This window comes from Puma concolor, chromosome E2 (genome assembly GCF_028749965.1).
Source record: "Puma concolor isolate L17-30 chromosome E2, mPumCon1.1.hap2, whole genome shotgun sequence".
NCBI classification, from domain to species: domain Eukaryota; kingdom Metazoa; phylum Chordata; class Mammalia; order Carnivora; family Felidae; genus Puma; species Puma concolor.
In genome coordinates this window covers 48,424,676-48,700,626 of record NC_141681.1, presented here as the reverse complement: position 1 = coordinate 48,700,626, position 275,951 = coordinate 48,424,676, and the positions used below count along the sequence as shown (strand labels likewise).

At 52.5% G+C, this 275,951-nt stretch overlaps 12 protein-coding genes and 4 long non-coding RNA genes across 41 annotated transcripts in view; 10 read left to right on the top strand and 6 right to left on the bottom strand.

The window, feature by feature from the left end:
- Nucleotides 1-61,829, bottom strand: part of SPTBN4 (spectrin beta, non-erythrocytic 4) — a 78,765-nt gene extending 16,936 nt beyond the window's left edge. For 2 of the 4 annotated variants that reach the window (XR_015244873.1, XM_086689804.1), the window contains exons 1-22: nucleotides 61,706-61,829; nucleotides 58,636-58,822; nucleotides 44,680-44,831; nucleotides 43,200-43,373; nucleotides 39,906-39,997; nucleotides 38,750-38,830; nucleotides 37,493-37,608; nucleotides 35,199-35,311; nucleotides 34,915-35,102; nucleotides 34,723-34,840; nucleotides 34,292-34,450; nucleotides 33,363-33,665; nucleotides 32,219-32,369; nucleotides 27,258-28,221; nucleotides 25,941-26,078; nucleotides 22,387-23,137; nucleotides 20,740-20,942; nucleotides 16,637-16,727; nucleotides 13,050-13,196; nucleotides 11,561-11,824; nucleotides 1,225-1,449; nucleotides 146-235 (exon numbers count right to left, since the gene is read on the bottom strand). Coding sequence is in view for 3 of the 4 variants with exons in the window: in XM_086689804.1 (XP_086545930.1) it covers nucleotides 146-235; nucleotides 1,225-1,449; nucleotides 11,561-11,824; nucleotides 13,050-13,196; nucleotides 16,637-16,727; nucleotides 20,740-20,942; nucleotides 22,387-23,137; nucleotides 25,941-26,078; nucleotides 27,258-28,221; nucleotides 32,219-32,369; nucleotides 33,363-33,665; nucleotides 34,292-34,450; nucleotides 34,723-34,840; nucleotides 34,915-35,102; nucleotides 35,199-35,311; nucleotides 37,493-37,608; nucleotides 38,750-38,830; nucleotides 39,906-39,997; nucleotides 43,200-43,373; nucleotides 44,680-44,831; nucleotides 58,636-58,807 (4,692 nt within the window). In the remaining variant the exon portion in view is untranslated. Of the gene's footprint in view, nucleotides 1-145; nucleotides 236-1,224; nucleotides 1,450-11,560; nucleotides 11,825-13,049; nucleotides 13,197-16,636; nucleotides 16,728-20,739; nucleotides 20,943-22,386; nucleotides 23,138-25,940; nucleotides 26,079-27,257; nucleotides 28,222-32,218; nucleotides 32,370-33,362; nucleotides 33,666-34,291; nucleotides 34,451-34,722; nucleotides 34,841-34,914; nucleotides 35,103-35,198; nucleotides 35,312-37,492; nucleotides 37,609-38,749; nucleotides 38,831-39,905; nucleotides 39,998-43,199; nucleotides 43,374-44,679; nucleotides 44,832-58,635; nucleotides 58,828-60,878; nucleotides 60,933-61,705 lie in introns of those variants that run through there. The other 2 variants (XM_086689805.1, XM_086689806.1) reach the window with 2 other exon arrangements.
- Nucleotides 61,830-63,220: 1,391 nt separating this feature from the next.
- On the top strand, nucleotides 63,221-78,522 carry BLVRB (biliverdin reductase B). Its single transcript, XM_086689813.1, has 5 exons — nucleotides 63,221-63,407; nucleotides 72,911-73,075; nucleotides 73,212-73,301; nucleotides 74,665-74,793; nucleotides 78,268-78,522. The coding sequence occupies exons 1-5, from the start codon at nucleotides 63,329-63,331 to the stop codon at nucleotides 78,423-78,425; spliced, it is 621 nt and encodes a 206-aa protein (XP_086545939.1). The 5' UTR covers nucleotides 63,221-63,328; the 3' UTR covers nucleotides 78,426-78,522.
- On the top strand, nucleotides 64,652-72,440 carry LOC147573606 (uncharacterized). The gene is made up of 2 exons (XR_015244875.1): nucleotides 64,652-71,321; nucleotides 71,552-72,440. It is a non-coding gene; the product is annotated as an uncharacterized LOC147573606 (long non-coding RNA).
- Nucleotides 78,523-80,799: 2,277 nt separating the features above from the next.
- Nucleotides 80,800-84,227, top strand: SERTAD3 (SERTA domain containing 3). 6 transcript variants are annotated; one of them, XR_015244874.1, is made up of 3 exons: nucleotides 80,800-80,955; nucleotides 82,952-83,772; nucleotides 83,878-84,227. XR_015244874.1 is itself a non-coding variant. In XM_086689816.1 (3 exons), exon 3 carries the CDS (start codon nucleotides 82,958-82,960, stop codon nucleotides 83,552-83,554), a length of 597 nt encoding a protein of 198 aa, XP_086545942.1. In that variant the 5' UTR covers nucleotides 80,851-80,955; nucleotides 82,338-82,359; nucleotides 82,952-82,957; the 3' UTR covers nucleotides 83,555-84,227. The 6 variants fall into 6 exon arrangements, 5 of the variants coding, with proteins under 5 accessions (XP_025770409.1, XP_086545942.1, XP_086545941.1 ...); XM_086689816.1 differs by adding an exon at nucleotides 82,338-82,359 and having other exon boundaries at nucleotides 80,851-80,955; nucleotides 82,952-84,227; XM_025914624.2 differs by having other exon boundaries at nucleotides 82,952-84,227.
- A 7,936-nt stretch (nucleotides 84,228-92,163) lies between these two features.
- SERTAD1 (SERTA domain containing 1) lies at nucleotides 92,164-95,475 on the top strand. Its single transcript, XM_025914601.2, has 2 exons — nucleotides 92,164-92,322; nucleotides 94,400-95,475. Exon 2 carries the CDS (start codon nucleotides 94,400-94,402, stop codon nucleotides 95,126-95,128), a length of 729 nt encoding a protein of 242 aa, XP_025770386.1. The 5' UTR covers nucleotides 92,164-92,322; the 3' UTR covers nucleotides 95,129-95,475.
- Nucleotides 95,476-101,848: 6,373 nt separating this feature from the next.
- LOC147573605 (uncharacterized) lies at nucleotides 101,849-118,295 on the bottom strand. Its single transcript, XR_015244871.1, has 4 exons — nucleotides 118,151-118,295; nucleotides 106,455-106,743; nucleotides 102,564-102,701; nucleotides 101,849-101,973 (listed from the first exon to the last, which is right to left on the bottom strand). It is a non-coding gene; the product is annotated as an uncharacterized LOC147573605 (long non-coding RNA).
- Nucleotides 102,220-116,287, top strand: PRX (periaxin). Of its 4 annotated transcripts, none has more exons than XM_086689781.1 (7): nucleotides 102,220-102,267; nucleotides 105,502-105,545; nucleotides 105,629-105,727; nucleotides 105,851-105,976; nucleotides 107,996-108,152; nucleotides 111,550-111,746; nucleotides 112,384-116,287. In XM_086689781.1, exons 4-7 carry the CDS (start codon nucleotides 105,950-105,952, stop codon nucleotides 116,080-116,082), a joined length of 4,080 nt encoding a protein of 1,359 aa, XP_086545907.1. In that variant the 5' UTR covers nucleotides 102,220-102,267; nucleotides 105,502-105,545; nucleotides 105,629-105,727; nucleotides 105,851-105,949; the 3' UTR covers nucleotides 116,083-116,287. The 4 variants fall into 4 exon arrangements, with proteins under 4 accessions (XP_086545907.1, XP_086545906.1, XP_086545905.1 ...); XM_086689780.1 differs by having other exon boundaries at nucleotides 102,252-102,267; nucleotides 105,633-105,727; XM_086689779.1 differs by lacking the exon at nucleotides 102,220-102,267 and adding an exon at nucleotides 104,780-105,100.
- A 157-nt stretch (nucleotides 118,296-118,452) lies between the features above and the next one.
- On the top strand, nucleotides 118,453-124,967 carry HIPK4 (homeodomain interacting protein kinase 4). Its single transcript, XM_086689784.1, has 4 exons — nucleotides 118,453-119,089; nucleotides 121,781-122,137; nucleotides 122,894-123,742; nucleotides 124,486-124,967. Exons 1-4 carry the CDS (start codon nucleotides 118,625-118,627, stop codon nucleotides 124,663-124,665), a joined length of 1,851 nt encoding a protein of 616 aa, XP_086545910.1. The 5' UTR covers nucleotides 118,453-118,624; the 3' UTR covers nucleotides 124,666-124,967.
- A 746-nt stretch (nucleotides 124,968-125,713) lies between these two features.
- PLD3 (phospholipase D family member 3) lies at nucleotides 125,714-144,660 on the bottom strand. 5 transcript variants are annotated; one of them, XM_025914605.2, is made up of 12 exons: nucleotides 144,510-144,660; nucleotides 133,753-133,845; nucleotides 133,578-133,652; nucleotides 133,347-133,489; nucleotides 132,681-132,864; nucleotides 131,198-131,318; nucleotides 130,993-131,120; nucleotides 129,680-129,880; nucleotides 127,562-127,701; nucleotides 126,910-127,075; nucleotides 126,297-126,396; nucleotides 125,714-126,212 (listed from the first exon to the last, which is right to left on the bottom strand). In XM_025914605.2, exons 2-12 carry the CDS (start codon nucleotides 133,777-133,779, stop codon nucleotides 126,025-126,027), a joined length of 1,473 nt encoding a protein of 490 aa, XP_025770390.1. In that variant the 5' UTR covers nucleotides 133,780-133,845; nucleotides 144,510-144,660; the 3' UTR covers nucleotides 125,714-126,024. The 5 variants fall into 5 exon arrangements, with proteins under 5 accessions (XP_025770390.1, XP_086545913.1, XP_086545914.1 ...); XM_086689787.1 differs by having other exon boundaries at nucleotides 133,753-133,951; nucleotides 144,510-144,609; XM_086689788.1 differs by lacking the exon at nucleotides 144,510-144,660 and adding an exon at nucleotides 143,255-143,273.
- A 191-nt stretch (nucleotides 144,661-144,851) lies between these two features.
- Nucleotides 144,852-181,914, top strand: CE2H19orf47 (chromosome E2 C19orf47 homolog). 7 transcript variants are annotated; one of them, XM_086689799.1, is made up of 11 exons: nucleotides 144,852-144,941; nucleotides 146,290-146,396; nucleotides 148,968-149,019; nucleotides 153,051-153,138; nucleotides 153,295-153,409; nucleotides 155,270-155,351; nucleotides 159,809-159,946; nucleotides 162,853-163,005; nucleotides 164,627-164,697; nucleotides 166,347-166,695; nucleotides 181,704-181,914. In XM_086689799.1, the coding sequence occupies exons 3-11, from the start codon at nucleotides 149,001-149,003 to the stop codon at nucleotides 181,766-181,768; spliced, it is 1,080 nt and encodes a 359-aa protein (XP_086545925.1). In that variant the 5' UTR covers nucleotides 144,852-144,941; nucleotides 146,290-146,396; nucleotides 148,968-149,000; the 3' UTR covers nucleotides 181,769-181,914. The 7 variants fall into 7 exon arrangements, with proteins under 7 accessions (XP_086545925.1, XP_086545924.1, XP_086545923.1 ...); XM_086689798.1 differs by lacking the exon at nucleotides 181,704-181,914 and adding an exon at nucleotides 167,350-167,615 and having other exon boundaries at nucleotides 162,856-163,005; XM_086689797.1 differs by lacking the exon at nucleotides 181,704-181,914 and adding an exon at nucleotides 167,350-167,615.
- Nucleotides 155,233-158,465, bottom strand: LOC147573604 (uncharacterized). Its single transcript, XR_015244870.1, has 2 exons — nucleotides 158,200-158,465; nucleotides 155,233-155,574 (listed from the first exon to the last, which is right to left on the bottom strand). It is a non-coding gene; the product is annotated as an uncharacterized LOC147573604 (long non-coding RNA).
- LOC147573603 (uncharacterized) lies at nucleotides 179,931-182,898 on the bottom strand. The gene is made up of 3 exons (XR_015244872.1): nucleotides 182,749-182,898; nucleotides 182,075-182,180; nucleotides 179,931-181,740 (listed from the first exon to the last, which is right to left on the bottom strand). It is a non-coding gene; the product is annotated as an uncharacterized LOC147573603 (long non-coding RNA).
- AKT2 (AKT serine/threonine kinase 2) lies at nucleotides 182,259-233,203 on the top strand. Of its 5 annotated transcripts, none has more exons than XM_086689789.1 (14): nucleotides 182,259-182,417; nucleotides 202,739-202,868; nucleotides 211,294-211,422; nucleotides 213,052-213,163; nucleotides 223,503-223,656; nucleotides 224,070-224,201; nucleotides 225,667-225,732; nucleotides 226,740-226,808; nucleotides 227,627-227,749; nucleotides 229,207-229,335; nucleotides 229,562-229,776; nucleotides 230,253-230,340; nucleotides 230,443-230,545; nucleotides 231,547-233,203. In XM_086689789.1, the coding sequence occupies exons 2-14, from the start codon at nucleotides 202,823-202,825 to the stop codon at nucleotides 231,624-231,626; spliced, it is 1,446 nt and encodes a 481-aa protein (XP_086545915.1). In that variant the 5' UTR covers nucleotides 182,259-182,417; nucleotides 202,739-202,822; the 3' UTR covers nucleotides 231,627-233,203. The 5 variants fall into 5 exon arrangements, with proteins under 5 accessions (XP_086545915.1, XP_086545918.1, XP_086545919.1 ...); XM_086689792.1 differs by having other exon boundaries at nucleotides 213,052-213,167; nucleotides 223,507-223,656; XM_086689790.1 differs by lacking the exon at nucleotides 182,259-182,417 and adding an exon at nucleotides 199,421-199,564.
- Nucleotides 233,204-238,128: 4,925 nt separating this feature from the next.
- CCNP (cyclin P) lies at nucleotides 238,129-242,074 on the top strand. Its single transcript, XM_086688644.1, has 7 exons — nucleotides 238,129-238,185; nucleotides 238,326-238,526; nucleotides 239,746-239,835; nucleotides 239,913-240,068; nucleotides 240,603-240,761; nucleotides 240,838-240,989; nucleotides 241,837-242,074. The coding sequence occupies exons 1-7, from the start codon at nucleotides 238,129-238,131 to the stop codon at nucleotides 242,000-242,002; spliced, it is 981 nt and encodes a 326-aa protein (XP_086544770.1). The 3' UTR covers nucleotides 242,003-242,074.
- Nucleotides 242,075-244,382: 2,308 nt separating this feature from the next.
- TTC9B (tetratricopeptide repeat domain 9B) lies at nucleotides 244,383-246,688 on the top strand. Its single transcript, XM_086689802.1, has 3 exons — nucleotides 244,383-244,838; nucleotides 245,387-245,569; nucleotides 246,477-246,688. Exons 1-3 carry the CDS (start codon nucleotides 244,424-244,426, stop codon nucleotides 246,590-246,592), a joined length of 714 nt encoding a protein of 237 aa, XP_086545928.1. The 5' UTR covers nucleotides 244,383-244,423; the 3' UTR covers nucleotides 246,593-246,688.
- A 182-nt stretch (nucleotides 246,689-246,870) lies between these two features.
- Nucleotides 246,871-263,852, bottom strand: MAP3K10 (mitogen-activated protein kinase kinase kinase 10). The gene is made up of 10 exons (XM_086689783.1): nucleotides 262,580-263,852; nucleotides 258,638-258,818; nucleotides 255,475-255,623; nucleotides 254,847-255,022; nucleotides 253,542-253,788; nucleotides 251,691-251,807; nucleotides 249,682-249,853; nucleotides 249,465-249,577; nucleotides 248,454-249,107; nucleotides 246,871-247,472 (listed from the first exon to the last, which is right to left on the bottom strand). The coding sequence occupies exons 1-10, from the start codon at nucleotides 263,259-263,261 to the stop codon at nucleotides 247,150-247,152; spliced, it is 2,814 nt and encodes a 937-aa protein (XP_086545909.1). The 5' UTR covers nucleotides 263,262-263,852; the 3' UTR covers nucleotides 246,871-247,149.
- Between the last annotated feature and the right edge of the window lie 12,099 nt (nucleotides 263,853-275,951).

Genomic DNA, 275,951 nt, shown 5'->3' with positions numbered 1-275,951 from the left:
GGATGCATCTATACCTGCTGTCCATCACAGTCTTCCCCATCACAAGAGCCAGCGAATTTCCTTTTTGGGGCCTTAACCACTTGGACCTGTTTTCTCTCATATCCAGATGTGTCCTAACCCACACCCTCACCCTGGCTCTGCTCACCTGGTTCTTTTTGATGTACTGTTGGACAGCCTGCAAACCACTGCCTCGCTCGGTCTGCATGGCCAGTGGCAGTCGCTCCTGGACCCATGCCTGGGGAGGATACAGGGAGCAGGTCAAGGGGAGAATGCACCCAAGGACCCCTGCATCCCAATTCAACTGGAAGCCACCGGCACAGTATCTAAGGCCCTTCCTCACCGAAGAGTCTTGGTCACATCTTTGGCCCCTTCTCTTGACATGCTCTGCTTTGCTCTCTGCATGCACTCAAGCCAGGTTCGTGCTTACCTCTGTCCTCTGCACAGGCACGTCTTGCTTCCTGGAATTCCCTTCCTGCTCCCTCAGTGGGCTCACTGGGACTCTTCCTTCCTGTCTCCACTCAGACATCCCCTCCTCTAGGAAACCCTCCCTGACTCTGGACCTTGGCCAGCTGCCTCCTAACTTCCTCATAACAGCCCTAATCATCCTGGATTGTCACTGTCTGGAGAGAGCTCTGTCTCCCCGCCGCCCCCCCCCCCCCACCTTGGACTCTTGAGCCCTCTATGGGCAGGAATGGGGTCCGTCTTGGTCACCCCCGTGACTGCATTATCATCCAAGCCCAGAGCTGGGCCCATAATGATCAAGTGAATGAGCAAATGCGTGAGTAAATGAACGAATGAGCAAATGAGGAAGTGAGTGACTAAGTGCGAAAATGAATGAATGAGGGGCGAGCGAATAAATGGATAGTAATAAATCAGCGAGGGAAGGAATAAAGGATGAGTCAGTGAACAACTAAATGGCTTCATGAATAAATCAAGGAATGAGAGTAAGTGAGGGTGGAAAAGGTGAATGAATGCGTGGATAAGTGAACGAGTGAATGAGTAAGGGAAGGATTGAGTGACTGGGTCTAGCGCGGTGTCAGTCGGTAGGTCTCCCAGTCAGCTCCGCCCTTGAACTCGCCAAGGTCCCACGGCCTCGCCCCCACTCCCAACCTCCACTCCCCCGCTGGCTCGCCGGCTCGCCTGTGGCCTCCTAACCCGCCCCATCCGCGCAACCCTCACCTCCCGGTTACCCCGGTCCCGCCCCGTGCCCGTGCCGGTCCTCACCAGCTCGTCGTCGAGGTCGTGCGCCACCTGGTGCAGCTCCTTGGAGGCGAGCAGCAGGCGGCGGCGCTCCTGCAAGGGCTCGAGCAGGCGCACCAGGCGCTCGCCCACCGCGTTCTGCCGCTCGCCCACCAGCTCCTTGCTGGCCGGCTCCAGGGGCAGCGCCGCGGTCTGCGCCTGCAACTCTCCCACCTCGCGGTACCACTCCTCCACCTGCGACTCCATCGACTGTGGGGACAGGGGCAGAGACAACGGGCTCCACCCTCCCTCCCCATCCTGCTGCGGCTCTCCAGGACCTTCATGGTGACGGCCAAACCCGTCACCACGAGGCACCATTTCACTGGGCCCTTGCCCTCCAGAAGCGCTACCCTCCTCACTGATGCTGCCACACATTAAACAAGTTCCTGCCTCAGGGCCTTTGCCTTTGCTATTCCCCCTACCAGGCATGCTCTGCCTTGTCAATCAGATTTCAGTTCAAACATTATTTTCTCAAAGAGGCTTACCTGCCCCCCTGGACTAAAGCGGCCCACTAATTCGTTAATTGTCAGAACAACCCTTCAAATTTCCACCCTACTTTACAGAGGTGGAAACTGAGGCCCAGAGAAGTTAGGTAACTTGTCCAAAAGAGCCAACCTTTCCAAACATCATAAATACAACATTATAGTGATTTAAATGGCTGGTATGCCATAGGGGTAGACAGAAAGTGCAAAAGCAGACCCAAATACACTGGAGAATTCATACATTTTATAGATGCCATTTCAAATCTCCAAAGAAAAGATGGATTATTCAATGAGTGGTCATGGGCCAACTGGCTAACCAGTTTAGCTGGATCCCTTCCTTGCTCTTTGTGCTGAAAACAATTCCAGATGGATTAAAGACTTAAATGGAATAAGTAAATCCATAAGGCAGAGAAGAAAACCTGGGCAAATGCTTTTATAATCTTAGGATGGAGAAAATCTTTCCAAGCAAAAAAAAAAAAAAAAAAAAAAAAAAAAAAAAAAAAATCATAAAGGGAAAGATTTATAAATTTGGCCACATAAAATACTTTTGCATCAACCAAAATTTCTAAATGTAGTTGGAAGGCAAGTGACCACCTGAAAAAAATATTTAACACATATTAGAACAAGGAGCTAGTTTCTTTGACAGTCAGAGAATTCCCCTTCTCCCTGCTTCCTTTGTCTCCACTTACCACCATCAGATAATTCTGTCTTTATTTGAGGGTTTTTTTTTTTTTTATCGGTCTCCGGCTTCTAGAATGGGAGCTTCATGAGGGCAGGGTTTGTGTCAATTGGCCTGTGTATTCCTGAGCACCTAGAACAGTGTCTGCCATGTAGAGGGTCTTCAGTTGGGATTTGTTCAATGCCAAAGACAAAGGCTGGCCCAATGTGAACAGGCACTTCTCCCAGTGAAAAGGCAAACACAGAAGACAGACTAAGCACCCGAAAAGATGCCCAGTCTCACTAATCAGCAGGAAAATACAATTTAAAACAAAGTATCTTTCCCTATTCACCAGATTGGCAAACATGTAAGGGGAGAATAATATCTAGTATTGGCGAAGATGCAGAGGGACGGTCAGGCACACTCAGCCACTGTCGGTCGGTGGTGGTGCAAATTAGTAGAGCCTTTTTGGAAGGCAATTTGGCAAGTCCTATCAAAATGTAAAAAAAAAAAAAAAAAAAAAAAAAAAATGTGCATACGTTTTGACCCAGCATTTGCACTTGCCCTTCTAGGAATGTAACTAAAGAAATACTGGCACATGTGCACAAAGATGTTTGTCCCAGGATGTTCATTGTAGCTGTTGGTCCAAGGATCACATCGTAGCAGAGTTTATAATGGGAAAAAATCAGAAACAAACACGATGCCCATCAAGAATGATGAAATGGTTAAACAAATCCACATCAGTATGGAATAATGGTCAAGATTTACTGTTAACAGAAAAAAGCAACTTAGAACACACATTTGAATATATTACATTTGTCGCGGGTTGCACATGCATAACGATTCCTTGGAATAAACAAGAAATTAATCACAGATGGTACCTATTGGGGAGACAAGAACTCCATGAATGGGGCAGGGGTGAAGGAGAGACTTGTTGCATAGGATTTTTTGTACAGCTTTTGATGTCTGAGCCGTAAAATATAATTATTAAAAACTTTAAGCATTAAAAAATTAAAAACAGTAAAAATCCATGCAGGTAGTGAATGAGTGCACAGAAAGAGGTCCAGGAGGATGCACAGCAAATCATAACTGAGGTTTCCTTTGGGTGCAGGAATGAGAGGCATGGTTAAGGGAGACTTTACGTCTTACTGAAGACTTCTAGGTTAGTAAGATCTTTTACCAAAAGAATATGTTAATTTATTACTTGTGTGACTCTAAACAGATGGGGGAAAGCCATAAAAGAAAGCAAAACAATAATGAAATTAAGTGGTAACAGATTAGAGCAAATGACTGCAACTCAATACTCAAGACCCAAGAATCAAGTGAAGACTTTTTGTTCCAAAGTTCGGTAATGCAGAACTGTTGATTTTGCCAGCCCACCATTCACCCTTTCCTCTGCAGCACCTCAAATCCTGCTCTCAGACCTGAGCTTCCTGAGGGACTAAAAGAACCTTGAGCTCCAAGGGTGGCCACATGACCCAACTTAGCCAATCAGAACACTGAAACCAACCATCCTGGCAACAGGGATTGGGTAACAGATGGCATGTGACCTAAGATCAGCCAATGAAAACTCTTCCCACTTTTGCGGGAAAAGCAAGTGAGCTCAGGCAGGTGCTCTCCTTCCCATGGGGTCCCTTAGCTGTTAGAACATATGCCCGGGGTGCTGGGGGCCAAGGTGCCACCAGGAAGGAACAGACTCCCGGACAAGGAGGCCAACACAGAAGAAAGCAGGTCCCAGAAAAAGAGACAGATTGCCCAGGACATAATTTGAGTAACTGATCCAGCCATGCCTACAGCTGCATACCCGCTGGATTTTTCAGCTAGGTGAGCCAAGAACCTCCCCTTTAGCCCAAGTCAATGTGGTTTGAAGTTCTATGAACTGCACCCTTGAGTCCCAGCTGATACAGTTAACAATCTGTAGGAGTCATAAAAATGGATAAAAATCAAACGTTGTAACAAGTCAAAACCATCCAAAAGAAATTTCAAAAGGCATAATTACATGCTGCAGAAATCAAAGTAAAATAGTCACTCCAAAACCCTTTTCACTAAGAAAATCACTGCAGCAATGTGTAGAAAATCAAAATGCATTCGAATTCTGGAAACACATATAATCTGAAATGTTAAGGTTACAAATTCTAGTTCTCCACTAGATCAAAACCCCTCCATAACCTGCCCACCAAGCGGCTGTGTGAACTGAGATGGGATAATTACAGGACTGACACTTTTCTACTTCTGCAAGAATGCCACATATTTTGAACACTCATTTAATGTGAATCCTTCCCTGTAAATGTGAGCAAAGGTTACAGAAGGACAGTTGGTCATTAAACACACAGAAAGATGTGTAGCCTCCTTCAATGTTAAGGGAAATGCAGATTAAAATAACCATAAGGCACGGGCGCCTGGGTGGCTCAGTCAGTTAAACGTCCGACTTCGGCTCGGGTCATGATCTCACGGTTCATGGGTTCGAGCCCCGTGTCAGGCTCTTTGCTGACAGCTCAGAGCCTGGAGCCTGCTTAGGATTCTGGGTCTCCCTCTCTCTCTGCCCCTCCCCTACTCATGCTCTCTCTCGTGTGTGTGCAAAAATAATAACCAGGGGCGCCTGGGTGGCGCAGTCGGTTAAGCGTCCGACTTCAGCCAGGTCACGATCTCGCGGTCCGTGAGTTCGAGCCCCGCGTCGGGCTCTGGGCTGATGGCTCAGAGCCTGGAGCCTGTTTCCGATTCTGTGTCTCCCTCTCTCTCTGCCCCTCCCCCGTTCATGCTCTGTCTCTCTCTGTCTCAAAAATAAATAAACGTTGAAAAAAAAAATAAAAAAAACAACAAAAACAACTGGACCCTATGCCTTTAAAAAAAAAAATAAATAATAACCATAAGCGTCTTTCAGGGGCCTCTGGGAGGCTCAGTTGATTAAGGGTCTGACTCGATTTCGGCTCAGGTCACGATCTCAAGTTCCTGAGATCCTGCATTGGGCTCTGTACTGACTGTGGAGCCTCCCTGGGATTCTCTCTCTCTCTCTCTCTCTCTCTCTGTCCCTCCCCCACTCATGCATGTGCACCTGCTCACTCGCTCTCTCTCTCTCTCTCTCTCTCTCAAAATAAATAACTTTAAAAAAAAGAGTATCTTTTACTTCTCAGATTAGCAGAGATGAGAAAGCTTGATGATGACCACTTGGGAAGAAGAATGCTGTCTCATGGAGGTGTGTCCACTGCCTTTTCAAAATCTCTCTCAAAAAGTTTAACACCTACACCTTTTGGCCCAGAAATTGGACCTTGAGGACTCTTTTCTACAGAAATGTTTGCACGTGGGCTCAATACGTATGGACGGGGATGTCTCTCGCAGTGGTATTCATACTAGCAGAAGATTAGAAACAGCCCAGAGGTCTCTCAGCAGAGGGCTGGTTAAAGATGGATGGTGGAGCCACCCAACACTAGATCCATATATTCTTTGACAAGAGAGGACACCCAGGGTGTTTTGTCAGGTGAAAAGGGCAAGCTTCAGTATGGTCCATCTCTGTGTCAAGGGTCTCGTCCCTGGAGACCGAGACTGCATGGGGGGAGGCGGAGGGGAAGGAAGCCTTTTTACTTTTCACATTATACTTCTTACCATCACAGCAATCATAGGTAACACATCCTGATGCCTGCCCCCTGACAGGAGCTGCTCTAAGCGCTTGGCCAGGATTAATTTATGTAATCTTCACAGCACAGGAGGTCAGGAAGACGGGGATGTTTGCTTCATTCACAGCTGGATCCCAGTGCCTGGCCCTGTGCCTGGCACAGAGTAAGGTCTCTGTAAACGTGTGCTAACTTTGTTTGTTGGACTAGTCACTAAGCTGTTCTGCTTCTCTTAGCTGGGCAGTATGAAAAATTAAGAATGAGGGGCTCCTGGGTGACTCAGTTGGTTAAGCATCCGACTCTTGATTTCAGCTCAGGTCACGATCTCACAGTTTGTGGGTTTAAGCCCCTCATCGGGCTCTGTGCTGACAGTGCAGGGCCTGCTTGGGGATTCTCTCTCCCTCTCTCTCTGCCCTTCCCCGCTTGAGCTCTCTCTCTCAAAAACTAAACATTAAAAAAATTTAATAAAAATAAAAAATAATAAAAATTAAGAATTTTAAAAATTAGGGGTGCCTGGGTGGCTCAGTGGTTAAGCGTCTGACTCTGGCTCAGGCCTGCTTTGGATTCTGTGCCTCCTTCTCTCTCTGCCCCTACCCCTCTCACATTCTGTCTGTCTGTCTCTCTCTCTCTCAAGAATAAATAAACATTAAAAAAAATAATAATTGAGGCTCAGAAAGGTGGGGTCACTTGCCCTGGGTCACACAGTAGTGGAATGGGGCCTCAAACCCTGGATGTGCAGCTCCTGTATCAGACTCTCCCCCTAGGCCATGCTGAGTTCATGAAGAAATGTGACAAAGAATGCTTGGGGGGGAGGGGTGTTTCCTTGGCCAGAGAAAGAGCCTTACTTGGCGCGGGGTGTGTGTGTGTGTGTGTGTGTGTGTGTGTGTGTGTGTGTGTGTGTGTGTGTGTGCAGGGGTGGGGTGGGTGGTAAGGAGTCCCCAGAGACTCAGCCTAGCAGCTGCAAATCCTCCAGTGCATTTTCCCCTAACCCTAACCGTCCCCCTCAGATGGCAGGAGACCAACCACCCCCCTCCCCAGGCAGGAGCCCGTGGCTGAGCCAGACCAGCTGGTCAGGCCCTTGAGGACCTGGCAAGTGGGGGCTTGGGACTCCACCATCTGGTCCCTGGGCCTGGAAGCACAGTTGGGCAGGAGGCTCTGAGAGAGGACTCTGGGTCACGTGGCCTACGCCTCAGGTGGGCTCCCAGGAAGCCGGCGGCAGCAGCTGGGGAGGGGGGATGGGGGAGGACACAGGAGGACACAGGGATCAGGAGAGATCAAGGGAGAGATGGAGAACTGAAAGAAAAAGAGAACAGAATGAGAGAGTAAGGGAAATAAAGAGAGACACGACGATGGGAGACAGAAACTCCCAGAGTTTCCACACAGAGGAACTGGGGGAGCAGGGCCGAGAGACAGGCCCAGAGAGAGGCCGAGAGGGCAGACCACTCACACATCCACACCCCCTCTGCCTGAGCCAGCCCGCTCCAGCCCTGCCTGGCCCCGGGGCCTGAGGGGTGCGGCAGCCAGGAAATGTGCCGGCTGGATGGCGGCCGCCCGCCCTCCTGCGTGTGCCCAGTGTCTGAGCTCTCAGGCGGCCCCAGGGGACAGCGGGGCCTTGGGCAGCCCCTCCCCTCCCCAGCGGCAGCTCCAGAGGCCCAGCTGGGCTCCATCTGGGGGCCGCGGCCTACTGAGTCACTCCCCGCCGCCTCGGGCTCCCTCTGCTGGGGAAAGTCCCGTTCTGGGGCCTGCCCCGACTCCCATCTCTGTGTGATCCTGGCCAGACCCTTGTCTCTGCCGGGCCTCAGCCTCTCCCTGGAACAAATGCTTGAACAAATGTTTCCTTCCTTGGGGAGGGAAGAGTAGGAGGCCCCAAATCCTCCCTCCAAAACCTAAATGGCCAAAAGAAAGACAGGGATGTTCAAGCTCACCAGTCACGGGAGAAAATACAAATGCAAACACCCAACCATCAGACTGGGAAAAACCTAAAAAGTGACAACACCAGGTGTGGGCGAGTATGGGCGGAAACAGGAACTCCCGTTCGCTGTTGGGGAGAGAGCATTAATTGGCAGCACGCCTCAGGCAAGCTATTTGGCAAGATCACGTATCCTGAAGATAGCTCTAACCTTTGGCACTATGTTAACGTTTCATATGTCACCCCCCAAAATACACTTTTTTTAAAGTAGGCTTCACACACACAGCACAGAGTCCAACACGGGGCTTGACCCCATGACCCTGAGATCAAGACCTGAGCTGAGATCGAGTCGGATGCCCAACCTACTGTGCCACCCAGGCGTCCCCCAAAACACATTTTTTAAAAAATTTTTTTTTTCAATGTTTATTTATTTTTGGGACAGAGAGAGACAGAGCATGAACGGGGGAGGGGCAGAGAGAGAGGGAGACACAGAATCGGAAACAGGCTCCAGGCTCTGAGCCATCAGCCCAGAGCCTGACGCGGGGCTCGAACTCACGGACCGCGAGATCGTGACCTGGCTGAAGTCGGACGCTTAACCGACTGCGCCACCCAGGCGTCCCCCAAAACACATTTTTAAGAGAAGTTTATTTATTTTGAGAAAGAGAGAGAGTGAGCACATGCATGTGAGCAGGGGAGGGGCAGAGAGAGAGAGAGGGAGAGAGAGAGAATCCCAAGCAGGCTCCCCACTTTCAGCGCAGAGCCCGATTAGGGCTTGAACTCATGAACCATGAGATCATGACCTGAGCTGAAATCAAGAATCGGACGCTTAACTGACTGAGCCACCCAGGCACCCCCCCCACCCAAAACACACTTTTATAAAGCAAAATGAGGGGCGCCTGGGTGGCTCAGTTGGTTAAGCGTCTGACTTCGGCTCAGGTCATGATCTTGAAGTTTGTGAGTTCTAGCCCCCCACTGAGCTCGCTGCTATGGGTGCAGAGCCTGCTTTAGATCTGTCTCCCTCTCTCTCAAAAATAAATAAACATTTCAAATAAATAAAATAAAATGCAAAATGAGTGGGAGGGATACCCCAAATGGAAAACAAAGGAAATAACTGTTTTGCATAAATAGCAACAACACCGAAGGCCAGGAAATAACTACCAACTAACTTTGAGCACACTATAGTGATGATACGCTCCATCTGGTTGAAGACAATTAAAACAAAAACTTAAAAACCTGTAAACAAATACTGAAACAACTCCATAAATTACATCTTTGAATCTTCGCTACGTCCACGTGAGGTATTATCATTGTGCCCATTTTACTGACGAAGAGACTGAGACACAAAAAGTGAAGTAATTTCCAGGTCAATCGGTTTGCAAATGAGAGAGCCAGGGCTTGACCCCAGGCAGCTAGGCTCCCACAACCATGACCTCGCCCATGGTGCCCCACTGCCTCCCGCGGTCCCGCTGCCAACGAGTGACTTAGCATGATGGTGTTTCCCATCACGCAGAGCAGGACCTGAGGTGTGGAGCTGGAGGCAAAGCCACTTGCCTAACATCGTATGGCTGGTAAGACGCAGTGTTATCATTCAAACCCAGACCCGCCTGATTCCTAGGTCTGTGCCTTTACCCACCGCAATGTGCTGCCAGGGAGGAATTAGCAATAGCAGTAAGACCATTAACAACGCTAGTAATAGTTTCCCCTGCACTAGCTGTCTTCTTTCGCCCCTCCTGACCCCCAGTCTAAGCTTCTCCACCCTGCTCTGTGCCCCAGGGGCCTGACCCGTGCAGACGGCCTCAATCGGCCCCCCTGCCTTCCGGCTTCCAGATGGGCTGGGCTCAGGACTAGCTACAAAATTTGTGGGGCCCAGAGCAAAATGAAAACGCAGGGCCCCTTGTTCAAATATTATGAAGAATTTCAAGACAGCGACAGCAGAGCACTGAATTTCCTCAAGTTATCCTCGGTGGGGCATGCTTTCTGCTTCTGTCTGGGACCCTGACAGTCACAGATCCTCGTTTCTTAAGAGCTCATGACACCCCCCAACACCTTTTCAAGGGGTGTGCAAGGTTACAACTATTTTATAAGAGTGCTAAGGTGTTTTTTGCCTTTATCACACCCATTCCCTTCCAAGAATATAGTGTGGTTCTGCAGGGACCATATGACCCATGCCATTGTAACCAAATGCTGGCAGAAGCAAAGGTGAGAATCTTCTATCAAGCCAGACGGGAAAGAGTTGCAGCACTGAAAACAGTGCCAATCTTCCAGTGTTTTTTTCGTTTTTGTTTTTTTGTCTTGGAAAATATATTCTTCACAAAAGAACCCTTTGGGCTTGACATGTGATTGATTTCTTATTGCTGTTTGTATGTGAATCAAAAATGGAAGTATTTCTCAGGTTTAATTTTTAGTACAGTAAATATCAATAGGCATAATGCACCTGAACAAAAGCTCTTGGGGGATCTCCATGATTTCTAAGAGTGTAAAGGTGTCCTGGAGACCGAGCCATTTGAGAGCCGCTGCTGTGTATACAGCAATGACATCACTGGTATCAGATTCAGATCTATTTGTCTCTCTGCTCCTTTGCCTGTCTCCCCACTAGAACGAGAGCCCCAGGAAGGCCATGGTTTTTGGTCAGTTTTGCCCACTGCTGTATTCTGGCACCTAGAAGAGCACCTGGCATACGGTTGGTGCTCAATAAAGATTCGCTGCATGGATGAATGAATAGATGGTAATTAGTATCATGCTTTTATTATTAGTCAGCTTGGTTTTTTGTTTTTATTTTTTTGTTTTTTGGGTTTTTGTTTTTTTGCCAGACCCTATGCCAAGCCCTTTAGGAGCATAACTATGCAGAAGATATATTAAAGGAGCAGTGAAAAATCAAGGGTGTCCTGGATTTGAATCCAGGCTCTTCACTTGCTACCCTGGGCCAGTAAGTTCACCTCCTGGAGGCTCAGTTTCCCATGGGTCATGGTCAGGCATAGTTCCTGGCACATAAAGGCAGGAGCTGTCACATCTTGAGAGGGTGCAAAGTGACGCCCACATTCGCACCACCAGCCATTCATGTCAAATGGTCAGATACTGACCGCTGGCCAGCTGCCAGCTAGAAGCGGAGATAAGGCAGACACTGTGTCTGTTCCCTGAGCCCTCTCTGTGTCCTAGGGAGTCACTGGCTAGCTGTGTGTCCCTGGGCCAGGTGCTTGCCTTCTGTGCCTCACTTTCCCCATTGGTAAAATGGGGGATCGTAACAGGTTGCTGGAAAGAGGGAGAGCTTGGCACAGAGACTGATAGAGGAGGCTCTCCATGAATGTCATTCTTTCTCTGTGCAGAGCCATTCCCCTACCTCTGGGCCTTGGTTTCTCTATCCAGGAAACAGGCATCAGGGTCCTGTGAAACCGTCAGTGCGCTGACTATCTAACTACTGCTTCTTGGTTCTGAATTCTTCTTCTCCCCTTTGTACCCCAGGCCCTCCAGGTGGTGGCTACCTCCAACAGTTACTATTGACTGGGTTTCCTCAGTATTCTCCTTCTGTTCTTCCAACCCTCCTAACACATTTGAAATAAATCTCTGTATTGAATCCCTCTGTGTAAAACACCTTGAGTGGAGTCTGACCCTGATTCCCATCACCCCATGGCACAGGGAGTCCCTGTCTGGGTCAGCCAGGCCATACCTGTAGCTTCTTGAGCTGGCTGTTGACGGTGGCTAGGTCCCCACCAGGATCCACGTCTTGCAGCTGGCTTTCCATGTGAAGGAGCTTCTTGTCCAGCTCCACGAAGCTCTGCACCAACTGGTCGGCCTTGCTGGCCTCAAAGAGCTGTCTTGCCTTGGCCTGGGTGGTGCTCTCCAGCTCGGCCCAGCACTGCCGGATCTCACCCAGCTTCTTCCGCACTGAGGCCGCCAGCTCTGGCTTCTCCTGCATCAGTTGTTGGCCCTCCTGTCCCAGATAGGCAGGCGACAAGAAGTGAGAGGGAGGGAGAGGATGGTGAGGAGGGACAGAGAAATATGGGGGCAATGGGACACAGGGAGAGATGTGGAGAGAGAGAGACAGGGGCAAAGAGTTGGGGACACACAAAGAGACAGAGACATGAGGGGTGGATACAGAGACAGGCCCAGAGATGGAAGGAACCAAGATGTGGGAAGAAAGATGAGGCAAGAGACAGACAGAGAGACACAAACAAAGACATGGGAGGAAGACAGGGAGAGACAGACAGACATAGAGTGGTGGACACAGAGACATGCACATAAAGTCAGAAACACGGGAAGAGGGCCATAAGAAAGACAGATACGTGAGAGAGATAGAGACAGAAGAGAAATAGAGGAAGAGCAAAAGAAGCAGAGAGAATGGACTTCCATTAAACTCAAAGAGTAGCTTTGCCCCGTGCCACCAGTTGTGAGGCATCAATGGCCATTTAAGTATTCAAGGCTGACTTGGGTGTCCCCTTTGAGTCACAGGAGAGGGGGTATTGAGGGCTGTAGGTCTAGGGGACCAGCAAGAGTAGGGATCAGTTTGAGGGTTGAGGCTGGGTTCCTCCAAGACCGAAGTCAAGCTCCTTGGTGGCCTAGAGCTACATATGTTATATCACATATGAAAAATAACAATACCGTAGCAATTAAGCTCCTAGGTGCCTGGCCTTGTATTAAGGACTTTACATGCACAAGAGTCCAGGGAAGTAGCAATATTTATTATTTCCTTAATTTTCAAGCAGAGCAAACAGGCTCAAAGAGGTTAGCACAATTCCCCAAGGTGCATAGCTGGTAAGAGGCGTAGACACAATTAGAGCCCAGGGTTGTAGGAATCCAAAGTTCACGTTTGGGCTTCCCAGGACTGCTGTAGACTTTGTACCTGAACATCCATCTTAGGAGCTCCGAATGGAGTGAGAGAAAACCTGGTGGGGGAGTTAAAATACTTAACAACCAGGAAAGTAAGGGCACCACGCAGAAGAGATGCTAGCCATTTTACAGATGGGAAAACTGAAGCTCAAAGAGGTTACATGAATTCCGCAAGGCCACATTGCTAGGAGCAGATGTGGAAATGATCTGAAGTGGTTCAGAGATGTGTGGGTGGGCAGGGCAGCAGTGGAGGGCGCAGGAACCGAGATGTGGGTTCCCTGGAGGCCTCCAGCACCTGGCACGTGCAGAGGCACTTTCTACGTCCTCACCCTCTCGATCTTCTCCAGCCACTCCTTATTCTGAGCCAACTCGGCCATGAACGCCTGGTGCCGGAGCCATCTCTTATGCAGCTTGTGGCCGTCTTCCCGTGTGCCATCGCGCGCCATTAGCATCTTCTCATGGATCCAGCCATCCAGCTGTGCAGGACAGGGGGAGGGGCTCAGCCGATTCCCCCAACCTGGCACAGCACCCTACCCCCTCCAGAAGGTTCCAGATTCAAAGCCCAGGCTGCTAGATTTAGGGGGAGGGAGGGAGGAAGGGATGGAAGAACCTTTGCAGGTGAGGTCTTTGTTGAAGGGTGGGCACAGCTCAAGCTCTTTCTTAAGGGGTGAGGATAGATGGGCACCCACAGAATTCCCAACGTCTTAGCTGCCCTGTCCTCAGGGCAGCCCTTCTCAACTCCTCATAAGCCCCCAAAGGCATGGCTCCTGGGCCAGTCAGCCTTCTCGCATCCAGGACCAATCAACCCTCCAAAACTAGACCTCCACCTAATTTAGCTAACTTCCCGTTTAGCCCATCTTCCCCTACCATCTTCCCAATAGTAACACTTTGACCCTTCGATTCAGTCTTAGCCACCTCCAATAAGGACCAGTTCGAAGATTCCCAACCCATTCCCAAGGGTATCAAATGAAGCCTGTATCTAGCCCTAACCTCCCAATATGGCCAGATGAACCCTTAAACATCTTCCCAGCTAGATCCAAGTCTACTTCTCCCCAAACGAGCCCTCCAATCTGGGGTAAACCCATCCCCCACAACCCAGCTCCAGCTTCCCTAATAAGCCCACAGGACTTTCCACATTCAGCCCTGGGATGACTAGTTGCAGCCCCTAGCCAAAGCCAAACTCTCAAAAGTAAGCAACAGGGCTGCCTTCTCTGGCTCCACGAATGAGCCTACCCCAAAATATAGTCCCAGACTCCTCAACAGGATCGGATAGAAGCTTCCTAAGCCAACCCCCTTCCCAAACTAAAGCCAGTTCTACTCCCCACCCCCCACCAAGACCAGTCATCTAAAATGCAAGCACAGAATAGAACCCCCTCAGCAGGTGGACCAATCACAAGGCTGCTTTCTGAGCGACACCCCCCCCCCCCCAAAATAAGACTTATCCCCCAAGCCGGAATCTCCCTACCCACTCATGGCCAAACCTGGCACCTGGAACATTTTGCTCCTCCCCCTTTTTCTCCCCCCTCCCCCAGTCACAAGATCCTCCTCTTCCCTCCTGGAAAAAAAAAAAAAAAAACAGACTCTAGCTGGTCTGAGAGGCAAATGCACAATCGCAGTCATAGCCAAGGACAAATCCTGAGCCGGCCAAACCCCACCCTGTGTCCCCTGAGCATGTGCTCCCTAGGGGTCCTGGTCAGCTTCAGACTCCGTCATACACACACACTAGAGCCAAGTCAAATGCTGAACCCCCCAACTCAATTCACAGGTTTCCAACACACAGTGAAGAGTTTGCCAATGGCAGGCACAGCTCCCAGGGAAGGCAAAGCCCCTAAAGGAGATGGTACTTCGTCATCAAGGTAAAGTCCCCCGAAAGTGACTGACCCCCATCACCGAGGGCAAAGCTAGAGTCCCAAACAACCAAGGAAATGGCCCTCAAAATCAGAGCCCCCAAACCCAGAACAAATCCAAGACCCTCATCGTCCAAAGCCGACCCTCGCAAAAGTGATTTGCTCCCATCAATCATCTAAGGCTAATACAGATCGCGCAAGAACCAAGGAAGAAACCTCTCAAAAGGCTGAGAACCCCCAGCCCCAGGGCAAACGTCAAATCCCCCATTACCCAGAGGAGAGCTCCCTAGAGAGGATGAGACCTCCTTAAGCCCCAGAGCAAATCCAGACTACCTCCGGAGTAGCCTTAGAAGTCCCCCCTCTTTCGCTTCCCTCCCTGGGGACCCGGCCCCTCAGTCCCGCCCGCACCAGCACCGCGGACAGCTCCCAGCATCCCTGCCCCTCCCCAGGGCTGGGGTCCCTGCGCGGGTCCGACCCGCCCCCGCGCCGCCCGCGCCCCTCCCTCCCGAGGCCTCGGCGGGCGAGCACGCGCCCAAGCCCCCTCCCCCGAACGCCTCGGCGGGGACGCGCGTCAGCCCCCTCCCCTGGGCGCCCCGGGGACCTGAAGTGGCGGCGGCGTTGGCGGAGGAGCGTTCCTGCGGCGGGCGGGCTCTCGCCCCTCCACTGCGACGGCGGTGGCAGCGGTGGTGACGGCTGAGACTCTAGCGGATGCGCGCCCCCGCTCCCGCCCCCGCGCCGCGGCAGCGCGCCCGCCCGCGCGCGCCCCCTGCCTGCCTCCGTGCCCGCCTCCTTGCCGGGCCTCAGTTGTGGGGTGGAGGAGGATTCACCACCTCTCTAAAGCTTGGGGGGTGAGGGGAGGGTTCTGCGCCATCTCAGATTATTGCTAGCTACTTGGTCCAGAACAATCTCACAAGAGGGAGGAGGAGTTCCTGGACCTAATCGAATGGCTGGAGGGGGGACCTGGGGCCTGGGCTACCTCCGCCATGTGAAGTATGGGGTGGGGGTGGGGTGGGCTCTTGAACCATATCGAATGAGAAAGCACTCAGATTCCTGGCTATCTCAGAAATACAGATAGAGGATATGGGAGGAGTCCTGGAACATCTCTTATAAGATGTTCTGCCAGGACTTATAAGATAGACTGCCAGAATAATCCCCATTGGGAAGGAGGAGGACAGGGGGTTCCTAGACCCATCTCTAGTGGGCTTGTGTCCCAGACCCATCTCTAATGAGCTTGAGTTATGTGGGGGTGGGAGGTATGGAGGCCCTTGTCCATTTCATATGTGGGGACAACAATCTCCCATGGGGTTCACCACGGAGGGTGTCAAACCATCTTTAATAGGAGGAATTGGGAAATAGTTCCTGAACCATCCTTGTTTGGGAGGAACTTGGGTACTGGATCATTAAGGAGCAGGGGGCAATGATCCTGGGTAGATGGCTGAGACCAGGATCATCTCTGGGGTTAGGAAAATGTTTACCCGGCCATCTCTAATGTGGTCTAGAACAGTTTCTATGGAACGCAGGGGAAGGAAGGGGAGATAGCATGTCTCCTGAACCGTCTCTAATGGGGAAGGAGACCTGGACCATCTCTGATTTGGGGAGATCCTTACAGATGTGTAGATCATCTCTAAAGGAAAAGAGCTTGATTGCTGGACACTCTTAAAGGGGTTAAGGCTTGGTTTTTGACTGAAGTTGCGCTCTGGGCCTCTGGTCTACCCAAGCCTGCTCCTGACCCTGCGTCTTCCACCACTCTCCCCAGCAAGGCGCTTCTCACAAATCTCCCGAGAGAAAGGTGAGATCACCGCGCGTCCCCGCGGGACCCGTAGGCGCGAACGCGCGCCGTTGCCAGGGGCGCCCAGGGCCCCTCCCTCCTTCTCCACGGGAAAGGAGGCGGGAGCCGCGGAGCTTGCGCACTGAGGCTGGAATCCGTGCGCCTCCTGGCGGCTCCAAGTGAACGTCGCTCCGCGACCCACTTAGACGGGGCGTCCCCGCCCCCATAGCGCCTCAAGCCCAGGAGCACTTCCCCTCCCTAGGAAAGAAGTCACTGTGCCCAGCACAGCTGGAGTTCCTACCTCATGGCAGTCTCGGAGGAAGTGCTGCAGCCCAAGTTGGTCGTGTAGCTTCTGCATCCATTGCTGCGCCCGTAGTTGGTTTTCTTGGCTCCTGGGGATGGGGAGAGAGGGGCTGGGGCATGCCTAAATTGGGGGGGGGGGCGGGGGGGGCACTGGCTGTAGGGCTGTGAGGGCATCAGGCTTGGCAGGGCTAGGAACCCGGAGCATATGTAAGAGCGAGGAAGAGGAGAGAGTAAGGCGGGGATGGGGGAGAGGCAAAGAAACGTCAATGAGGGCAGAACCAGGGACAAACTGGAGAGGGGCAGAGGGAGAGTGAGAGAGCAAGAGAGAGAGAGAGAGAGAGACGGAGACAGACAGACATCTGGAAAGACATACAGACACTTATAAAGAAAGAGGGACAGAGAGACAGACACAAGCCCAGAGAGAGAGAGAGAGAGAGATAAGAAACCTGCAGACAGAGTAAGAGATATGGAGAGATAGCAACTTAGAGATCAAGAGACACCTAGAGAGCAAGAGATTAGGAGGGGAACACAGATTCAGGGAGAGAGAGAGAGAGGTGCAGAGGCCTACAGAGAGAGATAAACACAGACACAAGACTAGAAACAGACCTTAAGAGGAAGTGATTGACAGAGACCCACAGATAAAGACAAAGAAACCCAGGAAGAGAAAAAAATAAGGAAAGACAAGTAAAGAAATGCAGCAGGGAAGTGCCAGAGAGGCAGAGAGACCAACAGCAGTAGACAAGGAGAGGGAGAGAAGGAGGCAAAGGGAGTGAAAGTGATAGAGAGAGTCGGGGCAGGGACAACCGGGAAAGGCAGAGAAGTGGCAAGACGATAGCAGTAAAAGACACAGCTGGCCAGAAAGGAGGGTGCAACAGAGTTGGAGACAGGGAAGAGAGTGGGGCATGGGAAGAGAGGGTGGGCAGGTACACTGGCAAGCAGGGCCAGACTTTTGGCCTGAGTGAACTGGCAGGGCTGGACCCAAGCCCCACCACCCCGGAGCCAGCCAGGACCGCAGCCCCAGGCAGCCTGGCCTCCTGCCCACAGTACAAAGTGCCCAAGAGTCCCGGTGGAGGGGGACTGGGGACATCCCATTTTCCTTTGCCTTAAACAAGCCGCTCCTACCTCAGGGCCTTGGCATTGGCTGTTCCCTCTGCCCAGAACGCTCTTCCCCTCAACATCTACTTAAATACCACCTTCTTAGCAAGGCCCTTCTTGATCACCCTCCAACACTTCCTGGCTTTCTTCTTTAACGTTCTCTCTCCAACTTAGCACTATCTAATACACTGTATATGTTACATATACATATGACATCTCCCCCACTAGAATGTCATTCCGTGAGAGCAGGAATTTTTGTCTGTTTTGGTCACAGATGTATCCTCGATGCCTAGAAAAAGAGCCTGGCACACCTTAGGTGCTTGATATATATTTCTTGAATGAATGAATGAATGAATGAATGCATGCATGCATGAATGAATGAAGGCAGAGAGAAAGAGAGATGACAAAAACAAAGGTAAAGTGTATGAAAAAGAGAGGGAGGCAGAAGAGAATAGAGTCAGAGAGATGCAGATGCAAGTAGAGAAAAACAGGGAGAGACACAGAAGGAAACAGAGACACAGAGATATACAGATAGATGGAGGCAAAGAGGCAAAGCTTGTGAGAGAAAACTACAGGGAACCCGGCGTAGAGCTGGACAGAGGAACCAGACAAGGCAGAGACAAACAAGCCAAGTACTGATTCCCTCCTGCCCGGGGCTCAGCTCAAGAGCCAGAAAATGGGAAATGCCTCTGAAATTGAACTGAAATAATCCCTCCAGGCCTTCACCAGCCAACTTGCCTAGCATCAGTTCTAGGAACAAGGAAAATCCCTCCTTTCTGGGAGGGAGGGAGAGAAAACAGCAGCGTTCACATCCTTCATATCCCGGCTGGGTCACATCCTGGCTGTGACCTTAGGCAAGTCCATTCCCCTAACCAAGCCTCTCAAGTGCAACATGCAGATCATGAGAACACTTCACACACAGGACTGGGCCAGGTTCCAGGTGATGCGAGGCACATGGAGGGACTAAACGACTCACCCTGAATCTCACAGGTTGAGGGGTAAAGCAGGGGCTAGCATCTGACCCTGTCTGACGTCAGGGCCCCCAGCTCACAGCTCTGCACTGGTTCTGTCCCCCGTATGGGTGTGGAAAGCCCTCCCCCCAAACCCTAGCAAATGGATGTTTTAGAATAACTTCCACAGGGTGGGAAATCTGTCCCTAGGCAACTGTCAGTGACCTAGGGGTGAGGGAGGCAGGGATTAGAACTGTCTCAGTTCCTGCTGTGTTTCCCAGCCTCACCCAGCACAAGCCTAGGGCAGACATCACCCTGGGGCTCCCACAACCCCCTGCATTTCTCCCATCCCAGTCTCGACCATTCTGGGCCATCCTTGTAAGAAAGCATGTGAGCTCTGTGAGGGCAGGAGTCATGTGCTATCCTGGTCACGGCTGCACGCCCAGCATTGCCCCACGCAGGGCCTGAAACAGAGTATGGACTCGGTACCTGAGTCCGCTGAATACATGATAGAATGAATGGAGCAATTAATGACAGAAAAGGAAGGAAGGAAGAGGGAATCAGAGAATGAGCAGTCCACCAGGATCCTCCTCTTCGTTCTGCAGAGCCTGGCATACAGCAGGTACTCAAGAAGTGTGGGGTAAAGGAAGGGTGGGTCCAGGCCTGGTGCTGGGAGCACCAGATCATGAGTTTATACCTTCAGGACCAGAACCCCCATGAAAGTTTCCTTGACAAAATTCCAGCCTTGGGGCACCTTGGTGGTTCAGTCGGTTAAGCCTCTGACTTTGGCTCAGGTCAGCATCTCTCGGTTGGTGAGTTCAAGCCCCACGTTGGGCTCTGTGCTGACAGCTCAGAGCCTGGAGCCTGCAGTCTGCTTCTGATTCTGTGTCTCCCTCTCTCTCTGCCCCTCCCCCACTCACGCTCTGTTTCTGTCTTTCTCTCTCTCTCAAAAATAAAAATTTTTTAATTAAAAAAAAAAAAGAAAAAGAAAATTCCAGCATTGTCCCAGATGAATTTAGAGGAAAAGGACACTTGAGCCCCAGACAGAGGAAGGGCTGGGGTCTCTGGGCTGTGGATGGTGGTGGAGGGACCAGACATGCTTTCCATCAGAGGATGGAAAGACAGAAGGAGCAGCACGGGGCCCTTGTGGCTCACCACAAGGGGCAGAAACAGTGATGATGACAAAGTCAGCCTAGAGGAGCCCCTATAAAGGACTCTACTTGAGGGCTGCAATTTGGGGGGCGGGTACCGTTTTGTTCCGGGACTAGAATAGTGCCTGGCACACAGTAGATATCAGTAAATGTCTTTGCTTAATTAGTACAAGGACAGACAAGAGACCGGGCGGTGGTGACAGACAGATGGTGATAGAAGAGACTGATAATGTGCAACAGCAGCAGGAAAGACACACACACACACACACACACACACACACACACACACACACACACCATGTGTGCTTCCTAGGAAACTGGGCAGTTGGGCCCAGAGGGAGGTGCTCACTCACAATATCCGACAACCAGCATGGCAGGGGACACTGTCCCATCTAGAGAGCTAGAACAGAACCCGGCTCTAGCCTTTAGCTGCTAGATCGGGGCACCAGAAGGGCAGCGCAGATGCAGGGCATCCAGGAAAAGAAGTCAACACGTTAACAACCAGTTCAGCTACCTCAGACTGAGGGCAGGCTTGGCAGAGCAACTTCATTATATATCCTTGTGTACCTTTTGGGTTTCTGAGCATGAGTTACCTTTCCGCAAAGTATCAATTTAAAGCAAATTTAAAACGGTATGGAATTAAATAAAAATCCAAGAGGGGAAGAGAAGCAGAAATCATGATGTAAAGCAGAGGAGCCCGGACCTCTTGATCCCTCCCCTGTGCCGAGACCACACCCGCTATGCCCAAACCACACCCCCTGTGCCGAGACCACACTCCCGGTACTGAGACAACACCCGCCCCGCCTGGACCACGCCCACTATGCTCAAACTACACCGCCGTGCCGAGACCACACCCCCTATGCCCAGACCACACCCCCTGTGCCTCTGGGGTCCGAGGGACCTACTTCTCCAGCAGCCGGGTCACAGCCTCCTGGGCCTGCTCTCCGTAGGCGTTGCCCTGCCTCAACAGGCCCTCGGCAGCCTGCACCGCCACCTGCATCTTTTGCTGGTTCAGCTCCATCGTGGTGAGAAAATCCCGGTGCCTTTTCAGTGCCTCCTCCACTGACTCCACCGTGCCCGGGAGCTCCAGACCCGACAGTGCCACCTCCTGGGAATGAGGAGGAGGGGTGGTGCTCAGGTCCGCCCTGCTCCATTCCGTCCTGGACCTGGGAGAGGCTTGCCACCTCGCTCCTCCCCCTTGCTCACTGTGCTCTAGCATCCAACAGGCCAGGCATGAGCCCACCTCAGGGCCTTTGCCCATGCTAGTCCCTCTGCCTGGCTGGTCCCTCCTTTCAGATATGCCCATAGTGGGCTCCTTAACTTTCTTTAGGTCTCTGGCCATCTGCCAAAAACACCACCCTGCACCCCAGTTCTATCCCTTTACCCTGCTTTATTATCTTTCACAGCATTACCTGACATGATATCATATATATCGTGTGTGTGTATATATATATGTATATGTATATATGTATATGTATACATATATATATACATAAATATATATTTGCATTTACTTGTTTATCATCTTCTCCCTCCCCACACACACTAGAAGGCCAGCTGCACGAGGGTGGGATTTTGTGTTTTGTTTCCTAATGTGTGCTCAGTCCCAGAATAGTACCTGGCACAAAGGAGGCACTCAGTAAATACTTGGTTAACTGATGACGCCTGAACTGGGTGCTGTGTGACTTCAAGGAAGTTCTTTCCCTCTCTGGGATTATTTTTCTAACTGGTAAGACGGGTGGGTTAGAAAGGTTCTCTTAAGGCCACCTCACTTCCCATATTCAGTATCCTCAGAATTCCGGGGGCTCCCTGTCTGTCCCCCCAGTTAACCCTCAAACTGGGTCAGCTTTCACTAGATGACCAGCACTGGTGGTCACCCTTTCTAAAATCTCCAAAGCTTGGTACCTACTCTTGGGCAATCTGAAAACAGGATGTTCTGTCTTGTCCAAATGCTCAAACTTGGTTCCCATCCCAGAATGATCTCCCAATGGATGCGCACATCCCAGATAACCATGGCACTTCATCTCTCAAACCATAAACAGTTACCCTCTCCATAAGGAATGCACATTGCCATTCCCAATAAGAAGATTATCTGCTAATTTGGGCACCCACAACCACATAATCCACAATCAATTGCTGATCCAGATAACCTCTCAGCCTGAATTACCTGTTTCCATAATCTTTATCCTCCCTCATCCACCCCAAGATCTTTGAACCCCATTAACCATCATCGATTAACCTCACCTTCTTATTTCCTTCCAGACAATCCACAAACGCAGGAAGCCAGTGCAATGTATATCCATTGCATTACTGACTTGGGATAGTGCACACACTGTTAGCCACCTTAGATAAAACACTAATCCTCAAATCCTGTTACACACCTGCCCACACGTGTTCACACTGGATGAGCCACAAACCCGCGATCCCAGACACCCTCCCCGCTCCCACTGACCTCGGACAAGCCACGAACGCAGCGGTCCCTGCAAAAACTCCCTCCATACATTTTCCCCCGTCGCCACAATCCCCCACCGCGTGAACCCCGAAGCGGCCACCTGGTTGCGCAGCACAGCCCGAGCCTGGCGTAGGTCGCGCAGAAAGAGCTGGTAGACGTGTGCCTGCACCAGGGCCTCCCTGCGCGCCTCCCACAAGCCGAGCAGCTTGTGCCAGCCGAGTTCCAGGTGCGGCAGCCACTCGTCGAGTGCCAAGCCCGGGCCCAGCTCGGCGCCGTCGGCCGCCAGCAACGCCTCGCTGGCCGCCACGATGCGGGCATAGTCTTCCTCGCGCTGGTCCACCTCCTCCTTGAGCGCCGCGTGGCGAGCCAGCAGCGCATCGGCCTCTTCCAGGCTGCCGGGCAGGGGGCCCTCGACACCGCCCGCCGCCTCCTGGGCGCGCACCAGCCAGTCCAAGAAAGCGTCCAGGTCGTGCAGGAAGCGCTGCAGGCGCCCGGCCGCGGCCACGGCCTCGCCACAGGCCTGAGCCGCGCTGGCCAGCGCGCCCCACTCGGCGCCCAGTTCTTCCGCACCCTGGTGCAGCCGCGCAGCCTGAGCCGGGAAGCGCACGGCCAGCAGGGCCGCCTCCTCCTGGAGGGCCGCCTGGCGGGGCTCCAGAGCTTGGAGAGCCGCCTCCAGGCCGCTGAGACGCCACTGCAGGGCGCCGCCCGCTCGGGGCGCGCTCTCCACGGCCCTCCGCTTCTCGCGCACCTGGGCGCGCACTTCGGCCACTTCCAGCACGTGGTTCTCCACCAGCAGCACTGCGCTCACCTCCTCTTTGCGCTGTTCCACCAGCTCCACGATGCGGTTCCACCTGCGGGGGGGGGGGGTTGGTGGGGGGAAGGAGGGCGGCTTGAGGAGGACAGGGACTCCTCCTGGGCCTGGAGGGCCCAACGACCTGGGATAGAACCCAGCCACTGTGTGACTTTGGAAAGTCACTTTATCTCGCTGGGCCCCAGTTTCTGCTGGTGTAAAATAAAACCCTACAAGGCACACTTGCTTAGAGCAGCGGTTCTCAAAATGTAAGCTGAGCGAGGTCAAAAGTATCTTTGTAATAACGCTAAGACTAAGACGCCGTTTGCCCTCTCCCTATTCTCTCCCTGGTGTCCAGGGTCCTTCCCAGAGGCTGCGTGAGAAAAGGCAGAACACAGAAGCAGATCCGAGAATTCGGCTGCCTTCTCTTCAGCCAGACATCAAAGAGATGTGGGGCGCCTGAGTGGCTCAGTTGGTTAAGCCTCCAACTCTTGATTTTGGCTCAGGTCATGACCTCCCGGTTGGTGAGTTCAAGCCCAGCATGGGGCTCCATGCTGACAGTGCGGAGCCTGCTTGGGATTCCCTCTCTCTCCCTCTCCCTCTGCCCCTCCCCCAGTTTTGTGCTCTCTTTCTCTCAAAATAAATAAACTTAAAAATTTTTTTTTTCATAAAAGACTTGCAAAAACACAAAACAATGCCACTCACTACATTTTTTGTTATGAAAAGCAGTTATTTTTCATAAAATATATGAGTATGCTGGTTACATTAACATAATGGGTTTATTATTATTTTATTTTTTTAAGTTTGTTTATTTAGTTTGAGAGAGAGTGAGTGGAGGAGGGGCAGAGAGAGAGAGGGGGAGAGAGAGAATCCCAAGCAGGCTCCGCACTGTCAGCACAGAGCCCAATGCGGGGCTTGAACTCACAAGTTTCGAGATTATAACCTGATGTGAAATCAAGAGTTGGACGCTTAACTGACTGAGCCACCCAGGCGCCCCTATTATTGTTATTTTAAGACAACTTAATATCTTTACATTTCCCAGTATTAATTCCCAACACAGTAAATATTGATAGATATAACTCACGAAAACAAGCTCTTTGGGGCCCCGAACAGTTTTTAGGAGAGCAAAGGGATTCTGATCCCACAGTGTAAAAAGTGTAAGAATACTATGTTGCATCCAGCAAATAGAAACCGGGTACATTCCACAAGCCAAGTGCTGAGGATCAAATGATGTACAGGCAAATCTGTTCTATATCAAAATAAATTAATGGGAAAAAATACGGATTTCTTTGGGCCCTCAAGCAAGTGATGACACTTCACTGGGCCTGTGTTGACAGCTCAGAGCCTGGAGCCTGCTTCAGATTCTGTGTCTCCCTTCTTCTCTCTGCCCCTCCCCCACTCACACTCTGTCTTTCTCTCTCTCTCTCAAAAATAAATAAACATTAAAAAAAATTAAAATCACCTCCAGCCCCCAGTTGTGTTCTACCAGGTCACTTGAACTCTCTAAATATCTTGTTCATTTATTTGTTTATTTGTTCACTGTCTCTCTGTCCCCTCTAGAATGGACATGCCACAGAGCAGAGATTAGGACTCTGAAATCAGAAGGACCCAAGTTCAAGATCTGCTTTGGCCAGATTCATCATGTGACCTTGGGCAAATCATTTCCTGCTGCTCCTCAGCTTCCTCATCTGGAAAATGGGAATAATAATGTCCATTTCACTGAGCGTCTAATGATATCTTGTGGCTAAAGCACTTGGCATATAACCTTATTAAGCACTGTCAATCTTTGTTGTTGTCATTTGAGATCTTGATGCTTTGAGAGTGTCAAGGCTACCTCTGTAGGTTATCACTGGTTATTGGAATCTTACAGCACAGCAGTTAAGAATACCGTCTTTGAGGGGCTCCTGAGGGGGCTCAGTTGGGTGAGCAAGCGACTCTTGTTTTCCACTCAGGTCATGATCTCATGGTACATTTCTCAGCCCTGCATCGGGCTCCGTGCTAGGACAGTGTGGAGTCTGCTTGGGATTCTTTCTCTCTCTCCCTCTCTCTCTCTGCCCCTACCGTGTGTGCGCTTTCTCTCTCTCTCTCAAAAATAAAGAAAAGAAAAAAAAAAGAGTATAGCTTTGAGTCAGACAAACTCAACGTGAAATCCTGGCTTGACCCTCCCTACTTTGCTGTGTGACTTTGGGCCGGTGTCTTCGCATCTCTGGAGCCCCAGTTTCCTCTTCTCTAACATGGAGCAATTCATGCCCCAAAGGGTTGCTGAAAAGACTAATAAAAGATGCTCAAGAGCCCCAGATCCAGATTCAGACAGCATTAGGTTTGACCTCCTACTTACTGTACCGGGTAATCAATCATATTAAGGATTCCGCCTCCCCGAATCTGTCTTCATCTATGAACCCTACCCACATTGGAAAAACAGCTGGTAGTGTTCAAGGGGGAAAGATATTAATTTGTTACCATTTTTAGTAAAAGGCGAAAGATTTATACGATCTGAAGACAAACCAGAGTATCCATTTTTAAAGAGTTCTGAATTCTGGAAACTTTACTATGGAAACTGGGATATCAAAAGATAAAACAAGGCATATAAAGTGCTTAGAAAAATTCCCGGCAGATAGTAGATCCTCAGTAAATCATATCTGTACAAGCCAATTAATAATCCACTAAAATATATCGTATCCTCATTTTACCACATCCTCACCAGCACTGGGTATTACCATTTTCCTCCAAGATTTTGCTGACTTCCTAGGTGGCCACGATCACCTCAGGGTGTCGAAATTGCACATCCTCGACTCGCAACAGTTGAGTGGATGAGGAAAAGAATGAAGGAAAAGAACTGGCCTGAGGCGCCAGGCCCCGCCTACCTGCTGTTGAGGTGGTCCTGGCAGGAGCGCACCTCATCTGAACTGGGATGGCCTCCTTCCACCAGCTCCTGAACCGTGTGGTTCACATCCAGGACACGGCCCATCAGACTGTTCATCTCCTGGTCCAGGCTCTCAAATCTGTGGAAGGAGGAGGGTCGTGCTCAAGCAGGCCTGGACCCTGGGGACCTGCCCACGTCTTGGCCTTCTCCTGGATTTCCTTCTAATTCTTATCCTCTTAGGACCCTGTGCCAGCTCCTCCCCCTTCTACCGGTCCCTTAAGTGTTACATTTCTCAGGGGCACCTGAGTGGCTCAGTCGGATGGGCGTCTGACTCTCGGTTTCGGCTCACATGGTTTTTGTACCTCTCTGGGTTCCCAGCCACCATTCTCAACCCCTCCAACATACCCTCTACGTGGCAGCCAGGGAGATCTTTTTAAAAATTTTTTTTTTCAACATTTATTTATTTTTGGGACAGAGAGAGACAGAGCATGAGCAGGGGAGGGGCAGAGAGAGAGGGAGACACAGAATCGGATACAGGCTCCAGGCTCCGAGCCATCAGCCCAGAGCCTGACGCCGGGCTCGAACTCACGGACCGCAAGATCGTGACCTGGCTGAAGTCGGACGCTCAACCGACTGCGCCACCCAGGCGCCCCCAGGGAGATCTTTTTAAAGCTGGGCACAGTCCTCCCTTTTTTAAAACAAATGCCCAAAGCTGTGGCTTGGGTAATTGTGGGCACAGTAAGGGCAGGGACCAGGCCTGGGTCTCAGCTATGCCCAGCACAAGACCGAGAACAGAGCAAGAGCTCAATAAGTTCCAGATGAATGAATGAGTAGGTGAACAAAAGGGCTCATCCACTAATTTCACAATTCATTACTAAGTCAGCCAACAGACCGATGTATGCAACGTGTCACAGCGGGTAAATGCTATGAAGAAATGTAAAACAGGGTGATGGAAGAGAAAGTGACAGGGTCCGAGGCATTTCATTAGCTAGGGAGGTGACATTTGTGCAGGGACCGCGGCAGTCCCAGGGGAGGGGCCAGGTTGCGGTGTCTTGAGAAGTTTTAATTTCCCGCCAAGTGAGTGTAAGTCCCGTAATGATAGCAAACGCCCCTGAAATGCTCCCTGTACCAGGTATTTGCTCGGTGTTCTATTAAGTATTTCCTCATTACTCGTCACCTGTGAGGTGGGGACTATTATCACTCCCATGTCACTGGAACCCCTGGTCGCAGCTGAGAGAAAATGGGAACTGTTGATGCACGAAGGCGAGGCTGTGTGCGTGAGAAAGGGGACCTGGAAGTCCCAGGAGGGCGCGCTCACCGGTGCTGCACCACCTCGACGTCGTCGAGCGAATCGGGCACACGCATGGCCAGCAGCCATTGCTCCTTCTCACCGATCCACAGCTCGCACGCGTGCACTTCGCCAAACATGCGGTAGACCGCCAGGGCGTCTCGCAGCCACTGGCGCCGCAGCGCAGCCACCTCGGTCACCTCGGCGAACAACTGCTCCGCCTCCACCACGCGCACCTGCAGGGCCACCACCAGTGGCCCGGCGCCGCTGGCGCCCCCCAGTGTCGCCAACTGACGCCGCAGGCCGCCCACGGGCCCGCGATGCGCCTCCACCTCCCCGGTGAGCGCGCGGTGCTGGCGGGCCAGGCGGCGGCTGGACGCCTCGTCGTGGCCGAAGTCGCCCGCGGCTGCTAGGCGGTACGCGTCGCGAAGCCAGTCGAGGAGCCCGTCGAGGTCGGCGCCGAACTGGTGCAGCGCCCGCGCCTCCTGCAGCCGCCGCTCGCGCCGCGCCGCCGCCTCTTCCAGCCGCTGCCAGCGCCGCCGCGCGCTCGCCGCGCGCTCCGCCAGGCCCGCCAGGTGCACCGTCTCGGCGCCCGCGCCCACGGCGCCGCCGGCCGCAGCCAGCTCCTCGCCGCGCCGCAGGGCCTGCTGCAGCAGCGCCCGCCGCCCGCCCAGCTCGCCCTGCAGGATCTTGTGCTGCGCCAGGAGGCGCGCAGTGCTGGACAGGTCGTGCGCGCCGCCAGCCGCGCCCCCCGCGCCCCCCGCGCCCGCCGCGCCCGCCGCGCCGCCGCCGCCGCCGCCCGCCGCCTCTAGGAGGCGCTCCTTGTCTCGGGCCCAGCTCTCCGCCTCCTCCAGCTCCTGCAGCAGCGCCCACAGGCTCCGCGAGGCCTCCAGCTCCGCGCGCCGCCGCGCCGCCTGCTCCTGCAGCTCCGCCAGACAGCCGTGCACGTGGTTCACGCGGTTGCAGATGACCTGCGGATCGCAGGGCTGGTAGCCTGGGCCAGGAGAAGGGGAGGATCCCGGGTTGGGCACGGGCCAGGGGGCGCCCAAGGAAGGGAAGTACAGGCTACCTGTCCTGTCTGTCCTTTGCTACGTAGGCATCATCAGGTGCCAGGTTGTGCGTCCCCTCCTCCAGGCAGCCTTCCCTGACATGCTGTCTGGAGCAGGAACCTTCTCTGGCTCCCCCAGGCTTCTCTCATCCCAGCCCTGCACCTCTGCCTGTGCCCCACGGTCACCATCCCTGCCTGCCCTGACCCCTCTGGCATGTCACTGCCTGTTCTGTCTCCCCCACTGGGCTGAGAGGCCCATGAAGGCAGGGTCTAGGGCTGTCTCCGTCACACTGTGTCCTCACCATTGCCTAGCACGGGGTGGAGCCCAGAGCAGTAACCTAATGAAAACGGCGACTTATTGACTGAATGATGTATAGAAACTAAGATTCAGGGGCGCCTGGGTGGCGCAGTCGGTTAAGCGTCCGACTTCAACCAGGTCACGATCTCACGGTCCGTGAGTTCGAGCCCCGCGTCGGGCTCTGGGCTGATGGCTCAGAGCCTGGAGCCTGTTTCCGATTCTGTGTCTCCCTCTCTCTCTGGCCCTCGCCCGTTCATGCTCTGTCTCTCTCTGTCCCAAAAATAAATAAACGTTGAAAAAAATTAAAAAAAAAAAAAAGAAAATAAGATTCAGAGAATCCTAGTATCTGTAAACTGTCTTTCCTTCAGAACTGGACCAAATGAAACGTCTCTATTTTTTTTTAATTAAAAAAATTTTTTAATGTTCATTTATTTTTGAGAGAGAGAGAGAGTGAGCAGGGGAGGGGCAGAGAGAGAGAGGGAGTCACAGATCCAAAGCAGACTCCAGGGCCCGAGCTGTCAGCACAGAGCCTGACTTGGGGCGCAAACTCACGAACTGCGAGATCATGACCTGAACAAAGTCGGGCGCTTAACTGACTGAGCCACCCAGGCGCCCCACTATTTTTTTAAATTTTATTTTAAGTAATCTCTACACCCAACGTGGGGCTCAAACTTACACCCCTGAGATCAAGAATCGCATGCCCTATCCACTGAGCCAGCTAGGCACCCAGATGTGTCTCTATCCTTAAGCCATTTTCTGGGTTCCCTCTCTCATCCTCTGTTGCCTTATCTCTTAACTTCAGTGATGACCTGAACTCCCATGTTTCTTCAAATACTTCACCTTCCTCCTAGACTTCTGGTTTGTGACAAGAGAACTGTGAAATTAACTTAATGGCTGGCTGCCAATGTTGCTTTAATGGAATAGAATAGAATGACTAGAAAATATCAGGATGCAACTTGCGGGGTAAGGGGAAGTATTGTTTCATACAATTTGTGTGTGTGTGTGTGTGTGTGTGTGTGTGTGTGTGTGTGTGTGTGTGTGAACTGTGGGTCAGGAGGTAAACACATTTCTTACTGGGTCAAAACACTGCAAGAGACACTGCCCTAGATGGGATACACCATTTCTGGAATTCTGGACATTCGCTGAAATTGACCCAAATACCAAGGCATCCACCTGAATAATCAACAACAATAGGCATTCGTGTATCCAGACCTGACTCTGGCACAACGCCACCATGGGGCAGTATCCTTATGAGCCCCATCTTACAGATGAAGAAACTGAGGCTCAGGGAAGGAAGCCACTTGCCCAGGATCAGCTAAGAAGTGGCAGATCAGGAGGCCACACTCTGGACCACTTATCAGGCATTGCTCCCTCCTGTCACCATGACAACACACATTAGCCTCTTTGCTGTTTTTGTGGTGCTGTTGGCCGCCACCAGGCACCAAGATCTCACAAGGAGAAGACAGAAGGAGCCTCCTGGGACAAACCTTCACAAGAAGGAGAGGGTCTCAATGAGCCTGTCCTGGGGTTTGGATGTGGGTAAGCGGCTGAGCCAGGGTGGGCATGTCCCACTGGAGCTTGGAAGGAGACTTCAACATTTGACCCAGCCCATGAGGGTGAGAACCGCCCCCCTCCCCCTGCCTCAACACACACACCATCTTGCAAGCCAGATAGGCCTTGCCTTTTCTACTGATGCTTCCGGATTCCAAAGGGCTGTGGCTCCAGACACAGGAGTGAGACAGGCCAGCCCTAAACCCTCTGAGCTCTGCAGTTCTGGACCTTAGTTTCCTCATCAGCAAGAAAGCAAAAAAGCAGCCTTGTCAGCACTCACAGCTAGAGACACAGTTTCTCAGGACGCCAACTTCAGACAAGGTCACTCTGCGACCATGGTGGAATGGGATGGAAACAAGACCATTCCATAATCACGTCTGAGCACACACAAAAAAGAGGTCACTGGGCAAGCCACAGAAACTATCATCCAGCCCCTTCACCCAGCTAAGCTGAATGACTGCTACCAACTCCTGTTCCTCCCACTACCTGGATAAAAATGATTAAGATGGGGGGGTGCCTGGGTGGCTCAGTCGGTTAAGTGTCCGACTTCGGCTCAGGTCATGATCTCGCGGTCTGTGAGTTCAAGCCCCGCGTAGGGCTCTGTGCTGACTGCTCAGAGCCTGGAGCCTGTTTCACATTCTGTGTCTCCCTCTCTCTCTGACCCTCCCCCGTTCATGTTCTGTCTCTCTCTGTCTCAAAAATAAATAAACGTTAAAAAAAAATGATTAAGATGGGTGATCACCTAATTACTCCCACCTCCAGACAGTATCCAATCCGCAGCAAAAGACACTGCATAAATCATCCCCAAATCACCTAACACAAGCCCACATCCTATCACAAGCCCCTTCCTAACACCCTCCTACTGAGAAGCTCCATGGTTCTCCAGCATGTGTGCAAAAAGCCAACAGACCCACCTTGGTTTGACAACAGGGGGATTCCTGGCGGTCTGTGGCTGGAAGGTATTGACATCAGTAAAATGAGAACCTTTATTAGAGCCAGTCTTGGTTTTTCCTATCAGCATCCATGCCCCCGATGCTGGTAATGGCTTTCCACCCTCCTCTCCTTCCTCCATTCCTGTCTTTGGAAAGAGCCAACCCTACTCTTGGCCATGGGTTGGGCATGTCACATAGATGTGGCCAGTTAGCTCAGTGTAGAGCCTGGGGTCACAATGCTTGGCTAAGCAGAGGGCATGGAACCCACAGTGGGCTAAAGAAAGCTTTCCTGGAATCTTTTGTCAGAAATATTGGGAGAAAGGGGCTTGTCTCCTGTTGGGTCCGCTAAGTTGCTAGGATGAAAACATGGGGCTGAATGACCCCAGATTTACACCACAAGGGAAGGAACTGCCCGGTAGTGACACAAACATAGAGACTACAGTCAGAGAGATAGAGTCTTAAAAGCATCATCAGATAATCCCTGGATCCAGCCATACCTGAAGCCAACCTTGCCTTTTCCTGGACACTTTAGTTACACTGGCCAAGATACTCCCCTTTTCTCCTTAAGCTGAGTTGAGTTTCTATCATTTGCTGCCAAACAGGCCCTGACTATACATTACCTCACACGGTTTTTCATGGTATTCACTGAGATTTGGCTGTGAGGGGCTTAGCATAAAACAAGTACTCAATAGGGCCACCTGGGTGGCTCAGTTGTTAAACGTCTTTCTTCATCTCAGGTCATGATCTCACAGTTTGTGAGTTTGAGCCCCGCGTCGGGCTATGTGCTGATAGCTCAGAGCCTGGAGCCTGCTTCAGATTCTGTGTCTCCCTCTCTCTCTATCCCTCCCCTGCTAGTGCTCTGTCTCTGTCTCTGTCTCTCTCAAAAATAAAATAAACATTAAAAAAAAAAAAACCACAAGTGCTCAATAAATGTGAACTATTACTGCAGAATCTCAAAGCAGGAAGAAATCATGTGGTCTAACCTCCACCCAAGGCAATAATTTCCCCCATGATATTCCCTGATGGAGGGTGATCCTATTTTGTGCTTGGATGCCTCCAAAGACAAGGAGCTCACTCCTTCCTTCTGTCTCTTAGGGGTCATTCTGCTTCCATTAGCACCAGCCCTGGAAGTTTTCACCCCAATCCCCGACCCCAGACTCACCCTGCAACTGAGAGAAACGCAGGGCAGCAGCGTTGAGCGCCTCCACTCGCTCACTCTGGGCCGCAATGTCCCCCTCCAGCAGTCCATGCTTCTGCAACAGGTCCTCCGCCTCCACCAGGTGCTGCCCACATTCCCGGGACAGCAGCTGAGCCTAGAAGATGGGGCAGCCCTGAGCACCTTTTAGGCATTGGCCTCAGGCAGGCCCCACCCCACATTGTCAGGCCCACTCTTGTGCTCCTCCACCCCATCCCTTGAACTCGGATCTCTATCTCAATCTCCTTGTCTCCGTCAACATCTGGCTCTCTCTGACTCCCTGTGTCTGTCCCCACATTCCTGCGCTCTGTCTCTGTCACAGCGCCACCCTCCCTCTGCTCTCTGCCTCCATCGCTCTCTCTGCCTCTGTCTTTCCTGTTTCCATCTCTCTCTGCTTCCTTCCTTCTTATCTCCATCTCTCTCTGCACCTGTATCTCCAGCCTGTCTCTCTCTTTCCCAAAAGGATTCCTTCTCTTATGTGTCTCTCTGTGGCTGCTTAGATTTCCATTGCCACCCTCGTGCCTGCTTCTCTAGTTTGATCTCTCTCTGATTTCCCCTTCTCTCTCTCAAACTGTCACCATCTTCCTCTGGCTTAATCTCTCTGTCTCTATCTGTCCCTAGCTCCCTCTGGCTCTGTATCTCTGTGGCTTTTTTTTTTTTTTTCTTTCTTCTCTTTTTTTTTTTTACATGTTTTTTAAATTTTATTTTTGAGAGAGAGACAGAGTGCAAGCAGCGGAGGGGCAGAGAGAGAGGGACACAGAATCTGAAGCAGGCTCCAGGCTCAGTGCAGGGCCCGACGCGGGGCTCGAACACATGGAGCGCGAGATCACGACCTGAGCCGCGGCCAGACGCCCAACCGACCAAGCCACTCAGGCGCCCCTCCTCTGTCTCTTCTTTGATCTTCCTTTCTCTGCCTCTCTCGGCGTCTTTCTGTCTCTTTCTCTTTGTCTCTCGTTCTCTTCCTCTTCCTGTCTCTCTCTCTGTCTCTCTCACCTCTTCCTGTCTCTCTCTCCATCCCTCTCCGGCTCCCTGACAACCCGTTCGGTGTCTGTAGCCCTCCCTGCCCTCCCCGCACACCATGCCCACCCTTGACCCCCAGGGCCGGCCCCACCTGCATCTCCTCCATCCAGTCCACCATGTACACCATCTCCTGGAAGATCTTCTGCAGGGCCAGGTTCTGCTCGAGCCGCGTCCGCCGGGCACCTACCAGCCCGGTCAGCAGGGCCCACTGGCGCAGGACGCTGTCACGCTGGGCCGCCACGCGCCGGGCGTCGTAGTAACCTTCTGCCGCCAGGGCCTGGGCCAGCTCTGCCACGCCCTGCACCCGCTCTTCATAGGCTGCAATGTCCGCCTCGATGGCCTCGTGTTTCTTCATGGCTGCCTCCACCGCCGGCAGCTCGTACCCGAAGTTGTCCTGGGGCAGGGCAGGCCACAGATGCTCACCTGTTTCCTTTGCTATCCACCTTGACCCTGCTCCGCCATCCCCAGTAACCCTGGAGACCAGCCCCACCTTCCTGTTGCCCCGGAGACCAGCCCCGCTTTCTTCTGTTACCCTGGAGACCGGCTCCACACGGCTCCATTACATATCTAGCCTTAAACTTGTCACCCAGGAAACAGTCACCATCCTCCCATTGCCCTAGAGACGGGGGACCAGGCCTACCCTACCCTCTTACTTAGGAGACCAATTCTATCCTCCTGAGTTACCCCGGACACCAGCTACAACCTCCTTTGTCATTTAAGAGTCTAATTAAATACTCTCCCTATTTCTGATGAGCCTAATTTTGTCCTCTCTAGTTCCCCAGGGAGACCAACCTCACTCTCCTGTTACCTTGGAGATCAGGCCCGCCCCCCTCCCCCACCGCTCACTTAGGAGACCAGTTCTCCCTTCCCACCCTCATTTGCCACCTAGGAGATTAACCCAACACTTCTCTGTCACTCAGGAGACCGAGTCTCCCTCTCTGGTCCCAGGGCCACCAGCCCAGCATGCCTCCCTGCCCCCACCCCCACCTTTCACCCAGAGCCAAGTCCTGCACCCTGTACCTGGGAGACCAGGCGCTGGTTCTCATTCAGCCAGCTCTCCCTCATGGCCACCTTGTGGTCAAACCTCTGGGCCAAAAGTTCCAGCTTCTCCTGCCGGATCAGCTCAGCTCGCAGGGCGGCCTCCCGTTCGTGCTCTGCCTTCTCCAGCTGGCCCCATGCCTGGGGAGATGGGAGGAGGCCAGTCAGACCCCACCAACGCCCCACAATTCAATGGCCCTGGCTTCTCTGTCTGAGGTGGCCCCTAGCATTTACAGCACCTTTATGTAAACTGGAAAAAGATATTGCTCCTTCGTGACACTTTCCTGCTGGAAAACTGTCAGAATGAATATCCAGTCCAGGACGTCTACAGTGTAAATGGCTCCCTTGAGCAGTGCACAACCTAAACGACGCCACGGAGTAACCCTGCCGCTCCTCCACATGCTCGACCTCACCTTGTCGATATCCCAGATGCCACAGCCCTCCCGAGGCACAAAGAGGCGACGATTACAGGCACGCAGTTTGCTCTGGATGCTGAAGAGCAGCACCTCCAGGTTCCCCTTCTCCTGAAACCTGAAGGGGCTCGGGCTCAGGACCCCCACCTCCAGACCTCCACTTGCCGCCCTCCCTCCTGAGCTGGGCCTCACTTGACTGGCTTCTCCAGTGTGCAATAGGCCGTGAAAGCCTGAAGCTGCTGTTGCACCCCACTCAAAGAGTTGGCAAACTTCTGATTGCTGATGAGGCCCACGGTGCGATGGATCCAGGCCAGGAGCTCGGCCGCCAGCTCCTCATAGCGCTCGATGATCTTCCCCACCTCCAACACCTGGTCCAGGACCTGACCCAGCAAAGGAAGGTGATGTCAGACTCGTCCCAGATGTGCCCCCAGGTGGTTCCCAAGCTCCCACCCACCCCATCCCTTGGATCCCCAAACCTTCCCGATCCGCTTCCCCTCCACGGCCAGAGCCTTCATCTTGGAGAAATAGTGGTAGAAAGAGACCACGTAGGTGATGATGGACTTCTCATCTGGAGCCTCCATGTTCACATCTGGGGGTAAAGGAGAGCAGGGGAGAGCAGGACAGTGAGGGTGGAGGGAGGGAGAGCCCACTCTTTTTTTTTTTTTTTTTTTTTTTTTTTTAATTTTTTTTTTTTTCAACGTTTTTTATTTATTTTTTGGGACAGAGAGAGACAGAGCATGAACGGGGGAGGGGCAGAGAGAGAGGGAGACACAGAATCCGAAACAGGCTCCAGGCTCCGAGCCATCAACCCAGAGCCCGACGCGGGGCTCGAACTCACGGACGGCGAGATCGTGACCTGGCTGAAGTCGGACGCTCAACCGACTGCGCCACCCAGGCGCCCCGGGAGAGCCCACTCTTACTAGCTGTGTGGCCTTGGGCAAGACAAGTAGCCTCTGCGCCTCAATTTTGGTATCTGCCAAACGGGGATCTGCACCTACACCTACAAACCACCAGAGAAATTATCCATAATTACTTCTTGAACACACCATTCTACCTTCCACCTCAGGGCCTTTGCACATGCTGTTTTCGCTAGGTAGAACAATGTTCCCTCTTCTGTATGCCTACCTCCCACTCATCCTTCAGGGCTCCACTCAGCTTATACTTCCTCAGATAAGCCTCCCTGTTCGCCCTGTGTAGAGTCGGTCACCCCTGTTACTCTTCCTCACGGCATCTTATCATTGCCTCCTGGAACTTATCATCTGCAATTAAATATTCATTTATGCAATCATGTCCTTATCTTGAGTTTGAGTTCCATGATGACAAAGGCTATGCCTGTCTTTTTTCCCATTGTTCTGGTCATGCCCAGCACACAGTAGGAGCTCAATAAATATTTACGAGGTGTATTTATTTATTTATTTTATAAGTAAATAAATTTATTTTATGTATGTATTTATTTATGAGGGCAGAGGTCAAGGGTGTGGGCTTTGGAGGAAACGTGTGCTTAAATCCCTGTTCAACCACTTACTCACTGCATGTCCTTAGGAAACAGACCTAACTTCTCTTCGCCTCAGTTTCCCCCATTGCAAGACTGAGGATTAGCACAGTGCCTGCCAAAAAGGAGCACTGTAAGTTTTAGAAAGAATAGTCTGGCACAGAGGAGAAACTCAGTAAATTCCAATTATCGTTTTGATGTGCCCACTGAATGCACAATATTACACTCAGCTCTTACTCCACCAGCTCATGGTTGGTGGAACAAATATCCACTAAACACCTACCATGTGCCAGACACAGAATATAGGTACCAGAAGTCCCATGTAGGGGCGCCTGGGTAGCTCAGTTGGTTAAGTGTCAGACCCTTGGTTTCAGCTCAGGTCACGATCTCACAGTTCGTGGGTTCAAGCCCTGCGTCGGGTTCTGCGCTGACAGCATGGAACCTGCTGTTTCTCTCTCTGCCCCTCCCCCCCGCCAAGAAGTCCCACGTACTGGTTTTCAGTGTGACACTGGGCAAGTGACTTCACATCTCTGAGACTTCATTCCTATCACTTTAAAACAGGACGGATAAGGGGGCATCTGGGTGGCTCAGTCGGTTAAGCATCCGACTTCAGCTCAGGTCATGATCTTGTGGTTTGTGGATTTGAGCCCCTCGTCAGGCTCTGTGTCTCCCTCTCTCTCGGCCCCACCCCCACTCGTGCTCTGTCTCTCTCAAAAATAAATACATATTAAAAAAAAATTAAAACAGGATGGATAAGTTCTATCCATCCAGGTCAGTGTGAGGATAAAAGCGGGAAGTTTTGCTAAAATTCCCAGCCATGTGCGTGGCACAGAGCAGACTCTCAGAGAGAGGGAACAGCTGTTATTCTAGAGATTGGTGGGTCGGTGTTGGCATGGTCTGGGATTAGGAATGAGGTTGAAGTCAGGGGATAATGTTGGGGGTGGGGTTGGCTCTGGAGCTGGGACCGGAGTTAGGGAGGGAGAGGGGGTTGGGCTTGGGGGAGCTGACTGGGCTTGGGGTTGGGAAGGGGATGGGGTCAAGTTGGAGGCAGGAATGGAGATGAGTCTGGGGCTGGAGACAGAGATGTGAAAGGAAGGGACTGGAAGATGGGGGCAAAGGGGATTAGAGGTGAAGAAGGGGAGGGGCTGGGTGGGAGCCAGGACTTAGAAGGACTCGGGTTTGGGACGGTGTTGCAGCAGGATGGAGAGGAGTTTGGGCTGGCATTGGGGTCGGGGGTCCCCCCAGGAGGAAGTCCCGCTGGGGTTGTGGGGGGCTCACCCTCAGGGTCCAGCAGACGTGTCAGCCCCAGGTGCTGCTCTGCTGTGCGGAAGGCTCTCTGCAGGTTGTAGTTGGCATTGGACTTGGTGAGTTTGCTGAAGTCCACAAGATCGGGCCTAGGCAGGGGCACAGAGCGGGCAGGCAGCAGGCAGGCTCCAGAGCCAGGGGGCGAGCGGGCAGAAAGACCTCCCGGCCTGAGCCCCACCCAAAGCCAGGGGCAGGAGGGGCACTGCCTCCCGAGGGGAAAGCTGTGTATGCTGGTGCACGTCTGTGCACTTATCCGTGGCCGTGAGTGCTGCGTGCGAATGAGTGGGACCGACTTGGCAATGCACACATCTACTTGGGTGCTTTGCTAAACAGTATTACGTAGCAGTTAGAAGTGTGAGGTCTACAGCTAGCCCACGCTGCTCAAACCCCAGCTCGGCCATTTCCTGGCTGGCTGTCACTCTGGGTAAGCTATTTTGTCTCTCTGTGCCTCGATTTTTTCATCTGTAAAATGGGGATGATAATAGCATCTGCCTCACAGGCTCACTGACTATTAAATGACTTATTGGAAAGCTCTTAGAACAATGCCGGGTATACAGAAAGTACTTAGTAAATGTTACCGTTGTTAGTATGACATGGGTACAGCTGGTGGGTTTCTCACTGTGTGGGGGGGACGGGTCTCTCTAAGTGTATGGGTGTGTATGTGACAGGCAGGGCTTGTGAACGAACATGTGTCCACAGCAGAAAAGGCTGGGTTCCACTCCGACCACACCAGAGCAAGTCCCTCCCAGGCTCCGGGCCTCAGTTTCCCTCATCTGTCATATGGACAGTCACGATGTGGGTTCAACTTGTCTGGATGCCCACCTTTCAGCCAATTCAGCGCCAGGCCCTGGGGTGTGAAATGTGGGTGCACAGGGAGCCGGAAGGGGGGCTCTGCGGCTTGCCTTGAGGAAGGACCACCATGCACACACCAGAGAAGACCATCCATGGGGGGTGAGCTCTCCACCCTGGAGGCATCGAAGCATCAGGCACAGGCTGTGTATGTGCATGAGTATGCGTGTGTCTACGCAGCTGCACGAGGGACGTGTGTTTCCATGTGTACACAGACTATGGGGCACAGGTTTCTGTGCAGGTGGGTGCCTCGTGTAAGTGTGAAGGGATGGGTCCTTGCGTCTCTGCGTGCCACCTACATGCATATGTGTACAGGTGTGTACCCAAGGGACATGGGGGAGGGGGAAGGGCAGGGCCAGGCTGCCCCAGGCCACGTGGTACCTGTGCCGGTGAATGAGCGCGTTGAAGGCCAAGCCGTCCCGCCAGCTGGTGGTGAAATTCTGGATGTTTACCTCAGGGTAACTGGCAGCGTGGAAGGGAGAGACGGAGGCAGAAATGGAGACAGTCAGGAGGGAAGAGGGAGGGAAGGAGAGAAGAAGGGAGAGAGAGAGAGACATAGATGGATGGTGGGGGGGTAGATAGATGATATGATAGATGGATGGAAAAATAGATAGATAGATAGATAGATAGATAGATAGATAGATAGATAGATAGAAAGAAAAGAAAGAAAGAAAGAAAGAAAGAAAGAAAGAAAGAAAGAAAGAAAGAAAGAAAGAAAGAAAGAAAGAAAGAGGCAAGGAGACAGAAAAAGAGAGACGGAGAGAAAGCAAGATACAGACAGAGATAGAGAAAGAAAGGAGGAAGGGGAGGAGACAAGAAGGGAGAGAGAAGGGGGAGGGAGAGACAGGAACAAGGAAAAGCAGGCATAGAGGTAAAGATAGACACATGGAAAGACAGAGAGTGTTGCAAGACAGCCGGCCAGCCCCGGAAGGCTGAGCATCAGAGAAAGCCCAGTCTCCATCCATACCTGCTCTCCGCTTCCTCCCAGGGGCAGAGGGCACCTGAGTTTCAGGCCATGCCCCTCCCGCAGGGCAGAGAGTTGGGGGACCAGGAGACTTCCCAGCAGAGCCTGAGTGGCCCCCTTCTCAGCCCCACCAAAGGTACCCAGGAGCCTGAACTTCTCATGGGAGCTGCCAGAGCCCCGGTATACACCATCCTAGGCTGCTTTCGGGGTGGGGGTGGCCAGGACTCAGGACTAGGGCTGGGGTGTTCACACAGGTGCCCACAAGGCCTCTCGAGGTACAGGATGAGATACAGGAGACCGAGCAGGCTGGGGACGGTCCACCACTAACCAGCACTGTTTTCTGAGGGGCCCAAGTTCTAAATTTGAACCAGGCCTTCCAGATTCTTACACGGGTTTATTTGTCAAGGTCAGAAGAGTGGACGTATTTTATTTACCAGTTCATTAACTTCAAATGTAACATTCTGACACGGAGGACTTGGGCGGTCCCTTGCACTCTTGTCCCAGAAGGGACCCTCAAGATCAGGCTAGGGCCCCACCCACCCAGTGGGGGCGCAGGGTTGGGGGTGCACTTACCCAGCTGTCTTCATCTGACACCACAGGAGCAGTGCGTCCTTGGCGGAGCGTGTCTCTCTGTTGTCCTCAGTCTCAATTTTGATTACTTGAATCTGTGAGGATATAAAACATGGCTGCTGGGACCCAGAGGGGTTGTGCCTGGGACCTGCCGGTGCACTGGCTACCAGGGACAAAGGGGATGGGAGGGGCGGCTTCGGGCTGGGGTTGGGGGTTCAGGAGCGTGAGGGTGGGATCTGGAGTGGACCGGGACATCCACAACTGGGGGAGGAGGAGGCTGCAGACTAGGGTCTCATTTTCCAGGGAAGTCTCCATACTTTGGCGTCTGGGCCACTTCTCTGATCCAAGCCACCATCATTTCCCCCTGGGCTAGTGCAATCACCTCCAGGCTGGCCTCCCTGCTCCTGACCCCACAGTCTGTTCTCCTCATGGCAGAGAGGGACCCTGTGAGCACCCAGATCAGATCACATGTTTCCCATCCTCTGGACTTTCCGTGGGTCCATCTCATTCACGGTAAAAGTAAATTTCCCCTCGTCATGCCTCTGACCTCCTCTTCAGCAGCCCACTCTGCTCCAGAGACCTGCTATCCTCTTCACTGAATCACCAGCACCTTCCCACCTCAGGGCCTTTGCACAGCTTGTTCCTTCCCTCAGGGGCCCACATGGTTCCACCCCAATTTCAGGTCTTTTCTCACATATCACCTCTGTGAGGCCTTCACCAACCACTTGATTTTAAATCACAGTATGTGTACTCAAATTTCACATCCTCCTTTTCTACCATACCTGTTATTTATTCATCTGGTGTACTGTCTCCCCATTGCGGACTGAACTGTGTCTCCCCCAAAATTCATAAGTTGAAGCTCTAACCCCCAACTGTGACTGTATTTGGAGATCGGGCCTTTAAGGAGGTAATTAAGTTTAAATGAGGTCATAGGGTAGGTCCCCAAAATGATTGGTGTCCTTATAAAAAAAAAAAAAAAAAAAAAAAAAGGAAGAGATCCTAGGGACGTGCGCACACAGGGAAAAAGCCATGTGAGGACACAGAGAGAAGATGGCTACTTGCAAGCTGAGAGAGGCCTCAGGAGGAACTGATCAGGAGGAGCTTGATCTTGAACTTCCAGCTTGTAGAACTTGAGAAAATAAATTTCTGTTGTTTAAGCCACTCCGAGTGTGGTATTTTGTTACAGCAGCCCTAACAGACTAATGCACTCACTAACTTATTAAAGCTCTGGGACCACAGGATGTTTGTTTTGTATTCTGCAGTATCACGCTTAGTAGGTGTTCAATGATGTCCTCAGTGACCCAGAATCTAAAGCAGGTTCAAGAGCCCCGGATGGGTGTTGGAGACTTAGGTCCTGGACTCAACAGCTGAGTTTGGCATTTGGGTTCCGAGGGAGAAAACTAGGTTCCAAAGAGGTGCCAGCCCCTGGTGCAGGGCTCCAGCTGCCAGCAGGGATCCCGCCCCCCCCCCCCCCAACCCAGTCTCATTCCTTGATTTTGTACTGGCAACGCCCATATCTGTCTCCAGCCCCCACCCCTTCCTTGAGCTCTATTCCCATGATCCAGTGGACTCCTAAATGCTCCCCCTGATGTTTTAGATATCAGATTCCTCATCACCATCACATCCCACACTGTCCCTCAAATCTGCTCCTCCTTCAAATCTGTCCCTGGGTGACCCCACTTTATCCCCCCCGGTCCTGAGCCTTGAATGTTGGCCTGGACACCTCCCTCCCTCCCCTTCCCCTGCCCATTCCCATTACAGGGCATCTTTCCTATCTCCCTCCCTCTGCACTTCCCTCTGGCCCCACCCTGGTCCAACTCCAGTCTCTTCCCTGGGCTCCCAGCCCCCAATTTTGGCAATCACCCCCAATGCAGAGGGATCTGTCCAAATCTGATGATGTTGGGGTGCCTGGGTGGCTCAGTCAGTTAAGAGACCAACTCTGGCTCAGGTTGTGATGTCATAGTTTGTGGGTTCGAGCCCCGGGCTCTGTGCTAACAGCTCAGAGCCTGGAGCTGCTTTGGATTCTGTGTCTCCCTCTCTCTCTGCCCCTCCCCTGTTCGTGCTCTCTCTCTCTCTCTCTCAAAACTAAATAAACATTTAAAATAAATAAATAAATAAATAAATAAATAAATCTGATGATGTCTATCCTTTTGATAAAAATCTCTAATTTCTCCCCATCTCAAACAGAATAAATTCAAAACTGCTAATCACAGATCACCTAGGCCCTGTCAACTCCTCTGACCTCATCTCCTCCCTGGCTCCCCCTTGTCTCCTATTCTCTAGACATACTGGTTTTTCTGGACCTCCAACATTTCAGCTCCTTCCCACCTCCCTCAGGGCCTTTGCATCCTGGCTGTGCCTCCTGTTTGGAATGCTTTCTCCCTTCATCTTACGTCATGCAGCCATCAGCTTCTCAGAGAGTCCTTCTCTGACCACCAAGTCTAAAATCTCAACACTGTCAACCTGATATTTTGCATTCTTTTTACTGCCTTATCATAATCTATTCTTGGGTGCCTGGCTGGCTCAATCCATTGAGGTTCTGACTCTTGATTTTGGCTCAGGTCATTATCTCAGGTTTGTGAGCTCCAGCCCCGAATCAGGTTCCTCACTGACATTGCAGAGCCTGCTTGAGATTCTCTCTCTCCCTCTCTCTGCCCCTCCCCACTCGCGCTCTCAAAAATAAACTTAAAAAATATATTAAAAATAACCTATTCTTTTCTGCATAGCTCTTACCTAGAGTTATCCACTTCTCATACATCTCTTGTCTATGTATTTATGGGTTTGTTTATTGTCTGTCTCCCTCACGACAATGTAAGCTCCATAAAGGCAGAAAATGTGTCGATTTTGTTTCTGAACTGAAACAAAATTGACTGGATTTGAATTCCAGCTCTACTATCCAGCTGTGTGACCTTGAGCATATTACTTGCCTCTCTGGGCTTCAGTTGCCTCCCTGGTAAAATATAATAAATAGTATCTACCTTATGGGGTTGTATGTATTTGGGGTTGTATGTATATTGTATGTATATGGGGTCGTGTGTATTAAATGCCAAGTGCTTAGAACAGTGCCTGGAACAGGGTGAAAAATATATAAATGATCACAGTGGTGGTGGTGATAATGATTATTACTTTTATCATAATTTTCATCCCCACCACTTGGAATAGGGTTCCTGGATCATAGTAGGAAAATTTTTGGAATGAATGAATGAATGAATGAATAAGCAGATGACTGGGTGGCGGAAGCCCTCCTAAGGCCACACCTTGGGAGGGTGGGCTGGGCAGGGGTCACTTGGGGATCACCTGGAAGCGCAGGATGATGGTCCAGACTAGCCCCAGGGTCAGCCGGTGGTTCCCGTCCACAATGTCATGCGAGCCCACGTTTTCCAGGTGCACGCGCTGCTCCTTCAGGAACTGCAGCGCCTTGTCCACGTTTTCCAGCGAGTGGATCCTCATGCGACCTCGCGTGGGTCTTGGCTAGAGTGGCAGGGGCGTTGGGAGGTGGAGGACCTGGCCAAGGGCCCTGTGCCCTCGGCCTCCTACCAACGAGGTCGGCCCCCCGTAGCCACGCCCCCTGGATGTCCAAACCCAGGCCACGCCCCTTCAGTCTTCTCAAAGACCAAGGACGTCTTTGCCCCTTCCAGCCAGACCCTTTCAAGAGCCTGTTTCCTTCCTGGATTATTCTAGTTCCTGTCCCCACCCTTTCTTTATACTGAAGTTCCACATCCAACCTGATGGCCACCTTTTATCCAGAAGCCTCAGCAACCTACCGGTAACCACACTCCTGTCCCCTGCCTTTGACCTCTGTTCCAGGCCCCCCAGGTTTGGCCCCTGGCCACGCCCCTCACTGCCTCCCTTTCAGGCTTCGGCCTAGAGCCACGCCCATTCCCCTAGGTCTCCGCGGGTTTGCTGCACTATTACTTCCAATGTTTCTGTTCTATAGCCATGCCCCGCAGGACTTCGGAGCTCCAGGCTCTGGTCCTTTAATGAACCTCTAGCTCCTCAGAATCCCACCCTTTGTGGTGAAGCCTCATCCAAGCCCAGATACACAACTGCAACACGGGGCGCCAGGGTGGCTTAGTGGGTTAAGCATGGGACTCCTGGTTTCCGCTCAGGTCATGATCTCGTTCTTCGTGGGTTCAAGCCCCGCATCGGGCTCTGCTCTGACAGTGCAGAGCCTGCTTGGGATTCTCCCTCTCGCCCTTTCTCTCTCTGCCTCTCCCCTGCTCATGCTCTCTCTCTGTGTCTCAAAAATAAACTTAAAAAAAAAAAAACACACACACAACAGCAACTCATAAAAACAAGCCAGACCCATTCCAGAGTTCTGTCTGGTTACCCAGATTTCCACAACCTAAGCCTCCCCTTCCGATGACAACTGCACCTTCATCCACAGACCCTGCAACAGGGTCCTGCCCCTATTTTACGGCCAAGCCTCTTGCTACCGCACTACCCAGGCCAGTCGCTTCTAATAAAGCCCCTCCCTTCTCCAATTGCCCCACCCCTTCCCACGGAGCTTCTCCCCACCACAAGCCCAGAGTCCGCTGGATCCTGGATCGCCGGCCTTCACCTTCGGCAGAGCCTAGCTTCGGTTCCCAGCCACGCCCCCACGCTGCTCACGCCCAAGCCCCACTTCCGGCCATAGCCCCACCCACCTGAGCAAAGAGGCCGCTCACCCATCGGGCTCTTCCAGGACACACCACACGTCCGGTTAGCCAGGCCCTGTCGTAGCCCAGCCCGGAATCCCGGGGCCGCCCCCTTCCCCCAGGCCCGCAGGCCCCCTCACCAGCTGCTCCCCGGACAGCACTTCCAGGAGCCGCGTGAGCACAAAGCCGTCCCGGAGGTCGGCATACAGGTCCCCGATGTGGCAGCCGACGCGGGCGAGATGCGAGTTCACCCACTTGGTGAAGGTCTTCTTCTGCACGGCCTCGCGCTCATCTGAAGGACAGGCTCTGATGAGCCCCCGCGCCCCCAGCACCTCTCCCCTTGCAGCTTCTCCGCAGCCCCTCACTCCGGGCCAAACCCTGTTTCGGCCTAGCTCTACAACAATCAGGGCTTCGCACAAGCGGCTCCTCCTACCTGGGACGCCCGGCCCACCCTTTGCTGCCCGCCTGGAGACGCGTCCTTTAAAGCTTTCCTGAGACATCGCTTCCACAGGAAGCCTTCCCTGATTCCCACCCCAGCCGGCCCTATTCATTCGCTCCCTACATACTGGGGCATCTACTATGTGCCTCCGCACTCTTCTTGGCTCTGAGTACAGACAGAGGCCTTCCCTCCCAGAGCTCGGTTTAGTGGGGCACAGATAATACACTAGGGAGCTAGAGAAGGTTAAGGAGAGGGCGGGAGGGAATGAGAGCTGTGTTTCAGGAAGACCTCTTGGCTGCTGTGGAGAGGGTGGGTCAGAGAGGGCAAGAATGACAGCCCAGGGCAGGGAGACTGGGGAAGCGACTCTCGAAAGAGCGGACCAGCCGCACCAGGGCAGAAGCTGGGAATGGGAGAAGGGGACACACTAGGGATAGTTACAGATGAAAAAAATAATAATAATAAGACTTGGGTGTGACGGGTTGTGGGGGGTGAAGGGGAAGGAATATGCTAGAATGAATGCCCCTGAGGAAAAGAACTGAGTCACAGACACCCTCAAGCAGTAGCCGAACGGCCAGCTACAACCTGCATTTCCCACACCCCTAGGGAGCAGAGTGCCCACGTGACTGCCATCGGAGGGAGGGTGCGGGGGGAGGGGGGAGGGGTGTAGGGTGGGGGCGAGGTGTCAGAACAATGTGGGCAACTACTGCGGCAGTTACTTACAAAGGCATTGCTAACTCTCTCCTACAACGTTTTTATTTCATTTTATTTTTTTTAGTAACAGCTTAGAATGAGCTATAATTCACCTACTATCAAATTCACCCTTTCAAAGCGTAACTTCGGTGACTTTTAGTATAGTCACAGGGTTGTGCAACCCACACCACCATCTGATATGAGAACATTTTCATCCCTCCAAGGAAAAACCTTGCGCCCTTTAGCAGTCACTCCCCATTCCCCCTTCTCCCAGCCCTGGGACACTATGAATCTCTTTTCTGTCTCTCCGGATTTACCTATGCTGGACATCTCATATAAATAGAATCACACAATATATGACCTTTTGGGTGTCTGGCTTCTTTCACTTAGCATCATGTTTTCAAGGTACATCCATGCCATCACATATATCAGTACTTTATTTCTTTTTTATGGCTAAATAATATTCCATTCTGTGGCTCTCCTACATTTTACTCCTCTACTCATCAACGGATGGACATTGGGGTTGTTTCCACTTTGTGGCTATTATGAATAACGCGACTATGAACATTCAAGTACATACAAGTCCTTGTGTGGACACATGTTTTCAGTTATCTTGAGTATATACGCAGGAGTGAAATGGTTGGGTCCTATGGTAACTCTACATTTAAACTTTTTTTTTTTAAGTTTATTTTTGAGAGAGAGAGAGAGAGAGAGAGAGAGACAGCGAGCAAGCCTGAGCAGGAGAAGGGCAGAGAGAGAGGGAGAGAGAGAATCCTAAGCAGGCTCCAAGCTGTCAGAGCAGAGCCCGACGTGAGCCTCAACCCACAGACCGTGAGATCATGCATGACCTGAGCCGAAATCAAGAGTCAGATGTTCAGCCGACTGAGCCACCCAGGTGTCCTTACATTTAACCTTTTGAGGAACTGCCAGACTGTTTTCTAAAGTGGCTGTGCCATTTTACATTCCCACCGGCAATGTACGAGGGTTCCGGTGTCCCCACATCCTCACCACCACTTGTTATTTTCCATTTGATCACGGCCATTCTAGTGGTATAAAATGGTCTCTCACTGTGCTTTTGATTTGCATTTCCCTGATGACTAATGATGTTGAGCATCTTTTCATGTGTTCATTGCCCACGTGTGTATCTTCTTTGGAGAAACATCTATGCAAATCCCTTCCCCATCTCAGTTGGGTTAGTCTTTTTTATCATCTGTAGTTTCTTTGCAACTTCGTGTAAATCTATAATTATTTCATAATTTAAAGTGTTATCAAAACAGGCGGTGCCCGGGTGGCTCAGTCTGTTGGGCGACCAACTCTTGATTTCAGCCCAGTCAGTTAAGCCTCTGACTCTTGATAGGTCATGGGATCGATCCCCACATTGGGCTCCTCACTGAGCGTGCAGCCTGCTTAATATTCTCTCTCTCTCTCTCTCTCTCTCTCTCTCTCTCCCCCCCCCCCCCCGCCCCTCTCCCCACCTCCCCCACTCTCTGGCTCTCTAAAAAATAAATTAAAAAATAAAATAAAGTGTTACCAAAACAGGAAACTACTGCCTGGCCTTCCTTTCTCTTCTCCCAGCTTCCACAAGCTTGAGCACAAGGTCCACAGGGCACAGGATAGAAGGACCTGGAACCCACGCTGATAGCTTGGAGCAGAGCCTCCCTGCCCACCAGGCTGCCCATCTCAGGATTATCTAGGAGGGAGAAATGAGCTCCTATCTCCTTTAAGTCACTGCATTGCAGGGTCTGTCTCTTGCAACAGCTCAGCCTTCACAGTATGGTTAGCATTTCATTATTAAAGAACTTCATTGTTGCACTTCTAAGTTCCCTAGTCATGCAGTAATCAAGATTTGCATAGCCAGTCTATTTCCCCTTTTAACCATTTGACAGCTCTCAATTTCTTTTACCATAACATTTACCTTTTGTAATACTATTTTTTTAATTAAGTAAACTCTGCCCCCAATGTGGGGCTCAAACTCCCGACCCCAAGATCAAGAGTCGCATGCTCCACCCACTTAGCCAGCCGGGCGCCCCTTTCGTAATATTATTTTTTTTTATTTTTTTTTTCGACGTTTATTTATTTTTGGGACAGAGAGAGACAGAGCATGAACCGGGGAGGGGCAGAGAGAGAGGGAGACACAGAATCGGAAACAGGCTCCAGGCTCTGAGCCATCAGCCCAGAGCCCGACGCGGGGCTCGAACTCACGGACCGCGAGATCGTGACCTGGCTGAAGTCGGACGCTTAACCGACTGCGCCACCCAGGCGCCCCTCGTAATATTATTAAATATCGCATTTGACTCTGGCAGTAGAAAATATGCACTGTAGAGCGCGTGGGTGGCGCAGTCGGTTAAGCGTCCGACCTCGGCTCAGGTCATGATCTCGCGGTTTGTGAGTTCGAGCCCCGCGTCGGGCTCTGCGCTGACAGTGCGGAGCCTGCTTGGGATCCTCTCTCTCCCTCTATGTCAGCCCTTCCCCCACTCATACCTTGTCTCTCTCTCAAAATAAATGAATAAAACATAAATAAATAAATAAATATAAATAAATAAATAGGGGCACCTGGGTGGCTCAGTTAGTTAAGCTTCTGACTTCGGCTCAGGTCATGATCTCACGGTTTGTGGGTTCGAGCCTCACGTTGGGCTCTGTGCTGACGGCTCGGAACCTGGAGCCTGTTTTGGATTCTGTGTCTCCCTCTCTCTCTGCCCTTCCCCTGCTCACACTCTGTCTCTCCCTCTCAAAAAATAAACATTAAAAAAAAATTTTTTTTAAGAAAATATGCAATGCTGGAAAATATCTACTGACTGACCTGTATTTTTTTTTTTTACATTAAACTAGATGTTGAAAGTTTACCCCTAATTTGAAAGTGAGTATGCAGAAACTAATAGTAAATTCACATGAAAGATCTTGTTTGTTTAAATGTGGGTTTTGTGCTGTGTGGATAGGATGGGGACCCGTGTGAGCACCTGACCATCGATCACACACGAAGAAGGGATCACAGAATGGACGCTGACTCGAATATTTGGTTATTTTGCCTTCTAGTGGCCGGTGCCTGAACCAAATGGCAGATTTGGGCAAATGCTGAAGCCAAAGTGGAACTTCTGTGCATCCCCAGCATGGTGCCAGAATGGGGACAATTGCATTCAGTCCTGCCTCCATTGATAACATGCTGTTTGACTTCGAGTGGCCATTTCTCTCCTTTGGGCCTCCATTTCCCCCATTTGCAAAATAAGGGGTTTGGACTAGATCAATGGACTCTGAGGGACTCTGAGTGTTTGGGAACTCGTGCTTGGAAGACAGGGATCCACGAGAATATTGTCTTATTTTGTAATCTCATTTTGCTGGTACCAAAAGAAAATTAATAGAAACACATCCTGGCCCATCCGGATGGTGACCTCATAAAGCACAATACCGTGAGATATTGGGTTTTGTGATTGCAAATCCTGTTAGCATGGGGACGCCTGGGTGGCTCAGTCGGTTAAGCGTCCGACCTCGGCTCAGGTCATGATCTTGCGGTTTGTGAGTTCAAGTCTCCTGTTGGGCTCTGTGCCAACATCTCAGAGCCTGGAACCTGCTTTGAATTCTCTCTCTCTCTCTCTCTCTCTGCCCCTCCCCTGCTTGCATTCTCTGTCTCTCTCAAAAATAAATAAACATTAAAAAAAATAAAAATAAAACAAATCCTGTTAGCCTGATTGGGGGTCCAGAACTGAAATGCCCGCAGAGGTCTGGCAGGCTCTGAAAAGGAGAAACCTAGGCCCTCTTAAAAGGGGCAGTGGCCACACAGCACCTGTGCATGGAGCCTCCTAGCAATGAAAGCCCACTGTTGCCATGTCATTTGATGTTCCACAAGGAGCCCCAAACCTGCATTTTTAAAGATAAAATCTCCTTATTTTCATTTTTAAAAGTTTTTTTAAGTTTATTTATTTATTTTGAGAGAGAACGAATATGAGGAGGGGAGGAGCAGAGAGAGGGGGAGAGAGAGAATAAAAAGCAAGCCCTGTACTGTCAGTGCAGAGCCTGATGTGGGGCTTGAACTCATGAACCGTGAGATCATGCCCTGAGCTGAAATCAAGAGTCAGATGCTTAACCGATTGAGCCACTCAGGTGCCCCCAAATCTCCCTACTTTTTTTTTTTTTTAATTTTTGTTTTTCAACATTTATTTATTTTTGCGACAGAGAGAGACAGAGCATGAACGGGGGAGGGGCAGAGAGAGAGGGAGACACAGAATCGGAAACAGGCTCCAGGCTCTGAGCCATCAGCCCAGAGCCTGACGCGGGGCTCGAACTCCCGGACCGCGAGATCGTGACCTGGCTGAAGTCGGACGCTTAACCGACTGCGCCACCCAGGCGCCCCAAATCTCCCTACTTTTAAATGCTGGCAACTGATTTATGTCTGTATAAAACACACTGGAGGGGCGAGTCTGGGTGGCTCAGTCAGTTAAGCCTCTGACTCTTGATTTTGGCTCAGGTCATGATCTCAAGGTTTGTGAGTTCAAGTTCTGCACTGGGCTCTACTCTGACATCTCGGTGCCTGCTTAGGATTCTCTCTCTCTCTCTCTCTCTCTCTCTCTCTCTCTGCCCCTCCCCCCGCCAAGAAGTAAATAAATATTTAGAAAAAAACTACAATGGGGGTGAAACCAGATATGTCCCAGAGTGCCACTTCTGACCTAAGATGACACTGAATGTTTACTGTGTTGGTGAGTGTATTCGGTTACCTCGTAGTGTCTTCCGTGTACCCTGAGGCCACCTCTACTGTCCTGCCTGTGCTCTGAGCCCAGGGAGACCGTCACTGCTGACTGTCTCAAAAGGGTTCCCCCGGCCCTCAAAGGTCTCAGACTTCCAGCTGGGTTGGGCTAAGAGGAGAAAGGAAGGGCTGAGGAATATATTCCCTCCCTGCCTGACCAGCTTTCAGCAGCGCCTGGTTCCTCTTTCTACAATCCCCGGCGTGTGAGGCCTCTGTCCCCCTCACTGCTCCCTGCCCCCATCCCTGAGTGTCCACTGACTTTGTAAGTGCCTGTAGCCCTGGCCACACCTCTGTAATTAGTCCCTTCATTAAGCTCCCCTCAATTTTACCCCCTTGAGGGAGCCATCTGCTTCCTGCTGAGACTCTAGCTGGCACCCATACCTCTGGGCTGTCAAGACTCCAAGCCAAATGACAACTGTCCTACCTCTGCCATTGTGCTCATATGGAGTTACCATTTAGGTATTCTTCTCCTCTATGCTAATCACTAGCGCAAGCAAAACACATTTCCTCAGAATAAGACTTCAGGGGCACCTCGGTGACTCAGTTGGCTAAGCGTCCGACTTCACCTCAGGGTTCGTCATCTTGCGCCTCTGTCTCCCTCGCTCTGCCCCTTCTTCCTGCCCCCCGCCCCCCGCACTCGCGTGTGCTCTTTCTCTCTCAAAGATAAATGTTTAAAATCAATAAATATATAAAAAAATAAAAAAAGAATAAGACTTCAATTTACTCATCTCTTTAATACATTGAAACTTTCACGGAGCTGAGGAACCACTATTCTCTTGTCCAATATTGGTTAAGGAGAAAGGATATAGAGAGACTTAGTATGTCACCAGTTTGGCTACTGGTCTGGGAAAAGTTAAGGAGCCGGAAAATACCAGTAGTGGTGGAAAGGTGGGGACATCCTAACCTTCCGTGTCTCCTGGTGGGAGTTACAGACTAGGGCAGTCCTCTGGGCAGCAATCTGAGTCTAAATAAATTCGAGCACACCCCCATAACACAGCAGTGCTTATGTCCCATAAACTTTTCCACACTGGTTTATAAGGAGCATATATGAGGATGTTCAATGCAATGCAATTTGGGGGGCAAGGGGCAGAGGCAGGTTGGGGGTTGTATAGGGCTGTCAGATTTATGACAAAGTGAAATTGCAGATCGGTAGGGAAAAGAAAGTCTTTTCCATAAATGGAGCTGAGTCAACCTGCTACCCAAAAGTGGCAAAAAACAAACAAACAAAAAAACCCCTGACCCCCCACTATACACAGTAATAGAAATATCATTTGGCTTCTAAATCTAAATGTGAAAGGAATAAATAAGACTCTTAGAAGAAAATACCAAAAAACATCTCCCTGACCTTGAAGTAGGCGAAGATTCTTTTTTCCTAGAGAGCATTTCCTCTTTTGTTTGTTTGTTTGTTTGTTTTTTAAGTCTATTAATTTATTTTGACAGAGACAGAAGGCACAGGGGAGGGAGAGAGAGAGAATCCCAAGCAGGCTCTGCATGGTCAGTGCAGAGCCCCATGCTGGGCTTGAACTCACCAACCAGGAGATCATGACCTGAACCGAAGTCGGACACCTAACCGACTGAGCCACCTCGTCACCTCCCGGCCAAGATTTCTTCAACAAGACAACAAATGTGAGCCACATAGGAAATATGTACTAATTATCAAATTAGACTACATTTAAATTAAGAAATACCGTTCATCAAGAGGCAACATTAAAAGAGTAAAAAGACAAGCCACACAGTGGGAGAAAATATTCACAACACATACATCTGACAAAGGACTGGGACCCAGAATATGCAAGAACCCCTACAAAACAATCAGAAAAAGGCAGGAAAATTAATATGCAAACGGGCAAGGGACTTGAATGGGCATAGCACAGGAGGCTATGCAAATAGTGAATAAGCAGATGAAAAGGTGCTCTACCTCATTAGTTGTTATTAGTCATCAGGAAAATGTGAATTAAAACCACAATAGAATGCACACCCATCAGAATAGCTAAAATTAAAAAGATTGACCACACTAGGGGCTGGATGTACAGTAACTGAATCCCTCGTACACTGCTGGTGGGAATGTAAAATGTTACAAATCGGCAGTTTCCACTAAAGTTAGATATACACCTACCCTATGACCCAACACTTTCTTTTGCTTGATGTGGGTGTAAGTCACCAAAAATGAGTGCTTACGCTCACCAAAAACAGGTACGAGGAAGCTTAAAGCAGCGATAGTTTGTAATAGTTTGAAATACTAGTAATTACTGGTTTGTAATAGTCTAGCTTGTGCTGGCCCTAAACCAGAAGCAACCCAAATGCTCACCAACAGGTGAATGGGAAAAATTCGCCGTATTCACACTATGGAATACGATACAGCAACGAGAAGGAGCACCCTACAAGTACGTGTAGACAGGGATGAGTCTCACAAGCACAGTGTTGACTGAAGGAAGCCAGACACAAAGGGGTACATCCTTCAGGGCTCTATTTTTACGAAGTTCAAATAGCAGGAAAACAAATGTACGCTGTTAGAAGTTAGGCCAGTGTTTACTCTAGGGAAGTAGTGAGAGAGGTAGCCTTAGGGGGGCAGGCTTCTCTGGGGCCGTTACATTCCGCTTCCTTATCTGGGGACTGGTTACCACACGCTGCTCATTGGTGGAAATGCTGGGGACTCACGATTTATCTGCATTTTTATGTGCATATAATACTTTAATAAACAGTTAAAGTATGATATACATGCCCACTAATTAGCAATGCACATTTTGTAAAATCATTGACCCACAAAGATAAGAATTTGCATTAAAACTATCAGAATGGGTGGGGCGCCTGGGTGGTGCAGTCGGTTAAGCGTCCGACTTCAGCCAGGTCACGATCTCGCGGTCCGTGAGTTCGAGCCCCGCGTCAGGCTCTGGGCTGATGGCTCAGAGCCTGGAGCCTGTTTCCGATTCTGTGTCTCCCTCTCTCTCTGCCCCTCCCCCGTTCATGCTCTGTCTCTCTCTGTCCCAAAAATAAATAAAAACGTGGAAAAAAAATTTTTTTTTAAAACTATCAGAATGGGGAGCGTCTGGGTGGCTCAGTCACTTAAGCATCCAACTTCAGCTCAGGTCATGATCTCATGGTTCGTGAGTTCGAGCCCCGCGTCAGGCTCTGTGCTGACAGCTCAGAGCCTGGAGCTTGCTTTGGATTCTGTGTCTTCCTCTCTCTCTGCCCCTCCCCTGCTCACACTCTGTCTCTCTCTCCCAAACAAAACAAAACAAAACAAAACAAAACAAAACAAAACAAAACAAAACAAAACAAAACAAAAAAACTAGGGTGCCTGGTGGCTCAGTTGGTTAAGTGTCCAATTCTTGATTTTGGCCCAGGTCATGATTTCACTGTTCATGAGTTCAAGTCCCACATCCAGATCCACACTCACAATGCATTGGCTGCTTGGGATCCTCTCTCTCCCTTTCTCTCTGCCCCTTCTGCGTGCTCTCTCTCTCTCAAAATAAATAAATAAACTTAAAAATTTTTTTAAGTATATATCAGAATGGGAGGGGTACCTGGGTGGCTCAGTCAGCTGAGCAACCAACTCTTGATTTCGGTTCAGGTCATGATCCCAGGGTCGTGGGGTCAAGCCTTGCATTGGACTCGCACTGAGCGTGGAGCCTGCTTGGGATTCTCTCTCTCTCTGCCCCCCTCCCCCACTTGTGTTCTCTGTCTCCCTCTCAAAATCAATCAATCAATCAATCAATCAATCAATCAACAAACAAACAAAAAACTACCAGAACAGGGCACCTGGGTGGCTCAGTCCATTAAGTGTCTGACTCTCGATTTCAGCTCAGGTCATGATCTCACAGTTTGTGGGTTCAAGCTCCACATCAAGCTCCATGCTGACAGCTTGGAGCCTGCTTAGGATTCTCGCTCTCCCTCTCTCTCTCTCTCTCTCTCTCTGCCCCTCCCCCACTCACACTCTCTCTTTTTTTCTCTCCCTCTCAAAATAAATAAATAAATGTAGAACAAGAGAGATGAAAACAGTTGTGGGTTTGTTGCATTTAGGAAAATTATAGATGTAATAACTTAAGAAGACATGGGGCACATATGAGAATTGTTTTTTTTTTTTCTTACAGGGGATCCCTACACTTCTCTGGACTAGATGTTTGTCTGTTTGTGGTATCGGCACTGATGTTCTGTGAATCAGTGAAGAGTCCTTGATCCCCATGTTACCACATCCCACCCCTGCTTAAAATCTTACCATAGCTCCCCAGTGCCCTCACAACCTACACGGCGGCCTAGAAGGCCCCTCAGGATCTGACTCCAGCTGCTTCCTTTAGCATTGCATTAGTCACCACTGCATTCTACCCACTCCCAACTTTTGGAAGGGTTGCATATGCTGTTTCCTCTGCCTGGAATATTCTTCTGCTCTCCACCCCAGGGTTCACTCTTATTCATCCTTCCGGGCTCAGCTTAGGCATCTCCTCCTCCAAGAAGCACTCTGCCTCTCTGGACTGAATCAGGCACCTCATCTGAGCTCCAATAGTCCCTGGGCTTCCCCATCCCAGCCCCCTGCCTGTGCCTCACCATCCTGGCCCTGACCACTCGGGGTCATCACTACTCTCCCAGGGGACTGGGAGCTCTTTGGGCTGGCTCAGTTACCATCATGTCCCTCAGATTGTCCAGCATAGGTCAGGCACAGGGGAGGCACTGGATATTTTGTGGATGAAATAATCTAGAATTCTAAGTTGATGTGATCCCAAGTTTTTAAGATTCTAAGAGTCTAAAAGTATGATTTTAAGTTTCCACGAGTATATTTTATACCATTCTAGTTTCTTTTTATTTCTATTTTTATTTTTTTACATGTATTCATTTTTGAGAGACAGAGAAAGACAGAGCACAAGCGGGGGAGAGGCAGAGAGAGAGGAAAACACAGAATCCGAAGCAGGCTCCAGGCTCCGAGCTGTCAGCACAGAGCCTGATGCAGGGCTCGAATTCACAAACTGCGGGATCATGACCTGAGCCGAAGTCGGATACTTAACCCACTAAGCCACCCAGGCGCCCCTCTAGTTTCTTTTTTTTCTTTTAAGTTTATTTATTTATTTTGAGAGAGAGAGAGAAAAAGCATGAGTGGGGGAGGGGCAGAGAGAGAGGAGAGAGAGAGAGAGAGAGAGAGAGAGAGAGAATTCCCAGGCAGACTCCTCACTGTCAGTGCCAGTGCAGAGACTGATTCGGGGCTCAAACTCATGAACTGTGAAATCATGACCTGAGCCAAAGTCAGATGCTCAACCGACTGAGCCACCCAGGAGACCCCATTCTAGTTTCTAAATCAGAGGAAGCTGGCCATCCATTAGTTAATTCTCATTCACACTTTTGTGGCACATATAGATTTTTTTTAATTGGGAAATTGTACAAAAACATCAGAGCTAGGGGCACCTGGGTGTCTCAGTCAGTTGAATGTCCGACTTCGGCTTAGGTCATGATCTTGCAATCCATGAGTTCAAGCCCCGCGTCGGGCTCCGTGCTGACAGCTCAGAACCTTGAGCCTGCTTCAGATTCTGTGTCTCCCTCTCTCTCTGCCCCTGCCCCGCTCACGCTGTGTGTGTCTCTCTCTCAATCAAAAATAAATAATATTCAGGGGCGCTTGGGTGGCTCAGTCGGTTGAGCGTCCGACTTCGGCTCAGGGAATGATCTCACAGTTCATGGGTTCAAGCCTCGCGTCGGGCTCTGCGCTGACAGGTCGGAGCCTGGAACCTGCTTGGGATTCTGTGTCTCCCTCTCTCTCTGCCCCTCCCCCACTCACGCTCTGTCACTCTCTCTCTCTCTCTCTCAAAAATAAATAAACATTAAAAATTTTAAAAATAAATAAATAAATAAACAAACAAACAAATAACATTTTTTAAAAAATCAGAGCTAGCAAATTTGGGCCCACAGTTCCCATGGCTGGAGCTGGTGACCAGGGTATTGTTCCCCAGTTGACCATAGCCCCCAGTCTACTCTCTCATTTATGTCACCTGCTTCTGGGAGGCCCTTAGGTTTGACACCACTCTTCAACATCTTATAATTATAAAGTTTCAACAATCTTAGTATCAAAGATCCCATGATGGATATGTTGAGTTACTAAAATTCTGAGATTCTGAGGGAACAGATTCCGACCTTAGGGTTTTAAGATTTCATGATTACTACAGTCTTAGTGTATGTTTACAACATTCCGCATTTCTGAGATAAGAAGGTCCCAAGGGTCAAAGGTACTAAGGGTCTAATGTTTTAAAGACTTAGGGCTCATGGTTATGAAGTTACATGTCTCTGAAGGTTCTCAGGGTCTTTGCTCATAGCTTTTTTTCTTTGTTTATTTGTTTAGGTTTATTTTGAGAGAGAGAGCTAGAGAGAGCACACACAGTCATGTGCAAATGAGCGGGGGAGGGGCAGAGAGAGAGGGAGAGAGAATCCCAAGCAGGCTCTGTGCTCTGAAGGGCAAGATCATGACCTGAGCTGAAATCGAGAGTCAAATGCTCAACGGACTGAACCACCCAGGCACCACTGTTTGTTTGTTTGTTTGTTTGTTTGTTTGTTTGTTTTGAAGTAGGCGCCATGCCCAGTGTGGGGCCCAATGCAGCTCCCCTGCCTCCCCCGAACTCACAACCCTGAGATAGAGACCTAAGCTGAGGATCAAGAGTGAGACACTCAACCGACTGAGCTACCCAGGAGCCCTTGCTCCTAGTTTTAGTGCTGATGATTAAATAACTTCTGAGGTTCTAAAGCCCTCTCTGAATATGAAGTCCTAAGGCTCAAGGGTCTACAATTCCAAAGGTCTTAGGTTCCAAGATTCTATCACTATATGGTTCAGGTCATGATCTCAAGGTTTGTGAGTTCAAGCCCCACGTCGGCCTCTGTGCTGACAGCTCAGAGCTTGGACCCTACTTTGGATTCTGTGTCTCCCTCTCTCTCTTCCCTTCCCCCACTCATGTTCTGTCTCTCCCTCTCTCTCTTTCTCAAAAATAAATACACATTAAAAATTTACAAAAGGGGCGCCTGGGTGGCGCAGTCGGTTAAGCGTCCGACTTCAGCCAGGTCACGATCTCGCGGTCCGGGAGTTCGAACCCCGCGTCAGGCTCTGGGCTGATGGCTCGGAGCCTGTAGCCTGTTTCCGATTCTGTGTCTCCCTCTCTCTCTGCCCCTCCCCCGTTCATGCTCTGTCTCTCTCTGTCCCAAAAATAAATAAACGTTGAAAAAAAAAATTAAAAAAAAAATTTACAAAAAACAAAAACATCAACGTAGGGTGACCAACCATCCTGGTTGGCCCCAGGGTTTCAGAGGGTTTCAGTGCTAAAAACTGGAAGTGTGGTCATTCTATCTCAAAATTCTCGGGATCCACATTTCTATTCTGAAGTTCTAAAGGTTTAGGATTATAAAGCCCTAAGGATCTATGTGTATTAGAGTTTAGGTTTCTAAGGGTCTAAGATCCAAGGAGGTCAATGATTAAAATTTCTAAGGTCTATGATTATAAAGTTGTGTGTTCTAAGAGTCTCATTTCTAGAGGCCTCAACTTCAAAGAATCTTGGAGTATGACATTCCAAGGTCCAAAAATCCAATATTTCAGCATCTTGAGATTCTAAAGAAGTACACTTATAAAATCCCACATTTCTTTTTTTATTTAAAAAAATTTTTAATGTTTATTTTTATAGAGAGAGGGAGAGCATGAGAAAGGGGGCAGAGAGAGATGGAGACACAGAATCCGAAGCAGATTCCAGGCTCCGAGCTATCAGCACAGAGCCTGACGTGGGGCTTGAACTCACAAACTGTGAGATCTTGACCTGAGCTGAGGTCCGACGCTCAACCAAACTGAGCCACCCAGGCGCCCCAAAAATCCCACATTTCTGAGACTATACATTTTCAAGGTTGTAAGGCAGCACTGCCCCATACAGTATCCACAAGCCACATATGGCTACTTACATTTAAATTAATTAAAACTGAATACAATGAAAAATTCGGTCCCTCACGAAGCACTGGCCATATTTCAAGCGCTTACAGCCAAAAGTACTAGTGGTTAGTGGTTAGTACATTGGACATCACAGATAAAGAACATTTTCCCATCACTGTGGAAAGTTCCATTGGACAGCGTTGGTCTACAGGTTCAAGTGAAAAGGGTCTGTAACTCTCTTCTCATCCTCCAGGCCATCCAGGTTCTCAAGCTCTGAGGTACACAGATAATCTCCACCCCAACAACCTCCTCCCTTTCTTCCTTCCCTCCTCCCACCCCAGCCCTCTTCCAGGTACCTGCCAAGGCCTTGATCCTGGAGCACTCAAAGAGGGAGGCGGCTGCCGTGGCGGCTGCTGGCTGCTCCCGTTCCCAGCCCCGATCCGGACTCTCCCAGCGGGCTGCAGGATTGTTGTTGTTAGGGGCCGGCAGGCCCTCCATGTTGTCCACTTCCCCTGGTACCTGTGCCATCGGGGAAGGTGAGGCCTGGGGAGGAGCAGAGGCAGGTTAGGCTAGACACAGGTCCGGAGCTCAGAGGTCCCTCTTCTAACAGCCGCTGTCTGTGAGTCCTGTCCACTCCCTCGCCCTCAGTTTCCCTGTCTTTAAAGTGCACCTAATAACTACTGACAATAATATTCACTGTGACCACTTCATAGGGGTGTGATAAAGCACCCAGCTCAGCACCTGGAGCAGGGCGGGGGCTGGGCAAATTGTCCCTATATTATTGTTAGAAGGATGACACTTATCAGTAGAACTCTAAAATGCAGTGAAGGGGCTCTTGAGGGGTTCAGTCGGTTAAGTGTTGGACTTCGGCTCAGGTCATGATCTCACAGTTCGTAGGAGCCCCACATCGGGCTCTGTGCTGTCAGCACAGAGCCTGCTTGGGATTCTCTTTCTCTTCCTCTCTCTGCCCCTCCCCTGCTTGCATGCACGCTCTCTCTCTCTCAAAATAAATAAATAAACGTTAAAAAAAAAAAAAAAAAGACATTGGGGCACCTGGGTGGCTCAGTGGGTTAAGTGTCTGACTCTTGATTTTGGCTCAGGTCATGATCTCACAGTTCATGAGTCCGAGCCCCACATCGAACTGTCAGTGCAGAGCCTGCTTGGGATTCTCTCTCTGTCTCTCTCTCTGTCCCTCAAAAATATATAAATAAACTTTATTATTTTTTTTAACTTTTTTTTTAAACATTTATTTATTTTTGAGACAGAGAGAGACAGAGCATGAATGGGGGAGGGTCAGAGAGAGAGGGAGACACAGAATCTGAAACAGGCTCCAGGCTCTGAGCTGTCAGCACAGAGCCCGATGCGGGGCTCGAACTCACGGACCACGAGATCATGACCTGAGCTGAAGTCGGCCGCTTAACCGACTGAGCCACCCAGGTGCCCCTATAAATAAACTTTAAAAAATATAATGTTTATTTATTTTTGTTGAGAGAGAGACAGACAGAGTGTGAGCAGGGGAGGGGCAGAGAGAGAAGGAGACACAGAATCTAAAGCAGGCTCCAGGCTGTGAGCTGTCAGCACAGACCCTGATGTGGGGCTTGAACTCACCAACTAGGAGATCATGACCTGAGCCAAAGTCGGATGCTTAACAGATTGAGCCACCCAGGTGCCCCAAACTTAAAAGGATTAAAAAAAAAAAAAGACATTATAGAGGAGGAAACTAAGGTCCAAGGTTGCAAAGCTAGTGGGTAGCCAGAGTTCAAACACAGGTACTACATTTGCATTAAATGGCCCCAATTCTTCATCCTTATAACCACATCCTTTGCCATAGAACTCTGGAGAGTTCTATGTAGGGAGGGGAAAAGTGGAAGAGCGTCCCCTCACAACCTTGACTTCCGGTTTGGGCACATGACTAGCTTTGACCAACAGAATTAAGTGGAAGGGTTGTTGAATTCTAAGCCTAAAACTCAAAGGACTTTGCATGTTTTTGTTTGTGCTTGATTGCGACTGTGAGAAAAACACTCTCAGGGTAGGCTGGGCCTAAGGCCCCAGTCACTAAAGCCAAGGCCGGCTAAAGCAGCCAATAGTCAGCACTGCTCCCCACCCCACATCCCAACACGTGAATCAGCCCCACTGAGACCAGAAAAACTGTCCAGCTGAGCCCAGCCTAAGTCCCTGACCTCAGACTTAATGGGTAAATAAAGGCGCCATGTTTTCAAACACTGAGTTTGGGGTGGTTTCTTATGCAGCATTATTGTGGCAACAGCTAGCTGACATATTGTCTGATCCAGAGCTATGCTCTAGAACACTTGCCAGATTGCAAATATGAAACTAAAGAGGGTGGGAGGCATTCGGATACCTCTCCTCCTCCCTCTGGGCCCCCAGGCCTGATTCTGAGACTACAAAAGGAAGGAACTGTGAGGAGATCAATGTCCTTCTCAAAGACCCAAACAGCTGACAACACACCAGACTGTAAGAAAGCAGGGTCTGAGTGTTGGTCAGTGTAGCGGAGATTGTCCCTTTGAGTGGACACTCCAAAATCCACTGTTATTCTTCTCTCCTTCTACAGAAAGCTATAAGTAGGCACATGGCTACTTACCACCTGTGTGACCTTGGCCAGTCACTTCCTCTTTCTGGGCCTCAGTCTGTTCATCTGTAAAATGGTAATAATGGTGCCCATATTCTAGGGATGTTTGTAGATGAAATGAGTTAATAGTGCAGGAAATATTGTATCTAGTACATGCAAGCCCTTGATACATGGTCCTTGTTATCATTATTCATCCTCTCTGGTCACATATCTTAGCATATCAAAGTGCCTGTGCTGGAGTCAGAGAGAAAGGAGTTCAAGCCCTGCTTTATTCTTGCTGCATCTTTAACCCATCTTTAACTTGGCCTCCCTACCTCAGTTTCCCTCCCTGTTAAATGGTGATCACAACTGTTTCCTCGGTGGAGAATACTTGGGGATGGGGAGGCACTTAGCACTTGGTGAGCTCTCTGTCAGGCTGGGAAGAGCGCTGGCCATTATGTGATTGAATGGAGAAGGAAGGGAGGCAAAGGAGATGGGGGAGGTGGAAAGAGGTGTCCCAGGGCCCCAGCAAAGGCTCCAGGCTGGGGGTGGGAAAAAAAAAAAAAAAAAAAAAAAATCGATGCTTTAACCCTTCCGAGGCCGCGCCTCTCTCTCCCTGCAGTCTAGTCACTGTTCGAAAGCAGGGGACCTGGGAAGGACAAGGCCCTGGAGGAAGACTCACGCATGGCGCGGAGGCTGGCCTGGGTTGAGGTGTGGGGGCTCATTCTGCCCTGGACCCTTCCCCTCCTCCAGCCCGGGAGACCCTAGGGGCTCAGGCCATGCCCACGGCGCGCGGGGGAGGGATTCTCGGGCAGGTGGGGACATGCTGCAGGGAGGGGCTATCACCCAAAGCCGCTCACCTGGGCCCCGTGGCCGCCGGTGCCGCCGTCCCCGCTGCTCGCGGCGCCCGACCGCCCTCACTGGCGGCGTCCGGTGCCCGGCCCAACCCGGCCCGGCTCCGCTCGGCCCCGCCGGCCCCGCCGCTCGACCGGATCCGCATGCGCCGCCGCCGCCGCCGCGCCTCCCCCGCTCGCGCGGCCGCCGCGCTCGGCGCGCCCCCGGGACCCCCTCCCGCCAGCCGCCTCGGCCGCCTGCGGCGCTGGCCCACGCGCGGTCACACACAGAGCCACGCCACTCGCCGGGCCAGAGGTAGCGTCACACACAGCCACGCACTCTCACGGGGTCACACACTCCCACACTGTCACACACACACACACACACACACACACGCACACACACGGGGTCACATACAGCGTCGCAAACATTTACCCACAGCCACACACTCACACGGTACCACCCCCCCCACCCACGGGGACACACAGAGCCAAACATTCAAACTCACACGCAGTCACACGCTCACATGGGGTCCCACTCTGGCACAGTCCCCGACAGCATCACACATAGTGACACGCTCAAATAGTGCCACCACCCACACCATGTCACACACAAGCACGCATATGCCATGCACTGTCGCACACTCCCATGGGGTCACAAAGAGTATCATCTGCTCACGGGTCACGCACAGCTTCACAATCTCACAGTATCACACACTTTTTTACACACTCAAACTTGTTACACCTGTCACACATCTTGCAGGGTCATACACTCATACATCATACAGTCCCAAGAGGTCACAAACAGCATCACAACAGTTAACACCCACAGCCACACACTCGAATAAGGTCACAGTGACACATCCTTACATGTCACATGTGGTGTCATACACTCCCATAAAACACATCTCACACGTGTCCCACACCACATCCCCCAGCTTCATGGATGCATACAGCATCACAGACCGACACAGTGTTATCCACAGTGGCACCACAAGGTCCCAAAAGAACAGCATCAATGTTTGCCACGTGTCTCACACAGTCTCATACTGCAACATAGTGCTACACAGAGGATGGCGCCTGGTGTCATCCACAATTTTGCTCTCCCTTGGGGCTACTCAGTCACACATAGTCACATGGGCACATATACACACAGTGTCCCACCCTCCCTCATTTTCTCCCCTTGCAGCTTCTGAAAGGTCTTGGGGCACAGCGTGGGTCCCAGGTCAACCTTAGGCCTTAGGAGAGGGGGCGTGAGCTAGGAGAGGTCGGTGGGCGTGGCCCGAGCTCACCCCGCCCCCGACTAGAGCGCAGAGGCGGGGCAGCGGGTCCACCCACGTTCCTCCCAGTGGTCCAGATGCGGCCACGCCTCCCAGTCTAAGTGGCAGGCGGAGGGGGCGGTGCTGGACGCCAGGTGGAGGAGAGCAGACTGCTGCCGCTCCCACCGCGTTCTTCCTGGCTAGAGGCGTGGCCTGTTTGGCCCCGCCCCTCGGCCTGAGCCTGGGGCCCAGAGGCAGGCTGAGGCGTGGCCTTCGGTGCCAGCCCCGCCCTGTCCCTCCCGCCGGAGAAGGACTAGAGGGAGGCCCAGCAGCCAGCCAGTTCCCGCGCGTCGTGCAACTCCGTGGCCTCACACCCCTACGAGTCCGCAGAATGGAGGTCAAGAAGATTGCCATCTTCGGTGCCACGGGCAGGACCGGGCTCACCACCCTGGCGCAGGCGGTGGAAGCAGGCATGAGCTGGGGTGGGCGGGGGATGTCACGGGGTGTATATGCCCCTCATTAGGAAGGGGCAACCTGGGACCCGGGCAAGGCTGGTTGGGCCATCCGTGCTTTGATTTGTGACCTAGGGGCAAAGCAGGTGGCGACGGGGACAGAAATGGGGGACGCCGTGAGATCCAATTTTATGAGTCTGAGGACTAGGAATTGGCCCTGGGAGGCAGAGGAATTCCAGTGACAGGTTTAAATACAATGCTCTTATGAAATGCTGTAGTTGTAGTTGTGGTTGTTAGCACACCCAGCGAGGGCTTACTAAGCCAGGCAACGGCTTGCCTCCCAGCCCCTACCGCTCTTCCCCCTGTTAAATCCTCCCAGCGCTCATGTGCGGGATCACCTCACTTCACAGATGAGAAAACTAAGGCCCAGAGAGTGACTTGCCTGATATCAGACAGGTGGAAAGTGGTGGTGCTGGGATTTGAACCCGGCCTGTGCTCTTAACTGCCAAAAGTGCACTTGCTCGTGGCCTGGGCACCAAGGCTGGAAGTTTAGAAGGCTGGGTGGCCAGTTGCTGTGAGCACGTTATGGAAAGAGGATAATGGAGACGTAGGTGAAGACTTGGGCGCTGGTCCTGGGAAAGTGGGTAAGAGTTGCAAATTCAGTTGCTCCGAGAAAAGGGATAACGTCCTGCGGCCTCCCCTGCCTCCACCATCCAGACTTCACCAACCCCCAGGGGTGCCTGGGACTTCCAGATATAAGGCCCCACCCTCGCTGGCCTCAGTGACGCTGAAGATATTGACTATCTGGGTGCCCCAAAAGGGTGGAGGCTGTCAGGATCCCACTCTCTATTGTCTCCTAGCCCAGCCCTTGGAGGGACTTGGCCTGACAGTTCCTCATCAGGCCCACTGCTCTCTCCCTCTCCAGGAAGACTCGGTGAGGCTCTTGATTTGTGGGGAGGGGAGAAAGAAATTTGCTGATAACTATTTCTCGGGGAGGAAGTAAGAGGGAGAAGTTGAAAGGTGCTGAGTCACCCTGAGGATCCAGATTCCCATGTTACTACCTTACCCTTTATCCTGAATTCTGCTGAATTCCACTTGTCCACCCTGCTGGTCACAACTGGGACTGCACCCCCAGGGAATTGAGAGCTGAGGCCCAGGGGAGGCCCTGCCATCTCACGGTGGCTCTGACAAGTCTCTTCAGAGCCACATTGAGCCTCTGAGCCTCACTGTCTCCAGCAGGAAAAGAGGAGCCTGATTGAGCTGGCTTTTTATTTACCTCACTGATTCTATAGGCTGGTGCCAGCCTGCCCGCCTTCACATCCCAGCTCTGCCACTCACCACCTACATCGACAAACGCCTTGTTGTCTGTGTACCTAGACAGCTGGAAAGTGGGGATACAACTAGTAGCACTTGGGTGCCTGGCTGGCACAGTCAGTAGAGCGTGCAACTCCTGATCTCAGGGTCATGAGTTCAAACCCCACACCGGACATAGAGATTACTTAAAAAAAACTTTTTTAAAAATTTTTTAAATGTTTATTTTTGAAAGAGAGAGAGAGAGCAGGGGAGGGGCAGAGAGAGAGGGAGACACAGAATCTGAAGCAGGCTCCAGGCTCTGAGCTGTCAGCACAGAGCCTGACTCGGGGCTCGAACCCATGAACCCCAGCCAAAGTCGGATTCTTAAACGACTGAGCCATCCAGGCGCCCCCCCCCCCCCAACCAAAAATTTTTCTTAGAAGAAAACTAGTATTGCTTGCTCTGGGGTGCTTGCAATGATTAAATGAGATAATATGTGGAAAATGCTAAGAACCATGACCAATACGTAGTTGGTAATTCAATAAGCCCTCTTTTGGCTGAGTGAACTCATAGCTGTGTGAACTTGGCTCAGTTAACCTAAAATGGTCTCAATTCCCCCATCTTCAAAATGGGCATATAATAATATCTTTTAGGATTGCTGCAATCTGGTGCTTTTCAAACTGTGGGTCATAGTTCTGAAATACATTTAATTGGTTATAAAGGTGTCAGTATATCATAGGTTAAATATTGGTTTTATGAAACTTCTTTCAATTATATATGCATGGAATTGTATATACTGGGTTAGGCATGGAAATCTGTTTTGGACTGAGGGTTGAGATCAAAAATTTTAAAAGGGGCATGATCTCTGCAACTTACTCTCAAATAGTTAGGAAAAAACTTTATGCGTGTGTTGTATGTGTGCGTGTGTGTCTGTGTGTGTGTTTATATATACACATATATAATTACATATGTTATATATTATACACACAGATAATATATAAGATAAAGCCAAAGCAAACATGAGAAATGACGTCTTCCAACTTTCATATACAATAGAATTTCTTTTTTAAAGAATTTATTTCAAAATAAAAAATTAAGAGAAAAATATAAAGTTAGGGATGTGTAAAAAAAAAAAAAGTGTGGAAGTACCTTACCAATGCTCTCGTTTTTTCTAAAGGGTAAAATATGTGAATTCTTTTTTTTTAATGTTTATTTGTTTTTGAGAGAGAGCAAGCATGAGCAGGGGAAGAGCAGAGAGAGGGAGAACAGGGGATCCAAAGCAGGCTCTACACTGACAGCAGAGAACCCCATGTGGGGCTCAAAACCATGAACAGTGAGATCACGACCAGAGCCAAAGTCAGACGCCCAACCGACTGAGCCACCCAGGCGCCCCCCAAATCTGTGAATTCTAAAACAATGCTGTTTGATATGGTAGCCACTAGTTACATGGCTATTGAAATTTACATTTAAATATGGGTTGTTTAAAAAAATTTTTTTTGGAAAAAGGGGCGCCTGGGTGGCTCAGTCAGTTAAGCAGCTGACTCTTGATTTTGGCTCAGGTCATGATCTCACAGTTTGTGAGATTGAGCCTAGGTTGGTCTCTGTGCTGACAGAGCAGAGCCTGCTTGAGATTCTCTGTCTCCCTCTCTCTCTCTGCCCCTCCCCCGCTCATTCATGTTCTCTCTCTCTCAAAATAAATAAACATTTTTTTAAAAAAATTTTTGCAAAAAAAAATACCATTCATCTATGGAAAGAGCTTAGCACAGGACTTGGCATATAAGAGGTTCTCAATAAATGTCATTAATCAGCAATAATATAACACTAATGGGCACCCTTGTACTGAGCACGTGTCAGAGCTCTCACCCTCCATGAGAACATTTTTCTCCCTCAGAATGCTCACAATTTACTAGGGTCCGTTGTAACCATTGGTAGTTAACCGATGCCCACACTGGCACCCTGAAAGTTTCCACTGCTCCCTGCTGTGTGCGAGGACAGCCATTCCCTTCTGAAAGGTGGTCACGCAGGATGGGGACACTGGGAATTCTCATTTTCACTTTAGAGAGGAGATTGGGGTCCAACCAGGGAACGTGTTCCCCGTGGTTCCTCAGCCACTTACTGGTAGAGCTGGAGTTTGAACCCAGGTCCATGGGGCAGTAAAGCCTGTGCTTTTGTGTTTATATTGTGTGTATATCCACCCCTGTGCTTTTGTGTTTATAAAACATCAGGGAGATGGTGACGAATATGACAACGTCCCTGGAACTGCAGGGCCATTATTTACTCTAGGGCAGCATAAGTAAGACAGTGACAGAGGAAACACAAGCAGCTGGGGGCTTGGGGAAAAGATCAAGGGTGCTTCTGGCTGAGGGAACAGCATGTGCAAAGGCCAGGAGGCAGGAAACCATGATGCATTTGAAGAACTTAAAAAAGTACAGTGAGTTAAGAGGGTAGTGGCTTCAGCACAGGCTGGAGAGGGGAGGCCAGACCCCGAGGGACTGGAAGGCTGTCATGAGGAGCATAGACTTTATGTCCAGGCACTGAGGGGATCATGGGAGGGATATGAGCTGGAGGGCACTCCAGTAAAACTGTGGAAAGCTCTGTCTGACTGCCATGTGGAGTATGGATGGGAGGGGGTGACACAGGGGCCGGGAGCCCAAGGAGGACTAAACCAGGACAGGAAATAACCTTGTGAGATGATTAAAAAGTATAGTAACAGCCAGCCCCACATACCGCCCCTTTCTGTGCCAGGCACCCCCCTCAACTTTTCATTTGTTTGTTTCAGTTCTGTGCTTTTTTTTTTTTTTTTTTTTTTTTTAACGTTTTTTATTTATTTTTGGGACAGAGAGAGACAGAGCATGAACGGGGGAGGGGCAGAGAGAGAGGGAGACACAGAATCGGAAATAGGCTCCAGGCTCTGAGCCATCAGCCCAGAGCCCGACGCGGGGCTCGAACTCACGGACCGCGAGATCGTGACCTGGCTGAACTCGGACGCTTAACCGACTGCGCCACCCAGGCGCCCCAGTTCTGTGCTTTTTAAAACACCTTTATTAAGATTTAATTCACATGCCATATAATTCACCCACTCAAAGTACACAACTTAGTGCTTTCGGCCTATTCACAGAACGTGCAAACACCATCGCAATTAATTTGGAACATTTTCATCACCCCAAAAAGAAATCCCTAGGAGTCACCCCCTCCGTTTTCCTTCTTAACCCCTCCCCCAGCTGTCTACAACCGCTCATCTCCTTTCTCTTTGTACCTATTTGCCTGTTCCAGACATTTCGTGTAAATGGAATCGTACATCACATTGTTCTTTGTCACTGGCTTCCACCGGCTTCTTTCACTTAGCAAAAAACATTGTTTCAAGGGGTGTCCGTGTTGGAGCACGTATCAGTCTGTCCTTTTCTTTTTTTATTGCCCAGTACTATTATGTACATTGGATGGGTAGACCGGGTTTCATTTTCATTTTATCCATGCAGTCCATGGAGGACGTCTGGGTTGTTTCCATTTGGGGCTATTATGAATAATGCCTCGATGGAATCATGTGCAAGTTTTTGTATGAACATGTGTCTTCATTTCCCTTGGACATATACCTAGGAGTGGAAAGGCTGAGTCATGTGCTAACTTCATGTTTATCCTTTTGAGGAACTAACTACCAGACTGTTTTCCAAAGCAGCTAGCTGCATCATTCAGCACACCCATCAGTAGCGTATGAGACTTTCAGTTTGTCCACATGTGTACCAGCATTTAATGTCGTTTTTATCATAGCCATTCTAGTGGGTGTGACGTTGTATCTCTTTGTGGTTTTGATTTGCATTTCCCCGATGACTGATGATGCTGAGGATCTTTTCATGTATTTATGGGCCACGTGTGTATCTTCCTTGGAGAAGTCTCTGTTCATATGTTTTGCCCAATTTTTAATTGGGTTTTATCTTTTTATTATCGAGTTGTAGGAGTCCTTTATGTATTCTAAATACAAGCCCTTTATCAGATGTATGATTTGCAAAAGTTTCCTCCCATTCTATTGATTCTCTTTTCACTTTCTTTTTTTTTTTTTTAATGTTTATTTTTGAGAGAGAGAGAGAGAGAGACAGAACCTGAAGCAGGCTCCAGGCTTTTGCTGCTTGTGTTTTTGATATCATGGCTAAGAAACTGTTGCCTAATCCAAAGTCACAAAGATGTATACCTGTTTTTTCCTAAGATTGTTTATTTATTTATTTTTAATTTTTTAATGTTTATTTATTATTGAGAGACAGAGAGAGACAGAGCATGAGCATGGGAGGGGCAGAGAGAGGGGGAGACACAGAATCTGAAGCAGGCTCCAGGCTCTGAGCTGTCAGCACAGAGCCCGACGTGGGGTTCTAACTCACAAATCATGAGACCATGACCTGAGCCGAAGTCGGACGCCCAACCGACTGAGCCACCCACGTGCCCCTCTAAGATTTTTTAAATAGTTTCAGCTCTAACATTTAGGTCTTTGATCATTTTGAGTTAGTTTTCATATACAGTGTGAGGTAGGGATCCGACTTCATTATTTCACATGTGGATGTCCAGTTATCCCAGTACCGTTTGTTGAAAAGACTATTCTTTCCCCACAGAATTGTCTGGGCATCACTGTCAAAAATCAACTGACTGCATTAAACCTTTAGATGTATTATTTAAACCTACATTAACCCTGTGAGGTAGAGACTATTATCAGTGTCGCCTTATAGATGAAGGCCCTAAGGCCAAGAGAGATTATGTGACTGGCCCATTATCACACAGCTAGCTGGTGGTGTGGCTGCAATTCAAACCCAGGGTTACTTTGAGCATTAAATGAGTAAAACATATGTCAAACACATATAGTGAGTATTGCATAAATTTTATTTATTATTTTCTTAAAACAATTTTTTTTAATATTTATTTATTTCTGAGAGAGAGACAGAGCACGAGCGGGGGAGGGACAGAGAGAGAGGGAGACACCGAATCCGAAGCAGGCTCCAGGCTCTGTGATGTCAGCACAGAGCCTGACTCGGGGCTCGAACTCACCAGCCGTGAGATCATGACCTGAGCTGAAGTCGGACGCCTAACGGACTGAGCCACCACCCAGGCGCACTGTTTATCATTATTTTCATCATCATTGCCCCAGAGTGTTCAAATCTCCCATCACTTGTTTTTGAAATACATGACAGCTGTCAAGAGAAATGGAACAATTTTGCTTGTTGTTTTTCCTTTTCTTTTATCATTTTCTGGATAATGAACTAACCCTCTGGTAGCTGTTGGTGATGACTAATGAGGTTTCTTTGTTAGTATCATCCTGAACTCACAGATTTTTAAATATTTGATGTGTTTAAATTTTTTGTCAATTTTTTTTTATTTACCAACTTAACCATTTTTTAAATTTTATTTATTTATTTTTGAGAGAGAGAGACAGCATGAGTGAGCAAGGGGCAGAGAATCCCACGAAGGCTCCCCACTGTCAGCGCGGAGCCCAAGCAGGGCACAAACTCACCTGATGCAGGCCTCGAGCTCACCAACTGTGAGATCATGAACTGAGCCGAAGCTGGATGCTTAACTGACTGAGCCACCCAGGCATCCCTCTTTGTCAGTATTCTTTTGGACAAATCATATTGTCCCTGATTTTTCCAATGAGAACGCCTTCAAGTGGCTTCTGTGTCCTTTCAGGGGCGGCTTGGTGGCTCCGTTGGTTAAGCGTCCGACTTCAGCTCAGTTCGTGATCTTGTGGTTCGTGAGTTCGAGCCCCATGTCAGGCTCTGTGCTCACAGCTCAGAGCTTGGAGCCTACTTTGGATTCTTTGTCTCCCTTTCTCTCTGCCCTTCCCCTGCTTGCACTCTGTCTCTCTCTCTCCCTCAAAATAAATAAACTTAAAAATAAATTTATAAAAGTGACTTCTGTGTCCTTTCAATATAGCCTCATCATTCTTTAAGCATTGCCTTACCAGCACTACAAGACATTCCAGCCTCATCTTGTCCTTTCTCTAAGGAGCTCTGGTTCCTTTATCACAAGAATGATGTTTAGAAGCTGTCTTAGTCAGCTCGGGTTGCTATGACAAAATTCCATAGACTGATGGTGTACAATAGGTATTTATTTCTCATAGTTCCGGTGGCTCCAAAGTCCAAGATAAGGTATTAATAGACTTGGCTTCCGGTGAGGGCCCTCTTCCTGGGTTGCAGACAGCTGCCTTCTTGCTGGATCCTCACATAGTGGCCAGAGAGCTCTGGTCTCTCTTCCTCTTATAAAGACACAAATCCCATCATGGGGTCCCCACCCTCATGAGCTCATCAAAACCTAATTACCTCCCAAAGGCTCCATCTCCAAATACCATCACATTGGAGGCTAGAGCTTTGGCATATGAATTTAGGGGGGTAGGGCACAAACATTTAGTCCATAACAGAGACCACAATTAATAATTTTTTTAAATATCATCATTTCCATACACCCAAACATTAACAACCTTTGCCATTGTTTAGAACAAAGGAAGAAATATGTTGGCTGTGAACTTATTTTATTTATTTAAAAAAATTTTTTTTAATGTTTACTGATTTTTTGAGAGAGAGAAAGAGAGAGACAGAGACAGAGACAGAGTGTGAGCGGGGGAGGTACAGAGAGAGAGGGAGACACAGAATCCGAAGCAGGCTCCAGGTTCTGAGCTGTCAGCACAGAGCCCGACGCGGGGCTCGAACTCACGAACTGCGACATCATGACCTGAGCCGAAGTCGGACACTTAACTGACTGAACCACCCAGACCCCTATTTTATTAAAAAAAAAAAAAAAAAATTAATGCTTATTTTTGAGAGAGAGACAGAGAGACAGAGTGTGAGCAGCGGAGGGGCAGAGAGAGAGGAAGACACAAAATCTGAAGCAGGCTCCAGGCTCGCATTGTCAGCACAGAGCCTGACTCGGGGCTTGAATCCACAAACTGTGAGATCACGACCTGAGCTGAAGTTGGACGCTTAACCGACTGAGCCACTGTTGGTTGTGAACTTTAAAATAGGTGTGTATGTGTGGAGACACAGTTACTCAAAATTCTTTGGGACTGGACATACCAAGACGATGTTCAAAATCTTGAATGACCACTTAGGGCCCTGCCCTTCAGAAGTAAGCCTGGGGACCAATCCCAGCATTGGGCAACCTTTGGGGAACTCATGTTTTCCTCTGTACCTCATTTTCCTCCATGGATGGGGGGCACAGACCGGTGTGATGCCAGGCTTTAACCCTTTAGTTGGTGGACGGTGGAGAAGTCTGGGCAGTTCTGGGGGAGGCCCTTGGAGGCATCAGGGCAGGTTATTTATAAACGGGCATGAAGGTATTGTCCTATTTTAACAACCAGCTAAATGTCAACTGTGAGTATGCCAGCAAAAATATTTAAAGACTGGGGTGCCTGCGTGGCTCAGTGGGTTGAGCGTCTGACTTTAGCTCAGGTCATGATATCACGGTTCTGAACGTGAGTTCAAACCCTGCATCAGGCTCTCTGCTGTCAGCACTGAGCACTGCTTTGGATCCTCTGTCCTCTCTCTCTGCCCCTCCCCAACTTGCTCTCTCTCTCTCTCAAAAATAAATAAACCTTTGGGGTGCCTAGGTGGCTCAGTCAGTTAAGTGCTGATTTTGGCCCAGGTCATGGCCTCATGGTTCATGGGTTCAAGCCCCATGTCGGGCTCTGTGCTGACAGCTCAAAGCCTGGAGCCTCCTTTGGATTCTGTGTCTCCCTCTCTCTCTACCCCTCCCCCACTCACGCTCTGTCTTTCTCTCTCTCTCTCTCTCTCTCTCTCTCTCTCAAAAAATGAATAAACATTAAAAAATTTTTTTTTTTTAAATTTTTTTTTTTTTTTCAACGTTTATTTATTTTTGGGACAGAGAGAGCCAGAGCATGAACGGGGGAGGGGCAGAGAGAGAGGGAGACACAGAATTGGAAACAGGCTCCAGGCTCTGAGCCATCAGCCCAGAGCCCGACGCGGGGCTCGAACTCACGGACCGCGAGATCGTGACCTGGCTGAAGTCGGACGCCTAACCGACTGCGCCACCCAGGCGCCCCAACATTAAAAAATTTTTAATTAAAAATAAATATAAATAAGTAAATCTTTAAAAAATGTGTGAAGACCACTTCCCCATAACAAGGGACCTGGGGGGTGGATTTGGGGGTTCGTGGCACCCTCCGGGACCCAGCCCATGGAGCCTGGGAGTAGCAGCCCACAAGCCTACTGACCTGCTTCTCTGCCCTTCTTTGCCCACAGGTTATGAGGTGACAGTGCTGGTGCGGGATGCCTCCAGGCTGCCCCCAGAGGGGCCCCAGCCAGCCCACGTGGTAGTGGGTGACGTTCTGCATGCGGCCGATGTAGACAAGACCGTGGCTGGGCAGGATGCCGTCATCGTGCTGCTGGGCACCCGCAATGATCTCAGTACTGAGCCCCCTCTCTGCCCACGGCCCACCCCTGCACCTCGGCCCCCAGCGCCACCCCCGCCCCCGGCCCCACCCCTGCCACCCCCACCACCACCGCCACCTGCTAGTGACAGTCACTCTCTGTCCTCTCTAAGGTCCTACTACAGTTATGTCCGAGGGCGCCCGGAACATTGTGGCGGCCATGAAGGCCCATGGTGTGAACAAGGTCGTGGCCTGCACCTCGGGTGGGTGGTGGGATCATAGGGATGGGGCTGAAGGGTGGGGGGGTAGGTACTGGACAGGCAGCCAAGGAGCTTTGGAGCCATCCAAATGCAAGGAGCCAATGCAAGTTGCCATTGGAGCCATCCCAAGTTACTGTGCACTTATTGAGCACCAACTGTGTGCACGAACCTTGCCGGGTGATGCTGGGGACACAGTGGTGACCAATACAGCCCTGGGCCCTGTACTCATGGGTCTCACGGATGGGAGGGAAGTGGTAAACAGACCCACCATCACACACAGTGGGACAGGCCAGAGTAGCCAGAGCCGAGATGAAGGGGCACAGGCAGAGGGTCAGGGCGAGAACAGAAGAGGCCTAGAGGACTACGGAAGCCCAGAGGAGGCACCTGACCCAGCCAGCCTGAGAGAGGGGCAGGGAGAGCCTCCTATAGGAAATGACAGAGCCGTGATCCACACACCAGGTCTCTACCTTCACAGGGCTCCCAATTTATGAGGAGGACATGAAACAAATGGTTGCCTTGCATAATCCAAAAGACAGGGTAAAGGGTGCATAACAGGAGCAGTGAATGCTAACAGCATTCACTGAGCACCTCCTGTGTGCTAAGCACCATATGAGTACCTTAGGGATGAGTGCCACTTGGTCATCACAAAATTCTGAGTATTTATACTCCTAGCGGCACATAGTAGGTACTCAGTTAATAGTAGCTGTTTTTATGCCTCCCTTGTATGGAAGGGAGTGGAGGCACGGGGAGGCCCACCGGCTGCCCCGCAGTCACACAGCTTGGGACTGGCAGACCAGGCTGTGAAACCAGGCTGACGGTCTCCACGGTCTCCGCGCCTTGCCTCTGTGCTTCATCCTCCCCAGGAAGGAAGCGACCCGAGGGAGGGCAGAGGGATCCGCAGTTGCGAAGGCTCTGAGGCAGGAGCGTGGCGCGGGCAGAGTGAGTGAAAGGGAGAGTGTTGGGTGCTCAGGTCAGGGGGCTAATGGTGCCAGGTCTGGTGGGGCCTTGTGGGCTCTGACGGGGACTCTGCTTTTACCGCAAATGAGGCTGAGCCACAGATGAACTCTGACCCTCTGGGGATGCACAGGCCCTGTCTGGCTGCTTGCAGGGGGCAGGTTGTGGGGGCAGGGGTAGGCAGACCAGGGAGGAGGCTGCTGTCATGACCCAGACAGGAGGTAAGTGGACAGGAAGAGGTAGGGAGAGAGGAGGTCAGCCCTTACGTGGCTGTGAGAAAGACGGGAAGCCGGGACAACTGGAAGGCAGTGGGGAGCCCCTGCAGGGTTTTGTCCTGGCATATGACCAGCGGGCTGTGGGCCTGGCCAGGCTGTCCTCAAGCCCTGGCTTACCCTGCTTTGTGTCTCCCCAGCCTTCCTGCTATGGGACCCGACCAAGGTGCCCCCGCGACTGCAGGATGTGACCGATGACCACATCCGGATGCACAAGGTGCTGCGGGAGTCAGGCCTGAAGTACGTGGCCGTGATGCCGCCACACATAGGTGAGTGGGGCTGGGACCTGGGGGCAGGGTTGCCACCAGCCTCTCCCCTCCCATCAGATGGTGAGATCTGCCAGGCCTTCCCTGGCCAGTGTAAAATTGCAAACCCTCCCCCTGCACTTTCTATCCTCTTTCCTGCTTGATTTTATCTCCTTTCTGATACCCTTTTCCATTACCTCTGACCAACCACCCCAAATTTAGAAATGTAAAACAACCCTTATTTAGTATTTTTTTTTTTAAGTTTATTTATTTTTGAGAGAGAGCACAAGCAGGGGAGGGGCAGACAGAGAGGGAGACACAGAATCTGAGGCAGGCTCCAGGCTCTGAGCTGTCAGCACAGAGCCCGACGCGGGGCTTGAACTCACGAGCTGTGAGATCAAAATCTGAGCTGAAGTCGGAAGTTTAACCTACTGAGCCACCCAAGTGCCCCAGCCCTTCTTTAGTATTATTATTAGAAGTGAGTTACTGGGGCTAGCTCATATTTACCTTTTACCACACATATCGTTCCTTTCTTTATCTTCAAAAAAAAATTTTTAATGTTTATTTATTTTAGAGGGGGGAGAGGGGCAGAGAGAGAGAAAGAATCCGAAGGCGGCTCTGCGCTGACAGCAGAGAGCCAGATATGGGGCTTGAACCCACCAACCATGATGACCTGAGCTGAAGTTGAACGCTTAACCAACTAAACCATCCAGGCACCCCCCCCCCTCTCTTTCTTTTTTTAATGTTTATTTATCTTTGAGAGAGAGAGCATGCACGGATGAGCAGGGGAGGGGTACAGAGAAAGGGGAACAGAGAATCTGAAGCATGCTCTGCCCTGACAGCAGAGAGCCCAATGCGAACCATGAGATCATGACCTGAGCTGAAGTCAGACGCTTAACCGACTAAGCCACCCAGGCACCCCTCCTTTCTTTATCTTATTTAGCGTGTGTCTCTGTCTGTAGAATGCCAGCTCTTTGAAGGCACAGATTTTGTCTTGTTTTGATCACAGCTGTGTTCCTAGTGCCCAGAACAGGGCTTGGCATAAGGTAGATGTTCAGTAAATATCTGTCTGGTGAACCACATTTCAGGGTGCCGTTGTGGAAAGAATCAGTAAACCACACCTACACCCTCTTTTCTTCTCCCAGGGCTGGAATCCACCTTGGGAGAGACACAGAGCCAGACACAGGGAGGAATGAATGAATGAATGAATGAATGAATTCATTCATTCATTCATTCATTCAACAAATATCTTTTGCATATGGAGTATGTACCCTTCCAGGCACTGGTGACACAGTCTGCTCTCATGAGGTTTGCATTTCTAGCAGGGGAGACAGGAAACTCGATATTGCTGTTAGGTATGCTGTGGTGACTGTAGAAAGTATAAAGCACAGAGAAGGGAGACATGAGGAGGTGTTTATGGAGCACTGACTCTCTAAAGAGATGGCTTCGTGCAGCGAGGGAGAGGCCGGTGAGCGTCCAGGGCAAAGGAGGATTGGGGTGAGGGATCGGGAACACCAAGGCCCAAAGGCTGGGCACTTGTATCTGCCTCACATTTGCCTGTTTCGCTGCAAGAGCAGCTCTGCTTTGCCCTCTGGCTCCTGGGATCCCTGACAAGAGAAGGTCTGTGCGCCTTCTAGAGGTTCAAATAAGGCTCAGTGCTTAGGTTCCGTTCAGGGCCCTGTGGGGACCAGAATCCTAAGCTTTGAATCGGCGGCGGGGGCTGCATGATGGAGAAACTGGGTGAAAATCCCAGCCCCAGCACTGTGTGGACTTCAGGCCCGGGGCTTCTGTGCCTCAGTTTTCTCCTCTCTGAACAGGGCTCATAATTTTACTTCCTGACCTCTGGGGTTTGAAGTGAAACCCAGAGACATCATGCCTAAACGTTATTTAACACAGAATACCTTTTTTGAGGTAGGTTTTTTTTTTTTTTTTTTTTTTTTTGTAGTATGTGTGTAAAAACTTCGAAACCTCCAGAAAAGTTGAAGACCTTAAGATTTATGAAGACCCCTAAACCCTTCATCTAGATTCAATTAACATTCTGTCGCTTGCTTTACCTTTTGTGCATGCACCTAATGTGTATATGTGAATACATGTGTAGTATATATTTTTTATAGTATTTGTGCATATATATAAAATACATATATATTTAAAAAAATTTTTTTTGGCGAAAATGAACCATTTGAGAATAAGTTGCAAACATCATCACATTTCACTCCTAGAACTTTGATAGGCATCCCCCCAAAAGAGGTATCTTTGGGAATGATCCACAGTACCATTGTTGCATGAAGGGAATGGACATTAACTCTACCATATCATTTAGGGTCCATTCCATATTTAAAATTTTCCAATTGTTAAAAAATATTGGGGAGCCTGGCTGGCTCAGTCAGAAGAGCTCTGACCCTTGACCTTGGGGTCGTGGGTTTGAGCCCCATGTTGGGTGTAGAGGTTACCTGAAAATAAAATTTTTAGGGGTGCCTGAGTGACTCAGTTGGTTAATGATGCTTGGTTGGTTCCCCATGGTCTCATGATTCATGGGATTGAGCCCCATGTCAGGCTCTGGGCTGACGGCAAAGAGCCTGGTTGGGATTCCCCTCTCCCTCTCCCTCTGTCTCTCTCTCTATATATATATGGTTCATGAGTTCGAGCCCCACATCAAGTTGTGTGCTATCAGCGCAGAGCCCGCTTCAGATCCTGTCTCCCTCTGTCTCTGCTCCTCCCCCACTTGCTCTCTCTCTCTCTCAAAAATAAATAGGCATTAAAAAAATTAAAAATATGTCTCATAAAATTGACTCAGCCAGGTCTCTTTCTAAATATCCCATCTTCTGGATTTCTCTGCTTGTTTTCTCCCAGACTCAGATGAAACATTGTTGGCAGGAATGCCACTTGGGTGAGGGTGTGTGTTTCTTACTGCACATGATTCCAGGCTGTCCCTGCACTGGTAGCTGCATTCAACCCCTAAGTGAAGTTGGTCACTGTCATAATGCAGCCAACAGATGCCCTCCTAACAGCCAATTATGCCTCCAAACAGAAGGACCCAGAGCAAATCTAGCTTTTGCTGCTGGGAAGTCACCCTTTGCAACCCTGGGAAGTAACTTCAAAGTAATCTCCCAGATTCAGTTTGCCCATCTGTAAAATAAGAGTTAATAATAGCCCCTAGCCTATTCTCTGCTTTTTCTCCATGTAACACATTGTCTATTTTACTTTCTTATCTGTTGCCTTTTCCTAGGGAATGATTGCATGCAAAGGGCAAGTGTTCTTGTCCGGTTTTTGCCTTGCTAGGTGCCCAGCACCTGACACATAGTAGGCCATCGATAAGGATTTATTGAATGAATGAAGTTAGGGGTACAGATTAGCGTCCTGCTCATGGGAAGGGTTTCATACATGGTTGACTCCTATACCCTCTGGGCTGGGCACACTGTAAGGCCCCTGGAATGATCACGTGTTGTAGGAAGGGGAAGGGGCATCTGCTTCACCCATTCCTGTGTCTTTACCTTGCAGGAGACCAGCCACTGACTGGGGCCTACTCAGTGACCCTGGATGGACGAGGCCCCTCAAGGGTCATCTCCAAACACGACCTGGGCCACTTCATGCTGAGCTGTCTCACTACTGATAAATACGACGGGCACAGTACCTACCCCTCCCACCAGTACGACTAGGGATCTGACCGCATCCAGGAGGACGGCCTTCTGAGAAATGGAGAACAGAGGAAAGGAGCAATAAATCTTGAGCCCAGAGCTTCACGTTATTCTAGAAGACCCGACTCTGACTCTTCCTCTGTCTGGCTTTGTCTGGCTGATTCGGTGTCTCTATCTGCCTCTGTGTAAGATTTTCCTTCATTTCTTCATCTGGCCCTGTGCTGGAGACCAGGTGAGGACTATGAGGACCCAGGGGGTGACCCTCCCTTCACAGATCTCACAGTCCAGTGAGGAAGACACCCTTGCCCGTGACAGTGACCACCCAGAGTGGCCAGGGCTCTGAAGGAGGAAGTCCAGAGGGCTTAGGAAACTACCTAAGCCAGCTCCAGGAGCAAACAAGTTAATAATACTTGGCTCGGAGGGGAGGAGTGGTCAGCCCCAAGAGGCTGTTATATGGAAGCTAAATTGTGCAGAATCATTGTAAAAAGCTTGAGCTTCATTCTAAGGTTCTGTGCTAGGAGGGGAGCAGGAGAGAGGTGGAGAGGGGCACAGTCAAGTTTATGTTTTATAAAGCTGCCCTTGACTGCTGTGTGAATGTGGATCGGAGGCGTGCAAGAGTGGAGGCTAGAGCCCCAGGGCACCAAGACAGAGGCCTTGACAGGGGCAAGAGAGTGGAGGTGAGTGGAGCTGGACAGTCCATGATGGAGGGGAGAGAGGCATCCAGGCTTCATGGGACTGGAACCTAGAGATGGAGTTACAGTGAGGCCACTCTGACATGGGGCCTCTGGAAGAGGGGCAGGATTGGGTGGGGGGTGGAGAATGACCCCTTCCTAATCATGTCTCTCTTTGGAATCTACTGTCCCCTGCCCATGTTACCCAGAGACACCTTTTGCAGGTTTGAGTGAGCCACTCCTCTGTCCCCACTTCACAGTCTCCCCCACCTACCCACCCAACGCCTTCCCCTCCAAAAAAAAAAAAAAAAAAAATTCCATTCCAATCATATATTGCTTCTGCAAGCAGCAGGATGACTGGTTGACAAATTCCAACCCGTGAGAACTGGTCTGAGGAGGCTTAAACCTCCCTTCCCAGGGGTAGCCTGGAAAAAACTCCCTCTCCCTCCTCTTGGTGAAACTTTTAGGGGTAGGGCAATACTGGTTCAGGCTTTCAGGGCACTAGCTCAGGTTTTTTGGTTTTGGTTTTGGTTTTTTTTCTGCCCTCTTTCTCCTTCTGTCACATTGGGCATATTTAAAAAACTTTCACTGGATGCCTGCTTTGCGTCCATGTGCTGGGTGATGCTACGGACCAAGCCCTGGGTGACAGAGATAACCTCAGTACCTGCCCTCAGGGCCAAGAATGGGAGACATGGGCAGAGGGGTCAGGGTCAGGATGGGGGGAAGCCCAGAACACCATAGGAGCCCAGAATGGGTCCTAACCCACTCAAGCATCAAGGGAGGGCTTCTGAGAGAAGGAAATCTTTGAGATGAGACCTGGTGAGAAACAGTCTGGGAACGGAAGGTGTACTTTCAGGATGGGGAAACAAGTTTAAAGATCCAGAGGCCCTTTATTGTCATTTTTGAGTACTTGCTATGTGCCTAAAGCATTGGGGTTAAGGCAGGGAAGAAAACAGACAAAATCTGTGTTTATGGTGGTGGCGGGCACTCGAAGTCATTTTAGAAAAACCGAGAGTCAATCTGTGGTCGGATCACAGGGAGCAAGGAGTGTGTTTCAGGGACCAGACCGTGAAGGGCTTTGTGGCAAAAGGGAGGAGTTTGGATTTTGTCCCCAGGGGAGTAGCGAGCAAGTAACGAGTTCCCAGCAGTGCCATCCTGAGAGGGGAAGGATGGGGCGTCGGGGGTTGCAGGAGAGACCAGCGCAGGACGTGCTGAGAAGTCCTGAAGATTAAGAAAAGGGCCTCGGGGTAAAGTACCGGGGGGCGGGAGCACAGGAACTGGGCTGCGATCGCCCAGGCAACGTAGGCCGCGCCAAACTATTGGCTGGTCTTCAGCTACGTCATCCTCCGCCCCGCAGCGTCCGCCCTCGGAACCCCGGGGGCGCGGCCTCCGCGAGTGGCTCAGCCCCGCCCTCCTGGAAAACAGGGTGGGGAGGGTCGTGCCGACCAGCCTCGCTCCCCGACAGGGTCCTCACCTGGTATAAAGGCATCGCAGAGATCAATGTTGACGACTTTGGAGCGAGAACAGTGGCTGAACTGAAGGAAACAGTTCTGACGTCCCCGCCACCCTCCACCCTAGAGACGTGGCCCCTCCCCCGGGCGAGTCGGAATCCTTTAAAAGGTCCGGGGTGTAAGGAAAGGGAGGGCCGGCTGGGTGTCCCCTGGCGACGGACCGGTGGCTCCACCCAGCCAATCCGCGCCCCGCAGCGGGCAGGGCTCCAGCCAATCGCGGCTCGCGGTTCGGCTCCTGGGCGGAGCCGGGTGGGCCGGAGGCCAAACCAAGAGGCCCTGGGGAGGTGAGCGAGGCTCGTACCCAGCACTGTTGGGTTGTAAAAGCTACGGACGTTCCACGACTTGGTCATTGCGAACCTGGCAGCTGAGGTGAGAGAGTCCACCTGGCTTGAGATTTGCCTTAGTTTAGGGAAGGTGGAGGCGCGCCCCCCGAGAGTCGTGGAGGCGGGGTCTGGGCGTGAGTCGGGGGCGCAGATAAGGGTAACTGATAGGGTTGGTGGGGCTTCGAGACTGAAATCGATTTCCCGGACTGAAGGCGAAGTTGTTGGGGCAAGATCTTCAAGTGGAGGGAGTTTGAAGCTGGGACATGGGGTGTTTGGAGAAGCGAGAGAACCGAGGAAGGAACTTTTGGGGCAGGAAATCTGGAGATTAGGACAATTCGAGTCTCCCGGACGGGTTGAATTCGGGGCTCTAGTGTTCTGGAAAAGGGGTGAGGGGTTGGAGCTGGGATCCTGAGCATTTGGAAAAACGGAGATAACTACGGGCAAGGAATCTTGGTAAGGGAGACGCAGTGGCGGTGAGGAGGTGCTGGTGAGAGTCCCATATTCAGGTCTTGGAGTCAGAGGGAGAGTTTGGAGGTGAAGTCGAAAGGCATTTGAAAGACGGGAGAAAAGGGGAAAGTTGACGGGTGAAGGTATCAGAATTAGTCTCCCAAACGGAATAAATCAGACAGCATTTGTAGTTTTTGAGCGATGTGTTGGAGCCTGGGTTTCTGGACCCGAGAGCAGTTTGGGGAAAGAATCTAGGACCTCTTTGGGGTGCGAAACCCGAGAGAAAGCAGTTTTAGGGCCGGAGTCTGGGGTGGGGGAGGGGCGTTCCGGGCTTGGAGCTCAGACCCGCAGCCCTAGAGGCAGCAGAGGGCGGGGCTCGGCAGGCGCCGGGCAGCTGGACGTCCGGGTTCCCTTCCCCCACCCGCCCCGGGCACTTGTGCGCATGCCTTAAGGGAGGGCGGGGGAGGTTCGTCCCAAAGGCGTGCGGCACCCTCTGGGTATTGTAGTGCAAGCTCAACGTTACCGCACGTGCCAGGCGGCTATTGGCCCACATTTCCCAGAAGCCCCTGGGCCAAATTGTTGCCTGCCTGGACGTTGAATAGAGATCCAGGGAGGAGGCGGAGTCGGGCGTTGAGTCAAGTTTTAGCAAGTTTCTTGTGGGGCGCGCTTTGGGGGAAGTCGAAGGCGCGGGGTAAGAGAATGAGGGAGGCTCCTTCCCTGCTCTTGGGAGAGCTCCCAGTCGGTTAGGAAGAGGGTATGGTCAGAAATATACTCCCTGTAAAAGAAGAGTTTCGACAAATAGGTGTCCTAACAGGGCTTCGGTGGCCCTAATACAACAGGCAACAATAGATAAATATTGAATGAATAAATGGCAATTAAATTCTTCTTCGTTAAGCGTTAACTGTAGATGGGTACCGTGTATATTACACATCGGATCTCCTTGAGAATACGGTGAGAATTTTTACATTCCTCTTTTTACAGATGGGGAAACAGACCCAGAGAGGTAATGTCACATAACTTACAAAGATCAAACAGCTGAGCAGTGTCAAAGGCAGAATTCAAATCCAGGTTTCCCTGCCTCCAGTCCAGGTCTCCGTACTCCACAGCTGTCATACGTGACACTGTTGAAGAAACGAGTATTGTAGAAAGAACAGTGTTAAGACTCAGGAACTTGATCCTCATCTTACAGCTGAGGTAATTGAGTCTCAAGGAGGCAAATTCACCATTCAAGGCCACACAGGCAAGTAGGGGGATGCAAACCCACCTATGTTTCAATCCAGATCTTGTTTTCTTAGTCATTTACATTTAGTCTCCTCCTCAGCCCTGTGGAATTCATATCATGTCCATTTTATAGATGAGGAAACAGGTTTAGATCATAAAAATGAACAACAACCGGGAGGTGCCTGGATGGCTCAGTCGGTTAAGTGTCTGATTCTAAATCTGCACTCAGGTCTTGATCTCAGGGTCCTGAGTTCAAGTCCCGCATTGGGCTCCACACTGGGCATGGAGCCTACTTAAAAACCAAACAACCATACAGGAAATTCGGGATCTGAATTATCCCTGCGGTGTCTGACTTGCCCCTCTTCTCTCTACAGGGCATCATGGTAGGAGGCTTGAAGAGAAAACACTCAGATTTGGAGGAGGAAGAGGAGGATGAGAAGTGGGACTGGGGTCCAGCAGGCCTGCGGAGCTACCAGCAAGCCCTGCTTCAAATCTCCTTAGACAAAGTCCAGCGGAGTCTGGGCCCCCGAGCACCCAGCCTACGCAGGCATGTCCTCATCCACAATACCCTCCAGCAGCTTCAGGCCGCCCTTTGCCTGGCTCCAGCACCTGCCCTACCCCCTGAGCCCCTCTTCCCGGGCGAGGAGGACTTCTCCCTGTCCGCCACCATCGGCTCTATTCTCAGGGAACTGGAGACCTCCATGGACGACACGGAGTCCCCTCAGAATCCAGTAGCTCCCCCGGGCCCCCAGAACGAAGTGCTGCCCCAGCCTGATCCAGTCTTCTTGGAAGCTCTGAGCTCCCGGTATCTGGGGGACTCTGGTCTGGATGACTTCTTTCTGGACATTGACACATCTGCAGTGGAGAAGGAGCCTGCACTGGCCCCACCGGAGCCTCCTCACAACCTCTTCTGTGCCCCAGGGTCCTGGGAGTGTAATGAACTTGATCACATTATGGAAATCATTCTGGGATCCTAAAACTTCCAGGGGCTGTTTCTCATCTCTGCCTCAGTGGGCAGGATCCCTGGATGCAACTGTGTGTGTGTGTGTGTGTGTGTGTGTGTGTGTGTGTGTGTGTGTGTGTGTGTGTGCAGGGGCTCTAAGCAGTGACTGTGGCCTCCTTTCCTCCCATTTCAGGGTTCCACAAACCGTCTTGCATGTGTGTGTGTGTCTGGTTGCCGCAGCCTTCTGTGAAGGTGGGTCTTCCTGAATTAATTTATCTGTTCCAAATGCCTTAACGTGACTCTGTTTCTGGGAGTCTGATTTCCCACTTCCCACATTTCTTCTGCCTTTTCCTCCAGTTCCTACTCCCCTGGTGACCACTGGGGCCTCAGGGAAGATAAAGCTGGGCCTGTATGTTGATGACTGGGATGTGCTGCCTGGTTGCTATGGGAACTCAGACTTTGTCACTTGCACCTGGAGGGAGCAGGAGGGGCGGACCTCCTCCCTCAAGGCTGATCCCCACCTCATTGGCAAGACCCCAGTCCCAGCAGTCTCCTGATGCATAACCAGGCCGGACCACGTGCAATAGGGTGGATACCAAACCGCTCCATGCCACATTATTTAAAAGAAAGGCGGGTTTTGTGGTGGGTTTTGATTTGTTTTGTTTTGTTTTGTTTTTGATTGTTTGTAATGACTTTTTTTTTTTTTTTTTTAATAAAAGTATTTTGGAAAGGGTGATGTTGCCTGAAGTTTCTAAACTTCAGCGGGTCGATGAGAGGGACCTGGTAAGTTCCCTGGACACCTGCACCACCTCCCCACCCCACTCCCCCCCACCCCACCAAAGTTGGGGCAGGCATATTATTAAACATAATATATATAGAGTACTTGTTAAGAGTACTGTTGTATCCACTTTGTTTGGATTAGGTCATTTAATCTTCATGATAATACAGAATTCTGTTAACAGGTTTTACATAGGAGGACCCTCAAGTTCAGAGAGGCCAAATCACTTGCCCTAGGTCACACAGCAAGGAAAGCAAGGACCAGGGAGCTAGGACTCAAACTCAGTTTGCCTCCAGGGATTGGTTTTCAACTATTGTGTTTGTTGCTCCTTGGTAGACTTAAGACTCCCCAGCCACGTGGGTGCACAAAGGAAGGAGAAACTAAGTCCCATGAATTACCAAACTGTCAAAGGATAGGTGACTCTAGCATCTAAAAGTCATTTTTTTCATCGCATGCAATGTGTTGCTGGGACCCAGAGGGGGAAAGAAAATGCCTAAAGATAGTCTGCATTAAGAGTAGATCTTTCTAGGGGTGCCTGGGTGGCTCAGTGGGTTAAGTGTCTGACTCTTGATCTCAGCTCAGGTCATGATCTCACACAGTTGTGAGTTTGAGCTGTGGGTCAGTTGGTCCCTGCACTGACAGAGGGGAGCCTGCTTGGAGTTCTCTCTCCCTCTCTGCCCCTACCCCACTGGTGTTCTCTCTCAAACGGGGGGGGGGGGGAAGCTCTCTCTAGAAAACTTGGCTAGGAAGTAGAGACCAGGTTGAAGTTAAAGCGCTAAGGATTTGGGGCTTTTGGGTGGCTCAGTGGGTTAGGTGTCCACCTTTGGCTCAAGTCATGATCCCGTGGTTCATGGGTTTTGAGCCCTACTTCGGGCTCTGTGCTGACAGCTCAGCCTGGAGCCTGCTTTGGCTTGCGTGTCTCCCCTCCCTGCTTCTCTCTCTCTCAAAAATAAACATTTAAAGTGCTAAGGATTTATTTGGGAGGTACAAGCCCAGGCCTGTGAGAGGAGAAAAGAGAGGGGGGGCAGGAAGATGCAATGCTTAGCACTGGTTAAGCCTCTTGCAAAGACCTTTGAAGACAATGCAGCAGATGAGTTTATACAGCAATAGGGACTCTTCTAGAAGGTTTGCAAAGAGGAACTACACCGGTGGAGTCCACAGGCAGGGAAAGGAGGGGGATTTTGCTTGTGCTTTCTGGCCCAAAGCCAAGGTTCTCAGCTTAAGAGGGGCTTTGCATCTAAGTCTGAAAGCATTGGGGTAACTGACAGGTGCCAATGGAGAGAGAGAGAAGAAATGGTCATGAGAGCCTCAAGGCACATGCGTTTCACATCTCGTGGATGCCCATGTCTTACTCCTACTTAAAACTCTCAGTGACTTCTCACACTCAGAATAAAACCTCAACTTCAAGGCCTGCAATGCAGCAATCTTGGGGCACCTGGGTGGCTCATTTGGTTAAGCAGCCAACTCTTGATTTTGGCTCAGGTCATTGATCTCAGAGTTTGTGAGATCGAGCCCCACATTGGGCTCTGTGCTGACAGCAATGAATCCCTACTTGGGATTCATTCTCTCTCCCTTTCTCTCTCTCAAAATAAATGAATAAACATTAAAAAAAAAAAAAAAAAGACGTCAATCTTGCTCCTAACTTCCCCATTTGAATCTCCCACTCTTCCGCACCACCAGTCACCCTGGTCTCATTTGACTCCATGCTCATAACCACCCCAGGGCCTTTGCACTTATTAATGGCCCAGAGGATATGTCCCCTCTAGTTTCACCAACATAAATGTCCCTTTCTCAGAGAGGTCTTCTCTGCCCTTCCTAGCTCAACGTGTCTCGCTGCACCAAACATTCACCCCACTGTTTGATTTTCTTGGTAGCATCTATCCTATCTCAAGTTATTTATCACCTGTTTATGGTTAGCCTCCTGGTCTATAAAAACTCTGAGAGGGAGGGGTTTTGGTGGTCTTAGCCCAGCTGTGTGCCCTAGTGTACAAAACTATGCTCAGTACAGGTGTGCACTCAAAAACAATTTTTTTTTTTGGCTATTAAAAAAAAATTTTTTTAATCTTTATTTATTTTTGAGAGAGAGAGAGAGACTGAGCATGAGTGGGGAAGGGGCAGAGAGAGACGGGGAACACAGTATCAGAAGCAGGCTTCAGGCTCTGAGCTGTCAGCACAGAGCCTGCCGTGGAGCTCGAACTCACGAACTGAAAAATCATGGCCTGAGCCTAAGTCGGACGCTTTAACTGACTGACCCACCCAGGCGCCCCTTTGTGGGCTATTGTTGAAAAAATGAACCGACCTTGCAACGGTCAACCCTCCCTCTTACCTCTCTGAATTCACCTTCCTCACAGTCTCCCCACTACTATGCTCCAGCTATACCAATCTCTACAGTTCTTCAAACAAGCCAGCATGTCCCAACCTTAAGACTGGATTCATACCTGCCTCCCTGAGCGATTGTGCAAACTGGAAAGGAGGGCCTGATGCATGCCAAGGATTCCAGTAATCGCTCAAATTTATTGTCTACCGTGGGCCTGGTGCTCTTCCAGGCATATGAATAAAACAGACAAAAACTCCTGCCCTCATACAGCATGGCAGTTGGGGAAGGCTGCAATACCCACACAAATAACTAAAACGGAGAGTCTGTCGGGTGGTGACAAATGCTATAGAGAAAAAGAAAGGAGAGCCATGGGGGTGTTAACTATTTCAATGGGATGGCCAGAGAAGGCCTCACCGACAAGGTGACATTTGAGTCAAGACCTGAGGGAGGTGAGAAGTGAGTCATGCCAATCTGAGGGGGAACGGATGTCGGATGTCGATGCAGACAGAGGTAACAGCCGGTGCGAAGGCCCTGAGGTGGGAGCCTGAGTGGAGCGTTTGAGGGACCTGAAGAGGTCAGTGTGGCTGGAACAGTGTGCAAGAAAAGAGCATCCTAGGAGATGAGCTGAAAGAGACGTACGGTCTTGAGGGACTGAATTCTACCGAGTGAGATGGAAGCCATGGGAGGCTGTTGAGCAGAAGAGGGATGAGACCTGACTCACCTTTTAACAGGTCCTCCTTGCCCTAAAGATAATCGAGTGAAAAGGAATCAAGTAGCTTTCTAGTACCACAGTGAGGCCACTATAAGGAGCATCCCCACTTTCCAGATGGACAAACTGAGGCTCAGAGAGGCCCGGTATCCCCCGCACCCCGTTAAAGAGGCTGATGAGAGAAGTAGAAAGGCTGGCCCGCAGAGGGACCGGGTATCTGAAGACAGAGTCCACCTTCCCCAAACTGCGCTCTTCCGGCCCGCGGTGGGGGGGAGGGGGCGCGGCCGCCTCGGGGCGTGGCCGATGGGACAGGCCCCTCCCACCTGCCCACTACCCATCCCCAGCTGGCCGGGCGGTGGAACACTTCGGAGGTAGCGGCTGCGGCTGCGGCGGGAGCCGGCCCGGCGCCTGCTCCCTCCCCAGAGGCCGGGTGGGGCGGGATGGGGCGGCCGGCTGGGGGCGGGGCGCTCCCCGACCCGCTTCCCCCTCCCCCCGCCGCGGGCGGAGCCTCCTCCCCAGGCCTGCCGGGCGGGCGGCCTGCTTCTGGTTTCATTTGCCGAGGCCTGACCTCTCTCCCTCTCCCTTCCCCCAGCCCTTTGAATTCCTGGCTCCTTCTGCACTCTCTGGTCTCAGCTCCAGGGTCACCTCCTCAGGGAGGCTCTCCTGGACCATCCCGCCACAGGCCTCCCTATTATATACCGTCCTGTTTTGTTTTCCTCAAGGCACTGAACATGGGCCGAAATTATCTTCCTCATGTATTCATCTTCTAGGGTCTCAGAATAAAACACAGTGTTCCATAGAGGGCTCTAAACCGCCTGAAAGCTTCTCCGACCTCCCAGGCAACACAGTCCGGCTACACTGGCCTTGCTGCCTGGCAAACTCCCTCCTCGGGGCCTTTGCACTGGCCCTTCCCTCTGGCCAGAACACTCTTGTTCCAGAGCTTTAGTACCTCTCTCGTTTCATTGGGTCTACTCAACGTCACCTCTTCAAGGAACTTCCTACCAGCACCAGCCAGCATCCTATCTACACCACGCACCACGCACCCTTTCACTATTCTCCCCCTGCTCTGTTTTATTCTTTTCCTTTTCACTTCACCTTCTAAGATACTAAGCAATTTCTTTATTGTATTAAGTGTATTGTCCACCTCCTCATGTCAGGGGTTTTTGTCTTTATAGTTTTACTGCCGTATCAGTGCGGTATCATCCACGGTACCTGGCACACGGAAGGTGTTCAATCCATGAATGTTTGTGAATCAATGAATGTTTTTGTTTTCATATTTCTTTTCTTTGTTTACCTCCTCCCCTGAGCCATGAAAAGAGAGACCCTGTGAGGCTTATCCTCACGTATCCTTGCTGGATCCTTATTGACTGTAACAGTGCCCAGAATATAGTAGGTGTTCAATAAATACGGGTTAATCAAGCTCTTGCGATTTCTGTGAGCTCTCCAGCATGCGATCTGGAGCAAGCCACATGGAGACTCGGAGCCTCCTGTTTCCTTAGGCCATAAAGATAGGTTATGGGAGAAATTATGTGAACTTGCCTAGCAGGGGCCTGCTTCTAATTAGCATTTTACCCTCCTTTTATTATGAAAAATGGTAAGCATATAGAAAAGATGGGGGGTGGGATGTATTCTCAGTGCCTGTATAGCCTCCCGTCTAGATTTAATTGTTAATATTTTGTTTCCTTTATCTACATATGTATATATGCATATGTATATTTTTTCTTTTGCTGAACCATTGGAAAGTAAATTGTAGATATCTTAACATTCTACCTCTAATAGCTCAGCAGGAATTTCTTTTTCTTTTCTTTCTTTCTTTTTTCTTTTTTAATAGGACAAGGAGGTTTTGTTTTTTGTTGTTGTTGTTGTTTTTTAAGTTTATTTATTTTGAGAGAGAGAGAGAGCAAGCACTTGCAAGCAGGGAAGGGGCAGAGAAAGGGAGAGAGAGAATCCCAAGCAGGCTCCAGGGGGCCACCAGCATAGAGCCCCATTGGGGGCCGTGAGATCATGACCTGAGCTGAGATCAAGATTCTGATGCTTAATTGACTGAGCCACCCAGGCACCTCGGTATTTCTTAAGATTAAGGACACTCACCTACAAACACAACATTTCACATCTAATAGAATTAAGATTTCCAGGGGCGCCTGGGTGGCTCTGTCGGTTGAGTGTCTGACTCTGATTTTGGCATGATCTCATGGTGCGTGAGTTCGAGCCCCACATCGCGCTCTGTGCTGACAGTTTGGAGCCTGCTTTGGAGTCTCTCTCTCCCACTCTCTGTCCCTACCCCACTTGTTCTCTTTCTCTCTGTCAATAAATGAAAAACCTTAAAAAAAAAAAAAAAAAAGAGCGCCTCAGTGGCTCTGTTGGTTAAGCATCCGACTTCACCTCAGGAGATCTGGTGAGTTCAAGCCCTACATCAAGCTCTGTGCTGACATCTCAGATCCTGGAGCCTGCTTCAAGTTCTGTTTCTCTCTCTCTCTGCCCCTCCCTTACTCACACTCTGTCTCAAAAATAAATAAACATTAAAAAAAATTAAAAAAAAAATAATTCCAGGGGCGCCTGGATGGTTCAATCAGTTAAGGGCCTGACTCTTGATTTTGGCTCTGGTCACGATCTCATGATGGTATGTGAGAACAAGTCCCATGACAATTGGCTCTTCGCTGACAGCAAGGACCCTGATTGGGATTCTCTCTCTTCCCCTCCCCTGCGTTCTGTCTTTAAAAAAATGTAATAAATAAACATAAAATAAAAAGAATTAAGAATTCCACAAGTCATCTAATATGCAGTCTATATTCAGATTTCCCCATGAATATCTTTTGTACCTGTTTCTCCAACACCCCCCCCCCCCAGTCAGGATTTAGTGAAGGTTCATATGCTTATTTGGTTGTAATAAAGAAATTATACAGTAATTTTCATTCTGGAAAATCCTCCACCATCAACCCCACCAAACCCTTTTTCTGTTTTCTTGAAATTGAATTGTTGGTGGAACAGCACAGTTGTGCTGCAGATGTTCCACATTCTGTATTTGTCTGATTGTGTTCATGTTTAATTTGTTCCTTTCTGTCTCCTGTAAGCTGAAGGTTAGGTCTAGAGGCTTTGTGAGATTCAGTTTATGAAATTTAACAGGGAGACTCCACAGGGAGTGTGTGTACTTCCTAACGCATCATACCGGGTGGTGCCCAGTGTCGGGGTGTCCCTCTCTTGTGGGTACAGAGTTTCATTACATGGTTAAGGTGGTGAGAACCACATCTCCACATCATAAAAGGATATTTTCCCTTGCAGTTAGCAAGTAACCTGTGGGGTGATGTGTTGGAGCCTGTCAAGATCCTGTTAATCTTTCACCCTAAGATTTGAGCATCCATTGATAATTGATGCCTGAATCGAATAGTATAGTTAGCATTTTCTAGAGCTTGCTTTGGCCAGAAGCTTTATTTACAACTAACAATTCTTCCCAGAACTCCAGAAGAGTTAGCAAATGAGCTACTTGGAGAAGCTAAGTCCCATTGTCAGTTTATCAGACAAGTGTTAAACTCCTGTCTACCCATAGCCAACCCCACGTGTCCCCCTCTCCTTGAATTAACTACCTGTGCTATACCAACAGCTAATGCTACCAACAAAAGGACATGTCGAGCACCATTCTGAGCATTTCATGCGATTACTCTTTTTTTGACATTAATTAATGAATTAATGTATGTATTGATTTTTAAGTAGGCTCCAAGCCCTACTAAGGGCTCGAACTCATGACCCCGACATCGAGAGTCACATGCTCTACAGACTGAGCCACATAGGCACCCCGTCCCCCCCCAACCCCGGCCTTTTTTAAATATTTTGTTTTTAAATAATCTCTACACCCAATGTGGGGCTTGAACCCACACTCTGAAGATCAAGAGTTGCATGGTCTTCCAACTGAGTCAACCGGGTGCCCTTATATGATTATTCTTTTTAATCCTCAAAATAATCTCATTTTAAAGGTGAGGAAACAGGGGCACCTGGGTGGCTCAGTTGGTTAAGGATCTGACTTTAGCTCAGGTCATGATCTCACAGTTCGTGGTTTTGAGCCCCACTTTGGGCTCTGTGCTGACAGCTCAAAGCCTGGAGCCTGCTTCGGATTCTGTGTCTCCCTCTCTCTCTCTCCGCCCCTCCCCCACTTGAGCTCTGTCTCTCTCTCTCTCTCTCTCAAAAATAAAATAAACATTAAAAAAAAATTTTTTTTAAGGTGAGGAAACTGAGACCCGAGGGAATTCAAACACTCGCCCAAAGTCACAAAGTTACTTAGGGTATGAAGCCCAGGATATGTGACTCCAGTGGCATCCACTCCTGCCCCCTCCCTCCACGCCTATAACCACCATATAACTGCCCAGCATTTGCTGAGTGTGCTATAGTGCTCTTACAGATACAAACTTATTTTAATTTTCCTAACTCCCAAGGGGTAGGCAAGAAGATGCCCATTTAACACACTGTGTGGCTCAGAGAGGTTAAGCATTTTTCCAAGGTCACACACACATCTAATGAGTGGTTAGAATTTGAACCCATGCCTATCTGGCTTACAGTACAGACCCGTTAGAGTTGGGTGTGTAAGAAGCTCAGTTTGGGTTTGGCAAGTGCATGGGCAGGTGTGAGGGGCCTGCACCTTGAGAGGTTAAAAACCCCTCCCCGCTACTGTCCCGCAGGGAAAACGGCCACCCCACCTGGCCGGGTCCCTTCACGCAGTAGCCGGGCATGCGCCCTGGAGCCAACCTACCCTCCTTTCGAACCTTCCCTCTATAGGCTCCGCCCATCACCGTCCAGGCCCAATCCCTGGGTGGAGGGCGGGGCCGCCACGGGAGTGGGCGGTAGTTAAGGAGAGTCAGGAGCCTGGAGTCGTGCGCCGGAGTCAGAACTGCGTCTCACGACCTAGACGCCGGTTGCTGAAGGAAAGCGAGCGAGCGATGCTGCCGTCGCCGCTTCCTGATTGGCTGTGCGTTGATCCCTCTTCGTTCTGATTGGCAGCGGGTGAGCTAGGTATGTAAATGAAGTGAAGGGGCCTGAGGAGAGAAGGGAAACCCTCGGCGGGGTCGTTTGGCCGGTTCGATCCCCGGGTCCTGCTGGTACGCGCCGGGGCTGCCCGGGATCGAGATGCGCGGGCCTCTAAGTGTCGCCCGGCGGGGTTGGGTGAATCACGTCTCAGCCCAGGAAGGGGGCGGAGGCGCCGGCTTCTGGCTCCGGCTGCGTGACTCACCCGCCCCCGCCGCCGCCGCTTCGGAAGGAGCCACCTCCACTGCCTGCCGGAAGCGAGCGCAAGCAGAGAAGGCGGAATTAGTCCTCCGGGGATCCCAGCCCGCACGGTCCTGGGCGGCAAGCTGGAGCGACAGCCAGGACGTGGGGGCAGTGTCGAGGATCCCGGGGTCTGAGGAGACGGAATCCCCGGGGAAAGCCGGCCTGGCGCCGCTAGGGGGCACCGGGACCAGGGGGCGGAGTCGGGTGGGGACAGAATTCCTGCGGTTCTGAACTCCCGGGTCTGCGGGGAAGGAGGCGAGGACCGTTTTTTAGTAGGGTGGGGGGGTTACTTCTAAGGTCCTGTTGGGCAACTCCCCGGGGACTGGACCTTGGAAGCTTCCAGTCTGAAAAAAGCAAGTTGGGGCTGGGGTCCAGAACTCCAGGGGCCCCTACCTCGGGGAAAGTTTGGGTCCTCAAAGTTCTCTCAGTGGCCCCCTGTGCCCGTCAAGATTTCCCGGCAAGCTCTGTCTACTAGGCCTCCCAAATAAATCCTGAATCGATCAACTTCCTTCCACGTCCACTACCAATCACCGTCTACTCCAAGCTACCATCATCACCCCAAGAGTGCACTAGCCTCCAAATGGAGCTTCCGATCACGCTCTTCCCCGTCTCCACTCCTCCCCACTCACCTTACTCCAAGCAGCTGAGGGGGATCTTCTGGAAACCTAATCCACAGCACCACTCTATTCCCTGCTCAAAACCCTTCAGTGACACTCACAGTAAAATCCAAACTTCTTGCCTCTGCTTGCTTTCCAAACCCTGTTCCCTCCCATGTCACTCTGTGCGCTGACCACACTGGTGTTTTTCAGTTCAAGCTCATCCAGCCTCCAGGTCTTTCTTTGCTTTTGTTGTTGTTCTCTCTTCCCTGAATGCTCTCCCCCTGGTTCTTCTATAGCTGACTCCTTCTCCCGCTTGAGGGCTCCACTCAAATGTCTCTTAGAGGAGCCTGCCCTGACCACCCCCTAGAATCTTTTAGTGTCTTCCTAGCACCATCTGTACATTTCCTGTATTTAAAATTTCTTTTTTTTTTTTTGATGTTTATTTTTGAGACAGAGAGAGACAGAGCATGAATGAGGGAGGGTCAGAGACAGAGGGAGACACAGAATCTGAAGCAGGCTCCAGGCTCTGAGCTATCAGCACAGAGCCCGATGCGGGGCTCGAACTCACGGACTGTGAGATCATGACCTGAGCCGAAGCCGGTTGCCCAACCGACCGAGCCACCCAGGCGCCCCTACATTTCCTGTGTTTATGTATGTATTTGTCTGATTTATAGACATTCAATAAATGTTAGGTTAAACTATGTGAAACAGCTGCTTTCATAGGTTAAAAAAAGGTTGAATATTGGGCATTTCACATGGTTCACTGAGGAAGTACATAATAATAGCTATTAAAAGTACTTGTTAACAAGAATAGTTACAATGTAGGGGTGCCTGGGTGGCTCAGTCAGTTAAACATCTGACTCTTGACTTCTGCTCAGGTCATGAGATCGAGCCCCGAGTCAGGCTCTGTGCTGATATCAAAGGGACTGCTTGGGATTCCCTCCCCCCCTCTACCTCTCTCTCCCCCTCTCTCAAAATAAATAAACTTAAAAAAAATAGAGTGTACTAGGCACTGTTGTAAGTGCTTTTTGTATATTATCTCATTTACTCCAGAGAACAACTCTATTATCTTAAAGTTTCCCTAAGGAAGCACAGGCTCAAGAAGTTAAATGACTGGCCCGAGATCACACCAGACACCAGTTACCAGAGCCAGGGTTTGAACTTGCCACGGACTTTCTATAAGTGAATGACTCGCCCCACCCCCCACCCCCCACCCCCTGCAGATGATGCTGAGCAAAGGTCTGAAGCGCAAGCGGGAGGAGGAGGAGGAGGAGGAGCCGGAGAAGGAAGCCTTGGCAGTCGACACCTGGTGGCTGGATCCCAGGCTCCCAGCAGTGGCACAGGCACCCCCGGCTGTGCCCTCCAATTCCCTCTTAGACCTCTCGGTGCTCAAGCTCCACCACAGCCTGCGGCAGAGTGAGCCGGACCTGCGGCACCTGGTGCTGCTAGTGAACACCCTGCGGCGCATCCAGGCATCCATGGAGCCCGAAGCTACCCTGCCCTCCGTGCCCAGCCCGCCTGAGGCCCCTGGCGTGGCGGCTGACAGCCTGCTGGCCAGCTCAGACGCTGCCCTCTCAGCCTCCATGGCCAGCCTTCTGGAGGACCTCAGCCATATCGAGGGCCTGAGCCAGGCCCCCCAGCCCTTGGTGGACGAAGGGCCGCCGGGCCGCCCCAGTGGCGGGGCCCCACCCGGCCTGGGTGCCTTGGACCTGCTGGGCCCAGCCACTGGCTGTCTGCTGGACGATGAGCTCAAGGGCCTGTTTGAGGACATCGACACCTCTATGTATGACAGCGAACTTTGGGCACCAGCGTCTGAGGGCCTCAAACCCGGCCCTGAGGATGGGCCTGGCAAGGAGGAAGGTCTGGAGCTGGATGAGGCCCAGCTAGACTACCTCCTGGACGTGTTGGTGGGGACACAGGCGCTGGAGCGGCCACCGGGGCCGGGGCGCTGACCCCCACAGCGGAGATGGTGGTTTGGTGTCCAAACTGAGCCTGGTTGCTAGACTAACTGTCCTTGGAAAGACACAGCTAACTTCCCTAGAACGGAGAGAGGGGCTTTGGAGAGACAGAATCCGTTCCTGAGCAACTTCACCTCTGTCCTCTTGTCTAGGGCTAATGAGGGGAGTCTGGGACTGGCCCTTGGGAGGGGATGACAGGGCCCGGTGGCTGGAATGTGATTTGGACCAGGCCCTGTGCTGGACTGAATCGGCGGAGGTCATTCCCGGGGATACTTTTTCTGTGATGTGGGACGAGACTGCACCATTTTCTGGAAATTAAAACCAGTCCTGGGTTATTTCAAGTCTGTGTGCTTTGTCTCTGGGCTAAGGCAAGGGTCAGGTAATAACCTCCAAATTTTACTGAGCGTGGACTGTGTGTGCTAAGCACCTGACGTGTGTTCACTCTTTTCATCTTTGAAATTAGATGGCCATTATTACTATCCCCATTTCACATTTTGAGAAAACTGAGGCTCCAACAGGACATCGCATGAGGGGGTGGGTTTCAAGCCATGAACTTTACTGCTTTCTTGTTCTGGTAAGCGGATGAGTTAGCTCTGGTAACTGGCCCTCTAGAAAACTCCCCCCAACATACTCAGCCAGGTTTCCCTGATTGTGCATGATGATGGTGGTCGTGGTAGCAGTGGAGGAGCCCCAGGCCACCAGAAATCATGGCCTTGCCTGAAGTCTACCTGTGTGTCTTGAGGCTGGGGGTGGGGCACAAGGGAGGTTTCAGAATGAGCCAGAAATAAAAGCCCAAAGCTGAAGGCTTGATGGAGCTTCTCCAAAGAGCTTTGAGAGCCAGCTCTCCAAGAAAATGGGGAAAGGCACGGGAGACTCCAGCAAGTTAAGAAGAAAAAAAAAATCCACTCGGGGTCTCAAATCTGCCTTTGGGCAGGGATTGGGCAATTTGGAGGGTGCCTCTGAAATAAAGCCACCGGGTTTAGCGGCTTGACCGCAAAGCAGAGGCGGTCCTGCTTTCCTTCTAGAAGAAACCCAGGCCCTGGCGAGCTGGGGCCACCTGCCCCACTGCTCGTGTGATAGGGCCCGCCCGAGCGCCGCGCCGGGTGTCTGCGCCGCCCCCGCGGTCCAGCCGCATTCCTGGCCCGGCTGGGAGGGGCCGCACACTCAGAGGCCTGGCACGGGACCCAGGAGGCGTCCTTCCTGGCGGCTGTGGGGGCAGGGCAGCGCCCCGGGTGCGGGCGGGGGGAGGGGCACGGTGAAACCCACGGGCGGCCGGGGGGCCGGGGGCCGGACGGTGACCTGCGAGGCCCGCTGGGCCTCCAGTGGGGTAACGCCGGCAAGAGGACACCGAAATCGCCGGGCCCCAGAGCCTCCACCCTGGCCGGAAGCTCTAGGGAGGCTGAAGCTGGGGTGGAACTGGGGGAGGCGGGCAGCTTCGGCGGCCCCTCGGGCCGGGAAGGGGCGGGCAGAGCGGAGCTTCCTGGAGGAGGAGAGGAAGTCGTGCCCATTTCTGGAAGTGGATGGGGCGGCCCGGGGAGGGGGAGTGGAAATGGCCCGAAGGGAGCTGTGCCCTGGCTGAGGGTCTTCGGGTGCCTGACTCCTACACCGGGTGACTCCAATGGGATTCAGACCTTGAGAGTGTGGGTTGAGCTCTGCAATGCCCCCTGGTGCTCAGTCTGGGGGTCTGAGATGCCACTGCCTTAGTTCCCTGTAGATCTGTCCAGTGGTCAAGTAATCTCCCAGTGTAGGGCCAGCAATGCCCTCTGTTTACAACACTCTGGGGGCCTGTTTCCGTTGTCTCTGGGTGCCAAACTGGGGGACAATCTGTGATGCATACTGATGCAGACAGCCTACCCATCTGTCAACGATGCTCACATCTGCCCCTGTGCCTACTTGGCCAGCGATGCCCCCTCTCCCCAGAGCCTCTGTATACAGTTGCACAGGTTGTGGGCTGCGCATAGACTCCATGTTTAAGGGGCTACTATGCGTGTTTCAGGCACCATTCATTTACATATTGACTGCAACAGTTTCCCAGCAGATGGAGGTCAAACGCCTTGGGGAAGGAGTATGCCTTTTGCACAAAAGCACCATATGGGCTGGATCAGCTATAGTCCCATCCCACTGGTGCCCTCGGGTCTATGAGCAGCTCGTGCCTGAGGACCTATTCCCCCCACCCCCTACTCTCCCCATGTCTGACCCCCAGATGATTGCACAGGCTCCCAGGCTCTAGTGTGCCCCACCGCCCTCAGGCTCAACCCCAAGAGGCCACCCTACCTCAGCCAGCAGATTCCAGGGCCCACACCATTCCGAGCTGAGCCACCAGCCCTGGCGCTGTTACTCCTTTTCACAGAGCCTCTGTGTTCCTGCCAGGACACTCCCCAGTCAGGCTAGCTCCCCTCCAGGGGCATTCTCAGGATCCCCCATCACACACAGACACCTCTCTCCTCAACACCTGGGACAGTTGTCCTTGCTGTCCTTCACTCCCCTCCCTTCATCCCTTCTCTTATTCAGAAAAGATGTATGCTGGCCTACTGCGTGCCTGGCTAAATCTGACCGTGTCTGTCCTCTGCTGCTCTGAGATCTGAACTCTGCCCCTACCAAGGCTCATCTCCCCCACCTCCCTGTCCCATTCACGCACTTAAGGAACATTTACTGAGCACCTGTGGTCCCAGTGCAGAAATCTATGCTTTTTTTTTTTTTTTAACATTTATTCATTTTTGAGAGTGAGAGAGACAGAGCATGAGCGGGGGAGGGGCAGAGAGAGAGGGAGACACAGAATCTGAAGCAGGCTCCGGGCTCCGAACTGTCAGCACAGAGCCCGACGCGGGGCTCGAACTCACGAACCACGAGATCATGACCCAAGCCGAAGTCTGACGCTCAACCGACTGAACCACCTAGGTGCCCCCAGAAATCTAATTATGCTTAAGTCGATGATTATTGATGCAATAAGCCATTGAGCAGAGGTTGTGCTGAAAAGCCAGATCACCTGCATTTGAACCTCTCTGCTTTGCCATCCTGTGGCTCTGTGACCCTAAGCAAGGGACTTCACATCTCTATGCTCATCTGTAAACTGGAACAGTAACAGCCTACCTCCAAGGGCTGTTGTCCCGAGGTGGATGGGGGGGGGGGGTGTTGTAGGCAGAGGGAACAGTATAAGCAACGGCTAGCCCCTGAGGGACCCTAAAACTTTTTCTAGGATCTGGAAGCTCTGGGTTTGGCTGGAAAGAGGGAGAAGCAGTGAGGTAAGTGATGGGGCTGGAGGGGTCTGCAGGGGGCCAGGGCGCAAGGGACACTGGGTGAGGGACTTTACTGCTAAGGTACTAGGGAATCACGAAGTGAAGGAATCCCTCTGGCTGCCATGTGGACGCAGTGGTACAGAGGTGAGACTGAAGGCCGGGAACCCCGAGGGGAAGCTGGGAAGGGACATCACATCCGTGGCAGGATGGTTGGGAGGAAGGGGAGAGGGGTTTGAAAACCAAGAGGACAGGCTCCGGGATTGATGAGCCTCAATGGGGCAGGGGCCTCACACAAGGCCCAGGGCTCTAACCAGGAGACCCACGGGGACAGTTGGGGCTGCCTTGGGATGGTGACTGGGGGGACAAGCAGGTCTGGGGTTGACGCTGAGGCCAGAGAGGGACACAGTGGGTGAGAGGGGCTGGTGGGGGGACACCCAGGAGAAGGCATCTGGGTCTCGAGGCCCGTGGGACTGGGCTTAATAGGGAGGGTGGGAGGCAGGAGCAGGCAGAGGTGATGTGAGTGAGGGAGAGATATTGGCTGTGTTGCTGGGCACCCAGCTACCACTTGGCTCGGAGTGGATCGGAGAGGGTGGTCCCTGAGGACAAGCTTCCACCTCTTTCCCCAGCCGCACAGGATATCCTGTGTTTACTGAGGTGGCCTTGGCCGGAACCGGGACACTGGTGCCACCCCCTAAACTCAACTTCCCGTGGCCACACCCCCTGGGGTGAGGGAAATTGAGAGACACAGAGAGAGACAGAGAGAGGGACAGAGACGAGGAATGAGGATAGAGACAAAGAGAGGAACAGAGAGGTACAAAGACACACAGACACACTGTTCATGACAAAACACGGCAAACTAGAAAAGGAAGCTTCCTCAGCTTCCCCTGCCTCTTTTACATTCCCCGATTTCTCCAAGGGGCCCCTTGCACAGGCTGTCCCTCTGCTTGGAACCCACTCTCACTGACCCACCACCTACCCAGCAGCCTTCCGTGAACTTTTTTTTTTTTATTTTATTTAGTTTTTAGAGAGAGAGAGAGAGAGAGAGAAACAGAGTGTGAGTGGGGGAGGGGCAGAGAGAGAGGGAGACACAGAATCCTTAGCAGGCTCCATCCAGGCTCTGGGCTGTCAGCACAGAGCCTGACACGGGGCTCAAACTCACAAACTGCAAGGTCATGACCTGAGCTGAAGTCGGACACTCAACCAACTGAGCCCCCCAGGTGCCCCTCCACGAACTCGCTCCTACATATCCTTCAGGTGCGAGTTCAAATGTCACTTCCTCCAGGAAGCTCTCCCTGCCCTTTCTGGTAGTACCAGAGTGCCAGGCCCCTCTTATAGACCTAGATCTGTCCCTCATAGTGCTTAGCTCATTTCACTGATCACTTCTTTAATGTCGGCCCTCATACCCACCTCCCCCCCCCCCCCCCCCCCCCGACACACACACACTGGGAGTCTTGTGAGGGCAAAATCAGGGTCACTGCTGTGTCCTAAGCACCGCCGAGCCCAGGGTTGGATACCGAAGAGGTATCTGTGAACAGCTGCTGAATGAATGTATACGTGAGGAGGAGATATAAGGGGCATGTTTGGCCCGGGGACACAGCCATGAACAAGGAAGGACATAGTTGTCAGCTCCTAGAAATTTCACGTGTGCTGACCTCTCTCTGGATTCAGATCCTCCTCACAGGCTGTTCCCTCTGCCCATAAAACTTCCCCTCCCTCTTCTCTTGCCTAGCTCCTGTAGGTCATCCAAGTCTCAGTTCACATGTCCCCTCCTCCAGGAAGCCTTCCCTGACCTCCCTTGCTAAGCTGGAGCAAGGGACCTTTCCTGGGCTCCCCCGTCAAGGCCCTGACCTTTTTCCCTGTGACTCTCTCACCCCAACCCTGGGCCATGCTGGGTCTGTGTCCCTGTTGGACTGTGAACTTTGTGAAAGCAAGCCCGGGCTATCTCAGTCACACTGTGTCCCCGGCACCATCCAGCGTAGGGCTGGACTCACTAACTGCTGACATTGGATAAAGACTGCTCCCTTTCTCCCCTCTGGTACACTTTGCCTGCATTTGTCCCCTCTCCCTGGAAGCCCCTTCCTACACTTTTACCTGACTCCCCGCTTCTCCACCATCCAGTTTGACTTCAGAGGTCACGCCTTCCAGGAATCCTTTCCTGAGCCTGCCCCCCACCCCCACCCCATGATACATGGTAAATGTAAGTCTGTCGGTATCTCCAATGCCCAGCAAAGAGGCTGCTGGCAAGGGCTTGTGAATGTTTGTTGAATGAATAAACGAACAGGTGAATGGTTGAATGAATCAGTGAGAGAGAGAGAGAGAGAGAGAGAGAGAGGGAATGCACTGGGGTGAGGGACTCCTCAGGACCATCAGCAGCCCCATTCCTTCCTCCCTTCCCAGGAGAAGGGTTCTGGCCACACCCCAACCCTTGGTGGCTGCCAGGCCTGGATGGCATTTCCCAGAGCTCAGCACATTCCTGCCTTCCCTGGCGGCTGAGAGTGGGCAGGGGGCATTTTGGAGAGAAGGGGGGAGGCCCCTAGAATTCTGGGATCCTGCCAACTTGTGCCGGGTCCCCATGCCCTCAGGGAAGTAGGCCCCAAGCTCTCGGTGTGGCGGGGAGGGGTACAGGTCCACAGAGGGGCCAGGGGGCTGGTGTGAGGGGCAAGGTTGACAACTGAGGGGAAGGCCTGGTGGCCGTGCCTGGCCAGACAATGGGACAGAAGCTGCTGACATGCATTTTGGGGGTAATCCCCAGTTTCATCCCAGCCCTGGCCCCAGGCCTGGGCTCAGAGAGCCCGGAGCATCGGAGCCAGCGGCCGGGTGGGTGCAAGGGGCATGTGGGGGTACTTGTGCTCTCTGTGCCGCCCCCCGGGGTCTGGTGAGTCAGGGCAGGCTGGGGCCGGGGGCTGAGGGATCAGGGTGAGGCCTGGGGGCCTTGGTTTGGGAGTTGGGCAGGTCGGGGTTCAAATCCCGGGGCTACCAATTACTTGCTATGGGTGACTTTGGGTTTCACTTACCCTCTCTGAGCCTCCTTGTCCGTTTTATGAAGGGGACAGAAGAGAGTTGCAGGGTCTCTGGGCCTAATGTGTTCCCCGTGTACCCTGGATTCTGGGAACAGAGCTCTGGGTGCCCAGCACATTCTTTAGCACATGATGGGTGTCCCCCCGGCACAGAAACTCCATTAAACAGAGAAGTGGGGTTCCCCTGTGCTCAGGCCAAAAGCCCCTCCCCCAACAAGTCTAGCCGGCCCCCTAATTTGTGTGACTCATAATGCAAAATTCTCATAAGGAGCACTCACTCTGTGCCAGGCACTTTTTCAAGTTTTTAGCCTCTTTGAACGCATCTCATCTTCACAACAACCCCATGAGGTGGGCGCTTTTTATCACCCCTGTTTTAGAGACAAGGAAAAGGGGGCCCGGAAAGATGCCGTGGCACAGCCAGGAGGTGACTAGACTGGGATCTGAACCCAAACTGACCGGGAGAAGGACTAGGAGGAGTTTATTTTAGGGGCCCCTGGAACCAGTGGGGCCAAGCCCGGGTCTGGAACCAGGAAATAATGCCTGTCGGGTGATCAGCCTCCGAGTGGCGGGAGCAACGTCCAAGTCCCTGGAACAAGGCTCCTGGTGAAGGTCTCGGCTCAGTCCAGGGCGCACAGCCTGTCTGAGCCGTCTTATGGCTCCCCACCCCCTTGCCTGTGGATGTAGCTGGTGTGTGTGTGGGGGGGGGGGGGGGAGCAGGGATGTTTGTTTCCCCACCACCCACTCCCTGGTGATGTCATGCCTCAGCAGCCAATGGCTGGGGTCTCTCCCTCCTCCCCCTCCCCATTCCTTTTCCCCCCCAGCCTGGGGCTGAGGCTGAGCAGACGGACTGGGAGCTCTCGAGGTGTCTGGAGGCTTAGGGGTAAGAGATCAGCCTGTCTAACCCGATCCTTGGCCAGGCTGAGAAGCCAAGGGAATGAGACCCAGGGTCCTGGGAGGTGCTGGCAGGTGCTGGCAAATACTGGGAGGGTACCTGGGCTCAGGAGGCAGTGTGGTGTAGGAGTTAAAGGCACAGACTTTGGAGCCAGACCCTGGGTTCGAATCTCAATGTTCCCCTCTTTCTGGCTATGCAGTCTTGGGCAAGATGCTGCACCCTTTGTACCTCTGCTTTTCCATCTGTGAAATGGGCTGATGGAGAGTAAATGAATTGCTGCTTACAAAGAGCTGGGCAGGATGCCTGGGATGGAGCAGGCTTTTTGGTGCTTGGAATAGGGCGCTGGGGAGGCAGCACTGATCCCGTTGGTAGGAGGCAGGTGCCTGAGCTGGGTTTTGTCCCTCACCCAGAGTTCCCCTTGGCTAAGAGAGAAAGTGGGGCCACTGGTTAGCAAAACCTGGATACGAGACACTTGAGATGCACAGCCCACCCTCCAACTGCTGTCAAAGACTAGTGTATACTGCCTGAGCACTTACTCTATACCTGGAATATTCTAAGCACCTGCTGTTATTTTGTGAATCCTCAAAGCCACTCTTAGTGGCTCCATCTCACAGATGAGGAAACTGAGGCCCTGGGAGGTGAAATACTTTGCCCAAGTATTCAAACCTGAGAAATGTTAGAGTGGGGACTAACTGAGGGAGCTGGGAGGCCCCTGCCAGCACGCCTCCCCCTCTGCCTCACAGATGGTCTAGGGGCCAGGATGAGTCTGGTCAACTCCTCACTCCCACTGCTGAGGGCACCAGATCACTGGCAGTTAGGGAAGCTGAGGCTCTGGGTAAGCAGAGCTCCTAAATGGGGTTGGCACCAGCCATGGGGAGAAGAGGGTACAGAGGGGCAAATCTAGGGGTTTCCTCAGCAGGCCCAGCTCAGCTGAAGGGCCCAGGGCCCAAATGACAGGCACTCACCCCAGCCACTCTGAAGGGCATTGGCGGCATCGTAAATGGGAATCTAAGTGGCACCTTCCTCCGGGAGGTATTGTGAGGATTTAATGAGCCAAGGTAGGGAAGGATCTTTGCACATAGTAAGTGCTCAAGAAATAGGGACTCCGAGAATTCTAGAAGCTCAGGAATGTACCAGGGGAGTGCCAAAGGAACCACTCAAGAATGGCTCTTGGCACCTGGGAGGCCCTGCCTGGACTTGATTCACCGGGGGAACCCCAATAGATCTTCCCCTAACACAGTCAGGGACCCCCAGGAACCCCCCTCCCTCCCCTCCCCTGCCTAATGGGATGGGTAGGGCTGGGAACAGAGAGTGCCCGGGGTGGACGGGGTTTCCTTCCGAAGCCACCCCCACCCCATGCCAGGACCTGGGTATGTGGCTCAGGAAGGGCACAGTTAGGCTAAATATAACCTGGGTTGGGCGGCTGTCCCAGGCAGGGATGAGGAAGGAGGGCACTCTCTCTTGCTCCTGCCCCAGCTAAGCTTCCTGTGCCAGCCTCTGGGTGTGACCCTCGCTGCCCTGGCCTGAAACCAGGAGCTTGCGGTCCAGGAGAGCCTCCCCTCCATCTCTACCACCTCCTACACGTACCAGGCTCTCCCACCTCCAGCTCAGGATGCTATGTTGTGTCAGGGACTCAGTCTTGCAGACCCAAGTTGTCTGTTACCGTCATATCCTGTCACTGTGATATCTTAACCCTAACTTTCTCGTAAGTAAAATGGGGGTACTGAGGCCACATCTGTAAAGTGCCTGCCCAGCCCAGAGTTGGCACCAGAGAGGTCCTTCTAAAAATGCCCGTTTCGGGGCACCCTCAATCCCCATGCCCTCCCCAGTTGTTTTGCTGCTTGGGCTCCTCCAGTGCTCAGAGCCACCAATACGAGTTCAGTTACAGAGTTGGGGGTCAAGGGCAGGGTCTTGGCTGTGTGACCCCAGACAGGTCACTTCCCCACGCTGAGCCTCAGTTTCCAACTCTAAAACAGCCACCGCATTCAGGGTGATTTTGAGACTTATGGGTGCCAGCCCTGGGTCCAGTTCAGAGGAAATGCCACAGATGTGGGAGCTGAGGGCTCAGAGGGGAGCCTGGGGAAGGCCATGGAGACCAGGACTCCTAGGAGCACCAGAGAGGAGCCCTCTGCTACTGTGGGGTGCCTGCCAGTGGAGTGGGTACAGCTGGAGCATTGAGGGGTCTCTGTGTCCTCTATCTTGGCCAGTGGTGGGCTATGAAGAGCCATTGTGTGGCTGGGGGTGGGTGGGCAGGGGGCGGAATGTGACTGGGCCCAGCAGATGGGCCATTGTTTGAGGGAATGTGCCGCGTGAGGCCTGACCTTTCCCTGTAGAGTGGGGGTTGGCGGGTTGGCATGCCAGGTGGGGGCTGGGAGGACAAGGCCAGCGTTGGCATGAGGAGGGGTAGAGAGACAGCATCCACTCCCCAGAAAGGTCTGTTGGGGAATCTGCATGGGAATCCCAGTTCTGCCGCCTTCTCACTGTGCTGTGTGACCTTATGCAAGGTTCTTGGCCTCTCTGAGAGGCTAGGGTTTTCTGCAGTGAGGAGCACAGGGCTGATGAAGAGTAACCACTCCAACACCCATTGGTTATTATCATCCGTATAAGAGTCTGGAACTCTCAGATAAGTTCAAGTCCTGGCTTAGCCATTTGTGACCATCCGTGCATGGCTTCCCTTCTCTCAGCCTCAGGTGTCTTTTCCGTTAATGGGCTCAACGATTGTCTTGACCTCACAAGAGTGTTCTGAGGTTTATGTGCAATGACCCCTGTGGGACATCTGACACGAGATCGGGACCACGGGAAGTTCTTAGTAACAATGATAGTAAGTGCTTCTGAAGCCCCTCCGTGTACCTGGCATTTTATATTTGCTAACGTATTTGACAAAGTAGGTGCTCTCCTTCTCCCCCATTTTCTAGACGAGGAAGCTGAGGCACAGAGAGATGAAGTGATTTGCCCACAGGGAGTACGTGGGAGTGGTTAGGATGGGTTTATACTGAATGTGGCTCCCTCGCTCAGCCCCGGTGTTTGGTGGAGTGGCTCTGCTGTCGGACAGTCCTAGGAGTCAGCTCTGGCTTTACTGTTTGCTGTAAAAAGGTCTTCTAAGCCTCAGTCTCCCTGCCTGCGCTATGGGGATAGAATATTGACAGCACGCAGGAAGGGGCAGACACGTAGGAAGCAATTGGTGGGGTCAGCCGATGGTAATGCTCACCTTCTTCTTCTTAGAGCCCCGGACCCAGGAGGCCCAAGGAGCTGGAGGTGATCCTGAGGTGAGCATTGGCCGGTGCCACATGCCCCTCCCTGTCCCTCCCTGGCCTGCTTGGAGCCTCATGCCCTGGTCTCTTCCCGGCAGGCAGCAAGACCCCAGAGGAAGGGCGCGAGCCCCGCAGACGACTGCGCAGTACCCCAGGCTGGGCTCCTGTTAGGAGGGGGTGCCTGTGCTCAGGCAGCGGTGAGAGGGCAGGGGTGGGGGGCCCTGCTCTCCTTCTGATACCAATCTTGACCTCTCCCTCCATGCCCAGCCTCCTTCTCTCATCCCTTCCCGGCCTCAAGCCTCCACCCCTGCCCCCCACAGGCTCAGAGGCAGCTGCTCCATGCAGAACTGAAGCTGGTCCTGCAGCAGAAGGGAGAGAGGAAGCAGGAGCCTGGGGCCCAGGTGACTCCCAGCAGCGCCATGGAGGCCAGGAGCCGGAGTGCTGAGGTGAGTTCCAAGGGGGACTTATGGGGCCTGGTGGTGGGGCTGCACAGGCTAAGGCAGCTGGAAGACGGACACTTCCTGATTTCTCTGTGCCTCAGTCTCCCCATCTGTGAAATAGAAATAGCAACAGCGCCTATTTTATAGGTCGCTGTGAGGGGGAAAAATTAGCATATGTAAAGCACTTAGCACAGTGCCTGGGACAGACTAAGAGTCAGAGGAGCTCATTCATCTGGGGATCATGGAGTTATAGTAATAACGGGCTAAAGACAAGTAGGCAGGATGGTAGAGGGGTTGTTAAATGCATGAGCTTTGAGCCCATGGGCTTAAGTCCCAACCTTACCCGTTTAGCTCTAAACAGGAGACCTGACCATTCAAGCCCTGCTTCCCCATTGGTGAAATGGGACAATGGTCCCCACCTCTAAGGGTGTTGAGGACTCACTCTTGAGCCATGTGCACAGGGCCTGGCATCCAGGAAGCCTACCTGAATGTTAGCTGTGGTCACTGTTAAGGAGATAGAGGACTGGTACCAACTGCTTCCAGGGGATGCTAGGCACAGAGCGGGTCCGCTTTTACAGGAGCCAAGCTGAAGCTGAGGGGTGGCCGGCAGGGAGTTAAGGGCAGGGCCACTGCCTCCAGGCCAGCCTATGGGCTCTGAGGTCACAGACCTGGGGTTCAGGCCCAGCCGCTTAACTTGCCGTGCGGCATTAGGCGAATCACTTTGCTTCTCTTTACTTGGTGTCCTCCTTTGAGTCTGTCCAAGCTGTGGGAGGCTGAAATGAGATGGTGGGCATAGAATGCTTAGCCCAGGCCCTCAGGGTGGTGGTGATGGGCATGCCATTCCCTGCTGCCGTTACAACACGTTCCTCCCAGCTCTCTAGTCCCGGGACCACTGCTGGGCCCAGACTTGCTTTCCCCTCTCCAAGCCCTATGCTCAACCCGACTATACCAGCCTCGATGCCCTTGCCCATTAGAGTATCTCTCAGGTCCCTGTTGCTTCAGGGCTCAGCTCACAGAGACTCCTTCCGGTACACCCATGTTACCTAACTCTACAGTAGGGAAATGGGCCCAGAGAGGGCAAAGTTCTTGCCTAGAGACACACAGCAGATTGAGTTCTAAGATGGTTGTGGAACTGAGGTGAGAGTCACTGCCTTTTCTAAGCCGGGAAGTGAATCCCGGAGTGCGTCACTGGGCCGGGGCCAGGGCAGCACCATTTACAGTGAATACCAGGAATGCCACGTCTGCTAGTCCACCGCTCATTACCCACGCACCCCCCCCTCCCCCATCACTTGATTCCCTCTCCCAAAGGCGTTATGCAGGTCTTGGGGTCACAGAGTCCACAAAAGGGAACACTCTCACATACATTCAAGCCTCCAAGAGCCCAGTCCCACCCTCACTCCTCCGTCCTGCACCACTTAAGACGTCCAGCCCTTTCCCCAGAATCCCCTTCTCACACCACCCCTTGTTCTGCTCTGATTAAAGCCCCTTCCCATACCTCAATCCCACCCTTAGACTATGGGTCGCCGCCTTACTTCCAAGTATGACTCTCTAGCCACACCCCTCTCAGATTTTTGGCCCCTCCTCTGTGGCTGTCCGCGCGTGCAGTCTGACTAGGCGCCAAACCCCTAGTCCCGCCCCGAACTGGCCCCGCCCCCCGAGGGCACAGCCCCGCCCTACCAGGCTCGCCTCTTACTCACATCTCAGGTTCCCTCGGGCCTACCTACACCGCCCCTCCTCCATAACCCCGCCCCTAACCCCGCCCCTTTCGACGGCGGCCACAGGGCTCCTCCCGGCCAAAAAGTGGACGGAACCGTTGAGCCTTGCAGCGGTTCCGAGAGATCAGGCGGCCCTCGCGCTTCCTTAAAGGGAAGATGCCGGAGTGGGTGGGACCGCATGGCCGGCCTGAGCCGCGCCTAGGGGCTTGTAACTCGAGGACGCGTTTAAGAGCCGTTTTTAAGCGCGATGCCGGGCTCTGGGTGAGGTCCGTTCATAGCGCCCCATGCGATGCCTCGCCGTCCTCCGCAGGAGCTGAGGCGGGCGGAGTTGGTGGAGATCATCGTGGAGACGGAGGCGCAGACCGGGGTCAGCGGCATCAACGTAGCAGGTGGCGGCAAGGAGGGAATCTTTGTCCGCGAGCTTCGGGAGGATTCCCCCGCGGCCAGGAGCCTCAGCCTGCAGGAAGGTGGGCGGGGCGGATGCATGGGGCGGGACATCCCTGAGGGGACGGGGTTAGGAGTGGGCCCTTGGTCCGGGGCGTGGCTGGCGGCCAGGAGGCGGGGAGAAGGGCTTGGGGTGGGGCTTTGTGTGTAGGCCTTGCAGTGGCTCGGAGCGGGCTCTGGAGGTTCGTTGTGTCGGTTTGACTCCCAGATCTGAAGTTTAGTAGCTTGTGAATTTTTGTGCCTTGGTTTTTTTCATCTCGAAAGTGGGAATGATTTTAGTACTCACCTCATAGGGCTATGACTCGGATTAAATGAGTCAGTATTTGAAAACAGCGCTAAGTGGCACATAGCACCATGTAAGCACTAGTTATTATTTTTGTTGTTGGGACTGGAGAAAAGAGGTGGAGTTAACAACTTGGACGGGTGTGGAGGGGAGCTTAGTAAGTAAGGGATGTTTTAGGTGACATGGATGAGGCTGATGTGGTATATTCATGCAACAACTATTTACTAAGTGCTTGCTATTTCCAGATATTATTCTAGGGGCTTGGGCTACTGCAGTGAACAAAACTCTCTGCACTTAAGGAGCTTACCTTCTAGTAGGGAGAGACATATTTGAGCAAAGTTTGTAAAATACATAGTAAGTTAGAAGGCAATATGTGCTATGGGTGCCAGGAGGACAGTTATATATTTTTTTCTTTTCTCTTTTAGAGAGAGAGAGAGCACGTGAGAGAGCCAGCAGGGGAGAGGAGCAGAGGGAGGGGGAGAGAGCAAGAGAGCGAGAGAGCGAGAGCGAGAGCGAGAGAGAGAGAGAGAGAGAGAGAGAGAAAGAATCTTAAGCAGGCTCTGCACTCAGCATGGACCCTGACGCGGGGCTTGATCCCAAGACCCTGGGATCATGACCTGAACCCAAATTAAGAGTTGGATGCTCAACTGACCCAGGTGCCACCCAGGTGCTGCAGGACAGTTGTCTTTTTATTTATTTGTTTTTTAATTTTTTTTAATGTTTATTTATTTTTGAGACAGAGAGAGAGCATGAACGGGGGAGAGTCAGAGAGAGGGAGACACAGAATCGGAAGCAGGCTCCAGGCCCTGAGCCATCAGCCCAGAGCCCGACGTGGGGCTCGAACTCACGGACCATGAGATGGTGACCTGAGCTGAAGTCGGACGCTTAACCGACTGAGCCACCCAGGCGCCCCGACAGTTGTCTTTTTAAATAGGGTGAGCCAGGAAGGGAGAAAAGGCCTGGTGGAGGACGGGGAGTGAGCTCTGTGGCCATCTGGAGGAGCATTCCATGCAGACAGAACGGCCAGTGCAGACATCCCAAGGTTGGGGTGTGCCTAACTTGATGGAGGAAAAGCAAGGAAGCCAGTGTGGATGGAATAGAGTTAGAGAAGAGGAGAGTAAGAAAGGAGGCCAGAGAAGTAAGGAAAGGGCAGTTTTTAGAGGGCTATATAGACCATGGTGGTGATTTTGGCTTTTAATCTGGGAGGGTTGTGAGTGGAGGAGGAACATGATTGGCTGTGTTGAATAGCATGCTGTGGTAGCAGTAGGCTGAAGGCAGCAGGGTGGGGAGCAGGGAGCCCAACAAAGAAGCTACTCCGGGGCACCTGCTGGCTCAGTTGGTACAACATGCGACTCTTGATCTCAGGGTCATGAGTTTGAGCTCCACATTGGGTACAGAGGTTTACTAAAATAAAATAAAATAAAATAAAATAAAATAAAATAAAGAGGCTACTCTGATTATCCAGGTAAAAGATGGTGATGCTGAGGACCAAAACAGTGATAATGGAGTTGAAGAGAAAGGTTTGGATTATGGATGTATTTTGAAGGAGAGGAGCCTTCAGGGCTGGATATGGGGTATGATGAAAAGAGAGGGGTCAAAGATGTGTCCAGGGATTCTTGACCTGAGGATGGAGTTGGCAGTTCCACAGATGGGGAACACTGGGGCTGGAGCTTGCTTGGGGTAAGACCACATTTGCAGTTTGGATCTGTAAAGTGAGGGGTATCTATAGGATACCAAGGTGAAGATGTGGAGGGGTAAATGGGTATATGAGTCCTGGATGGAGGGGAGAGTGCTGGGCTGGAGACATACACTTGAGAATTGTCAGCCCATTTCTGTTCTTTAAACTCCTGAATCTGGATGAGCTTCCTAAAGAGGTACGTGTAGCATGTAGATAGAGATGAGAAGAGGTCCCAAGCCTGAGCTCTGGGACAGTGTGTCTTTTTTTTTTTTTTTTTAATTAAAAATTTTTTTTTTCAACGTTTATTTATTTTTGGGACAGAGAGAGACAGAGCATGAACGGGGGAGGGGCAGAGAGAGAGGGAGACACAGAATCGGAAACAGGCTCCAGGCTCTGAGCCATCAGCCCAGAGCCCGACGTGGGGCTCGAACTCACGGACCGTGAGATCGTGACCTGGCTGAAGTCGGACGCTTAACCGACTGCACCACCCAGGTGCCCCGGGACACTGTGTCTTTAAGAGATTCGGGAGATGGGAAGGTGCCATCTCAGGAGTCTGAGAAGGAACCTCCAGGGAGGTTCTAGAGGGTGTATGGCACAGGGGGGCCTGTCTCGTAGAGGGTATGTGGCACCGTGGAGGCCAAGCCAAACAAGTGGATGAAAGGGAGAGAGTCAAGTTAGGTCGAAGGTTGTGAGGTCCACTCAGATGAAGTCTGGGACTTGCCCATTGGACTTAGCTACACAGAGATATGGGACCTTGAGAGGAGCAGCTCAAGGTTCTGGAAGGGGGTGTCAGAAGTGTGACTGGAGATGTGGAAACAATGCAGCTGGATAACTCAATGCATTTGCCATTAAGGCGAACAGATATGTGGAGCAGGAGCTCCAGGAGTGAGGTCAAGACAACTTTTCTTACGGGAAAAGTAATGGTGTGCTGATGAGAATAACATACAAGAGAGGGACAAAATGATGATGTGGGGAGAGAGGGGAGAATTGCTCAAGGATGTCCCTGAAAATGTGGTGGAAAGATTGACCTGGGGGAGAAGTGAAGACAGGTGGAGTAAATTACCACAGGGTTAGGTGGGGGGGGGGGGGGTGAGTAAGGGGGTGGGAGTTTCTAGAAGTTCTTTTCTGATCCTGTTCTCTCAGTAAAGGGAACAAAGTCGAGTGTCTAAAAGGTGAGAATGGGAGAGGGAAGTGGAAAGCAACGGGCGTGGTTTGAATGGGTGTGGATTTGCTGGGGGGCGGAGCTAAGGCCATGGGGCGGGGCTTCACGCTTGAGTGTCTGCACCTTAAACTGGGAGGAACTTTGCTTCTCAATTCTGGGCTGCGGGTGGGCAGGATAGGCGGGGCCAAGGTTTGGGGCTGGGCCTCGCTAGCTCCAGGGAAGTGGGTGGGACCAGGCCTGGATGGAGCCAAGCGGATGCCCAGCCCACGCCCTGCCCATCTCCCGCCTCACCTGCAGGGGACCAGCTGCTCAGCGCCAGAGTGTTCTTCGAGAACTTCAAGTACGAGGATGCACTACGCCTGCTGCAATGTGCCGAACCTTACAAGGTCTCCTTCTGCCTGAAGCGCACTGTGCCCACCGGGGACCTGGCGCTGCGGCCTGGGACCGTGGCTGGCTACGAGATCAAGGGCCCACGGGCCAAGGTGGCCAAGCTGGTACGCGTGCTTAGCCCGGTCCCGGCTCTGGACTGCCCCAGCGATCCAGTCTCTGCGCCGTGAGCCCCACTCTTCCACACCCTGGGCCAGCCTTGCCCTCTGTCTTGTCACTAACCCAACTCTAATCCCACCTTCTGCCTCCTGTTCCCCACTCCTAAACTCCTCCCTGGGGAGGGAGACCCGCCCATCTCAGACCTTCACCCACTTTGGAGAGGAGGCAGCTCTAGGCATGCCGGAGGTCCTGAACCGAAGGGACTCCAAACCAGGGAGGCCAGGTTCAAACCTGAGTGCTGCTCACTTACTGCTGAGTGACCCTGGACAAGTTTCTTTCCCTTTCTGGGCCTCAGTTTCCCCATTTCTAGAATGAAGGTATTGGGGAGAATCCTGGATGAGGACCTAGAAGTCTTGGGTCCCAGTTCCCACACTCCTGTTGACTCATTGTCAGATGCTAAATGAAAGTCTGCCTTAGGGGGCCAGTAATGGTGAAATGACAGGAAGGAAGTGGGGATGGTGATTTGGGGACGAGATGCTTCGTCCGACACATCCCCAGCCTGGTGTAATGCCAGATGGGGATCCCCCCGTCTACCCCGAGCCTCCCACTGTCCCACCGCCTCCCGCATCTCTCCTCTCTCCCCAGAACATCCAGAGTCTGTCCCCTGTGAAGAAGAAGAAGATGGTGGTACCCGGGGCCCTGGGGGCCCCTGCAGAGCTGGCCCCTGTTGACGTCGAATTCTCCTTTCCCAAGTTCTCCCGTCTACGTCGGGGCCTCAAAGCTGAGGCTGTCAAGGGTCCTGTCCCAGCTGCCCCCGCCCGCCGGCGCCTCCAGCTGCCTCGGCTGCGCGTCCGGGAAGTGGCGGAAGAGGCCCAGGCAGCCCGGCTGGCCGCCGCCGCTCCTCCCCCAAGGAAAGCCAAAGTGGAGGCTGAGGTGGCAGCAGGAGCCCGTTTCACAGCCCCCCAGGTGGAGCTGGTTGGGCCCCGGCTGCCTGGCGCCGAGGTGGGTGTCCCCCAGGTCTCAGCCCCCAAGGGGCTGGGAGAGGTGGCCCTCCACCTGCCAAGCCTTGGACTAGGCGCCCCAGCCCCACCTCCTGTGGAGCCCGCAGCCCTAGGGATCCAGGTCCCCCAGGTGGAGCTGCCCGCCTTGCCCTCGCTCCCCGCTCTGCCCACGCTGCCCTGCCTGGAGACCCGGGAAGGGGCTGTGGTGGTGACGGTGCCCACCCTGGACGTGGCAGCGCCCACCGTAGGGGTGGACCTGGCCTTGCCGGGTGTGGAGGTGGAGGCCCGAGGAGAGGCACCTGAGGTGGCCCTGAAGATGCCCCGCCTCAGTTTCCCCCGCTTTGGGGCTCGAGCGAAGGAAGTTGCTGAGGCCAAGGTGGCCAAGGCCAGCCCCGAGGCCAGGGTGAAGGGGCCCAGACTTCGAATGCCCACCTTTGGGCTTTCTCTCCTGGAGCCCCGGCCCGCTGCCGCTGAAGCTGCTGTCGAGAGCAAGCTGAAGCTGCCCACCATCAAGATGCCCTCCTTTGGCATTGGGGTCTCGGCCCCTGAGGTCAAAATGCCCAAGGGGCCGGAGGTGAAGCTCCCCAAGGCTCCTGACGTCAAGCTCCCGAAGGTGCCCGAGGCAGCCCTTCCAGCCGTGCAGCTCCCTGAGGTGGAGCTCCCCAAAGTGTCAGAGATAAAGCTCCCGAAGGTGCCAGAGATGGCCGTGCCCGAGGTGCGGCTTCCAGAGGTGCAGCTGCCGAAAGTCCCCGAGATGAAGCTCCCCGAGATGAAGCTCCCGAAGGTGTCTGAGATGGCCGTGCCGGAGGTGCGACTCCCAGAGGTGCAGCTCCCGAAAGTCCCAGAGATGAAGCTCCCGAAGGTGCCCGAGATGAAACTCCCGAAGGTGCCCGAGATGGCGGTGCCCGAGGTGCAGCTCCCAGAAGTACAGCTCCCGAAAGTCCCGGAGATGAAGCTCCCAGAAGTGAAGCTCCCGAAGATGCCCGAGATGGCCGTGCCCGAGGTGCGACTCCCAGAGGTGCAGCTGCCCAAGGTCTCAGAGATGAAACTCCCGAAGGTGCCCGAGATGGCCGTGCCCGAGGTGCGACTCCCAGAGGTGCAGCTGCCCAAGGTCTCAGAGATGAAAGTCCCTGACGTGAAACTCCCCGAGATAAAACTCCCCAAGGTGCCGGAGATGGCCGTGCCTGATGTCCACCTGCCAGAGGTGCAGCTGCCAAAGGTGTCCGAGATGCGGCTGCCGGAAGTGCAGGTGCCGAAGGTCCCAGATGTGCATCTTCCAAAGGCACCCGAGGTGAAGCTGCCCAAGGCTCCGGAGGTACGGCTGAAAGCTGAGCAGGCAGAGGCGGTGGAATTTGGCTTCAAAATGCCCAAGATGACCATGCCCAAGCTAGGGAGGGCAGAGTCCCCACCACGAGGCAAGCCAGACGAGGCCAGGGCTGAGGCCCCAGGGAAGCTGGTAATGCTCCCCTGTTTGCAGCCAGAGGCGGGCGCCGAGGCTCGGGTGGGTGTCCCCTCTCTCTCACTGCCCTCGGTGGAGCTAGACCTGCCGAGGGCCCTCAGCCTGGAGGGGCAGGTCCCAGCAGCCGAAGCGGGCAAGGTGGAACGGGCAGAGAGCCCCGGGGCAGCGGGGGTCGGGGAAGTGGCCTTCCGGATGCCCTCCGTTGAAATCGTCACTCCACAGCTGCCCACGGTGGAAGTGGAGGAAGGGCGGCTAGAGGCGATGGAGATGAAAGCCAAGCCCTCCTCCAAGTTCTCTTTGCCCAAGTTTGGACTCTCGGGGCCCAAAGTGGCCAAGGCGGAGGCTGAGGGGGCTGGGCGAGCCACCAAGCTGAAGGTGTCCAAGTTTGCCATCTCGCTCCCCAAGGCCCGAGCGGGGACTGAGGCCGAGGCCAAAGGGGCAGGGGAGGCAGGCCTCCTGCCCGCCCTCGATCTGTCCATCCCGCAGCTCAGCCTGGATGCCCATCTGCCCACGGGCAAGGTGGAGGTGGCCGGGGCTGATGTCAAGCTCAAGGGGCCCAGGTTTGCCCTGCCCAAGTTTGGGGTCAAAGGCCGGGACACTGAGGTGGGAGAAGCAGTGTCAGGGGGTGCTGAGTTGGAGGGCAAGGGCTGGGGTTGGGACAGGAAGGTGAAGGCGTCCAAGCTGAAGATGCCCTCCTTTGGGCTGGCTCGAGGGAAGGAAGCTGAGATCCAGGGCGGGCGTGGCAGCCCCGGAGAAAAGCCAGAGTCCCTGGCTGGCCAGCTTAAGATCCCCGAAGTGGAGCTGGTCACCCTGGGGGCCCAGGAGGACGGGGGCGCCGAGGGGGCAGTGGCCGTCAGTGGAGTTCGGCTACCAGGCCTGCAAGTATCCACGACCAGGCAGGCAGGTGCCGAGGGCCAGGAAGGGGGGCTGAGGATGCCCCTGGGTATCTCCCTGCCCCAGGTGGAGCTGCCCGGCCTCGGGGAGGCCGGCCTGGGTGCCACCCCCGGGCAGCAGGTCAAGGGTGCAGCCCCTTCAGCAGAGGGCACAGCAGGCTACAGGGTCCAGGTGCCTCAGGTGACCTTGTCTCTGCCTGGAGCCCAGGTGGCAGGTGGTGAGCTGTTGGTAGGTGAGGGCATCTTCAAGATGCCTGCTGTGACGGTGCCCCAGCTTGAGCTGGACGTGGGGCTGAGCCGGGAGGCGCAGGTTGGGGAGGCAGCCACCGGCGAGGGTGGCTTGAGGCTGAAGATGCCCACACTGGGGGCCAGGGCCGAAGCTGGGGAAGAGGGGCCTGGAGACCAGCCCCCAGGGGCCGAGCGCACCTTCCGCCTCTCGCTGCCCGACGTGGAGCTCTCGCCACCTGCTGTGGGCAGCCACGCCGAGTACCAGGTGGCAGAGGGCGAGGGGGATGCTGGACACAAGCTCAAGGTGCGGCTGCCCCGGTTCGGCCTGGTTCGGGCCAAGGAGGGCGTGGAAGAGGGTGAAAAGACCAAGAGCCCAAAACTCAGGCTGCCCCGCGTGGGCTTCAGCCAGAGCGAGGCAGTCACTGGGGAAGGCTCCCCCAGCCCCGAGGAGGAGGAGGAGGAGGGCGGCGGGGAAGGGGCCCCCGGGCGCCGAGGCAGAGTCCGAGTCCGCCTGCCCCGCGTGGGCCTGGCCACCCCTTCCAAGGCCTCTCGGGGACAGGAGGGCGACGCAGCCCCCAAGTCCCCTGGCGGGGAGAAGTCACCTAAGTTCCGCTTCCCCCGGGTGTCCCTAAGCCCCAAGACCCGGAGTGGGAGCGGGGACCGGGAGGAGGGTGGATTCCGGGTCCGGCTGCCCAGCGTAGGGTTTTCGGAGACAGGGGCTCCAGGCCCTGCCAGGATGGAGGGGGCGCAGGCTGTCATCTGAAGCCCCAGGGGCTGAGGGAGAGTTCCCTCCCATCTTCCCATCCCTGCCTCGTCCTCGTTTTGTGTGTGACATAACTAGCACTAACCCTCAGAGGGCCGGGAGGTGGGTGACTGACGGGGAGAGGGCCGGGGAGGCCTCCTGCCCGGCTCACTGGCTGGACTGCCTGTATCTTGCCAAGCCATGTGAATAAAATAATCCAGAGGTAGGCTTGTGTTCCGTTTCCTCTGTGCGTGTAGGGGGGTGGGTTGGGGAGGGACGGGGGACAGGGGAGGGTGGAGAGGGTGCAGGAAAAGAGGCCCCCAAGGAGGAAGAAAGGGGACTTGAGCCTGCCCTGCGGAGAGTCTGTGTTCAGGAGAGACACAGGCCACCCCTGGTCTGAAGAGAGTCAGGGAAGCCTTGCGGTGGGCGGGATGGGAAGGGGCCTGCCCTAGCCATTCCGAATTCCCTAGGGCCTCTGAGCAAGACCCCTCTGCTGGGGACTCTGCCAGTTCTGGGGGAAACACTCCCACCAGACCTCCCTGGGGTCGCCCTAAGAGAGCACAACGATTGCTACCCATCTGCCCCCTGCTGGCCACCTTCACATCCACCAGAGTGCCTCCACATCTTGGCGATCCTTTCCTGTCGGGCTGGTTTGACTGCCCCAGCCACCACCGGGGGCCCCACCCAGGGAGGCCCCTCCCTGTCCCCTCTCCCGGCTCATGGGTTCAGAGCCTCCACCCCAGATACCCGGCTGCTTCTTGGGACTAGGTCCCAGGGTCCTCAGCTCCCATCAGGGCTGGGCCTCGGCTCCCGGGGACCCTTCCCCACTCAGGATCTAAGCTCCCCACCGAGGCCTCCAGACTCTCCCTCATCGGCTGTGCCCTCCAGTTGTCACAGACCCTTGATGTATCCTAGCCCCTTCCCCTTTAAAGCTGGCCTCCCTCAGGTCCCTGCCTGGTCGTGCTTTCTCTTCATTCCCACCAAACATGGCCAGACACGGCAAGAATTTACACTCACGGTGTGCACCCTTTGCCTAGCGCCCTGGCATTTGGGGTTTCCCTCCCACCACGGCTGTCCTGTCAGGGTTCTTAGTGACCTCTCTGTGGCCACGCTGAGGGCTTCCTCTGTCTCCCTTTTCCGGACTTCTCAGGGTCCCTTCCTCCTCCCTGAACACCCTCTTCTGTCTCTTCCCCACTCCCTCTCTCTCTCCTCATGCCCTTTGGGCCCTCAGGACTCCTCCCAGGCCCTCATTCACCCCCATACCCTCCCCAGGTCATGTCACCCCTCCCTGTGGTCCACATGGGAATGCAGTGCACCACCCGTGGGCGTCTCCCGGGCACTGGGAGCTTGGCTCTAGAACCAGACTGCTGGGGGGTGGGGGGGAGGTGGGGGTGGGCGGTAAGCCTGTATCTGGCACCCAGCTGGGTGACCGTAGGCATTTGTTCAACTTCTTTGTGTCTTGATTTTCTCTTTCATAAAATGGAGCTATTAAAACGTATATCATTAGGATCAGCTAAGGCTTGTAAAGCACTCAAGACATGTCTATATGTTTCGGTGTCCAAGCTTCTAATCTGACACCAGCATCTTCTCCCCTAAAGTGCTCCTTATCTGAGGGACCGTGTCCCTGTCTGAGGGACCATCCCTGAGCCCTGGGCCTTGTTCTGGATGGTTCCCTCTTTCCTCCCCCTCCCCCAACCCGTCAGTCCCACAGCTTGGCCTCCTGTCTCATACACCAGCCTCCTCCCCGACACCCCACCCTCTCTCACCTGGGCCCCGCTCCAGGCTCAGGGTCTCCAGTTTCGTCCCCTCCACTCCTATTCACACAGTAGCTTTCTGATACTTCAATCTGATGCTGTCCTGCTTTGCCCACAGCCCTTCTGTGGCTCCCCAGTACCCTGTACCCAGTACCCCAGGACCCTAAATGACTCCAAACTCCTTAGCCTGTCAGTGAAGACCTTTTACCACCTGGCCCTGCTTCAGTCATACCTCTCCTACTGCAGCCACCGGCAGGGGTGGGTGTTTGCTGAACACAGACACACACACACACACACACACACACACACACACACACGTCCCCCCAGCCCTTCACCTCTGTTGAGGAATGTCCCTGCCCTCCGGCCTAGAGGTCCAGGATCAGACTTCCTTCTTAGTCAACGCTTCACCTGTCCATTCACCTGTCCAGCCCCTCCAGGTTCTGCCACTGGGTGGGGGAGGGGGCTCTACCTGCCACCCCACCCCCCATTCCAGCCTGGGGCTCAGGTCTCCGACAACAGAACCAGAGCCACTCAGCAACGCTGGAACCCATTCGGGGGCGCCTGGGGCCCCTCGTCCCAAGCCAGGAGGGCTTCGGGGGAGGGGTGTGGCCCCTGGCAGACTGGCAGTGAGGCCCAGGGGGCTGGGGGGTGCCAGGGAGGTAGGGGCGAACCTCGCAGCGGGAGATACAAGTGCGGTTCTCTTTCCCCCACTGGGGGGGCCTCGGAGCCGGTGGTGGGGCCGAAGGCTTCAAAGGCAAAGCCTGTGGGGTGAGGGCGACAGCAGGGCAGTGCCCGGTGGCAGGGGCACCATGGCCACCATCCAGTCCGAGACCGACTGCTATGACATCATTGAGGTGCTAGGCAAGGGAACCTTCGGGGAGGTGGCCAAGGGCTGGCGGCGAAGCACGGGGGAGATGGTGGCCATCAAGATCCTCAAGAACGATGCCTACCGCAACCGCATCATCAAGAATGAGCTTAAGCTTCTGCGCTGCATGAGAGGCCTGGACCCAGAGGAGGCCCACGTCATCCGCTTCCTCGAGTTCTTCCATGATGCCCTCAAATTCTACCTGGTCTTTGAGCTGCTGGAGCAAAACCTCTTCGAATTCCAGAAGGAGAACAACTTCGCACCCCTCCCTGCCCGCCACATCCGCACGGTCACCCTGCAGGTGCTCAGAGCCCTGGCTCGGCTCAAGGAGCTGGCGATTATCCATGCCGATCTCAAGCCCGAGAACATCATGCTGGTGGACCAGACCCGCTGCCCCTTTAGGGTCAAGGTGAGTGGGGCGGCCCTGGGGTGACGGTGTCCGTCGTTCCGGTCTTCTCCTGGCTTCCCCCAGCCCTAGACGCCCTCCTGTCACCATGGGCTCCCTTGTCCCGCCTACCCCACCCCCCACGCCACTGAAGTCTCCCCTGCCCTACCCTGCCCTTGATGCCTGTCCCCACCTCCTGGTCCTAAAATCCTCATCTCCCTGTCCCGATTCTGACATCCTCTCTCTCTCAGACCTGAGGCCTCTCTTCCTTGTCCAGTTCCTAGTTCACCTCCTCGAGGCCCAGTCCTGTCTCTGCGGGGCTGACATTCTGGTGGGGGAAATGGAGTCGCCAAGACAAATGAGTCAAATATAGTATATGAGTGAGAAGGAGAAAAGATAAAGTAGGGAGGAGGATGTGGGGTGTTGACTGGTGGTGCTGAGTGAAACTGTCGACAAGGAGGTCAGGGAGGCCTCACTGGGAAGGTGACATTTGAGAAAAGTCCCAAAGGAAGGAGGTAACCATGTAGACATCTGGGGAAAAGCATCTGGGTAGAAGGAAAAACTAGTGCAAAGGCCCTGAGGTAGGAGTGATCTGAGTCTATGTGTTTGAGAAGCACCCCAGAGCCCAGGGTGGCTGAAGCAGGGTGAGAAGAGGAGAAGGAAAGGGGATCAGGGAGGTGACGGGGACCGGTCACACAGGGCCTTGCAGGCCACAAGCCCCTGGTCCCCTCCATCTCATTCCCGGCCCCTCTGCCTGCCTGTGTCCCCTCCCATCCCAGCCCCAATCCCTTTGCCCTAGCACCCCTGTCTGTGCCCCCAATCCCAGCCCTGGCGCCTCGGTCCACTTGTGGGTTTGCTACTGTCTGGGGATGGGTCTGAACTAGAAGCTCCGTGAAGGCAGCCACGTCAGATCTGTCGGCATCTGCCAGCACAGCCCTGTGGCGGAGACAATGCTAAATGAATGTCAGAGTCACGGGGAGATATAGAGACATGAAAAGGCAGATCATTTTGCCCTAAGAGATGGAAGGACAGAGACCCAAGGAAAGAGAGGCTCCCACGAACACAGCAGGAAACAGGACGGATCCACAACACCTGGCCAGTGTTGGCACCCCTCCCGTGTCTGTGGAATGGATGGATGGATGGATCCCATGAACACTGAGTGCCCAGGGTCCCTCAAGCTCTGAGATTCAGGCCTCAGCAGTCTGTATTTAGAGTCCGGATTAAGAGTCATTTCATCACACCACCTCCTGCACCTAGAAAGTGAGGGGTAGCTGAATGAAAAGCAGGGAAACTCGGAGAGGGAAACTGAGGCAGGGACCAAGATAGAGTCTTGGACATTCAGAGTGAAAATGGCCCATGGCCCTGAGAGAGACAGACTTTCAGCCACATTCACAGTGCTGGTTCAGCAGGTGCTCGTCGAGCCCCTGTCATGTTCCGAGGGCCTGCGAGGGATGTGAACAGTGTCTGATGATAAAGATAGAAGAGGGTCGGGGCTTCAGGGAGGTGTCTTCCTAGCAGTGACACAGAGATGGAGACAGAGAGAGACGCTGAGAGATGAGAGGCACGATGAACAGGCAAACAATGAAAAGGCAAAAAAAAAAAAAAAAAAGAACAAGAGAGTTACAAACAAGAGGCAGAAAGAATGGCAGGGACATAAAGCTGATTCATTCATTCATTCATTCATTCACTCACTCTTGACGGAGCCCCTAGCTGTGTGCTGGGTACTGTTCTAAGTTTCTAGGGAGGCAGCAGTGAAACAGACAAAATCCCTGCCCTGATGGGACTGACATCCTAGCTGGGTAGAGAGACAATGAACTCAACTGAAAGGTAAAATGTATGGTGTGTGAGGTGGTGTTCAGAGCTCTGGAGAAAAGCAGAGTGCTGGGAAGGGGAATAGGAACGGTGGGGGAGGCTGTTTTTCATAGGATGGGCAGGGGAGGTCTCACTGAGAAGGTAACATTTGAGACCTGAGAGGAGGGAACCGTGTGGACATCTGGGGGAAGAGCATTCTGGGCAGAGGGATCAGCCAGTGCAAAGTCTCCGAGCTGGGAATGCACCTGGCTTATTTAAGGGACAGTGAGAGGCTCATGCAAGGGGGAAAGGGGGAGGAGCTGAGGGCAGAGAGGTGATGGGGCAGATTGCTCAAGCTTTGGGGGCCACACTGAGGCCATTGGCTTTCATCACAGGATGTGATAAAGCCACAGGGGGGTTCTGAGTAGGGGAAGGACGTGATCTGAGTCAGGTCTTCATAGGATCTCTCAGGGTGCATCTGATGCAGAGACTGGGGCACCGAAGGAGGAGCAGGGAGACCAGAGAAGAGGCCCTTACATTGGCCTCAGCGGGAGACGATGGAGGACAGGACGGGGCAGTGGGGGGCGATGAGGCTGGGATACAGAGTGGGCAGATTCTGGATCTGTTCAGAAGGTGGAACCAACAAGATTTGCTGATGGACGAGGTGTAGACCGAAGGACAAAGAGAGGGATCCTAACCCTCACAGACATAGGTTCTAGTGGAAAGAAACAGACGGAGAAACCAACATGCAAACCAGAGACATCGACTGGCAAAGACAGGGACATAAATGAGAGATAAAGACTCCCAGACACGGCGATGGCCAAATGGCAGATGCAGAAAGACACTGGCGAGAGACACTGGGGAGGCCTCGATCGGCTGTCCCTGTCCCTCGCCCTGCCCACCTGCCTCCCTCCCCCGACACAGGTGATTGACTTCGGCTCAGCCAGCATTTTCAGCGAGGTGCGCTACGTGAAAGAGCCATACATCCAGTCGCGCTTCTACCGGGCCCCCGAGATTCTGCTGGGGCTGCCCTTCTGTGAGAAGGTGGACGTGTGGTCCCTGGGCTGTGTCATGGCTGAGCTGCACCTGGGCTGGCCCCTCTACCCGGGCAACAACGAGTACGACCAGGTGCGCTACATCTGTGAGACCCAGGGCTTGCCCAAGCCCCACCTGCTGCACGCCGCCCGCAAGGCCCACCACTTCTTCAAGCGCAACCCTCACCCTGATGCCAGCAACCCCTGGCAGCTCAAGTCCTCGGCCGACTACCTGGCTGAGACCAAGGTAGGGGCGCAGGCGGGGCGAGGGCAGCGGTGGCGGGGGGTGGGGGCTGCTGCATCGCATCGAGAAAAAAGAAATCTAGGTTAGACCTCGGAGAGGACCGGAAGTTCGAGGGTCAGCTGCGGGGGTGGTCACAGCATGAGAGACGTGGGTGAGACCGAAGGTGGCACTGCAGGTGGATGGTGGCTCCTCGGAGTTTCATGGCCGGGGGCAGCACGCTAGTGTGGCAGGGAGGTTCGACCACTGGGAGCCCTGGAGGACCGGGCTCGGGGGTGGAGGACCAGAGGTTTCGAACAGCCCCTCTGCTAGCAGCTGGTAGGGGCCGGACCCATGGATCTAGGGAGGACTACAGGTGTGGGGGGGGAGTGAAACTTGGCTCAGTGAGACTCTGGGTTAGATGACAGGAGGACCACAGAACACAGGTACCTTTCCTGCAGCAGTAGGAGGGCTCTGGGTCAGACCAGGGCGGTGGGGGGGGGGGGGGGGTCTGGTATTGGGGAGTAGGTGTGGCCCTCCAGCAGCAAGAGAGCTCTGAGTCAGATCACAGGCAGAACCGGAAGCCTAGCTTCAGACGTGTGGACTTCGTAGCAACATGAGCGCCCTGGACCAGCCTCCAGGGCACACTGGGAACTGGGGCTGGAGGAGGGTGGGTCATGTGTGGGCCCCACTTCGGGAGCACCCAAGGCCCAAGGCCTGGATTCAACGTCAGCCTCGTACCCCCCCCGCCCCCCCCCCCCCCCCCCCCCCGGGTCCCACCAGGTGCGCCCCCTGGAGCGCCGCAAGTACATGCTCAAATCGCTGGACCAGATCGAGATGGTGAATGGCGGTGGGGCGGCAGCCCGGCTGACGTTCCCGGACCGCGAGGCGCTGGCGGAGCGTGCTGACCTCAAGAGCATGGTGGAGCTGATCAAGCGCATGCTGACGTGGGAGTCGCACGAACGCATCAGCCCCAGCGCAGCCCTGCGCCACCCCTTCGTGTCCATGCAGCAGCTGCGCAGCGCCCACGAGACCACCCGCTACTACCAGCTCTCGCTGCGCGGCCGCCGCCTCTCCCTGCAGGCGGAGGGCAAGACGCCCACGCCGGTGGTGGCCGCTGCGGAAGACGGGCCTCCCTACTACCGTCTGGCCGAGGAGGAGGAGGCCGTGGGCCTGGGCAGCGTGGTGGGCAGCGGGCCCTTCTTCTGCGAGGAGAAGGCACCGGGCATGCAAAGGGCCATCGACCAGCTGGATGACCTGAGTCTGCAGGAGGTGGGGCGTGGGCTGTGGGGGGAGACCCGAGCCGATGTGGTTCCCGACATGCTGGCCCCACTGAAGGCAGCCGCCGCTGGCCGCCGGGCGCCCGACGCGGGCCCTGAGCCCATCCTGGCCTTCTACGGCAGCCGCCTGGCAGGCCGCCACAAGGCCCGCAAGCCTCCCGCAGGCTCCAAATCGGACTCTAACTTCAGTAACCTCATCCAGCTGAGCCAGGCTTCGCCTGACGACGATGGGCCGTGCCAAGGCAGCGGCTGGGCGGAAGGAGAGCGCCGTGGGGCCTCTGCCGAGCCGCCTGCCATCCTGCAGCGGGATGGGGATGGACCAGACATCGAGGATATGACCATGGATGCTGACGTGAGTGAGCCAGGTGGGCCGGCGGGGTGCAGGTGGCTCTGGGATCAGAGCCTCCCCGAGCTCCAAGATGGGGGTGTCCGTGAACCAGGCCTTGCCCACCACCCCGCCCCCGTCCCCCCTCCCCCGCTGCCCCCCGCACGTCTGCATTGCCTGCGGCTGGCTCAGGGCTCAATACATACTAGTCCACTCTCAGGTTGTGATAAGGTTCAGCAAACACGAACCCATGTTCAGGATACGATTAGGATTTGATACAGCCTGTGTTCAGGATGTAACATTCAGCACACCCTAGCCCACCCTTACAATGCGATGAGGCTCAGCACACGCTACTAACTTCAGGTTAAGAGGCTCAGCACACAATAACTCATACTCAGGACGTAAAGTTCGGCACACATTAACCTACTCTCATGATGTGACAAGGCTCAGCACATACTAATGCACTTTCAGGCTGTGTGAAAACTAAGAACGTAGTACTAATCCATCTACAGGAAGTGATAAAGGCCCAACACTCGGAACAAGGCCTTATTAGGTGCTCACCCCCCCTCGGAAAGAAGTTCCTTCAGAATCCCTTAAGGTCTCCACATATGCTATTTCAGGCCCCAAAGTTACAACGTGGGTCCAACAAAATCGCCCTCAGGAAGTGAGAAGGGTTTCATTCAGGAGTGGAGAGAGTCCGTGAGGGGCAGGCTGGTGGTTCCCAGGGTTGGGGGGCTTCTTGGCTGATGGTCTTTTCTTCTCCCCCACAGAGGCCGGGCCCTGAGCTCTTCGACCCCAGCAGCTGCCCTGGGGAATGGCTGAGTGAGCCAGACTGGACCCTGGAGGGTGTCAGGGGGCCCCTGGCTCAGGGGCTCCCACCCCACCACGTTCACCCGCATGGTGCACCCCGGACCACCAGCTTCCTGCAGCATGTCGGTGGGCACCATTGATGGTGACCCCACCCCTGCCCATCACCGGGGGCTGCGCTAGCTGGGCTGGGATCCCCTCCTTAGAGCCATTTCCTGAACCCACAGATTATTCTTACAGAAAGATAGTTATCCAGAAATTCCCCATTACCCTCGCCCATGGTGCATGCATGCCAGCACACACACGTTGAACACAGGAGGGCCTTGGGGTCTGGCCCGTGGCCCCCTGGGCCAAAGGGACACAGGAAGGGGGCTGTACCCCGCTGGCCCCGCGCATGCCCTTGGCCCCGCCGCCTCTGCCTATTTCAATAAAGAACTGTTCAGCAGCCCTGCGTGAAGCCTGGCCTGGTGCCAGGGTGGGGTTCAGGCCGGTGGCCAGGGCCCTGCTCTCCGATCTGCGCCCAGTCGGCTACCGGCTCAGGCTGGAGGCTGGGCTGCCGTCGCACTGGGAAGGGACAGGCTGCGCTCGCTCGCTGACCCACCCCCTAAATATGCTACGTGCTTGGCACGGGAGAATCCACCCTCAGATCATTCTCGGTGTTCAGCAGTTGCCAACCCAAGCTCGCCAAATGCCCAGGTCTCATCTGTTGACCTGCCCTTGCCACGTGCACAGGCTTGGCATGCACTCAGCCATGCTTGGGTCACGCTAAGTGTCAATTCACTTGGCAGGCAGAAATTCACGCTCGGTGCACACTCCAGTGTTCAGACATGCGAGCCCACCCTGGGGGACACGGTGACGGGTCAGCGTGTGCCCGTCTGGCCGGGAGGCTGGGAACGCCACGCTGGGTGTGCAGCAGCGTGGGGCTGGCCACGTGGGGGTCAGCTCGTGCCAGTCCACATGGTCACACGCTACATGCTCAGCACGTACTGGTTCATGTGCATTGCACACCGAGAGCCCAGCACGTGCCAAATACATGCTAAAGGCACAGCACGTGCTGTGGGTTCAGGATTTGCCAAGCCACACCGCTGACATGCTGAGGGCTCAGCAAGCACTACGTCTCCAGGAGAGGCCCATGCCAGCCGTCCCCGACCCCGACACCTCACTTCACATCACTGAGCCAGGCACAGGCTGTACAGACAAGTTATTTACTTCTTCTTATAACCTTGAGCCCTCTTTGCCCTGGAAAGGGGGGTGGGCCAGGGGGCCGGGCCCAGCATGCACCCCCATTTCTTCGGGGGCTGATCCCTCCCCCAGCTGGGCCGGGTCCTGGGGCCACAGCGTCAGGCTGGCAGGGGCGGAGGTAGAGGTGGGAGAGCAGGGGAGAGCCAGTGGAGCCACAACGGGACACACAGAAGCGGGGGCATGGGGACAGGGGCCGGGACCCGGGATATCTGGGTCCGTGGGGGCCTCGCAGGCCTCGGCCTGTCTGTGGGACCGCGGCCTCACAGCAGGCGACAGGCATTGCCCACGCTGTCAGCTGAGGTGTCAAGGTCATGGCTGTAAGGGGAGTCCCAGTCCCTTAGGAAAACGGCCTCCAGCTGGCTCCTCAGGCCACCACGCCCATTCTGTGTCACCAGCAGCGAGGTGCCCGCCGTCTCCGTGAAGTAGCTGCCAGACCAGTTGGAGGTTCCTGCCGGGTGGGGTCAGAGAGTCAGAGCCCACGGCTGTGACCGGACTCCCTTTCCATCCCCCTGGCGGAGCTCAGGACACTCACCGATGTAGGTGGCGCGTTCGGTCACCATGTACTTATTGTGGTTGACGCGGGCGTATGGGATCCGGGTCTGGGCCTCATCCGCAGGGACCACAAAGAGTTTCTGAGGGCGAGGGGAGAACGAGAAGGAGCGTGAGATGCAGGGTGGGGTTGGGGACAAGCCAGGGGCTGGGGTGGGGAGTGGAAGCAGGTTTGCAGGACTAGGGACTCAGCTGTTTCCCACAGAACTGTGAGAGCCAGAACGGGGCCCAGCGGAGTGGGTGTCTGCTACCAGGGAGGAACCAGCTGCCTTGTTTGCCATTCCTTCTAGAACAGCTCCTATTTGTCCCTTAGGTCTCACCACAGATGTCCCCTTTTCCAAAAAGTCCTCCTTGACACCCCCCCACTGGGGCAGATGCCTCCCGGGAGGACCCCCCTATCCTGGCCATGATGCTTCCGTCCATGCCTCCTCCGTCTGGGTCCTGCCCCCTCTCCCTGTGCCCTGTCCTCCTGGCTGGACCCACCGTCTCCCCCTCATGGCACAGCCCTGTCCATCTGGGTCGTCCCTGTCAGGTGACAGGTGAGCTCCTTGAGGGCTGTCTTCAGGTCCGAGGGGTAGGTCCGGGGGGGCACTTACCACCTGGATGTCGGAGTGGGTGTGGTTGTCACGCAGCGCGGCCAGGGAGTGCAGGAAGGCCCGCATGGATGGCTCAGAGTGTCCCCAGCAGCTGACCAGCAGGCGCACCTTGACGCCCCGCTCATAGGCAGCCCGCCGGAGCCCGTCGTCAATGGCGGGCCAGAACCTGGGGGATTCAGAGGACAGCTTTACCTACGGCCTCACCCTGAGGCCTGCTCCAGCTGCCGAGCGCCCTCAAATCCCAAGACCGCCCTATCTCTGGCTCCCAGTTCTGTTCCTGCCTCCTTAAATCCCACGTGCCCCATCCCGTTTCTGGCTCCCACTCCTGCCCCCCAAGCTCCTCATCCTGTTTCCAGCCCATACTCTCTGCTCCCTAACTTGAGAAATCCTACACCGCGCAACCCCTGCCCCAGGCCTCAGGTCCGCCGCCCTGTCCCCAACCCCCCAGTACTGTCATCCTTTCCTCTGTCCCCCCCCGCCCCACCCCGTCTTGAGTATCCAAATCCCCCATCCCCGTCTCCTCTGCCTCTCCCTGTGGTTTCCCTTTGCCTGGGTCCCCTGCCTGCTTTGTGGCCTCATCACTCTGTCTCCCACTGCCTCTTCCATTCATGGTGGTTGCCTGCCTCAAGCCCCATCCATGCAGCAGTGGCACCTGCGTGGGTGGGAGAACTCCATGGTGGGCAGGTAGTTCATGACCGCAACGTAGATGAAACTCCGGGCGTTGTCCACCACATTGAGCAGGGCCTTCAGATCTGGGGTGCGGCCACTGGGACACAGTGGTGGGGGCGCACTCTGCAGGGAGGGGGCAGTCAAGACACGTGCCTTGCCAAGGGTGCCATCATAGTGGACCCCAGGCACAGACAAATTGTCCCAAGCCAGGTCCTGTGGATTGCACTGAATTCTCAGCCTCCGGGAAAGGTTGGGATAATTACCACGTCCATTTTATAGGTGAGGAAACTGAGGCTCAGAGAGGGTAAGTGATTTGCCTAAGGTCACACAGCTGACAAATGGAGCCAGGATTTGAACCTAGGCTGTCTGGTTCCAGAATTCATGCGAGAGGCACCTGGGTGGCTCAGTCGGTTAAGCATTGGACTCTTGATTTCGGCTCAGGGCATGATCTCACGGCTCATGAGTTCAAGCCCCACATGAGGCTCTGCACTGATAGCACAGCCTGCTTGGGATTCTCTCTCTCTCTCTCTCTCTCTTTGCCCCTCCCCTGCTTGTGCAAGCTCTCTCTCAAAAGAAATAAATAAACATTAAGAAAAAAGAGAATTTACACTCTAACACAGGGGTTCCTGACATAAGGGTCCTGGTCCAGCACAGACAACATCACCTGGAACTTGTTAGAATTGCAAATTCTTGGCTGGGGGTGGGGGGGGGGGGGCGCCTGGTGGCTCAGTCAGCTGAGTGTCTGACTTTGCCTCAGGTCATGATCACACGGGTTCGTGGGTTTGATCCCTGTGTCCGGCTCTGTGCTGAGAACCTGGAGCCTGCTTCACATTCGGCGTCTCCCTCTCTCTCTGCCCCTCGCCTGCTCATGCTCTGTCTGTCTCTCTCTCTCAAAAACAAATAAACAGGGGCGCCTGGGTGGCGCAGTCGGTTAAGCGTCCGGCTTCAGCCAGGTCACGATCTCGCGGTCCGTGAGTTCGAGCCCCGCGTCAGGCTCTGGGCTGATGGCTCGGAGCCTGGAGCCTGTTTCCGATTCTGTGTCTCCCTCTCTCTCTGCCCCTCCCCCGTTCATGCTCTGTCTCTCTCTGTCCCAAAAATAAATAAAAACGTTGAAAAAAAAAAAAACAAAAAAAAAAAAAAAAAAAACAAATAAACATTAAAAAAATTAAAAGAAAAGAAAAAAGAATTGCAGATTCTTGGGCTTCACTGCACATGGCATACTGAGCCAGGGTGCTGGGAGGGGGCCCAGGAGTCTGGGTTTTAATAGCCACCCTCCCCGCCCGCCCCCTGCCCCAGCGCCATGCTTCTGATGCGTGCTCAGGTTTAAGGACCTCTAATCACTTTTGTCCCTGACTTGCTCATTGCTGACCTTGCCTATGTACCGTACCACACCATGCCCTTTACCTATTTCCCTCCATCCTCGTGACAGATGAGCAAACTCAAGCTCTGAAGGGGAAGTGGTAACAGGGGAACGCTTAACCTTCCTGGCGAGGCCACCAGAGCAAAGGACCCCTGTAAATCATGGGTCCCTGCATCCGTGCCTTTGTGTGGCCCTCCACCAGGACTCTGGACTTGGCCAGGTCACTTGCTCAGGGGGACCAAAAGGCACCCAGACTGGCCGCCCCAACTGGTGAAAGTCTCAGCAGCTGAAAACAGCAGCGCCTCGTCTACAGGGCTCAGCGTCTGCCACAGGCGACTGCGGATGCTGTCCAAGAGAACCTTCCACAGCGATGGAAACGTTCTATATGTATCTGCACCGTTCGGTGTGGTAGCCGTGTGCTGCATGTGCCTACCGAGCACTTGAAATGTGGCTAAGGCAACCAAGGAACTGAATTCTTGGCCATGTTTAATTTTAGCCGATTTAAACGCAAAGAGCCGCTCGCTATCTGGGACAGCACAGAGGCACCGGGGGCTTGCATGAACACAGCTGTACCTCCCTAGAGGTGGCAGGAGAGAAAACCAAGGCCTAGGGAGGTTGGGACATGGCTCCGGCCCCAGACCAGGCAGAGTGAGCCAGAGTGAGTGGCCAGGATGCCCCCTCCCCATCACTGGGCAGGGTTAGGCAGAGACTGTGGCAAGGCCCCTCTTCCCAAAGACTCACTGCCAGGTAGGCCAGAGCAGGGGTTCCATTGAGACAGATCTCCATCGGTGTCTCTTGATTGTAGCGCGTGTCATAGGGCCGGGGCCAGGTTGACGGGATGGAGCTGCCCGCCTGGCCCAGGTACCAGTAGGCCTCAAAGATCTTGGTCAGGTCCCGAGCCAGGCAGCTGCAGTTGTACATGACCACGCCTAGCTCCTTGACCTGTGGGAGGGCAGTGCTGAGCCTGGGGGTGGTAGCCTGGCACCCACGGATGGCATGAACACCCACAGCCCCCTCTTCCACCCCCCTCAGCCTTCCTTCCTGCCCCTTGCCTCTCAACCTCCCCATCTTTCTGCCCCTCCGTCCCCAGCCCCGCCGCCACCACCAGGACTAAAGTCCTAAGATGGGCGTGGATTTGACTCAAGCCAAAGAACTCGTCAAGTTCTGGCAAAAATCCTTTGGTTATTCTGAAGTGCCAGGTTTCCCAAACTTTTGCCCATGCTTTTGTTTCTACCCTCCACAGAACCAGCTCCTACTCATTCTTAGGGCTCGGCTGACAGCCTCCTCCTCCAGGAACCCTCTCTTGACTGCCCAGACTGTGTCGGGCATTCCTCTGGGCTTTCACGGTCCCTTGGACTTCCCTCATTTCTCTCTCTAGTGACGCTGGACTGGGAAGACAGCCACCAGGGATGTCTCAGCCACAGCTGTATCTTCAGCATCTCCCCCAGAGCTGGTGCTGTTAGGGGCTTGGGAGTTATTTGCTGAGGAAATAAAGGATCATTGCCTAAGCTGTACCTTCTTTCCCGTCTCGCGCTAACTCTTACAGATCTTTCAGCTATCATATTAGCTGTCACCTCCCTTGGAAGACTTTCGCTGATACTCCAGACTGGGTCCCCCATCCTGGCCATGACCCTCTGGGCTGCCGCACTGCCTGGTGACCAGCCTGCCTCAGCACTGGACTGACAGTTCCCAGAGGTCCATCGCTTACCACCACGTCCCCAGTATCTCCCGGGACAGGCCTGGGCTTAGAGCAGGCACTCAGGGAATGAATAATGAAGGGCAAATCGGTGGACAGGGCCTTGAATGCAGAAGGGCTGGCAGCTGTCATCGGGGATCAGAGGAAACCCCAGGCTTCCACGGGCGGGGGGGAAGGCAGTGAGGGCTGGGCTGGATTTGGGGATGTTTGGGGAGGTCTGGTAGGAGGTAGGAAGGAAGCCATTGCAGAGACTGGACACAGAAGATGCTGGGATGGAAGAGGGGTGTGGTTGGAGGCCGGGCGCCCTGTGGGGGCGGGGAGGGGCCGGGAAGGGTGGGCGGGCAGGGTGCAGGCAGACCTGGGTCAGGGAGCGCCAGTCCATGTTGGCGCTGCCGATGTAGAAGTGGGTCTGGTCCACCACCCAGAACTTGGTGTGCAGGACGCCATGGGTCAGCTTCTGCATATCCACCATGCGGACCTGGGCACCTGGGACAGACAGGCTGTCGGGAGCCGGCTCGGATGGCCCCCGGCCCGGCACCCCCCACGGCTGCCCCTTGGCTCACCACTTTGCAGTAGGGTCTGCAGGTCAGCCTGCGGCTGGGGCCCGTTGGGCTTGCTCACGGCGATGCGGACCTTCACGCCTTGAGGTGCCAGGGCCTGTAGCTGCCGGAGGACCTCCTCACCCTGTAGGGAGGGGAGAGCCTCTGAGAGGCTGGGCCCGTCAGCTCTCCCACCCCATGCGGCACCCCCCAAAAAAGGCCGTCTTGATTTTGCATTTCAATTTGTGATCAGGACTGAACAGGCTTTCCATTAGCCGGGACACGGAGAGATGGCTTTACAGGCTAAGCTATGAAAACCTTTCATCTGGTTAATTACTGGTGCTCTGGGCCACACCAGGGCCTCCCTGCCAGTCCTGTCCTTCCAGGGACTTCCCCAAGATCTTGCCTTGGAAGATCAAAGCTTGGCACCACAGGGGCCTCCATGCACCCTCTCAGATGTTGGGGGCAAGGCACGGGCTGGGGATCCAGGAAGGTATAGGGTGAGGCCCGATGGTGCCAAAAACTGTTAAGAACGACAGCCAAGGATTCCCTGGTTCCTACTGTGAGCCGGGCCCCACCCTAAGCCCCTTCACATCTGAACTCACAGACTCCTCACTGCTCTCACTGATGAGGCAGGTCTGAGTAAAATCCCGGAGGTGCAGAGGAGAAAGCTGGCATCGGAGAACTCAGTGGTGAAGTGGGATCTGAACCCAGGTCACCTGCCTCCTATGTCTGTGCTTTGTGCTTTGAACCACTCCAGGGGGAGCCGGCGGGGAGGGAGCACTCCAATCATTTTTAACTTCTGTGATTATGTTTTCAGGCAGTGCTTGAGGAGCCCCGCAATTTTAATAAATGTTAAGCCCGCTTCTGACAAAAAGAGGCAGCAGGGGGAGGAAAACAAGAAGGGACCAAGTCAGTGTGTCTTTCAAGGAAGGGGTTACCCGCCTAGGCTGGTCCTTTTCACATCTTGAGGTTTTATGTTTTTTAAGTGTGTCTGTAGACCTTGACAAGGATATAAAGCAAACGCTGATGGGGGGGGCGATGGTTGTCAGAGACCGTGCTGGAATCTGCATGGATTTATTCTTGTAAGCGGCAAGTGCTAGCTATTGGCCCCATTCTACAGATGTGGAAGCTGAGGCCTGAGAGCTGCGGTGACCTGCCCAAGGTCACGTGGCTGGGAGGCAGCAGGCTGGCTTGAGGCTGGGCTGTTACCTACTCTTCCATTTCATTGTGTGACAGGGTCTGGGCGAGCAACTGCTGTCAGCCTAATCCCTGGTAACCAGACCCACAACCTGACCTTCAGAGGCCTCCAGATGACCGTGACAAACGCCCCCAGTCCAGAGCGCCATGTGAAGACAGTTGCTTCCAATCACCTGTGTCCAACCCACTGTGTGAGACGTGCCCATCTATCTCCTGGGCTGCAGGGGAACCCCCTTCACTCCCCCCCACCTCCCCCCAATGGCTCCCACCACCCCTGCTGCCAGCCAGGGCCCATGTTGCCAGGTACCTGCTGGGCAGAGGGCTCCTGAGTGTGGGTGTCATTGTTGGTGAGAGTCCAATAGAAAGAGGCGATGTCCAGACTGCTGTGGGCACCGGCGAGCAGGCCCAGCCAGGCCTGGCTGGTGGACGGGTTGCTCGTGGAGGCATTGGGGAAGTCCAGGCCCTCTGGAATGCTCTCCACCAGCACTGCTCTGGGGGGTGGGGGGTGGTATCAGCCACAGGGGGCCAGAGACAACCGGCTGGAACATGAGTGCTCCCCTGTCCGTCCACGGGGGATATTTGTGTGTGCCTGTACTCACGATTCTGTGCGTCTGTGCATTTGTTCGTCTAGACGAGTGGAAGGCAGGCTGCGCATGCGGCTATTTGTGTGTGTGTGTGTCTGTCCACACGTGTCGGAAGATGCCATGTGTGTGTCTGTGTGTGTGCTGGTTTGCTCACAGACACGGACAGAAAATGATGCTGTGGCTGTCATGGGAACAGTGTTGGGGGGAGGGGTTGGGGATGGAGGGAAGGCCCTGTGACAGTGCATTTGGGAGTCTGCAATCAGATCACCTCCCCCAGCCCCAGGCACCGGCTGTGGCTCAGGGCAGTCCCTGCTCAATGTGTAAGCGTCTGGGTCCTGGCAGGGCTCTTTCCCCCGCACTGCCCGAGACCCCTCCCCCCCCCAACTTACTCGCAGGGGTCGTAGCAGGGGGCTGGGCGCTGGTTGGGCCCGAAGAGATGCAAGTCGCCGTATTCCCATAGAAACAGCTGAGTCATCAGGGCTCCGAAGCCCACGACCGCCAGGATGAGGACCAGCAGGACCCAACGAGCTTTCTGTGGGGAAGAGGAGGCCATCAGCCAGCCCAAGGCGACCAGCCCAGCCCACACCTGAGACAGGGTGAGGGTGGTGGCGGGCTCCTACCTTCTCCGCAGCCTTCCAAGCCTCAATCTCATTCATGGGCAGCTCATTGGCGGGCTCCTCAGCAGGCACCTTTAGCTGGGGAATGGGTATGGTAGGGGGGTGACAGGGCAGCTTGGCAGGGTCTCTGCCCTCCACTGCACCCAGCCCCACCCCACGGGGCCCCAGATCCACCTACCTCCTGGTACATCAGTTTAGGCTTCATCTTGCCAGGCAGCCAGGGGATATGTGGAGCCCAGGCGGGGCAAGTGGGTGTGTCAGGGTCTCCAAACTGTGGGGAACAAAAGCTGGCACTGTGGTGGGGTTTCCGGGCTTTGGGGGAACATCACGGAAAGCAGAGTAGTGTCGGGCTCACGGGATCCATTGGGTCTCCTTGTCTGTAAGCACGGGATCACTGGCATGGGGCCCGCCACCCCAAAAGGAGGAAGCTGACCGCTGGTCAGCAGGGTTTTCGAAATCCCTCAAAGTCTAACGCCTTGCTTTCTTCCCATCATTCCATGGTGCCTACACTGTCCCCCTTAGCGCCCACCCTGCCCCCTCCCCCTTAGCGCCCATCCTGCTCCTCATTATTACGCTTCCTATTAGCATCTTCCCTTCTCTGAGCTCTAATATAGACATTCCCAAGAAGACCACTCCGGATGGGGTCAGTGAAGCCCCAAATCTTTGCCTGGCTTCTCGCAGCCCGAAGACCACCCAGGGAGCATTTTCCAGGTGGCTCCTCTGCCATCACCATTAGGTACCCACCAGACAGCTCAAGCCGGGAGCCCGGAACCATCGGGGCCTCACCGCCAGCCCCCAGCCCATCCCCCGAGCCATCCTCCGCCACCTTACCCCGGAGGGGACTCGGTCTCACTCCGCAGGCGGCAGCTGCTACCTCCGCGGGGCCCCAGCTTCTGCCCCAACAGGCTAAGCAGGGGCGGGAGGAAGGAGGGGGCGGGGCCAGACGGGGCTCCGCCCACTGCAGCGGGGAGTCTGCGCAGTGCGCAGGCCGCCCGGGCTCACCGCAGGGAGAAGGGGGGCTCCGGTCCCCCAGATATGGTCCCGCCAACCTGGCCGGGGTGCGGGGAGTACATGGCTGGGGGATGGGCTTTGCCACCCATATCCCCCAGAGCCCCGGGGTGGGGTAGGGAGGGTACAGGTAAAGAGAAAAAGAAACCCCGCATCTTGTCTACAAACCTTGTGAATTTTTGTACCATGGGCATGTATTACCTAGTCAAAAATAAATAAAATTGTTAAAAAAAAAACCCGTATAAAATGTCAATTATACTCAAAAAATTTTAAAAGCCTTATAAAATAAAGTGGAGCGATCAAGGTTGAATAATATGATTTTCAGAGGTAGCGAATAAAATCAGAAGACACAACTCAAGCTATGGGGTTGGGAAGGGGGGGATGAGCGGGGTGGTGGAAGGAGACTGTGGGTTTTCTGTTGGAGTCTGTTTGGATAACTATTTAATTTCTTTAAAAAAAGCCAACTGATATTTTGATAGGGATTTTAAAAATTTTGTTTCGGAAATCCAGGCTCCGGCTGGAAGATTAAGCAAGATTTCCCATTTCCCATCTCCTTTTTCCCAAGCAGGATTTAAGACCACCGCTGACGAAAAGAACTGAAGAACCCCTCCCCGCCCACCTTTCCCAATACAACAGGGGCAGGACGCCCTCCCCTCCGTCCGCGCAAGAAGTCAACAGATGGATGCAGAAAAGGATGATCACTGAGAGATGCGACAACGTCAGAAGGGGTTGCCTCGAGTGGCATTTGGGGTGGGTGAGGATTGCTTTTTATTGTACGCCTATTTTCTTTTTAGAAATTGTGCAATATAAGCGACTTACAGAAAAGTAGAGGAAAAAAAAATCTCTGTGCAGATTAAGAAATAATTATAAAGCCAACACAGGTGTTGCGTCCCACGGCACGCATTACTGAGATTTTAAAAAAGAAGGAAAGAAGAAAATTGCAAAAGGGAGCTAGGTTCCCCCCGCCCCCCTTCCGCGTTACCGGAAGATCCAGCCTACACGTGAAAGGATAATTTGGAAACCCCTTCACCCACAATGTCAGATCCCAGATTGGCAAGGGCTGAGCACAGCTAGATCCCCTCCTCTCATTGCAGGGAGACAAATGGGGATGGGCCAAATGGATCCAGCAACAAATGGTAACAGACCAAGGTTATTTGGAACTTCAGAGGTCACCAGAAGCAGCAGAAAACAATCTTAGAGGTGGCTGACCGCAGGGTTGCCAGGTGGGCGAGGGGAGGCTTGGGGCAGGAAACATTTGCCTTTTATTTATTTGCAAAAGCCTTGGTGAGAAAGGTTTTATTGAAGAACACGGGGTTGAGGGGCGCCTGGCTGGCTCAGCCAGTAGAGCCTGTGACTCTCAGTCTTGGGATTGTGGGTTTGAGCCCCACTTTGGATGTAGATAACTCTAAAACAACAACAACAAAATATGGGGTTGGAACCGCAAGCGATGTAAAATTAGGGAAAATAAAGTGAACAAAAACAAAACTGGGGGAGAGGTTGGGCACGGAGGTGCGAGGCATGGGATTGGGCACAATGAGGCCGAGAATTGGAATGGCCATTAATACACCAAAAATAGGTAGAAACTAGCATGCACTTCATTCAGATTATTAGTGACATTTTGGCTTTGAACTTGTATGGTGATTACAGGTCTGAAACAAAGGGTTTACTTTTAATTTCTGCTATATTTTTATCAAAATACACCTAAGGAGCAACTGGGTGGCTCTGTTGGTTAAGTGGCCAATTCTCGATTGTGGCTCAGGTCATGATCTCATGGTTCATGAGATTGAGTGCTGCATTCATGAAGTGGAGCCTGCTTGGGATTCTGTCTCCCTCTCTGTCTCAAAATAAATAAACTTAAAAAATACACTTAAGGTGTTTGAAAAAAAAAAAAAAAGCAACCAAAAAACTAGTAGGGTGCTCAGGTGGCTTGGTTGGTTGATTTAGAGTCCGATTCTTGATTTTGGTTCGTCATGATCTCAGGGTTGTGAGATAGAGTCCCGAGTTGGGCTCTGCTCCCTCTGCCTCTGCTCTTCCCCCGCTCACATTTGTGCTTGCTCGCTCTCAATAAATAAATAAATAAATAAATAAATAAATAAATAAATAAATAAATAAAATGGAGAGGTAGGTTAGACTGTAAGGCAGTTAATACTGTGGATTCCAGAGCCAGATGCCTGACTTGAATATGATCCTCAGTGCTCATGTGACTGTTTGACCTTGAGAAGTGACAATGAATCTGTGCCTTAGTTTTCCCATCTGTAAGATGGGCATGGTGACAACAGTACCTACTTTTCATAAGGCTGTTCGTTGATTTTACACATACTTACTGAGTATCTATGTACCAGCTATTGTTTGAGGCACTGGAAATACCACTGTGAACAAAACAGACACCAGGGAAGACAGATACAAAAATAAGTAAATTATGTTAGAAGGTAATACATGCCACAGAGAATCAGGGAAGTGGGACGGGGTTGGGGGGGAGGAGTTGGGATTGTCAGGAAAAGCCTCACTGAGAAGGGGATACCTGGAAAAAACTTCAAGGAGGGGAGGGAAGGAGCTACATAGACTTCTTGGAGAAGTCCCTCTGTCAAGCAGAGGGAATAGCCAGTGCAAAGGCCCAGAGGCAGGAGTGTGCTTGATATGTACTGGGAAGAACAAGAAGGCCAGTGTGTCTGAAGTGGGGTGGGCTATGAGGAGGAGAGAACAGTCAGAGGGGTGACAGGGCCAGATTGTGCAGGGCTGCCTGGACTGTGGTGAGAAGGTCGGGGCCATGGGTAGGGTCTGAGCAGAGAACAGACATGATCTGCCTAGGGTGTTGTAGTTGGCTGAATGCTGGCTTCAAAAAAGATATGTCCAATATGGCCATAATCTCCAGGACTTGTGAATGTGACCTTAGTTGGAAAAAGGGTCTTTGCAGAGGTCATTAAGGATGTTGAGATGACATCATCCTGGATTATATGGGTGGGCCCTAAATCCAATGACAAGTGTCTTTAAGAGACAGGAAGAGAAGAGACAGAGGAGACCACGTGACCAGGGATGCCGAGATTGCTGAGATATGCCCACAAACCCAGGTATGCCTGGAGTCACGAGAATCTCCCCTAGAGCCTCAAGGGGGGTGTTGGCCCCGTCAACACCTTGAGTTTGGATGTCTGGCCTCCAGAATGGTGAGAATACATTTTGGTTGTCTTAAGCCACTCAATTTGTGGTAACGTGTGATAGCAGCCACAGGAAACTCATTCATGTGTTTGCAGGCTCCCTCTGGCTGTGTGGGGAACAGACCTGTGTGTGTGTGGGGGGGGGGTACAGCCAGGGGTTTGGGCCCAAACAACTGCCACGGACAGTGCCCCAGTAGCTGATCTGGGGAAGGTCAACTTGGGAAAAGGCCAGAAAGAAATGAAATGAACGAACGAACGAATGAATACATACACTGCGTGTGTGTGTTCTGAACATACACAATTTGAGAAGGGACTCCTTTGAACTAAAGGGATTAATACCTCTCAAGTGTATAGAATGGACACGTGAGAGGTTCTCAATAAATGTGATTGTGTCAAGGCTCCTGACAAAAAAAAAAAAAGAAAAAGAAAAAAGGCACCATTTTCCCCCTGCCACCCCTAAGACAAGATGCTTTTTATTGTAGGGCTTTAGTGACCATCTCATTTTTTAAATGCATAGGACTTGTGTGGAAATTAAATTATGAGGCTCAAGCTCCTAGCTTGGGTGCCCTTTCCTCCATATCACAGTCTCAAAAAAAAAAAAAAAAAAAAAAAAAGCTTTAGCTGGATTAAGTATCCAGCATCCCTATCCCGATCCCTGGGAGGAAGGGGACGCAGGGCAGGGGGAGATCAAAGGTGGGAGCAGACAGCTAGACTGACAGAGCTAGGTTGGCAGGTGCTGGGCATTTTCCTCAGCCTGGCTCAGTTCCTGTGTTGCCAGTAACCCAGAACCCCTATGGGGTCCCTGGGCAATGCCCAGGTTGATCCTTATGCTCTGCTTCCTTGGTCATGGGATGTACCTCTGTCTGCAAGGGTGCCCCTCCCAGCCCAGAGGATATCCCTGGTCCCTTGGCTTGTGCCCTGCCTGCCTTGGAGTGTGACACTACAGCCCACAGAAAAGAAGGAAGCAAAACCCACTGGGTTTCGGAGACACGTGCTGGGTCACAGCTCCCTGAACACCCCTCCCTTGGGTGGGGGCAGGAGATTTGATCCCTCCTCCATACCAGTGTTTTACGTTGCAGAGTCTAGGGTTCAAATCCCACTTGTCGCTCTTACTGAGTGACCTCAGGCATGGGGCTTTACCTCTCTGAGCCTTGCTGGCCCATCTATAGAATGGGGATCGTCTCATGGGGCACAACTCATGGGTGGCTCAGTCGGTTGAACGTCTGACTTCGGCTCAGGTCACGATCTCATGGTTTGTGAGTCTGAGCTCTGCATCGGGCTCTGTGCTGTCAATGCAGAGTCTGCTTTGGATCCTCTGTCCCCTCTCTCTGCCCCTCCCCAGCTTGCACGCATGTGTGCATGCACTCTCTCTCAAAATAAATAAGTAAACTTAAAAAAAAAAAACAACAAAAAAGGGTGGGGGATCATCTCATACTCATCTAGGGGGTGGAGGCTTGGTGAACTCTGAATGGTTTAAGGGGTGGGTCTCAGAGTCCTACCACCCTGGGTTCAGAGCTTAGCCATGTATTCCTGGGAACCAAGGCTCCCTTCTCGGAGCTTTACTTTCCTCCTCAGACCAATGGGGAAACAAATATACCAACCTCACATTTGTCAATGAACCCATCCATGGGAGACAGGCAGCATAGCAAATCCCCCAAACAAGCTTCTTGGTGACATCTGTGTATCCCCTAGTACTCTGTACACACTTTTAGCACAGATAGACTTATGTGTCCCTTAAAAAGCTAAGTCTGTGCCCAGCACATCACAACCACTCAATAGATGTTTGTTGGCAACAGAAGAAATGGGGTAGAATGGAAACCTTTGAAAAAAGACGTTCACAGGGGTCTCTCTAGACCCAGTGACATTTTTTTTATACACAATGATAACCAGCTTGTGCTCTAAGCCCAGAGCAGATGGGTGGGTGCAGATTACAGCCTTTCAGCCTGAGAGTAAAATTCAGTTTAAGTTTGATTCAAGCCACCTGAGAGGGCAAAGGAGGGTGCAGGGCCAGTTGGCTGCTGAAGCACCAGACTACACCACAGGAAATATTTACAAACCTATGGGCCTTCCATATGGTTCAAAACAGAAACGTTCTTGTGTTTGAAGGAGCTGATTTTCACTTGATTGTGCAGACCCCTTCGGACTGAACAATCGCCTGAGGTCAAGTCTACAGAAAACGGAACAGAGCACTGGTTTTGTAAACTTTGTTTTGTTTTGTTTTGAGCAGTAGAACTTTTATTTCAAAGGACCTTTAGAAGGTGCCCTTCCTAGGGAGAGAAGATGCTTGGTCTGAAAAACAAATGGGTAAAAAACAACAAAATACATCACGATTGGTGAATATTTCTGAGTTGGAACTCAAAAATCTAAGCTGTCTCATCCCTGCTCAAAACCGTTTTGTGGCTCCCCACTGCCCTCAGGGCCAAGGGCAAACTTCTTATTCTTACCATGTCCTCTAGGGCCCAAAGCTGTCTCCAGCTCTCACTTCATGCCTGAATTTCAGCTTTGGAAGCTCCCTGGCCTCCTAGATGTTTCTCTCCAGGGGTCCCCAAGCCCCTCACGCCCACCATGTCCTCAACTGTCCTTAGCATCTCTCCCAAACCTGCTGCTCTTCTGGGTCCCCATTTCAAGGACAGCTATCCTATTCATCCTATGGGTCTCAGCCTATGTGTCACTTCTTTCAGAAAGCACCCCTCCCCCCCCACCGCCCTGACTCCCCTGGAGTCCTGGGCATCGTCCTGGACCCTCCACAGCTTGTCCACTTGGCATCCTGAAGGTCTCTCCCACACACACCCTTTTTCTCCCCTCCACAGCCTCGACCTGCCCTCTGGGATCGAGGGATCCCACTCCCACTGAGATCCCCACTCCCGCCACCTCCCTTGGTTCCCAATCTCTATCCAACCCTTTTAGTCCCCCTCCATCTGAATGGAAAATTGTTCCTTTCCCGCTCAAAAACCTATGCCCCCCACCACCCCCTGGCATCCTTACGACAAAGTCTCAGCTCCTCACTGTGCTTCCCAGAGCCCTGAATGATCTCCCCTTAATAACCTCTTTGGTTTACTGTCTCATTTATGTCCCATCCATATTTAATATCTTTCAGTTCCCTGAACTGAAACCACACTTTTACCACCAAACACTCCCACAGCTGCTCCTCCTGCCCAGCACACCTTTCTCTTCTCTTCCTGTTGCTCATTCCTATCAGCTCATGTACCACCTCCCCTAGGAAGTCCTCCCTGACTCCCGGGCTGGTCCAGAACCACCCCCCACTTTGGGTTCCAATAGTCCCTGGGCTTCTCCATCCCACAGGACCTTTCTGTTTCCCCAGCCCCAGCCCTGACCGGTCTGTGCTGTCATGGCCTGGTGATGGGTTTGTTTCTCCCACTGGACTATGAAACCCATGAGGGCAGCGCTGGGCTGTCTCAGTCGCTGCAGTGTGCCCATTACCACCCAACACAGGGACAGTAGGTATCAGTTCATTCATCTAGTCATTCAACTAGTATTCAATGACTACTCACTGATAAGGCCTGTGTAGAAACTGGAAAGATAGCACAAAACAGAAAAAAACAAAATCCTAGTAAAGATGACATTCTTTTTGGGGAGTGAGACAATAGATAGACGCATGAAGTATATAGTATGTGCCTTGGAGAAAAACAAGTAGGGGAGGGACATAATAGCCTCACAATTGAAAATGGTGGATGGGGGCACCTGGCTTATTCGGTAGAGCATTCGACCCTTGATCTCAGGGTCATGAGTTCAAGCCCCACGTTGGGCGGAGCGCTTACTTAAAAGAAAAAAAACACTAAGTGTTAGGGGTGCCTGGGTGATTCAGTCGGTTAAGCGTCCAACTCTTGATTTCGGCTCACTGTTCGTGAGATCGAGCCCCACATTGGGCTGTGCGCTGGTGGCTTGGAGCCTGCTTGGGATTCTCTCTCTGCCCCTCCTCTGCTCGTTCTCTCTCTCAAAATAAATATTAAAAAAGAGAGAGAGAGAGAGAGAGAGAGAGAAAGTGGTTGATGTCTCAGTTCAAAAATAACACCACCGCACATCTGGGGGCAAGGCACTGTTCTCCCCATTTCGGATGAGGCAGTAGGGTTCAGGGAAAACTCTGCTCGGGTTGTACAATGTCAAGTCTGTCGGTATGGAGTTCGAACCCGGGGCTCAGTTCTGTTCCAGGATACCACGATGTCGGAAACCAATTCATGAATGTAACATACAGGCAGAATGTCTTTTCCTTGCCACCCGGAGGGAGGGCAGGAAGTGGGGTGAGAGGGCAGGGCCCCTTGTTACTGAACCGAGCGCTGCTGGAAGCACTTTACGTATTCAGTTTCTCACCAAATTAGCCCTTTCCTTAGCCCCATGTGACGGATGAGGAAACTAAAGACCCAGAAAGGTTAAGTCATTGGCGCAAAAGGACACAGCCAAGAAACAGTGGAGCCAGGATTTGACCCTGAGCTGCCTCGGGGCCCCAGGTGTAGACAGCCGCCTCTCCTGTTGTTCATCATCTGTAGATCCGTGGCTGTCCGCCACCCCTCCCCACCACCCCCAGCAGCACGTGAACCAAGAGGTGGCATTGGCTTCGCAGACACTCTAGCAACATCTCCTCTCCCTCCCAGTCTTTGAGGGGGACGTCGGAAGCTTTCTCCAAATATAAAGGATATGTGAGTGCAGCTTTGAGCAGACAGCTCTGGTGCTCCTTCTGGCCAGGCTGCTCTGGCCGATCCATCCTTGGTCGAAGTTCTGGAGCTGCTGCTGCTGCCATTTCATGTCACATCGTGTCACATCAGATTGAGTCTCTCTTCTCCAAATCCTCCCATGGCTCTTGTCTCACTCAGAGTAAAGCCAAAGTCTTGTCCACGGCCCATGACATCCAGATGATCTGCCGCCTCACTCCTCTGGCTTCATCCCCACCCCTCTCCTCCCTCACTGGCCTCTTTGCTATTCCTTAAGTATTCTACGTGTGTCCCCACCTCAGGCCCTTTGCATGTGCTGTTCTCTCTGCCTACAACGCTCTTCCTCGTAGAGCCTCGTCACTCTCTCCTCTCCTTCACGTCTTTGTTCAAATATACCATCTCAGAAGACCTTTCCTGACCACCTTATTTGAAACTATAACCCTTACCATGCATTCCCATCCCTCTTTTTTCTTCCCCCTTCTTCTAACACATCATAGAATCCACTTACCTGTCTGCTTGTCTTTGACCCTTGCTAGAATAGAAACTTCATGGGTGCAGGGATCTCTTGTCTGTTTTGTTCACTGATGTGTCCCACCATGCCTAGCACAGTATTGGGCATGTAGAACATGCTTGATAAATATTTGTTGAATGAATACCTTGTTTTTATTGCCATATTGCAGATGCAGCAACTGAGGCACAGGGATGTTACGCCACCTGCTCAAAGCCATGCAACTTTTTAAGTACTAAGTGCTAGAACCAAGATTGGAACCAGCGTTCCAGCCCCCAGGCACACATTGCTAACCACTGTCTCACACTGCCTCCCCAAGGCAAGTCGAGTGAATAAGATACTTACCTCTCTACCTAGGCATTCAAAGGGTTGCTGAGGTTGGACTGAGGTGTGCCGGGACCTGCCTCATCTCTCTGTACCCCCGATTCTAAAAGTCAAGGGAACCTGGGTCTAAGCTAGCTAGTCTCCCCCCACCCCACACTACTCCTGGATTCCCACTACAGCGTCGGCTCAAAGCTCTCGTTTTGGGGGTGGCAGATCACTCAATCCAACAAGGCAGAAATAGGGATTAAGTATTTACCCAAGCAAGGTTTGTGATGGCCGATGGGCCACCCCCTCAGGTGTGGTGACGTGGCAGAGATGAGAACATGGAGACTGTGACGTGGGGTGGCGTGGGTGGTTGCCATGGCAGAGGGTATCATGACACAGGGAGTGTACCGACACCATGGGAATGATGAGGGCACCCGAGGGGAGGGGGGGAGGTGACAATGAAGAGGTGATGAAGGGGACCGCATGAGGGTGAGGGTGACATGGTTAATAACATTATTAGTCCAAATCTCCACATCAGGATGAGCATATCACAAGAATAAATTTGCAGAATCCTCATAATCGTCCTTGATGTAGGTGTCCTTGTGTGCGTTTTACAGATGAGGAAGCTGAGATTGCAAAGGTGTGATCAGGTGGTCAAGGTTACCCAGGGTTTAGCGGTGGAGCTGGGATTCTGGCACACGCCAGGATGGGACTCTAGCCCATACGGTGGTGAGTATGTGAGAGGTGACACGGAGAAATGACGGCAACACGGAGGCAAGAGAAACAACTGGAAGGCAGAGTGGCTCCTTATCGGGAAAACTAGAAGCATGAGGCATGGACGGTGACTGTTAGGAAGCAAAGGTGACACGGGAGGAATGGAATGAAAATGACACAAGGGAAGGGTGACTGCGATTTAAGGAGATGGTGACAGGAGGCGTGTGAAGGTGACATGGGGGTATGATGACGACTTCAGTGAGGACTTCATAAAAGAAAAATAGCAACAAAAGAAGAGAGCAGGTGACGGAAAGCAATGGTGACTTAAAGGGGGAAGACTGCAACGTAGGGTGGCAATAGGGACTTAGAACGAAAGCGAATTAAGGCGGCTGACAGCGACATAAGGAGGGTGACGCCGACAGAAGCGGGGTGGTGACGATTTAACCGGGGCGCGACACAAGGGGAGGAATGGCTACATAAAGGGGCACTGGATGACAAAAGGGAAGAAATGAATTACGGCGGGAAGGGCAACATGAAAAGGCTAACAGAGGCGCCGCGCCCCCAGATCGCACAGTACCTGCACTCCGCGTCTCCCACTCCGGGACCCAACCCCGCACGCACCTTGCCGGCTGGAGCCCCGCCCGGCCACCCCCGCCTCGCACAGGCGCACTCCGGCAAGACTGCGGGCTAGCGGGGGCTAGGCATGTGCCTTTCTCATTGGCTGCGCTCCTCGCTAGAGCGGGGCGGAGCGAAGCGCCTGGGAGACCATGGGAGGTCACGTGACGGTTGCGGCCACACTCTCGCTGGTGGCGGCCCGGTGGGCTAGAGCGGCCGCGGTCGGTCGGTCCGGCTTCCGGCGATGGGGGCGGTGCTTCCGGGGCGGGCAGCCGGGCCGAGGGAGGAGGGTCTGACAGTGGGCGCCGCCGGGGAGGGAGGGCGGGCGGCGCGAGTGGGCGCCGCCGTGGAGGGAGGGCGGGCGGCGCGAGTGGGCGCGGGCAAGGAGGGTCAGGTGAGGCGCGGGCCATGGGTGGTGGGACTGGGCCGGATGCGGAAGGGATGGATGGCGTTCTGGTTCTGGAGTCATTCTCGGCGTCGCTGTGCGGCCCGGACAAACGACTTCTTTCTCTGAACCTCAGTTTCCTCCTCTGTAGAATGGGGGCCGGAATCTGGCATAGCATCCTCCCTCTGGGTTGGAGTGAGAGCTCAGCTCGTGCATGTTGGAGACCCTAGTTCAGCGCCTAGCACACTGCACACTTCGTACTATACTTTTGTTAGTACTGTACTGATGAAAATGTTTGCGCTTGGCATGGAAGATCTGGGTGTGGGGGCATGAAATTGGAGGCCGGCAGATTTCGGTTCAAGTCCCAGCTCAGCTTTGTGGCAGTGAGCCTGTGCCTTAACCTCTCTGAACCTCATTTTCCTTATCTGCAGAACGAGGGCTAATAGTACCAATATCATAGAGTCGTTGTGAGGATGCTAATGAAATGTGCATGTGAATCCCTTAACACAGGGCTTCGTACAGTATTGAGTAAGAGCTCCATGTATTGGGACTATGATAATAATGACTCTGAGAGTTACCGGTGTAGCTGGGACTTGCAAGGGAGTAAAGGGTTGGAGGAAGCCCAGAGACAGCAATAGGAAAAACTGGAATCTGGAATTGGGCAAATCGACGTCCTGCCACTTCCTATTTGACCAATTTTGCCGGATCTCCTAGATTTAAGTTTTTCTTTTTTTTTTAAAACCACTAATGCATTTTCCTCCAGTCAGTTCACTTGAGATGGACATTTTGCATTGCTGTACTAATGGAAAACCAGCATTGCTGGCTGTGAAAAGAAGGAAAACTTAACCTAAAATGCAGCGGAAGTAGAACAGTCTATTAAATTGTAGACAGAAGCTGAAAGAGATTGAAATAACCTGTGCTTTGCGATTCCACAATGCCACGGACCCTATCAAGTTATACTCTGTTCTTCACTCGCATTTGGCACGGGACTGACAAAAGTCAGTGACTGTCCTACCCTTTCTCTAGCTCACCGAAGGTGCATTTATTTAACGCGTATGTACATAGCACTTATCTCCTGCCAAGCATTGTTGTAAGCACTTGGTGTTTATGAACTTGCTTCATCCTTCTAACCACTGTAAGAATAGATACTCCTATCCTTCTTGTTTTAGAGTTGAGGGGAAGTGAGATCCAGAAAGGTTCAGCCACTTGCCCCAGGGTCAGGGTTCAGAAGTGGTAAAAGGATTTAGGTCCAAGCCTTTTAAAAAAGGGCTTAGCAAGGGAGTCTGATACATGGTAATTTCTTGAGTTTGGGGAATTGTCATTTTCTATTATTAACGTTCCAATTTTCACTGTTCAGAAAGTCAGCGCTGGAGATGGGCTTTTAATGAAGGAGAGAGGCAATTGAGTCCAGCAGGGTGACCTCTGCAGCTGTAGGGAGAGGATACCAGTACTCAAAGGCTTCTGGTAAGCATTAACTGGAACCTTGCCAAGACTGACCACAGTGCCTGGCTTGTAGTAATCGCTCAACCAGTGTTAAATCATAGTCATTGGACTGACTTGGGTTCAAGTCCTGGCTTATAGTTATTTGCTGTGTGATCCCGGACCTGCCACTCTCGTTTGTAACGTGGGGATCGTTTTAGGGGCGCCTGGGTGGCTCAGTGGGGTAAGCGTCCGATTCCAGATTTCAGCTCAGGTCATGATCTCGTGGTTCATGGGTTCGAGCCCCGCGTCGGGCTCTGCGCTGATGGTATGGAGCCTGCTTGGGATTCTCTCTCCCCCTCTCTGCCCCTCCACTGCTTGCGCGCTCTCTCTCTCTCTCTCTCTCAAAAATAAAAAACGTTCAAACAAACAAACATGGGGATCATTTTAACTTTGTTCCCCAGGTGGTTGTGGGGAGACACTGAGCTGTGTATATTCAGTGCCTGCCGAGGAAACATTCAACAAGAGCTACTGAATGGGCCCTGGAATCCGGGAGAACTTGTTTTCAAATCCCAGTAAAGTCACTTGCTAGATGTGGCATTTGGTAAATGACTATACCTCGACGAGTCGGTTTTTTTTCATCGATTAAGATGGGGCTAATAATAGTGCTCAGTCATGAGGAGGTTGTGAGGTGTCGACACGATGCCTGGCTCCGGTCCTGGTGCATGGTCAGTGCTCAGTATGTGAGATTTGTTTTCCTGTCTGACATATCGAACCCTTGCCATGCCCTGCTCTTTGAGAGATGCTGGTTGTGCGGTCTTTGGCCAGTGGCAAAATCCAGAGGGGAAAGTAGATCTTAGGAGTCAGGTATGGGGCAGAGTGATGTCTGTGGTCACGTTCATCAATAAGACATGCAACCAAAGCCAGAGGTGGTCAGGATGAACCCCCGCTGGAGGTAGAGGAGAGAGTCTCACATCTGGTGACTTCAGGAGAGCTTCACAAAGCAGGTGGCCAGGCAAGCAGAGTGAAGGAGAGCTTGCCAGGAGGACAGGATAAGAAAGCATTCTGGGCCCAGGTGACCTGCTGTGGGAAAACCAGGGGGGGCAGGCAAAGCCCTTGGGTGTTAGAGGACAGGCTAAGGTGGGATCCCTGGGAGATAAGAACAGCCGCTGCTTCTAGACGAGTTGGAATGTGCAGGCACTGCCGCAGGTGCCCCGTGCATAGAAACTCGCCTGGCCTTACAGCAGCCCTTCAAGGGTAGTACCATCTGGACCGTCCCTGTCCCTATTTACAGATGAAGACGCCAGGTTGACTAGTGAAGTAACCTGTTAAGACCACACAGCTAGCATGTGGTCGAGCCAGATTTGAACCCTGCAGTCTGGTTCCAGGGCCCTTACTCTTCTGCTGTCTCTCCTGTACCGTCAAAATGGGGACAGGGAGGGGCAGACTGTGGAGGACGCCGAGAAGGGGTGAGGGAGAAGGATCAGAATCGGGGGCTGAGGTGGGTAGAAGAGGGCAGAGGGGCTGGAGGAGAGGGCAGGGCTGGAGAAGGACAGGAGGGCTGAGTGGGAGGTTTGGGCCCGGGCAGCGTGGGACGAGTGGTCCTGGAGACCGATGATGTGGACCCATCAGGCAAGGAAGTTTTTCCCTTTTAGTTTCCTTTCAGCCCTGCTCTTCATGTTCAGGGGAAAGTCTCCTCCGTTGGTGCTGGTATGTCTTTAACAGCTTCCGGGCACCTGCAGTCTTACCTAAGTGGACACTGGTTTCCCATTTCTCCTCCGAGGCCCCTCGTGAGGCGGTGGGCCACCTGTCTGCGCTCAGCTCCCCCTCCTCTCCTCCCCTCCGCTCACTCACTGCAGCGCAGTCTCAACGGCTCCGTGTGTGCGGTCCCCCTCACATGCCAGATGGGCTCCTGCCTCAGGGCACTGGACTTGCTGTCCCTTTTCCCGGAACACTCTTCCTCTACAAAACCGCGTGGCTCGCTCCTCCACCTTCGGGTCTCTGAATGTCACTGTAGAACGGTCTCCCTTGTTCCCCCTGTTTAGAATTGCAGCCCCTCCCTTCCTGGTCCTCCAGGTTTTCTCCATGACACCAAAGGCTTTCTGACTCACCGTATCCTTATCTGTTCTGCCTGTTTACTTCTCTGTCTTCCCCTCTCCCCAGTCTCCACCTAGATGCCACACTCTGTGCTTTTGTTCCCCTCCGTATCCTTAGCTCCTAGAATAGTGCCACACGCAGAGTAGGTTGTCAGGAAGCAGTTTGGGAACGGCTGACTAGTGGGCATTTACGGTTAAAGTCTTGAGCAGGGGTGTCTTTTGTTTTCTTTTTCTTTCTTTTCCTTGCTCATTCCAGCCAGAAACTTTTGAGGTGTGTGGGAACAGAGCTGCGTACATTTGCCGTCCCTGGGCCTTGTCCCAGGCAGCAGTGATAGTTGTGGTGGCAGCTCTATCCCAGGCTGACTTCCTGCCAGCTGTTCCAGGCTATTCCTGGGCTGTGAGCCCCCAGCCCAGGAACGCTTCTCTGGCAGGCAGACCGACAGGCAGCAAGGGAGGGACGTACGTACACTCACAGCCTGTGGCGACTCATGGGCCCTTCTCCCCTCGTTCTGTCTTCCAGGCTCCCGGGAGCAGCACCAGGGCCAGGGAGACAATGGTCTCAGTGACTATGGGTGAGTCTGTGGTCTTCTCTCTGGGCTCCCTCTCCCCACTGTCCTTTTTGAGGTATGACCTTGGTGAGGGGAGACGAGGTGGGGGAGGGAGGGCCAGGTCACTGGCAGGAACAGCTGTACCCTGAGGAACGTGGAGGCGGGGCCAGGGCCTCTCCGCTCTGTGTGTTGGCCTCCGGACAGCATGGTCTAGCCTTAAAGAACTTGTGTCATGAAGTCCAGCAGCGCCTGGGTTTTCTCACCTATAAAATGGAGATACTAACAGTTCCTTACATCCTAGGATGTTGTAAGGAGTAGAGAGCTTGTTGCACATCAGATCTTGGGCATGGTTCTTGACAAATGTTAGCCGTTATTATTCTCATGAGCTGTGTCTCTGTATTCTCTTTAAGCCCGTATTTTGGGATTGCCCAAGCACTGAGGTCAGCTGGCAGCTTTGCAATTTTTTGAGATTTGTGCATCTAGAAAAGTACATAAAACGTCGGAAGAGCAATTAAGAAGCGAACATCAGAATACATCCTTCACGATTCCATTTACGTAAAGCACAGAAACAGCCCAAACCAATCTGTACCATTAGAAGGTGGTGGTTGCCCTCGAGACGCCACTACACAGGGAGTTGGGGGTGGGGGGGTGGGCGTGGCTTCTGGGATGTTGGAAATGTTTTATTTCTGGATCTGGGTGCTGGTCTGCAGGCGTGTGTGTTTGTGAAAATTATCGACCTATGTGTACCCTTGTATGTGTGTATGTTCTAGTTCAATACAAACGTTTTAAAAACGAACCATCCAGGCCAAGAAATACAATGTTGCCAGCCTCCCCAGAGCCCATCCCAGTCGCAACCCCCTCGCTCCTCCAGATGGAATCAACCATTATCTCATCTTTGTGATCATTTCTCCTTGCCTTTTATAGTCGTACCACCAATGAGAATATTCCTATTCTTTAGACTTTGGTTTTGAGCTTGGGGGAACAAAATCGTGCCTTGTGTTCTCTTGTGTGTGGCTTCTTCTGTACCACACAACATCTGAGCATCCCCTCTGTTGCCGTGTGTAGCTGTGGTTCTCTCGTCTGCACTGCTGTGTCGTATTTACTGTGTGCGTGGCCGCCCTTTGTTTACCTGCCTCTGTCCGTGGCTACTGCATTGTTTCTGGGTTGGGGCTGTTACAGACCGACTGCTGTGAATATTCTAGTGAATGTCTCCTGGTGTGTATAGCAAGCCATACCTCACTGAGTCCATGACCCACGCTGTTGCCCATCTTTAATATTTCGGAAATGGGGGTGCTTATGACCATTTTATTGGCAGTATATTTTCCTCTTCAGTAGGACATAAAATGATGGTGGGGGCCTGATGTGGGGATGTTGGCAGTTCCTTGACTTTCTGCTTCAGGCAGCTAGCTACCCCCAAGTGATGTGGCACCTTTTTCCTCCTTAATAAGATTTTTTAAAAATTAGTTTTAGAGAGAGGGGCTCCTGGGTGGCTCAGTTGGTTAAGGGTCCAACTTTGGCTCAGGTCGTGATCTCATGGTTCGTGAGTTCGAGCCCTGCTTTGGGCTCTGTGCGGAGAGCTGGGAGCCTGGAGCCTGCTTCAGATTCTGTGTCTCCCTAGTTCACTGCCCCTTCCCCACTAACACTCTGTCTCTCTTTCTGTCTCTCAAAAATGAATAAACATTAAAAAAATAAAAAAAAATTATTTTAGAGAGAATGTAAGCAGGGGAGAGGGACAGAGAGAGAGAGAGAGAGAAAGAGAAAATCTTAAGCAGGCTCCACACTCAGCGTGGAGCCTGATGTGAAGCTTGATCCCACAACGCTGGGATCATGACCTGAGCCGAATTCAAGAGTCAGACACTTAACTGACTGAGCCACCCAGGCTCTCCCCCTAACCTTAATAATAGTTTAATTAAGATACAATTCACATTTTATACAGTTCAATGGTTTTGTGTTTTTAAGTAAGCTCCACACCTATCATGGAGTCCAACATGGGGCTTGAACTCCCAACACTGAGATCAAGAGTCGGATGTTTAACCGACTGAACCACTCAGGCACCCCCGCTCAGTGGTTTTTATCCACGGAGGTATACAGCCATCATCACAATCAATTTCAAAACCTTTTCATCACTCCTCCCAAACGCCCATACCCATTAACTGATAGTCAAGTTACTCTCTTTTCCTCATCGGCCTCTCAAAACTACTAATCTACTTTCTTTCTTTCTTTTTTTTTTTTTTTAATGTTTATTTATTTTTGAGACAGAGAGACAGAGCATGAACAGGGGAGGGGCAGAGAGAGAGGGAGACACAGAATCTGAAACAGGCTCCGGGCTCTGAGCTGTCAGCACAGAGCCCGACGCGGGGCTCAAACCCACAGACCGCGAGATCATGACCTGAGCCGAAGTCGGACGCTTAACCGACTGAGCCACCCAGGCGCCCCTACTAATCTACTTTCTGTCTCTGTAGTTCTCTGTAGATGTTTACCTGTTCCAGCCATTTCATATAAATGGAATCATTTTGTGGTGCCTTTTGATATTTAGACAAAGTTGCCTGCTTTTGGCTAACAGAACCCAGGGCCCCATGCCTGGGCAGGTGGATGGTGCCTGTGCAAGGCAGCAAAAGCCCCCCTTCTCTGGGCTGGTGGGGGAGTCCTGAGGGCATGAGCTCCTCACCTGCCTCAGTCCTGGGGAGATGGGCTTGTGGCCAGGTGGGCAGGGGCCTCCCTGGGAGAAGAGTGGTCCCTGGGCTTGGCCTGAGTTCTGGATGGCCACCAAGACCAGACTCTCTTTCCCCACTCCGAGGCTCAGTTGTCTGATAAGCAAAATGGGCCTAGCAGTAGCAGACTTCTTCTCATCTAACATAGCATGGATTGTTGGGTGCCATGCTATATACCTATACACCATATATATACTGGTGAAAAAGTTTCACCAGTTAAAACCACGGCACACCATTGATTCTGAGGTGGATCTTAGTTTCAGAGGTGTTAAAACGTGAAAAAAAAAATCTTTTAGAATTAGTGATCTTATCTAACACACATTGGCCACACCTAGTTTGAAAGTCACACCCAAGAGGCCAACAAAGAAGTTTCCAGACAATAAACTTTCATGGGTGGGTGCCTTGGTCTTGACCTTGGCCTGGGTAATGGTGGTAGAATAATAGAGTAATAATAATGATACTACTACTAATAATAATGGCAGCTGCTATGAGTTGATGTTGTCCCCTGGCCAGGTGTCATTCAAGGCCCTTTATGTGGACTTTCTCATTGAGTCTGCACAGTGATCTGAGGATGTTAGTGTTATCACTAGAATTCGAACTCGATGAAGGAAGGGATGTTGTCTTGTGCCTTGCGGTATCCCCGGTGGCTGGAATGGGACCTGGCCTGTGCCAGTCCTCAATAAATACTTACTGAGTGTATTATCGTAAATTCACAGATGAGGAAACTGAGACACCAGGCGTTAACCTCCCATTGTCTCTTGGCCCGGAAGTGGCAGAGCCAGAATTTCAACCCAAGCTCCAAAGCCTATACTTGCTGCTCCTACAGTGAGGAGAGGGCTTTATTGATGCTCACAGGCCAGCTCTGTGTCCCTTCTTCCCATTTACCTGTGGATCCTGTCACTCTCTGGAGCTGGGCCTGTCAATGGGGACCAGGGCGGAGAATGCAGAGTCCCAGCTCCCTGAAACCTGGCACTGGCCAAGCATGGGGACAGCCACTGCGGGTCATATCCCAGGGCAGGGTAGAGCTTATAAGGAGAAGGGCGGTACAGCAGCACATGGGTTGGGGACTCTGCTTCCTGTTAGCGATGTGGCCTGAGGCCAGCTGCCCAACCTCTCCCTGCCTCAGTGTCCTCATTGGCCAAGTGTGGGAGTCCTAATGCTGCTGAGCTCACAGGGCTGTCGCGGGCCTAGTTCCACTGTCTGCGTGAAGCGCTCAGCCAGGGCTTGGCATGCGGTGAGCATTTAATTTGTGGGAGCTGCTGCTGTTGTGGCTGCTGTTGTGGCTTTTCGGCTGCTCTTCTCTAGAGAGAACAATGGGAATAATGAACCCTGTCCACCCCTCAGCCACTTCCGAGTGGATCCAGTTCTTTAAGGAAGCCGGCATTCCTCCCGGGCCTGCTGTCAATTACGCCGTGATGTTTGTGGATAATAGGTAAGGGGGCCCGAGGGGACAGAGCTGAACCTGGAGAGAGGCGGAGAGAGGCGGGGAGAGGTGGGGGGAGCCTGGGGGGGGGCGGGGGGAGATGGGAGCTGGCTGGCCCTTCCATCCTGGCGCACTGGCGGCCTCACCACTCACCCTCCCCTGTAGGATCCAGAAGAGCATGCTGCTGGATCTCAACAAAGAGATCATGAATGAGCTGGGCGTGACTGTGGTGGGCGACATCATCGCCATCCTCAAGCATGCCAAGGTGGTGCACCGCCAGGTGGGTGTCCCACCCCACCCCTTGGTCCCCGGGTTTAGGGCGCGGTGGAGCAGCGGTAGCAGAGCCAGCAGGAGGCTTGGAGGCAAAGACAGGCAGACCTGAGCGCCAAGGCTGGCTGCACCATTTGTTGTGTGACACTGGGCGTGTTGCCTAACCTCTCTGAGCCTTTCTTTCTCCATTTGTAACATTAAAAAAAAAATGTTTATTTTTGAGAGAGAGAGAAAGAGAGAGAGTGTACACACAGGGTGAAGGGCAGTGAGAAAGAGGGACAGAGGATTCGAAGCGGGCTCTGTGCTGACAGTGGAGAGCCCCATGCGGGGCTTGAACTCATGAACTGCGAGATCATGACCTGAGCCTAAGTCGGATGCTTAACCGACTGAGCCACCCAGGCGTCCCTCTCTCTCCATTTGTAGAATGCAGATAGGCAGACCTATCTTGCAAAGTAGTTGTATTACATTAAATAAAGCCCCAGTACAGTGTAAACAGTAGGGCCTCAGTAAAGGCTCTCTATTACCATTACTGGTTCTCATCTTCCCCGTGACAATAACATCATTAGCAGGATTCTTGTCTGTCCCCAGGACAGGAGCTCCCCGCTTAGGACCCAGGTGCTGACTTGGCCAACAACATGGCTGTTCCATTCTCGGCCCCTCCACTTACAGTGACCCTAGACTAGTGATCTTCACTTCCCTGAATCTTCTGAAACAGGCTTCTCCCACACCACTGCTGCTGTGGCCACCTACCAGATAGTATGTGGCACCGAGCTCCACACTGGGAATGAAGAGCTTGTTGAGCTTTGATAGCTGACATTTACCGAGCGCTTACCGTAGCCTGCCAGGTGCTGTCTCCATCCTTCATCCATTTTAACTCATTTCCTGCTCACTCCACTTGACTGAGAAGGAAACTGGCTCTAGAGCGGTGCTCTCAGACTCCACTTTACCAAATGGTAGCTGCTTCCCCCACCCAGGGACGGGCCTTCACCTGTCCAGCCAGCCAGGCCCCCGCCGTGATGGCTTTCTCACGTCAGGGACTTGAGTTATCACAGAGAAGGTCACTGGGCAACACTTTTTTTTTTTTCCTTGAAACTTTTAAATTTGGGAATGATTTTAGATTTACAGAAAAGTTCCGACAGCAGTACAGAAAGTTTCTGTGTCTCCTTCACCCAGCTTCCCTTAATGTTAACATTCGTAGTAGCCACAGTCCATTTGTCAAAACTAAGAAATAAACATCAGGACACTGCTATTAACAAAAATACAGACTACTTGGATCTTATCAGTTCTTGTATTAAAGTCCTCTCTCTGTTTCATATACCACACTGCATTTATTTATGTCTCTTTCTGTCTCTTAAGTCCCCATTGATTTATACCAGTTTCATAGTCTTCCCAGATAATGTTCGATGACCTTGACGGTTTTGAAGAGTACTGGTCAGTTGTTTTGTAGAATGTCTCTCCGTTTGGGTTTGTCTGATGCTTTCTCATGGTTAGGAGTGAAATGTTTTGAACTCTCTCCTGTAGCAGTTCAGGCTCTGATCCCCCTATGTTACTCAGATTTCTCAGATTATCCTTGTCCACATGGTATCCCAGGCACCTTTTTTTTTTTTTTTTAATGTTTATTTATTTTTGAGAGACAGAGAGCACGAATGGGGTGGGGCAGAGAGAGAGAGAGAGAGAGAGAGAGAGAGGGAGAGGGAGAGAGGAAGACAACAGAATCCGAAACAGGCTTCAGGCTCCAAGCTGTCAGCACAGAGCCCGACGTGGGTCTCGAACTCACGAACCGTGAGATCATGACCTGAGCCAAAGTCTGAGGCATAACCGACTGTGCCACCCTGGTGTCCCATTATTTTATTTATTTATATTTTTACAGGACATGTGCAAAGCCGCCACTGAGTCCGTGCCCTGCAGCCCCAGCCCCCTCCCAGGCGAGATTCGCCGAGGCACCTCTAGTGGTGAGTCCCATCTACCCAGGGTTCCTTTCCTTCAGTCATACGCTTCAGCTGTAGAGGGCATACACCTGAAATCTGCAGAGGTGAAACAAAGCCATCTGAGGTTCTCTTAGGAAAAAAATAGTCTGGGTAGTGAGGTGGCAATATGTCCGGTCGATTTTCATTGGTGGTAGTTCTGCTCCATAACGTCACTGTGACCTCTGAATTAGTGAATATTGAGTCACTGCTTCAAGAGGAAGTACAAAGTTAGGTTCCTGTAAGCCTCTAGTCACAACATTTTTGTCAGTTGATTAACAGATCTTATTATTATTTTCTTTTAATGTTTATTTATTTTTGAGAGAGACAGAGACAGAATGTGAGTGGGTTAGGGGCAGAGAGAGAGGGAGACACAGAAGCAGAAGCAGGCTCTAGGCTCTGAGCTGTCTGCACAGAGCCCGACGCGAGGCTTGAACTCAAGAGCCGTGAGATCATGACCTGAACCGAAGTCGGACGCTCAACCGACTGAGCCACCCAGGCTCCTCGACACAGATCTTATTTTATGTGTATTTCTGTTTAGAGACCTTTTACTTGTAATACATTGTTGATACATTAACATCAAGCTCACAGCCAACAGCACTGTGACTCCTGCCTAGACGAAGCTAATCTAACATGTATTTTCTCCATAAGGCACATCACCTGGGAATATGAGAAAGCATGTTGTCACTATGCTTGGGCGCCATTTTAAAATTTTTTTTTTTTTTTCAACGTTTATTTATTTTTGGGACAGAGAGAGACAGAGCATGAACGGGGGAGGGGCAGAGAGAGAGGGAGACACAGAATCGGAAACAGGCTCCAGGCTCTGAGCCATCAGCCCAGAGCCTGACGCGGGGCTCGAACTCACGGACCGCAAGATCGTGACCTGGCTGAAGTCGGACGCTTAACCGACTGCGCCACCCAGGTGCCCCTGCTTGGGCGCCATTTTAAACAGCAAAATCACTATCCAAAAGCACAAAAGTGTAAAAAGGGGATACAAAATAGACCGTGAGAAGGATACTTGTTTACCGTGAGAGCTAAAGGCAGAGAGTCCCCTTGTTTGACTTCAGTTGGGAGTGTGTGTTGGGTGACTTGAGTGTTTCACTGTTCAGCGCATGGCTGTGAATGGCAGCAAAGCACCACAAATACTGGTTTTGGGGTTAGAAATCAATTATAGTGAATAGGCGAATTTGCAAATATGGAATCCGTGGATGGTGAGAATGGTATTTATACATTTGATTTTTTAGCAGTGTGATACCTTTTTTAAGAAAAATAAACTTTAGAAATTTAATATGCATATTAGCTTGACAAGCCCCAAACTGGTTTAAAATACAAGCTTTTATCTCTCGTGATTTTTTTTTTTAATGTTTTATTTATTTTTGAGAGAGAGAGAGAGACAGAGCACGAGTGGGGGAGGAGCAGAGAGAGAGGGAGACACAGAATCCGAAACAGGCTCCAGGCTCTGAGCTGTCAGCACAGAGCCCGACGCGGGGCTTGAACTCACAAACTGTGAGATCATGACCTGAGCCAAAGCTGGATACTCAACCGACTGAGCTGCCCAGGCGCCCCATATCTCTCGTGATTTTATGACATGGCTGGTCACTTCTGCTCTGGGTCAGCTCAGCTGATCTCAGTGGTCACCTGGCAGTTTGGTTGAGGCTGGGTGATCTAGGATGGCCTCACTCACGTCTGGTGGTTGGCTTGATGTCATCTGGACCAACAGAGGTGACTTGGCCACATGTCTCTCATTTTGCAGCAGGCTAGCCCGGGCCTGTCCACGCAGTGCTGATTGTAGGGCTCCCCAGAACAGCATAAGAGGGCAGATCCCAGTGTGCAAGGCATCTCTTAAGCTTCTGCCTGTATAACACTTGCTCTTGTCTCATTGGCCAAAGCCAGTCACGTGGCTAAGCCCACAATCAGTGTGGGCAGTGCCTACCCAAAAGCATGGACAGAGGAGGCTGAAAAAATTGGTGTTCTTTTCTGCAGCAGTCTTCCTCAACTTACACACAGAAAAGGGTTCCAATCATAAAGGTACAGCCGAATCACTTTTCACAAGTGCAACACTCGTGTAGCCAGCAGCATCCAAATCCAGAAACTGAAACATGACCAGCATCACTACCCGCCCCTCCTCTCCAGGGTACCCATTACCTTGATGTCTTTTTTTTTTTTTTTTAAGTTTATTTATTTATTTTGAGAGAGACAGACAGTGTGAGTGGGGGAAGGGCAGAGAGAGAATCCCAAGCAGGCTACGCACTACCAGCGCAGAGTCTGACATGGGGCCTGAACCCACGAAACTGTGAGATCGTGAGCTGAGCCAAAACCAAGAGCCGGACGCTTAACTCACTGAGCCACCCAGGTGCCCCTTATTGACCCTGATTTCTAACAGCATTGATGATCTATTTTTTTAGTCTTTTTGCTCGTCTTTCAAATGTACATCAATGAAATCAGATAGTATGTTATTTTTATACCTTTTTGAATGTCTTAGTGTCAAACAAGTTAAAAAAATTAAAACTAACAAAAATGCTCGTGGAGAAAATAGGCAGTTAGGAATAGAGGAAGCAGGCAAAGAAGGAAAGGGGTGGGGAAGAATGTTCCAGAGAAGCATTCCTGGTACACTCACTTCTATACACTTTATGATATACACCTTTGAATACGCATGTCTGTATCTATGTGTCTGACACCTGACTACAGTTCAAATTTGTTAGGGCGAAGATAGTTGTTTTTCTTCCACCCAAATGGTGCTTACCTGTCGTGACAAAACATCTTATGCCTTATCCCTTTTAAGCAAGACATCTCCCTCTGGGTACACTGCAAGAGGCAGGGCCTCTCAGCTGCTTACCTCTCATAGCAGAACATCCCGATGATCATCCCAGGACAGATTCTGTGCAGCCAGGTGGTTTACAGCTGGTCAGAAAGCCACCCCTATCCGGCTTCAGAGCTGTCTGAAGAAATGTCCTGGGGAAATTGTGGAGGGGTGTATACCGATCGTTACCAGGGGAGTGAGCAGGGCTGAAAACTGGCCATTTCTTTCTGGTGAGGGGCAGGGAAGAGGTCTGATTGGGAAGGGCCAATCCCCAGCCTTCCGGGTGACAGTAAGGCTCCAGTTCTTGACCTGGGTGGTGGGTATGTGGGAGTTCACTTTTTGTTAAGTGGTCTCTATGGGTTTGGTGGATTTTTCTGTATGCTATAGTTATAATTTAAAAAATCAACCAAGTAATATATAATTGTGATAACGTATTGAGGGTCATTATGGGGAACTTGAGCAGGTTTTGAGAGAGAGCACATAGCAGAAAAAGAAAGGACTTTTGAGGAGTAGGTAGGGTGGAATACCCAAATCTGAAAGCCCTTGGTGGAGGGTCTGGGGATTACTGGGACTGTGGTATAAGCAGGGACGGCATGGAGACCCCCTCCCTCCCCTGCAGGGCTTCCCCAAGAGCTTTTGAAACCTGTGCCCTAAAACCAGCTGTTCTGAAGACAAGACCCGTGTCTTTCCCATGCTGGGGTTGACCCTCTAGAGCATGCTGTAGCTCCCACCTCACACCCTGAAATCCCTCCTTATGCTCCAAAGAAGACAGGGGCGCCAGAGCCTGCCCTCACCCCCATCCTCCATCCCCAGAAGGGGGTTACCGCTTATCTCCCCTCAGCCCAACTGGAGCCGGACCCACCACTGCTTAGGGAACTGGCTGAGTGATCCCCTCCTGGAGTCACCATTTCCTCGTCTGTAAAATTGGCTTGCAGTAGATCTGTCTGGTAGGGATGTTGGGATTTTCAGTGACAGTGTTCATCTTTGCCAGTAGATGTTCCGTGAGGACCTCTAAAGCACCAGAAGCTGTGATAGGCACTAGGGATACAGAAATAAATGGGCATTGTCTTCTCATGGGGCTTGCATGCTCGTGGGAGAGCCCACCAGCAAACAAAAACGTGTAATTTGATGTCAAGCAGCGATTAGGGCTACGAAGAAAAAGAGAGCCTTGCGTAGGGTCAGGGTGGTAGAGGGGATGGAGAGGTCCAGGAAGCTTTTTCTAAGGAGGTGCTGTCTGAGAGGAGACCTGAGTAAAGAGCCAGAGAAGGCCCGTTGGTACTCAGGGAACTGCATGCCAGGCAGAGGGAACAGCATGTGCTTTGAGAAGGTGCACACTTCTGGGGGAAGAAGATTCCCAGACCAGCTGGGCTGAAGTGGAGCTGGGAGAGGAGCTCAGAACAGGGCTGGGTAACTGTTGGGTGAAGAGTGACAGGAACCAGTCTGGTCTAGGCCCTCAGGAAGGACCCCCAGGCAGTGAGGAGCGGGCTAGCTCCTGTTTAGACTGGCTTACGCCTAAGCATCCCCATCATGGCAGTGCAGCTACAGGGGGACCCCAGCTGCCCCTTCCCCATGTAGTCCCAAGGCTTGTCTTGTGTCCTGGCCTCCATCCCAGGGACGATGGGACTCTTGCCTTTCCTCCCTGCAGCTGCCTCTCGAATGATTGCTAACAGTCTGAACCGTGACTCCCCACCCGGCACTCCACCGAGGCGGCCGGACACCAGCACCTCCAAGATCTCAGTCACCGTGTCCAACAAGATGGCAGCGAAGACTGCCAAGGCTGCTGGTGAGGGGGTTTGGGCAGATGGCGGGAGGAGCTGGGGGTGAGTGTGGGTTGGCAGATGGTATTTGGGGGTCACGTTCCGAATATCTCATGGTGCTTTGAAGGCCTCAGGGTGTCCAAAGCGTTTGGATTTGGTCAAGCCCCTGTACCTCTGTGTGCCTTGCTTTCCAAGTCTATAGAATGGGGACAGTGGGAAGCTGTGGACGTGGTGTACTTAACAGCACAGGGGCACGGCGGTTCTCACTCAGGGGTCTGTTCAGTCTTTTTAAATTTTTTATTTTGTTTTATTACAGAAAGAATGCTTAATATGGTGTCACCGTCTTTTTTTTTTTTTTTAATGTTTATTTATTTGTTTTGAGAGAGAGAGAGAACAAGTGGGAGGAGGCAGAAAGAGAGGGAGAGAAAGAATCTCCAGCAAGCCCTGTGTTCTTAGCACAGAGCCCGATGCAGGCTTGATCTCACAAATTGTCAGATCCTGACCTGAGCCGAAACTGAGGCAGATGCTTAACCCGCTGAGCCACCTGGGCGCCCCGATGTCACCCCCTTAATTAAGTCTTAAGCGTACAGTACAGCTCTGTGGACTATGGGTGGCTCATTTTTTTTTTTTAATCATTTATTTATTTTTTAAATTTACATCCAAGTTAGCATCTAGTGCAACAATGATTTCGGGAGTAGATTCCTTGATGCCCCTCCCCCATTTAGCCCCCCCCCCCCACAACCCCTCCAGTAACCCTCTGTTTGTTCTCTCTATATAAGTCTCTTATGTTTTGTTCCCCTCCCTGTTTTTATATTATTTTTGCTTCCCTTCCCTTGTGTTCATCTGTTTTGTATCTTAAATTCCTCATAGGAGTGAAGTCATATGATATTTGTTTTCCTCTGACTAATTTCGCTTAGCATAATACCCTCTAGTCCCATCCATGTAGTTGCAAATGGCAAGATTTCATTCTTTTTGATTGCCGAGTAATACTCCATTGTATATATATAGTTACCCCATCTTTATCCGTTCATCCATCGATGGACATTTGGGCTCTTTCCATACTTTGGCTATTGTTGATAGTGCTGCTAGAAACATTGGGGTGCGTGTGCCCCTTTGAAACAACATACCTGTATCCCTTGAGTAAACACCTACTAGTGCAGTTGCTGGGTCATAGGGTAGTTCTATTTTTACTTTTTTGAGGAACCTCCACACTGCTTTCCAGAGTGGCTGCACCAGTTTGCATTCCCACCAGCAGTGCAAAAGAGATCCTCTTTCTCTGCATCCTCGCCAACATCTGTTGTTGCCAGAGTGGTTAATGTTAGTATCTCAGTCCTTTTTTTTTTTTTATTATTTTTTTTATTAAAAAAAAAAAAAATTTTTTTTTAACATTTATTTATTTTTGAGATGGACAGAGACAGAGCATGAGCAGGGGAGGGGCAGAGAGAGAGGCAGACACAGAATCTGAAGCAGGCTCCAGGCTCTGAGCTGTCAGCACAGAGCCCGATGTGGGGCTCGAACTCACAGACCGTGAGATCATGACCTGAGCCGAAGTCAGACTCTTAACCGACCGAGCCACCCAGGCGCCCCAGTGTCTCAGTCCTTTTTAACAGATGTTCACTGAGGCCTGCACTGGTGCCGGGCCCTGTGCTTGATGCAGGGGTCAGAGGTCAAGAAACTACCATTTTCTCTCAGCAGCCAGAAGGATCCTTTCAAACCTTCAACCTGACCCTTTCACACTCAGCTAGAACTCTCCAGGGCTTCCCATTGTCCCAGTAACAAAGTCATCTTCCCACGTGGCCTATAGGTCGTGCATAATGTGAGTCCATCTCCTGTGTCTCTCCCTGGCTCCCTTCCCCAGGTCCCTTCCAGGCTCCTTCCTGTCGTGGTATTTCTGCCCCAATGTTCCCTTCTCCCAGCACATTCTTCCCTCACAGACCTTTTATGCTTGGCCTCTGTTCCTCTTCCAGGTCTCAGCTTGAAATCTGGGAATAGGACCCTGGCCTTTGGGCTTCCAAGCTGTCCTTCTGTCTGCCCCACTGTCCTGCCTTTGTCGGACCCACCCCCACAGCAAAGATCTTGGCACAAGTGGAGACTGAGGCCCAGGGAGGGGGCTTTGTTATTCTGATGCCCAGCCCCTTCATGCTCTGTCCACCTCCATTGCACATGCTCCCTTTTTGCCGTGTGTGTTTAGAAGTGCCTCATCCCCTTCTTTGGACCCTTTACTTCTTGGGGCGGGGGAGGGGCAGAGAGAAGGGGGTAGAGGACCCCAAGTAGGCTTCGCGTTGTTAGCACAGAGCCTGACGCAAGTCTTGAACTCACGATCCATGAGATCATGACCTGAGCTGAAGTCAAATGCTTAGCCGACTGAGCCACCCAGGTGCCCTTCTGGCCTTTTGATTGATGTCATGAGTAAGAAAGTTTAAATTGATTTCTAAAGTATTGAAAAAGTGGTGAGCCTGGGAGTGTCGAGGGGATTTTGTTTTTCTAATTGAGATATAATTTACTTAGGCATGATATACAAATTGCAAATATATGGCTTGATTCATTTAAAAAAAATTATTACACCTGTGAAACCATTGCTTAGCTGGAGCTCTTGAACTTTTCCATCAGCTAGCAGTTTCCCCTTCTGAGGGGATCCTGACTGAGCTAGGAAGTCAGCCTGCTCAGGGCAGGGACAGAGGCAGAGAGAGCCTGGGAGGCCCGCCACAGCGTGGGGATTCTGAGCACCGTCGGCAACCCCGTCGTGCCCAGACCTCTGAATTTCTTGGTGGTTCAGAGTCAGTGGTGATGGGGTGGTTGGGAAGATAGGGGATTGCAGTCATTTGAACGTATGGAGATAAAGGGCACATTTGTGCCCTTCGTTGGGCATCTAGTCCCCACCCCAGGAGAACATTCCACCCCAGAAGGTGCTCACCACCCCTCTCCTCCCCAGCAGCCCTGGCCCGCCGCGAAGAGGAGAGCCTGGCCGTTCCCACCAAGCGGCGCCGGGTCACTGCCGAGATGGAGGGGAAATACATCATCAACATGCCCAAAGGCACCACCCCCCGGACCCGTAAGATCCTGGAGCAGCAGCAGGCGGCAAAAGGTACTGTGCTGACGGGGGCACACGCTTTGGTGTGGAGACTGCCTTTCCCTTTTGCTGCTTTGTGCGGGGTTGGTCATGCCCTATGGGCATTGGCCAAGAAGTGGGCTCTAACGAGATCCAGGGGGCCTTGGACCAAGGGGACAGTGAAGGTGGCCATAGAGGAGGAGAGCACATCACCACCTCCACCCTCGCATCCTGCAGTTAGTGTAGCAGGTGCTTCACCTGGCACCTCTTCCCCAAGGGCAGGGGCTTGGATTCCATGACTGCCTGACTGTAAAGTGGTGTCCGTGTCTGGCTGAGGGCAGGTGCCCAAGATGGTGGGAACCATCATCATGAGCCAGAGGAGTCTGGTTGAGGTTCAGTCCGTAGCTGGGGTTTGCATCTGGTAGTGCAGAGATGGTCTTCCCCACAGTGTTCCTTTTAGAATGTTGTACGCATTCCCACGGGGAAAGCATTCATATGGTGCAGAAGAGTATACGATGTCAACTCATTCTTTCCCTCATTCCCGTGTCCCACGCCGTCATTAACCTTTCCAGACCGGCATCTGTGGACTTGCATGCGTGTATCTATATATAAAAACATAGAGAGGTGTTTGTTTCTATTTCAACACAAATAGCAGCAGCCTGTAGGTATTATTCTAGAATTCTTTTATTGAGATCTTTTCACATAAATACATGTGGATGTGCTTCATTCTTTTTTTATTTTAAATGTTTACTTTTGAGAGTGAGAAAAAAAGAATGCAAGTGGGGGAGGGGCAGAGAGAGAGGGAGACACAGAATCCCAAGCAGGCTCCAGGCTCTGAGCTGTTAGCACAGGGCCCAGCATGGGGCTTGAACCCACGAACCGTGAGATCATGACCTGGGCCAAAGTTGGACGGTTAACCGACTGAGCCACCCAGGTGCTCCTCTGCTTTGTTCTTTTTTTTTTTTTTTTTGAATTTTTTTTTTTTTTTCCAACTTTTATTTATTTTTGGGACAGAGAGAGACAGAGCATGAACGGGGGAGGGGCAGAGAGAGAGGGAGACACAGAATCGGAAACAGGCTCCAGGCTCTGAGCCATCAGCCCAGAGCCTGACGCGGGGCTCGAACTCGCAGACCGCGAGATCGTGACCTGGCTGAAGTCGGACGCTTAACCGACTGCGCCACCCAGGCGCCCCTGCTTTGTTCTTTTTAACGGTCATTTAAATTTAATATTTGCATCGTATTCGTATATCATGATTTAGTAAACATTCTCCCATTGATGGCTATTTAGGGTGTTATTTAGGGAGAGGGCTTATCCGTTCAGCAGACTCTCAGAGGCCCATGACCCAGAACAAGACTGAAGGGAACAAGTAGGGATTTAGAACTCTTCCCGCACACGTTCACGAACTTGTGCAAAGTTTCCAGGAGCCCAAGGGTCAATTTTAGTGGATCTTTCCCACATTTGGCACTAGCCAGAAACATGTGAGTCAGGTCCGTGTCAGCCAGCGCTCAGACACAGAGTCCGTGCCTGCCTGGACCGGAGCTGCCTGGGCCTGGGCCGCATCTCCCCTCCCTTGTCTGCACGATGCATGATGCTCGGCCGGGACCAAGCTCCGTGCGTGGCTCAGTTGGTGCTGGCTGAGGGCTCACTTCCCTCCCAGGTCTCCACAGGACGTCCGTGTTCGACCGCCTCGGCGCCGAGACCAAGGCAGACACGACAACAGGGAATAAAGTGAGTTGGAAACGGGGAAGCCAGTTGGGGTTCTCTGATTCTTGTCTTCGTGCGGGTGTTGATCCCACATCCAGCCCCCCGTACTCCCTGGGCCGCCTCCCCTGTCTTAACAGTCTCCGTTCCGTTCTTTGAACCTCAACGTCTCTCCTGATTTCCAGCCCCCAGGGTCTGGCCAACTCCTGAATGCTGCCCTTGGGTCCTCCCACCAGATGTCCCAGACTGGCCTCGGCATCTTCCCCCAGAGTAACTCCCCTCCCGGGCCCCGTCTCAGGGACACCCCAGTGCCCCATTCCGGGCAGGCTCTAGTGATGGCTCTGTCTGTCTTCCCTTCTCTGCCACTTTTCCCTGTCTGGATAGGGCGGTGGCCTCCTAACTGGTCTGCAGCTCCTGTGAACCCCCTTCTGCCCCTCCCCCCATAGCAGCAGTGTGTGCCACCCACAGGACAGGCCACCCACCCCCCACCAGATGCTTTCACCCTGGTCAGGATGAACGCCACCCTCCTTGCCTTGGCCTGCAGTCCCGCGGGCCCCGGGGACAGTGTGTGTTAGGAGCACGCAGCCTGAGCCCTGCCCGGCATGAATCCAGCTCTGTCACCACCTGGCTGCATGGCTGCATGGATCTGGCCACGTCACTTAAGCTCCTGGTACCTCAGCTTTCTTATCCGTGTAGTGCACACCTCATGGGGTGCTTGTGAGGATTAAGTGACACACTCCTGCACAGTGCTGGGGGTGTCTGGTGCACAGCAGGCACTCTTTAAGTGTCACCTTTGACTAACTGCTCCGGAGCTCCCCAGCTGCATTTCCTGCCTCTCCAGCCCTCGCTTGTCAGGGCTTACCCAACCTTTCCCTCACTTCTTAGAGTCTTATCACGAGCAGGATAATAACACTCAGGATCGTGTGGCTTGAAGATGTAGCCGTGTAAAGAGCTTGGCACAGAGCGAGTGCTCCATCAGTATGATTCCTATTCCTGCCTTGGGGACTTAGCCCTTGCTCTTTTCTCTGCTGATTCATCCTTGAGGGCCTGGCTTAAACATCAGTACCTCGGAGAAAGCATCCCTGAAGTCGAGAGGGGTCGAGGCCTCCCTGTCTCCTGTTCACCTGTGCTCCCATCTCTTCCAGAGAACGCACCACTGTCGTAATTAGGGAATCGTTGGGTGTCATTTCCCACGCCAGGTCTGTCTTCCCCACTGGACTGGGAGCCCCCTGAGGGCAGGGCCAAGGCTGTGCTTAGTCACCACTGTTTCCCCAGCACCGCCCAGCACGGGGCCAGGGACAGTCGGGACTCAGGAAATGTCTGTTGAGTGAATGAGCAAATTTTTCTTCTCTCATGTTCTCCTGCAGATCTCTGCAAATGGTCTTCTCTCCGTCTTCTCTCTCCCCCCTTCTTTATTAGACCCACCTGCCGTTACTTTCAGATCTCATCTCTGAGGTCTCTTGTCCAGGGAGTCTCTCCCAAACTTCAGCCAAGGTCAGGAGTCTTCTCTGGGCCCCACCAGGTCCCTGAATCTCCCCTGTCGTGGCTCTCACCACTGTGTAGCGTGCCACTGTTGGGGATTTCTCCCAATGAGGCCAGGCACAGATGGGGCAGCTCTCCGTGCATGCATGTTGAGTGACTACATGGCTCACTTGTCCCGTCTCTGACCCCTGCAGCCCACAGGAGTCTTCAGCCGCCTGGGGGCCACCCCAGAGATGGACGAGGATCTGGCTTGGGACAGCGACAATGACAGCAGCAGCTCTGTCCTGCAGTATGCCGGGGTCCTGAAGAAGCTGGGCCGGGGCCCAGCCAAGTCCAGTCCCCAGCCAGCACTGACTGTCAAAGCTAAGGCCACAAGTTCAGCCACAACGGCTGCCACCCCAACACTGCGGCGTCTGGCCCTTTCCTCACGCCCTGGACTCGAGAGGAAGCCAGAGTCCCTGTCCAAAGGCAGCATCATCCAGAGACTGGGCAAGGCTGCCCTTGTGCCTGAGGCCCAGGACAGCCAGGTCACGAGCACCAAGAGTAAGTCCTCAGCCGAGGTCAAGGTCACCATTAAGAGGACTCTGGTGGGGCCCCGGGGGAACAGCTCCAGCGAGGGCCTGGGTGCCCAGATGGACCATGCGGGCACAGTGAGCGTGTTCAAAAGACTGGGCCGCAGGACCTTCTAGCCTCTGGGCGGGGCGCAGTCCCCTCTCCAGGCTCCTGGCTCCGGCAGAGGCTCCAGTGAGGGCGCGCCCAACCCTCTGCCGGCTTCTGGATGACACTGCTTGTCTCCCTTGGCATTGGAGCTGGCCCGAGCTTTCTGGGGACTCACCCCAGTTTTCTGAGTCTGAGATGGTCGTTGTGACCTGGCCTTGCTGCTCCGGTCTTTCCTTTCTCTCACGTCCTCTGTTCTCTCCTCTCTGACTGTGGCCTTGGCAGGGCACACTCCTCTACCTCTCCCAGAGCCAAGTGCCCTTTTCCCTCCCCCATTCCCCTTCCTGCCTCTCAGCAGCATCTGCTGCCTCAGCCCCAGCTCCTCAGCCTTCCAGTCCCCCAGAGCGGGTGTCACCTGGAGGGGCCAACTTCCCGATTTCCCCTCGCCCCTCTGCCCCGTCCCCATGCTACTTTAACTTCTCGGTCTCTCCCTCTCTTCATGCTGTTCATTTCTCTTCTGTTTTCTGTCCCTGTGGCAAGGCCCGACTGTGCGCTGCGTCCTGCCTGACCCTCCTGCGCCTCCGGCCTCCCAGCGGCCCCGTCGACGGTGGCGTCGAGCCTGTAGAGACTGTTAGCCGCCCTCGCTCCCAGACCCTGGGCTGCAGCAGGGCCCCTCTGTTTTCCGGCCCTGGGCGTCTTTTTCTCTGAAAGCCTGTGGCGGGTGGCGAGCAAGGGTCACCGGGAAGGGAGGCCAGTGCCGAGAGAGAAGAAAACAGCTGTTTTAATATATTTTTGTGGCTTTCAAACTGTTTCCCTCCCCTCCTTCAGGGTGAGTCACAGGGTTGTTTTTCACACGAAGCACAGTGTGGGTGGGGGTGCCAGTGAGGGGTTGGGCTCTGTCTCTGAAGGTCAAGGCTCCACGTGGGCCATGTCTTTGCTACAGGCCCCCAGTGGAAGGGAGTAATGGTCACGGTCCCCGTTCAGTTGGGCTTCCTCTCCCCATCAACCCACTGCGGTGGTCCTGCCTCTGTGTCTGTCCCCCCCACCGTATATTTCACCTGTGCCTGCCATTCTGCCTGTTGGCAGCTTTCCAGATTGCTGGCTTCCTGGTGAGGTAGCTCCTGCCGATTTGATCACACACCCATTCACTGCTGCACAGCCCCTACCCTGTGCCAGGCCTGTTTGAGGAGCTAGGGATCCGTTGGGAGCAAGGCAGACAAGCTCCTGCCAGCACGGCTGACCTCTCTGGCTAGGGAGATGGCGGTAAAGTGATCATGCTGTCGGAAGAATGGGAGTGAGGAGCAGAGGCGACCAAGGCCTCTTCAGAAGTTGGGGGTAAGAAGGCCTTTTAAGAGGAGGTGAGGCAAGGGCTGAGCCGGGAACGATCAGAAGCGGCTGCGTGAAGTGCAGGAGGAGAGTGTTCGGCCGAAGACAAGGCCAGGGCAGAGGTTGAGCGAGGAGCAGGGAGAGGCCAGGGGGCCGTCAGGCGTCAGGGGAACCAGGGGCTGAATGAGGAGCCTGCCATGTAGCACAGGTGGGGGCAGGTGGGCGGGGACCAGGTGACTTAGGGCTTTGTGATTCATGGTGAGGAATTGGACATCTTCCCTACGCTCTGAGAAGTTGGGGAGGGTAAAGCCAGCAAGGGATGGTCTGAATTGCCTTTTGTGAAGGTGGCTTTGGCCCCTGTGAGGAGGATAAATTGTCGGGAGGCAGCCGTACAGGAACTGGGGCAAGAAAGGAAGGTGGTGTGGGGTGACGCGTGGGGAGGAGGAAGGTGAGTGGGCTTCGGTGGAGCAGCGGGCAGCGTGGATGGATGGGAAGCTGGGGTGCGGGGAGCAGGGGTCACCTCGACACCGGAGCATCTAGCCAGAGGTGCCGTTGGTGGAAACCAGGAGGCTGGGGGTAGAGGAGCGGGGGTGGGAGGGCACGTGGCCACTGGGGCTTGAGGGGGCCACCCGGGGAGCTTCGAGGAGCGACACCAGCCTGAAGGGAGCATGGAGACAGGAGAGGGCCCAGATGGGAATTGGGGGCCCTTTTCCCATTTAGAGACCAGGACTGATAGGATTAGCGGGAGTGGTCTGGGGGCTGGGAGGCCTAAGAGCAGGTGAGCATGAGATTAGACGTCACCCGTTTTTTTTTTTTTTATTGTGATAAAATAAACCTAACGTAAACTTGACGATCTTAACCATCTTAAAGTGAGCATCCTGTCCAGTGGCATTAAGTATATTCACACCGTCATATAACCATCATCACCATCGTCCCCACATCTGTGTCATCTTCCTGAGCTGATTGTCTATTTGTAGTGTTTCGGTTGTGTCGTGTCGGGGGCTACTGTGTGCTGGGCAGCGAGCCAAGCACAGGGCCTGGGTGTGAAGGGTGGGGCTTCAGTGTGAAGGACACGGTAGGGAGGGCTGAGGCTAGACCTTTTGGGGGGACTGTAGGAGGTCGTACCTCAGAAGGACAGCAGCTGTTGGCAGCGGTGATTCCGGAGGCTGCACCCTTGTGGTGGCGCCACAGGGAGGGGCTCACACGCCATATGCTTTCCCTGCTGCTCTTCAACTCTTGGGGGTTTTTCCCCAGTCATTTCCTCTGGTTCCACCTCATGGACAATTCTGGCAACTGCCAAGGTTCAGAGGAAAAGTTCCGGTTACTAAATTTAAGAGCACTGGATAATTTCTTGATGTGCAATGATGTAAAAAACACGTGTCGCTCACTTACCCACTAAAGGCTCACCTGCGTGAGGATAATCACGTCACTGTGGCTCTTTATGGAGGCCCAGAGGGGAGTAAGCTGCCCCGCATCTCACCCAGCTGGCAAGTGGCAGGTCAGGGAGCCGACCAGGAACCTCGCTCCATAAGCCCTACCTTGTGCTGATTGTGGGTTTGAAACAAGGACCTTTTGGAAAGGGGAGGGTGAGGTCCTAGGATAGTAGTTTTGGATTTTCTCGAGTTATTTACATGTACATGTCCCCCCCACCCAATCAACTTGTTGTGAAAAGCATTTGCAGCTTTGGGATGCTGTGGCCCATGAGAGTCATGCCCCCTCCTGCCACCGTGTGCTGGGTGGGCCAGACCAGACACCCCCTATGCCTCCTAGCTGCTCCAGAGCCACAGTGTGTGTCCCCACTGTTTGACTTGGTGATTCCCCCAAACCAACCCCAGCATCTGGGACCCACAGAAGTGTGTTATTTTTCCTCTGGTTCTATTAAGTATTTTTTTTTTTTTAATGTTTATTTATTTTTGAGAGAGAGAGAGACAGAGCATGAATGGTGGGGGAGGGGTAGAGAGAGAGGGAGACACAGAATCCGAAGCAGGCTCCAGGTTCTGAGCTTCAGCACAGAACCCAATGTGGGGACTGAACCCACAAGCTGTGAGATCATGACCTGAGCTGAAGTCGGAAGCCCAGCTGACTGAGCCACCCAGGTGTCCCTCTATTAAGTTTTTTTTTTGAGCAGAATACTTTCGTATGGTTCGAGATTCCAAAGGCTTTATGGTGAAAAGTTTACACACACACACTCATATATATATACAGGCAGAGGAACATACAGTACACATATACAGGCACACACGCATATTTATGGCCTAATTCACTTCACCAACCCTTTTTGAAAGGGAATTCGGGTTGCTTCCAGTCTCTTACTAGCGTAAGCTGTGCTGCAGTGGGTAAGCTTGTCCCATGTGAAGTCAGGTCAGGGGTGAATATGAAGAATTCCAGTTATATCAATACTTCAGTGCGACTACTGATAATTGGGTCAGTAGGAAATCTGAACCAGGCTCCCCACCCCCCGCCCCAAGATTATTGGCATTCCTCACACGACTTATTCGTACACTCATCACCCCATTCCAGAAAGGAATGGAGAGCTGTTGGACTCTTCTGGTTGGAGACCACTGGAGGAAGCAGGTCAGGGAATGCTGAGAACTAGCACCAACCACACCTTTGTGCCAGGAAATACTAAATAAGGGCTTTGGTAAGTTGACAGACTTCCCAAATCCTTAGGGAAAGGGCAGCAGCATGGAGGTCAGGGACTTCCTATTCTCCTCCCATAAACAGATGTCATATGGAGGGACAGGGAACCTAGGGCTCGGGCTAAATCATAGAGCCAGATCCGAGCCATTCCCGGTGAAGGATTCTGTTTGGATGGTGGTCTTGGGATGAGGTGACCTCCTTAGCTCACACCAGTAGACGGAAGAGGCGGGATGGGAACTTATAGCACCTATGGCGGGCAGCCAGCGTCCAGGCAGCCCCACCGCCCCTTCCTCCAGCGTGGGAGCCTGGTGCCACCCAGATGGGCCAGGTGTCAGGCTGCAGCGGCCTTGCTTCCTCCTTTCCCTCCTTTGGGGATCTGAGCTGACTTAGACTGGTGAGCGCGACTTCTATATACCCCTGCCTTTGAAGGCCTGATGTTTACCTACACAGAACTTCACCTGCTTTGTGAACTCCAGGCCTCTGCAAACTTCATCAAACAGGCGAAGCCTGACCCAGCTGGCAAGTGGGAGGACTAGGTCTGCTGTCAGGAAGCTGGCCAGGAGCCTTGCCTTTTTAAGTTGTTTTTTTTTTAAGACTTTATTTTTTAGAACAGACTTTATTATTTATTTGTTTTTTTAATTAAAAACATTTTTTTAGTTTATTTATTTATTTTGAGAGAGAGAGAGAGAGAGAGAGAGAGAGGGAGGGAGCATGCACAAGCAGGGGAGGAGCAGAGAAAGAGGGAGGGAGAGAATCCCATGCAGGCTCCATGTTGTGAGTGCAGAGCCCGATGTGTGCTCAATCCCATGAACTGTGAGATCACGACCTGAGCTGACATCAAGAGTTGGATGCTCAACTGACTGCCACCCAGGCGCCCAACAGACTTTATTTTTTAGAACACTTCAGATTTGCAGAAAAATTGAGGAGTGCATTTCTGCCAGCAGACTTCCTGTATACCCCTCCTCCAATTTCCCCTATTATTAACATCTTACATCAGCATGATTTCACGTGTTACAGTGAGTGAACCAATATTGACACATAGGTATTAAAGTCCATAGTTCTTCACATTTCCTTAGCTTTTTCCTTAGTTTTAATATCTTTTTCTGTTCCAGGATAGCATATTACGTTTATGTTGTCGAACACTTGCGTTGACAAATAGGGTATTGTCGTGCTTCCTCAGGCCCCTTCTGATTGTGGCAGTTTTTGATGACCTTGACAGTTTTGAAGAATAGTGGGCAGGTCTATTAGAGATTGTCCCTCAATTGGGATTTGTCTTTCTCCTTATTAGACCAGGGTTATGTGTTTTTCAGAGGAAGAGCTCCGAGGTAGAGTGCCATTTTATCACATCGTCTGTAGGGTGCATGCTGTCCATGTGATTTACCACAGTCTATGTTAACCTTGGTCACCTGGCTTCATTACCTACTATTTGCCGGATTTCTGCACTGTCAGTTTGCTCTCTCCCTTTCTGTATTGAACTCTTTGAAGGGAAGTCACTCTGCACAGCCCACACCTAAGGAGTACAGGGCTTAGGCTTCACTGCCTTGAGGGCAAAGTACTGACACGAATTAGAAATAAACCTGGGAGGGCGCCTGGGTGGCTCAGTCTTTGGAGCGTCCAACTTCGGCTCAGGTCATGATCTCACAGTTCGTGAGTTCAAGCCCCACGTCGGGCTGTGAGCTGTCAGCACAGAGCCTGCTTCATATCCTCTGTCCCCCTCTCTCTCTGCCCCTGCCCTGCTTGCGCTCTCTCTCAAAAAAAAAAAAAAAAAAAAAAAAAAGCTGGGAATTCTTCTGCAAGGAAGATGTGTCTCTTTTCTCTATTAACTTATTCAATCATGTATTTTCATCTGTCTGGACTCCTGGGTATATTTATTTTATACTTTGGGTTATATAATCCAATACTACTTGAATTATTTTGTGTTCACATTATTCTAGCTTTGGCATTTGGGGACTCTTTCAGTTGGCTCCTGTGTCCTTTGACATACTTCCACTATTGGTCCTAGAGTCCACCATTTCTCTAAGGAGGCTCAGAATATTTTACCTAGAATGGTAATTGGGAATTGAAACCAAGGCCTAGGCTCGAGATGTGCTCCTTGCCACTGGGGGGAGCACCTCCTTTTTAGAAAATGTAATTTTAATATGAAACGCCAATATATAAAGCATGTTTAAAATAGGAAAATGATAAATATTTATTTGGGATCCATTCATACAAACAGTAACAAATTCAAAGGCACCAAAAGATACGTACCAGAAGACTGTTTTGTGCCCAGCAGATTGGCAAAAAATTTAAAGTCTCCAGTGTTGGGGAAGATTTGGAGTATTGGGAATATGGTACACTGCTTTTGGGATGTAAGTTGGGATCAACCATTTTGGAAAATAATTTGGTAGGTTGTAGTATAAATGAAGATGTTATACTCCCCAACCCAGCAATTACCATTCTGGAGACACTTGTACATACAGAGACATGAATAAGAATGTTCATGAGATCACTGTAATAGCATTAACTTGGAAGCAACCCAAATATCCATTAACTGGAGAATGGACAGATTGTGGCATAGTTGTTTCAGTTATCTAATGCACAATGAATCACCTCAAAACTTACCGGCTCAAATCAATAATTATGATCTCGTATGGTTCTGGGGGTTGACTGGACTCAGACTGTGTCACTTGGGGGCTCTCGTGGTTGCAGTCAGATGTTGGTTGGGGCTAGTGTCCTCCTAAAAGCTTCCTTGGTTGTTTGGTGGTTAACCAGTATTGGCACTTAGCTCAGACCTCAGCTTGGGCTATCAGCCAGAATGCCTACATACGGCTTCGGTGTGTGGCCTGGGCTTCCTTACAACATGGTGGCTGGGTTCCAACAGCGTGCTGCTGAAGAGAGCCAGGAAAAACCGTATTGCCTTTTCTAACCTAGTATTGCAAGTCACATTGGTTCACTTCCGCCCAGATTCAAGGGGAGGGACCATAGACCCTACCTCTCAATGACAGGAATGTCACTGTCTCATAGTAAGAAGAGCGTGGGGGATGAGAGATTGTTTTGTGGCCATCTGGGCAAATCATACATCAATATATGATGTACTGTCTGATGTATTGGGTGTGGAATATTATATATCAATGGAAATGAACGAACATTGCACATATCAGTAAGAATAAAGCAAAACACTGAACAAAATTGCAGAAGAATGTGTAGTTCTGCAATATGCAAAATATTTACTACTTAAATATTTATTCACTTAATTCAATCAGTTTGCTCTTTAAAATGTAGCAAATGTATGAAATGCATAGGATTGACGAACTCCAGATGTGGGAGCATGGTTCCCTCCAGGGGTAGGATGGGATGTGATTGGACCTCACATATGCAACAGCCTAGGAACGGGTTGGGGTGCCTGGCTGGCTCAGTTGGGGGAGCGTGTGACTCTTGATCTCGGGGTCGTGAGTTCAAGCCCCAAGTTGGGGTATAGAAATTACTTAAAAATAAAATCTTAAAAAAAGAAAACAGTATAGGAATGATTTTTAAAGCTGGGTGGTGGGCACACAGGTGTTTGTTGTGTTATTCTTTATATGTTTTTGGTATCTCTTAAGAATTAAAAAAACAACAATTCTCTTTCCTACTCTGGGTCATCAGTTCCACTCTCCAGAGACAGTGGGTGTTACTGGGGTTATGTGTCCTTCCAGAAGTATTTCATTTGCAAACATAACTGTTTTCCCACTCAGATGGTCGCATATATGGCAGTTTTGCGCTTTGCTTTTTTCACTAATATATCCTGGAGATCATTTCATATCAATACATGACAAGCTTCTTTAAACACACACACACACACACACACACACACACACACACACACACACACGCACACACTGGGGTGCCTGGGTGGCTCAGTTGGTTGAGCGTCCAACTCTTGATTTCAGCCTTGGTCTTGATCTTTGGGTTTTGGGATTGAGCCCCGTGTTGGACTCCGTGCTGAGTGTGGAACCTGCTCGGAGTTGTCGCTCTCTCTGTCTCCTCTGCCCCTCCCCCCCCACCCCGCTCTCTCTCTCTCTCTCACATTAAAACACACACACATACTTTATTGAGATATAACGCACATCCATTCACTCATTTAAAGCACACAATTAGCGGCGCCTAGGTGGCTCAGTCGGTTGGGCGTCTGACTTTGGCCTAGGTCATGATCTCACGGTTCGTGGGTTTGAGCCCCACGTCGGGCTCTGTGCTGACAGCTCAGAGCCCGGAGCCTGCTTTGAATTCTGTGTCTCCCTCTCTCTCTGCCCCTTCTCTACTCATGCTATGTCTCTGTCTCTCAAAAAAAATAAACATTGAAAAAAAAATAAAGCGCACAATTCGATGGCTTTTAGTTACTCACAGAGTTGTGCATTCATCACTAGAATTCCAGGATGTTTTCATTACTCCGGAGAGAAAGCCCACACCCCTTAACCATGATTCTCCAAGTCCTCCCACACTCTGCCCCCCGGCTCCAGGCCCGTGGCCACCACTAATCTGTCTCTGTAGATTTACCTTTACTAAACATTTCATGTAAATGGAATCATACAGTACACGGCCGCCCCGTCTGGCTTCTTTCACTTAGCCTGTTTCTGACATTCATCCATGTTACACCATAGACCTTCCATTATACTCCATTTTGAAACAATTGATGAGTGATGTTGCAGTGTATGAGTTCCCACATTTCGTTTACCAAGATGACAGACATTGAGGTTGTTTCCACTTTGGGGCTGTTATGAATACTAAGGCTTTGAACACTCGTGTATGAGTGTGTGAGTGGACATGTTTGCTCTTGGGTATATACCTAGGAGTTGAATTGCTGGGCAGTGTGTTAATTGTATTTTAACCACTTGAACTGCTGGGCTGTTTTCCAAAGCTTCCTTTTAAAGTAGCTGCACGATACTCCCTTGTATGGATGTACCTTGATGTACTTAACCAGTCCCTTACTGTGGACACTTAGGGGTTTCCAGGTCTTCTTCTATCACAGTCAGTGCCTCTAGTTTGCCCTGAATTTTGCTTATGTGTGGACATATCCATTGGGCCAATACCTAAGACTTAAATTGCAGGGGCAAAGGGAATGTACCTATGTTTTATAAGTTTGAATTTATGCTATTTGTGTAATTACAAGTACATATCGAGAATGATCAGATTCGTGTGAGGAACATTCCAATTTTTCCTCCAGTGTTAATGGCCAGCAGGTGCAGTCACCTTAGAACCAGCAGCCACTGCATTTCCCAGTTTTATTTTGGTTAAACCTTGCATAATACGGGACCGACGTTGGCATAGATGTGACATCAAGTTGAGGCAGGTGTTCAGAGCACATAAACCTACATTCATTTTTTCCAACGTTTCCCCTAAACCTTCCTTCTCTGGTCCCTCATATTTAGTGCAGTGCTTGCTCCTAAATGGTCATTGTAGCATATCGTGGCTATCATTTGGCCTTCTTGATGGCCTGTGGAGGTTAAAAGCATGAGCTCTGCAGCTGTGTGATCTTGGGCAAGTTACTCAGCCTCTCTGTGCTTACTTCTTCTCCACTGAAATGGGAGTAATAGTAGCATCTGCCTCACAGAATAACTGGGAAGGGCTTCACAGAGCCTTGGCACTGGTTGTCATTTAATTTTATCTCTGTGGCTCCATAGCTCAGGGGTTAGAGCACTGGTCTCGTAATTTTATCTCTGAAATTGATGACTTTCAGCACCACGACTTAAAGAACTCTTTCAGACATTCTCACTGGCTACAAAGAGAGCTTTTTGAGTAACTAGTATAATTGTAAACCTTTAGGAAAGTAGCAAGAATGGTCTAAGGGATTTCTGAATATGCTTTATCTGGACTCGCCAGTTGTTTGCTCCATTTGTCTTATCGTTCCCTCTTCCCTGTCCCCCTCTCCACAGGCATACATACACACACACACACGCACACACACACACACGCACACACACACACACACACACGCATACACACACATGCATACACACACATACATACATATATGGATGTTGTGTTTTGAAGCATTTGAAAGTTAAGTTGGAGAACGTCATGGCCCTTAACCTCCTAATTCCCCGGTGTGTATTCCCCCAAAACAAGAACATTCTCTTCCATAAGCACAGTATAACTATCCAGACCAAGACATTTAACATACAAGACTCATCTAAATACCAGTTCATACTTCAATTTTATCAGCTGTCCCAATAATGCTCCTTATGGCCATTCTCCCCACTGGCTCACAATCCAATTCTGGATCATGTGTTGCATTTAGCTGTCACAGTTTTCTTGTAAACAGAGAATGTTTAAGTAACGGCACCAAGGAAGGCCCCCCTCTTGCTCCTGGAAGGCTCGATGCCTGCAAGCAGGAATGGCCAGTTCATGTGGCGCCATCTTGTGGCAACAGCGGGAATAGTTTATAAACCACTGCGTTGGGCAGCTGTGAAATGATTCCCTCCCTGGTGCCCTAAAACATTAGGTGATGTTCGTATCATCCCAATTTTTATTAATCATGTAGGACACTATGTTTTAAGCATTTCGCTGTTTCAAATCCATATACTTCCGCATAAAATGAGACTTTGTTTCTCAAATCTGGACCCAGACGGGTGAAGCACAGCGCTGTCTAAAAGTAGGGGCTTGGCCTGAGACACCTGTGGGAACGGATCTGGCCGCCACAACATTCCAGCGGTGTGGTATTTGGTAAGAGACTTCTCCTTGCGCCTATGTTTATTTCTACAAAATAAGCCTTACAGAGACTTCCACCTGTGGGAACATTTAACAAGGTCACGGGTATAGTTCTTAGCAATGTGCCTGATAGGTGGGAATTCATTCATAAAGGTTAAGAGATGATTATTATTCAAGCTTTTGTTAGTGGACAAGTTTAGACGTGAAGTCAAATTCACCCCATTTGCTATAACCTTCTTAATCAAAACCACATTCAGTCAACAAGTATTTTACTGATCCCCAAGTCCTAACTATGTGCCAGGCATTGTTCTAGGAGGTAGGGATACCGTGGTGCCACCCAAGACAAGGTAGTCACCTTCGGGGGCAAATTTCTATTCTGGTTTTGAGGAAAGACAGCTACACGATGAGCAACAAGAATAGTGTTGAGTGTTAAGTGCTAGGTAGGGAATTCAAATGTGCTACAGAAATAGTAACGGTGTGGCTCTTTTGGATTTGGGTTGGCCAGGGAAAGTCTCTCTAGGTGAGGTGAGATTTGAACCGAGTTCTGAAAGACAAGAAAGAGCCAGTCGTGCAAACATGAGGATCCGGGGAGTGAACAGTCCAGGCCAAAGAACAGCAAGTGAAACAGCCCTGAGGTGGGAACAAGCTTGTTTTTTTTGGAGGGGCAGAGATTACCGTGTCTAGGACATGGTGGTCAAGGGCAAGACTAGGTGGCGATGAAGTTGGCAAGGTAGGCAGGGGTAGCTCGCATAGGGCCCTGAAGGCTATGATGAAGCCTTCAGCTTTTATTCCATGTGGGATGGGAAGCCATTTGTGTGTTCAGATCAGGTGGAAAAAGTGTTCGATCTTTCTAAGAGTAGAAAAAGCTTCGTCCCATGGTCTACGTATAAGTGCATTAGCTTCGCATGACCACTTAAACGTTTTGGGAATCTCTGATGTGTTAAAAAGTTGAATGGGCACGATGCATGGTGACTTCCATTACAATTTTTGAAACAGAAACATATTTTACAAAGAGGAAACTGGAACCAACATTTACAGAATCCCTGAGGCTTATCTGTACTTCTGCCAACCACTTAAAATTACTCTAATAGGATCTTCCCAAACAGTAGCATCCAGCTAGGGCTGGGCTTTGTATTCTGGCTAGGGAGTCAAAGATATTTCAACATTTCTGTATAACATGGGAAACTCTTAAAGAAAACCTTTTTTTATTTTTTATTTTTTTTTTATTTAAAAATATTTTTTTTAACGTTTATTTATTTTTGAGACAGAGAGAGACACAGCATGAACGGGGGAGGGGCAGAGAGAGAGGGAGACACAGAATCCGAAGCAGGCTCCAGGCTCTGAGCCATCAGCCCAGAGCCCGACGCGGGGCTCGAACTCACGGACCGTGAGATCGTGACCTGAGTTGAAGTCGGACGCTTAACTGACTGAGCCACCCAGGAGCCCCCCCCCCGCTTTTTTTTTTTAAACAGTTCCAGACTTCTTTGAGAATCTGATCAGTGCTATGGACTTTCTCCCCTGAAAATGCTCTGCTTAGGATGAATAAGGGGGTTACATCGGAGTCCTCTTGGAATCCTCTCTAGATTCCCCGTGTGACAGGGAGGGCTCCCCCTTGTGGCCAGATCCACCACTTCCACTACTGCCATAGACTACCCCCCCCCCCCCCCCACCAACCCCATGGGGATGGAGTGGAAGCTCCCCATTTGGGGCTACTAAAGAGGTTCTTTCTGGCTGGCCCATGCACTGGCAACCCAAACTCTGACAAGGGTTGAAATGAACTCTAGGGCCTGATTTCTGCTCTCTGGGGACAAAAGGGGATTTGGAGGAGATACCCTCTCCTTCCCTCAGGGAAGGGTTTGGCTTTTTGTTTTTGTTTTTTAATGTTTGTTTATTTTTGAGAGAGAGAGAGGAAGGGGCAGAGAGAGGGGGAGAAAGGATCCCAAGTGGGCTCTGTGCTGACAGCAGAAAGCCTGATATGGGACTCGTTGGGACTCAAACTCACGAACCAGAGCCTACTGGCCCCTCAGGGAAGGATCCTTAATCACTGTTTTCAGATTCAAGAGGCCTTTGGGCAACCTTCAGATGAGAAGCTACTGGCCCATCTCCCCAGAAGTGCTTGTGCCGCCCATATTTACAGTTATAGGCGGGGAGTTTGCTGAATAGATGAAAGGGTATAGAATGATTTGGGGCTTTAGGGAATTTTTTCCTCAATCACCCTTGATTTGGAAATTGAGAGACTGAAGCCCCAAATTAAGATAATTAAGAAGCAACATGGGGCAGAAACAGGGCTATCACTTCCCATTTTACAGCATGATATGAATTCAAAGCACAGACTCTTGTATCAGACTGCTTGGGTTCAAATCCTGCCTTACCCCTAAAGTGTCCTGGGATCCTGAGCAAGCCCTTTAATTTGCACCTAACCTCCAAGATTGTGTTGACAGCAATAGGACAGCATTGGTGGGACTGTGTCAAGAACAGAAACTGGCCTGTTACAATTGCTAAATAAATTTTTTTTTAATGTTTATTCATTTTTGACAGAGAGAACGAGCGCGTGAGCTCAAGCGGGGGAGGGGCAGAGAGAGAGGGAGACACAGAATCCAAAGCAGGCTCCAGGCTCTGCGCTGTCAGCACAGAGACTGACGCGGGGCTCAAACTCGCGAACTGTGAGATCATGACCTGAGTTGAAGTCAGATACTTAACCGACTGAGTCACCCAGGCGCCCCTAAATAAATTCTATTGCTACTGTTTTGCAGTGAAGAAAAGCAGGCTCAGAGAAGTGAAATTATTTTGACAGGAAAGGATGCAGGAAGGGCAGGATTAGAACTAGGGCCTATCTCCAAAGCCATTGAGTGTTGTTCACCCCCAAACCAGTGTTTTTCAAACTGAAAGGCAAGACCCTGTAGAGGGTCAGAAAATCAGTTCGGCAGGGCCTCAAAAAGCACTGAACAAAAAAAAAATCCGAGTGTATGGTGCCTATGAGTAAATAGTATTTGATGGCACTTTCATTTCATACAGGTATCTATCTATCTATCTATCTATCTATCTATCTATCTATCTACAGGTAAGTATACCTATGTGTGTACTAGGTCATTACCCTTGACTACTGATACCCCAAGGAGTTTGTACACAAGGCTTCAGTGAGATCCTCCATGTGTTGTAAACCATCCCAGGAGGGACAGGGGCTCCAGTTAGCTCAAGGAAGACTCAGAAATAGGGGAATGGGCCATGAACTGTTGGGCATGGAAAGGGGCAAAGAGGGTAGGCCACAGTAATCTTGAATCTAGATGAGAGCAGAAGGGTTAATTCTTTTTTTTTTTAATTTTTTTTTTTTAACGTTTATTTATTTTTGAGACAGAGAGAGACAGGGGAGGGGCAGAGAGAGAGGGAGACACAGAATCGGAAGCAGGCTCCAGGCTCTGAGCCATCAGCCCAGAGCCCGACGCGGGGCTCGAACTCACGGACTGTGAGATCGTGACCTGAGCTGAAGTCAGACGCTTAACCGACTGAGCCACCCAGGCGCCCCGGGGTTAATTCTTGAAACAAAAAATCTGCAAGAGCATACTCTGTGCCAGAACTTTGGCTGGGCAGTGTTAGCTACACAGTGATGACTGGGACAGTCCCAGTCTTTTCCCTGGTGGGGCGCTCTGTGCAGTGGAGGAGACAGACCTATCACCAGACAGTAAGACACTAAAATGGTCAGGGCTGTGATGGGGGAAGCCCATGAAGAAGGAATACAGAACAGCAAGTTCCAAGCGGAAAACCCATTAGCTGAGGTCGAGTTCCAGTATTAGGTTTACCTCTGGGGAACCTAAGGCCCGCCTCTGAGCCATACTTGCCTCTGCATCACTCTCACAGACTTAGGTGGACCTAAGATTCTTCACTTCCCAGCTCTGCCTCCTAGAAGTATGCACTAACCAATGTGTTACTTGCCAAGCTCCGTGGCATACTGGAACCCAAATTGAGGACAGCAGGCCCTACCCAACCAATGAGAAAGTTCTGGGAGACAGATGTCTCATAGGGCCTAGTACACTAGCTAACAAGTGGGCCAGGATCTGTGCAAAGCTCTTTTCTTACAGGGCGATTTTAAGGCCTTTGCAGGCCCAAATTACCCCATAAAAGTCCAATCCCTACTTAATTGCACATACTGTATATGATGAGCAAGTAGGGTTAGTATTTGGAGTCACAGAATGTTTAATTGATATAAAGTGTTCTGTTTAACATTAAAAAGTCCAATAGCTTGGTGACACAGCTCTGTTTCCATTTTGCAGATGTGGATTCAGAGGCACAGAAAACCGGTCAAGTCTTCTGCCTACAATCACCAGCAAGGGAATGAATGCAAAGCTGGGTTTGTGAGGCTTCAGAGCCTATACTCATCATGAGGGGACACACTGAAAAGACAACTCTCAAAACCCCCGCTCCGGGGCTCTTTAAGAGCCTCGGAACTGGGAGGAAAGGCGAGATCGCAGTAAAGCGAGATCAAAGCGTATGTAAATAAAGACCAGGGGCTGCCGGGAAGTATCACTGCGGTGAGACATTAGGGAAAGCGGGTGTCAAAGTCCTACTGCGCCTGCGCCATCCTGTCTCCTCTTTCCGTCGGGCGCTTGCGCGTGGCACCTCCGTAACCCACATCGACCCAAACTTGCCTGCTGTACGCATGCGTCCTGCTCTGAGTCAGCCTCTTGCCCTTTCTTGCGCTTGCGCTCTAGCGCTCTCCGAGTTCATCTCTCGCTCTTTGACGTCAGTTCCTGTTTGTGGCGGGAGAGGGCGGTATTTCCGGCCAGAGGGTGGGAGGGGGCGGTAAGCGGGGGCCGGGGGGAGGGGGCGGGGGGGCCGCGCGAGCCGTTGGGCCTGGCTCGGAGAAGGCGTTGCCGCTGCTGCTGCAGTTGCCGCCGCCAGGAAACACAAGGAGCGGGACCAAGCGCAGCGTGGCGATGGGCGGGAGTAGGGCCCCGCCGGAAAGGCTGGGCGGCCGCCGGTGACAGGTGAGTGCGCCAGCGCGTGTCCCTGAGCGCCTCCCCCCCCACGATGGTCGCGTCCGGACCCCCCGCAGTGCGGCACTGGGCTGTACCACCAGTGCCCGCCGGGCGGGGACCGCGGTCCTCGGGGGCCCCCCTTCCGGAACTGAGTTGGGGGCGGACGCGCCGGGGGCGGTCAGACTAGCCCTGAGGGGCCGGGGGCGGGGGCGGCCGGCCGTACCACTGAGGCGGCGCGGGGGGGGGGGGCACACCAAAGTGCGTTGACCGAACCACTGAAGAGCTGGGGGCTGAGGCAGTGGGATGGGAAGGGAGAGCCCGACCGGTGTGCGTGCCTTACCGAGTGTAGGGGGCGTACCTATTCGGGGCTGTGGGAGCAGTTCCTTGAGCGTGTTTGGGGAGGTGGGGGAACTGCTGGGGAGGGAGCCGTACCAAGTGCGGCCGGGGTAGCGCCTTGTGGGTTATACCACTTAAGTGCTGGCGGGGGGGGGGGCATCCCGAGAGCGTGGAGGAGCTCTGTATCAAAGGAGGAGGGTTGTGCTGTTTATAATCTTTGAGAGGACGGGCGGGGGTGGGGGACAGCCCCCAGTGGGTGTTCTGTGGAGTATCTTGGGAGGGCTGTAACGCGGAGTGTTGAGGAAGGGCTTCTGCCTCCCGAGTTTGGTGGGTGGGGCTTGGGGGTTTACCCTGAGCTAGAGCAGGGAGGATCGCTGTTGAACTTCTTGATGACTTTGGGGGGAAATTGTATGGTCACTGGGATTGTTGTTTGGTCACTGGGACTGTTGTCTACCGCAGAACCTTTTCATCTTATTAAGCTTTATTTTAAGGTGTGTGGGGTACCTCTGGAGCAAATCCTTTGATTCTGTGGGCAGGAGATGTCTTGGAAGCCACTGTCTGAAGGTTCCTGAGCTTTCTGCTCCGTATTAGGGAGGGGAGGAGGTACTGAGCTTAGATTTGAGGAGCCATGTCCCCTGGGTCTGTTTGTTAAGCCTTAGGAGGAAGGAGTATTTAGAAGAACACCTTTTCTGACAAGGCAAGGTGGCTGGGGACATCTTGATCCTTGGGATTCTGAAGACCCGCATCCTCTCATTTGGTGGCTGCTTGGGCTCAGCAAGAGGCCTCTGCTAGAGTAATCAGGTGGGTCCTCTGTGGTCTGCCTTTCAACCTTGTTCACTTTTCTCCTCACAGAGAAGCACTGGGAGTTCAGTCCTGGCCAGACCTTGTTGGGGGGGGGGGGTGCAGATGAGCCAGGTGCCCATCAGGCCAATACAGATCATGGTGGGCTCCTCCATCCTGGCCATGAGGCTGTTTGTGTCCCCCCTAGGGTAGCTGTACAGCCTTCTGTCATGTGCCATGTTTACGCTCCCCACCAGGCGATAACAGTTGGCTTCACCATTAGGCGGCCGTGAGGCTGAGTGCTGTTTTCCCAGCTGTTCCTCTCTGCATAGGCCGAGGGGATTTGGGCGGGGGGACCCTGGCCCAGCCCGACCCTTCAGATTTCTCTGAAGGACTTCGGGTAGCCAAATCCCCCACAGATCTAGTTTCTCACTGTGGTCACTGGGTGGGTGCTTGGAGCCACTGCCCCTGCTCCCTAGGCCAACTTGTGACCTTGGCTTTCCTGGTAACCTTTGCCCTGGGTCTGGAGTTCCCGGGAGGGCTGGCTGTAGTCCCTGATTGACCTGGCTAACGTGGGCTGGTCATACGGTCAAAGGGGGCAGATGGTTGCTTCTGGTCTACATCATTGGCTTCCAAGCTGACTGGCTTCTGTGGTTGTGGTTCCTAGAGAATGGCCCTGGAGTCTCTTCGAGACTGTGGTGGCTCTGTAGAATTTTTCTCCACCTGGGGTTTGTTTCTCTGGCCTCCTGCCAACTTTTAGAGGGTTTGCTGGATGGGGTTGACAGCAGCAATAAAAACAATAATCATGAGATTGATGGCTGATGTTTATTGAGTGGATTCTGTGTGCCACACACTATTCAGAATGCTTCACACGGATTAGCGTGCTGAACACTCACATCCTAGAGCCACATGTACTGTTGTCACGATCTCTGTTTTAGAAGGGGAAACAACAGACAGGCAAATCCTTTCCAGAGCCAGTGAATAGACATCCACTGTTATGTCAGGCATGCGGCAACCCTTTCAGACCCATGACCTCATTTAAATCTCAAAACACACCTATGGGGTAAGTATGATAATGCCTGTTTTTTAGAGTCCTAAGAGCTAGGTAGGCGTGTGATGCCCATTTTACAGATACGGAAACTGAGACACTGAAGCGAAATGATTTTCCTGCTGTGTCACAGCCAGAAGTAGTAGAACCGTGACAGGAACCCGTGGGCCTGGTTGGCCTCAGTGAACCTCTTGTTGACAACATAACTAGAGCAGTGGGTTAGTTGCCCCCGGGGGTGATATGGTGTCTCTCTCCATTTTGAGGGATGAGACACTGGGGCTCAGAGGAAGACTCGCTTTGCCCTCTGTCAGACCCTAGGCGGCAGGCTGGGCTTTGAACTCAGGTCAGCTTGCCCCTGGTGTCATGCGTTCTTTGTTCACCAGGTGCCAACCTGGAGTGGGTCTCTGTCACCTCCAAGGCCCTCCCCTGGACCCTGCCAGCTGCACCCTTGGGCCTGCCCTTCCGTTTAGCCTGGGAGCCCAGGACTCTGCGGGCAGCCAGTCCAGCGGTTCTGGACTTGCTGGTGAAACTTGGTCCCCCCACTCAGAGTTGAGCCAGGGCGTCTTTGAAGCTGGTGCATAGTGTGTGCTGGGGGCCAGGAGAGAACAGCAGGGGAGACATGCAGGGGATGACCTAGCTACCAGGGGCCCTGGTGTTAGATGTCCCTGCACAAGATGGTGTGGTGGGCCTGTGTGCAGGTTCTGGTGCCTTCACATTCTGGCTGTGTGACCTTGGGCCACAGTGTTCACCCCTTGTGCAGTGGGCTCTGAACGGCCCCCACTGAGGCTGCTGTGTGGATTTCATGAGTCAAGCCACGAGAAGCTTCTAGAATGGTGCGTGGCACTGCGCAGCTGCTCAGTCGGCAGTCCTGAGGGCATCCTCAGGGTGTCCTTCCCCCCACCCTACCCTCAGCCCTCTCAGGCGTCCTGGTGTCCAGCTCCCCAGCCTGGCCCAGCCAGAATCCAGGAATCCGTGTCCTGGTTTCTAACCCCTGTAAAGAGCTACACTGAAGTGATTATCTGAGCATGGGGTTCCAACCCGGCCCTACCACTCCCTGGCTGTGTGACCTTGAGCAGGTTCCTCTACCTTTCTGAGCTTTCATTGTCTGTGTCTTGGGATGAGAATTCCCCTTGGTAGGTTGTTGTGAAGGGTAAATGGGTTGATTTGTGGAAAGCATTTACAGCCCTGCTGGCCTAACAGTCTCCAGCAAACGTTTCCTGTTCTCACTATTTCAGAAGAGTGCCTGACACACGATGAGCCCTCAGATTATCTTAGCAATTGTAATTCTTCATTATTTCTGCTAGGATTCTGAAGGCCCTTCCCCGGTTACAGATCCTTGTCAGGGAACACCGGGAGGAGGGCCTGGCTGAAATTAGCATCTCCATTTTCCCAAGGAGGAAACAGGTTTTGGAGGGTTGGGGCGGGGGTGGGGACGTATAATCAAATAAAGAGTGGCGAATGCAGTACCCAGGCTGCCTCCTCCTCCCACACAGTTGCTGCCCAGAGCTCCTCCGAGGTCAGACTCTACCTAGCTCCTTTTCAGACGGCAGGCTCTTTCTAACCCTCCTTCCTGTATGTGCTTTTATTGAATCTCCGCCACAGCCCACCAGGAGTAGCAGGAAGGGCCTTGACCCAGGTGAGAACAGCCCTTTTGAAGGCTGAGGCAGAAGGTTGGGTGTGAGCAGGGTGAGTAGCAGAAGTGCTGGAGGGAGTCACCTGTGCAGAGCCACGTGGGGGGGCGGGGGGGGGGGAGAAGTGTGCATTTGATCCCTAAGGCATTGCAGAGCTGAAGCTTTTTGGTGATCCGCTGTCATTTATCGAGCACCTGCTGTGTGCAGGTGCCAGGGTCATGGTGGTACACTCAACAGAGGCGCCACCTCCATGGAGCTGAGGGAGACAAGCCCTAAAGCTGGTGAAGAAATGACAGGTTAAAGGGAGGTGCCGGGCAATGGGTTAAAATGAGGTGTGACTGGGAGCTTCCTCAGTTGAGCTGTCAGGAAGGCCTCGGAGCCCATCCCAGATCTACCAGGTGAGTGAGGAGAAGGAACAGCCTTGGGGCATGGTGGGGGGGGAACCACAGTGCTAGAGTTGAAAGCTTGTCAGGTCAGGGACCTGTGGCACAGAGGCCTCAGTGAGGGGGCGGGTGTGGGAGGGGAGGCCAGGGGCTGCAAGCGGGCAGGGGTCAGAGCCTCGCAGACTGCTCTGAGGAGCAGCGTGGTCAGATTTAGAGGGTGCCTTTTGCCATAAGAGGTTCTCACTCAGGCTTTTGCCTGGGGTGGGGGGTGGATTTTAGAGCCGGTCTGGGAGTTTCACATGCCTCCCACTTCCCCCTTGAGTAGAATCACTGCCTTAGAAACGGCCAAGGGTGATGGTCGCCTCCCTCCTCTGTGGTTTTCACACCGCATTCCCCAGGGCCCATGGCTGTTCCGTTTAGGGACAGATGGGGGGAGGCTTGGTGAGGTGATTTGTGCCTACCCCTCCCCAATGCAAACAGCTGGGCTTAATATCAAATAACCGTGCAGAACAATGGATACCTGATGAAGGCTCGACTGATTCTACCTTCCACTCGGCTTGTATGCCAGAGGGCTTGCCACATTCCTGGTGTGGCTCTAGAACTTGGAAGACCGGACCTTAGGGGCCTACCTTCTAGTGGCGACAGGTGCCCAGCAAACAAATCTGTGGCGGGATATCAGTTTGTGATAAGTGTTATGAAGGCAAACTGAATAGGGATCGGGGAAAGAGAGTGTGGGGATATTACTGTGTTTTAGCTGGGGTGATCAGGGAGGGCCTCCTGGAGGAGGTGACATGTAGGTAGGGATTAGAGTGCTGTAAAAGGAGCATGGGAAGACTTGAGTGAAGGTCCCTGAGATTGAGGAGGAATCGGCTCTGATTCCCACCTCGCAGAAGCCTGGAGAACCTCGGTAACCTGTGCCGGGTCTGGCAGTGTTGGGACGGGCTCTGAATTTGGGCAATGTGGCTCCAGAGTCTTCCCAAACCAGCAAGGCGCTTGGTAATTGTGGATGAAAGTGGCTTCTAATCCTGCACCTGAGCCTCATACTTAGTGCAGTAAGAGGGGCCAGCCTGTCTCTGAACTGTCTTCCTGGAAGGAGTGGAGACCCTCAGAGCAAACCTTCTGGGGTTTTTCTCCTGGGGAGAAAGCCTTTGGGGTGGGAAGGGATGGAAAGGAATGTCTTTTGCAGTTGATCTCCAGGCCTCTGGAGGACTAGGGACACCCCTCCCTGGGCCTCTCTTCAGCTTCCCAAGAGCTCTCAGTGGAAGGCTCTCAACCACCAGGCCTCTGGGCTGCACGGTGGGGTGGTTCCGTGGCAGGCTCTTCTGGACAACCAGCCAAGCAGCAAGAGGCCCAGCTAGGGGAGACAGCCCTGGGAGCAGGACCAGAAGGGAGGGAGCGAGGGAGCAGGGGGGGGTGGGAGGGGCAGGGGTGGGGGGTGGGAGCTCGGGCCTGGCCCCCCTTGGGGGCAGGACCCACCGCCAACTCAGCACCCGCAGCAGAGCCTGGCTGCACTGGGTGCGTGAAGCAGGGGACAGCAGGGCGCTCCGGGGTTGGCTAAGGGAAGACCTACATGTAGAGGTCCGTGCAGGAAGTTCCTCGAGCCCAGCCGTTCTGCCCAGGAAGCTCGTCCGCAGATGTTGTTTCTAAGGGTGAGGCCAGAAATCCAAGCCTGCCTTGGTTTGCCACCTCGTGAGCCCTTTCCGAAGGGACTGGGGCAGCTGCCGCTCTGTCGCCTCTCTCCCTAGCCCTCCCTGGCCTGATTTCAAGGTCTTCATCATAAGGTGGGTTGTTGCGTCGTGGTCCGGGCCGACCTGCGTTTGCACCCTGCTCCTGGCCTCTCCCTTGGTTGCTGTGGAACCCTGGTGTCCTTGTGTCAACTCTTTGAGGTGCATTTTGCTCAGTGGAAATGGGAACATCCCCTCCAAGCGGGGCTGTAGGGTGGATTCAGGGATCTCATTTGTCAGAAAGTGCTTGACGTGGGGCCTCCTGGGACGGTGCTCCAGTGGATCCGTGCTGCCACTGGAGATGGTCAGCCGGGGTCAGGTTGGGCATCTGAGAGCAGCCAAGGGGCTCTGGATGCAACCAGCCTGGGCTTGTTGATGGAGCGGTGGGAGGAGGTGGCAGGCCGATTAGCTGAGTGAGGTTCCTGCCGGGGAGGGCTAGGGAGGAATATTCATCACACCCGTCACCAAGGCCCCCTGGCCCCCCTCAAGCCAGACATGACGCTGAGCAGCCTGCGCATGCGTTGAGCTCCGGCACAGCAGCCTATGAGTGGGTAAGAGTCACTGCCATTGGTAGTTAGGAAACTGAGGCACAGAAAGCTACATAGAATGCTGTGTTGCTGAGAGCTAGCAGGGTGGCCTTTTTGTGCTGGGCCCTGCTCTGGGGCCTAAGGCCTGAAGCGCCTGCTCTCACCTGTCCTCACCATGACCTGGGAGCTCAGTGTAACTTTCCTCCCATTTTATAGGTGAGCAAATGAAGGCCCATGCAGGTTATTAGATTTGCCCAAAGTCACAGTGTTAGTTGGTAACAGACATGAAATTTGAACCCAGCTCTATCTGGGGTTAAGTTTGCTTCTTTAAGACTGACTCTTCTGCCTCTGATCAATGCCATGGCCACTGTTTCTGAGGTCATTAGTTGTGGTGGTGGTGTTTTTAAAAATACTTTATTTTGGGGGGCGCCTGGGTGGCTTAGTTGGTTAAGCATCCAACTTTGGCTCAGCTCATGATCTCGCAGTTTGTGGGTTCGAGCCCCGCGTCAGGCTCTGTGCTGACAGCTCAGAGCCTGGAGCCTGCTTCGGATTCTGTGTCTCCTCTCTCTGTTCCTCCCCTGCTCACCTTCTGTCTCTCTCTCTCAAAAATGAATAAAGATTTAAAAAAATTAAAATATTTTTTATTAAAATATTTTTTATTAAAATTTTTAAATGTTTTTTTTTTTTTGAGAGATAGGGCGTGAGTGGGGGAGAGGCAGAGAGAGAGAGAGGGAGACACGGAATCTGAAGCAGGCTCCAGCTCCACATTGTCAGTACAGAGCCTGATATAGGGCTTGAACCCACAAGTCTTGAGATCGTGACCTGATCCAAAGTCAGACATTTTATTTTATTTTATTTTATTTTATTTTATTTTATTTTATTTTATTTTATATTTTATTTTTTAAAATATTTTTATTTATTTTTGAGACAGAGAGAACAGAGCATGAGCAGGGGAGGGGCAGAGAGAGAGGGAGACACGGAATCCGAAGCAGGCTCTAGGCTCTGAGCTGTCAGCACAGAGTCCAACGTGGGGCTCGAACTCACGGACTGTGAGATCATGGCCTGAGCTGAAGTCAGACGCTTAACCGACTGAGCCACCCAGGTGCCCCCAAAGTCAGACATTTAAATGATGAGCCACCCAGTCGCCCCTAAAGATTTTATTTTTAAGTAATCTTTACACTCAACGTGGGACTGGAACCCACAACCCTGAGATCAAGAGTCGTACGCTCCACTGACTGAGCCAGCCAGACACCTCTCATTACTGTTGTTCCAAATGATCTTTTTTGTTTTCTTTTCTCCTAGACAGAGCCAGCACTAAGTAGGCCTCAGTTGTTCTGGAAATGACTGGATTAGCTCTGTTCGATCCCTGCTTTGGAGATGGGGTACAGCTGCCTCTCTCCACCCCCTACTGCCCAGAGAGCCCCGGCCTTGGCCAGCCTCTTCCTTTCCCTGAGCCGAGGGTGGGGGTGAAGGTTGGGAGGTACTCCCCTACCCCTGCCTTGGGGTCTGATTCCTGAAAGGCCTCTGGAGCCAGCCCGTGGCTATTTTTGATCATTTGTGTATCCCATTCTTTCACCAGATAATTTATCGAGTACGTACTATGTGCCGTGTATAGTTTTAGATGCCAGGGAGTGCCATCCAGTCTGCTGGAGGAGGCAGAGAAGTAGCGTTTGTTGTACAAGTGCTTGGTGCCGCTGAGGAAGGGAACAGAGATCTGGCTGGACTTGGTGGGAGGGGAACTTGGGGAAGGCTCCCAAGGTGAGGCATTCAGGCCTTGACATGAAAACCCAAAGGAACGGGCCAGGCAGGGGTGCAGCATAGGTAAAGGTCCTGAGGTGGGATATGCCTCAGTGTGGTGACGCTTGAATACTTGCCACTGGAGCTGGGAGAGTGGGGTGGCGGGAGAGGAGGGTGGCAGGGCTCAGCTCTGGCAGGCAAGTCTGTGCTTCTCAGACTGGTGTCCAAAGACCTGGAGGGGGTGGGGGGGTAGTGGCGGGTGTTAAGCATGTGTTTTTGGGGTAGTGTCTGCGACTTGTCTACTTTTTTTAGCTGTTTTCAACAAGTTAATATGGGCATGTCGTGAATCATCTGGATGATTCCCTTAACCAACTAGTGACAGTATTAACATAGCTGCTCTTCCATAGCTCTGATGAACTAAGGCTCAGGCTAGCCCTTGACTTTGGAGTTGGCCTTTGTGTCATTACCACCTCTTTTCCAAAGTGCTGGCTCCGTCCCCAGCTGTGTTTGAAGCAGGTATCGTTGGGTCCCCATGATGATCCTGGATTGCCCCCCCTCCCCCCCCGCCAAAAAAAAGGCATCTTTTGAGATAACATAAGCACATGCTCAGGTTCGTAGTAACGTCCTGTTTTAGAGATGAGGACCCTGAAGTTCAGAGAAGCGACCTGTGTGGCCTGGAGGTAGTAGTCAGGATTTGACTTGACCAGCCCTCTGGGGGTGGATTTGGGCCTCTGAGCCCTGTCTCAGCTCTCTGGGCTGAGTAGGTCCGGGCTGGCAGTGATGGAGCCACATGGGAGCTTCTCTTCGGCAGGCTGGGGTCATCCAGCCCCTTGGGCCCCTTCAGCCTCCCACTGCTTCATCAGAGAGGTCCCTGACAGCTATACCTCCAGGAGGCCAGCCACTAGCTGTGTGTGGCTGGTTACGTTTTAGTGAATTAAGTGTAAATACAAGTAAAAATTCAGTTTTTTAGTTGCACTAGCTGCTATAGCTACATTTCCATTATTACAGAAAGTTGTGTTGGCTAGATCAGCCATCTCCTGCACTCACCCACTGTGTGATCTTGGGCATGTGACGTATTCTCCCTGGGTCTCAGTTTCCTCTTCTGAAGAATGGGGATAGTAATAGCATCTGCCTCCCAGGGTTGCTAGGAGAATTGATAGGAATCCAGACCCGGCACGTTGTGAGCACTCAGTAAATGTTAGCCATGGGTCAGACTGCCTGTTTGCTCCTAGGTGCCCTAGGGATGAGGAGGGGACTCACGCCACCAGACCCTGCCTCAAAGCTGCTGGCCAGGGAAACAGGCAGATGATGATATGGAGCAAAGCCTATGAGTCCGGAACCCCTCAGCCAGACCGGAGGGGGGCCCGGTGTACTTGTGCGCGCCTGTGTTTGTGTACAAGGTGGGGGGGGGGCGGCGCCCGGGTTGCGGGGCGTTGGGGATGTGGGAGGGGATGTGGGAGGTGGGAGGAGACTCGGCCTCTTGAGTGTGGGCAGAGGGAGGTGGAAGAGGCACAGGGCTGGGACGGACGTGATCCAGTTTCCTCGCCTGCGTCCTGGCTGCCCAGCATTGGGTACTCAGTCCTTCTGTCCTCAGTTTCCTCTTTGGTAAAATGTGGGTCCTTGTGGTCCCCAAGTGAGCCAGAAGGTGAGGGTGTCGGGCCAGTGCATAGGGCTTCTTCCGGGGACAGCTGGAGAAGGCGGCTGTGATACAACCCCCGCCTCAGTGGGGCCAGGAGCTCCGCATCCCGCCTCACCTCCAGCCAGACAGTTCCCCATCTGTTCCTAAGAAACAGCCACAGCCCTTACGGTGAACTCCCAGGCCCTGCCCAGCCAGGCACCCCGGCTTCCGCAGTCACACGTGCCCCGTTCCCCTCCACCCTCCTGACTGGCTCTCGTGCAGGCCACCCCTGGCCTTGGTGCCACCCTCCTTCGGCCTGGAGTGCTCTTCCCCTCTCCCCTGGCCCCGTGGCTACCTCATCTCTCACGTTTCTGCTCCCATTTCACCATCTCAGGGAGCCGTTTTCTGACCACCCTGGATAAAACTGGAAACCCTTACCCCTTCCCACAGACCTAGTCCTCGGCGTGCTGCTTTTATCCGTGACATTTGTCAACTTCTGTTACAGCATGTAATTTGCCTATTCATTTAGCTTCATTTTGAGGCCTGACCACCCTCCCCCCCCCCCCCCAAACTCCCCCAGGGCAGGGAGTTCTGTTTTGGTCACTGCTGCCTCCTGGTGACTAGAGCACTGCTGACATGGCCTAAGTGCCAGGTTTGTGGAATGAATGAATTCAGGACTTTTTTGTTTTGCCTTTACTTGACACAGTTCTGGCCCCAAAAGCTGGGATTGTGTTTGCTACCGCTACCCTTAGTTAATGAAAGCTCTAGGCCCGGCCTGTGGTGGGGACACAGTGGGGACCAGGACACTCCCATCCCTGCTTTGTGGAGCTCCCAGTCCAATGAGGGAGGCACCATTACCCAGATAATTGTACAGGTGACTGAGCACATTAGACGTAAGTGCTGTGAGGGGACAGGTAAGGCTAAGGTCTGAGGATCTGTGACTCATTGTGGGGCAAGGACAGACGGGGGAGGCTTCCCTGAGGAAATGAGGATTTAGCAGGTAAAGATGGGTGAGCAGTGCCAGGTAGGGGACTAGTATGTGCAAAGGCCTTGGGGTGAGAGAGAGAGCAAGCAAGGAGTGTTCAAGGGACCAGGAGAAGGGGCAAGTGTGTGTGGGGGTGCTGCTGCTGATCGATGAGGCAGGAGAATAGGCAGGGGCCACTTCAGGTGGGCCCTTGTCTCCATAAAAGCCTTGGGTGCGATCCCCAAGCAGGGGAGGGACAGGGTCAGAGCTCTGGTTGGAGGGTCTCTCACAGCTGCAGCCTGGTGCAGTCGGTGTGTTTGGAGCCCTTGACCAGGCTGACTTCGATATCTGCCGTGATTTCTGTGGGTGCTGCAAGGCCCTAGGTGGCGGGGTGAGGGGGAAGGTGTGGGGCGGGGGTGGCGAGGAAGAGAAGGAAATCTGCTCTGTGCTTATTCTTGTCCCGGTATCTTTTGCAGCCCGCCTACTCTGCAGTCTGTTTCCAGTCCTACCTGCTCCAAGCAGACAGATGGGGCAGCTGGGGGGAGTGTGTGGTGTTTAAGAGAAAAAAAGTATCTTTAACGCTGCCTTTGTACCAAGGAGGTAGAGTAGGTAAAAATCCACGTAGTACAGAGATGTGCGACGTGGGAAGTGAGGGTCCCTATGTCTCCAGCCACCAGAGGAAGTAATAACACCTGATAGGTGTTGAGTGTTTGCCACATTGGCAAAGTTCAAAGGACTTTATGTGGATTAACTCATTTGTGCCTCACAGCAGCCTTGGAGTGTGTACTGTTCTTAGCTCTAATTTACGGATGGGGAGACTAAGGCAAGGAAAGGGGAAGTGATTTGCCCAAGGTCACACAGCAAGTGGCAGAGCTGAAGTTGAGGCGCATTTGGTCCCGGAGGCAACTTTGACTCCCGCCCCTATGCGTGCAGTGTTTTGTTTAAACACGTACCTCCTCCTGGCCTCCAGCCTAAGGTACTCTTCCCTGGAACATCCACTGTCGATGATGGGGTGACGGCTTTTCTGAAGACGATGCTGTAGAAGACAGTTACACTTGGACGGTGACAAGGACGACTGGCTCAAGAATGTCAGTGTGTGAGAAAGAATCAGAATTAGGCCGTGTGCTGTGTACTTGTTGGTGTTGCAGAAAAGGGATGAGGGGGCAGGGCGCCTGGGTAGCTCGGTCAGTTAAGCATTCGACTTCGGGTCAGGTCATGATCTCGCATTTCGTGAGTTCGAGCCCCGCGTCGGGCTCTGTGCTGACAGCTCAGAACCTGGAGCCTGCTTCGGATTCGGTGTCTCCCTCTCTCTGTACCCCTACCTCACTTGTGCTCTGTCTCTCTCAAAAATAAACATTGGGGGGGAAAAAAGATTATAAAAGTGCCTGGGAGGGTCGAATTCACAGGTACCGAGCGCTTAGGTCGCCTGGCGTGTGCTGTGTGCTGAGTGCGACACAGGCGCTCATTCACTCTTTGGTGTGGTCACATCAGCCGCTACTACAGAGCCAGACCCCTGTGCAGGCACTTAGGTTGCTTCCGGGCTCTCACTGTTTCAGCAGCTACACCTTCAGTCGGGGGTGGGGGGGGTGACTTTGCCCCCAGGGAACATTTGGTAGTGGGGGAGGACATTTTTGATAGTCACAACTCAGGGGAGGGTGTGCCGTGGGCTTTAGCAAGTAGAGACCAGGAATGCTGCTAAACCTCCCTTGTGCACAGCGGCCCCCGTGACAAGAATTCTCGGGCCCCAAATAACACTCTTGCTGAGATTGAGAAACCCCGCTTTAGGACGACCTCTGTACGTTTTCCGAACCTCCTAAGCATTTTTTGCAGGAGAATTTCCGACAGGGACATTTTCCACTTCGTTAGTTTAGTTGAAGTGCCCTCCCAAAACGCGGAACCGGTTCACAGAGCTGCGGATGGCACATGAGGGAGTTGTTTCCCTCCGCTCGCCCCGTGAGCCTTTCCTTCCAGATTCCCATAAGCAGGTGCTGCCTGTTGAAAGACAGGTTCCTGTTGTCTTTGGATTACAATTTTTTTTAATGTTTGTTTATTCTTTTTAAATTTTTTTTTTCAACGTTTATTTATTTTTGGGACAGAGAGAGACAGAGCATGAATGGGGGAGGGGCAGAGAGAGAGGGAGACACAGAATCGGAAACAGGCTCCAGGCTCTGAGCCATCAGCCCAGAGCCTGACGCGGGGCTCGAACTCACGGACCGCGAGATCGTGACCTGGCTGAAGTCGGACGCCTAACCGACTGCGCCACCCAGGCGCCCCAATGTTTATTTATTCTTGAGAGGGAGAGTGCAAGTGGGGGAGGGGCAAAGAGAGAGGAAGACAGAATCCTAAGGCTCCGAGCTGTCAACACAGAGCCTGATGCGGGGCTCGAACTCATGAGCCCAAGTTTGATGGTTAACCGACTGAGCCACCCCGGCGCCCCTGTTATCTTTGAATTTAATCTCCTGAGCAAGTCTTCCTCCAGGAGCTGTAGGGAAGGCAGACTAGAGGGCAGGCGACAGGCTCCTGGGGCTTGCAGCACAGGGAAGGAGCCCCACCTTGCTGTCTCCAGCGCCAGGAGATGCAGAGCCTCGGCTCCCCTCCTGCCTCCTTGTGCCATCTGTGCTGTCTGGCATAGAAACCAGGTCAGGGAGAGGGGGACAGAGAAAAAATAACTTGATAAATGGCAAGGAAAGGAATCTAACTTACTCTGAGCCTGTTCTGGGCACAGGGCTTCACTCTGCACATTCATTCCACAAATACTTACAAAGCACCCACTGTATACCCGGCACCCTGCAAGGCTCAGAGGATCCAGCAGGCCCAAGACAGGCAAGAGCCCCTGCCCTTACCATGCTGACATCATAGTGGGGGGAGGTCGACAGTAAGGTATAATAACTAAGTAAATACATATGGTCACGCCAGCAATAAAGTGCTTATAAAGAAAAATAAAGGGTAAGGGGAGGTAGGGTGGGTGCTCCCTTTTGTCTAGGAGGCTTCTCAAAGAAAGTGACCTGAGCAGAAGCTGAAGAAAGTGGGGTGGGGCCCTGCAGATACCAGGGAGCAGAGCATCCCAACTGAGGGGCAACAGGTGCAAGGGCCCTGAGGTAAGGGTGTCCCGGTGTGCTGGGGGAGCCACAGGAGTAGGCATCGTCGAAATGGAGTGTGTTTAGAGAAGTAAAGGGAGGACCGTGCAGACCTCATAGGGTTCAGAGGCTCCTGTAAGGCCTCTGACTTTTGCTCTGTGTAAGATGGGGACACGGAGCGTTTGAGCACAGGAGGGATGGGCTCTGACTCAGGTGGTCACAGGATCCCAGACTATAGATGTGAGGACAGAAGCACGAGAGCTCAGCGAGGCTTTACAACAGCCCTACCCCCTCGCCAAGCAGCCCTACTCTTACAAATGAGGAGACAGGTTTGGAAGGACCCTTCCCGGGACCTGGTCCCTTCCCAAGGCTGCCACTAGGGCCTCTCCTCAATGGCCCTGCATCGTCTTGTAAGTTGCCTCTCATGGATCTGACTCCAGCACTGTGAGATGAAGCTTCTGAAGAAGCTACTACAGTTTGGAAACCACTGAGCAATAAATAACACCCGTGAATCAAATAGATGGGAATAAAAATGTCTTAAATAAGTTTTTTTAATGGTTTTGTTAAGTTTATTTCGAGAGAGAGAGAGGGGGACACAGGGAGGGGCAGTGAGAGAGGGAGAGAGAGAGCCAAGCAGGCTCTGAACCGTCAGTGGAGAGCCAGATGCGGGGCTTGAACTCACGAACCGTGAGATCAGGACCTGAGCCAAAACCAGGAGTGGTCACCTAGCCAACTGAGCCACCCAGGTGCCTCTTTTTTTTTTTTTTTTTTTTTTAATGTTTATTTATTCTTGACAGACAGAGATAGAGCATGGGCAGGGGAGGGGCAGAGAGAGAGGGAGACACAGAATCCGAAGCAGGCTCCAGGCTCTGAGCTGTCAGCACAGAGCCCGACGTGGGGCTCGAACTCACAGACCGTGAGGTCATGACCTGAGCCAAAGTTGGACGCTCAACCTACTGAGCCACCCAGGCACCCCAGATGACTCTGTCTTAAAGTAAGTTTCAAAATAAATTATCATAGAGCGTTTGAGACATAATGATAGAGTAAGTCAGTGACACTCCTGTAGTCAGCGGCTATTTAAACAAACAAAAGCTTGCCAGAGTGGTCCGAGCCTCCTTGGGGACCCCCGTTCAGTCGCCTTCCTCTGTCACTGTTCAGAACAGATCACTGTGAGCAGCGGTTTTCATTCCCATTCATCTTGCTTCTGTGCAGAGCTGAAAGTACCCTGCCCCCATGCCAGCCTGCTCCCCAGGCTGTGGGGCTGGGGGTGTGCTGTCTGCTCCCTCCTGGGGTGTATGTCCCATCTCCAGTGGGATCATTGTAGACATGGGAGCACTACAGTCACAGAGGGTGTCACTTGCCTGTGGCCACACAGCTGGGAAGCCAGCAGAGCCTGGGGTTGAAATTCCGATCCTCTGGACCCCTGATTGCTCCTTCTTACTCAACTGGTGACGTGGTGTTCTTGAGGGGGAAATCCAGGCAGAGCATCCTTGGGGTGGGCGAGCCCTGGACGCCAGGAGCCCCGATGTCGGCTTCCTGCATTCTCTGGACTCTCTAACCCAGCTTCTTTTTTTAAGCGCTCTGTGTGTGTGTGTATGTGTGTGTGTGTGTGTGTGTGTGTGTGTGTGTATTTTTGAGAGACAGAGAGAGCGCGCTCAAGCATGGGGTGGGGGGTGGGAAGAGGGAGGAGACAGGATCTGAAGCAGGACTGTTCTGACAGCAGAGAGCCTGATGCAGGGCTTGAACTCACTGTGATATTATGACCCGAGCCAAAGTTGGATGCTTAAACAACCAGCTGAGCCACCCAGGCGCCCCCCCCCAGCTTCTTTTTTTTATAGTTTTTGTTGTTGTTGTTGTTATAAAATACAGAAAAATACATTAAGCCCATTTTGTATGGTACAGTATAACAAATGGATGCAGAGCAGAGGCCTGCGTAACCACAAGAGAGTATGGTCAGCTCCCAGAAATCCCCCCTCCATTGCTCCCAAAGCTACCTGCTCTCCTGACCTTTGCAGATTTGTTTCCTTGACGTTCTGCACTTTTTTTTTTTTTTAATGCTTATTTATTGTGAGAAGGGGGGAGTGAGTGGGGAGGGGCAGAGAGAGAGAGGGAGAGAGAGAATCCCAAGCAGAGCCCAGTGCGGGGCCTGAACTCACACAAACAGTGAGATCATGGCCTGAGCCGAAGTCAAGAGTCAGGCACTCAACCGACTGAGGCACCCAAGTGCCCCATCTGCATAGTTTTATAAGTGAGAAGTGCACCCCTAAACAAGTGGTGTGACGTTGTCTGTTCTGAACTTGCTGTGAATGGACTCACACTTGATGTGTTGCTTTGTGTCCGGTTTCTTTTATTTCACTGTGACCTGCTTACACTTTGTCCCTGTTGTATGTGTCCGTACTAAGTGGAGGAACATTCTGCTGTATGAATTTACCACTGCTTGTCCATTCTCCTGTGGGTAGGCATCTGGTCTGTTTGCAGATGGGGGGGGGGGTACTGTGAGTGTTGCTGTTGTATGTGCCCTTTGATAAATACACACACTCCTTTCTGTTGAGGGTTTGTGGGTTAGGGATTGCTGGGTCATGGGGTAGGCATATACTGAGTTTTAATTTTTACTGCCAGTTTTCCATGGTGGTTGAACCATTTTATACTTACGCTGGGAGGTATTCCTTTGTATCCTTACCAACTCTTGGCATTGTCAGTCTTTAAAATTTCAGCCATCGTAGCAGGCGATTTTAATTCACATTTCCCCCTAACTGATGAGACGGTGTGCGTTCCTTGGTTGTGTGAGTGTCCTCTCTTGTGAAGTGCCCTTGCTCTTTTCGCCTTGCCTCCCAGGCGGCTCACCTTGAGCCTACAAGCTGCAGATCTGGTCCAGGCCCGCAGCGGACTCAGGCCTGGACACTCAAGGAAGCAGCTAGTGGAGATGGGGCCATACAGGCACTCCCTGCCGTGGGGTGTGTGGCCTGCGGGCTGGTGGCCAGGGCAGTCCCCTGCGTGCTGACACCTGGCTTCCAGAGGCTGTCCTCTGTCCTCCCTCCTGGGCGTCCTCCATCGGCAGCTCCCCAGGGAGCAGGCCATCCTCTTGGCTTCGGTGCCTGGTGTTTCATCACCTCTGGACTGCGTCACAGACACCTCAGCCGAGGCGCCACCCTCAGTGGGAGGACGGGGCAGGATCCAGGCAGGACGTAGGGGATCTTCCAGTTCCTCCCCCTGCCCTTGCTCAAGCTGCTGCGGGCTTCTTAGTTGCTGAAATGAGAATGTAAAACGTGGCCCCGGTGTGCCGAGCAGCAGCGGCCAGGGCTTCCACCACTCCTCAGCTGGGAGACCCAAGGTAAACGGCTGACACTCTGAGCTTCTGCCCTCCCCCAGGCCCGGTCACGGCCCCCCTGCTGGGGTGGTTGGGAGCATTCAGGAGAGACTCCGTGAGGGCACCGGCACCCTGCTTGTTCAAGGCCGCCCAGCTGGCAGTGGCTCTCGGACTCTGTAACCCTGACCACTCTTGGCCACACCTGGCTGCCTTTGCTTTTCTCTGATCACGGTGGCTACGTGTTGTCTGTTCACTGGGGGCCAGGCAGGAGGCTGAGCCTCTGCGCACAGCAGGTGCTTCAGTGTGGCGTGCAGAATCACGGAGGTAAAGTCGCGGGGCTGGGGGCAGGGGAGGGCGGAGATTGGACACTAGGCCCCCCATCCTGTCTTTCTGTGCCCTCCCTTCCTTTGGACTTGGGTTCTCCATCCCGGTTCTTTGGAACTTCCGAACTGAGCTGGTCCCAGGGAAAGCGCAGTGTCGGCCCCTGCATCAGGGAAGGAATTCTCTAACTTGCCACCACCACCTCACCCGGCCCCCAGCATTCTCCCCGCCCCCCTCTCCTGGCTCCTTACCCTGTAGCCACACCGGCCCCTTGGCAGTTCTTCACGCTCTACAAGTACTTCCTGCCTCCAGGGCTTTGCATTTGCTCTTCCCCTGCCTGAAATTCTTTTCCCTTCATGTCAGCATGGCTCACTCCCTCCTCATGAGGCCCCCACACCACACGGCTAACGTAGCACCCCGTATTCCCCGCCATCCTTTCCTCTGCTTTACTTTTCTCAGCGCCTCGCCACCGGCTGATAGTGTTCTGCGTGTGCCTGTGTGTTACTGTCTGCCCCACCAGAACGTGAGCTCCGTGAAGTCGGGCTGTGTTTTACTGATGATTCATCTCTGGTACCCGGGGCAGTGTCTGGAGCTTAGGACATGCTCGGAGAAGATTGGTGGTGTGAATAGACTCTGGAGATGTTTCCGTGGCCGGGAAGCCTTTGGGGAGACTTTGGTTCATTTGCTGTGTTCTCGGCAGATATCCAGATGCTGTGCTGGTCCGCAAAATTAGCACTTTATAGGTGTTGGGAGAATTGGCCGAGGAGGTGCACAGAGAGCCCCAAGGCAGCCTCTTGAGGTCAGGAAGGCTTCCTGGAGGAGGGAAAACCCACAGAAGGTGCAGGGGATGGAGGCCAGAGGGAAGGGTCTGAGGGACAGAAGGCTGGTAGAGGGAGGTGGGGAGGAGGGGCTGGAGAGGTGGGTAGCGCTGGGTGTAAATAGTCATTGTTATGGTCGTTAGGTTTTATTGAGAGCTTTCTAGGTGACATTAGACTCATGATGGGAAGGATTTTGTTCTCTGAGCACGCTGGGGAACCCTGGAAGGGTTTTTAACCTGGAGGGCTGGGGCTGCATTTAGATGGAGTATATGGGTTGAGAGCAGAGGCTCAGGGCCCAGGGAGAAGGCCAGGGCAGTTGGGAGGGGTGTGGTGGATGCGGGTGGATGGACAGTGGGGACGACTGGGCCGAGCGGGGGCGGGAGGCAGCTGGAGTGAAGGTCAGCAGAGGCCGGGTCCTGAAGGGCCTTGAATCCCAAGTGAGGGAGCTTGGCTCTTTCCCGAGGCCAGCGGGAAGCCACGGAGGGGTTTCGAGTGGGGGAAGGACAGGGTCAGGTTGGGGGGGTCTAGCTGCTGAATGGGGGGCAGATGAAAGGGAGCAGTAACGGAGCAGGGATCTAGGGAGGGGTTGGGGGGGGGACTTGAGGGAGAGGGCAGCACTGGACGTGAGCTAGTGAGCCAGGCCACCAGGAGGGCGGGAGGCGGGGCGGGGCAGATTCAGAGACCGGTCACCCTGGAGGTGGAAGCCCGGGCTGGTGGGATGTTCAGAGTGGAGGGTCTGCAATCCTGAGTGTTCCGTCCGTGGGGTGTGAGCCACTCGGTGCTGGTCATGCCTGCTGTGGGAGGGAGCCCCCGTTGCTTGCTCCTGGCCCTGCCTTTGCAGCTCGGAGTCCAGAACGTGATTTCTCACCCCGCTGTTTACTTCCCTGTCACTGTCCATCTTGTCTTTCCTTTCGCTTCCTCCCACTTACCTCCCTACCCGGCCCGGGCCCGGGCAGTCTGCCACTGTCACATGCCAGGCAGTAGTGTGTCCGGCCCACCAGCTCCCCTGGGGCATGAGAGAAAGCTGATGCCCATGGTGTCCCTAGAGCCAGCTGCCACTTCTCCGGGGGCCGCTGTGGCTCCTGACCTGCTGTCCGCAAATAACCCCAGGCCGGGAAAGGCGAAAGGCGCCTTGGGCTCCGTGGCCCCTGTCCAGGCCTGTGGCTCCAGGTAGGGGCCCAGCGGGCGGCTGCCTCCTGCCCTTCTCCCTTCCACCCTGGGAACCTGAGACGAAGCCGGAGGCCTCGGCGTCTGTCAGTCTGTCGGCTGCTGGTCCCTGAGGACGGAAGTGCAGGTCTTGGGGAAGGGCCCACGGCCTCGGTTGAGCCCCCAGACTGACTCCTAAGCCCCAGACAAGTGCGTATGCATAGGTTGTCGTCTCCTTCAAGATCCTGAACGTTAGAGACTTGTCTTCCCTCGGTCATCTGGTTGGGGGCAAAGAGGGACCGAGGCTGAGAGAGTGACTTGGGGTGGCTTGGTGCAGGGGGTTTGGGGCACTCGGTTTGCCGAGGGTAGTAGGTTGGAAGGAGGGGAGGGGCGGAGGGAGAGAGAGCGTGCATGTGTGCGTGCGAGTGTATTGGGTGGGGGGGGGCGGGCAGGCAGATGCTGGTAGCTTTGAGCAATCCCTCCGATGCCCAGGGCTGTCTGATTCATCCCAGGTTACCTCAGCGTGGGGGCCTGGGAGCGACATGGGGTGGAGCCGTGGTTCCCTTTCCTCCAGCCCAGTGTCGGGTGAAGGTGGCTGGAAGGGCTGCCTCTGCTCAGCAAGGCCTGCACGTGGGCCAAGGAGCCGCCCAGGAGCCGCCAGGCCCTCCGGAGTGAGGCCCCGAGGGCGGGGGCAGGCTCCCCCCAATCCCCAGTTGGAATCCCTGAGGACAAGGCCACATCTTCCCCCTCACACTGGGCTGTGTGACTCCACCCTGCAGAGCACGAGCACAGCCAGCTGGTGGGGTGGGGGCTGGGGGACAGAGCCTGGCTGCCCTGAGGGTAGGGGCTGTGGCCCGGCCCTGCCCGGCCGAATCCCTCTCGCACTCTGATGGGCTCTTCTCTTGTCTTGCAGACTGTGCTCTGTCCACCGCACCTCCTGCATGTCCTGCTGCCCTGAGCTGTCCCAAGCTAGGTGACAGCGTGTTACGCTGCCACCATGAATGAGGTGTCTGTCATCAAAGAAGGCTGGCTCCACAAGCGTGGTAAGGGGCTGCTTTCGTCCACTGGATTGCGTGTCTCCCCTTCTATCTTGGCTTTCCTTCTGGCGGCTGGTGCCCGGGGAGGCAGAGGTACAGGGTCTTTACAGCCCGAGGAGCCTGCGTGCCGAGCCCCACCTGCCTGCCCCAGGCCAGGAGCTCCTTACAAGCCTGTTTCATGGAATCTCCTTCAGCAGCAGCCTGGGGCCCCCAGGCCAGATCTCGAGTCTGCCTCTATATTAGTGGTCTCATTCATAGCCCCATTTTATAAATGAAGAAACTGAGGCTCAGAGAGGGGAAGTCACTTCACTGAAGTCATACAGTGGGGTGATATCCCCCGTTCATTCTTTAAGCATATACTCACTGAGTGTGTGTGGTGCACCAGGCCGTCCCAGGGTCCCAGGCTCCTGGGACATGTGGTGTCCTCATAGAGTTTATATTCCAGTGGGGGCTGGGGACAGTGAACAGAGAAGCAGATCTGTGATGCCAGGAGGTGATAAGTGCTGTTGTGAGAAGTAGGAACTCTGGGGTGAAGCCGCTCTGAGGAGGGGACAGTGAACAGGCCCAGAGGAGGGGAGCGAGTGAGCCACACACAGAGCTGGGCAAGGGGGTCCTAGGGAACGGGGCAGCAGGGATGAAGGTGGGAATGTGCTTGGTTGAGTTGGCCTGGGTGGCTGGAGCAGGGGGAGCGAGGGTGAGCTGAATGTGACATCCAACCATGCTGGGCCTTGGAGGCCACGGGAGGGACCTTGGCCTTAACCCTGCAGGAGATCTGAGCCCAACGTATCAGGAGCCAGGGCATGGCCTCCTCTGCTTGTACTGGTGGGCAACTGAGGCCCAGGGAAATGAAGTCATTTACAGCGAGGAGACTAACATCCTACATTGTAAGACCCCCGAGCCTCCTGTCCCCAGAAGCGTGTTGCTTACCGGCTTAGGGGGGCAGCTGTCCAGGCGCTGCGGAGTAAAGGAGGCCGACTGTCTTGGCTTCTGTGGACCTTCTAGGGAGGGAGAGGGCCAAGCTTGGTGGTAGCGGTTCTCTGTGCACATCCATTCAGTCAACAAACACTTACTGAGCAGAGCCACTGTGTTCCAGGTACTGGCAATTCAGCAATGAACCAGACAGGCACAGATCCCCCTCCTTGTGTTGGTCTCACATTTAGTGGGGAAAGGTGGGTGGCACTGATGGATGAGCATGGACAGTGGTGGTAAGGGCCGTGGAGAAAAATGGAGCAATGTGAGAAGGGGGTGTGGGAGGCAGTGGGGGGAGCTGTCGTAAACAAGGTGGGCAGGGAGGGCTTCACCGAGAAGGGACTTTTGATAAAAATATGCAGGAGGCCAGAGAGCGAGCCCCACAGCTAACTGGGACAGGAGAGCGCAGGTGGAGGGGCCAACTGTGAGTCCAGAGAGGGAGTGGGCCGGGCGTGTTTGAAGAGGGCAAGGAGGCTGATGGGGCCAGCCCTGTGGGAACTGGGAGAAACACTCACCCGTCCTGCCTTGTCCCAGGCTGCAGACACAGCAGTGAGGAGGGATGGAGGTGGTCCCCAGAGCCAGGCCTCCACCATCAGACTGAGCAGGGGAGACCCGTTTCCCACTGCCGTTTCAAGGCAGGGGTGGTATTTGAGTCACCTTGGTCCACCTGCCCAGGGTGGGCCCTGAGTCTGGGGCTGTCAGTGGAACTTTCTGAACCTTGGCAGATGTCAAAGTTCTAACCCTGGTTCTGCCACTTCCTCTTGGTGACTGCAAGCAAGCTATGTCACCTCTGAGTCTTGGTTTCACATCTGTAAAATGGGTTAACAACCCAGACCTCTGACATACTCGGTTCCATGAGGGCAGGGATTTTATCTGGCTTGTTCCCTGTGGTATCCCCAGTGCCTAGAAAAGTTCTTGGCATGCAGTGGATGCTCAGTAACTGTTGAGTGAATGTGTTGAGATTGTGTGTAGGTGGTATATACGTTAGGGTGTGCCAGGGTCTCAGGCTCCTGAGTCTCTCCAGGCCAATGGCTCACGGGGCTGCACTGTGAGGGGCTTTGGAGGTGGTCAGAGAACTGTTCCCAGGGCGGGGCTTTGTCTCTGGTCTAGGGCTGCCCATGGCATTAAATGGGCTTCAGCCCCTCTTAGGCCTTCAGGGTCTCCATTCATGCTGCAGGGGGCCAGATGAGCTGTTGGGATGGCCCAGCTGCGACACAGCCATCTTGGGTTTGCACCAGGCGCACATGGATGCATGTTGCTCCTGGGCCATTCTCCCCCCCCCCCCCCAACATCAGCTCTAGGCCCAACATGGGACTTGAACTCATGACCTCGTGGTTAAGAGTTGCATGTTCTACCAACTGGGCAAGGAAGGTGCCCCCATCGCCTACCATTCTGAGCAGAGGCAGGCAAGGAAAGGTGGCACCTGTGCCATCGCACCCTGCCTCTGGTGGTTAAAATAATAGAGCCCTAGTTTATCATGTGCCCATTCTGTCTGTGCCAGGCATGGGCTCTGCTCTAGGCAAGCCCAATTTTGATGCATTTCCAAGCTGCCCTGTGAGGTGGGCACCATCTTACAGGCGAGGAAGCTGAGGCTCAGCAGGAAGACTGATGTGCCCCAGGTTTTGGCAGAGAGGTGGCCCTCTGATTGCAGAAACTGTGATCTCCAGGCCTGGCCCACAGGCTACCTCTTGCTGAGCAGGGTCTGTTCAAGGAACAGGCAAAGTGAGAGCACGACTCTTGGAGTCACTCATGCCATGTGTTGGTCCCCTTTCTGACACAGCCTCAGCACACCCTCTGCCAGCCCCCACCAGGCCAGCCCCCGTCTGCCAGTTTTGAGGCAGACAGTGTAGTCGTCAAGAGTGTAGACTCTGGATGGAGCAAACCTGGGTCCAACCCTAACTCTCCCAGTTGACAACTGTGAGCCTTAGGCAAGTAATAAAAACCTCTGGGCCTCAGTTTTCTCATCTGTAAAACGGGATTGTTGTGAGGATATTTTTCCTGTCCTTCTAGGTTTCTTTTCTTTTCCTCCCTCCTTGCCTCCTTTCCTCCCTTCCTCGTTTCCTCAGCTTATTATCAATATGTAAAACACCACAGGTAAGTGCCTGGATCATAAACTCACTCCAAAACTAATGCGCAGAAGTCCTCTGTCCTTCCTAAGCAGTAACATTTTTTCCTAACTTCCAGTAGCCTTAGGTGAGTTTTTCTGGGTTTTTTGTTTTGCTCTTTAAAATAGAGGTGAGGGGGTGCCTGGGTGGCATAGTCAGTTAAGCATCCGACTTTGGCTCAGGTCATGATCTCACAGTTGGTGAGTTCAAGCCCCGCATTGGGCTCTGCACTGACAGTGTGGAGCCTGCTTGGGATTCTCCCTCTCCCCCTCTCCCTCCCTCCGTCTCCCCCCCCCCCCCCGTTTCCCCCCACTTGCATTCTCTCTCAAAATAAATAAACTTAAAAAATAAAGTTGAGGTGAAATTTACATAACACAAAATTAACTCTTTTAAAGTGTACAATTCAGTAGCCTTTTAGTACATTCACAATGTTGTGTAACCACTACCTCTGTCTAGTTCCAAAACATTTTCATCACCCTAAAAGAAAACCCTGTACTTACTAAGCAGTCACTCCCCATTCCCCCACCCCCACCCCCAGCCCCTGGCAGCCACCAATTTGTTTTCTGTCTTTAAGGATTTACTTATTACGGCCATTTCGTATAAGTGAATCATACAGTAGGTGGCCTTTTGTGCCCAGCTTCTTTCGCTTAACATTACACCTTTGAGGTTCATCCGTGTTGTAGCACAGATCAGTATTTCTTTGCCGCTTCTGGCCAAACAATATTCCGTTGTATGAAAATACCACATTTTGTTTATCCATACATCAGTTGATGAACATCTGGGTCATTTCTACCTTTTGGCTATTGTGAACAGTGCTGCTACGAACACTTGTTTGCAAGTATTTGGGTACTTGTTTTTAGTTCTTTTGGGTACAGACCTAGGAGTGGAATTGCTGGAGCATATGTTCTCTGTAACCTGTATTTATACGGGTGATATAAACTGGGTCATACGTTCTATAATCATAACTTAATGTATTCTGTGTGATTAGATCATACGTATTTGTGTTTGTGTATCAGGGTTGTGTATTCCATACTTATAACCTATAATATATTCTATTTTTTATTTTCTTTATTTTTGAGAGGCAGAGAGAGACAGAGCGTGAGCGGGGGGAGGGGCAGAGAGGGAGACACAGAATCGGAAGCAGGCTCCAGGCTCCGAGCTGTCAGCACAGAGCCTGATGCAGGGCCCAAACTCACGAACCGTGAGATCGTGACCCGAGCTGAAGTTGGACACTCAACCGACTGAGCCACCCAGGCGCCCCTCTGTTTTTAAATTTTTGAGGAAAACACCAAACTTTCCCACAGGGCTACCTCATTTTACATTCCCACCAGCAGTGCACAAGGATTTCTTTTGTTCCACATCCTCACCAGCACTTGTTCTTGTTCTTTTCTTTTCTCTCCGTTTTAAATTACAGTTCTCCCTCGTAGGTGTGAAGTGGTACCTCATCATGGTTTTGATTTGCATTTTTCTAATGACTAATGATCTTAAGCATCTTTTCATGTGCTTGATGGCCGTTTTTATATCTTTAGAGAAATGGCTATTCAAGTCTTTTGCCCATTATTTAATTGGGCTAATTGTCTTTTTGTTGTTGAGTTGTAAGAACTCTTTATATATTCTGGATACTAGACCCTTAATCAGATTTATGAGTTGCAGATATTTTTGCCCAGTCTGTTGGTTGTCTTTTATTTTCTTGATAACATCTTTTGCACAGAAGTTTTATTTTATTAAAAAAAAATTTTTTTTTGATATTTATTTGTTTTTGAGAGAGAGAGAGACAGAGCATGAGTAGGGAGGGGCAGAGAGAGAGGGAGACACAGAATTTGAAACAGGCTCCAGGCTCTGAGCTATTGGTACAGAGCTGTTGGTACTGAGCTATTGGTACAGACGTGGGGCTCAAACTCAACAGACTGCAAGATCATGACCTGAGCCGAAGTCAGACATCCAACTGACTGAGCCACCCAGGCTCCCCAGAACTTTTATTTTTAATGATCCACTTAATTTTTTTTTTAAGTTTATTTCTTTGGAGAGAGAGAGAGAGCGCGCGTGCACACACACATGCACACACACACAAGCAGTTGAGGGGCAGAGAAAAGGAGAGACAGAATCCTAAGTAGGCTCCACGCCATCAATGTAGAGCCCGATGAGGGGCACACACTCACAAACTGTGAGATCATTATCTGAGTCGAGATCAAGAATCAGCTGCTTAACTGACTGTGCCACCCAGGCACCCCTTAATTTTTTTCTTTTATTTCTAGTTCTTCTGGTGTCATATCTAAGAATTCATTGCCAAATCCAGGGTCATGAAGGCTTGTTTCATGTATTCTTCTGAGAGTTTACCATTTTAGCTCTTATCTTTAAGTAGATCCATGTTGAGTTAATTTTTGTATATAGTATAATGTGTGAGGCTGGGGTCCAGTTCTGTTCTTTTGCATGTGAGTCTCCAGTTGTCCCACGCCATTTGTTGAAGAGACTGTTTTTTTCCCCATGGACTAGTCTTAGCACTCTGGCTGAAAATCGATTGGCCATAGATATGTGGGTTTATTTTTTGACTTTCAGTTCTATTCCATTGGTCTATATGTTTATCCTTAGGCCATACTGACTGATGACTGTAGCTTTTTTTTTTTTTTTTTTTAATTTTTTTTTTCAATGTTTTTATTTATTTTTGGGACAGAGAGAGACAGAGCATGAATGGGGGAGGGGCAGAGAGAGAGGGAGACACAGAATCGGAAACAGGCTCCAGGCTCCGAGCCATCAGCCCAGAGCCTGACGCGGGGCTCGAACTCACGGACCGCGAGATCGTGACCTGGCTGAAGTCAGACGCTTAACCAACTGCGCCACCCAGGCGCCCCAGATGATGACTGTAGCTTTGTAGTAAGTTTTGAAATTGGGAAGAGTGAGTTCTTTTACTTTGTTCTTCCCCCCATCTCCCAATATTGTTTTTGGCTCTTTTAGACCCTTTGCCCTATGAATTTGAATTCTGTGTAAATGTAAAGATTGGCTTTTCTGTTTCTATAGACTAGGTTGTTGGAATTTTGATAGGTGCCGTGTTGACTCTAGATTGCTTTGGGGAGCATTGCTATCTCAACATAGGAAGCCTTCCAATCCATGAACACAGGATGTCTTTGTATTTGTTTAGGGCTTTAATTTCTTTCAGCAGTGTTTTGTGGGTTTTAGTATGTACATCTCTTGCCTCCTTGTGCTGTTATAAATGGAATTTTTAAAAAATTTCCTCTTTGGATTGTTCATTGGTGATGTGTAGAAACAACAGCTGGTGTTTTTGTGTTGATCTTGCTGAGGTTATCAGCTCTAATCATTACTTTGTGGCTTCCTTGTGATTTCTTATACATAGAATCATGTTATGTGCACATAAAGATCGTTTCACTTATTCCTTTTCAAGTCTGATACCTTTTATCATCTTTTCTTCTTTTTCTCCGGCTAGAACTTCCAGTGCAGTGTTTAACAGCAGTGGTGGAAGCAGTAGACCACTTCGTTTTTTCCTGATGTTTAAGGAGAAAGTTTTTGGTCTTTCATCATTGAATGGTGTTAGATGTGAGTTTTTTATAGATGCCCTTTATCCTGCGGAGGAAATTCTCTTCTGTTCCTAGCTTGCTGAGTATTTTTATCATGAAAGGGTATTGGGTTTTGTCAAATACTTTTATACAGCAGTCAAAATGGTCATGTGGTTCCCCCCCTCATTTGATTAATGTAGATTACGTTGATTGATTTTCATATGTTGAACCACTTTTGCATTCCTGGGATAAAACCCACTTGGTCATCTCCTTCCTTTGTGCTGTTGAATTTGGGATTTTTGCTAGTTTGTTTTTTTTTTTTTTAAACTTTATATACATTGAGTCATTTAGTATCCACACTGGAAGGAATTTAATAAGTTAAAACCCATAATATACTTAGGACAGTGCCTGGCATAGAATGTTACCTTATCATTGTCACCGATTAACAAATATCCCCGTGAGAGGAGAGAAAGACTCAGAGAAGTGAAGTGACTTATTGGAGGCCACACAGCACACATGGCTTGGAGCCCATCCTGTGATCACGCCGTGTGAGTTGAGGGCCTGGTGCAGTCTTTGCTTGCTTGCACAGTGGACTGATGATAACAGAGCATCTGCTGAGTCCCTGTGGTGTGTTGGGCTCTAAGCTGGATGCTTTATGGTTGCCGTCTCTTTTAACAGCTTGGGCTGTAATTCGCATACCATACAATTCAGCCATTTATACGGTTCAGTGGCTTTTAGTGTATTCAGAGTCATGTATCCATCATTGCAATCCATTTTAGAGCATTTTCACTACCCTGAAAAGGAACCTGCCCTTCCCCTTGGCCATTCCCCTCCAGTCTCCCTCCAGACTACCTCCTCCCCTGCTCCCAAGTCCTAGGCAGCCACTAATTTGCTTTTCACCTATAGATTTGTCTACTCTGGACATTTTATATAAATGGAATCCTATAATTTGTGGTCCTTTGTGATAAGCCCTTTTCACTTAGCTTAAGTTACGGTTCATCCATGTATTAGTAATTTTTATGACTAATACCCTGTTGTATGTATATGCCACCTTTTGTCTATCCGTTAGTTGATGGACTTATGGGTTTCTACTTTTTTTAAAAATTTTAAAATATTTATTATTTTTGAGAGAGAGACCAAGAGCAGGGGAGGGGCAGAGAGAGGGAGATACAGAATTCGAAGCAGGCTCCAGGCTCCGAACTGTCAGCACAAGGCCCGACCCAGGGCTTGAACTCATCAACCACGGGATCACGACCTGAGCTGAAGTTAGACACCCAGCCGACTGAGCCACCCAGGCGCCCCTCACCATCTTACTTTAATCCTTAGCAGCCCTCTGAGGAGTGGGTCCTTGCAGTGTGGATGTGTGTACGCGGGGTGCTTGGATATTCGTGGTTAGAACAAATGGAGGCAATCAAGGGGCACTCAGAGGGCACAGCAACAGTTATACCCTGCCTGGCACAGTGTTGTGACATTTGATCCACCTGCACGGCTGTCCTGGTGAATACCAGCCCATGGGATTTGGCCTTACAGGGCCACAGGGCATGTGTGTTTAGAAGCCTGGGCCTCCCCTGGGACTGTGCCACGCGCTGGCAAGGATGGCTGGGATGGCTTGCTGCTGGCCACACGCTGAGGCAGCTGGTGCCCTGGGGCACTGCAGCAGGCGCCTTCCTGCCAGGCATGACCTCTGGATCACTGGGGCCCAGCCCAGCGCCCAGTCTGCGTCAGCAGGGGCTGCCCGGAGGTTTTCTCCTCCCTGCCCTCTCATCAACCCTCCTCCCACCCAGGTGCCCTTTGTGAGGTGCTGTCAGCCTGCCCTGACCTCTCTCCCTTCCCCCTGCCTCTGATCAGGTGAATACATCAAGACCTGGAGGCCCCGGTACTTCCTGCTGAAGAGTGACGGCTCCTTCATTGGATACAAGGAGCGGCCTGATGCCCCAGACCAGACCCTGCCCCCGCTAAACAACTTCTCTGTCGCAGGTGCGTCTCAGGGCACGCCATGCCAGAGTTCAGGTGCTCAGAGAACCGCTGGCAGGTCCTGGGAGCACGTGGGGGTTGGCCTCTCTTGGGTGCAGGCCTGTGTAGGGCCTGCGTGCCCTCGGGGTCCCTTCCCCACCCTTCCCCACCCTTCCCCTCTGCCTCACCTTTGTGTCAGCTGGGCCTCAGAAGGGAGGGCTGAACGGGTAGCCAGTGGGGAGGAGGAAGAAGGGAGAAGCCAGGCATTTCCCCAGCCCCTCGCCCCAGGCAGCACGCCTTTGCGCTTCTAAGTCTGCTGGCCAGGCCCCATGGTTCTGGCTGGTGTCAGGTGCCTGCGTCCTGCGCTCTGGTAACAGCACACTTCTCTGTCCCTCTAACCTAAGACAGCGTGGCTTCCCACTCAGCTGATCACAGGGCCGACTTGATGTCCTCCGTCCCCCCTGTGGTACCCCAAGTGGTGCCTTTCAGTGGACCCTGGCCAGGGAAAGCTTGACCGGCCCAAATCCCTTGCCTGGCCTTGCAGAAGCACAGTCTTGCCCCTGACCCTCTGCTTCCTTCCTTCCCTGGTGACCTAATTGGTCACCGTGTCCTCATCGTCCCACCTCCTAAGAACATTTCAAAGAAAGCCCCATCTCTTCTGCAGCTCCTCAGCCCCAACCACCATCCATCCTCTCCCACCGGCTCCCTGCGCCAGCTTCTTGCCCGGCGTCACCCCTCGAGTCTGCTCCTACCTATGCTCTCTGAAGCCAATTCTGGTTCCCTCTCTGTCCTGCTAAGAGCCTGTCTCGGTCACTTTCCCTGCAGTTTGGTGACTCTGATGTGGCTATGCCCTGCACCAGTTTTTCACCTGAACTGCCAGCCTATCCTGAGAAGCTTCCTGTGCGTTTCTCCCTGGATGTTCTCTAGGTCCGTCTCACCCACCGTGTCCCAAACTGGCCTTCGAGTCTCCCCTTCCCCAACTCCATCTACCCTGTCTCTATCTCAGGGAGGGCCCTATTGCTTCCTAGTGTGCAGGCCAGAGATCTGGGCCTCATCCTAGTGGCCCCACTCTGGCATAGTCCCGGCCTCTTCCCCAGGCTCCCAGTCTCCCTTCTGTCACTGTCTGCAAGGCAGCTAGCAGGATCTGTCTAAATCTCTTCATGTCCCTTCCCTATTGAAAGCCTTTCATGGCTCCCTTTTGCCCTCAAGCCAAAGTCGAGGTTCGTCACCACACCCCCCAAGCTCTGCAGTCTGGCCTTCTCTTCTCCCCTCCTCACATCTGGAGCAGAATTTACCATTCCCTCACTGTGCTGGACTCTTTACCTCTGGGCTTCTGTATACAACGTGCCCTTCTGCACGACTGACTACATTCCTTTCTCCTTGAGGGCTCGGTGCAGAGATGCCCCTTCCTCTGGGATATGCCTGAGTTCTCTGCTAGGTCGGCTGCCTCCTGGGCTTCCTCCATGACCACTGAGCTGTCTTCCCTGACACACACTGGACCTGGAGCCCCGTAGGGACAAGGCCAGGGCTGACTCAGTCACTAACGTATCTCCACACCATCTGGCATACAGGAAGGTGGCTCGGGGATTGTGGGCTGCAGGCCGGCGGGGCTGTTCCCTCACCTTCCTGCCTCTGTCCTCTCTCTGCCTGCAGAGTGCCAGCTGATGAAGACTGAGAGACCACGGCCCAACACCTTCGTCATACGCTGCCTACAGTGGACCACTGTCATCGAGAGGACCTTCCACGTAGACTCTCCAGACGAGAGGCGAGTGTGGGCCTTTGTGTAGCCACCCTTCGAGAGTGGCCAGGCCTAGTGTGAGGAGGAGGGCCCCTGGGCCCCCTGCCTAGGAGTTTCCGGTCTCAGCCCTTCTGAGAGCTAGAAAGAGCAGGGGTTCTTAGTCTGCAGACCTCATTCTGTATTCTTAGACTGGAGCGTGCATTGGGATCATGGGCAGAGCTTAACAGTACGGAGCTTTGGGCCTACTTCAGGGTCTCTCGTTGGCTGCAGATCCCTGGAGGGTTGGGGAGCTGCATTTTTAATTTTTTTTTTTTTTAATGTCTTATTTATTTTTGACAGAGAGAGAGAGACAGAACATGAGCGGGGGAGGGTCAGAGAGAGAGGGAGACACAGAATCCGAAGCAGGCACCAGGCTCTGAGCTGTCAGCACAGAGCCCGACACGGGGCTCAAACCCACAAACTGCGAGATCATGACCTGAGCCGAAGTCGGACGCTCAACCGACTGAGCCACCCAGGCGCCCCAAGGGAGCTGCATTTTTAATGAGCATCGCCATTGATTTTGAAGCAGCTGGTCCAGAGAGCCAGTGTTAAAAAGATCAATTTAATCATCAGAAGAGACGATACAGATTTACCTAGTTCCAAAATCAAACAGTGTAAGGAGGTTTCTCTCACTTCTGCCCTGTCCACCCCCACCCCTGACCTCGGATTAACTGCTCTTGTCCTGTGTCCTCGGAGAGCTTCACGGGTGGATGAGCTCATTCAGGGAGACTTTTGCACCCTGCTCTGGTCTGGCTTCCCTGCTTGGTTCTTTTTACACAAAAGGTAGCATTGTACTCAGAACTTGCTTTTTTACTTAACATATATTAGGGAATCTTTCTGCTCCGAGATATAGAGAGCCACCACAGCTGCTGTATTGGGTTTGGTTTTCGTTTGAGAGAGAGAGAGCACGCAGGGTCGGGGAGAGGGGCAGAGAGAGAGAAACTTAAGCAGTCTCCACGCTCAGTGCAAGCCCATTGCAGGGCTCCATCCCATGACCCAGGGATCATGACCTGAGCTGAAATCAAGAGTTGGACGCTTAACAACTGAGCCACCCAGGCTCGCCATTTAGTTTCTCTTTTAAACAGCTGCACACGTATGTCCCCAAGGTCACCTAGCAGTTTTTTATGAGTGGTGATCGGTGAATATTTCCCGGCTTCGGCTCATTATAGGCGGTGCTGCGGCGAAGTACCTTGTGCTTATCTCGCATGATACATGTGCGGGTGAATCTGTAAAAGGAATTCTTAGATTTGGGATTCCTGGGTCACCGGGAATATGCACTTGTGATTTTGAGAAGTGATTCTCTTACGTGATATCTCAGAGTGTCCCCCTCGCATGATACATGTGCGGGTGAATCTGTAAAAGGAATTCTTAGATTTGGGATTCTTGGGTCACCAGGAATATGCACTTGTAATTTTGAGAAGTGATTCTCTTACGTGATATCTCAGAGTGTCCCCACAGCCTTTTGTTTTCAAACGTTTAGATTTTTACCAGTCCGATCAGTGGGAAATGGCACCATAAGGTGGTTTTCACTGGCCTTTTTCTCTCTGTGGGTGAGCTTGAGCATTCTCTTCCCGTGTTCAGGAGCCACATGAGTTTCCCTTTCTGAACTGTCTGTTCATATCCTTTGCTTATGTTTCTGTTGCATAGTTGGTCTTTTTCTTGTTTCTGGAAGCTCTTCATGTATGAGGGAGCTTGGGCCTTTGTAATGCATCGCAAATCTCTTTCTCCCCACTTTGTCCCTTTGGGACTCACTTTGAGAAACACTCCTTTGGCTTGTCTGGCGGGTGTGGCTTCAGCTAACCCTCCAGTGAACCCATTAAAACAGTGCCGTCCACGAGAAGTTTCTGCCATGATAGAAGATTTCAGTACCTGTGGTGTCTAAGAGGGTGGCCAGTAGTCACAGGTCCTGTTGAGGTTTTATTTTTTTTATTTTTTATTTTTTCCAACGTTTTTATTTATTTTTGGGACAGAGAGAGACAGAGCATGAACGGGGGAGGGGCAGAGAGAGAGGGAGACACAGAATCGGAAACAGGCTCCAGGCTCTGAGCCATCAGCCCAGAGCCTGACGCGGGGCTCGAACTCACGGACCGCGAGATCGTGACCTGGCTGAAGTCGGACGCTTAACCGACTGCGCCACCCAGGCGCCCCCCTGTTGAGGTTTTAAAACATGGAATGTGTCTAGTGCAGCCGAGAAATGGAACATTTATTTAAATATTTAAGTATTTATTTATTTACTGAGAGTGTGCACGAGTGGGGGAGGGGGAGAGAGAGAAAATCCCAAGCAGTCTCTACACTCAGCCCAGAGCCTGACACAGGGCTCGAACCCACAAACCTTGAGATCATGACCTGAGCTGAAGTCGGACGCTTAACCGACTGAGCCACCCAGGCGCCCTGCCCTGGTCACCCCCCTCTTGGACAGTGCATATCTAGAGCACACACAAAACAATATCATAAGACGTGTTTCCACAATATGTATTATAATTAATTGTCAGTGCGTAGCTTCCCAAAGTTAAAAATACACCTGCTCTGCTGAAGGCAACAGAACTACCTCCCATCTTGGGCCGTGAGGTGTTACTCCCTTGAAAGTTGGGGACAAAAACTGTGGACTGCCACTAAAAGCAGACAGAGACCATTAGGTATATAGGGCCTGGGTGTCGGAAGGTGTCGGGTAAGAAGGGGAAGGTGACTCAAGGAAAAGGGACCAGTATATGCAAAGGCCGGGAAGTGAGACAGCTTGTCATCATAGGGACCACAGTGGGTTCTGTGTCACTAAAGAATCCAGGGTCAGGGGTCTTGGAAGAGGGGAAGTGGAGCTCAGCCAGGTCCTGGACTCCAGTTGGAGATCCTCCCCAGGGCTTGGCAGGCCGTGAATTAATTGGGGTTTGTCACAAGGTTGCTAAAAGATTCAGGGGGATGATAAACAGGAAACCCTTGATTCAGCAGTACCTGGCACACAGTTTGCAAGCCTGGAAAAGGAGCAGTGGGGAGCCGGCAAAGCATTTTGGTGGCTCCACTCTCCATTTCAGTGGGATTCTGTGCTGTTTAGCGTCGGGAAGAATCCCTTTACCAGGATTGGGAAGGGGTGGGTGGACAGCCCTCACCTTGCTCCTTTTCTTAGCACCTGCCACTGTTGCTGCTGGAGAGAAATCTGGGGCTGCTCTGAGACCAGACTCCAGGTGCCTGACCTTAACCCTGCGGGACGTGTGAGCTAGCAAGAGGAGGGCGCTCATTTGTGGCTGTCCTCACTGGCCTGCCCCACATAGGCCTGAGCCTGGGGAGAGGTGGCAGGGGAGGGCCAGCGACGGCCATACTGGCCACTGATGTTGTCTAGATGTTGAAACAGCCTGCTCTCTGGTAGCCTCTCCTGCCTTCCCCAAGATTCCCCTGCATCCCCGCCATCTTGTATCAGATGTACAGGAAAGTGGAAAGACTAGTGCAAGAAATGAACATCCAGATACCTTACAATTCCTAGACTCAGCAATCCGGCCATTTGCCAGGTTTGCCTCATGTGGCTTTGTTTTATGCTAAACTGTGAACTTCCATGCATATCTCATGACGCTTTGCTCCTTAATACATCAGCAGACCTCTGACTTTCTCCTACAGAATCATGATGCCATTACCACACCCAGGTGACCGTTCATAGTATAGTATTTACCAATCTGTCCGTATCCATGTCTACTGGAATTTCCCCAGTTGTCCGCAAAATGTTTTTCAAACCAGGATTCGCTCAAGGTACATGTTGTCTCTTTGGCCTGTTTTAACCTCATTCAGCCCTGTCTTCCATCTTTGCTCTCCCCCACCCCCACCCCCTTTTTTTTTTTTTAAACAAGCTGGGGAAACTGTCTTGTAGAATGTCTCGCACTCTGGATGTGTTATCTTACTGCTTTTTGGCATTGTTTACTTTGTTCCTCTCTGCTTATATTTTCTGTATACTGGAAATCAGGGCTGGCAAACCATGGCCCAGCCTCCTGTTTTTACAAAGAAAGTTTTATCGGAACATGCCACATCCATTCATTTGCAAACTGTCTATGGCTGCTTTTGCCCTACTATTGCAGAGTTGAATAGTTGTACCAGAGACCAGGTGGCCTATGAAGCCTAAAATATTTACTATTTGGCCCTTTATAGGAGAAGTTGGCAGATCTTTGGTCTTAGCAGGTATACATAATAATGCATCATGTTATTATGATCTTCTTAATGTAAATCACTAAGATAAATGTAATTTTTCTGCTTAGAACTCTGAGTGGCTTTTAATCACACTGGGAGTGAACTCCAGAGTCTATGCCATATTCTGCGAAGTGCTGCATGATCTGGTCTCCTCTCCAGAATCATTTCCTACTGCTAGTTCCCCCTCACTTCAGCCACAGCGGTCTCTTTGCTATTCCTTAAACATGCCATACGCACTTCTGCCTCAGGTCCTTTGCACTTACTATTCCCTCTGCTTAGAAACCTCTTCTCCCAGGTATCATTACGGTTCTCTCCTTAGCTTCATGAGGTCTCTGCTCAAATGCCACCTTCTCAGAGTGTCCTGCCTTGCCCGCCATGACTCTGCTGTTCTTCTCCTGCTTTATTTTTCTTCATAGCACCTGTCTACCAGCTGTGACACTTTCTATTTATGTATTTCTGTCAGGAACATAAGTAGGTGTTCAGTAAGTGTTTGTTGAGTGAGTTAAAAGAATAATTAAAACTAATTCTCTATTGAGCCAGACTTGGTTTTAAAGTATTATTTTTAAGGGAGTGAGTTGCTTCATTCATTCATTCATTCATTCATTCATTCATTCATTCAGAGAGCACATGTGCGGGAGGAGCAGAGAAAGAGGGAGAGAGAGAATCCCAAGCAGGCTCCATGGTATCAGTGTGGAGCCTGACATGGGGCTCGATCCCACAAATCGTGAGATCATGACCTGAGGTGAAATCAGGAGTCAGACACTTAACTGACTGAGCCAGCCAGGCACCCGTGTTCTAAGGTCTTTACGTATATTAACTCAGTTTATCCTCACAGCATTTCCAGGGATATTGGTAGTGAAACTGAGACACACAGAGGTGGAGGACAAAGAGGAGAGCTGAAAGGCGTGGATTTTCCCTGCCAGGCAGCCCATCTGAGGGTGTCTAAACAGAAGGGGACCCCAGAGGCCCTCCAGCTATCAGGGTCTCTCTGGATCAGAGGGGGTCCCTGGGGAGGGAGAGAGGCCCCCCCGTCTGCCATGGGCCAGGCTGTCGGCTCTTCTGAAGCTGCGCTGAGGACAGGCCTGCCACCTGCGGTTCAGTGGGCTTTCCTCTGGGGTGTCTCTGGTGCCGCTCAGCAGAGTAGCGTGGGGCTGGGCCCGGGTTGCAGAGTCTGACCAGTGCTGTGCCCCGTCTTGTAGCGGAGCTCAGGTCCTTGGCTGTGGTGAGGAACAAAGGAGGACGCGTCTGGGCCGGGCTCCTCCCGTGGAACTGCACTTGCTGGTGCCTTTTCTCTCTTCTGTCCCCTCTGCCACCGGGCACTTTGTCCTGAGGACAGCCCTAGCCCCCTGATGCTGCTTCTCCCTGCCCCCAGTCCGCAGCCCATGGCAGCTGCAGACTTAAAACAGAAATCTGATCCTGTCAGAACTCCCAAGGGGCGGCTTGCCTTCACTCCACTCCTGGGCTCCCGGCTTTGTGTCCCTCGTCCCCTGAGTCTTCCTGCCAGAGTGCCCCGTGTGACCCCCTGGGTCTCCTCTGGGAAGGAAGCTGTAACTGTCAGCAGGGAGTGGTAGCGTGGCGCCAGAAGAGGTGTAGGGGCCTGGCTGCGAGTCTCTGCTTGGCCCCCTCCTGGCTGTGTGACCCCCACAAGTGACTCCACCGCTCTGTGCCTCGGTTTCCGCATCAGAAATGCCCGCCCCCCCCTCCGGTGTTCTTGATGAGTATGGAATGAGCTGGTGTCTGTGGAGCTTTTATTTTTTTCATCGTGTCTCTGGGGAAAGGGGGTCAGTTTCCCTGGGGGCTCTCCTTTGAGGAGTGGAAGCACGGCGGCCCCAGCTGTGGGTGGCAGCTCCCCTCTGCCCCAGACACCATGTTGCAAACCCTTAAGGAGTATCCTGGATGGAGGCCCTTGCTTTTTCTCTGGAATTCTGTGCCGCAACCTTGCAGTCTTGGCCCAGTTGGAACGGGATTGGGGGCTTGTCCGGTAGCAGGAGAGCCCCAGTTACCCCTGAAGAACCTCCTACATCTCTGGGGGTTCCTTGGCTCCCTGTGGGGCTGGACGGTGTGAGCCAGGGTGGATGGGACAGGCCTCCCCCGGCGTCTTTGACACCTTCCTTGGGGCCGGCACTTCTGTGTGCTGTGCCCTGTGCGCAGCAGCTCACCCGCGCCTCAGCGTGCCTGGTCTCCCGAGGAGGGAGGGGTGAGCTCGCCCTGGTGGCGGAGCGGCTGTTCGAGCCCCGGCTTGTGCTGCTCTGAGGCCCGTGCTCCTCGCCACCAGCTGTGCAGCCCAGAGAGGCTCCTTCCAGCTGCCTCTGGTGCTCCCTGCCGGGGATGTGTCATTTCTTTACCCGGCTTCTGTCGATGGACTGTGTTCTCCCCCCTTACGAACAGAGATGATGGCACACTCTGCATCTTTGTCTTTACCTTGCCTTTTGGTTTTGTTTTTTTAAAGAGAGATAGCGAGTGGGGGAGGGACGGGAACAGAGAGAGAGAGAGAGAAGGGAGAATATGAATCTTAAGTAGGCTCCACGCTCAGCGAGCAGCCCAACTTGGGGCTTGACCCCACGACCCTGGGACCATGACCTGAGCCAAAATCAAGAGTCGGTGGTTCAACCAACTGAGCCACCCAGGTGCCCCTTTAACTTGCTTTACTCATGTGACAGTCCCTCAAGATCTCTGTACGTGAGCTATATATGTATTTTTTTCTTTTTAATATATTTAGTGTGTCTCTTAGGAGATTGGTGATTTGTTTTTTTCAATCCATGGTCTTACACCATAAGTCAACATTTAAAAACTTCTAAGAGGACAGTCGTGATCTGATAAAGCAGATCGTGGGATGTGCCCCCCACCCACTGCCCCATTTCTTTGGAAAAGAGAAATATTAATGTGGGGATAGGGATTTACACTGTAATTTGTTCCAGAGAGGTCATGGGTTAAAACAAGTTGAGAAATGGCAGCCTGAGACATTGGCTCAGAGAGGGAAGAAGCCAGTGTTGCTCTGCGTGCGTGTGCATCAGGGCTCCATGTGCCCCGGGTCTGGGGTCACTTGAACTTCGGCTGCCTTGCTCACTCATTCCCCAGATACCACCTGAGTACCCACCCACGTCCAAACAGACGAGATCCCTGCCTTCATGGGACTGACGAACATGGGCTATGGGGCCCCCGGGCTCGGCCTCGGGAGGGCCAGTGTGCCAGCCCTTAATGTTTGTGCTGGCAACATTCACACCTCTGCCTTCTGAAGCATAATCTCCTGTGAGCAAGGCCATGTTGAGACTCCGAGCTTCCAGGTGTGAACTGGTACCTCTGGGCTTGGTGATGACTCGGTTCAGACCAGGTCGTGGATCAAGCGAGAACAGCCCTGCCCTTCGGCTCTCGAAGGTCACGGGCCCTCTGTGATTCCAGCTACCAGGCTCAGAGCACCGACTTGTGTTTTTCCTGAATTTTGTTTTTTAAATCTGTGCCTCCGTTTCCCTATCTGTAATGCACAAGGAAGGGTGAGTGGCCTGGGAGTGTTCGTAATCGGGGGACAGTGGAATCAGACTCTTCCTTGCCCCTGACTCCCAGCTCCCCTCCCTGGAGGCAGCCAGGGCCCTGCGTCGGCGTCCTGCCAGAGGTGTTCGTGCCGGTGTGCATACACGTGTCTGTGCGTCAATCCCTCTTTTCTACCTCTTCCACACTGTTCTTTTTTTTTTAAGTTTATTTTTATTTTATTTTGAGAGAGGGAGAGGGAGGGAGGGAGGGAGGGAGAGAGAGAGAGAGAGAGAGAGAGAGAGATCAAGCGGGGAAGGGGCAGAGAGAGGGAGACAGAATGCCAAACAGGCTCTGCGCTGTCAGCACAGAGCCCAACAAGGAGCTCGAACTCATGAACCATGAGATCATGACCTGAGCCGAAGTCAAGAGTCGGACACCCAACGGACTGAGCCACCCAGGCGCCCCTCCGCACTGTTCTGCACCTTCTTTTTTTCCGTTAAGGTATCTCCGGTCACCCCAAGCCCACACATGGATCTGCCTCCTCCTTCCTGGGAGCTACAGGGGGTCTCCTTGCATAGATGTTTCATGTGCGTTCTCTGCAGCTCCCAACGGCTGGCCAGCTGGCGAGCACAGTACTGCTGCCACCCTCCATTCGGTCCCAGGTGCCGTCACCCAGAGACCCACTGGGTCTTTATAGAATACCAAGCAAAAGCAGTGCCCACCTAAATTGAGATAGGCCACCGACTAAGATGCACCCGGATTCCAGCAGCGTCAGAACCTAGGGACATTGGTGCCACAGGACTGGTGGACTGTAGTCGCTGGGGGCTGTCAGTATGTGAGGAAGCAGAGACTGAGTGCAGCCCAGCAAGGTGGTTCCAACTTCTCAGGCCACTTGCACTCTGCGTGACACTGGCCAGCGGCCTCGGTGCCTCGGGTGTGCAGGAACAGTTTCACCTGCTGCCTGGGGCTGGGGGTGATTCTGGAAGATGTGTGGCTGACTGGCTGATCTCACTGAGGCTTATCTAAAACTTTTTTTTCTTTTTTTTTTTTAATGTTTTTTTAATGTTTTATTTATTTTTGGGACAGAGACAGAGCATGAGCAGGGGAGGGGCAGAGAGAGAGCGAGACACAGAATCCGAAGAAGGCTCCAGGCTCTGAGCTGTCAGCATAGAGCCCGACGCGGGCCTCGAACTCACAAACCGTGAGATCATGACCTGAGCCAAAGTCAGACGCTTAACCGACTGAGCCACCCAGGAGCCCCTAAAAATTTTTTTTTCAGTTTATTGATTTATCTTGAGAGAGAGCAAGAGCGCACACAAGCAGGGGAGGGGCAGAGAGAAGGAGAGACAGAACCCCGAACAGGCTCCGCGCCATCAGCTCAGACAGAGCCCAATGCGGGGCTCAAACTCACAAACTGTGAGATCATGACCCAAGCCCAGATCAAGAGTTGGACACTTAAGCGACTGCGCCACCCAGGCGTCCTGCATTGAGGCTTATTAAATTGCTGTAATTTGGGAGGTTGCCTGTTTGTGCTTTTTGAATTTTCTCATTCTTTGTGAACATTATGTTTTTCTCCCTGTTCATGTGTCTGTTTTGTAGACATAAGCAAAATCCATAGGGGGTTCAACTTATATTGGGTCGAACCGCCTGAAATTGTGTGGTGGGTTCAGAAATGGGAGGGGTACGGAAATGTATCTTTCAGCCTCCTGGTTTCTTTTTTGTGGTCTCTGGTCATTTTTACTTTTTTTCCCTAGATATATTTTCCCTTTCTAGAGACAGAAAGTAGGTATCAAAAGAAGGTTATTTCTGAACAAATTCTAAATCATGAGTGACAGAAATAGTTACTCTCAAACCAAGCTCCCTTTTGCTGGGACCTGCTTCCCGGTCCGCAACCTTCTGTTCTGCGTCCCTGCCCCACCAGGAACCTCTGTCCCTGCGCCCTCCTGGCAGACAACCCCCTCCAGGGATCTTGCCTTATGAGATCTTCAGCTTTCTTTGGCCGATGAATTCTTCCTCTTACTCCTGGTTTGCTTTTACAAAACATTGTGCTTGAGGTTGTTCTGGAGGAATCCCTAGGAGCACTGTCTCTCTCTTATCCCAGGCTCAGGGTGGTGGTTCATTTTCAAGGCGGCTGTGAAGAAAGGTGGTCTCCTTCTTTGGTCATTTAATTGCTGCCTGACTTCAAGTGGTGCTCGGGCCAGGCCACTCCTGGGACATAGATGGTCTCTGTCCTTATTCCGTTCTTGCCCTCTCTTACCCTCTGCAGCCAGAAAATCTGTAAAATTGCAGTCCTTTTCCATCGGCTTCCCTTGGCTCAGACAGATCTCGTCAGAAATTTCCAGGGCTTTTGGCGCGCCTTGGGTGGCTCAGTCGATTGAGCATCCGACTTCAACTCCGGTCATGATCTCGCAGTTTGTGATTTCGAGCCCCGTGTCAGGCTCTGTGCTGACAGTTCGGAGCCTGGAGCCTGCTTCGGATTCTGTGTCTCCCTCTCTCTGCCCCTTCCCTGCTCGTGCTCTCTCTCTTGTTTCTCAGAAATGAATAAACGTTAAAAATAAAAAAATAAAAAGTAAAAAAAAGAAAGAAAGAAATTTCCAGGACGTTTCATTATTTGCTCCCACTGGACAGGTAGGGGCTCAGTCGTTCCTGCCCGGGCTCCCAGGATTCACAGCTCTTTGGATGTGTCCCCACACAGGGAGGAGTGGATGCGGGCCATTCAGATGGTCGCCAACAGCCTTAAGCAGCGGGGCCCAGGTGAGGACCCCATGGACTATAAGTGTGGCTCCCCCAGTGACCCTTCTGCGGCCGAGGAGATGGAAGTGGCAGTTAGCAAGGCTCGGGCCAAGGTGGTAAGTGCTGGGGGGCCGGTGGCCAGGCTGTGAGTACCCCTCCCCGCACAACACTGGCCCTGCCTCCCCTGGTTTCCACACGGTGTGTGCAAAAGCGTAGCCGGGGATGTGTCCTGACTGCCCTGTGGGATGGGCATACATGGGTGCACTTGGGGTGAGGGGCAGCCACATCACGGGAGGTTGTGAAGACCTGTCTGCCCCCACATCCAAACCTCCCGGGGCCCCCTGCCTGGGAGAGCCAGGCTGAAGGCCACTTCAGAGCAAATAGTCACTGCCCAGAGCCTCCCTTCCTGCTCCCGCCAGAGCGTTTTGGCAACAGCGTCCTTCGATGTTTCCTTTCTCTTTGTTAAAATGTCTTCCCGTGGGCCACGTGCCAAGCACCGACTGCCCCACTCTCTCTCCCTCCTGGGCAGACCATGAATGACTTCGACTATCTCAAACTTCTGGGCAAGGGCACCTTTGGCAAAGTGATTCTGGTGCGGGAGAAAGCCAGCGGCCGCTACTACGCCATGAAGATCCTGCGGAAGGAAGTTATCATTGCCAAGGTGGGCGCTCCCGGGGCTACTTCTGGCTGGGCTCTGTGGTGGGGAGTGCGCACTGGGCAGCACGCTCGCCTGTGCCTTTGGGGAGCCTGAGGCCCACCCCACCCCACCTTCTGGGCACCTGGAGGACTAAGGTGGGGAGTGTGACAGGGCTTCACCCCGCAGGCGTCATCAGGGCCTGCAGGCAGGTCTTTGGGGCATGAAGGGCTTGTGGGGAGGCCCTGAGGGTCGGGGCTTGGCTCAGGGCCTCTCACTAGGAGGCTGGGCCAGAATGGAATTCTCTTCTTTTTTTTTTTCCTTCTTTAAATAAGTTTTTAAAATGGAAAATTCCTGACATGCACAAAATGTTTAAAAGAAAAATAAATACTGTGGACTCCCATGTAGCCAGCATCCAGCTTCCACAATTGTCAACATTTGGCCCATCTTGTTTTATTAGCTCTGCCCTCCTTTTTGTTCTGGAGTATCTTAAAGGCATGTTCTAGATGTCATATGGTTTCACCCAGAGATACTTAGGTGTGTGTCTTTAACAGATGAAGATCATAAAGACTATAATGGAACAACAATCCCACCCCAGCAAAACGAACAGCCCCCTATGTGCCTGGTCCAAGGCAGGCTTCCACAGCCTCGGCACTGTTGGCATTTGGGGCCAGATCATTCTCTGCTGTGGGGCTGTCCTGTGTACTGTAGGATGAGTCGCCACACCCTGGCCTTCACCCCTAAGGCCAGTAGCACCCCCCCCCCCCCACAGTTGTGACAATCAAAAATGTCTTTAGACATTATTATCAAGTGTTCCCTAGGGACAGACTCACCAACCCCTGCCCCGGGAAGAGCCAGTGTCTGGGAACTGCAGGCAGGTCAGGATTTTTAGCAGCTCGGGTGACTGCTGTGTGTTTAGAAACCAAACTTGAGCCCATGTTAGAGTGGCCCCAGGGGGCCTGTAAAGCCGCTGCTGGGCCCACCCCCAAGTGTCTGGGAGGGGCCTGAGAATCTGCATTTCCCCAAGTTCCTAGGCGACAGGCTGCCAGCCGCTATGGGGACCACACATTTGCCGCGGGTGGAATCCTGATTAGATCCACTTCCCTTTTTCAGCAAGAACATTTATACGCGGGGATTCCCACTGCCTGTGGCGTCACCTCAGGAGTCTTACAATGCCTGCTTGTCCCTCCTTAGGGGTGTTAATTTTAACATTGGCAGTCTGTCACCTCCATAAAGTCCCCAGCGGCTTCTCACCTCATAGCTTTGAGATTGAGCCACTGATTGATTGGCCTTGTCTGGGGCCATCGTTTGCCTGTGGCCGGAGGATGGTAACATTCCACTCCCGCCATGCCATTCGGTGTGTGTTTAGGACTAGAACTGCGTTTCACCAAAGCATTGCTCCCCCCTCCCTTAGGTTGGGCCGGGGGTCGGTGGGGGGGGGGGGGCAGGTGTGGTGTTGCCCCCCAGCCCCTCACGCAGCCTCTGTCTGCAGGATGAAGTTGCCCACACGGTCACCGAGAGCCGGGTCCTCCAGAACACCAGGCACCCATTCCTCACTGTGAGTGGTACTTCCCTCTCAGGCGGGGCCTGGCCTCTGCATGCGCCATGTGGGAAAAGAGTCCAACCCTGCCGCCATGAAGCACGGACTTCGTGTCAGCCAGGTGGCCAGGGCTGGGTGTTGTTGCGCTCCCCCAAATGACCCGAATCAAACCTCGGGGGTGGCACCTTCTTCACAGATGGTGGCTTCGTGGCTTCAGCCAACTGATGATCCCACATTACAAGATGGTTCCGGGAGAGCATGGCTACTCTATGAGTTAGAGGCATTTAGCCCAGCTGGTCGAAGTGGGAACGTTATTTTTTTGTTTCTGTTTTTAAATGTAATTCTAGAAGGACATGAATTCTGGTGCTGCTTGTCAGCTTAGTCTGAGGAGACGCCTTTTTGGGCTACAGGCTCCCATCAAGGCCAGCAGCCATCAGTTAAATGGATCACGTATAGGATGGCTTATGGGATGGGTCATTTCTTTAGCTCAGCTGTTGTCCAGTGTCCTAGTAAACCATGACACTGTTCATACTTTTACAAGGTACTTTGATGTAGAAGACAGAGAATAGTTAGACTTGTCATGAGCAGAGGGGTCACTCGGGGGTTCTCTAAGGAACTTTCTGTTGGGCTTCTTAGAGCATAGTTTGAGAACTGCCGTTTACTGGCACATCATTTGTCCATCCTGTCTTTGGGGTTGGCTCCCAAGCCACTGCCTGCTTCCAGCCAGCAGACCTACAACCTGACTGTGGAGAAGAGGGGTAAAATGGCCCTGGTTGCTCAGAACTGGGTATCTCCCTGGCCGCACCTCTCAGAAGCTTAGCTGAAGGCTGAGGACGGCCTCCTTCAGCCCAGTAACCGTTTCCCTGCCCTCAGAGCCACAAGCTCGCTCACACACCCCAAAAGGGGAAGCTGATGTTTGAGCCCCGGCTGCCAGGGTGGGGAGCGTGCCTGCAGAGTCCGCAGAGAGCCTGCCTTCTTCCCACTCCCACCCTGGCCGCCTTCCTGCCCCCCACCCCCCTCCCCAGGCACTGAAGTATGCCTTCCAGACCCACGACCGCCTGTGCTTCGTGATGGAATACGCCAACGGTGGTGAGGTGAGCATAGCCCACGTCAGTGTTCCCACATCTCCTTCCCAGGTATCGTGGGAGGCAGAGGGCAATTGTAGAGGGGGCGGAGGGGGCCTGGCTGGACGTCCCCTCATTCTCGAGGCAGGCGTCACCATCTCCATTTCGCAGGCAAGGAAACTAAAGCTCAGGTTAAGCAGCTTGGCCCAAGTTCACACGGCTAGTGAGTCAGTGGGCAGGGGGCACACGCAGGCCCAGAGAGGCCTGGAGAGGCTGTGGGAAGGGGGGCGGCCAAACAGCAAAGGGCGTCCTTAACGGCTGCCAAGAAAGTGTGTGCGGGGCAGGGCCTGCCAGCGCTCCGCCTTCCCCCGTGTTCTGACGGGAAGAGTCCGCCACTCGTTGTGACTGGGTTGCTCAGGCCTGGGCTGCCACCTGCCCCTCAGCCCCCACACCCTGCTTTCTGCGTGTGGCGTCACTCACCGGCTCCGCGTTGTTGGCTTCATCTGTCCCACTGGTCCGCAGCTTATTGTCACTTGCTCGTGACTTGTGTTCCTCTGCTTTCTTGCTTACCCCCCTCCCTCCCTCATCTGTCCCCTCATGCTGTCCCCACTTAACTCTCCCCTTGGCATCTCCTGGCTGTCCTTCGTTCTTCATGCCTCACTCCGTTTACTCACGTGAGTTTTTCCCTGCTCACTGTCTCTCGCTTGGTTCTTCTTGCCGTCACTTGCAGGTTCATGGAGTAGGTGTCACCGTGTCACTGGGCTTGGTGTTGGGGGCCAAGGGGCAGGGTCCTATTTCTTGCTCCTCTGGGCCGATATCTGACTTTTTGCTCCTTCCTCCGCTGGCAGCTGTTTTTCCACCTGTCCCGGGAACGAGTCTTCACGGAGGAGCGAGCCCGCTTCTATGGTGCAGAGATCGTCTCTGCCCTTGAGTATTTGCATTCGCGGGACGTGGTGTACCGCGACATCAAGGTGAGTGTGCGGTTGCCTCCTGGCCTGTGGCACCTGTGGGGCTCGCACCGGGGAGGCTGGGCCTGTGCCCTCAGGCCCACACTTCCCCCTCCAGGGAGGCTCTGACTTGTGGGTGTTCCCGAGTCCACTCACCCTCTGGCCTAGGCCCCGGCTGGCTGTCCCACACTAAGGTCCCGCAGGCCTCTCTGAGCCTCTGGTGGACACACCCCTCTGTGCGGGGAATGGGGAGGGGTGGGGGGTGGAGGTAATATCAGTACAAGCACCGCAGGAGATAGTTTGGCCGAATCCACCAAAGCCAAGTGGACACGTCCCTGTGAGCCAGCCGTTTTGCCCCAGGTTTATGCACGGTGGGAACCGAGCACTGATGCGCGCACACTGCCGGCAGCGCTGTTCACGCTCGCCCCGAGCTGGAAGCCAGCCGGGTGTCCGCTGTCGGAGAACGGCTAGAACGCACTGCGGTGGCGCCCCGCGGCCAGGCTTTGCACAGCAGTCACTGAGTGAACCGCAGCCCTGCAGCCGTGCCGAGCTCACGGGCTCACGTTGAGGGGAAGCCAGGACAGACTGTACAAACCTATGTTATTTATTTATTTTTTATTTTTTTATCATTTTTTCTACATTTATTTATTATTGAGAGACAGAGAGACACAGAGCATGAGCAGGGGTGGGGCAGAGAGAGGGGGAGACACAGAATCCGAAGCAGGCTCCAGGCTCCGAGCCGTCGACACAGAGCCCAACGCGGGGCTCGAACTCACGGACCGCGAGATCATGACCTGAGCCGAAGTCGGACGCTTAACCGACTGAGCCACCCAGGAGCCCCAGATCTGTGTTGTTTAAACATACAGTGCGTACGTAGGTGGGGAAACTAAAGAAAAGCAAAGGAGTAAAGTTCTTCCTCAGCTGAGGGGATGGTTAATAACAGGCAAGGGGCCCCTAGAGGGTTCTAGGGGTCTTGGTAAAATTCTCCCTTAGCCTGGTAGAGGTTACACAGAAGCCCACCAAATTGCCCATTTCTGTCAAGTTTGGTTAAAAGTCGAGGAAGAGGGGCGCCTGGCTGGCTCAGTCGGTAGAACATGTGACTCTTGATCTTGGGGTGGTGGGTTTAAGCCCCACATTGGGTGTGGAGCCTACTGAAAAGAAGTGGAGGAAGAAAGCTGGCATTGCTCAGAGAGTTGGGACGCTGCAGCCCACGCTGTGGGGAGCCGGTGGGCAGAGCCCGACTCCCATCTCTCTCTGCCTGGCTTTTTTCCAGCTGCCCTTGGGGGCTGGCCTCCCTCTGAGCCTCACGGGCTTGACTTTGTGCTAGGGGTGTGCGCGGTGCCCGGCCTGGAGCCTCTGGCACGACAGCTACCACCCCAGGCCACAGCTGTCCGCAGGAATGGCCAGGGCGTGTGGGGTTCAGGAGCGGTGGTGGGAAACCCTGGGAAGACGCGTCCCTGATACGTTGACTTTTCCTACAGCTGGAAAACCTCATGCTGGACAAAGATGGCCACATCAAGATCACTGACTTCGGACTGTGCAAAGAGGGCATCAGTGACGGGGCTACCATGAAAACCTTCTGTGGGACACCCGAGTACCTGGCACCCGAGGTGCCTGAGGCTGGAGGTCCCGGGGGCGTGCGAGGCCAAGGGAGGAGAGGCCCTCGGACCCGTGTGGTTTCCCCAGCGCAGACCCTGTGAGGGCCGTGCTGCGATTCCTTAGATGGCCCTCCGTGGCCACAGGCAGCGCCATGTCCCTCCGTGGGTCCCTCTCAGCCCCGCTGCCCGGCAGGCGTGTGCCCGGCCCCTCACCGCCCCTCCCCGCTCACCTGCTCAGGTGCTGGAGGACAACGACTACGGCCGCGCGGTGGACTGGTGGGGGCTGGGCGTGGTCATGTACGAGATGATGTGCGGCCGCCTGCCCTTCTACAACCAGGACCACGAGCGCCTCTTCGAGCTCATCCTCATGGAGGAGATCCGTTTCCCACGCACACTGAGCCCTGAGGCCAAGTCCCTGCTTGCTGGGCTGCTTAAGAAGGACCCCAAGCAGAGGTGAGGGCTGGAGTCTGTCCCGCCCGGCCCTGTGCTACCTGTTGCGCTGTCCCCTCGCTCGGAGGGGGCCAAGTCCACAGGCGCACGCCTGTGTGTCATCCCCACGGCGCCTCCACTAGTCCCCGCAGCTTGGGCCCTGGGGGGGACTCGCTTGGGGCCAGGCCGTCCTTCGCGCCCTGCCCGCACTGCCTCGTTCTTTGGGCGTGCTGAGGGTCACGGCAGCCCTGAGCCTGGCCGAGGGTGGCCGAGGCCACCCTCTCGGCTCCTGTTCTGGACTCGGAGTCCTGGGTCGGGATCCCCCGGGGCTGTGACCCAGGGCTGAGAGCCCCTTCCCTGAGCCATGGTTTCCTCCTGTGTGGAATGGTGGTCTGTGGCCAGAACAGAATCACTAGAGGTTGCTCAGGGCCTGCGCTGAAGGCCCGTCTCCCAGAAGCCGCTGGCCCGGGAGGCGGGTACTCATGGCCATCTCTGCCCAGGCTCGGCGGGGGGCCCAGCGATGCCAGGGAGGTCATGGAGCACAGGTTCTTCCTCAGCGTCAACTGGCAGGACGTGGTGCAGAAGAAGGTGAGCCCCACGCCCACCCGTTCCTGCAGTGCCCCTCAAGGGTGATCTTGGCCAAGGCCTCCCATCCCCTGGGTCCTGAGTCTGGGTTCCTTCCCTCCGCAGCTCCTGCCACCCTTCAAACCTCAGGTCACCTCTGAGGTTGACACAAGGTACTTTGACGATGAGTTCACCGCCCAGTCCATTACAATCACACCCCCGGACCGCTGTGAGTGTCTGAGGCCCTCCCCCCGTGGGCCCGGCTGGGTATGGAGGGGTGGGGTCTGCCCTTGACCCAGTTCCGGGGAGGAAGCTCGTAGGCCCCCTCCCCGTGTCTGGGCAGTTTGCCAGCGGTTGGCCCGAAGGGCTTTTGGCTGTTGGTCTGTGCACCTTTACGCCCGGTGAGGGTCGCCAGGAGCCATTGGCCATGGCACATTCCAGAGCTCAGCAGGGAGGGGTCTGGGCAGGAGACACAGGAAGTTGTCACTGCTGGGATGGCACATTCATAATTGTCTTCCCAAATTGCCCACGTCTCTGGGGCTGGATTGGTTCGTTGATTCTCACCCACCCAGTGCTGGGCTGTGCTGGGGACAGCAGTGACTGAGACGGCCCTGGGCCCTGCCTTGAGGGAGCTTCAGGCCTGGTGGGGTGACAGCCCAGAGTGGTCAGGTCGAGGGTGTAGAAGCCCAGGGACTGGGGAAACCCAGAGGAAATGCCTGACCTGGCCTGCGAGTCAGCGGGGTGCTTCTTGGGGGGTGGGGGGGCCGGGCAGCTGAGCCAAGTTCCTGGCGGAAGGAATGACACTCGGGAATGAGAGTCCAGGATGGAGTGTTGCAGAAGCTGGGGTAGAGGGGGTATGGGGCCAGAGTAAGAGGATCTTGGGGGCCGTTGGAAGGAGTGGGAACTTGCCTCATGGGGAGCGACGGAGAGGTTTTGTGCAGGAGGGGGACAGGGTTGCCTCCGGGCCCCCCGAAGCCCCTCTGGCTGTGCGTGGGGGCTGGTCGGCGGGGGCGGCAGCGGGGCGGGGGCCAAGGGTCTAGGCTAGACCAGAGTGTGGCGCCGGAGGGGAGGGTCCCACCGATGGCCCACCGGCTGGGGGTTCCCGCCACCTGCACCCCTTCCTGAGGCTGGGCCCCCGTGGCCCCCTTGCCCGCTCCCGGGGGTGTGGTCGGGGTGCCGGGCCATCTGCAGGCCCGTTCTCCCCGATCCACCTCCCACTGCCCCCCACAGATGACAGCCTGGGCTCCCTCGAACTGGACCAGCGGACCCACTTCCCCCAGTTCTCCTACTCAGCCAGCATCCGCGAGTGAGCAGAGCCGTCTGCTGCCACCACCGCCGCGGGACACGCACGGCTGCCATCACCGCCCGGGGGCTTTTCTCTTGTTTTTAAACTTTTTATTTTTGCCTTTTTTGTTTGCATCCCCATCTCTCACCTGCTCACCCCCATTTCCAGTTTTTTCTTCAGCCCTCTGCCAAACTCACCTCAGCGGTCCCAGCGGCCCTGCCTCCAGGATCCTGTCCTGTCCTCACCTCTGTGCTCAGACCAGGCTTTGGGAGACTCTCCGCTGGAGGGATTCCGGTTTTTAATCAACACGAGCCCCAGGGAGGGGCGAAGCGTGGGGCTGTGGGTCCTGCCTGAATTTCTGGCCAGACGCCTGCAGGCAGTCTGCCTCTGTCAGAGGTCGCCTTCTCGTGGGACACCTCAGGGGACACCTTGTGGGACATGATGCCTCGCGGACAGTGCCCCGGTGCTGCCTTCCGTGCCCTGCTGTTAGGCTCAGAGCGGCCTGGCTCGGGCAGCCCAGCCCCTCATCCCACAGGGGCAGAAAAGCAATAATGTCTAGGGACAGGCTGGGGCCTTTGGAAGGTGCGGGATTGGGGGTCCAGGGCTCCCTCGTGTGGTTGGGGGATGGGCACTGCCTCCTTGCTCCGCCTTCCCCAGCCTCCCAAGCTGCTCTCCTGACCCTGTGGATGAGGCAGGAGGAACATTTGGGGACTGGCCTCCCCGCCACCCAGTCCTGTGCCTTACCAGGGCTTCCTTCCAGCTGGCCTTAACTCCCGCTGCACCCCGGGCCCAGCCCCAGCTCTTTCCAAGGATGGGGGCTGGGATCACCCCCTTCTTTCCGCCTGGGGCGGAGGGGTGCCAGCCCCGGCTGTTACACATCTCGCACCAAGACAGTATTGGGCCCCGTGGACTGGGGTCGAAGAGGGGGTGGGGTGGGGGGGGTCTCTGGTACGTACTGGGGTGGGGGCCTCTGAGAAGGGGAGGCTCCAGGGCCCCTTTCTACCCCCCCACCTCTGGGCCCCACGTTCTGCAGCCTTAAGGTGAACATGTGTCAGTGCTATGGGCACGGGGGTACGTGCCTCAGACTATGTGTGTTTGTGGATGTCCCTCTGCATCCCGGACGTGGATGCACACGGGCGTGTGTGTGTGTGTGTGTGTGCATGCGTGCGTACATGTGTGTTGGGTATGTGTGCGTGAGGGCAAGCGTGTCTCGGCCTTGAGTGTGTGGTGTGTGTGGGCTTGGGCCCTGTCCCCGGGCCTGAGCATTTCATCCCCTGAGGGAGGGGTGCTGGCCCAGCAGGAGGACCACACCTGGGATCCATTTGCTGCCCGCTCTCCCTCCCATCCCCCCCCACCACCCAACATCTCTCGGTGTGTGGAATTTAGTTGTGGTTTTGATCTCCCTGCCCCACCTCCTGTACTAGGTAGTTCCGAGAGAGACATCCTAGGGTGGGGTGAGGGTTGGTTTGGGTGGGTGGGGGGTCTTTTTCCTTTCTGTGTGCGTATGTCCTTTATCTGACAATTCTCTGTCCTCCCCACTGGCCTTCCCCCTTCCTCCCATTTGTACGGTACAAGCAATAAAGACACTCGTTTCAGACCGGGGCCCACCGCCCTGGGCCGTTACTTGCCTGCGGAGCCTGGCCCCACTGACCTGCCCCTAGGACCCGTCTGCCGTGCCGGGGCCTGGCCATCTGGAGCTGTGTCCTCTCGGGCGGCAGGGCGCGGGCGGGTGGCTGGGCCTTCGTGTGGGTGCCGCTGTGGGTGGGAGCCGCTGAGGACTTTGGGAAGCTGCCCGGGCCTGGGCTGTGACTCCGGCGGGCAGAGGCCATTCCCGGTCTTCAGAAGCTGCCTGGGCTAAAAGGGGGGGGGGGGGGGGAGGCATGGGGGGGTGGTTGGCTCGCTCTGAAAGGGGAGGGCGTGCGAGGCGCCCCTGAGCCCTGGGAGTGCAGGTGTGGGAGTGGATGCCCTTCACGTGACCCTGGAGTCCCAGGGCCGGGCATCGCATGCAGTCCCCTTCTCCCCCATTTATGCCAAACCAGGGAGCCTTGAGGCCCCCCGATTCCAACACAGAATCCTTGGCGTATGCGTGGGAGTCGAGATGGATGCCTCTGGTTTGGTCACAGCCCTCCCCCAGCTCTGGGACCCTCTGAGAGCTTGTCCCCTTTACCTGTGGTTCCCGAGTTTGAACCGCCCTTCCCGCACCTTGGGACCAGGGCTGCCCTGGCACAGATGAATTTGGTGTCCGATTTCGCCAGGCGTTAGGGCTGCTTCGCACGCGTGGAGTCCTTGAGATCTTGAGTGAGGGCAGCAGAGAAAAGTCAGGGCCAGTTTAGACTCGGGAAGGCGTGGCCGTTTCTTACTTCACGTGGACTTTATTATTTATTTAATCACAAAAGCATGTGCTGGTGGTCTTGAGACCAGCAGCAGTAGAAGCTTCTAAAGGAGAGCCTTCTACTTTTCCCTCCAGTCAAGGCCCCGGAGGCAGCCGGTGCCACTTCCTTCTCTCGTCATCTCCCCGCCCCACTCCAAGGAAATCCTGAGCCTACCTCAGTCCGATAGATCGCCTCGCAGTCCCTGGTCCCTGGTCCCCGGCTCTGGGCCCACAGGCTCGCGAACACTTCCCTCGGGCGAACATAGATTCCCCAGATGTAGTGGTGCTTCCTTCTGTAGAACTTTTTCCCAAAGGGAGTTTCAGGTGGAAGAGTTTTAATAATAAAATTTTGCCAATTGGAAAATTTTAATTTTGAGTGGATTACTTTGTCTTTTGTCATGTATGTGTGTGAGAGTGAATAATGCAAGCAACACCGAAGTACGAGGAAGAAAAAGTGAAAATCCACGCAGATCCCAGGCCCTGCATGCCCTTCCTGGCGTTCTCGTTGGCACCATAAAAAGGCTCTTTCCCTTTGGTGTTGTGTTGTCCCAGTGAATAATGCCAAGTCCCCGGGCTACACCTGCCACGTTTTCCCAACGCTCCTGCCGACACATGTACGTTACTAGGGTGGGCTGGTCCCTGGTGAAATGAGAGTCTCCCTCTGCATTTTGGGGACCTTGCTTCATGAGGCTCCTCTCACGAGGCGGGTATGCCTCACCCGATCCAGACCCCCCTAGTTGACAATTTACTCGGTCTCCAGATGTTTTGCTGCTACTGACAGTGCTGTAATAAACCTTAAGGATCCATGTTTCTGGCACTTTTGTGGCCCACATTCCAGGGTGGCTGTATTTTAACACGTGTCCGATAATTTTCCAGAAAATGTGTGGTGATTTACAGATTTTTAACTTTATTTTGTAAGTAACTGCAGGCTCATAGAAGAACACTTTCAGAAATAGTACTAAAATGATTCTAGGCCTGGGGTGCCTCATAGTGCCCCAAAGTAAGGGCTTGCTCAAACCCCAGAAAAGCAGGGGCGCCCGGGTGACTCAGTCGGTTAAGCGTCTGACTCTTCTTTGGTTTTGGCTCAGGTCGTGACTTCAAAGTTCGTGAGTTCGAGCCCCAAATCGGGCTCTGGGCTGACAGCGAGGAGCCTGCTTGGAATTCTCTCTCCTTCTGTCTCTGCCCCTCCCCCCCTCACGCTGTCTCTGTCTCTCTCAAATAAATAAAAAACCTGCAAAGCAGAGCCTTACTGATAGGGGTATGTGAAGGCATACAGGAGCGGATGGACAGTGCTCCCACTGGGCAAAGTTGAAAGTACTTTGAGCAACAAAAATAGCACAGTCCTGGGTTACACCCAGAGTCACAATAAACAAGTTGGCATGGAGCTAAATGGTAAATGGTGCAAACAGACACGTGTACAGAATTCCAGGTCATTTCTGTAGAATTTCTGTAAGTACCGTGCCTTCAAGGAGGGGGAGCATAGCCCCCATTCCTTATGTGTGGGCTGCAAAGTGACTTCCTTCCGAAGTGGATGGTATAGAAGGGGGGGGGGAGCAACTTCTCAGTGGAGAAACCTGACAAACACTGTATCAGCCAGGTGATCAAGGTCAGCATCAACAGGGTATCTCATGTTGGCAGGAAGTGCTCTTGATGAGGATGGTATCCCTATTGGTTCATGGTTGTGACAAACGTACTACACTAAGATGTTGAGGGAAAACTAGGTGTGGGCTGTTAAGGGGAACTCTTCTATCTTTGCAACTTCCCATAAATGTACTTCAAAATTTTATTTATTTATGGGGTGCCTGGGTGTCTCAGTTGTTGAGCGTCTGACTTCAGCTCAGGTCATGATCTCACAGTTGGTGGGTTCGAGCCGTGCATCAGGCTCTGTGCTGATGGCTCAGAGCCTGGAGCCTGCTTGGAATTTTGTGTCTCCCTCTTTCTCTTCCTAGCTCATGCTCCCTCCCTCCCTCCCTCCCTCCCTCCCTCTCTCTCTCTCTCTCTGTCAAAAATAAACATTAAAAAAAAAAGTACAGGGGCACAGTTGGTTAAGTGTCTGACTTTTTTTTTTTTTTTTAATGTTTTTATTTTTGAAGGAGAGAGAGAGCATGGGCGAGGGAGGAGCAGAGAGAGAGGGAGACCGAATCCGAAGGAGGCTCCAGGCTCTGAGCTGTCAGCACAGAGCCCGACGCAGGGCTCGAACTCACGAGCTGTGAGATCATGATCTGAGCCGAAGTGGGACGCTTAACCGACTGAGCCACCCAGGTGCTCCCAAGTGTCCGACTCTTGATCTCAGCTTAGGTCTTGCTAGATCTCAAGTATTGAGAGTTCAGACCCCGTGTTGGGCTCCCACACTGGACATGAAGCCTACTCAAAAAAAAAAAAAAAAAAGTGCAAGGAGTTCTCATCTACCCTTCATGCAGGTTCCTGTGACATTTTATGATTATTCCCTCCTTCTTCCCCTTCATATTTACATATCCGCCCTAAAACAAGAACATTCTCTTACATGACCACAGTTCAATTATCAAGGTCAGGAAGTTAATATTGAAACAACCCTCTTCTCTCAGATCTTTATCAGATTTGACCAGTGGTCACAGCAAAATAAAAATGACCTGGCTAACGACTGCCATGTTGCGTTCAGTTGCGGGGGCACTTTACAGAATGTCCCCCACTGAGAGTTTGTTGCCTGATGTTTCCTCACGGTTCTATTCAAGCTACCTTTGACAGGGATTTTCAGAAATGATGTGCCCTTCTCGGTGCACCTTCTCGAGAGGCACATGAGATTCTGTCCCATGACTGAAGGTGGGGTCTGTCACATCTCTCTGCTGTAAAGTTACTACATGCCCTTTGTAGTTAGTGTCTTGTGTAGAGATACTCTGAAAATGTAAATACCTAGATTTTGTCCAAGTGTTCAGGCAAAGGGAACGACATGCACAAAGGCCCTGGGGCAGGCGGGTGCCTGGTGTGTTTGGGGAACATGAAGAGGCTGGGGGGGGGGGTGCGTCAAAGGGAATAGAGGGGGATGGGGAAGGAAATGAGGTTAGAGAGGTAACAGTGGGCCGAAGGGGTCTTGTGGCCAAGGTATGGAGTTTGGGTTTTATTGTAAGTCTGACAGGAAGCTGTTAGTTCAGCATCTCACAATCCTCTCTCTGCTCATTTTTCCAGGATTTCTGCCCTTCCAGTGCCTGAAAATAGCAATCCCTTTCCTGCCTCAGTGCCTTTGCTCATGCTGTTTCCACCACTTGGAATATTCCGGTCCTCCACGCACCCCACCTTTGCATTCCCGGCTCATCTTTCGGGTTTCACTCCAACATCACCTCATCAGGTCCTTGCAAGCCACTGTTTGTAAATTATATCCAGCCTGTTCACTTACTCATCCAACAACTATTTCTTGAGGACCTGCCACGCGCCAAACCCTGTTCTAGGCACTGGGAATACAGCAATCAAAACAAAACAAAACAAAACAGAAGGCAAGCCTTGCACTCATGGGGTTCACATCCTAGTCAGGAGAGAGTAACTAAGATGAGGCAGTAAGTGCTCACGAGAGAACAAGTGTGAAGAACGGAGATAGGAAATTCTCAGGATGGCGTTTTTCACAGAGGAGGTAACATCTGAGTAAACACCTTAAATGAGGGATCTGAGGGAAGCGCATTTCAGGCAAGGGCAACAGCGAGTGAAGGTGCTGGGGTAGGAGCGTGCCTCCTGTGGGTGAGAACGAGCCAGGAGGCCGGTGTGGCAGGAGACATGAGGGGGGTGGGGAGGTTGGGAGCCGAGCTCCAAGGTGCGTGGGGCTGGTGGGGAGGATAATATAGGACCTCATGGACTTTCCCATTGAGATGGGAGACACGGTGGAGTTGTGAACAGAGGCAGGGTGGGATCTGACTTGGGCGTGCACCGGATCCCTTCTGGCTGAATGGGGCTGACAGACTACAGGGGATGGGGACCGGGGAGCAGCGAGGAGGCGGCTGCGCCAGCCCAGACTGACCACTTACACGTTTGGAAACAATCCCTACTTTGCAGCTGAGGAAAGGGAGCCTCGGAGGGGCTGTTCCCGATCACATAGTTAGTAGCAGGAAGAGGATTTGACTCCAGCTGCCTGACCTTAGGTTTGGAGGGGCGTTCGCCATTGCCTCTGCACCTGCCCGGGTGCTCGGCACGCATGCGTGCAGGCACGTTTAAAGGGCCCGCCACAGGTCCTCAGCTCCAGCGGGAAGAGGTGGGCGCTGGGCTCGGATCTCGACGCCAGCCTGGAGGATGCTGGTGAGAGGCAGCAGTTAGGGTCACCACCCCCCCCCCACTCCGCGTCCCGGGCCTGTCTCCGGGGCGCTGACTCCAGACCCCTCCTCTCTCCTGCAGAGTCCCGCTGCCTCGCCCGACCCCGAGCCTCCGAGCGTCCCGGTCCCCGACAGCAACCGCGAGGGCGCGAGCGTGTCTCCAGGACGCCAGGAGCGGCGGCCCCCGGGGCCCTGCGTGCCGCCCGGGCTGGCGGAGGCGCTGAGCGCGCTGGGACTGGCGGGAGAGCGCGAGTACGCTGGGGACATCTTCGCCGAAGTCATGGTGAGCGCGGCCCGGACGGCAGCAGAGGGGTGCGGGTTTGACGAGGCTCAGACTGGCCCACTCCACGAGCCTTCCGGAACGCCCGGCGGCCTGCAGCCCCTCCTTTGCTAGTGCACAGCCCCTCCCGCGTGTCTCTGACATGTATTCGCTTACAAACACTTAGCGGTTTCTTACCAAATGTTTTTGAGCATATTCCCGGCCCTGGGGATGCTGTCATGAACAACATAGTCTGCTGTCATTGTGGACAGCCAAGCCGATGTAGGCAGTCATTGCAGAAAGGCCCCCGAGACCAAAGCGCAGGCTCGGTAAGTCCGCAGATACCTGTGCAAGATAGGCACTGTCGGGAGAAACACCGCAGGGATGAATTTATTCAAGAAGCATCTTGTGAGTTGTCTCTCCCCAGCCAGGGACTCTTTTAGGAACTGTGATCCAGAGAGAAATCCCTGCCCTTGTGGTGCCAGCAGGCTAGGGAGGCAAACAGACAAAACACACAAGGAAACAGCAGGTTATCTCCAGACTGAAAATACCGAGAGGGAGTGCAATGGGTGTAGGGAGAATTCTGTGTAGGAAAGCTGAGCTGAGGTTTGAAGGGCTGAGGAATCGACAATGCAGGGAGCTGGGGAAGGATCGTGCAAATGCCCTGGGGTGGGAATGAGCTTGGCATAGTTTAGGGCTAGAGAAGGCTGATGTAGCTGGAGTGTGGGTTGTGAGGGGAGACAAAGGAAGAGGTGGTGGTGTTGGCACTGGGGGGAGGGGGGTCAGAGGTGGGAAGGGGGGCCAGTGCCTGAGAGTCAGAAAGCAGTTAGGGTTTTCTCCTGAGGGTCCTGGCAGCCATGAAAGGGTTTTAAGCTGGAGAGTTCCTTGGCCAGTTTTGTATTTTAGAAAGACCCTTGGGGGGAGGATCTGAGAATGAGTGGAGGGCTGGTGACCACTAGTGGTCTGGAAACCCAGGGGTTGATGCTTAGGAGGACCCGTGGCCATGAGGGCTACAGACTGGAGAGGTGGATAGGGAGGCGTCCGGAACAAAGTCCAAGGCTCTAATGGGGACAAGGAATAGAGGCACATTTGGAGAAGACTGGAGGCCGGTTTTGGGGGTGGGGGGCGGGGCACTCACGCTTCCTCCAGTCGGTGCGAGGAGGCTGCTGCACTTAGGGCTGGAGCTCAGGCGAGAAGCCGAAGCACAGGTGTGGAGAGTGAGGCTGTCCCTGCCCAACCCCAGGTGTGCCACGCGCTGCCCCGGAGGGCCCTGCCCCGCGCTGTGACCCCGGAGATGCGCGCGCTCGTGGTGGACTGGCTGATCCAGGTGCACGTACGTATCCGGGAGGGGGCAGGGCTGGGCCGGCGTCGCAGCCTAGATCCCCGGTGGTCACTCACGCCCCTCCCCAGGAGTACCTGGGCCTGGCGGGGGACACGCTCTACCTGGCGGTGCACCTGCTCGATTCCTACCTGCGCGCCGGCAGAGTGCGCCTCCATCGCCTGCAGCTGCTGGGCGTGGCCTGCCTGTTCGTGGCCTGCAAAATGGAGGAATGCGTGCTTCCCGAGGTACTTCCGGAGTGGGGCTTGGGAGGGTGGAAGCCTCTCTCGCCTCGTCACAGATGAAACACCTACCGTGTGCCGAGCTAGCGCTTTACTCACTCTTGGAATCCCAGCATATCTGTATGAGGTCAGGGCTACCACGGTGTCCCTTTACCGGAGGAGGAGACTGAGGCCCAGGGAAGGACATTTTGCCCCAAACAGGTGGGATTTGGAGTCAGTCTTGAACAACAGTCGTTGTGGCCCTTGAGTAGTTCGAGCCGGTGCCTTATCAGAGCTGCCTGGTGAAGTAGAGAGGACTATTTCCGTTTTATAGACGAGGAAACGGAGCCTCAGAGTTTCAGTGATGTCCTTGTCACACAGTAAGACTCGAACCCAGGTCTGATTCTGAAGCCTGTGCTCTCCATGGCTTCCAGACAACAAATCAATGGCCCCACTTTACAGACTAGGAAATCGAGGTCCAGAATGGAGACTGAAGCGCTGCAGGGCAGGGGTCCAAGACTCCCCCACGTCTTCTCCCCACCCCACCCCCTCACCCCGCAGTGTGCCTCCCTCTGCCTCCTGGGCGCTGGCTCCTTCTCGCGGGCCGAGCTCCTGCGCGCAGAGCGCCGCATCCTGAGCCGCTTGGATTTCCGGCTGCACCACCCGGGCCCGCTACTCTGCCTCGGGCTCCTCGCCGCGCTGGCCGGGAGCAGCCCCCAGGTGCGGGGCAAGGGGGGCAGGGGCGTGGCTTGTACGGGGGTAGGGGCGTGGCCTCATCTCCCCGGGGCTTTGGCAGGTGACGCTCTTTGCCACCTATTTTCTGGAGCTGTCTCTGCTGGAGGCCGAGGCAGCGGGATGGGAGCCGGGTCGGCGCGCAGCTGCGGCGCTGAGCCTGGCGCATCGCTTGCTCGACGGGGCGGGCTCCGGCCTGGAGCCGGCGCTTTACAGGTATGGCTCCAGGGACCTACATTCCTGGTCAGTCTTTATTTTTTTACTTAAAAAAAAATTTTTTTTAATGTTTATTTTTGAGAGAGAGACAGAATGCGAGTGGGTTGGGTCAGAGAGAGAGGGAGGCACAGAATCCGAAGCAGGCTCCAGGCTCCAAGCTGCCAGCACAGACCCTGACGCGGGGCTCAAACTCACAAGCTGACCTGATCATGACCTGAGCTGAAGTCGGACGCTCAGACGACCGAGGCACCCAGGCGCCCCTTCCCGGTCACAGTCTTTACCGTCTCAGAGAATGAGAGACCTTGGAGCCAGGGGAGGGGGTGCACCCAGACTTGATTTTTCTGGATGTGAGAAAATGGTGTGCCTGTCTAGGCTGGGGGTGTCCGAGAATGAGGTGTTTGTCTAGATTTGGGGACTCTTAACCTTGCCCCAGGGTGGGAGATAGAGCATCTTCCTGGCCTCGGAAGATCCTAACTGCGTCCCAAGGTTGAGAATGAGAGGTCGGCCAACCTCGAGTCCCCCAGCTGCCCCTCTGGCCGCAAACGGGGTGTCCAGAGGGGCGCCCCCCCACCTCTCTATTAACCATTTAACTGGATGCCAGGGTGAGTCCTCTTTTCGCCCAGCCCGTCCCTCTCCCCCCAACCCTCCGGGGTAGAGCTGGAGGTCTGTCCACCTTCAGCCCCCCTCCTGCTCTCCACTGGCCTCGTCCTGCGGGGGAGAATCGGGGGTCTGCCCGTCCTCGGCGCCCTCCAGGCCAACCTCCCGAGACCCCCTGATTGGTCCGAGGACAGGTCGTCTTCACCGCTGCCCCTACCCCCGCCTCAGTTTCTCCGTCTCCCCGCCGCAGTCCCGCGGAGCTGCGCCCGCTCGAGCCGTGCATGGCCCGCGCCGCGCTCCGAGGCCCCGCGCCCGGCCGCGCAGCCACCTTCCTCAAGTACGCGCGGCCCCAGCTCCAGGGCACCAGCCTCGCCGCCGCCCGCTTGCTCCGCCGCCCCCAGCCCGGGCTTCCCTGAGTCTGGACACCCCATCAAAAAAAGACTCTCCTTGTTTATCCTTCTCCCAGTTCAATAAAAGAGGTTTTTTTTTTTTTTTTATTCTGAGCGCTCTCTGTCCTCGTTGGTCGAATTCCGACCCCTCTCTCGCTTTTGATTGGTCACTTTCCGGGCCTCTCATTTTTCTGATTGGATGATCTTTACCAAGTCTCTTAATGGCGGCTGGGAGATACGAGGCGAATTCTGGACCTCTCCGCCAGGGGGCACTGGCGGCCTTCCGCAAGCGCGGCTCCGCGACCTAAAACTAGCATCCCAAGTGTAACCGCCTACTGGAGATAAATGGACAGAGACGCTGCAATCTGAATGGCTCTTGGTCTCAGGCTGAGAAGAAACTGGGAGGGATGGGGGCTGTGGGAAGCTGAGAACACCTGCCCCAGCCATAAGGAATGCTACCTCGATGTTGCCAGATTTTCAGATTTTGTTCAAGTGTAGCTGAACATCTACGGTTCCATAAGTATCTCTACGTTTATAAGTTAGCAACAAATTCACTATTTTTTAGTGGTTGGACAAGCCCAACACATCACATAATATGCTGGCCTGTGAGAGTCATCAGTCTGGGGGTAGTATGGGTCTTTGATAGCAAGTGTTCTATAAATAGGATCTGATTTACTTAACCCCTGAAGTGCCACAGTGTCAATGGGTATATTTATAGCACTGGCCTCATAGAGGTGTGATGAGAATGTGAGTTAATAAGTACATAGAACTTTAGGACAGTGCCTGACGGTAGGTGTTATGGAAATTGTTAGCACTACATCCTAGCAGGACTGTGAGATAGGTATGCTTGTCCCTTGTTTCTGCCGAGCCCCTGGCACCTAGCTATTTAGTAGGTGCTCAGAAAATATTTAAGCGCTGAGTTCAGGTTTGGACCTATAGGGTGGGACCTGCCCTGTGGCCTCCAGAAAGAGGATGTGCGGTGGCAGGGTGAGGGGAGAATGGAAATATAAGCTTGGTGCTTGGAGCTGAGGCCCAAACCAGGGTCTTGCAGGTGTGGGGGAGGGTGGGAATATATACAGTACCCGAAATTATTCATTCACTCATTCATTCAACAACTATACGTGGGTGCTGACTCGGGGCCAGGCTCTTGACTGAGCCAGCCAGGTGCCCCTGGGGCCAGGCTGTTAAGATCATACACCTCACAGTCTCATGGGTGATAAGAAACAGGGGTTGTTAATTGCCCATTCCTGTGCCAGGCCCTGCGCCAAGTGCTTTACCTACATAACATAATTCAGTCCCTACAACTACTCTGAAATACACTCACGTAGTATCCCCAGGTCACACAGGAGGAAGGCAGGGTGGAGGAGGATCAAGGAGCTTGGCCAAGGTCCCACCACCAAGTGAGCAGCTAAGGAGAGTGGAAGATCAACCATCCCGCTCACCTGTTCACCCTGTTTTTCTCTCAAAAGCCTCTCACATGCTTCCTTCTCTGTGCATTATTGTGCCGCTCACTCCGGGCTGTCCCTTGTCTGCTTTCCCACTGTGTCTCCTCCCCAGACAGTGAACTCAGGACAAGAAGCAGATCTCTTTGGTTCGTAGAGTGATCCCCTCCTCCAGGAAGCCTTCACTCACCGCCTCAGTCTAGGGCAGGCACCTCCCTCCTCTGGACCCTGACAACCTGTTGTGTCTCCCCCATCCAGGGCTCGACCCCCTGCCTGTGTCTCCCTATCCCACCCTGGCCACTTTGTCTGAGCTTCCCAGGTGGGCCCACTCTGGGCTGTCACTGTCGGGTCACTGGTCTGTCTCCCCACGGACTAGGGGCTCAGAGAGAGTAGGGTCCAAGGCTCTCTCAGTAGCTGCTCTTTCCCGGCATCACCCAGACCAGAACTGGTCACAGAAAATATATCAGTGAGTATTTGTTGCATAGATGAACAAATGGGTTTCCAAGCTGCTATCATTGTCTTATGTTACTGACGAGGATATAGAGTCCCAGGTAATTTGGGTGATGTGTCCAAGTGCTACAACTAGTGAGAAAATAAGCAGGGAATTGACTCTGGGCAGCCTGAGTCCATAACCTGTGTTCTTATCCAAATATGGGAAATGACTAGGGGTCTGAAAACCAGCTTTCCAACGAGGTTGATCTCTTCCTGCTCTTTCCCCAAGACTTGTCTTTTCCTTCTAGAAAGCTTTGGGAGCTTTGGGCATGGGGGAGGAGAGCAGGCAGGAGGGTGGGAGGTAAGGGGAGTGGGAACAAGGGAGAGGCCGGCTGAAGCACTAGGGCTGGGGCTGATTTGGAGGATAGAATGGGAAAGTCCTGAGGGGGTTCTCTAGACCCATAGGGGGCAGGCGGAGTCGACTGCCGGAGGTGCGGGGGCGGAGAAAGGGTGGGGACCGGCCCCGCGGGGGGCGATGCGGTAGCTGCAGCGGCGGCCGCAGGAGTTTCCCACAATGCAGCGCGGCGCGCTGTCCCCGGTGCTGATGCTCAGCGCTGCCCCGGAGCCTCCGCCGCGCCCGCCTCCCGCCCTCTCCCCGCCGGGCCCGGGCCCCCGCCATGGCTCGGCTCGGCCCAGCCCTGCCCCAGAGCCGTCGGGAGGCCTGGGCGCGGCGCTCGACAGCAGCCTGCGGGCCGCCGTGGCGTTCAAGGCGGAGGGCCAGCGCTGCTACCGAGAGAAGAAGTTCCGGGAAGCCATCGGCAAGTATCACCGGGCACTGCTGCAGCTGAAGGCGGCGCAGGGAGCCCGCCCTGGAGGTCTGCCCGCCCCCGCCCCCGGGCCCGCCAGCAGCCCGGGGCCAGCCCGCCTCAGCGAGGAGCAGCGGCGCCTGGTGGAGAACACGGAGGTGGAATGTTATGACTCTCTCACGGGTACGGGGCCGTCGGGGGACGCATACGGGAGAGGAGGAGGGAGTGACGGGCAATCATGAAGCCTTGAGCGGGGGACTGGAGGCTTGAATGAAACAGACCTGGGGTCTGTGAAGGGAGACCCCAGAATTTATCAAGGAGAGGGGTTGGGGACGTAGGGGAACACAGGGATGGAAGGGCTGGGAGGCAAGAAATGGGCTCTGGGCTGTCACCTGCGAACCTCAGATGAGAAAATCTTACCCTGGATTACCGACTCAAGGCCCCACCCCTCACCTGAGATTGTGTTTAGTACTCTCCCCTGCAGAAACTTCCCAGCTAATTGCCCGGGAGCGCTTGTCTGTTTTCGCGCCCTCTAGCGGCGGCGCAGAACGATTCTATCCCAATTGGTCAGAAGATTGGCGGCCCCGGTGGCCTGAGCAGTCCCTCAGGCCCGGCTCAGCCAAGGGAAAGGGCTGGTTCTTCCTGCAGCCTGAAGGCCAGGCTCCTAGCAGCCAGATGAGCTCTGGGGGTGCCGTCAGGCTCTGTGAGCACCGGTTCCGGTGTCCCCGCAGCCTGCCTGCTGCAGTCGGAGCTGGTGAACTATGAGCGGGTGCGCGAGTACTGTCTCAAGGTCCTGGAGAAGCAGCAGGGCAACTTCAAGGCCACCTACCGCGCTGGCATTGCCTTCTACCACCTGGGCGACTATGCACGCGCGCTGCGCTACCTGCAGGAGGCCCGCAGCCGGGAGCCCACAGGTGAGGGTGGACAAAGCAGGGAAAGGGGCTGGAGCAGAGGAAACAAGGGAACAAGGGAGGATCAGAGCCGAGCTGCTTCAAGGGAGTGCTGTGCCTCCTCCCCAGCATTCACCTCTCCATCCACCTACTCCTTACCCACCCACGCAGGCGCTCACCCCCCATTCACTCACCCATGTTCCTCTGACATCCACCCAACCACCTCCCATCGGTTCAGTCACTGACTCATCCTCAGCCTCCCACTCACCTACTCAGCCACTCCCTATCCACTCACCCCCCCCACTCATTCATCCGCTCACGAACCCAACTCACTCACCTCTTCACCCGGGCGCTTCACCCACCCGCTACTTGTTCAGCACTTGCAGGGAGGCAGACCCCAGGGTGGGCAATGACAAGACGTTTGCAGGGGCGGGGGTGGGAGGGGCAGGTTTGGCCCAGTTGGAGGCTTGTTGCTTGCCCTCTGGGACATCACAGGGTGCACGTGTGTGTGTGTGTGTGTGTGTGTGTGTGTGTGTGGGCGGGGGGGGAGGGGCGCGGTGCAGAGACAATAGTCTCGTATTGAGAGCCAATGAAAAGGGCGCACAACAGGTACAGGACACAGGGCTGTGGGGGCAGAGGCAAGACTGGTTTTCCTGGTGAGAGGTTTAGAGAGAACAGGCTTCTTGCAGATGTTACGGGAGGCTGGCAGGGGCGGGGAGGGAGTACGACAGAAGTCTGTGAGCAGAGGCATTCCTGGCAGAGGGCACAGCAAAAGAAATGCCCCCGTTCTGCCTGTTGTGGCTGGGGTTTTGGGGTGAAGGCTTTGGCAACAGTAGCTGTGCTTGGGGGTGGAGGGCACTGAAGGCTGGGGACCATGAGGTGCGAGCTGCCCCGGGACACCCAGATGATGCCGTGCCCGCCTCCCCTGCAGACACCAATGTCCTGCGCTACATCCAGCTGACCCAGCTGAAGATGAACCGTCGCAGCCTCCAGCGGGAAGACAGTGGGGCCGGGGCTGGGCCAGGGAATCGGGATGTCATAGGCTAAGGCCAACCTGGGGGACCGTCGCTACCCCCACTCCCACCTCACCATGTAACTTCCCCTGACTCACGTGTTTGCTGGTAAAGCACTTGTCACTGGTGACTGTAGCCTCTGTGTGGTGTCTTGTGGGGACGGGGAGGCGGAGAGGGAATGTGCACCTGGGCTTCACCCCCTGGACCCCAGAAACCCAGAGGCTCAGGGAGAAAGTGTGGGATGGGGGGGGAATCCTAGTGGGGTGCCCCAGGACCAGGGCCTGGGCTGGGGAAAGACACAGCCAAGAGCGGTAGGGGGCAGGGGTTACCTTTAATGCTGCATTTTGTGCCGAATCCCTATGATGTGCCCTGTCCCTGAGTATCCCTGCCCACCCTCCCCCCTCACTGCAGGGTGGGCACAGGGCCCCACCCTCTGGGGTACAAAGGAATAAATTAAGTGACCCCCTCCCCCCTTCCCCAATAAATAGAGTATCCTGCCCAGGGCCTCCCCTGCCTTGTGGCGCGGTAGGCTGGGGCGGGGCCTGGGGCGCTACATTCATGGCTGCCCAGGCGGGCGGTGGGGGGCAGGCCTCAGCGGGAGCCGTGGGCCCCGCACAGGGGCACTGTGCTGTCCTGGCTCTGCCCCTCCATGTCCATGTCAAGCAGCGTGGGCTGCATGCCGGGGGGTCCAGGGCTCTCTGGGGTGTCCGGCCTGCTGGGAGGCGAGATGCTGAGTGTCCAGCCAAAGGAGACCAGTTTCCAGGGGTCCAGGCGGGGCCGGCTGGCAGCCGGCCGGGGTCTTGGGGCGAAGGTCAGGGTGGTAGGGCGGCCAGGGAACTCGGGGGGCCGGCGGTGGGTCGGGAACAAGGTCTGGGGGTCGGGCAGGCGGGGGAAGTCCAGGGGATCTCGAGGGCCTGGTAAGAGAGGATCAGATGAGGTCAACGGGGTGGGCCAGAGGATGGCATTTAAAAGCCAGGATCGTCACATGAGCATTGGGGTCTCTGACATCTTTTGAGGTATCTGCTGCTCTTCTTGGGCCCACTTGCCAGGAGGGGTGGGACCTTCACCTAGGCCCCTACGACTCCGAACTGCTCACGCAACTGGGTGCAACTCTGGGCATATTCCTTAACCTATCAGAGCCTGTTTCTTCGTCATCCCTCTAGATACAGAAAGCCCTCATCCGTCTGAAGCCTCTTATGCATGTGGCACTGGGTGTGTGCACACACGGAGACCTGAGGCATGACGCTATCTCTGAATGGTGATGACAGCAGCTCACTACATAGGTGAGGGTTAAATAAAACAACAAAGCACGTAGCACAGTGCCTGGTAGTAGGTAGTTAACTCCTGTCCTAATCACCTTTGTCTTTGTTAATGAATTATAGAGGTACGCCTGGGTGGCTCAGTCCATTGAGCACCTGGCTCTTAATTTCGGCTCAGGTCATGATCTCACAGTTTGTGAGCTGAAGCCCCAGACTGGGCTCTGTGCTGACAGCATGGAGCCTGCTTGGGATTTTCTCTCCCCTGTCTCTGCCCCTCCCCGGCTCAGGCTCGCTCTCTCTCTCTCTCTCTCTCAAAATAAACATAAAAAATGTAGAGGGAACAGTGGCTAGCACATGAGTGTTACCCATAGTTGTTACTGTTGCCATTAATGCCACCCACCTGGCCCCTGGAGGCATTAGTTTGCCACCTCTCCTGCATTCCTGGGTCTCAATCACCTGGGGGCCCACAGTGCCTCTAGCAGTGAGGACCATGGGGACACAGATCCTTCCCCCCATGCTAAGCTAGAGGCCACCCTGACATCTAGGGCGTCGCCGCTGGGCTGGGACCTGGGACTTTGGTGGGGTTAGGGGAGAAGGGTCGGTTTTCTGCGCCCTGGGTGTGGGCGCCTCACTCACCAGGGCCGGGAGCCGCGGGCTCAGGCGCCCCCCGCTGCCCCAGCGCCCCATCAGACGGCGTCCGCCGGTGCCCGCGGTTCACTGCGCGCGCGGCCGTGACGTGGGTGGGCGTGAGAGACTGGCGGGGGTCTTTCTTGAAGCTCTCCAGCTCCAGGTCCACCAGGGGGTTGGTGCTGGGCGGGGAGGGCGGCGGGGAGGGCGCGGCCGGCGCGGCCTCGTCGCTGTCGGAGCGCAGCAGCGAACGCGTGGAGTTGCAGTCGGACACGGACGACAGCGACACCAGGGTGGCCGAGGGCGCCAGGCCCGGGCCGGGGGCCGCGTCGTCGCGGCGACCGGGCGAGCGCCCGGGCGGGCTGAGGCCCCGCGGGAAGCGGCCGGCGCGCGGGAAAAAGAGGCCGTCGAGCCAGCGCCTCTGCTCCTCGCCGTCAGCCGCGCGCGCCTCGGCCACGTCGGCGCCCAGGCCCACGGCGCCCAGCAGCGTGGCGCAGCCCAGCAGAGCCAGCTCGCAGCGCCGCCGGCCGCCGTGCCCGGGCCGGGAGAGGGGCGCGGGCGCCCCCGGGGAGGGCTCGGCCGGCAGCGGCACCGTGAGGTAGGACGGGGTGGTGTAGGGGGAGGGAGGCACGCTGCTGCCTCCGTCCGCCTCCGCGAACTCCTCTGCAAGTGGGAGAGGGCCGTCAATCGCCTCCAGGGCTGACCTGGCCGCAGCCCCCACCGCCCCCGGAGACTTGGTGGGCAAGGGGCTACCCAGAAAGACCCTCTGGCAGTGAGGCCACCAAGTCCCATTAAACGTGGTTCTCAAATCATTCTCCTCCCAAAGCCTCTAGGAATGACCCTGCACCCTGGGGCTGCCCTTCCCCCATTTTGGGAATGTTTCCTACCCACTGGTCCAGTGAAATCGATTCCTCCTCCCAGTGCGGGGGAGGTGGGGGGATGGTCACCTCTTCGTCTTGAGTTCTGTTTCCCTCCGGATGCCCCTCCCTCTCCATTTTAAAGGCACCCTCACCCTCTTACCCATCTCATTGAGGCTGGCGAAGCCTGGGGCGATCGGTGTGTGTTTGGGGGATTTGCCCAGGTTGGGGGCACTGGATGACCACTGTTTGCTTCCTTCCCCCAGGGCCTTCAGCCTGCAGGGGGCGCCAGAGATAGGGACGGTTGCAATGCAGGCCTTCTGGCTGCCTGGGCCTGGGGGCAACGTGCAGGGCCAGGGGTGGGCTCCCAGTGCCTATACCTCTCCTCCCCTCCAGCCCGCTCCTTCTGCAGGGTGGAGCTGGGGCCCCAGGTCCGGCCCTTCTTCTTGCCTCCAACCAGCTCTTCCTTCTTTGGGGGCCCGCTGCGGCCCCATGTCCCACTGCCACCACCGCTGCCACCACCGCTGCTGCCACCGCCATCCACGGGAGTCACTGGGCCAAGAAAAGCCACTTGGTTACTGGGTGTTGGACAGTCTGTCCCCACTGGGCTCCCCCCCTCACTCTCACATCCACTGTCCACCAGAAGTCCAAGGGATCTTCAACCCTTCCCTTTTCTAAATCCTTCCATAGCTCCCTACTGCTGTCAGGACAAGGTCCTAGCTCCTCAGCCTGGCAGTAGAGGCTCTGCATGTACTTCCCTGCCTTCCCTCAGCCTTGTCTCCCGTCACTCCTCACAGCCAAGCCCATCAGCCGTCTATTCATTCCCACATGTCTGCTGAGCACCTGCCATATGCCAAGCCCCATGGGAGGTGCTGAGAAGACAGTAGTGGGCAAAGCTGACAAAACCCCCTGCTCTTGGGAGTTTACATTTTAGGGGTGAAGACAGATGACCAACAAGAATCATACTAGGTGAGTAATTTGTGTAGGGAGTTGACAGGCGGTAAGTGCTGTGAGGGAGACGGAGCAGGAAAGGAGTCTGAGAGGTAGGAAAAGTCATGTTTGACAAGGAAGAATCTGAGCAAAGATGCGAAGGAGGTGAGGGGGTGAGTCAAGTGGATACAAGGGAGAAGAGCATTTCAGGCAGAGGGAATAGCTTATGCCAAGGCCCTGTGGCTGGCCATACCTAGAGTGTTTAGAGCAGCCAGGAGGCCTGTGGGGCTGGTGTGGAGGGAGGGAGAAAAGGAGGAGAGAGAGGAAATGGAGTCTGGGTATGCAGGCAGAAGGCAATGAGTGCCTTGATTGGGACCCCATGTCCATCATTTCCCAGGTGGGTGTTTCCACACCTCCATGCCTTTGCACAGGCTGTTCCCTTCACCTGGAACTCTGTTCCTTTCAGTCCTTTTCCCAGCCTCGTTGCCAGTTTTCCCTTCAAGCCTCCAGCTCTGGAGGAGTTTGTTCCCTGGAGAGTCTACTGCTCTCATTTCCACACTTTGAAAGTACCCTGACATTAGTACTGTCACCATATGGTCACTGTCTTTGTTGGTGTCCCCATGAGAATGACCTCTGGGGCCTGGTACAAGCAGGGGTCCCGACAGAGGTGTGAAGGGGGTGATATGTGGGGCAAAGCCAGGGGTGACCGATGGGGCAGAACAGATTTGAGGGGATTAGCCTCGTATCCTGCCCATCAGCAAACCGGGCTGGCTGTGCCTCTGCCGCGTAGCCCCGTCTCCTGCCCACAGCCCCAGTTCGGTCCGCTCCCCTTGTCTCCTGTCTTCCCCTATCGCTCCAGCCTCCCACAGTCCACACCCTTCACAGCAGCCGGAGGGACAAGGTGCGTTTTATCACATTACTGCCCGGCTCACGGCCCCTACCGCATTTAGAATAAAATCCAGTTCAGGTTCCTTAGCGAGCCCGGTTCTCTAGGCCCAGCAAGATCTGGCCCCCTGCAACCTTGACCACAAACCCACTCCTCTCCCTGCCATTCACTCCAGTCCAATCGCGCTGGCCTCCCAGGACCATACACATGCCTTGCTTATTCCCACCCCTGGCCTTGGCCCTTGCTGTTCCCTCCTGCAGGGACACGCTTCTTTCGGATCTTGACCCTCCTCGCTCCTTCTTACCACCCAGGTCCCTGCTCAAACCCCAGCTCCCTACACAGGCCTTCCTGATGTAAAACAGCACCTCTCCTCTTTTATTTCCCTTCCCTGCTTTCCTTTGTAGAGCTTATCACTATAGTATATGTACCACTTTAGTGTCTGTTGACCCCTGATGAGAATGAGGGAGGGGACCCCGCCTGTCTTGTCCCTGTTGTTCCTCCAGCTCGGTGCCCAGTAAATGTTCACAGAACGTTGTGGACTACTGACTGGTCAGGGCCTTGGGAGATACTCACGGCGAATGGCCCTCAGCCGGGGGATGATGCTGGGGCTTGCAGGGGGGCTGGCCCCGTCGGATCCTTTCCGCTTGTCCAGGGTTGGAGAGGCTTGGACTGTGATCTTATGCTCGAAGCCTGTGGAAAGAAAGAGACTTTCCTGAGCAAGATGCTCCATGGGTAACTGGAGAAGCTCCCTTTGTGGGATAGAAGGAATGCCAGAATGGAACGCCACTGTTTTCATTCCTTAAACGGGGGTTCGCAAACTATGGTCTCCAGAGCGGCGGCATCCACGTCAACTGCAAACCTCAGGGGCAGCACTCACTCTCAGGCCCTCTGAGTCAGCAGCTCTGGGGTGAAGCACAGCCATGTAACCGTGATGAGCCCTCCAGAGACCTCGGGCGCATGCTTGAATTGGGGAGGAAGGATCCTAATGGGGCCCTTAATTAACTAAGGATTGACTACAGATCTAGGCCTAAGTGTCCAGCGTGGCAGCTATTAGCCACAAGTGGCCACTGAGCACTTGCAGTGTGGCCACTGCATCTGAGCCGCTGGAGAGTTTGAACCTATCTGTGTAGTCGCAATTAATCTAAATTTAAACTTAAAATTTAAATTTTAAATATTTATATTTATAATATAATATTATAAATTATATTATTTATATTTAAATAAATATATAAATATATATATATATAAATATATTATATTATAAATTTATAATATTTAAATATAAATATTTAAATTTAAATTTAAACTTAAAAATGGATCCTCAGTTCGGTTATTGAAAACATTTAAGCATGCAAATCTTGGGGATGTGAATCAACTTTTTTTCAACTATAAATTTCACGAAACCCAAATACAGGTCAAGTATTTTTGAGGAAAATTAAGCATCTGGACCAAGGTACACTGTAACCATAACATATATGCTGGATTTCAAAGATTGGGCGTGAAAAAAAGAGGTTAAAAATCTCTAACAATTTTTCTTGTATTGATACATGTGACACTGTAGCATTTTGGATATATCAGGCTAAATAAAATATATTGTTAAAGTCAATTTCACCTGTTTCTTTTCCATTTTTTCCCTTTTCCATTTGTTTTTTTTTTGGAGGTGGCTACTAGATTTAAAATTAGCCATGTGGCTTGCATTAGATATCTGTTGGCCAGTGCTGTGCTGGTCACTGCATGATGGCTTATAACATTACAAAGAGAGGGTTGAGCAGACATCATGTGTCTTATGATGGGTGAGCGGGGTCTTGTTACCTAAGAAGCAATCTTTGGGCGGTGGGGGTGGGGAAGAGACCCAACGCGAACTTGAAACTGATTATGCCTTGAGACAAACCTATTGGGTTGATCCACATGAAACTTGTTTTGGTTTTGGTCAAAAAGGGCCGGACATCAGCAGTTTCACATAGTTTAACTTAATACCAGTTAATAGGAAATTTAGGGGACAGAGGACAAGGTAAGTCATACTGGGGAGACACAAGCAGCAGCCTCCAGACTGTGGGAAGTGCTGCAGAATAAACGATGCAAGGGGGAAAAAAAGCTGATTAAAAGATTTAAAAAAATAGAAGACAAAACAGTAACAATTTTTAAAAAGTAAGGACGTGAATGCCCTTATTCTTGGCGGGCAGCCGGGGGTTTGTGCTGGGAGGGATCGCGTGGCGGGGCATGTGGGGTGGCTGTGGGTTCTCTCTGCTTGGGTGGGGGTGATTACACTAACTCAGTAAGCTAGATGGGTTTCTGGCCCCTTTCCACATGTGTGATACATTCAGCAATAGAAAAGTTTTCAAAAAAATAGGAGGAGGAGGTAAACCCCGTGTTAGGAATGCTCCCAGCAGCCCCTGGGGGCCGCGTAAGGCGTGTGGGCGGTACCGGAGGGCAGGCTGATGTGGCTGCCGCCTTCCCGCAGCTTGAGCAGGCGGCTGCGCTTGAAGTTGCCCTTGCGTTTGCGGACCCTGGGCTTCTCCTGGCTCAGCTGGCACATGAGCAGGTGCAGCTCACGCTCCACGATGTCCATCTCGCGCTCGGCCAGCTCCTGCTCCCGCCGCCGCAGCTGCTCCTCCTGGAAGCGCTGCTCCTGGGCCGCCCGCAGCAGCTCCTCCTCACGGCTCCGGAGTTCCTGGAGAGAAGATGGGGCGAGGGGCTCACCTGTCAGCCGCTTGGGGATGGACCTGGGGGCTACTGGGTCTGCTTGGGGCACAGCACAAGGGCGTCCTGCTAAGGGGCAAATTGGGGGCACAATCCAACTCACTCTTCACCAGCCAAGCTGGGCGCCGGTGCTCCAGGCTGTATTAGCCCAAAGAAAGGGGTGGTTTTAGTTTTCATCTTTAAGTTTTTGACTCTTCAATTTGGAAAACTTCAAACATCCACAAAGCAGAGACAGAATAGTGCCCCCAATTCTCATCATTCCACCTAAACAACTCTTTTTACTTAGCAAACCTTTTTTCATGTATCTTCTTCCTTGTCTCCTCCCTCTCTCCCTCCCTCCCATTTTTGCTGCTGTGTTTTAAAACCAATCTCAGGGGTGCCTGGGTGGCTCAGTCAGTTAAGTGTCTGAGTTCGGCTCAGGTCATGATCTCACAGTTCACAAGTTACAGCCCGGCATCTGGCTCTGTGCAGACAGAGCTTCCTTCAGATTCTGTGTCTCCCTCTCTCTCTGTCCCTCCCTTGCTTGTACTCTGTCTGCCAAAAATAAATAAAACATTAAAAAAAATTTAGGGGTGCCTGGGTGGCTCAGTCAGTTAAGCATCTGACCCTTGATTTTGGCTTAGGCCATGATCTCACAGTTCGTGGGTTCAGGCCCTGTGTCAGGCTCCGTGCAGACAGTGCAGAGTCTGACAGTGCGGAACCTGCTTGGGATATGCTCTCTCTCCCTCTCTCTCTGCCCCTCCCCTGCGTGCTCTCTTTGCACCCAGTTTGTAAATAAACTTAAAAAATTAAAAAAAAAATTTAAACCAATCCCAGACATCAGGCAGTATCACTTGTAAGAGCATCAGTGCAGGGTGCCTTTTTCTTATTAATCTGCCAACAGGCCCCTTTCTTAATACGCAAAAAAGGCCCCTTTAGCTCTGCATGGACCCAAAGACTGGGGCTCAGGGGAAGGGACTGTGCCCCACCAAAGGCATCAGAAATGCAGGGGTCTTGCTCCATCCCTCCCACTGTGCCCCCTGCCTTCACCTTCTCTTTGGTCCGGAGGTCATCAAACATGTGCTGAATTTCCAGCTTCCAGTCTTCCTGTAGCGAGTGGAAGGACTCCAGTGGCATCTGGAATAGGGCTGACTGCTCGATGACTTCAAGCTGCTTCAAGATACTGCCGAAATCTGGCCGCCCATGGGGGTCTGGGTCCCAGCATTCTGGGGTGGGGGTGGGGGGGACAGCAGTGGGGGTGGAGAGGTCAGTGGCCATGCTCTAGGGCATCACCCTGCTTTGTGGAAGACAGGACTTCAGGGGACTGTGGACAAACAACTTCCATGGAACTGAGGGAAGGAATTCAAAGCCAAATTCCTGGCAACATTACAGTGAAACCTGGCTTCTGCTCCCTCACTTGTGGCAGAATCAAGGATCAGGGAAGAATCCCAGGGCCAGCGAATGCTAACAGGTGCCCTCAAGGGCTGTGGGCCTGGCTGGAACAACAGTTTGGGGGACACAGAGCCAACTGTAGGGGAGACAGTTTGTGGTCCAATGGTTGCAGCCCCTTCTCCCTCACTCCTGGGCCCACCGGTATGGATGGATGTGAAGGGGTGAGGTCTGGCCCGAGGGCCCCTGCCACCCAAGCTGAGCCTATCTCCACAGGGCCCTGGCTCACCCTCCAGTAGGCGGGCAAAGGGCTCGGGGCACGTGGAGGGGATGGGCAGCGTCAGCTTGTTCATAGCCACGCCATATGCCACGGCCAAGGCGTCGATTTCACGGTAGGGGACCTCACCCGTCAGCAGCTCCCAGAGCAGCACCCCGAAGCTGCAGGTGGGGAAGAGGGAGGGTGATGCCGCAGCCCACCCCCATGCTCACCTACACCCCATCCCTGCCTCCGGTCCCGTGGTGGGCCTCCCTCACCCCCACATCCGGCGCTGGTTGATGAGGCCACGAGAACATGATTGACCTCCGCTGGCCTGATCTCAAATAGATGTGGTGGGGTTGGCTGTCTGATGTCTTGCCTTTGCTCTGCCTCTCTTCCCTCACCCCTGTCTGAAAACTTTCAGTGTCTCACCTGTACCCCCTGGACAAAGCCACTTTTCTTAGCCCTGACCTTTGATGTCCCCTGCAGCTTTGCCTCTAAGCCCTCTTGCCCCTGTACCAACCCCAGCTTCGCTGAACAAGTTGAACAAGCCCTAAACCCTGTTCTTCCCTAACCTCTGGCTTTGCACATGCTGTCTCCTTCATCAAGAACATCCTTCCCTGTGTGTAACTGTTCTTTCAGTCAAAACTCAGGTGTCCCCTCTCCCAGGGAGGCTTCCTTGATTCCACAGCCTCCAAAGCTAGATGAGAGACCCCCTCCTCTATGTTCCCACAGAACCCTCAGCACTTACCTCTAAAAACAAGTTAACACTATTTAACATTTATAAAGCACTTACTCCAGGCCAGCACTGTGCTAGGCGCTCTCAGTAATCCTCACAACAGCCCTGTAAGGCAGAAGGTATTGGTATGACCCCCGTTTTAGCTGGGGGACAGGTGCAGGCACAGAGAGGTTAAACTGTCTGCCTCAATGTCACACAGCTAGTAAGCGGACTGGTCTCAGTCCACACTTGGGCTCAGGCCTGCTTGATTCCCATGACGGTGTCCTTGATGGATACACAACACTGGAGCACGCACCACTGTGCTACGGTCACCTGCCGGTCCACCTTCTCCAGTAAACTGAACACCATTTTGTGCGGTGTCCAGCATGCAGTGAGTCCCCGAGCTCCCCCACATCCACGCATGCATTTGACATATAAATGTCTGCTGTGTGCCAGACACTATTCTGGGCACTGGACCAAGATGGACACCACCTCTGCCCTCCTACGGCTGACGGCCTCCCTGTCATTCTCAGTGCCAGCACTGGTGAATGTGAGCTGGGCATCTGCTGCCTGAAATCATTTCCCATCCTCCTTTGCAGCTAAGCATGCCCATATGGCGATGGTTCTGGCCAGTGGGGTGCGGGAGGACGTGGAATATGCAACTAACTTCCAGGAAGTTAAAGAGAGTCCTCAGAGTCCCGAAGTTTAGAAGTTTAGAGTCCTTAAGGAGAATTGGTGTCCTTTCCTCTTTTCCTGCCTGCTTGCTGTGATGTGGACATAAAAGCCGGAGCTCAAGCAGCCGTTTTGGATGATGAAATGAGCTTTGGAATGGAGACCACACAAGGTGGAAGAAAATAATAATGGCTTTCAACTGGGGGTGGTGTGAACCCTCCACCTCACCTGTGTTGCTGGAAACCTGTGAGGCTGTTTTGATTGTCACAAGGACCGGGGAGCGCTATGATGTTTGGTGGCTGGGAACCACATCCTAAAAAATACACAGCAGTACCACACAAGAAAGAATTACCTTGCTCTATGTCAGTGACGCCCCTGTTGAGGAACCCTGACATAGGACCCTGAATTCCTGTCACCGGGAGCACATCAGTCCTGGGCTTTACAGGACAGCAGAAACTTCAGGCTTGTTTTTACTTGGGGATTTTCTGCTCCTTGCCACGGAGATATGGCTCTGTGCAATGTTTGGTACCACAAATGAATGCCTAATGGAAAGCCAGTTAGAGCCTTCCCCAAAGAGCTGCACTGCTCTAGTGGAGACTTCCTGTCTGATTTGTCTGCCCAGAAGCCATGACTTTGCTACTTGGTCCATCTGGAGCCTTAGCTGGGGACTGACCTGGGTTTGGCTCCCTCCCAGTAGAAGGCCCCAGGCTGAAGAGTATCTGCTGTCGCCATCAAGTCTCACTGGTGATGGCAGCAGCCTCCTCGCGGGCCTCCTGCCCCCACTCCTGTCCCCCACAATCCATTCTGCATCCTATAGCCGAGGGAGCCTTGCAATGCTAAACCAGATTGTGCCATTCATAAATGCTCCTAATGGCTTTCCGCTGCACTTAGAATAAAGCCTGGTGTCCGGTCCCTCATCTGCGGGGTTCCCCGCTCTCTCTCCTATGTCATTTTCTACCACCTTCCTCCTTGCCTCCTCTGCTCCAGTCACCTGGCCTCACGGCTGTGTCTGGAATAGACCAAGCTCGTTCTCACGTCAGGACCGCCTTTGTGGGCACTGTCCCCTCTGCCTGGGAAGCTTCTTCCCCCAAACTTTGCATGGGTGGCTCCTTCTTATCATCATCCAAAACTCAGCTCAAGTGTCATTTCTCAGAAAAGCCTTCCCTAACATCATCCTCCAGCCCTCAGAGTGCTTTCGATTTACCTCCCGGCTCTTAATACTATCTCATGCTTTGTTCTGGTGGATTAACTCTTTATCTTTGGAAAATTATTTTACAACTTTTTAACTTGTTGTTAAAAAGTTGTAACCAGCTCCCCCCCCCCCCCAGCTTCTTGTGTATTTGTTTATTTATTTACTCTTCCTCTGAGCAGGAAATGTGTCTAGATTTTTTTTACTGCAGTATCCCTAGCACCCAGTGCTGATGGATGGATGGATGGATGGATGGATGGATGGATGGATGGCAGGAAGGAAGGAAGGAAGGAAGGAAGGAAGGAAGGAAGGAAGGATGCCTCCAAAGGCCTCAATTTCCTATTGACAAGTGGGGTGGTGTACTGGATGGTGTCTGAGGGGCCCTTGGTGTTGACATCCTATTTCTATATCTTCGTAATTTTCTACTCGAATCCAAGTCCTTCTCAGCTGCCACTTCAGCAAGCAGACACCTGCTTTGGTGCTTTGATGGTCTGACCTTGCCAGGGGGCCTCTCTGTCAGGCCTGGATCCTAGCTTCCTCAGGAGACTGTCCCTCCCACTCTGAAACACCCTCCTCCCCTCCCCCATTTCCGGATTCCCCAGCCCCACCATCAGCACCTCCAGACATCACTGCTTTTGGAGAAGAGGGAGAGACGGATAACCTCCGGAGCCATCCAGGCATAAGTCCCTGCAGCGCTCATCTTGGTGGTCTTGTGCCACTCGCGGGCGAGGCCGAAGTCCGTGATCTTGAGCACCGTGTCTGCGAGGTTGTGGTTCTCGATGGCCTCCAGAATAAGAACTGTGGGGCAGGAAGAAAGATGGGTCACCCCAACCTTCTGGGCTGCAGACCTGAGTGTCCTGCCCGCCTGCCTCAGCTGAAATCTCCTACTTGTTCTCTCCCTCTAACCATGAGTAACCATGAGTTACCCCCCTCTGCAGCAGGTCCTTTCCTGGTCTGGAATATCATGGACGCTTCCATGCCAGTCGGATCCCTGCCCCAAGCTCCCATGAAGGAGGAGGAGCTTCCTCTGGGTCTACTTCCCTCCTGATTCTAACCTGGGCTCTGGGGAGCTCCATGAAAGGTGGGTAGCCAAAGCCCAAAGCCTTGGTTCTCCTTTGTTCAGGCCTTGAATTCCTGGCCACCAGTGAGGTGGGAACTAGACTCTGAGCAGAAGGGATGAACGTGGTTCTCCTTTGCCTTTGTCACCCCCTGTGGCAGACTGCATTCAGGGCCCCAGATCTACCGCTTTCTGCATCACCTTCTTCACCACCTGACTCTGCACTCCTTTCCACGGAAGGGGAAGAGTTTATTTCCTCCTCCTTTACCTTGGGTTGGCCCTAGGACTTGTTTTGGTCAACAGAACGAGGCAGAAGTGACAGAATGCCATTTCCAAGCCTAGGCCTTAAGAGGCCTCACCTATCTGCCTGCCATCACCACAAGACCATGCCTCGGCCAGCCTGCTGGTCCAAGGTAGATGGGAGGTACTTGGAGTAAAGTCTTCCCTGCTGAGGCCCGCCTAAGTCAGCTCACGCTCCAGCAGGCCCACGTGTGTGTAAGCAGCAATAAATGACATCAAGTTTTAAGACCCTGAGTTTTGGGGGTGGTTTCCTACGCAGCATTACTGTGACAAAGTCTGACGGCTATATCCCCCAAGCATATTGAATGGTTCCAACTTTCTGTCTAGGGCTATTACTAACAACAATTATAATCATGGCTGGTGTTTATCAGCGGCCTATGATATGGCAGGCACTGTGCTAGGCCTTTACATGGATTATCTAGAAAGCAACCCATTTTATCGACTGGCAAACTGAGGCTCAAAGAGATGAAGTCCCTTGGCCAAGAGTGTATAGCTAGAAAACTGTGGGGCAAAGACCTGACCTACATCTGTCATTAGAGCCCAATCTCTTAACTGCTATGATATTCAACCAGCATGTATCAAACAGGCCCCAAAGTGTACAGGCCTGCCTGGGTATGAATCCCAGCTCTGCCACTTATCAGCTGCATAACCTTGTATGATTTATTCTTCTTAACGCTAGGATTTCTCCTCTGTTAAGTGGGGATGATAATAGTATTTACCTTATAGGGTTGTAGTAAGGTGAAGCACCAGTAGGCCCTTTAAAAATGTTAGCTATTATTATTAGTGTGTGATGTGGCCATAGTTGGCCTTTACTTCTCCCCCCAGATCTTTGACCATTCCTGGTGACTTCTCCTGTCATAACAACAGTGAGCTAATTCTACTATCATCAAAGCCCAGAAGCCTCCCTCGACTCTCTAGCATGTGACTCCATGCTTCCCTTCTTGGGTCCCCACCTCTTCTGTTGGTGGGGTGACCCTGTGACAGACGGAACACACTATGGTCTTATATTTCATTTCTGCATCATCCCTTGCTTAAAATCTTCTGATGGCTTCCACTACGTTAAAAACGAAACAAAACAAAACCCCAAATCCTCATCATGGCCTCCAAGGTCATTATGATCTGGGCCCTGCCTACCTTTCTGACCTCATCTTCTACCCCTCCCTCATTCCTCCTCTTCCAACCCCTCTGGTCTCCTGGCTGTTTCTCCAGCAAGGCATGCTCATTTCCACCTCAGGACCTTTGCTCTGCCCAGACCTTTGCAAGGCTGGGTTCTCTTTGTTCAGGTCCCTGCTCCAGTATTGCCTTCCCTGACCATCTGATTCAAAGAGCTCCTTCTGCCTGTTTTATTTTCTTCAGAACCCCCTGATCTTATCTGGAAATTTTATCTACCTACCTACCTACCTACCTACCTACCTACCTACCTAAATATCAGTCATCTACTTCTGTTTACTAGACCATAACTTCTACGTGGGGAGATCTTGCCTGGGTCACTTCTGTAATCCCAGCGCTTAAGATAGGGCCTAGTATATTTAATTTTGCTTCAGAATTATCGGTTGAATGAACCAATGTACGAGCGACACCAGACAAGGGGCTCCTAGGGAAAGATGAATGGAGGAAGCTGTGCTGTGGAGGCCCTGTGACCTGTCCTGGGCATGGACTTGTCCCATTGGCTGAGCAGGAAGCCCTGGCCTAAGGAGCCCCAACAACGCCATATCCAGGTGGCACTGGCTACAGGAAAACCTAGAGGCCTGGGGGCATGTCCTTACACCCCACCTTCAGGCTGTGAATCAGAGGGGTGAGGAAAAGCCAGGAAGGCACCCCAGCCTTCAAGGGGAGCATGCTGGTGGTCTTGCCTCTATTTGCCCAGCATGTCAGAGGAGTCTGAGCATCAGGGAGGCAGGAACCATCTGTGTCTGTCTTTGCTCAATTCCCTGGCCCCGCCACAGGGCTTGGCACACCTTGAGCACCTGGCAGCTCGGTTGGTGTACAAGTGTAAGGCCTGGAAGGTAAGGAAGACCACTCCCTCTGTCCTAGGGGCTCGCAGTGGTCGTGGCTCTGCATAGCAACATTGCAGAAATAGCAGGATGGATACAAACACATTTCAGGGTGTGGAACTGACAGGAATCAGAAGAGATGTGGGAGTCCAAATGTGAGAACAAAGGGGAAATCCTCACATTTCCAGGGAGGGCAGGGAACATGCTGGCCTCATTCACTGTTGATCCCTCTCCTTAGCACGTGACTTGGCCCAGCAAACACCAAATGAAAAATGAAAGAATAGATGCATGCAGAAATGAAAGGGAGTGAGATGGGGTAGAGGAAGCTTGGGAGAGCCAGGAAGGTAGGATTCTTCCCCCTCTATATCCTTAGGACGCAGGACTGTGTGTGGCACACAACAGGCGCTCTGGAAATGGGTGAGGCCACTGCGGTCTTGGTCCCTGTTGGGCTCCTGTTAATAGGTGCTCAACTAATATGTGCTGACATCATGAGAAGCTCCTTGATCTAGAGGTGGGTCCTGGGGAGCTTTCTCTTCCTGCTGGCCCCAGTCCCCATTCGACCAACCAATCAAGTTTTGAGAGCCTGTGATAAGCCAGGCAGCCTGGAAGCTTTTACATAAGGCACATCCCTTTCCCTCCTCCCTCACTCTGGCTGGGGCAGAGGCCTGAGAGGACTCCAGGAAGTGGTTCTCAACCCTGAGGAGACACTTGCCAATGTCTGGAGACAAGTTTTGGTCTTTGGTGGAGAATGTTAATGGCATCTACCAGCTAGAAGCCACGGATGCTGCTAAACAACCCACAAGAGAACTGCCTCCTACAATCATCCAGCCCCAAATGTAAATAGTGCCAAGGTTGAGAAACTCTGACTCCAGGCTAGATTCTTTCGGTCTCTGCCCGGTGGACCCTGGCATCATGGCTGGACAGTGAGTGCCATGAGGGCAGGCCCTGTGCTGTCCATGCTAGGAGTTCAGGGCCTGTCACAGTGTTCATGGATACATACTTATTAAGCTACTGTGACTCTTAGCCTGGGAGACAGGCGGTCCTTCAACCTTTCCAAGCCTCCTTTTCCTCCCTCACTTGGCCCGGAAGGTATACCGCTGCCCCTTCTTGCCCTAGGCAAGATCTTCTGGTGTCCCCATTTCCCACCACCTAGGCTTGACCTCCTAAGATTCGGTGGAAGCAAGTTTTGGGGGGAGGACACCACTTACTGTTGATGGACTTGAGGTCCCGGTGGATGATGGGCACAGGGGCATCATTGTGTAGGTAGTTCATGCCCCGGGCCACCTGCACAGCCCAGTTGACCAGCACATGAGGGGGCACCCGGCGGCCCGCCAGCACCCTGCTCAGTGCGCCCCCCCTGGCATACTCCATCACCAGGCAGAGGTGTGGGGGGCTGAGGCAGGCGCCTCTGAGGGCAATGATGTTGGGGTGCTTCAGGGCTCCGAAGAGCCTGGCCTCCTGGCGCACCTGCTCTGCTGTCACTGCCGGGTCCCGCTCAGGGTCCAGCCGGGCGGCCTTGACAGCCACCTCCTCGCCGCGCCATAGGGCCCGGTAGACCTTGCCAAAGCCCCCTACACCGATGATCTCTTCTAGCTGCAGCTCGTGGAAGGGGATCTCCTGGGGCAGCTGGAGGCCCGCGGGCGCGGCGGGTGCGCCAGGGGCTACGTAGTTGCTGGGGAAAACGCCCACACGGCCGCTGGGTAGCTGCCCGGTCCACCAGCCCTCGTCGCCCGACACCGCACAGTCCTGGGAAAGCACCTGGACGCGGTCACCCCTCCGCAGGGTCAGCTCCTCATCGCCCGCCGCCTCGTAGTCGAACACCGCGGTCCAGACGGGCCCCGTGGGGGTCGTGCCCCACTCCTTGGCCGTCCCCCCCTCCTCCTCCTCCATGGGGGAGGGGCCGGGGGCTGCGGGAGGCCGCTTCACACAGGCTGCCCGCGGGATGCAGAGGGCGGGCCCCGGCGGCCAGGATGGGGGGCAGTCCCTGCGGGTTCTAGGGGGCTCCTGGAGGCCATGGCTGGGGGCGGGGGCCCTCCGCAGGAGCAAGAAAAAGCCTCCTTAAAAGGGCAGGGTCGTCCCCTCTGATTCAGCTGCCCAGGCGGGGCGGGGTGCGGATAGGGTGGCGGGTTCACCTGTCTCCCCCAAATGTCAGGGCGCTAAGCGGGCCTGGCCGCGCGGCTCCCCAATTCCTGCCGGGGCCCGCCGGTGGGGGACGAGGGTGAGGGAAGCAGGCAGCCCCCTTCCCCACGCCTCTCACCCCGCGCAGCTCCACCGGCGGCCCCCGGCTCCGCATCCCGGGCCACGACCGCCGGGCGGGGTGGGGGTGGCAGGGCCCCGGGGGCGCCCGCCCCGGGATGGGGTGGCGCGCCCCTCGGCCTTCTCACGCGCGGTGCGGCCGGGCTGCCCCCATCCTCAGCACCTGCCTCCCGGTCGGCCCCAGCCCTGCCCCCGCCCGCGCCGCTTCCCGGGGCCGCCGGCGGTGCCTGAGTGACGTGCTCGCCGCCGCCGCCGCCGCCGCGATGCCGCCTGGGAGTTGTAGTCTCCGGCTGCGCGGCCTCGAGGCTGTTCCCCTAGCTCCCAGAGCCCCGCTGCCAGCCTCGGGCCGCAGTGGGGACCCCACGAGGCCGAAGGAATCCTCCCGAGGAGATAAGCTTGGCCTCGGACCCTCCCTGGGACCCGGTGGGCCAGATGCCGGGAGGAGGGAAGGAGGCGGGGGCCAAGCGCTCCTCACAGACCCTGCGGGTCCGCGGCTCAAGATGGGGTTGACGGTGGCGGACCGGCTTCGCAAAGCGAAATAGAGGAGCTGCGTGAGTGGTGGTTACTGGCTCCAGCCTCTAACGCGGCTGGAGCACGGTCCCCTTGGCTGCTCGTCCCCTCGGGCCCGACCCGAGGTGCACGCCGGGAAATGTAGTCCGTTCCGGGACAAGCGCCGCGGGAGGCGGCCTCAAACGTTGGAGAAAGGTTGGTGGCTCCTGCCACCTAGGGGATTCGGCTGATGGCGAGGCCTCAGCAGGGAAGATGGGGCTGGCAGGACGTGTTCACTGTCCGTTGGGAAATCACAGCCATGTCTTTCCCCACCAGCTCTGGTTTCTTCCACCTCAGCAGTCAGAACTCCCCGCCTCTCGTAATAGGAACTTCAATCTATTGGGGCTTAATGCGCATCTTGTGCTAAGCGCTTTGCATGGTATCATCAAATTCTCGCAAAGCCCCCATTTTACAGATGATGCATTGAAAAGCAAAGTCACTTGTCCAAGGTCACAGAACTGTAAATGGCAAAAGCAAGACTCAAAGGTAGGTTTTAAAATTAAAACCAAACATGATTTAAAAACAAACAAAACACTGCCTTCCCATTTAAAGAATGAGGATATTGAGTCCTGCAGAGGTTCAGTGACTTGCTCAAGATCTGTAAGCTCGTAAACGGCAAAATTCTGGGCCTTTTCACGTGGTTTCTCCCGAGTGGCCCGGAAGTCTGGAGGGAGGAGATAAAAGAGGAACCATGAGGTGCTCTGCTTCCCAAGTTCCAGACCCCGCCCCTGCTCCTGGGAAGTTGTTCCACTCTTAGAAGTGGGTACCTGGTCTCTTGTCTACCCATCAGGGAAACATAGGAACTATCAAGAATGCTTGTTTGAAGACATAGTCCCCCCTTATTCTGAGTTATAGGCAGTTCTGCCATGAGTGATATATGCGTTCCTGAAAAACCCTGGAGTTCTACAAAACAGTTCACTAAACATAACAAGAATTTATGGGGAAGAAGAAGAAGAAAAAAAAAAACTAGGGTTAGATTGCTCAAAACACTGGCAACTTCATAGTCAGAGTGCTACGAGACCAATAATGATTCTCAAAGAAATACTAGCACAGTTAAAATTCCACGGAGGTTTGCGCTTAGCAACATCTTCAGTGCCTTCTTTGCAATCGTATGGGGCTTGTGCTTCCTTCTCAGAGATGCTGGTCTGGATATATTAATTTCCTTTTCTTTTCTTTCCTTTTCTTTCTTTGAAAACTTTCTGGCTTTATTATTATTTTTTAATTTTTAAATTTTATTTAAATCCAAGTTAGTTAACATATAGTGTAATAATGATTTCAGGAGTAGAACCCAGGGATTCATCACTTATATAGAACACCCAATGCTCATCCCAATAAGTGCCTTCCTTAATGCCCATCACACATTTAGCCCATCCCCCCCAACACCTCTCAGTTCTCTGTATTTAAAGTCTCTTATGCTTTGCCTCCCTCTCTCTTTTTATCTTATTTTTCCTTCCCTTACCCTATGTTCATCTGTGTTGTTCTTAAATTCCACATATGAGTGAAGCCATATGATATTTATCTTTCTCTGACTGACTTATTTCGCTTAGCATAATACATTCTAGTTCCACCTATGTTGTTGCAAATGGCAGGATTTCATTCTTTTTGATCACCGAGTAATATCCTGTTGTGTGTGCATGAGTGTGTGTGTGTGTATGTGTATGTATATGTGTGTGTGTGTGTGTATATATATATATATATATATATATCTCACATGTAGATATTAATTTCTAATGGAAACCATTTGCATCAAAATTAAAAATCTGATTTAAGGTGTTGCCTTCATCAACCTGTCATTTTATTTTTTATTTATTTATTTTTTTTTTTTCAACGTTTTTATTTTTATTTTTGGGACAGAGAGAGACAGAGCATGAACGGGGGAGGGGCAGAGAGAGAGGGAGACACAGAATCGGAAACAGGCTCCAGGCTCTGAGCCATCAGCCCAGAGCCCGACGCGGGGCTCGAACTCACAGACCGCGAGATCGTGACCTGGCTGAAGTCGGACGCTTAACCGACTGCGCCACCCAGGCGCCCCAACCTGTCATTTTAATATGAGAAAATATCATTGTGGTTTCTTCATCTGCATTCACAGCTTTACCACATACCATAACATTGTAGCAAGCATTATGATCCTTGAAACCACTAAAACAAGTCACTGTGGATCTAAAGGAAGATAGTTCTGCAGATTTTTAGCTTTGTGTGTGTGTGTGTGTGTGTGTGTGTGTGTGTGTGTGTGTGTGTGAAGATCTTTGATCACCAAGGCTTCCCTTTTAACTCTGAGAAAGCTTGTCACTGATTGCTTCAAAATATTAACTTCCCGGAGAAAAATTGCATATTAACCAACATGCTTGTGTCATGCCGACATTGTTACTCTGTTTACCAACTGCTTATGGGTTCAAATCAGAGAGGCAGGTGGGCAGCAGACCACGTGGTTTCCCAGTGAATGTCTAGACTCGGGTGAGCAAGGAGCCTTGACTTGATTCTAAACCTGGTGGGTCCTGCAGTGGGAATGGGGAGTGGGATGGAATTTGTCAATTCCATAACAGATGGTTTGGATTTTGATTGGGATTGTAAATGAATAAGTTATTGATTTGGGGGAGAATTTGTGATTTAGTAATATTGAGCCTTCCATCTTAGACATAGGTTTGATTTTCTCCTGGGATATCTTGTACATGTTTCTCTGGTTCACTCACTGGGACTTTACTATTTTTACCTATTTATTTATGACTTGGATCTTTTCCCCCCCCCTAATCAATTACTACTCTTGCATTTTTACTGCTGATCTTGGATCTGGCTACTTTGTTGAACTCACTCTTACTTGTTTTAGAATAGCTAGACAGCTAATTCTCCATACTTTCCTGGCTAGAGGATCCTGTTAGGGTAACAAAATGCCAGTTTAGTTCTTTCCAACCTTTATAACTCATTTCTCACCCCTTCCCCTTTGGCAAAGAGTTTCAATACAATGTTATTGGTAGTGGTGATAATAGACAATTCTTGTGTTGTCCGAGAGTTTTGAAGGATTAACGCTAAGGTTTCACTATGAAGTATGGTGTTTTCAGATTTCGAGTAGAAGTCCTTTATCAAATTCTATTTCTGATTTGCTAGTAGGTTTTTAAAAAGCAGGTGTTGACCTTTACCAAATGCTTTTTATGCACTTATCAATGTGATCAGATGGTTTTTCTGCCATCTACATTATTCTTATGGGAAATCATTTACCTTATTCTGCAATCTGGAATGGCTTGTGATATATTGGAGTTACCTGCTCTTGAAACATTTGGGGGAAGTTGACCTTAAGATCATCCATGCATGACGCCTTTTTGGTAGGTCTCTATGATTTCAACTTCTTCTGTGGATGTTGGTTTATTCAGATTTATTGCTTTTTCCTGGGATAAATGTTTGTAATTTATATTTGCCTAGAACAATATTTTATCTAGGACTTCAGATTCATTGGCATAACTTTATGCATGATGTTTTTTATGATTCATTTGCATCTGAAGGTATATTTTATTCGGTTTTCCTGATAATTCATTTGTTTCTTCTCTAATTTTTCTGGATCAATTGCCCCAAATTTTATAGTTTTATCAGTCTTAAAAAAACAAACAAACAGCTTTTGGTTTGCTGATAATCTTTCCTACTTATTTGGGGGGAAGGTTATTTCGTTAATTTCTGCTTTGTTGATTCACTGCCCTCCCCCCATTTTAGTGTTTATTCTGTATTCTCCAGGTTTTGGTATGGGGTGCTTTCTTTGTCATTCAGTTCCCCAAAAATGTAATGTCAGATTATTTACACCAATTATTTAGAAATGTATTTTTGAACCTATGGGTACCTGGATTGTTCTTTGGTTGTCTTTTTGCAGTTGATTGCTAATTTTATTCAATGAACATGTTCTGAACGATATAAATCCTTAGGAATGTGCTGAGATTTCCCTTTTGACCTAATATGTGGAGGTTTTTTTGTTTTGTTTTGGAAGTGTTCTGTATGTTTTTAAAGGATGTTTTAAAGGATACTGGTTGTTGGGATCAGAGAGCTGACTATGCAAGTTTATTAATTCTCTAATTCTTGTTCCTTACTTTTTTTTTTCTGTTTGATATTTTGCCTTCTGGAAGGTATAATAAACTCTCTCATTATTAGTGACAATATGTTAGTTTCTCCTTTTAGGTGTATCAGTTTTTGCTTTATATATTTTGAAGTTATATTGTCATGTGCATGAGGATTTATTATATTAACATGACATCAGTGAATTATTCCTTTCCTCAGTATGAAATATCCTTTGTTTTCCTTCCTTATGATTTTTGCTTGTATTGCTTCCTTTTCTTAACATTTCTCATTTATTCATTCATTCTTCTTTTTTTTTCTTGAGAATTGATTTTACCATACTGTTTTATTTCTTTAAAAAAATTTTTTTTTACATGTATTTACTTTTGATAGAGAGAGACCAAGAACAAGTGGGGGAGGGGCAGAGAGAGAAGGAGACACCGAATCCCAAGCAGGCTACAGGCTTTGAGCTGTCAGCACAGAGCCCAACATGGGGCTCGAACTCACAAACCGCAAGATCATGACCTGAGCCGAAGTCAGACGCTTAGCCGACTGAGCCACCCAGGTCCCCCATACTGTTTTATTTCTGACACACTATTAGCAGTAACTGGTATAAAGCTATTCTTTTGTGTCATTTTTTTCCTCCCATATCTCCCTTCTTACTTCTATCTCTTCTTCCACCTTATAGACACACTTTCTAATGTGTTTAATTTCTGATTCTTGGATATGTCTATATTCCTAAAAAGATGTATAGTGCTTTATGTATTTTTTTGTTTTTCATATGTTTTTAATTTACAAAAATGGTATTAAATGAATTTCTACTTCTTTTTGCTCCATGTTTTTTTTAATTTAATTTTTTATTTTTAAAAATTTATATCCAAATTAGTTAGCATATAGTGCAACAATGATTTCAGGAGTAGATTCCTTAGTGCCCTTTACCTATTTAGCCCTTCCCCCTTCCCACAACCCTCCCCCAGGAACCCTCAGTTTGTTCTCCATATTTATGAGTCTCTTCTGTTTTGTCCCCCTCCCTGTTTCTATATTATTTTTGCTTCCCTTCCCTTATGTTCATCTGTATTGTCTCTTAAAATCTTCCTATGAGTGAAGTCATATGATTTTTGTCTTTCTCTGACTGACTAATTTTACTTAGCATAATACCCTCCAGTTCTATCCACAGTGTCGCAAATGGCAAGATTTCATTCTTTTTGATTGCCGAGTAATACTCCATTGTGTGTGTGTGTGTGTGTGTGTGTGTGTGTGTGTGTGTGTGTGTATACACCATATCTTCTTTATCCGTTCATCCATCGATGGACATTTGGTCTCTTTCCATACGTTGGCCATTGTTGATAGTGCTGCTATAAACATTGGAGTGCATGTGCCCCTTTGAAACAGTATACCTGTATCCCTTGGGTAAATACCTAGTAGTGCAATTGCTGGGTCGTAGGGTAGTTCTATTTCTAGTTTTTTGAGGAACCTCCATACTGTTTTCCAGAGTGGCTGCACCAGCTTGCATTCCCATGCTCAATATTGTTTTAAGACCATATCATGTTATTATTTATATGTCTGGTTCATGGCTTCTTTTTAAAAAGATTTTATTTATTGGGGCACCTGGGTGGCTCAGTCGGTTAGGTATCCGACTTTGGCTCAGGTCGTGATCTCAGTTCGTGGGTTCGAGCCCCGTGTCATGCTCTGTGCTGACATCTCAGAGCCTGGAGCCTGCGTCAGATTCTGTGTCTCCCTCTCTCTGCCCCTCCCCGCTCTTGCTCTATCTCTGTCTCTCTCTCCCAAAAATAAATAAGCATTTAAAAATTTTTTTAAAGATTTCATTTATTTATTTTTTAAGTTTATGTAGTTTGAGAGAGAGCACAAATACACAGGTAGGGAAGGGGCAGAGAGAGAGAGAAAGAGAGAGAGAGGGAGAGAGAATTCCAAGCAGCCTCCATACCACCAGTGCAGAGCCCCATGGGGGCTCGAACTCATGAACCATGAGTTCATGCCCTGAGCCGAAGTCAGATGCTTCACCCAGGAGCCCCAGATTTTATTTATTTTTAAGTAATCTCTACACCCAATTCGGGGATCAAATTCACAGCCCCAAGATTAAGAGTTGTATGCTTTACCGACTGAGCCAGCCAGGTGCCCCTGATTCATTGCTTCTGATTGCTGCATAGCTCACCATCTCTATTCACTGGCTAATGAAGATCTACATTGCCTTGAATTCTTTGCTACTACAAATAATACTTCATCAGTCTTGCAATTGTATCCTCTAGGACTTGTGTGAGAGTTTTTCTGGATTATACATCTAAGGTTGAGATTGCTGGATCATAGAATATACATACTGAATTATACCAACTGGAGGGGCGTGATAGTTCCAAGTAACACATGTCTTCACTAACTTCCTCTAGCTTAGGTCCCCTGGTTCCACTAGTTCCTTTCCGAGCTTCTATGTAATTTTTAAAATTTTAAATTTTGATTTTATTTCCTCTCTGAGCTTCTCAATTTGGCTACTCTGATGGATTTAAACCAGCATGTTGTCATTTCCTAACTGATTATGAATGGGGTTGAGCATCTCTTCAGACTTGTCAGCCATTTGGATTTTCTTTTGTGTTAATTGTCTATTCATTTTTGTGCCAGTTTTTTTTTCGGTTGATTTTCCATTCTGAAATATTTGCAGGATTTTGTTTATTCTGGAGATTAATCACTTTTTCTTTTGAAGCCGAAAATATCTTCTCCCAGTCTTTCCCTCATTAGTTAACTTTTTCGGTTATGTCTTTGTTCGGGAGAAATCTTTAATTTTAATACGTCACGGGCGTCTCATTTTCATCATGTAGCTTATGTTTTCTAGATTTAAGAATCTTTAAAAAAATGTTTATTTATTTATCTTGAGAGAGAGCATGTGTGTGAGCAGGAGAGGGGCAGAAAGAGGGAGAGAGAAACCAAAGCCAACTCCACGCTCACTGCAGAGCGTGACTTGGGGCTTGATCTCACGACCGTGAGATCATGACCTGAGCCGAAATCGAGTCGTAACCTTAACCTGCTGAGCCACCCAGGCGCCCCTAGGCTTAAGAATCTTTCTTCATTCCAAAGTCATAAAGATATTCTACATTTTTCTACTAGCTGTTATGGGTTGAATTACATCCCCCATCCCAAGTACACTGAAATTCTAACTCTAACCTTTGGTACTCCAGAATATGATCCAATTTGGAAATAGGGTAGTTGCAGATGTAATGACTTAAATTAAGATGAGGTAATACTGGAGTAGCTTAGGCACCTACTGCAATGTGACTGGTCTTATAAGATGACAGCCACTTGAAGATAGACACACACAGGGGAAAGGCAGAGATGGACGTCATGGGGCTGCAAGCCGTGGAACTTCAGACATCGCCAGCAAACCAGTAAAAGCTAAGAAGAGGCAAAGAAGGATTCCCTGCAGGTTTCAGAGGGAACATGGCCCTGCTGACACCTTGATTTTGGACTTCTAGCTTCCAGAATTGGGACACAATATGTTTCTGTTAGGTTAAGCCACCCAGTTTCCGGTACTTTGTGCTGGCAGAGCTGGGAAAGTAATATACTAGCTTTATAGCTTTAGCTTTAATATTTAGGTCTTTAATCCATTTATTTGGCCTTTGTATTATGGTGAGAGGGAGGGAACCCACTTTTCTTGTAAGGAGCCAGTTTTCCCCATATCCTTTAGCAATCCGTGTCTTCCCTTCTGATTAGGCCGCTTATTCTGAAAAAAAATCACTGGTCCTTTCAGATACATGTGTCTAATTCTGGCCTCTCCGTTCTGTTCCTTTGATCAGTTTGTCTGTTCGTGTACCATACGGTCTTTGTCTTCTTTTGTAAACTCTAGCTTGTTAGTGTATCTTATCTGATTCAGAAGATCCCCACCCAGCCCCCACCTTTGGCCAATTCTCATCTACTTGTGGGTACTGATTCTTAAACATGCATTTTTTTTTTTTTGAATCGAGTTATCGTTTCTCAGAAAAAAATATTTCTGGAATTTGGGCTTGCTTAAATTCATAGATTGATTCAGGTGGAAGAGCCATCTGAATAATATTAATTGTTGCATTCCTAAACATGGCTTACTTCCCCCATTTGTTTGATTTCTTTTGCGTCCTTTAATAACATTACATTTTTTTTCTTCATAAATGTCTTGTGAATGGATGGGTGAGTACTTAGGTTCCTTTATAATTTTTTTAAAGATGGTTTTATTTATTTATTTAGAAGCTTATTTATTCTGAGAGAGAGAGAGAGCATGAGCAGGGGAGTGGCAGAGAGAGAGAGAGAGAGAGAGAGAGAGAGAGAGAATGCCAAGCAGGATCCACGCTGTCAGTGCAGAGCCCGACGCAGAGCTCGATCCCACGGACTGTGAGATCATGACCTGAGCCAAAACCAAGAGTCGGACACTTAACCAACTGAGCCCCCAGGCGCCTGGTTTGGGTTTTCTGTATGGAATATGCCAAATCACATCCAAATAATGACACTTCTGTCATCCTCCCTCCCTTTCCTTATATACATATTTATTTATTTACTTATTTTTAAATTTTTAAAAAAGTTTATCTTGAGAGACACAGAGACAGTGCAAGTGGGGAGGGGCAGAGAGAGAGGGAGAGAGAGAGAGAGAGAGAGACAGAATCCCAAGGAGGGTTCATGCTACCAGCACAGAACCCGACACGGGGCTCAAATTCACCAAACCGTGAGACCATGACCTGAGCCGAAACCAAGAGTCAGATGCTTAAACGACTGAGCCACCCAGACACATCTTATGTATATATTTTTATTCATAATAATATTTATAACGACAGGACCCCCAGGAGTGAACAATAATGGTGATGGAGGCCAGCTATGTCTTCTTACTGTCCTTGGAGGGAATAAGGTTCTATATTAAGCATGAAGTTTGTGGTAGGTGAGTCTTTATCAAATTATAGATATTTGATATAGATATAGAGATTCTCTCCCTAGTTTTCTGGGAGTTTTTGTCATTAATAGGTGTTGAACATTGTCAATTTTTTGTTTTTTTAATCTGTGGAGGCAAACACGTGACTTTCCTAGTTTACTCCATTGTATAGTGCCTTATGTTATTAACTTTCTGGTGTTTATTTAAAACTTTTTTTTTTAATGTTTTTATTTATTTTTGAAACAGAGAGAGACAGAGCATGAGCGGGGGAGGGACAGAGAGAGAGGGAGACACAGAATCCGAAGCAGGCTCCAGGCTCTGAGCTGTCAGCGCAGAGCCCGACGCGGGGCTCAAACTCATGGACTGTGAGATTATGACCTGAGCTGAAGTCGGACGCTTAACCTGACTGAGCCACCCAGGCACCCCAACTTTCTGGTGTTTATTAAAACCTACTTGATGACATTTTATTTTATTTTATTTCTTAAAATTTTTAATGTTTATTTGTGTGTGTGTGTGAGAGAGAGAGAGAGAGAGAGAGAGAGAGAGAGCGCAAGCAGGGGCGAGGCAGAGAGAGACAGAGACAAAGAATCCAAAGCAGGTATCCAGGCTCTGAACTGTCAGCACAGACACTGACTCGGGGCTCGAACCCACCAACCGTGAGATCATGACCTGAGCGGAAGTCGGATGCTTAACCGACTGAGGCACCCAGACACCCCAATATTTTAATTTTTAGACTCAATTGTTATTTGTATTCTATTATTGAAGTTTTGGGGACTCTATATTTTTGCTTTTTAGAGCCGTCTGCAGTAGAGTTTGGACTGAGGTACAACAAAGAGAGTCCAGAACAGAATGCTTCAGAAGACATTTATTTCACACACACATACCCCCCCCCCCAAACAGAGTGGTTGGGTGGCCCCATTTTAAGAGGTCAGAGGTCCCAACTTTCGTCTGGCCCAGCTCTGAGCATCATCCCAACTCGCATGGCCGAAGCCATCCCGCTGTCCCCACAATTCCTGCGCTCACGTGTGCGAGAAGACACAACTCGCGGGTATGGAGCGATTCGTTTCATTTTAAGGACATGACCGGAAGTGGCCACCTTACTTCTGCTTACATCCCACGGGTCCAAATTACTCGCGTGGCTACAGGAGGCAAAGTGCAGCAGCAACTGGGGGTTTGGTCAGAAAACCAGAAACTGAACCAGTGATGCGGAACAGTCTGCCAACCGAGGAGAGAGTCCTCGGAAGAGCCCAACCCTGCCAGCACCGCCATCTTTGCATATATAGCTTCCAGAACTGTGAGAAAATTTCGTTTCTGTTGTTGTTTGAGTCACTCAGTCTGTGGTACTTCGTGGCTGGCCGCTCTGGTGACCTAACACCGTCTCCAGGGCGATGATTTCAGACACGTCTTGGCCCCAGAAGAAGGCACTGCGGGGACGCCTGGGTGGCTCAGTGCGTTGAACGTCCGACTTCGGCTCAGGTCATGATCTCGCTGTTCTTGAGTTTGAGCCCCACACTGGGCTCGTCGCTGTCAGAATGGAGCCCGCCTCAGATCCTCTGTACCCCCCCCCCCCCCGCCACTCTCTCTCTCAAAAATAAATAAAACATTAAAAAAAAAGAGAGAGGCACTAAGCTTCGAGGGCCTCTCCAAAGCTGTTCATGTCACACCCACAGCACAGCCTGGTTTGGCAGACAGAGAAACCCAGGCCTGGGATGTGTCTCACTGATACGTCAGGACATTTCTTCTTTCAGGGTGTCATTCAAATCCTTCTGCTCAGCAAGGAATCTGAGGACAGATGACATCTCAGGGAAGCTGCAGACTCTTCCAGCTGAGTTGGCTGGCAGGACGTGTGGGATGTGCGGGGAAGGACTGGGGGAGAGGTGAGAACAGCAGAGGTGAGGAAGAGGGGAGGAAACACTCTCGCAGTCATGAAACCAGATTTCTTTCAATGGGCGTGGGTGAGGAAGGCACTGCAGGAGGTCTAGAAGCTTTGAGGGAAATGCAGGAAGGGAAGGGTGTATGGGGGAGTTCATGACTAAGGGATCCAGAGGTGGCACAAATGTCCCAGCCTCTTCTGCCTCTCTTGATTAGGTCAGGAGGCTACTTTACTCATGGCTAATTGGCATCCATTAACCTTGATGATTTCCTTCTCTCAGTTTCTATGTATGACAAATTCATTCTGTCACTGGAAAAATTTTTTTTTAATATTTTTGTTTATTTATTTTTGAGGGAGAGAGACCCACAGAGCACATGCAGGGGAGGGACAGAGAGAAAGGGAGACACAGAATCCGAAGCAGGCTCCAGGCTCTGAGCTGTCAGCGCAGAGCCCGACGCGGGGCTTGAACCCACGGACTGTGAAATAATGACCCCAGCTGCAGTCAGATGCTTAACTGACTGAGCCATCCAGGCTCCCTGAAAAAATATTTTTTTTAAGTTTATTTATTGGGGTGCCTGAGTGGCTTGGTCGGTTAAATTTCCAACTTTGGCTTAGGCCGTGATCTCACGGTTTATTTAAACCTGACCACACTCTCCTTCCCAAATATCCCTGTGAAGAACATACTGTTATCACTCTCTTGTTACAAATGAGGAAACTGAGGCACAGAGTTTAAAATTACTCATCCAGGGCCCACACCGATCATCAGTGGAGCCAGGATTCTAACAGGGCAGCCAGATCCGTAATCATTTCTGCTCTGATGAACAGTCTGTCTTCCATCTTCTGTCCTTATAAAAAATACTCTTTAGGGCGCCTACGTGGCTCAGGTCATGATCTCCCTGTTCGTGAGTTTGAGCCCCTCATCGGGCTCCGTGCTGACAGCTCAGAACCTGAAGCCTACTTTGGATTCTGGGTC

Bases quoted from the DNA above. Each gene is read 5' to 3' on its own strand.
- PRX (XM_086689779.1), top strand. From the start codon at position 105,031: ATGTGCAATGACCCCTGTGGGACATCTGACACGAGATCGGGACCACGG. The intron at 105,101-105,501 runs GTAAGTGCTTCT...TCTTCTTCTTAG, and splicing joins AGTTCTTAGTAACAATGATA to AGCCCCGGACCCAGGAGGCC. The intron at 111,747-112,383 runs GTACGCGTGCTT...CTCTCTCCCCAG, and splicing joins GGGCCAAGGTGGCCAAGCTG to AACATCCAGAGTCTGTCCCC.
- BLVRB (XM_086689813.1), top strand. From the start codon at position 63,329: ATGGAGGTCAAGAAGATTGCCATCTTCGGTGCCACGGGCAGGACCGGG. The intron at 73,302-74,664 runs GTGGGTGGTGGG...GTGTCTCCCCAG, and splicing joins GGTCGTGGCCTGCACCTCGG to CCTTCCTGCTATGGGACCCG. The intron at 74,794-78,267 runs GTGAGTGGGGCT...TTTACCTTGCAG, and splicing joins CGTGATGCCGCCACACATAG to GAGACCAGCCACTGACTGGG.
- SERTAD3 (XM_025914624.2), top strand. From the start codon at position 82,958: ATGGTAGGAGGCTTGAAGAGAAAACACTCAGATTTGGAGGAGGAAGAG.
- MAP3K10 (XM_086689783.1), bottom strand. From the start codon at position 263,261: ATGGAGGAGGAGGAGGGGGGGACGGCCAAGGAGTGGGGCACGACCCCC. The intron at 255,624-258,637 runs GTGCTGATGGTG...CCCCACCTGCAG, and splicing joins AAAAGCAGTGATGTCTGGAG to CTTCGGGGTGCTGCTCTGGG. The intron at 247,473-248,453 runs GTGAGTGAGGCG...CTCTCTTACCAG, and splicing joins GCCCGCGGCTCCCGGCCCTG to GCCCTCGAGATCCCCTGGAC.
- SERTAD1 (XM_025914601.2), top strand. From the start codon at position 94,400: ATGATGCTGAGCAAAGGTCTGAAGCGCAAGCGGGAGGAGGAGGAGGAG.
- CCNP (XM_086688644.1), top strand. From the start codon at position 238,129: ATGCGTGCAGGCACGTTTAAAGGGCCCGCCACAGGTCCTCAGCTCCAG. The intron at 239,836-239,912 runs GTACGTATCCGG...GCCCCTCCCCAG, and splicing joins ACTGGCTGATCCAGGTGCAC to GAGTACCTGGGCCTGGCGGG. The intron at 240,990-241,836 runs GTATGGCTCCAG...TCCCCGCCGCAG, and splicing joins CTGGAGCCGGCGCTTTACAG to TCCCGCGGAGCTGCGCCCGC.
- CE2H19orf47 (XM_086689794.1), top strand. The intron at 153,139-153,294 runs GTAAGGGGGCCC...CCTCCCCTGTAG, and splicing joins GTGATGTTTGTGGATAATAG to GATCCAGAAGAGCATGCTGC. The intron at 163,006-164,626 runs GTACTGTGCTGA...CTTCCCTCCCAG, and splicing joins GCAGCAGCAGGCGGCAAAAG to GTCTCCACAGGACGTCCGTG.
- AKT2 (XM_086689789.1), top strand. From the start codon at position 202,823: ATGAATGAGGTGTCTGTCATCAAAGAAGGCTGGCTCCACAAGCGTG. The intron at 229,336-229,561 runs GTGCCTGAGGCT...TCACCTGCTCAG, and splicing joins CCGAGTACCTGGCACCCGAG to GTGCTGGAGGACAACGACTA. The intron at 230,341-230,442 runs GTGAGCCCCACG...TTCCCTCCGCAG, and splicing joins AGGACGTGGTGCAGAAGAAG to CTCCTGCCACCCTTCAAACC.
- PLD3 (XM_025914605.2), bottom strand. From the start codon at position 133,779: ATGAAGCCTAAACTGATGTACCAGGAG. The intron at 127,076-127,561 runs GTGCCACTGCTG...TGAATCCCCCAG, and splicing joins GAGTTCTCCCACCCACGCAG to GTTCTGGCCCGCCATTGACG. The intron at 126,397-126,909 runs GTAAGTGCCCCC...CCTCGCCCTCAG, and splicing joins CCCACTCCGACATCCAGGTG to AAACTCTTTGTGGTCCCTGC.
- HIPK4 (XM_086689784.1), top strand. From the start codon at position 118,625: ATGGCCACCATCCAGTCCGAGACCGACTGCTATGACATCATTGAGGTG. The intron at 119,090-121,780 runs GTGAGTGGGGCG...CCCCCGACACAG, and splicing joins GCTGCCCCTTTAGGGTCAAG to GTGATTGACTTCGGCTCAGC. The intron at 122,138-122,893 runs GTAGGGGCGCAG...GGGTCCCACCAG, and splicing joins ACTACCTGGCTGAGACCAAG to GTGCGCCCCCTGGAGCGCCG.
- TTC9B (XM_086689802.1), top strand. From the start codon at position 244,424: ATGCAGCGCGGCGCGCTGTCCCCGGTGCTGATGCTCAGCGCTGCCCCG. The intron at 244,839-245,386 runs GTACGGGGCCGT...GTGTCCCCGCAG, and splicing joins ATGTTATGACTCTCTCACGG to CCTGCCTGCTGCAGTCGGAG. The intron at 245,570-246,476 runs GTGAGGGTGGAC...CCTCCCCTGCAG, and splicing joins CCGCAGCCGGGAGCCCACAG to ACACCAATGTCCTGCGCTAC.